The 267924-nt window shown below is 41.3% G+C and overlaps 4 protein-coding genes across 6 annotated transcripts in view; 2 read left to right on the forward strand and 2 right to left on the reverse strand.

Annotated features, from left to right (window-relative positions):
* Positions 1-114438: 114438 nt before the first annotated feature.
* On the reverse strand, positions 114439-117257 carry LOC118085523 (heparan-sulfate 6-O-sulfotransferase 3). Its single transcript, XM_060273311.1, has 2 exons — positions 116641-117257; positions 114439-114463 (listed from the first exon to the last, which is right to left on the reverse strand). Exons 1-2 carry the CDS (start codon positions 117255-117257, stop codon positions 114439-114441), a joined length of 642 nt encoding a protein of 213 aa, XP_060129294.1.
* An 8879-nt stretch (positions 117258-126136) lies between these two features.
* On the forward strand, positions 126137-208612 carry UGGT2 (UDP-glucose glycoprotein glucosyltransferase 2). Of its 2 annotated transcripts, none has more exons than XM_035114476.2 (39): positions 126137-126346; positions 130053-130135; positions 133229-133359; positions 135011-135123; positions 137685-137859; positions 139468-139567; positions 140032-140104; positions 143140-143240; positions 147681-147780; positions 150003-150063; positions 156664-156755; positions 156974-157124; positions 160918-161037; positions 164330-164415; positions 169520-169655; positions 171269-171400; positions 172415-172576; positions 175062-175185; positions 175275-175373; positions 176798-176892; positions 178989-179195; positions 179421-179552; positions 181534-181661; positions 181937-182032; positions 183491-183596; positions 184420-184499; positions 185648-185837; positions 189022-189180; positions 190270-190355; positions 195783-195867; positions 196230-196309; positions 197142-197240; positions 197514-197598; positions 199402-199584; positions 200434-200594; positions 200861-200975; positions 201200-201316; positions 202969-203110; positions 203985-208612. In XM_035114476.2, the coding sequence occupies exons 1-39, from the start codon at positions 126198-126200 to the stop codon at positions 204005-204007; spliced, it is 4557 nt and encodes a 1518-aa protein (XP_034970367.2). In that variant the 5' UTR covers positions 126137-126197; the 3' UTR covers positions 204008-208612. The 2 variants fall into 2 exon arrangements, with proteins under 2 accessions (XP_034970367.2, XP_034970368.2); XM_035114477.2 differs by having other exon boundaries at positions 139471-139567.
* Positions 206345-240330, reverse strand: DNAJC3 (DnaJ heat shock protein family (Hsp40) member C3). Its single transcript, XM_035114479.2, has 12 exons — positions 240147-240330; positions 236309-236419; positions 231443-231567; positions 229731-229805; positions 222396-222548; positions 220596-220777; positions 219135-219254; positions 217480-217585; positions 217272-217392; positions 213777-213909; positions 209210-209358; positions 206345-208807 (listed from the first exon to the last, which is right to left on the reverse strand). Exons 1-12 carry the CDS (start codon positions 240226-240228, stop codon positions 208653-208655), a joined length of 1512 nt encoding a protein of 503 aa, XP_034970370.1. The 5' UTR covers positions 240229-240330; the 3' UTR covers positions 206345-208652.
* A 5915-nt stretch (positions 240331-246245) lies between these two features.
* LOC118085757 (cilium assembly protein DZIP1) overlaps positions 246246-267924 on the forward strand; it is a 23607-nt gene continuing 1928 nt past the window's right edge. The window contains exons 1-11 of one of the 2 annotated variants that reach the window (XM_060273343.1): positions 246246-246942; positions 250530-250614; positions 251174-251298; positions 253797-253958; positions 255121-255258; positions 255544-255606; positions 258995-259132; positions 260191-260242; positions 260423-260479; positions 265017-265162; positions 266973-267156. In XM_060273343.1, coding sequence (XP_060129326.1) covers positions 246478-246942; positions 250530-250614; positions 251174-251298; positions 253797-253958; positions 255121-255258; positions 255544-255606; positions 258995-259132; positions 260191-260242; positions 260423-260479; positions 265017-265162; positions 266973-267156 — 1615 coding nt within the window. In that variant the 5' untranslated portion in view covers positions 246246-246477. Of the gene's footprint in view, positions 246943-250529; positions 250615-251173; positions 251299-253796; positions 253959-255120; positions 255259-255543; positions 255607-258994; positions 259133-260190; positions 260243-260422; positions 260480-265016; positions 265163-266972; positions 267157-267924 lie in introns of those variants that run through there. The other variant, XM_060273344.1, reaches the window with a different exon arrangement.

Genomic DNA, 267924 nt, shown 5'->3' on the forward strand with positions numbered 1-267924 from the left:
ATTTCAAGCGGGACACCTTTTTCACATATCTGAGTTACTCTTGCTCCTTTTCCTCAAAACTGTGCAGGCAGAGGGTGGGTCCATGAGGATGAGAGCTGAGAGTGAGTTATTGTGGGAGTGTTTTTGCACTGGCAGTGGGTGGATTGGTTTTATGATTTGTTTTGTTTTATCATTCCATTTTTTTGTATGGTGTGTTCTTGTGTACACCACTTAGAAATGGCAATGATTAAACAGCATATAAATGTCTTAAATAAGCATCACTTTGGCAAAGTGTGCTATGCAGTCTGCACGGCTCTTTCAACTACCTGTGTGTCCCTCCAATCTAGCTCCCATGGTGAGGCCTACAACAATTTAAAACCATGTCATAAACTACAATGAAAATACACTTGAAATATATAAATAAATTAAAATGTAGTACTTTAAAATATGTTTAAATATATAAAAGGCAGAAAAAGCAAACAGTCAAATTATCTGAACCTCATCAAATTCAGCAAATGCTAGCAACCATTATACACATAGAATGAAATATGTTAAGAAGAAAATGTGTCACAGACTTCTTTGTTCTACTGCAAAATATGACTAAAACACAAATGGTAAAACTCTGTGCTGCAAAGCTCCATGTCCGGAGGAATATAAATTAAACACACTTGAAAGAGATAGAGAATGAGGCATGTAGATCATGAATATATTCAGAGTTTTAATATTTTCCTTCAGGTTTCTACTTTTGTCTTGAAATTTGACCAAGGGATGAGGATGAGTAGAAGTGTGGAGAAAGTATATAAAAAGGATTTAAGGAACATTTGAAATTAGGAAACATACCACTATTATGTGGGGAACCAAAAGGGAACCAAATTTCATAGCCAATAGCCTGAAAACATCAGCAGTCTTCTAAGCAATCTGTAATTCTGAACAGTAAGTAGGTAGTCCATTATTCATAGGTTGAGACTTAATGAGATATTTTCTTTTTTAAAAAAAACTAATACTCAAAAGGAAGATAAGGGCTGGTATAATGTGTTTCCCTTTGTACTCCTGTGATTTTCAAGGGCAACAAAGAAGGCTCCCTGACAGCAAAAAGCAACAAGAAATATTGCCCTGACCTACAGATTTCCTACTTTCCCATCAAAGTAATCCATGTGTAGAGACATTAAGGAACAATTCATCCCAAGTGACAGTTTCCAAATAACTAGATGCTTTTTAATTGCTAATATCATTAACCTTAATGGTGTAATTGTGTAGCTCCCAAAAATAATAATAATTTCCTCTCTATCCCAATTCACTCAACAGAACAGGAAAAATGATGTATAGTCAACACATGGAGGAGTGAAAACAAATTAAAATGGGCGGAAAACAGATAAGAATTGTAACTTTATCAGCTTTATCTGCTTCTGGTGTCAAACATTTGGGAGTAAATATTCAAGACGACTTTCTGGAGAAATAATACATATTAATAGCATACTACCTGGCAGTTTAAAATGACCTTTGAAAACAACAAGCAAACCAGCTATTTTCACCATAGGACAATTATTTTAAATTCAGGAATGGTTTGAGTGATTCATGTTTGTATTTTCCAGACCCATAGAAATGAATCTCTGCAGATCAATCATTAATATCTTTTAACATCATAGTTATTTATTTATGGAAGTAGACTTCTAACCATACAAGACAAAACTAGATTTTGGGGTCACAGGTAAATGAGAACACATTGTTAAGTGTTACCACTTTTAGGGTTTCATTAGCAAAATGAGATATACTGTAATCATAGAGTGTGCCATAGATTGTAAAAAGATTAGAAATCAAGATTTAGTTCAAGATTGAAACATTTATAAGCTAACATTTGCACCATCTTCTAATCTTCCTATGCTGTTTTTTTGATACACATGGTTACACATTCTCTACCACCGCTGGCCAAATGAATCAATGCTCTTGTTTACTTTCTCTGATCTAAGGATTAATTTGAGCATCCTAAGAAGTTAAGCTTGACTAGTCCATTTCAGTTTCCATACTTATTCCCCTGCAATTATATTTCTATACTCTTTTTTATGTGCCAAAAGAATATTCAAAAGAGGTTATAGATGCTCTTCTCTATATTCAGAAATCTGTCTACACATTTTCTTAAAGGTAGTCAGGTGCTTGGTTACATTGGTGAATGAAGACTGAACGCCAGTCAAATCCACAAATGCTGTTGGCAGCATAACAATTCGGGAAAAAGGACCACATAAGCCTGTTCACACACACAAAAACAATGCGTCTATTGACTGTGTGAGCAGAATCTCACCAGTTAGCTACAAACCCCAGTAGCATTGGGTGATAGCGTGTTCAGGGCATATGCACGTACAGAAGTAATGCACAGAGGGCTCCTCCGTGGAAGCAGGAATTCTGACATTTGCAGTGCTTTTTTTCTGGGGGTATGCAGGGGTACGCATACTCCTAAACATTTTGTGAATCTAAGTTTGGCCTCATTGAGGGGCAGTATTTCAATTTGAGTAGGATAATTAGAGTACCCCTAAACGTATTTTTTTAGAAAAAAGGCACCAGACATTGGTATTCAAAAGCAGTTATAATCCCACAACAGCAAATGTGAATGTGGTTTTATTGAATTTTGTGACTTTATGCTTATGAAAAGCCACTCTGTGCTTTACATCAAGTTCTTAACCCGAGGTACTACGGTATTTCTGGGTTAGCGGAGTCTGTAACCTGAAGCGCCTGTAACCTGAAGTGCTTGTAACCTGAGGTACCATTGTAAAGCAAATATAAAGCAATGTAAAAGAATATCCTCACAGAATTAATACTTATGAATTGGTTGTGGGCTTAAAAAAAACCCAAGTACATTGTGAGCAAATACCAGTCCTAATTGGTGAATTGATAACAATCATATTCACTGGTTTGCTTTCTGTTCTGGATCTGGGATAAAAACCTGAACAGCAGTACCGGTAGTTTCTGTTTAGACTCTGACATCCCCAGCTGCAGATAGATGATCCTTGGTAGTTAAGCCTCCTCTTAAAGTCTTTCCAGGAGATTCTATAACACCCCTAAGTAGCTTGCCAATGGCTGTGCAGTTATATTGTTATAAGACAGCCTGGGTCTCTAGAGCTGCCCATTACATTGAAATAAAACTGTATTGCAAGGAGAAATATTTCCAAAAATATTTGAAAACTTGAAAAATCCCAGAGACAATTAGTAGTAATCAGGTAATTGATCATGTCCAAATTTTCCCAAAACCAACCTCTGAAATCTGTTGTTTAATACAGCTTTGCCAGCCTGTTGTACCACAGGGAAATGCTGCTTGTGGATAGAAGACGTTTGCTACTTATATTTCATGTTACGAAAACAATTGGACTAACAAACAAAACATAGTTATTAAGAATACTCAGTGCATTGGGGAACTGCCAAGTTGGGGATTTTCTTCTTGTTAGCCTATTTTCCCTTGGCTTAGAAAAATTCTAAATGATCCTTTCTTATAATAGCATTGGTTTTGCTCCTGAGTCAGAATGATCAAATTTACTTCTGCTGGGATGCTAATGTTGTTATTTTGTGAGACGATTTGGAAGAAGGTGCAGATTGTTTTGTTATGTAAAAGACACACATTTGTCTTGATCGGCTCTATATAGCCTGAGGCTGATCAGCGAATGATCGCAAACAAAATCCATAGGTTGCCTGTTATAATATGCTGACACTGGCACTTCCCAGTGATTTTCTTGTTTTGGTGTGATTTAGGTTTTTTAAGACATGTAAATGCTACTTTTACATTGAGCAACCCAATATTAATTGTGCTTTATTACAAAAGTTGTAGATTTGTTTGTAGGCACCAGATTAGCTGCCTTGCTTTTGAAGACAGCAGCTTGGATGCTACCGTATCTGACCAAAATAATGAGGGAAAATATTTAAAATATCTCTGGCACAAATATACAAACTCTTAAGGAGTCTGTGATACTGATGACATATTTCAGAGTGGATTTGTACATCCTTTTACTGTGATTTTCTTTTGTTAAATATATTTATTTAATTTTAACCATAAAAACAACATAAACATAGACATTAAATCAACATAAATCAACATAATCAACATAACATAAATACTTCCAAAAATCCAAATTATACAAAATTTTATAAAATTAAATCAACTTATAATAGAAACAATAACAGAAATGATAACTAAAAAAGAACAAAAAAATGGAAAAAGGAAAAAGGAAAAATCATGAAAAAGACAAAAAAACAGAAAAAACAAAGAAACAAAAAGGACATAAGATAAAAAAGATACAATAAACTTACCAGCATTTCCATATCAGTTCCCTATTAACATATAAGCTCTACTATGCTTCTCCCTTACAATCTTAACTATTTATTCCTTGTTCCATTTTCTTCTTATATTTTTATTAAATCCGATAAACTTGTGTGAATTTAATAAAAGCATATTACCCATCTACGGTACTATTTATACCCTCCTTACAAAGATAATCCTCCACATACTTCCATTCTTTTATCCATTTTTCTTTAGGGACTTTCCTACCGGTAACTATCGCGGTCAATCTAGCTAAATTCATAAATTCCACTAATTTAATTTGCCAATCTTGGATGGTCGGTAATGTGTCTCCCTTCCAGTTCTTAGCAAGCAGCAGTCTAGCCTCTGCGCATGCATATAATAAAACATTTCTTCTATCTGTAGGCATACCTTTGGGGATTAGACTTAATAATAATATCTCAGGTTTCTTCTCAAATGTCCATTTCAATATTTTTTTTAAATTTTCATAAACTTCGGTCCAAAATTTATTGACTTTTTTGCAGTCCCACCAACAATGGAAATAATCCCCTTTAATCTCATTGCATTTCCAGCATTTATCTATATCATTTTTATATATTTTGGCTACCTCACTCACCTCACAGAGTGTTTGTTGTGGGGGAGGAAGGGAAAGGAGGTTGTTAGCCGCTTTGAGACTCCTTAGGGTAGTGATAAAACGGGATATCAAATCCAAACTTTTATTCTTCTTTCTGTCAGTTTCCCAACCTTCTATAAATCTCACTCCTGAGACTCCTCTTATACCAAACCAGGGGATCACCACATCTCTCTAACTCAGGGGTTCCCAACAAAATTTTCTCGAGGACCCCTCATCGAGCCGCTATTGTGACAAGGACCCCCATTAATTCCTAATCCTAAAATTAAAAAGTGAGAGCCAAATTAAGAGTCTTTTTATATTTTATATTTATACGTTTTTTACAGTTACAACAGAGTACTCCATCAGTATACAGTTAGTTTTAATTTTCAGTTCTTAATGAGATGAGTTAAATCTGTCCTTTGAGTCCATTATTTCTGAAATATTAGGTTCCAAACTTGAAACCAACGGTCCATTTTTAACTACGCGAACTGTAGCTTCCGCGAAAAACAACACTTTGTTTACAAACACTACTGTTTTGCAAAGAGGCAGCGCGCGCCAGGGAGGAGGGAGGGGAATGGAGAAGACAGGGTACCTGCGCAGTAGCGCACAAATGAAGCCGACGCGCGCAAAGCATCTTGGGGAGGTGAGCGTTAGTAGAATGCGTGCGCTGCCTCTTTGCAAAACAGTAGTGTTTGTAAAGCGCCACCTAATGGCATACAGCAGAACTACTGCCTCTATCTAATTCTAGTTTTGCGCTAGACTCTGCTCATGCAGGAAGCGGCCAAAACAAAAAATCTGTTATCATACGAAATTTATTCTAATAGCATCTTGCGGACCCCTCTGGCATAGCTCGCGGACCCCTGGGGGTCCGCGGACCACCTGTTGGGAACCACTGCTCTAACTGATTTGGGATTCTTCTATTCTTCTTCTCTCTCCAGAAGATCTTCCCTTTTCTTGCTGAATTGAGGCCCTGCTTGTTCTGGCCAAAGGTCCATGTGGTTCAGCACTGCCAACCATATGCCCATGGGAAGCCCATAAAGGGGAGCTGAAATGCAACAGCACTTTTCTCACCTGCAATTCTCAGCAACTGACATCCAAAGGTATACTGCCACTGCAGATAGAACATAGCCATCATCGCTAGTGGCCTTGATAGCCTTATCCTTTATGAATTTGTCTAATCCTTTTTAAAAGCCACCCACATTGGTGGCCCTCACTACAGCATGTGGGAGCAAATTTCATAGTTTAACTGCACAGTATGGTGAAGAAGTACCGTACTGTATTTTATCTGTCCCGAATCTTCCAACATTCAACTTCATTGGATGTTCCTGAGAATTTAGTGAGGTACTTTTTCAAAAGCTTGTTGAAAGTCTAATGCATAATAAGGTTGGCAACTAAAAGGCCAGGCACCACCCCTTCTGGGAACTGGATTCGACCCAGGGAAGTACCATTAGCCAAACCACAATTGGACATATCCAGTTTTGCACTAGAATATCTCTAATCTTTTGTTGGTTATTAGCATCTTCTGTTCTTCACATTTGTTGCTATTATTGTATCTAATGTTCTTTCCACAATGGGTCAACACACCACAGAAAATCAATGTAATCTTTCAACTAATGATGAACTGTCACAAGTTCAAGGGTGATGTCTTTTAAACATGCTCAAAATGCATCCCAGTGAGGATCAACTTATAATTAAACTGCCAAAAAGCAGACATTACCAAACCATTAGCTTCTGAATTTTTATAGACTACCGGTATTAGCATTATTTGGGAAATCATAAGGGCTGAATTTAGAGAAAATTATGGCACAGGTCCACTACTCTCAACTTCTCGTTTCTAATCTCATTTTTACTTGTGGACATCTCTAACAACCCCAAAAGGGCACCTCCTTCCTAGCCAGCCTGTACCATGGCTACATATATAAGGCATAAGCAGGCATTCAAATGGATATACTGTTGTCAATCTCCTAATATGACCCAAACTAAATTACTGTATAATGTGCAGCCTAATACAGCATTTACCCAGTTTTTATTATTATGATAAAGATTGAACTGGGGTAAGTGCTCACTGGAAGGACAGATCCTGAAGCTGAGGCTCTAATACTTTGGCCACCTCATGAGAAGAGAAGACTCCCTGGAAAAGACCCTGATGTTGGGAAAGATTGAGGGCACAAGGAGAAGGGGACGACAATGTTCTCAAAGCTACCAATATGAGTCTGACCAAACTGCAGGAGGCAGTGGAAGACAGGAGTGTCTGGCGTGCTATGGTCCGTGGGGTCACAAAGAGTCGGACATGGCTAAACGACTAAACAACAAAGTACTTTAATACGTACACTACTCATGCTTAAAGGGGCTGGTAAGAATAAGTATAGCTACAATCCAAATGTCATTGCTGCCCATGCTTTACAATTTCTGGTTTTGTTCATCCTCACAGCAAAATGGTAGGCCAGTGTTATAGCCATTGCTGGTATATCACAAAAATGTAAGTATTACAGGTTTAGGTGACTTGTTTCACACATAACACTAAGTCATATTTTGTTTAACAAACCACAAATCTGTCCCACAGATGATCAAGCAAACCACAGCTTGCTTCTCCAAAGTTTGATTTATTTTCCAGCTGCTTTTGCTTCACGCCTTTGTGCCATAGTGAGCATCTGGGTAGGGGTGGTCAAACAAACCATGTAACAAGCCTTAGTAACCAACAAACCATGTAACAAGCCTTAGTAACCAACAAACCATGGCTTCAGTTAGATAGCTAATCTGCTGGGCATGGCTCACACATAATGCTAAGCCATGGTTTAATGCAAACCAGGCCATTAGCTCTTATGTTGGAGGCAGATAATATTTTTTAAAAGAGCTGAAAGTAGAATAAGAGAAGTATCAGTTATCACAATACATTATTTGCTCCCACTCTTGCCTCTGGCAAAACAAGTTTTTGAAACAGCAAAACAAAAACTGTCAAAGTTCTATAGCAGAGACAAAAGTAAGAGTTACAAAGTGCAGTCCTCTTTCAACTCTGTAGAGAGAGAGAAATCTTTGTCCACACTTGAGAAAAAAATCAAAAAGCTACATTAGATCACACACATACACCCCCGGGTGCTGACAGTCAAATTAAGCAAGATTATTTGTGGTACTTTGCGTGAAGGAGTTCTAAATGATAAAATGTATCGGGCAGCCATCTTCTGCACACTTAAACAGAAACTTAAAGGTTGTGATGATACATTCATGCACCCTTAGGTCTTAGAAGGCAATACATTGACAAACAAAGAGCTTGTAAGAAAGAAATCCCCAGAAGGAACATCTGCACTGTTTGGAAAATGAAGTAAAAATAAGAAAACCTTTGAAACCTCAGAGCAGCTTTGCTGAATCAGAACAAATACATGTTTTTCACAGTGACCAGCCAGATGCCTATGGGAAGCCCACAAGCAGGACATGAATGTAATACACCTCTCTTGCACTTCTTCCCCAGTGACTGGTATTCAGAGGCATGCTGCCTCTGAACATGGAGGGACATAGCAGCCATTAGGACTAATAGTCACTTATAGCCTTATGTTCCATGAATTTGTCATGGGCAGTTTTCATGTCCTTGGATTGGGAAAGAGGGCAACTGGCAGATAATCATGACATTTAACTGTCACAATCCACACAAGCCAATAATTAATGTACTCTTGGAAAGTCTACTACTAGATATGGTAATGATGGGAGACATGCAAGTATTCACACAACACTTTCATTCATGTTAAAGTCAACATGAGCTGACTTTTTTAGTGGCAGTGAACACTGAGCTGGCATTGTATGTGTTGGAGTCTTTCAACATGGTGGTTCAATGCCCCTTTCATATATTTTCAAGATGTGCTGGACATGCTGCTGAAACATCCAAAAGGATCATTCAACATCAAAATCCATATTAAGGTTAAGCCTTCATTTAGTACTGTCCTAATTTGAATTTTAGATTATTTTTAATGGATCAACACAGTTACTTCTACTGTTTCAACAAAAATATCCATTTGTGATTATTTCAGCATGCATCAATACACAAAATGATTGCTTGTCTTGGATCCAAGATTGATTCAAGTGCAAAAGAAAGCCAGGGAATAAACTCTCAATAAGTCCTAATAAGTACGGAAGCAGCAGCATTCATGAGATACTAGAAAGAACCATCAGCAGGAGTCTGAGAAAGCAGGTAAGCTAGATAATAATGAAATAATCAGGGAACAGAGGCAGCCTCAGTAGACATGAAAACTAAAGAAACAGCATTTATTTAGATTTCCTTCCATGACAACCAGTAATATATTACTGTTTAGATTTCCTTTTATGACAACCAGTAATATATTATCTACTGTTTATAACAAAACTGTGAAGTGGGTTAAGTGGCTCAAGGACTGGCAAAGAACTTCATGCTGGGCTGGAGATTGAACCAGAGTTCTCTACATCAAAACCCAATACTTTCTGTTGTACATTACTGGCCCTCAGAAAGCAATGTTTAAGATAAAGATTGATCCCACATTCTCAGTATTGTTTCACCAATATTGTTACTGCTTTAGAAATCTACTTAATTTGCAATCCCTACCAAATGTTCATCTCAAATAAATTTGGTCATTTGGGGGGCGGATACTTAAAAAAAAAATCCAGAACAAAGGAACCTCCTTGCTTGGATAGATTTATATTGTTTCAAGAGAAACATTTGTAACCTTACAATGTTATTATCGTGTTTGCTCAAAAGCCTCCTAAGGGTTTAGATGTACCCTTTTATAGTAGCCCTTTGGCAGTTGTCTAGCAGTTGTTTGATCAAATACCATTTATGCTGTGGCCTTTCTGCCATCTAACCTACTTAGTGCACAGCTATCCATCTGCTGGCCTCAATCTGCCCTTCCATCCTATCCTCAAAGGATCGGATGAAACCTTGTTATACCTCACTAAGTCATAAACCCTTCATTTATTTCAAGAGCCCTTTGAGACCTGGAGTTACTTCCTATTGTACACTCTTGAAGTGTGAAAAGCTTCAATTGGGAAACAACAGACACCTGAAAATGAAAAGGTATTCTTCTCAACATCACCCAAGGCAAGGTTTCATGCTCCAATGCAACACAATGATGAAATAGCTCTTTGTATTCTCTTTCTCAAACGTTTAAGAACTTCTGACAAACACTAGTGCTCTATTGTTATGGCTGCCTGCATTTCAGTATGAGGATATGCTGGGTGACAATCTAGTTTGGGCAGCTGGGAATACTTCAATACAGTTTCTACATAGAGCAGTAACAGGATTAAGTAGGAAAGCCACAAAAGCAAACCTCAGTGTAAACCACACATGTAAACTACATCCAAGTATCAACATTTTAAAATACTAGATGCTTTAATAATAACAAAGAAGAGCAGGAGGAGATGCTCATGCATGAAGATCAAGACAGAATGGCTGTTATTAACCTAAAGCTTTTTGAGACAGATTACTTGGATCAAACAAAGACTGAGAGCTACAACTAGTTATTTTGGGGGGGGGGAATACAATGGATAGTGATAATTTAATTCAGGGCCCCTGTAAATGGCAATGAAGATTACAAGAAGAGTAAGTATTCAAGCACCCCAAACACTACCCATATGATTTCTCCCCCCCCCAAAACCCCAACCCTTTCTTGTTTTCTTTCTAGATTATTATTGACATTGTTGTCCATTTGCAAATGGTGCAAATTTGTATGGTGTGACCTTGCACACAAACTCTTGACATCAGGACTGCTAAAAGGCTCTGGGAGCCCTTTGGAATACTGTTGCTGTTTTGTGAGTGTGGAGGAGACCGCTCCCTGCTGAAAGGCCCTTCTCCTGAGAGGCAGCAGCAAGAAGGATGTTTTTAATGTTTTAAATATTTGGCGTTTCAAATGCTGGTGTGTTTTTTAATGTTGAGGGTGGGACAAATCTTTAGTTGGGGTGGGAATTAGTTTAATTTTAGGGTTTTTGTTTTTGTTGTTTAGTTTCTATTTTATTGGTGTATTGTTTAGTTTGTATTTTGGTTTTAAGGGGAAAGGGTCAGGGGTGCCTGGGAGTGGGCCCTAGCCAACAGAATGGCTGGGGCAGGTTCCACCGGGGGGGGGGCGGTGCACACAGGTAGGAGGATGAGTTATGTTAAGGCCAGACCATGTCATTACATGGGAGGCAGGTTTAGTAGTTGTTTGACGACTATCCCTGCCTCCAGTCTGGTCTTGACTGGAAGGATATTGGAATCAGCAAGGGAGACCCACATGACATGAAGGTGCTGCTGTGCAATACCAGGTCAATGATGAATAAGACCACTGCCATCCATGACTTATCATGGATGGCGGACTTGACCTGGCATGTGTGGCAGAGACTTGTTTGGACGAAACAGATGGGCCTGTGCTTGTTGCTGCTTGTCCACTAGGTTTCTCTTACGCACAGGAAACCAGATCATATGGGGAGGGGGGGTTGCAGTGATTTTTAGGAAGTCATTGGCTTCCACCAGGCATCTATTGGGAAGACCCAGATTTCTAATTGCATGTTCTGGAAGCTGGGCAATAGGGGCAGTACTGGATTCCTTTTGGTGTACCGACCTCCCCGCTGCACCAAGGATTCCCTAGCCGAGCTGCTTCAAGTCGTCGCGGATATGCTCCTGGAGACACCTAGTTTGGTTGTCCTAGGGGATTTTAACATCCATGTTGACACAACCTTACAACGGGCCACTCAGGACTTTGTGGAAAGCATGGCCTCCATGGGGCTGTCCCTGAATAAGTTTGGCCCAACTCATAGTTGTGGACATGCCTTAGTAGGGGATGTTTCATCCCACGTTGACAGCCTTTCAACTGATTCCCTGGTGGCCCACTGGAATGCAGAGTTAACCAGGGCTATTGACTGTCTGGCTCCAAAGCACCCTCTCCGATTGCATGGAACCCAAACAGCCCCGTGGTTTCCCCCAGAGCTGAGGGCAATGAAACAATCCTTGAGATGGCTAGAGTGCTAGTGGTGGAAAACTCATGGTGAAATGGACCGGACACAGGTTAGAGCTCAACATCAAGCCTACCAAGTGGCGATAGCAATGGCGAAGAGGACCTTTTTCACTGCCTCTATTGCATCTACAGAAAACAGCAGCAGGAGACTCTTTCAGGTGGTTCATATTTTAATGGAACCACCTGCGCCATAGGGGCCTGATAAGGCCTCCAAGATCTTCTGCAATGATTTTGCAAAGTTTTTTGCAGATCAAGTTGCTCAGATTTGAAAAGAGGTAGACTCCACTGTGGGAGCAGGGCCAGGGGAGGAGAGTACTAGAGTCCTGTCTTGTCAAGTTGCATGGGAACAATTCCAATCTGTTACCTCTGAGGATGTGGACAGGCTGCTTGGATGAGTGAAACTGACCACCTGTCTCCTTGATCTTTGCCCATCCTGGCTAATAAAAGCGAGCCAGGAAGGGCTGGGTGATGGGCTCTGCAGGGTGGTGAATGCTCTGTGAGGGGGTCTTCCCAGCCCCGCTGAAAGAGGCAGTCATTAAACCGCTTCTTTTTTTAAAAAAAATCTTTGGACCCGGCCGATATGATCAACTATCGCCCAGTCTCAAATCTTCCATTCTTGGGCAATGTGATTGAGCGGGTAGTTGCTGAACAACTCCAGGCACGCCTGGAGGATGCAGATCATTTGGATCCCTTCCAATTGGGATTCAGGCCTCACCATGGGACTGAAATTGCCTTGGTCGTGCTGGTCGATGATCTCCGGCGGGCTAGGGACAAAGGTGAAAGCTGTTTCCTAGTTCTGCTGGATCTCTCAGCAGCCTTTGATACCAACAATCATAAAACCCTTCTGGACCTTCTAGAAGAGCAGGGAGCTGGGGGCACTGTTATACAGTGGTTCCGCTCCTTCCTCCTGGGCCGTGTCCAGAAAGTGGTGTTGGAGGATGAGTGTTCAGACCCTTGGGTTCTCACTTGTGGGGTGCCTCAGGGTTCCGTCCTCTCCCCCATGCTTTTTAATATCTATATGAAGCCGCTGGGAGAGATAATCAGGGGTTTGGGCTGGGTGCTCATCAATATGCAGATGATACCCAGCTCTACCTCTTTCAAATCAGAACCAGTGAGGGTGGTGAAGTGTGAGTGCCTGGAGGTGGTTGGAGGATGGATTGTAGCTAACAGATTGAGGTAGAATCCTGACAAGACAGAAGTACTGTTTTTTGGGGGGGAGGGTGTGGGTGTGGGGGACTCCTTGGTCCTGAATGGGGAAAATATGGCCCTGAAGGAGCAGATGTGCAGCCTGGGAGTCATTTTGGACTCACAGCTGTCCATGGAGCTGCAGGTCAATTCTGTGTCCAGGGCAGTTGTCTACCAGCTCCATCTGGTATGCAGACTGAGACCCTACCTGCCCGTGGACTATCTCACTGGAGTGATGCATGCCCTGGTTATCTCCTGCTTGGACTACTGCAATGCGTTCTACATGGGGCTACCTTTGAAGGTGACCCGGAAACTGCAACTAATCCAGAATGCAGCAGCTAGACTGGTGTCTGGGAGTGGCCGCCAAGACCATATAACACCGATCCTAAAAGATCATTGGCTCCCAGTACGTTTCTGTGCACAAATCAAAGTGTTAGTGCTGACCTTCAAAGCCCTAAACAGCCTCAGCCCAATATACCTGGGGTTACAGGGAACCAGGAAGAGGGCCTTCTCAGTAGTGGTGCCCACTATGTGGAACGCCCTCCCATTAGCTGTCAAGGAAATAAACAACTATACGACTTTTAGAAGACATCTGAAGGCAGCCCTGTTTAGGGAAGTTTTTACTGTTTGAAGTTTTATTCTGTTTTTAATGTTCTGTTCAAAGCCACCCAGAGTGGCTGGGGAAACCCAGTCAGATGGTTGGGGTAGAAATAATAAATTATTATTATAAAATTATTTTTGTTATTGAATTAGGTGCCATTATCATCCCATTTGCTATATAGCAATTAAAGCTCAAAGAAATCGCATTAGGACTTGTCATATATTGGGGGTTTTCTCTGTGGGAACCCCCCCTCACCCCGCTCACAAAATGCTTGCTGTAGAACCAAACATCAATTTTCTGGAAAAAAATAGCTACTGATTAGATGATTTTTTTTTACTCCTATGAAAGAACAGTTCTCTAAATCTGATTTCACCCTAGCAAATACTGTACCTGTTTGTGTGGACAAAAACATGACTTTCAGAAGCAGAGAAGGAGGAAGATCAGTAAGTGTCTAAAACCAGACCCAAACTCCATCTGTTTTATTTCACAAGTCAGCCACACTTTTCTACCTTAGTCTTCAATTCTGCAAGCATATAGAACAGCACAGCACAGCGCATAATGCATTAAGTCCACAGGAGGTTTTCACCCTGAGGAAAAGAGGAAGCAGTGAAAAAGCTGCACATAGCAGATGTGGGCTTAATGTATACCTGGAAGGCATTCTGATGGCTTTATGACAATAAGCACACGCAGCATTTCAAAGTTAAAAGGAGGAAATTCTTTGTGTATGTACATTCCCTTTGCCCTTATCCTGACAATTATGCAAATATTTGATTTTAACCAAGGATAGATCAGTTTTATTAACTCCTCAAATTTCTGTCATAAATTTTTCATTCTTCTTTTGCTTTCCATTACCTCCTTTTCATATCAGTTTGCAGATTCCCCCTTCCCACCAGTAATTTCTTTTGTTATTTGCCCCAAAAGATTTCTCATTCCACAACTTTGTCACTCAGTTGCTTGCCACTAGACTAGACCTTAGGCTTCATTCTGTTGTGGATGGAAAATATAGATTTTTGTCTTAGGCCAGCCCCTCACCATCTGTGAAAATGACTATGTGCTCCATTTGGTAACTACATAAAGAAAAATATTTCCATGTAATGTATTTTGATTTGGTGCCCTATCTGCTTCCAAAACCCCTGGAAGTACTGGAGTTAAGTAATGCTCTTGGAAACTTATCTCTGCCAAATTTTATATGTGTTATAAATTCACCAGACTGATTCATTAAGCACCACCTATCCATTATCTTAAAACACTGCTATCTTATGTTATTACAAATAGGTGTTGCATAAAGAGATGCCCATGTTCTGATCCAACTATCTTCTTTTGTTTCCTTTCCCAGGTCTGACTCTCAAGTGGCCATAGTCTCTTCTTCCACATTGTGTGTCCAGTAGCAGAGTGATTCATAATAGAGCTTTAACTGTAATTCCCTAGCAAAACCTGCATTGCTCAAAACCTCTTGGATAACTTATTGTCTTGGGTGGATAGTTATACTTTTCATAAATGCTGTAAATGAAATCATTGCTTCCATTCCAGCTTACATCCTAAAATACAATGACATTACTTTGCACTAACTTTATATTCGTCTTTTTTTAGAACTGCTTTATAGCTGCACTATAGGTATACAGAGATGACCCAAGACATCTTGCTGTCTGAGATGGAGCAGCAAATTTATTTTTTATTTATTTCAACAATTTATGTATCACTTAACACTGTAGGTCATATTCACACCCTGCATTTAATGCACTCCTATACTATTTTAATAGTTGTGGCTTCTCTCAATGAATCAGTGGCCAGTGCAGCTGGCTATTAACCAGAAAGCTGGTTCAAGTCTACTCAGGGACGACTGTGGGCAGGATTTCTGCATTGCAGGGGGGTGGACTAGAGTACCCTGAGGGTCCCTTCCAACTCTATAATTTTGTGATTCTAATCCTGGCAAGTGCAATTTGTTATGGGTGTTGCAACATGTGAGGGGTTTCCTAATAACTCTTGCCACCCTTCACAAACAATTCACAGGATATTTATTTTTTTGGGGGGGGCTGGCGTCATGGGTGTTTAAGTGGTACAAGAGTGTTTTAAATGGATGGTGTGGGTGTGGCAGTAGTCTCTTGGTTTTTTTGTGTCAATATTTATATATTGTGCCTTGCACCATAAATGATTTCAAAGCAGTTTACAAAACAATCTACATTCCCCTCCCCACCCAGGAGTCAATACATCCCCGAATCAAGGTGCATAGTGAAGTCCCAAGGACAATCACATTATTTGGCACCTGAAGCAGAAAATACCAACAACACTTCTACTACTCCTTAGCAGTAAAATACATTAACAATAAATTAAATATCAAACCATTTCCTGCACTTTCACAACACTCAAAATGCCTGCCTGAGGCAGCTGTTTCCCAATGGGACTAAATGTGTGTGGGTATGTTGGCATTAAAAGCTTGCAACCAGAAACACTACATGACCATTAACTGAAGTTCTCTGCAGTTATATCCATTCCATGTCAACAATCAATGTCTTTTTAGTAGTAAACAGAGTGTGTATACAGAGGTCAGGGTGGGTGCAGTGGAAGTAACCCACTTCTTCCACCAACATATTCATTAAGTTCAAATATGATATCTAAACAGGGTTGTTTTTCTTCTTCAAATAATAATAAACTTCTGGTCTACTAATGCCTCACATACAAATCTCATCCTCTAGTGATCAAGGACTAACCCCCCCCCCCAAAAAAACGCTCCAGAATCTGGCATTTAAAATTATTTGTACCAACTGAGTATTCTATGCAGCTGTAACTAGTAGATGCAAAATTCTCATTTCTTGAACACTTGAAGATTGGGTTTGTGATTGGAAATCTGACCTCCTCGAGACAAAATACCTGGGAGAACTAATCTTGCTCATATAGGCAAAATGTGCTTTATTTTCATTTGCTAAATTATGCACACATGAAATAATCTCATGCTGTGTGACCAAAATGGATTTTCCAGATGTAAACATCAGGTACAGAGCATATATTTCATCTTGTTTTCAAGTTCTATTGTTTGCAAGTAATGCTATGTTGTTCCTGCAGTGTAAATAAAATGATTGTACATTCTTATTCCCCTTGTATCCCTTGCAAAAGTTAGAAACTGTAAGGAAACATTGAGAGGAAATGTTTTTTTCCCTCTAAGAAATGTTAGAGAAATTTTCTCTAAGAAACGTTCTTTTTCTCTAAAAGCAGGTATATATTTGTGGAATTAAATAATATGACTTTACAATGGGGGAGGGTGGGAGCTTCTAAACTTCAATTACAAAATTAGCATTGCATGACCGCACTGGGTGCAATGCAATATAGTCAAACTTCAGTAAAACAGTTGGCAGACTACCTCCCTTGATCTTCAAAAATTACTTCACCTCAGGATTCGCTAGGATGCCAGTGCTTTGGATTGCAATATGCCTGGCGAGAGGCACTAGCTAAGAAATCTGGCAGCTGATAATGATGGAAGAGGAGAGGAGAAATATCTACTTTGGACTGCTGCACTTTTTACTGATAGAAAGAAACAAACTGATAGAAGATATACTTTGAGAAGCAAACGTAGGTTGGATGCTGGACACTCCAGTGGGTTGAAGAAGCTAGAAAATTGAATGATGCAAATGGAAAACCTAGCTATCTATGAATGTATCTCATCGTGTATTTAGTGGAGAACAAGACTAGCAAAACCTGATCCTGCACATTTATGCTGTGAGGCCTATGTACTGGCTGTTATGGTGCCTTCCAACACCTCCGTGACAGGAGATTGAAGAGAGTCAAGTCCCACCAGATTACTGTGCTTCAAAATATGTGTGCACCTTAACAGTTTCCTTTCATAGGCTTAGAAGGGTCCAAAAAGACCATCAAATCCAGGCTCCTGCTGCAACACAGAGCCATCCAGCCCATACAACTCATAATACAGTATGCTGTTAGTGCATCTGTGAAATGTGTCTTCTGCAGGGAAAGTAAGCTATACAATATGCTAAAGGAGAAGAAAAGAAAGTAAACACCAGGAGGAGGGGGGATCCAGTCCAAGATAGCTAGTGCTCTCCACCCCAAGCTGCCCTCCCTTGTTTAAAAGCTAACAATTGCAGCAGGAGAAGGGTGTTATACCAGGTGCATCCTATTCAGCTACATGTTCATCAACTGTACCATGGCAAAAGTACAGTAAAAGATGTTTATAGTAGACTGACATGATGCATGGATGCTCAATTAAAATACCATATATATATATATATATATATATATATATATATATATATATATATATGAAAAAGGAGGAAGGAAAGAAAGGCTAACTGTGTGAATAGTGTAATCTAACCCCTTCTGAAATGTTTTTTGGGGGGAGGGTTATTGGGTTATTACTTTGATTATGTATTATATAGTTTTATATTTTGATTTTATTCTGTGAACCACTGAGGTCTCTGGGTATAAAACTGTATATATATTCAATTCATCATTATCATCATCATCATTGGAACCAGACCCCTGAATTCACAAAGATCACCTAACTTCCCCATACAGTAACACATAGAAATACACACTTATGTTATTTTAATATGAGAACACTAGAAGGAGCCCAGGATATTGCTGTGGCCAGGAAGAGATGGTCTTTTGTGGTTTTTAAAGTGGCCAGCAACTGGACAGTAATCATCACTGAGGTCCTTAGACTACCAAATTATAACAGCAGCAGCTATAATAAAGCTTAGTTTACTTTGCTAACATTCATTTTTAGATTCTTATTATTGGTATCTTTTCCTTCTGCCATTTCTATTTACCTCCAGCAAATTAAATCCAATACTGTTTATAAAATGGAGCAAAATCCCATTAGCAGCGGTGGCTGTACATATGTTTTATATTAATAGAATCAATTGCCCCCAAGGAATTATGCATTTATATTCATGAACTCAGTGAAGAAGAATCCAAAAGAGCTGCCAATGGCAGAAGAGCTGAAGGAACAAGGTGAGTTAATGTGCTGGCAAAGAAACTATATCATTGTGGCTGGAACACATCTTCTGAAACAGACAGGAAAAGGATGAGGGGAAAGGTGCTAATATTTCAGCCCCCTTTTCTTTGCAACAGATACTTTAACTACTAGCAGAAGGCCAGGAATGGGTTTCACTGATTCACAGGAAAATCTGAAGGGGATTTAGCTTGAAATATCATCTGACGTGCTATGGTCCATGGGGTCACGAAGAGTCGGACACGACTAAACGACTAAACAACAACAACTCATCTGACACCGAGGGGGGGGGGGAATCAAAGTTACTTTGACACTGATTCTTTGTACATGAAACTCACCTGAAGCCGCAGGTTGGTCATTCTCCAGGGGAGAATCAATTTTTTTTCTAAGAGACAGCCTGAGCTGTAATTCAAACTTCCCTTCCTGTGTGTGTGTGTGTTTCCCTTTAGAACTCAGTGGGAACTAGCTGGAACCTTAAGTCTTGCCTGTGTAGCAAGCCCTAGCTGCTATGCTGAGCTGTTGACATATTGCTTACGCATAAATAAAACAGTTGAAGTTAACAGTATCTTGACTCCTGCTGTTTTTTGGTCTTAGGGCTGGCTGACCCATTGCAAGGTTTCCTCACACAATGAGTATCTTTCAAAAACCCATGGGATACTGTTTGTGCTAACCAAGAGGGCAAAACTGTTGAGTCTGGCTGTAGGTGCAACAATAAATATGTATGTAAAGTGAAAAGCAATCATCATAAATATAAAAAGGATTGCCCAGTTTACTTAAAAGGCCCAACCTCTATTTCCCAGGGGCTGCAAAATCTGTCCATCCTCCTATCCAGTATATCAGTAGCTATTCTGAACATTAGTCTAAGCTGAAATCCCATATTATCAAATAACTTCAGTGGCAATGCCTCATTTTAAAACCTAAGCAAGCGATATTCAGTCAACCATTTATCACAAAGAACACTTTTTGTGTGTGTAGTTACAATAAAATAGCACTTTAAGGCTTGCAATCAATCACTGTACAGGTCTGAAATTAGAACTTTGATGACATTATTTCCACATGGTAAAATCCTTAGAAAAACAATTCTCTTTAGATGCACTCATAAAGTTAAAAAAGCAGCATTTGGTTTCCATTGCCATGATCATCCACCATAGAACCATTTTGCACCAACAATTTCTGCATAGTTCACTGCCATCAATCTTGTTAGGACTGTTATGAATATAATATGGAAAGTGTGTTTATTCAGGGTTTTCTTAAGAAGAAAATTATACTTGACAGTAGCAGCCAATGCAATCTCTTCAATTATTTTGTTCTTTTGAAAGTATAGCTTCTCTATTTCAAGTAGTTTCCATCTTTCTATACCAAAAACAGATAAGAACAAAAGCTGGTTATAATCTACCATAGATTACTATTGTGTGATCCTATGAGCTACTAATCTTAAATTGCAGCATATGTGATCTGAGCAAGGCACCTAGCAATGGTTTAAGGGGACAATATTAAAACACAATCCCAGACCCACAACTGCAACAGCCTTGGACATTAAGGTAATATCTGTTTTTTTAGAAAAACTTCCAAACTTCCATACCTACATACCTTCTGTTTCAGTGTATCTGAAGAAGTGTGCATGCACACGAAAGCTCATACCAATGACAAACTTAGTTGGTCTCTAAGGTGCTACTGGAAGGATTTTTTTTAATTTTGTTCCACACCTACAGTATTTAGTTACATTGGGTGGTATTCAATTAAGTTTTACTAGGAAAAGACCCACTGAAATTAGTCATGTTCATTAATTTCAGTGGCTCTACTCTGAGTGAAACTATGTATGTAGGCCGGGGGGCGGGGGGGATAACAACCATTTTCTTAAAGGAGGTTTGCTATGAGGAAAGGGGTAGGAATGCTTATTTTAAGATGGTTCTTGCCATCGGCAGTTTTTAAAAGCATTTGTGTTACAGTACTCTGGAAAAAATCAGCCCAATTAACTGGGGTATCATTTTAATCTATTACATGTTTTAAACTGAGTACCTCATTAAGCAATTAATCATTCCAACTCAACTAATAAGTTCATTAAAAATACCCCTTGCAAGCCACGAACAAAAGATCTCTAAAGAAAGAAAATAATTTATCTAGGGCTGTTAAAATCCTTATTTAGTACCAATACTAAAAAAAGGAAAATGTTATATTGGCTTGTTTCTTCCCTTCAAATTAACATTCCCATCTCTGATTTCCCACTCAGCCTTTGTAAATTGGAAAGAACTTTCATGGATAAATTGCATGTACACTCTCTACTTAGTTCCACCCATGCATAGCTTAAAGTTCCCAAAAACTACGGTAGTTATCCAATTGCTATTTCTGTGTTTGCAACTCCTACTTGCCCTATCCCATGAAAAGGTAAGAAGCCACCACTTACCTTTAAAACTTACAAATTATTCATGTAAATGTTATCCTGACAAAAAAGTCAATCCCACTCCACATCATAAAACCACAGAATTGGGAGATAAGCTTCCTACATGTTGGTAGCAATTATTCTTCAGCATCAACTTCGCTGGACTGGTCATGTTGTGCAGATGCCTGATGATCGTCTTCCAAAGCAACTACTCTATTCTGAACTTAAAAATGGAAAGTGTAATGCCCTGGTGATCAACAAAAGAGGTTTAAAGACTGTCTCAAGGCAAATCTAAAAAAATGTAGTATGAACATTGACAACTGGGAAACTCTGGCCTGCGAGCGCTCCAGTTGGAGAACAGCCTTTACCAAAGGTGTCATGGGCTTTGAAGAAACTCAATCTCAGGACGCAAGGGAGAAACGTGCTAAGAGGAAGGCACACTTGGCAAATCCACACCATGATCAACTCCCGCTTGAAAACCAATGTCCCCACTGTGGAAGAATGTGTGGATCCAGAATTGGCCTCCACAGTCACTTACGGACCCATTGTTAAAACCGTGTTTATGGAAGACAATCTTACTCGGCTACGAGTGATCGCCAAAGAAAGAGCCAATCTCTAACCTACTAAGATGCAGGATGGCAGATGATGTTCTAAGCTAAACCAGTAAGCAGCAGCCTCCATACACCACATCTCTCTAATATTGATTATCATAAGGAAGGGTTGTTTGGGAAGTCTAGCTGGCTGTGACTCACTAAGCATTCACTTCTATGCAACAAAGTCATTGCATGAGCAGTTGAGTTTCCACTCACGTAATGGAACTTCCCCTCTCTCCACGTCTCCCTCTTCCACAACTGCTCTGGGGGGGGGGTCTCCCCAACCATTGGGAGCAGATTCGACAGGGTGTGGGGGACACATGGCAGGGAGGAAAGGGGAAGTTCCACTGCATATGCAGAAGTCATTCTGCTTGCACAGTGACTTCATTAGATTGAACCTACTATTGGTTTCTCTTGGCTATTTTTATGAACTATGAAAAACATCAAGTCTTTATTATACCCACAAGTATTATATCTACACACACCCCTGTCTTTATCAATCACACATATCTCAAAAAGTTACTCTTCCACATTTCACTTGAAACGGCCTGAAAATGGGAGGGGAAATATTGCTAAAATGCCAAGTTAGCGAAAAATAGGAATTCTCCAGTATTGTGGGTAATGATACTGCCCGTGCTATGCATAAACTGATGACACCAGTCACTGTTGATGAACACACAGGTATGCAGTTCACGGACTCACTCAATTTTTGTAGTGATTTGCCATGTGTTAACTGACCTACATAAAACAATGTTTGTAGAACATTGTAAAAAGTAAAATCTTGTAGAACCAAAGTACTATACACCATAATGAAAGCAATCCTTGGTGCTCCTACAGTACAGATTTTAGGACTATGGAATTATTTTAGAATTATTAAAAAGACCCTGAAATGTGATAACTCTCTTTCTGGGTGCTTTCTTTACATATTCAATGCATAAATAAATAAAATACACCTGTCTGTTCTTCACAGTGGTATTCTTCAGCAGCCTAGAGCAGGCATCCCCAAACTGCAGCCCTCCAGATGTTCTGGCCTACAACTCCCATGATCCCTAGCTAACAGGACCAGTGGTCAGGGAAGATGGGAATTGTAGTCCAAAACATCTGGAGGGCCAAAGTTTGGGGGTGCCTGGCCTAGAGCAAGGGGAAGAACAGAGTAGAAGAGGACGAGAGAGAGAAATCAGCTGTAAAATCTGTACAGGGTAGGAACCTGGAACTCTGCATGCTTTGTAAAATTTCAGTGAAGAGTAAATTACAAATCTCAATCAAATTGATTTACCTTACTTTGTGTGTGTGTGTGTGTGTGTTTTGATTCAACATACAACACACACCTACATTCTGGCTGGTAGTCCCACCTATTCAAATAAGAAGGAAGCTGTTGCTGGAGAAAAGCTTGAATCAAGAAATATTCCATCCAATCTATAGCATTTTCCCCAAATAGTAGCATTTAAGATTGGGAGACGGAGTCTGCTCAAATGCCTCACCAATCTCTAACAAATGGCTGTAAACAGGAATAATTGTTGTTGTTTTGAAGTGAGTATCCTACACTATTTGCTACAGAAATGGTTTATGAAGGGAGCCCAACAGTACAGTGTTGCTTCATCCCCCCATCTCCTCTCCTGAACAGGCTGCGAGAAAAACTACCATAGTTAGGGATGTAAGAAGGCATTCTTTTCTGTCCCAAGCTCTATTTGCTACAAGTAGCACTGTTTCTCTTCTGCTGCAGTTTGTATTCTGCCAAAAACTAAGTCATCAAACTTTATGTACATTATGTTGTCATTATGTTATTCCACCACATTCATTTTTTTCTACTAACTTTATTGAAAATTTTAAAAACAATGACCAAACACAAAGTGTTGTCTTCCAGTACAAATACATGTACAGATAAGGACTTCCAGTCTACCACCATTGCTGACCGGTGGGAGAATCTTGAGCTCCGAGATTCTCTAGCGCTGTGAGGGGGGGGAAGCCGCAGGAGCGCCACGGACCCCCAAAAGAGCTCCAGATCGAGCGTTCTGGAGACGTGGGGACTCAGCAGCACCTTTTTCTGTCTCCTCTGCTCCCTGGTAAGCCCTATTAAGGGAGCCGAGAGCGAGCAGAGTGGAGACATGGTACCTTGAGCTAATCTGCTACCCTCGCAACGTGAAGCTCCAAGCCGGCAGCCTATGGAGCGGTGGATTTTTCCAGATTTGAAAACATTGGACCCCGTGAGTAAAGGAAAAGGCTTTTAAACTTTTTTAATTGACAAGATTTGGACACGGGGGGGAGATTAAAAAAGGACGTCAATTTCCCCCATTGAGCGAATTGAGACGCAGTTAACTTGCCCGAAGCCGGGAAGGTGACAGGAAGTTTTTAATTACCAAAAATCGGACTTAAAACTTTCCCCCTAAGGCAGGGTAAAGGGGAGAAAGGTTGAACTTCGTAAAATCCCTGTAAAGGTTCTTTAATTTGGTCTGGAGAAAGTCCCCCTGGAAGCTGGAGTCGGGTTCCTGGAGGGATCAGCGAGCCGCCATTATGACATCACAATAGGATGGAATTAGTTTATTTCTTTGAGGCTGAAAACTGTCAACATTGAAGAGAGCGTAAAATATAAGGTTGTGAATAAGAAGTTTGACAGCTGCTCTTTTCATAAATGGACATGTGAGTTTTAAGATATGAAGAAGAATTAAAAATGAGAGTTTGTAACCAGATCGGGCATAATTTCTGTTTCTGAAGTTTGGAAATACGAACTGCGCCATTTCCTGCTGTAATCTGTGCTGTTCCCACACAATTGGAGACGACCAGGATGTCAGTAGACACAACATCATCTGACTTTTTTGACTTTCAAAAGGAACTTTTGGAATTGCTTTTGGATTTTAAAAGTGAACTGCATCAGAATGCTATACAGATTGACAAAATAAAACAGAATTGTGCAGAAAGTGAAAAAGGACTAATCCCAACAAAGTATGAAAAGAAGCAAGATGAACAATCATCAGCCATGGACAATGTAATTGTATTTAAAGATGATGAAGAAGCTGCATAGAACATTGTTCCCTCAGTGGGGGAGGGGGTTTAACAGGACTCATGCTTTGATAAAAAGAGCCTTCAAAGAATACCCAGCATGGAATAATGCCCTCCCAGTGAGAGAGGGGGGACAGGACCCACGCTGGGGCCAGACCTTAAGGGGAACCAAAATTGGGACAGGGCTGAAAAGTGGAAATGTAGTTGGATGGTATTGTGCATCAGCTAGGAAATTGGGGAGGCAGCAGGGGACGAAGAAGGGAGAGTGGTGGATAGGTGGTGAAAGAGTGGGAGTGGGGTGAGGAGTAATGATGGATGTTATTTGTTTTTTTTGACTGATCAAGATGGCCCCAAACTGGAATGACCTATGGAACTGGAACTGGCTGATTCATCTGGGAGACCCTGAGTCTAGGGGTGGGGTGGGGGCTGAATTAGGTTAGGGGAATTGAGGGAGTCTACAATGTTGATTAAAATGTTAGAATTGATAAGTTTTTCATTTTTTATGTTTTTATTCTTGTTTTTTCTGAATTTTTGTAATTTGTAATGTTTGGAAATCAATAAATATTATATGGAAAACAAACAAACAAACAAATACATGTACAGATAATGTATTACCATAAGTCTTGTATGCAGCCATCCACATTAATTTCATTGTTAATGAACACAATGCTTTTGTGTGTGTGCACAATCAGTTATAGATCGTTCATGGACTGAAAGCAACAATCATATACCGATCATATTCACTGGACTGATTTGAATTCTGGACAGGGAACAATAGGCGAATGCTGGCAATTTATGTTCCTGTTTTTATCCATCAGTGAAATTCTCCAACATCCCTACCTGTAGCCCCTCATGCTATATTGCTGCTGGTGCTTCCTACTGGTAGACGGGCAAGGCATGCACAAGACTTCACTCATTCCTTCACTCATGCTAACCCCCACACTGGAAATCATGATCTCAGGGACCACAGCTTTGTAAGAGGTATATATTTATTCCTTTGGCTATTTTGTGCCTACTTATCGGGGTGGGGGAGTAATGTATTCTTTGTATTGTCAAAACGGCCATGCCTTATCTTGTACTTGATTAATGGGAAACAGCCATATATAACCTAACAGGATCATTCACATTTGCAGTGTGTCCCTGCATCTAATACTGCATTGTCATTGAGTGAGAGCCTTTGACCTTTCAGCTCAGAATACTGACGCACAGATAGGCAAACAACAGTTTCTCAACTGCAGCTTCCTTTAGCTCTACCACCTGGAAAATGATTTTTTGCTCCACGGAGTTGTTGAAGAGGATGAACAAAACAATTTCTTGTTGTTGCTTTTTCCACAAATCAGCAGAGAACAAGAACAGTGCAGTGATTAAATAGATTGTTTAATGATCACTTTCACTGCTGTGTTTGTATCTGTTCCAATGACAGCACTGTTTAGTTCCTTCAAAACACAAAAATTCAACACTTCCATTTAATGATGCTAGATTTTTTCAAAGAAACCATTTTTAAGGGAGTTGCTATGCTGAAGACAATGAAGGCACTTTAAAAAACCACCCAAATATTATGAACTATATTTGTCATCTCTCGTAAGTGTGTAACCCAGCTTCTCAAAAGGGCACTCACAGTATGGCTATCCTTTAGGCTTTCTCTGGCCTTTTCAGCTCACTGTTGGTCTGTTTATTTATTAAAAAAAAAACACACACAGCAGACAAGCTGTATCATTTGCTTTAAATCAGAACATAACTTAGTCTATGTGATAACAATTTTATCTTCCACAATGTACAGAAAGATGTAAAGTTGAACACATTAGCTACATTATTTTATGTTTCAATGGGGGAAAGGGCACATGAAATTAAATACTGGCAATTTGCTAACTTTGTATTTTAAGTTTTGAGACAATGCAAGAAAATAACGTTGTCGCAGAATGCACGCAATAAGAAATTAAACAACAAAAATGAACATCTGTTCCAGGATGAGAAATGCATATTCACAGAGGTACTTAAATAGTTCCATATGGAACCTTAATATTGTTTAATTGCATTTTTGGACAATGCGGGTAGCATATTAACAATTACTGCTACCAATAGAAAATTATAAATAAGCCTCTAGCTACAAGGAACAGGAGGAATGGAGAATTAGCCTCTCCTTGTCTTTGTTGTACAAAAACAAACAAACGTAAGAGCATTCCACTTACACTAAAGGCTTTCATCCTAACCAAACTTGTTAATTACACAGTTGTGAAAAATGGGAGGAAAATGTTTCTTAGACTGCTGATTTACGATTGATTATCAATAACCCCCAGTTTTAAGATGAACATGTGTTACAGCCTTGAAATCTGCTTGTGTAGGAACCATCACTCATGTTGCTCAGAATTGAGGGTCTCCACACAACTGCATTGTTTATAGATGTAAAACATGTTCACTTTCAAATTGACCATAGAATTAAGAGTTGTTGATTCTCCCATTTACTGCACACCCTAGAAGATTTTTTTTAAAAAAATTCTATTTATATGCAGATTTCTATCCTGCCCACCTAGAGTCTCATATTGTTATTCATATCACATGCAGATCATGGAAAAATCTGTACTTTTGCCACACGTGGAGAGTGAAAAGCTTAAAAGCTTCTTACTGTGTATATAGCCTGACATGTTTGAGACTTACAACAACAGATGTCAGGAACATGCAGTACCCACAGGGGGTGGAATGCACCTAGGAGCTCTTAAATGTTAACCTCCTACCGTGCAGTGTCAACATAAGTAAGATATTCTGGCAGCTTGCACATGAAGTAACATTTAAACTGGTCCTTGTAAATAAGATTACTGCAATGAGTTGGATTTGAATTTACCAAATCAAAGCATTCAAAAAGTTCCGAGTTCAATGCCTGGCATCTACAGGTAGTGCTGGGAATGTCCTCTGCCTGAAACCCTGGAGGGCCGCTACTGTCAGTCAACATGGAGAATACTGAGTGAGATGGACCAATGGTCTAACCTGGAATAAGGCAACTGTCTAGGTCCCTGACTTCACATTATAATCAGTATTTGTGGTCTTTATGGTTCTTAGGCCCTGAAAATTGTCAGTGAAAGTACAATTACTTCTTTTTAAAAGTATGTAATGAAAACAATTTATTGTGGAGAATGGTGGTGAACAAGATTTGATGGAGGATTGAGTTTGACAGTGTGGCAGAGTTTTACCCCTCACCTGGTTAGTTGCATTGCTGGTACTTACCATGAGGTACAGGGGGAGAGGTGTTGCAAAGATTGGCATGGTGCAAATACACTGGCAGGAGCACAGGACTGGCAGTTGCACTGTGCCAACATCACCGTATCCCCCTCTACCTACCTCCCAGTAAGCAGCAACAATGTTACTGACAAGCCACACCACCTCCTACTGCTTGATTGTATAGGCTTGCTGCCTATAAATGACGATAGGCATTTGTTTTTAACTTTGTGAGCTGAAGCTTGATTTTATTTACTGTTATTTTGGTACACAGTTATGTATGATATTGGAGGAGTGTTTTGCCCCTTTTATGACTATGACCTAATGTTTTGTGCTTCACATATTGCATTTTTATCAAATAGCAAGAAATTGCTATCATGAATCCATACTGAGAAATAATATTGCCCCAAAGTCTGAAGTAATGGATGATAAGCTATGCGACAGAAAAATAATGCCCAATAAAATGTTTATAAAAAAAGGAAAACATCCTATAGGCTAGAAGTGAAATATGCCATAGATCTCTAATCTTAAATGCTGCCAGATGACTTTAGCTGTGCTAGGGCAAGATTCTGCCTGAACTCCCCTCACTCAACTACTGTAGTTTTCTTTAACTTGGCTGTTTGTCAACACTCACATATGAATCTTGACATTTCAACAAGTTTATGTCTATTACACACACACACACACAGCCATTCCTTTTGGTGCTTGCAGGAAAATGCGAACAGGATTGGGTGCTTTTGCCTCATAAGCACCCAGTGCACCACTTGGGAAAGGTATGTAGAGGTGACCTCAGGAGGCACACAGGGCCAGACAGGATTGGGGACATTGTTATATTCGGGTTTGTTTGTTTTTCAATCAGAACTCACAGGAAGTTCCAGCACCTTTCAGCTGGGTTCCAGCACCCCTCAAGTGGGCACCATTGCCATTCTAAGAGAACAAGGGAGGTGTTCGTGGTGAGTTCTGGCACCTCTTTTTCTAGAAAAATATATTTAACAGCTGATCTTGAATGTCACTAAAACCACTGCTAAAATTACATGTATATCATTTACGTCTGTAAGCTGAACAAGTACTGTAATACCAAACAATTTCTTTCTTTAAAAAATAGAAATTATGGATGCAGTCCTTGAGAAAGCATCATAGGAATAGATTCAAATCGTTACCCATTCATTATGAAAATAGTTAATTTCTACATACAACACTAAATATTTTCACATATTGCATGGTAAAACATAGTTGTATAGTTACAGGCAACAACTGATTTATGTGCATCCAACTAACGTGCGACTGTGCATGTGTGCATCATGCAACCCGGAAGTGGCCAGCAAATGGGGTGGAACAGGATGGGCTTATGCAGGTTCTGCTGTCTCGCACAATGACCCAGAATGCAACCCCCACACAAATTGGGGGTTGCTTGTACTTCACTGGAGGTGTTTATGTCATGGTTACTTCACTGGAGACGTTTGGGAACTGGAAGAGCTAGTGCTGTACTGTTTTTATTCTTTTAAAACTTCAAACAGATTTTATATATGTATATAGTTTACTTCTATCAATGTTTAATTGTTTTTAAATGATTGTATCTTCTATATTTTTAGGGATTCTTGTTTTTATATGAAAGCTGCCTTGAGTCAGCACCAATCGAGCAACTGAAACCACCAAGGCGGCCATTACCAGACAACCCACAGAGTCAGGCCGGGGCGAAGGAATGGAGATACAGGGTGGAGGCCTCGGCTCACATTTAAATACTAGCCCAAGCCAAGGCCGACAGACTACGCCTCGCCTCTACTTTAAAGCCTACAAACTAGGCCTCGGCTCTACTTTACAGCCCATAGACTAGGCCTCAGCTCTAATTTACAGCCTACACACTAGGCCTCGCCTCTACTTTACAGCCCACAGGCTAGGCCTTGGCTCTACTTCACAGACTAGGCCTCGCCTCTACTTTACAGCCTACAGACTAGGCCTCGGTTCCACTTTACAGGCTAGGCCTCAGCTCTACAGCCCTTTAAATACTATCCCGAGGGGAGCCCTGGGTGGGGGGGAGGGGCCCAAATAGGTCATGGGCTGACGTAGGGTGGGGGGAGCCGCAGGGTGGGGGACGGGATACCTCATGGGTCACTACAGGATGGGAGTAATCACAGGGATGAGAGACAACCACCGGGGGGGGGGAGGAAACAACACAGTCCAGGGGGAAACGGACACATCCTCCCCCTTTCCTGGGAAACAAGGACCCTGAGTCAGGCACAGCAATGCGTCATGGATCGTCACACGGTGGGGGCAGCCACAGGGATAACCCACAGCAACCCGTGGGAGGGTCAATTAGTAAATAATAAATTATTATTATTATTATTACAATGTAATTCCATGATGATCAATCTGTGGCCCTCCATATGTTGCTGGATTACAACTTCCATCATTCTGACCATCGGTTGGAATTCAACAACATATGGAGGGCCACAGGTGCTCCATACTTGATTTAGTCAGTCAAAATTGGGGTAGATACATTTGATTTTTTTTATAATAACATTAATGCAATGTATAGAACTAGTGTGTGTCAACTGCTCCCCTTAAACATAAGTGAGAGTGACCAAAAAGAAGTGCTTTTCCTTTTCCAGGGTCAGTAGCAGAGTCATTGGCCACCACTTCTGCAGAGTTATGGGCCCGGGGTTTTGTTAACTAGTGTATTGTACCATATCCCAAGATAACAACAATTAGAGTAACGTGTTGAGATGTAAACTTATTACATCTTAGTATTTACACCTTAAGTCTCACTATTTTTCCTGCTCCAAGGTATAAAAGTATCTAAAAACTATTTTCAACCTGAAACTTCACACCTTATATGTTAGCAAGTTTCCATGCCAAGGCTTTACTTTCATTTATGTATAATTTAGCTTTATTTCAGGACCTTTTCTGTGAAATGTAACTGATTTACCAATTACCCACATGGCTCTCAGTGATTTCTACTGCTGGAAATGTGAAATTAATCATTTCTACATTTCTGGAACTTCCGCTGGGATAAATATGTTGTTAAATTGCATTAAAAACAACTAATTTCCTCCATCAAATAGAAGCAAACATAGTAATAAGAAAGGGGGGGACAGCATTTCTACTCATATATTTTCCCTCAGGAAGAAGTGCCACAAAAACAAACATTTCATAGGATTTGTGAGGGCATGCAGACACAGAAACAGAGACATAATTTGTGTAATTCTTTTTGCACTCACAGCAAGACAAATTGCCTTGTTTTGAACACCAAGGCTGATGAAAATTGCACAATAGGGTACAAAATTGCCATTGCGACAGGCTGAGTTTGTATATAGTAAATACGATCTTGATGATCTAAGAGTGATTTTACTGCATTTTGAACAATTACAGGATGTATTTATGTTCTGTCTTCAAAATTACACACATTCATGAACTTTTCATGTACTTTGACTATTTACACTGATCATCTTTACATTTCTTATATTTGAGATGGATGAGTACATGCAAACTTTCTATCTAGAGCATTAGCAAGAATCCAGATTTATAACCCATTGCCATTTTAGCATGAGAAACTGTGGTATCTAGCATGAATGGCACTGGGAAGATGTGGCCTTTACAAAGAATGAACTAATATTTAAATAACTAAGGAAGAAAGTTCTGAAAAACAAATCTAGAAATGATCGAAGGTTGACTTATATACATGATACTGAGGAGGAGGTAAGGTCTGAGCATAAACCACTTTATCTTCTCAAGTAAGGCTGCAGTTATGGCAGAGGCGGAAGATTCTGAGCCGAACTCAACAGTAAGAAAGCACGAGGGTTTGAATGATAAGAGAGGAAGGGGGTAGTTAATGACAACACATAACATTTCTAGAGTAGCTATGGGTTTGCCTATAACTCCATCTGTAGCTAACATTTTTATGGGTGCCTTTGAAAAAAACACATATTTTGAATAATAATCCTTTTGCTAAGTCGTTGTTGTTTTATTGTAGATTCATTGATGACTTGTTTTTCTTGTTTGAGAATTAGAATGAATTTATTCACTTTACTGACTGGTTAAATTCTTCCTTATCTTTTTTCTGGACATCATAGCACCGTATCATGTGTGTTTTTGGATGTAGAGGTCTTCAAACATAAAGGATACTTAGTTGTTAGGCCCCATAAAAAACCTACAGACTTCTCCATTATTCCTCATTTCACCGCAGACGTCTTAAAGACAACTTACCTTACGGTTTATTTTTACGTCTGAAGAGGAATTCCTCATGCCATGGGGACTTTTGCAAAAATGCTGAGTCATTAGCTGCCTCACTACATGCGAGCCAGAACCAAGTCTGTTGTGAGGGATCGTTCCACTCTTTTACATTGGTCCGACTCACCCAATATACTCGGCAGAATCACAGGCTCGCTGGAGTACTCATCTTACACTGACAGAATTATTAGATTGATACGGAAGCACTGGCACATGCTTTGGAACGTGCAAGGATGCTCGTAATTTCCTTTGCTGGGACTCAAACATACTAATTGCTTTAAGGACCTATTGGTACATACTGATGTTAACATCCAACCGTATTTTTTCTGGTCCTGTGGGACATTTTAGATGTGGCAGGTGTCCCTCTTGCCCACTGGCCTTACAAGCTAAGGTGATTTACAATGAAAATACAAAATTTAAGTTTGTTATCAACCACTTTAGTACATGCCAAACGAAAGAGGTGGTGTATTTAATTAGGTGCCCGTGCAATTTATTTTATATAGGGTCGACCACTCGGTCGGTGGGCACACGTGTAGGTGAACACTGGTCCCGCATTATAAATGCGGTTCTGGGAGCACCCCTTGTTGAACATTTTCTATTTAACAATCACTCAGACTCAGATTTGCTCTTTACAGTTCTGTGGATTAATAGGAGAAATGCAAACACTAGATGTGACTACATAAAACGGTTAAGACAAAAAGAATCACAATTTATTTTCACATTCAAGACGCTCCATCCTGGAGGGTTGAACTCTGAGTTAGATCTGAATTGTTTCATTTAATTGTATAATTCAATTGTACTGTTATGCTTCTTTAATTTTGTCATGTATCAGAGGGTGTATATTCCCTGCTTGAGGTATATTCCCTGCTTGAGGTAGCAGTGGTTACATAAGTATATGACCACAGCTCCGTAGAAGGTGTATGTACATTGAGGTATGCTATCATTATCATTTCTTTCAATGTTAATTTGAATGTTTTGGACTATTTAGACTCTTGTTCATGGCCTTGATATAATTATATTCTTTGTCATTCTATATATCCTTTGTAGTTGTATACTGAAGAAGACTACGTCGAAACAGTGCGATTATCCGGATGACTGTCTCACCGGATGAATTTAGTTACATAGATTGTACAGCTGACTATTGCTCCGCTGCAGTTTATAAAGACATATATTTTGCCCTTTACTCATCAGTCTACGTGTTGCCTCTTTTGGATCAGGTTTGAAGTCTGCAACACAGGGGTTCATTTATCAGAAAAGATCTGGCAGGGGTACAACAGACTGCTGTTTCCAAAATGGGACTATTTGTTTTTAATACAGTGTAATATACAATCACAATTGATATTTGTTCTCTTCCTTAAATGTTAATAGTATACAAATTCATCCTGGGGAGAGATGGTGCTGAAAAGCCAGGTCTTTTATATTATAGCCACATATCAGTGTACAAATCCCCCAATATCCATTAAGTGACAGCCAGCAATTCATAGAGCAAACCCACTGAAATCGGTGAACTTCCTTATTTATGAGATGCTTTTTTCATGAACAGTGACCCAAAGCAACTTAAAAGGCATACAAACATTAAAAATGAGATTTTCACTTATTTCAATGGGTGTACTCTGAATATTACTTAGTTGGCTGTCTTCCATGGTCCTTATCAACAATTTAAAAAATAAAAATATAACTACACCCCATTTATTGGTGTAGCAATTAAAAGGAAGAAGAACCTAACAGGTAAGGCACAGTGCTGATGATGTATGGCATAGACTCCTATTAAAAGTTTTAAACTGCATATCATTTTTATTTTTAATGTTTCACTAAATGAGACTCTTTTTCTGAAAAGTAAATTAAGCTGGGACTCCAGCTTGGTGGGAGCTGAATAGGACGGTAAATTGATTTCTAAGCCTACTGTAAGAAAAGCCACATTGGCAGGAAGAACTAATCACTGAATGTTTAAAATTAAATACAGAATGCTAGCATTCTACAATCAAATTACCAGCTATAATTATAACCCTCCATACACAATAGTGAATATATCACTGAGTATTCCCTGGTTATCAGCAATTCCAACTCCACAATTTATGCTGAGCTCATAAGTTGGTTCTAAACAATAGTGCACTCAATCCATCCCCTAAACCAAAGTCCAATCTAAGACCATCACAAAAAGTTAACTTTTGATATAAACTTTTATTTATTACAATCTTGCAGAGAAGCAAAAATATCATGGTATGTACACTAGCATGATAGTATATAGTGCTCAATACTCACAGGGGAAAGGTTCAGGAGCAATTAAACACAGAGACATTCTTATGAGATTAAGGCCACAATTTTATTATCTCCTGGTTACTGCTATAAATTAGGTCGGCATGGCATAAGGCAAGGATTACATGATTAGACAGCCTCCCACTTGGCTTATACACCCCAACCTGGGGAACCATTAGGGAGCTGAATGCCATCAGGGGCCAACCCCAGTGCAGGGCATTCAAGTGAGATCCACACTTGCCAACCTGAGAGGAAGCAAAGGCCTTAAACCAGGGGTCCCCAAACTAAGGCCCGGGGGCCAGATGCGGCCCAATCGCCTTTTCAATCCGGCCCGCGGATGGTCCATGAATCGGCATGTTTTTACATGAGTAGAATGTGTGCTTTTATTTAAGATGCATCTCTGGGTTATTTGTGGGGCACAGGAATTCGTTCATATTTTTTTTCAAAATATAGTCCGTCCCCCCACAAGGTCTGAGGGACAGTGGACCGGCCCCCTGCTGAAAAAGTTTGGTGACCCCTGCCTTAAACCTTCAACCACCCAAAACCTCTTATAGAGGTCTTCCTTGGCAACCAATAATCCCACTCATAGCCCTTAACCCGCCAACCAATGTTGTAACAAAGCATAACATAATGTGATACTGGATAAAAGCCGGGGGGGGGATTACTGCTATGAGAAAGATGAAAAACCTCACTACAAAGAAGTCAATTAAGCAGAGAAGAAAATTCTTTCTTAACCCTCTTAACTAGGGTGGGTGGGTGATGAAGATGCTGCAACCACGGCTGCATGTGGGGCATGGTGGTTTGGATCTAAGGCACCAGCTTGGCCCAAAGAAGTAAAGTTTCCTCTCTAGTCCACACTAGACACCTTGACAGTGAGCCAATAGGGAGAGCTTCTCCTTGGACTGGTAGTCCAGATCTGCTCCTACCATACCAGTACAAGATGCACAAGTATGCCGAGAGGCAGCAAGCATGGGTCTATAGAACAGAAATGGATAACTTGTGGCCTTCAGATGTTGTTGGACTAAAGCTCCCACCATCCCTAACCACTGGCCATGCTGGATGGGAATTATGAGACTTGGGATTCAACAACCTGTGCCTCTGGAGGGCAAAAAAGTTACCCACCCTTGCTATAAAGCTAGAAGTGACCTACAGCTGAGCTGATGTGGAGGTGCATTCGCAACTGAAGGCATTCTCCATTTGAAGAGCTCTCCATTTCAAATCCAGTGTAAAACTAAAGAACCAGAAGAAAGCAGAAGAGGAACCTTCAAGTGGCCCATCAACAGTCAGCATCTGAACAAAAGACTGAGCAGGCACACAGGGCACCGGGTCACTGCCTTCCCGATTAGGGTGAGTTGTACTGTATTTATTAGCAAAAATATAGTATTTCCTTCTAATTTATCCATCTATGGCTATACATTATATAAAATTTGCACAAACTAAACTCTACAAAAGCAATACTGAGGGGTTGCTGCCTAACACAAAAACTCCCATCCTCCTATGGTTGCCCTCTGAAATTATTGAAGCATCCAAGGAAGGAACCACAGTGCAGTGTCCTCATGCTGCCAAGGTTATATGCAGGCAAGAATTAATTTGCCTGTACAATCAAGACCTATAAGGTTTGCCACCGTTTGGGTCTTTTTAATGTTAAGATGTTCATGACCAGAGGAATCCAACAGTGATTTTGGTGAGATATTTTTAATGCTGTCTGTGTTAACATTTTTTTAAAGGTGTATTTCTATAAGATTGTCTTAGCCTTTGTTCACAGTGCAGGTGGGGGGGGGGAGAGAAATCATGTATTTATAAAAAGAATTTTAAGCTCCTTTTTAGAGCAACACCCTCGCAAATCAACCTACAAAAGCAGTGAGAGAGAAAGCACAATGGAAAAATACACAGCAGAGCAGTAGAAAGAAAGAGCTGACAGGCAGTTATAGAGCAACTTGCTTCTGACTGCAGTGTTGCTCCCAAAAGAGGCACATCTTGCAATTACCGAGAATGGCATTCATTTTTTTATATTCAGCAATATTCAACTAATGATTAAATAAAGCCAAATCTAATGTCCAATAATACTATATATGAGTGCAATTTTCAATTGCTGCTCAAAATGATGTGGATTTGAGCTTTGATGCTTTAGGAAAATGAGTAATAAAAGACATTTCACCATTAAGAATGAAGTCCTATTCCATCCCACTGAGGGGGAGGGTTAGGAAGGTGTGGAGTTACCACTCAACCAGCCTCCATCAACAGAAAGAATTTCTGCCAGATGGGGGAGTCTACCACAGCAGAAACCTCAGCTATGCCCGGTCAGTAGGCAAAAAATAGCACATATTCATATGGGGCACCACAGGAATTGCAATTGTGAATCCCTTAAGGGTCCCAATTTCAATAGTTCTTTTAGTAGCTGTGGGGCTTTACAATTCTTCTAACAATGCTATGAGCAGTTAATAATAATCAATATAATTAATAAATGATAAATATTACTACATTGAAAAGGGTTCCAATCTTTGGGCTCCTAGGTCAAACCAATGTACAATCATGGTGGCTCTATTGATCTGTTCTGCTGCTTTCCATCCAGGATTACGATTACTGGTACTCTGCCTAATGCAGATCTAAACCTAAAAACAGCACAGCAATTCCCTAGACAAGTTGGTAGCTAGCACTGCTTTGAGAGGTTTTTCAACATCATCCTGTCAAGCTAGGCTTCTTGAAGCATTCAGATTTCTTTTGCACTATTCATTATACTTACAAATATACACACTTCAATTTAACAAATTCAAACTAAACTTTAATTGATGACAATTAATTGTTATTCAGGGCCAACATCTGTATGTTCACCAAGCTATTTGGAAATACTTGATAAAGAATGCCAGCACTGCCATAAGCATTTGTATCAATCTGAGCAAATCCTGTTTGGAGAAATGAAAGACTGATGTGCAGAACCATTATGTAAAATGATAAATTGTTTTCTGAGAACAAAATCATCAGTTAGATTGGAAATGAGAGACTATAGAACTCACCCAAATATGGATTATTATTCACCATGTTGCTTGTGAAGGATAATGCAGGCTGGAATTCTAAACACATGAACCTGGAAGTAAGAATCACTGAATCCTTTGTTCTAAATAGACTGATAAAGGTAGTCCTGGTTGAAGATTACTGAGGCCTGGTAAGGACCAACTTGCTAGTGGTAGATGACAAGACCATATCACACTCTGACTAGGTAAAGAACCTAGAGCTATCTTGCACCCATGTTGCTGTTTGTAAAGCAGATAACAGCAGTGGACAAGGATACGTTTCATCAATTGCACCTATCATGTAGTGTCCACTTCTTCCTTGGTAAAATAATGCTATACTGATCTACACTTTATGAAAACAAGTAGGACATGAACGTAACACTCCAGTTAAGGTTCCCCCTGCTCTACCCAGTCAGAACGATTAGGTACAAATAATAAAATTATTATTATCATCATTATTACCCACAACTAAGAATAAAACTATTTTCATCATACTCATGCTCTAGATAGATGACAAGTCTGTGCATAAACAAGCTATACTGTTATAAAGCAGATATTTAAAATTTCAGCCAGAAGACTAATAAATATTTGGTATCCCAACCAAACACTGCTTGGTTACACTAGCACTACTCTCTGTGTTTCATATCTGAGACGAAGATGAAAATATGTTCAAAGATTGAAACAGGTAATACATTTCCAAGATGTGGAGGGCAAGAATCCTATGGGTGTGGGGGTTGATCCAGTCATGCCCATCCATTTACAGAAGAGTTTTGGCTCCAGTGGGTGTCTACACCATTCCACCTTCCCTCTGCGCATACTCACACCCCGATAAACTCCCCAAAACAGCATGAAAAGCAGTTTGTAGGCAATCTGGCCTTACCTCTTTTTCAAATGGAAATCTGGAGCCAGGTCATCCCACTACACGGTAATTTATCCCAGCGTTTCTCAACCACTGTTCCGCGGCACACTAGTGTGCCGCGAGACGCTGGCTGGTGTGCGGCGACGTGCGGCGACGAGAAGGGCGATTTGCATTGTCACGTGACTGGCGGCCGCCAATAGGCAGCGCTGACCCGCCGGAAAGCAATATTTCTCCTCCTCTTTCCCAAAGCTCAGTGCAAACAAGCCTGGCGGCCGCCAATACACAATGCTAGCCCGCCGGAAAGCAATATTTGGCAAGTGTTTCTTACAGTCATAATTATAATATAGGGCGGCACAGAGTTAAATTTTTTAACTTTTTTAATGGTGGTGTGCCTTGTGATTTTTTTCACGGAACAAGTGTGCCGTGGCCCAAAAAAGGTTGAGAAACACTGATTTATCCCATTGTAAGATTAGCTTCACAATCAAGAAATTTCTCCTAGTGTTAAATTGAAACCTACTCTCATATAACTTAAGCCTATTTAAATTTTGTCTTGCCCTCAGAGAACAAATATTTTCCCTCTTCTTTGTAATAGCTTTTCAGGTACTGGGAAAGCACTGTCTTCTCTCTCTGTCCCCAATCCCTGCCCAGTCTTCTCTTGTTTGATCTAAACATATCCAGTTCCTACAAATGTTTGTTATAGGACTTGTTCTCCATACCTTTGACCATTTCTGTTGCCCTCCTCTGAATCCTTTCCAATTTGCCCTTCATATAAAGTGAAGTGTTCCATGTGAGGGTGGACCAGTGCCAAATAAAGTGGAACTATTATTTATTGAGACTTGAAAACTATAGTTCTATTAATGAAGCCTAAAATCACATCCTGTTCAGTTTGTGGCAGTATGAAACCTTGAGAATGTTTTCACATGTATGCACTGTGCCTGGACAAATAATCCTCATCTAGGTAACCTGTACATCACATCTATTATTTAGAGTGGCAGCCTATATGCAGAACTTTGAATCTGTCTCTGCTGAATTTCATTTTTAGTTTCACCCCTGGTTTCTATTCTGCCAAGGTCATACTGAATTTTTTTCCTGAAGTGTGATCTTTTCCTCCTGATTTTATGACATCTGCATTTGCTAAGAAGTCCCTCCACCTCTTCATCTAAGTCTAGACAATGACAAACATGTCAAAGAGCACCAAACCCTGGACACGGCTCTGCTGCACAGAGGAGCCAATGGAAAAAGTGGTTCAAAGACAGTTACCATCCATACTCATTGATACCTAACTATAGCAGCATCATTCTAAGCTGAACAACATCTAAATGTAAAATATTGTTTTCTGACAGTTATGCTATCTTTAAATACAAAAAGCCAGCTTTCAAAAGCAGGCTTTCTCAACTAATCTTCTGACTTCATATTAGGGAAAAGGGGTTTCTGGGTGCATTTATTTAGTATAAAAGCTGGTTACACTCCTGTTTGAGCCTGCAGACCATCTTTGCTATAAAGGGCCTGATCACGTGGCCACAAATATCACATGTTGCTTTCCAAATAACCAAATGATCATGAAAAAATGGCTGGACCTGCCATGAATGACATTTTGGAAGACACTACAGGATTCATTAGACACTGCAATTGTATCATTGTATTTTAAAATTACTCAAAATACACACCTCATGGGGGCAGGGATTGTCTGTTTCTGGTACTAGAAAAATATATCTGAGAATACTTTGTTATATATGTACCACAATATCCCATTTATCTTTCATGATCTCCAGAAGAAGTGTGGGTTGGAAGGCTGGGGAGACCTGGAAGGGATTTGTTAATACAATTAAACTATTCTGATTTCTGTAACAACTCAAATAATTCAAAGAAAAAAAGAAAAAAACAGGCATTTTAATATAAGTTGACCTCTGCTATCTTTCTTTTTCAATGAGTCATTGTCATTTTCATGGAAGATTAAATTATTTGCTATTTGTCACTGGAGGAGTTGATTATAGACAAAATTTAAAAAACTGACAAGTTATATGATAGAAATGAATGGAATTTATGTTCTTATGAACCTAATGGCAAGCAATTATCTGTGCAGTACAAATGTGCTTTTTCATCATGAACACCAGAAAGACATGTTGGAGAAGTTTCTAGAATACATTATTTATACAGCAAAGGAAAAGAGAAGGAAACAATAAAATACTGTATATGGCCACTTTGTTCAGTGCCTAATACAATTAGACACTAACTTTCTGTAAGGTTTTGCCACAAAGTTGCAAGCTATACACTAAAGTTCATGAAACATTTATCCCAACTTAATTTCCTGAATGTTTCATTATGAAATATATTTACTCGTGTCACAGTCATGGATTTTGTTACATTGTTGTTATTATGTTAATGTGTTTTGTTATACACACACACACACACACACACACACACACACACACACTCCAAATTCAGAGCACAGACTCCAACTTTAGTGGAATGTAAATTACTATGTAATATGTGTACTCTATTCTATAAGTATTGTGCAGAAAATCTGTCCACATTTCCAATTTATGTTGATTACAAGTTAAGGTCTGGATAATTGTTTCATGACAAAAAAAATCCATCTGTTTTGAACAGTTAAATCTGAAAACATTAAACAATGTTTAGAAGTTGAGTCAACTAAGATTTTCTGTCTTTTTCTGTCTCATCCGTTGAATTGTTCAACAAAGGAAGTTAAGGAAGTGGCCTTCTTAAGCAATGGCTAGATCTCATGAAGAGTCATTGAGTATATCTCCACATTGGACCTTATTCTGTATATGCCAAGAGAACTTTACATACCGAGTCAAAAGCTTGTAATCATTTGCAGGTCGCCTCTGACTGGACTTAAGCATCCAGGGGTCATTTACCACTTACCTTTTTTTACTTAATCATTTGCAATATATGGCAAAGTATGGTTCTTTCTAAACCATAAAGCATTTATTTTTAAAACAGTCAGGAAAAAACATGGTTCAGTCTTCATGAGACTGTGCCTCATCACAATGCAGATGGAGCATCATATATTTGAAAGCTCGTCTGTGTTAAAAATATCTCTGCACTGGAGCACATTATAGAATGTTAACCTAAAACATTTCTTTCTGATAAGCTAGATCTCTATGTGCTGAACAAATTTAATGTTGGGAAACCAGTTTCAAGTACTACAGATAGTCACATGAAAACTGCCATGTGCTTTTTTAAAAACACATTGTATGTAGAATCCATTCTACAATAACATTCCAAAGGGAATGGGTTGAATCCTGGCTAAATAAGTTCAATTTATTTCTCACTGCAATCAATGAGACTTAAATTAATTTCTTTCTGCCACTGATTCCAATAGGAACTCAGTTCAACTAATTTGTGATCTAATCCAATTAATTCCATTATGACACAGATACATGTCTTACTCATGCAGACCTTCATATTGTTTTGCTTTGAAAAGCATGGTTCAATGTTACTAGTGCAAGACTCTGTATGGGTCTTGGGTTCACATGCTCTCCCTCTATTCTTTTCCTTTACACATTAAAGGAGTTGATTGTAAGCTTCTACTTTGATTAAGCTGAAGTTTCCCATTGCATCTGAACTCAGGAAAGTGTAATTAATTCTACGTAGTTAGCTAACAAATCAAGGCACCAAAACATTATTTTGTTTTGTTTTGTTTTAGCTAACCAGTTAGACTATACCACAGTTTCTCAGGTCTGTACATTACAGGAAACCAATTTATTCCAAAATGAAAGTAGCAAGTTTTAATCTCCCTTTGCCCATGCAGAGGGGTGTAACGTGTGAGCTTGTGGGTCAAAGTAGCCGAGACATCATTGATGCAATTAGCAGTTAAGTGAGCAGTTTTTAAGAAGTACCTTTTGCTACTAGCAGTAATGGTATTAGCAATAGCAGTAGCAGTAGCAACAACAACAATAATAAAAGCAGCAGCAATAGCCAAATGTGGGGGCTTGAGCGAGTTCAGAACCCTCGTAGGGAGATGGGAAACTTTAAAACTGTCCCCTGCAGTGATCCTAACCCAGTTCAGTCCCTCTGCACTCAATACAAGCAGCAGAAATGCATAGGATGGATCTGGATTTATCTGGGTGATCTAAATTGAGACCACAGTGGGGACAAAGCTTCCCTGCCTGCCCCCCCCCTCGTGTCCTATTCTGGATCTGCCCACCCCCACCTTGTGCCTGCTATTCACTTTGAAAAACTATTCACAAATATCTTAGTTGTGTGAATGGTGTCTTGTCTAATCTGACCAGTGGTCCAGAAGCAACTCCTCCCCATTCGTCTGCTATCCCACATCTGGGTTTTTTGAGGCACATTTTTCCTGTGAGCACAACCTGTCCTCTTCCCCTCACCTTGGCAACTCCTGTCTGCCCAGGCCCAAGGATTCCTCTTTGATGTGGGTCATCAACACCCTTTGTCATATTAACTTGACAAAATTTCTATTCTCTACTTGACTAAGGAAAGGAAGCTTAGCCTGTATTTTTACACTGGTCTGGAATCTTTCCTTCATTACTCCAAATATTAGCTAGATCCTGACATTCATTAATTTCTTGGGTTTTAAGGGGGTCTTCCACCCCCCAATCTTATACCAGTACCTTAGTTAATAAATCAAGGAAATTTTATTTCACTAAGTCATAGTTCCACAATATGTTCATATGCAATATTTGTTATTCGTTTTCTTTCATAATTTATTTGTAGCTGGCTGCGAGTGAGCCAAGCCCTTTGACTTTTTTCTCAATTTTGTTTCATTAAATCACAAACACTCATTTCCCAAAGAATCAATGACCTTATTTAGACGACGCTTTCCTCTCAGCTGACCTTGAGGCAAAAATTACAGCAATCGGCAACTTCACCCACATTCAGCACAGTATGAAAAGGGTAAATGCTCTTCATTTCCCAACTCTAACATTCATCAAAGAGAGGAACATAGAAAAAGGGCAGATTTCAATGACATGCATCCAATAAATTGGAGACTCTTTATTACATCAAACATCAATTCAGCAATTCTTAATCACAGTGCGTATCATTCTATAAGTTGTTCATTTTAATAACACTTGGAAAACCGAACAACAGACACCAATAATTTCCAATGTAATAAAATAAATGCCATTGGAAATCCATTGTAAGTTGTCAAATATAGCCTAATTAATGCTTTTTTAAAAAAATTCCAGGGCCAGGTTTTTTTAGCCAGTAGGTACTCTTGGCATGGGGCAAACAATCCTACTCAAGGGTAAGCAAATGCTTATAGAGGACACAGAGCCGTCTTTCCCATAGGGCTTAGTGGTGCATTGTGCCAGAGTGCTGGCCTCTCAGGGGAGCCTCCCAAGCCTCTGCAGCGATCCCTGCAGAGGCTTAGGATGGAAGCTGCGCCCCGCCAACTATATGGCTGGCTGACGCGCAGCTTCCTTCCCAAGCCTCCACAGGAGGAAAGCAATCCCTGCCGAGGCTTAGGATGGAAGCTGCGCCCCGCCAACTATATGGCTGGCAGTGCGCAGCTTCGCACACACACCCCCACTATCTGTGGCAATTTGGGGGCGCTGGGCAGATATTTGCACCCCGGTGCCACATCTGCTAAAGACGGCCCTGAAAGGACAATTTACATGCAATGTAAAAAATGCTGACATGCAGTCTCCCTGGTTATTTTGGAACCCTGCCCTTCCAGATTTCCCAGTTGTGTGGGAAAAGCTACATACACAAAAGATGTCATGCTGGCATTCAAAGAAAATCTTTACTGTTACAATCACTGACCAGCATTCCACACAGACATTCAGCACAGAACCTGCCACCGAAATTATGCTCCTCCCTTCTATACGATGGTGGTCCCCACAGTGCTATGTACATTCACTCAACCTGGATATGCCATAGGAACAGGGCTTAAATAATCTTTTTGGAAGATAATTTTTCTGATATTATATTTTATGTACAGATTAGGTTGATCTTATGTATTGAATGTTTCTTTATTTCACAAATTTCCAAAAAAAGAGACATTGCACTGCCTTTGTAACCTAAGAAAATCATTAAAATAAATAATTATTTAAAAAAGAACAGGTAGACAGATATAGGTATATTCTCTCTAGAATGCAATGGATAATATCTTAATAATAAAGTATAGTCAGATTCCCACCACCACTGGATGGAATGAGCTTTACAAGTGCTCTCATTTGCTTTACAAAACAGAGTTCTCTTCTGCCCAATTCATGTCAACTATCCCCACAGGCTGCTGGACACTTGCCATGTGATTATTTTGTTTCAGTGGTTTGCTCTTCTTGCTTATTAGCCTTTCCAGTTTTTAAATCTTTAGAAACAACAGAGGATCACTTAGGGTCTTAATTTCAATTAGCCACTATAGAACAGCATTTCTAAATACAAATAATTCCACAACTGCCATCACAGTGGACAATGGACACCACAAGTTTAGCACTAAGGAAGATGCAAGTGCACTGGGGTAGAAATGAAATTCAGCCCAGAAGCATAATGAAAGTGGTCCTGAAATGGCCATAGAGTTCATTCAGAAAAACTAATGATCTTCAAAATTGGTTAATAAAAGACCAGAGATCCGATGGGCTTATATTTCTGCTAACATGGTTTTCATTAATTAATTCAATCTACTGAGATCACAACCAGTAATATTAATACTATAATGGACAGCTTTCTAATCAGTTCCATTTGCAGTGAAGCATTTTATTCTGCCTGCTTTCCGTTATTATTCATGTCAGGCTTTCCTATTAAGCCACTGGATCTGACATCTGTCACTAAGATAAGTTAGAAGGCTCATCCCCAAAGACAGGCTAGCCTGAAAGGAATTAATTTACACCACACTTCTACAACTTGGACACTTTTCCTAAACAAATTCTAGTCATGGCTCAATCTATTACGAATATTAAGATGCATGTGCAATTTGAATGCATTCCAACTTTGTAACAAATGAAGCAAAATTGTTGGGAGTTTAGATAATGGAGCACTTGCTTCCAAACTTGTGTAAAGAGTTTAACTAGGTACTTCTAGGATTAACAACAGCAGCAGCAGCAACAAGGCAGACAGATTAAAAAATTAAGTCAAAAAGTCACAATACTACTTTGAAACCGAAATAAATTCAGCTAAATACTCTGGCAAATGTGGAAGTGTGAAGATTCCTGGAGAGGGGATTGTAGCTGCAGTACTTCTCTGTCAATCCTCTGCTGCTGCACTGCTGTAAAATAAGCCATACTTTGGGCTTAATGTGTCATCCAAACCTGGGTTCCTGGTTTGTTTGAAGCAAAACAAAGCATGAGCCCAGGTTCAGATGACATGCAAGCCAAAGCATGGCCTTGTTCATGGCACCACAGCAGCAGAAGAACTATAACAGGAGTAAAGCAGTCACCATTTCCTCTTTGGGAGTTGGGACATCAACTGAATAGTAAATAAACCCCAGAAGAGGATCCTGAAACCCAATACAATATAAGATGTCTAGAAAAGGAAATCAAATTAGAAATTCAGGAAACATGGTGGTTTAGAACCAGCCCACACTAAAATATGACAGACTTGCCTAGCTAACACCATATGCTCACCATTCTCAGTGCCCCCAGCCGGAGAAAGTTTGATTCTGCAGGTGACCATCAAAATGGCAGGCAACAGTAAACAGCAGTGTAGTAAGAGAAGATACAGAGCAAGGAAACAATGAGCTAGAAGCTGTTTTATACTCCTTTTCCCCCAGAGGCTCCCCAGAGATAGCATCTGACCAATCCCAGGGTGCAGGAGGCTGGAATCATCTATAACATGATAATGTGATGTTCCTGCGACATTGCGACAAGCCCCAGCTGCAGATTGTAACACTAAAGGGCAGGCATCCCCAAACTTTGGCCCTCCAGATGTTTTGGACTACAATTCCCATCTTCCCTGACCACTGGTCCTGCTAGCTAGGGATCATTGGAGTTGTAGGCCAAAACATCTGGAGGGCCGCAGTTTGGGGATGCCTGCTAAAGGGGTTCAAATGTAGGAGAGGTATCCTTGGGCATCAGGCTCAACAGATAAGAGTTGTAAATTTGCAGGCAGCTAACAATTTACTTATACGAGGACATCACATTGGCTCACTACCTTCTCTCAATAATCCAAATACCCAATCCCCAAATGCATATAACCATCAATTTGCATAGCACAGGGATTCGCAAATTAATTGCAATACACATAATCACTTCTGGGTTCATTAGCATGACATAGGATTTTCCCAGATCCGGACAACACAGCCTAGAATCTATGCCTTAAGTTGAAAACAGTTACAGTTATATGCACCAAACAGGGAAGCTTAAAACTGATTACAGTATATACATTCACTATAAGTTAATAGTTATATGCATCAGAGATTGGAAGATGCTAAGACTGCAATGCTAACTTCTAAAAGCACATTATTTAACACTTTTCTGCAGTTTTCTATTGTAATAAGATCAGTTCACATAGTCATCATGTGTGAACATCCCTCATCTGCACAGCTGAGGGGGGCAATTAAAAGCCTAATTTATTTCATGCTTACAGCTTCAAATCTAATTATCATATGTAATATGACTGAGTAATCTGGCTTGCAGAAAACTGAAATGACAAAAATTGTAAAACCCAGAAAAGCAAAAAGAGGTAAACATTAGCCATTATATACCTGAATGCAGATTCAATGCTACTTTCCCCCATCCCATCTTGTATACTACACAATTTGTTCACAGATTGCTTGCTTTTTTACTTATTGACAAGTAAAAAGGACCATTACACCTACCTATAGTATATTTTGGATGCAGGTATGGTATATCTGAAAGAATTCAGTTTTTTACCATATAAACAGGGGAAATTGTGTATATGTTTGTGTGTCAATCTGGATGTGTGAAAGCAGAAACTGGAAATGAAAGTTTTACAGAATCTGTCTCAACATTTCTCCTTACATACCATGCATTGGTTCTATGATTCTTCAGGTCTATTTGTGGACTAGCAGAAATAAGAATGTCTGCAATATATCTGTGTTTTGGTTTCTCTCAGGTCACATCCACACCGTACAGTTTAAGCACTATACATTTCTTTCCCCCATCCCTAAGCAGGAGTTAAAGTGTGTATTAGCATGGCTGTAGTGGATGTGCATAAGCAAACACCCCTGCTTGAATCCTTTGCACTGCCTTGATCTTGAACACTACTGTCACTCTTCCTCTTCCAAGTCCTAGAAAATTATACTGAGCAAGTTGCTTAGCCTCCAGCAGAGTAGCACATCCCACTGTAGAATGGGGCTAAAGGTCTTAGAATCCCTGGCAGGAAGCTTACACTGTGTGTCATATCCACAGACAAGAAGTTTATCTAGGGTTCTCAGTGGCTTTAGTGAGAGTGACTCATCTACCCATGTACTATCTGAAACCAAAGGAGTACATTGGTTGCCAGATGTGAAATAAATTGGCATTCTTTTCAGCTCTCCTACCCCACTATGGGGGCAGTTGAAGAAAGGTCTCCGGTGATGATCTTCACAAGTGAGCCGATTTAATCACAAACTATTTTGGTTTAGCATGATTGAGCAAACAGGGAATGAGTGTTAGGCCCACATGCTCCTGCCTCTCTCTTAATGTCCTCCCATTTCCCTTTTTGTCATGCTAATCTTGGTTAGTTTATACTACAGTCCCCCATCACTTCTAAAATGGAGAGCTGTGGTTTAAATGTCAGTTTACTAACTGGGATGAAAACCATGGCTTGAATGTGGTTTCAGATGCTGGTTAGAAAACTCACATAGGCTGCTCTTCCCTTTTTGGACATAACCATGTTTAGAAAGCCAGGAATTTACATCCACATCAGGCCACTGAAAATCCCCATCACAAGGTATTCAGCATATGCATATCCCCACGCTTAAGCGTCAAAGGCACTTGAGAGAGAACCATGTGGAAATATATAATTTCATTTCCCAGGTGACCCAGGTTTCATTTCCTAGGTAAAAGGCAGTTTCAAAATGTTAAATGGTCTTGCATTTTACTATTTACAATTCCTTTTCTATGAACACGTTCTTATAATGTCTAATATCACACCCTTACTCATTCTATCCCCCCAAAAGGAGATGTAAGGATTCATGTGCCATTTCTGCAGCAGATGAGACATTAAAATAAAACATATTCCAGCTCTTTGATTTCAACTGATTTTGTGGGTAATACAATAAACAGAATAAGATAGCTGAAACCAATAAAATCTGATTTATAGCATTAAAGGCAATCTTTATAGCACTTATTTATGGTACATTACATCCAAAATCCAATTTCACAGGCTGCCGTTTGAAACTTTCTGCTCAATCATAAATACAGTACATACTGCATACCTCAATGGCATAAAGTTAGATTGCATAAATGGCTGCATTCCCAGAAGGTATGGCAATTCGGATACCATGGTGGTGAATATGTTTAACAGTAATTTCCCTAACCAGCTTTCCAACCAAGAAGTTCCAGTCAGTGCTCTATAAGCACAGAAAATATACTCACTACTTTCGCAATGAGATAACGTATTTATTAATATGCATAAGATACCCTGTGCCTAAATAGGAAATTGGTATCCCACTGAATACTTGCAAAACATCAAGCTCCAGAAATGTATGAGATGCCTAATTCCTTAAAGCAAATAGAGACTTTTTGGTAATAAAAACAAGCTATCTCCCAAGCCTCATGCTAAATACATCAAACAACCCAAGCCCTCTTCAGGCAATCATAACAGGGTTTCAAATAATACATGAGAAGGGGAGAATAAGACCAAGTATGCTAGCTCTACACCTTGCCCCAGTTGCCCTCTGCAAATTCAAGGACAACAGTCTGCAGCAGGGAAACCTCCTCTGCTCTTGGGAGACATTTCTGAGCCTTGATTTGCCAAGATTCTGATACCTGTAGAAGCAGCAGTTGCCCTTGATCATGTGGAAGGTGAAGTGGAGAGGATCTAGCATGCTCATCCACACTCCCCCGCCTCATGACCTCATTATGAATGCCTCAATAGGGCTCTAATAGGATGTACAGCTAAATCTGGCCCAACTTCAAATGTTATTTCATCACTTCGTATTGAGAATTTATCCCAGCCTTCTAAGCGATAGGGAAAATATATGCAGACAGAGATCCCATTCACTGTAAAGGATGCTATGATGCTTACACAGACTCTGCTCATTCTGTTTTGCTTCTGGTCCTGCGGCGCATGCTGCCACTGTGATGGAAAGTGTATTACTTACCACGTAGTAAACAAGGCATCTGTCATCCGTGTGTGTTTAGAAATTAAAGTTCAAAAACCAGAAAGAATAATATTCAATAGCCTGTATGTCATGTGAATATTTTAAAAATATTTTTCATCTGTTTCAATCGAATGTACAAAGCTGCCTTGGTTTTATATTCTAATATACAGCAATTTAGAATTTTCCTTCCAATTTACAGCAAAAAGAAGAAAATCATTTCTTGAATCTTGCCCTTTAAGATAATTTTCCTAGAGTGTCTTTACTCATTTACTTCAAAGGCACAGGACACATTCAGCTTTAGTTTCTACAATCATTGTCATGAAAAGGGCAAGGAATAGTATCTGACTTTTAGAGCATTGTCATTTGAATCAGGGACAAGTTTATCTTCATTTGAAAAGGCTTATTTTAAAAGCGGGGGGGGGGGGGAGGCTTTGCAAACTACATTTGGCAAGTTTTGCACACATTTTAAGTTCAACAAGGTCTTCTGGCAGTAGTGGAAAGGCGGCTTCTATGTTCAATAGGCCGCTTCTCAGTAATGACAATTGAATTCTTGTCTCGTATTGACCTTCTTATCCATTGCAGGGTTATGACTACTTAGAGAACTGCTGTATGTATGGCTTTCTATCACATCAGTTTCAATCATGACTTTTAACCCATTTCTCAAAATAAAATAAAAATAAAATAAAAATTTACCCCTGAGGATATGTTCTTACATAAAACTGTGTTATCATTAAAATACTCTCCTTCTCTGCTGTAAAGCCACATTTCAAGCTGCTTTAAAAAAGAAATTCCCACAGCTGATAGTTTAAATTGATCAGTTGTCTTTCTTGTCATAAGGTACTCACATCAGTAGCTCACAACCAGAAACCAATGAAAGATCAATAGCACAATGAATGTTATAAACACATATCATACAGACTACGGAAAACCAAAAGACAACCACCCCACCCCCCACTTACACAGCAGGGAGTGGGAAAATCCTCAGTACCCAAACACTGTTTTTAACAACAACAAAAACAACAAACAACAAACCTGTCATATGTAACTGCTAGAGTTGGGCACAGACATTGGGCCTCTTTGGGGAGAGGATTCTAGAGCTGGGGTATCACAAGCAAAGTGACCTTACTCCAAACCACAGCCAGGAGCTGGATCTGCCATTAGGCAAACTGAGGCAGATGCCTCATGTGACATAAGCCTCCAAAAATAGATGGCAGTCCTGCGGGTGTACCACCAGCATTGGCTGAAATCACAGCCGACACTGTGGATGTGGCAGAGCGAGTGGAAAAGTGGCAACAGCAAAAGTGGCAGGAGCGGCAGGTGGAAAGGCAGCACTTCCTGTTTTGCCTCAAGCAGTAAAACAGGATGAGCCACCCCTGACCACAGATGAGCTATCTCTTAAAGCTATGGCTCTCCAGGTATTGCTGTGTTACATCTCAGTTACTGCTTACCATTGGTCATGCTAGCTGGGGCTGATGGGAGCTGGAGTCCAGTGATACCCGGAGGGCTGCAGGTTCATCACCTTTGTCTTAAAGCGAGGGGACCTGAGCAAGTTTTTCCCTGGATAACTTGGACAGCAGCAGAATGCTTCACACTCTGAACTTCTTAGCATTGTGAGGAAACACTGCTGTTTATAGAAGAAAAAGACTTTGGGTGCAAGGGCAAGCATGCTTCAATATCAGAGGAGTTTCAGTTACACAGTGGGCATCTTTGAGAAGTTGCTCCCTTTCATTCATTCAGATGAAAAGGAAAGCATGATTTGTAAAAAGGAAATTACAATATAAAATACATATACCCCACATTGGGCAAACGATTTCTGCATTGCAGGAAGTTGGACTAAATGACCCTCGTGGTCCCTTCCAACTCTACAATTCTATGATTATACATTTGCATGTGTGTGTGTAGCCTTTGCTTTACCTTTTACTCCCAATTGAGAATAGGAATTGTGTTTCCCTTCATTCAGATTACAATGCATTCCAAACCTGCAGGATCACTTTAGCCACCACCTGTGAGGAACAGAAAAATGAATGCCTGCACAGTGATAGCGCTAAAAAAACCTGCCCCACCATTTCTCAGTGAGGATGAAGGAAAAATTTGGTTCAGCTCACACTTTAATGCAAATTTACCTAATTTGTAATTCCCCAAACAATATGTGAATCAAAATGCAGCTATGTTTTGAAATTTGCAGTTCCCTGAATTTTGTGATGCGATTTGCCAACCAAACCAAGCATACAAAAAGGCATATATTAGGGGCAAGTGTGCATAAAAATGAATATATTCATGAATGTAACATACAAAAATGAATTATATTAGGAAAAAATATGTACAAAAAGGTGTATATAAAGAGAAATGTGCACTAAAATGCTGGTTTCTATGAGGTCTTTAAAAATAATAATAATCATAAACTCATGAAGAAATGTGGCAAAATGAACTTAAAATTGGAAAAATGACAAATGGAGAGAAATCCAAATTCACAGATTTGTCCACCCCTAGTCTTAAAATGTCCTAATTTCTATTTGTCCAAAGTCTTAGGCTGAAGACTTTTGAAGCAAATGTCACAGAGCCTTTTGCCTCAGTTAGTTCATCTTTGTTTCAGTCTGGAACTGAAGCGCAGAAAACAGATAAGGCATTGTTAGTGAGCAAGCATCACACCTGTACTATTTTGAAGACTGATGCACGCAAGGTAAAATCTTCACACATCAACTGCAATTCACAACCTATATGCTGTGTGCAGTCCCATTAAAGCCTATGAAACATGCTAAGTCAGGCATCCCCAAACTTCGACCCTCCAGATGTTTTGGACTACAATTCCCAACTTCCCCGACCACTGGTCCTGTTAGCTAGGGATCATGGGAGTTGTAGGCCAAAACATCTGGAGGGCCGCAGTTTGGGGATGCCTGATGTAAGTGGTTGGAGGAATTATACAATAAAACTAAACATAGCTTTGAACTATGTTTATTTTCAATTATTATTTTTTGAAAATAATCTATTTTTAGCAAACTCCTTTTTGTGTCATAAAGGAACACACACACCTTACTTAAGAGTTCTCCTAAGCAGAATATTGCACATGATCATAGGTCAATATCTAAACCAATTATTATAAGATTAGGGTTGCTTTTTAGGGTTGTTCCACTGTATAGTGTGGCACATATGAAGGCAAAATGATTAGATATACCATTCTAATGCACCATATGGGATTTTACACTTTCCTGCGTATGCCTTGGATTGGCTTTGCCTTTAGTCTGTTGAGCAAGGGGCAGTGGCACAAGGAAGAGGAAGGCAGCAGTGTAGACCTGACTTTATGCCATGGTCAGCTCTTCCGGCTCCTATTGAATGTGCCAGGTATCTACTCTGCATGTGCTACCTCTGTTAATCTAAACAGAGAAAATAAAAGGAAGGACTGAGCACATTACTGTCCTGTTACAAGTAAGGATAGATAAATATATTTCTTCCTGTAAGTGTCCATTTCATACATATTCACAGTCTATGCTGTCCTATTTTTGCATTTAACCATAATTTTAAAAGATGTGCTTTAAATTTATATTTTAATATGCATTTAAAAATGTATTTTCACTCAAAATATGGGGTTAAAATAGCACTTGCCTGCTCATTTGTTTAAAGCCAAACTTTTCATTTCATGTATTATGTACACTTTCTCATTGTTCTTTCATTTTTCATTTCCTTAGTACAAATAAGAGGATCATTCCCAAGCTTTAGGCCCATCATGCTGTATGCAAGCTGTAGTGATAGTCAGCAAGCAAGCTAGCAGGATTTGTGTGGCACTGCTCCTTTCCCTAACCTTGTCTTGGGTGGGTGGGTGTTGGTTTCACCAAGTGCCAAAGTTGCAAGCAAAATTATAAATAGCATTCAGATGAAGATGGCAGATTTGTTACTGACTTGTGACCTTGTTCTTGTCTCTTACTCTTCAGCAGGAGAACACTGTAATCTTTCTTGGAAAGTGCTTTTGACATCCCAGAGATGAAGCTCTGTTTCCTTCACTGATAAGCTGTTACTTCCATTTAAGTTCTTATTAGAGTCCCTTTTTACATGACACTTGCAGATCCACACTCACATAACCCCCTCATAATATTGTTTCTGGTGCATTTGAATGTCAGCCAAACAACTGTGATTTAATCTTGCCAATAGAAAGTTCACTATTTGCAGTGGTCAAGAGTAGCTGCATTTTCCAACTTTGGGGTCACCAGGACTCAGGGTAAATGATCTGGATTTACCCATTACATCAGCATCTGAAGCTAAAAAGATGTGTATCTGATCAGGCCCTTGGATGGGAGACCACTGGAAGCTCAATATTAGCAATGAGACATCAATATAATAAACATATTTTTTAGAATGTTGGAGTCACCAAAATGCTTCACTAAAAGGGTATTGTGTTTGCATAATGGGAAATTAATTAGTTTCTTTTAACACAGTTATTTCTGAAACCATAATGAAAGTCAAGGATTCCTAATTTTATTATGTAGTCCATATTGAACTAGTAAGTCCCCTAGATCTAGCAATGCATATTTTTCATTTGCAGCATCATGCATCTGCAACTCCCATGCAGGTATATGTAATGCCCCCTTCATCTTCCCACTAATCCCACCTCCAACCCACCTTTTCTGTGAAGCCTCATCTCATACTTAGGCTTAAAATATCTGAACTGAATGCATTTTTAAAATGTGTTTTCACTTGTTACCTTGTGTCAAATTTTAGATCAGGTGGTGCCTTGGTGGTAATGCTGGATAACAACTTCCACTGTTCCATCAGCTGAGGCTGATGTAAATTATAGTCCACAACATATGCCTAACCCTGTTGGCTACCTCCTTGTTGTCTGTCTCCAGGTACACACTTGGAACACTACCACCAATAAGTGAAGTCTTTCTTGTTCCAACAGGCCTTTGGGAACTGACTGCTTTTAATGAAGGGGCTGGTGCCATGATGCCTTTAGGATTGCCATATTTTGAAGAGCAAAAAGAGGACACATTTGCCGACTTCTACTTTTAACTATGGATCACTAAGACGACTCTACCCATTAAAAAGAGAATGTGTTCTGAAAAGGAGGACATATGGCAACCTTAATAGGTCATAGATAGCTAGATAGATGATAGATAGATGATAGATAAGATACATAGATGAGAGACAGACAGACAGACAGACAGACAGACAGACAGACGGTAGGTAGGTAGGTAGGTAGGTAGGTAGGTAGGTAGGTAGATAAGATATAGTTTTAAATCTATTAATTCTTAACAACAATTTATAAAATCAGGATAGGTCTATCCTTGTCCCCATTCCCGTTGGAAAGGACATACAGTGAGGGGGGAAAGTATTTGATCCCCTGCTAAATTTGCCCATTTGCCCTCTGACGAAGAAATAACCAGTCCATAATTTTAATGGTAGGTTTATTGTAGCTGTGAGAGGGCAAATTTAGCAGGGGATCAAATACTTTCCCCCCTCACTCTAGCTCTGTAGCATTGAAATGATTTCTATGCCAAAGATCCTGGGTTCATTCACTGATATATCCAGTTAAAAAGACTCTCATGTAGCACCTCTATAAAAGACCTGTGCCCGGGTCTTTGAGAATCTCTGCCAGTCTTCAGATTCACATTCTCCCTCAACAACCTCCAGAAAGCCTTGTTTCACACACACGTCAATAGAACACCAGAGGGTTGGGCACACACCTACATTAATGGAGCTTTCTGTAGGCATATTGGGTACCTCCTCCAACACAAGCAGTATTCTGCAGGTGGGACTTCCTCTTTGCTGGTGGAGTGGCATTCAAACCATTTCCTCCAGTCCCTGAGTCAGCCAAATGCAAACTGTGGGATTACTGCCTTTGTTATCTACAAAAATGTAGTTTTTCATCATTGCGAATGAATTCCATCTTTATAGCAAACCATCATTAAGTTTAGGCACCACTGTAACATCTCAGAGCCAGCAGCGTTAAAGACGGCTGCAGGAATGCAATGATGCTTAAAAATAATGATATTTGTGCTTAATCAAGTGGAACATTTGCAAAACGCTAGAAAGATAATGGCACATATATATACAATAAGGAGCACTGCAATGGGCCTGAATTTCCAAACTAATAGGCCACGATCCAGCAAATACTTAAGTGTTCTTAATTCCACTTAGGCATTCTTAAGTACAATGGAGTGTATAGGTTGTATGGGAAGGGAAAGTAAATAAATAAGTAAATAATTTATTTATACCCCAGCCACTCTGGGCGGCTTCCAACAGAAGTATTAAAATACAATAATTTATGGTGGGGGACACATCATGCTCCTTCTTGAAATTCATCCACCACTGGTTCCCCCCCCCCCATGCACTCAGCTCTCATCCATGGCTCCTAGAAGCTGCCAACATGTGACAGTGGCCACACCCCAGGTAGAAAGCTTCAACGGGTCAGCTAAACCAGGTGGGGGTAGCCAATGTGGCTTAAACCTGTTGGGAGGAGTGCAGAAAGATGCTATGCTATGGTGCATCTGCAGCAACACAACTGGACACCTTCATTTGCCCTAGCTGCAAAAAATTGAGGTCATATATGAACATATATGTGGGGCACCATCTAGATTTGGACTTGAAGGGCCAAGGAAAACTATAGATACATGGAGGCTAAGTTGTAAGCATGCACAGTTTGTGACATTGCAATTGTAGTATGATTAAGCACATCTTTATTCTTGTGTGCATGTTTATGGACCTATTATTTATAAAAGGTTTTTTTAGAAAACCTCATTTAAAAAATAATAATGATATGGAACAATTTAAAACAGCCTCCACATGGTGGGAATTAATGGATGCATTAGACTAGGAGTCATTGGGTATGTGTGATATTCAATAAACTTCTTTATGAACAATTATGAGACCTGCGAGCATAGGGCAGTATATTAAATAAATAAATAAATATGCCAAATAATCATAGAACCATAGAATTGTAGAGCTGGAAGGACCCAAGGGTCATCTAGTCCAGCCCCTGCAATACAGGAATCCTGCCCACAGTTGTCCCGGAGTGGTCTTGAACCACCAACCTTCTGGTTAACAGTCAAGACACACTGACCCATTGTGCCACTGGGGGCTCCTTAATTAGAGTGATTTGCACTGATGCTACAATGAACAAATGTTAGTTTTACGATTAGAGTTTTGGATTTTGACTCGGAAGATCTTAGACAATAATTATTATAGAAAGCAATATAAGTGGTTTTATATATCCAGATGTCATGATGTGTTGAAATTCAGTGTTTCTTTCTGTGGTCATTTGTAAAGTACACTAAATCAGGTGCCAAACAGAAGAAGTCTGAACATAACTGATGGAAACCACTGAAATAAAAACTATTCTCTTCTTAGCAGCTCTGGGGATTCTCAGACAAACCAAGTTCACATCAACAAGACCACCCAATGCAGTCAAAGTCTTTTAAATTATGGGTTTTCACATTTTTATTATCTGTTTTTCTTGAGTTCATTCAGATGTCAAGATTAGACAACAAAAATAATATCCATTGACAGGCCTGTCCTCTGTAAATCTGTCTGTCATTTTCAAACATCTAGGCATGCATACTTAATCACATCTTGTGATAGGTGGAATTCATAAACTACATCTTATGAAGAACTACTTTCTTTTTCTGAAACTATCGCCTGTCAACTGAATTGTGCAATGTTTTGTATTAGAAGAAAAAACCATCATTGCCATCCAATCTCTCTGTATCATGCATAGTTTTATAGCTCAGATGGTTAGAGCATGATGCTGATAACACCAAGGTTGCAGGTTCAATCCCCGTATGGGACAGCTGCATATTCCTGCATTGCAGGGGGCTGGACTAGATGATCCTCAGGGTCCCTTCCAGTTCTATGATTCTATTAACTCTGTTATTCCCCTACTTAGTAATATTCCATTCTAAACTAAAAGACCCCAAATGCGTCAGCCTTGAAGGTATGCTGCTCTACCACGCTGATAATTTTTATTGTATTCTATTTTTCCCCACCTTGTCTAGTTCCACAAAATTGTTTTGAGGTAGACAAGGATTGATTCAATCTCTTTAGGGATTTTTTAATGCATATGTGAATAGTATGGTAGCCTACCTCAAAGGATATAATTTCCCCCCAGGCTGGATACAGTCAATATTCCATTCTACTAAATGTAGATCACACTACTGTACACATGCATGTTATTAATGTGATTTAGTCAATATTGTCAAAATGAGTGTTGTGTATAAATTGTGATAAACTGGTAGAGCAAAGTAATTCCACACATTGTCCCTGATAGAACAAGTCCTGAATTACGTGGGTACAACCTATGACAGAAAAGGGTTTCAGGGCAACTGCAAATATTAAGAATGGTTCAAACTGCAAAGAGGGTTCTACAAATGGCTTCTTATGATTTCATTGTACATAAGTGGTTTTATAATGTTTGGGCTATGTCAAAAATGCATTGGTGCAACAGCTGATTGGTTTGCAGAGGAAAAAATTATTAGCACAATTATTTTTAAGTAAAATATCAAACTTTAAAAAAACGCTCAGTATTGCCATTATTCCTGCTCAGGTCCTTTCTGTGAGTATTTGACACAGAGAAAATTGATAGTTGCCTTTAAACAAGCTTGATTAAATCTACTTTCTATGATGCATGTTGTTTTTGTTGTTGTTGTTGTTTGTTGTTGTTACGTTTATGAGTTGCCTATGCATAAAAAGCCTCTAGGTGACATTGTTTAAAACAAACATGTAATATAAGAGAGTAAATCCATAAAGCACCATAATTAAGATACAAGAACCAACACCAAGAGAATCGTTCTATGGGCATACCGCACATCTATGCACAGAGCCCCCAGTCATATCAGGCAGCCACCAAAACTAGTATCAAAACACTGGCTGAAAAAAGACATTAAGAGTTCAAAAACTGCTCAGAATTTAAAAGGTATGGGAGAAATGGAAGTACTTTGCCAGTCACCATACAGGCCATATAAGCAACAGTTGACTTAATGAGTTTATTGTTGTGTTGGGCTCCCCCCCCCTTCATTTTATAGCATTTTTGTATGTAGGGTTTTATGCCAGCCTAAGATGAGTGCCGCAACTCCAGAGTCGTTCACGACTGGACTTAACTGTCAGGGGTCCTTTACCTTTACCTTTTAAGGTATGGAATATTTTGAATGGTCTGTATATATTGAAATTATATGATGTCTGATTGCTAAAAATGCAGTAAAATGAGTCTGGATCTTAAGATCATAGAATCATAGAGCTGGAAGGGACCCTAAGGGTCGTCTTGTCTAACCCCCTGCAATGAAGGAATCTCAAGTAAATCATACATAACAGATGGCTATCCAACCTCTGCTTAAAAATCTCCAAGGAAGGAGAGTCCGCCACCTCCTGTAGGAGTCAGTTCCACCGTTGTCAGATAGAGTGGCCAAAATGGAACACAGTTTCAAATATTGCTACACTAGAAGTTTTGACTCTTATATGAAGTGTAGGGCTTATTAAATATGTGCTGATCAGTAGAGGAAGTTGAGCAGGACTGCTGCAAAATAGTTCAGTACCAATTTTTCAGTCTACTTGGAAAACTGGTGTGATGAGGACATTCTCCTCGGGACTATGAGGTTCACTTACTTTTCTAATGCTCTCTGAAGTATTTCCTGTTGAACCAAAATGCAAATCCTCAGTCTGGACTGTACCATTTTGGAGAAGTGCAGTAGAATGAAGTCACACATTTCAACAGATAGCAATGGAAATCCTCAATTGTGTTTTTCCAGTTACTAAAAGAACACTTTGCTGCTAAATTGCCTTATCATTTTCTTCAAAGTGTCTTCATTGAAGAACATGAATTCTTACCGTACAATTTGGGATCAAGCTGATTACTCTATCAATTTTCTTTATTGGTCTCAAAAGAGTTGTCATTTATACATACGTTTGGCATAAATAAAGCCACAGATGTTGTCTGATCTGATCAGTGTCTAGTGTTCTATTCCCACAAACTCTGAATCAGCAAACATCTGTTTTCCAAACACATATTTTGTAGCCTTGCAAGATGATTTCATATTTCATGTTGAGATGGGTTGTAGCTGGGATATAAAGTCAATTGTTATCCATTCCAATAGGTTCAGAACTGAAGTTCCAGGCAAAATATAGACTAGGAGTAAATATTAGGAAACATTACTAAAATATGCTCTGTGTGCGTTTCCTTCTACTGCCTTTTAAACCACCTAATTAGGTGCATTATACATGCAGTCCAGGCCTACAAGGTTTCATTTCTCATGAAGGTTGTCAATTGTATCTCGGTTGTACTACTGAAGGTGCTTCCTCAGGAAGTGTCTCAGCAAAGTAAACTCAAATCTTTCCCACTGATACCTAGTCTTCTATGTGAAAGTAATTGTTTTAGCACGGAGGAGCTTTGAGGCAAATAAGCTCTTATCTTGGTCTGAAGTGAACAGCACAGACACAGGTTTATTATTTGAATGAGAACTAGTCCCAAGTCTTCACCTACCAGTGTGTTGAGTCATCCTGGACATATGAGATTGGATTCCAAATAGAGAAGATGGCTTCTACTTAAGAAAGGACAGTTTTACATTCCACACTAGACCGTTGCATGAAAAAGGTGCAACTAAATGGCAAAACCATTTTTTAACTTATGGTCCTACAGTAGAAATCTGAAAGCAGCCAGACACAATATACTACACCTGGGACGTCCATCTCCTTTGGTGGTTTGCCAGTGCCTGGCATTTGCTTTGCTTTGTTTATTTTTTATTTTTCAATTTATATATTTTTAGTCTAGAAGGCTACTACTACTACTACTACTGGGGACCCAGGTGGTGCTGTGGGTTAAACCAGAGTCTAGGGCTTGCTGATCAGAAGGTCGGCGGTTCGAATCCCTGCAACGGGGTGAGCTCCCGTTGCTCGGTCCCAGCTCCTGCCCACCTAGCAGTTCGAAAGCACATCAAAGTGCAAGTAGATACGGTAAATAGGGACCGCTCCGGCGGGAAGGTAAACGGCGTTTCCGTGCGCTGCTCTGGTTCGCCAGAAGCAGCTTTGTCATGCTGGCCACATGACCCGGAAGCTGTCTGCGGACAAAAGCCGGCTCCCTCGGCCTATAGAGTGAGATGAACACCACAACCCCAGAGTCGGACACAACTGGACCTGATGGTCAGGGGCACCTTTACCTTTACTACTACTACTACTACTAATAATAATAATAATAATAATAATAATATACTATCCTATACCCAGGGTCTCAGGGTGGTTTCACACTGTCCTTGCTTTTAATGTATGAAGAGTTTTGTTGTTACACACACACACACACACACACACACACACACACACACACACATTTGTAAACTCCTTCAAGTTTATTTTAAAATGAAAATCAGGGGATAAAATACTAGTACTGTAACTGACCCTTGTTTACATCATTTGACATATATTTGCTTTTGAAATATACCGTATTCCTTCATCTTTTAATCTTATTGTAAGGCAGTTCTTCCCCATATCTTTTCACAGTCATCTTTTAGACTTGCATGTTTCAATGCGGTTACAGTCACAACTAATTTTACAGGTATTTCCATTCATGCAGCCAAGTGGATTGCTTAGAATGGTTTGCTGATGCAGCCAACGGAAATGATATTATTCTTTCTCTCTCCCATTCTAATACCATTCTGTTTTTGTCAAGGCAGTGCCTGCCCTCTAAAGGCGCCCCTTGGCACATTTGCTTTGCTAAGCAGAGATGAGATGACCAACCAAAGGGCAGAATAAAACATAATATTTTTGCACAGTATCAGGTATCCTATACCTTTCTGATAACATCTGCAAAATCTTTGTCATTAACTACTTTTAAAAAAAGAAGAAGCCTGCAACCCTGTACATAATATCTACCTGCTTAGCAATTCAGGCAAGCAGCTCTTGGTAAATTTTAATGCTCTCTATTCTTCCCTACCCTGATTTCCCAAATTGTAAATACATTTAAATAGAACAAGACTGATCTTTATAATTAACATCAGAAGACCTAGAACAGGAAGTATTTTTATTTTCCACAAATGCCATTAGGATTAGAGTATAAATTATTCAAAAGATAGACGCTAGTATAATAATAAAATATGGTTTCTCCTTAGGAAAGTTAATGATTAATTTTTGGCAAGAGGTCCTACAGATAATGGCGTAAAATGGACCAAGCTGAAGTACAGTGATTAATTCTTAGCCTTTCCTTATTTAAAATATATTATCATTGCATTTTTATTCAGCAGCAGCTCGGGCAGGCAAAATTAGTTTTGTTATTCTCATTACATATTCTATTCAGTTCATGTCTTTATGCAATCTCCTTTGGAAACAGTTAGACCAGGGCAGATTATTTCAACATTTTTTTTGATCCAAGAAGTTTGTATAGTGGGTTCCCTTAGTAAATTAGGTAGCCCACTAGAAATTTCAGTCCCGCCCCCACCAGCATGGGGACATGGTCAGAGAACATACAGAAATCACTGTAAAGGGGTTTATCATTGTATTTTCTTTTGAGAATTCATGTGATCCAACTCGAATGGAACAAAACCAATATCTTCCCAAAATATAAGTATATGACAGGAGCCCTGCTGATCAGGCCAAAGGCCTGTCCAGTTCAACATTCTGTTCTCATAGTGACCAACCAGAAACCCACAAACAAGACTTAAATACAACAGTGTTTTCCCCACTTGTGATTCCCAGAAACTCCTGAGCCATATAGAGGCATACTTCCTACAATACTGAAGGATAGTGCATAGACCATGGGTCCCCAAACTAAGGCCCGGGGGCCAGATGCGGCCCAATCGCCTTCTAAATTCGGCCCGCGGAAGGTCCGGGAATCAGCATATTTTTACATGAGTAGAATGTGTCCTTTTATTTAAAATGCATCTCTGGGTTATTTGTGGGGCCTGCCTGGTGTTTTTACATGAGTAGAATGTGTCCTTTTATTTAAAATTCATCTCTGGGTTATTTGTGGGGCATAGGAATTGTTCATTATTATTTTTCAAAATATAGTCCGGCCCGCCACAAGGTCTGAGGGACAGTGGACCGGCCCCCTGCTGAAAAAGTTTGCTGACCCCTGGCATAGACATTGTGGCTAGTAGCCACTGATAGACAAATTACGGTAATGGAGTATAAGGCTAAGCCATACAAGTTAGCGGCCATCACTTACTTTGGTGGAAAGGTGAGGAAAAATGTATGTATGCTTTCTCTATACCGTAGAGAATATGTATTGCCAGTAGGTAAGTGCATAATTGGATCTGCATAGCCTGCATAGGGTCTGGTGTTTGTTTCAGTGTGCCCAGTGGCAGGGCTTATGTAGACCAGCTACAATCACTAGCTAACCTAAGCTATGGTTGTTGTTTGCTTGCTAGGAAGCAACAATCACCAATTTGAATAAAATGCAAAGCCAAGGCTTCCAGGTTTGTTTATCCAACTTGTACCAGGGGATGAGAAAAGCAGAAACCATCTGGCAGTGAGCGCAATGCTGATTCCTGATAAAGGCAGAAAATCTGTCTTATTGTTACATGTGAATATGGCCTTTGTAATTCAACCTGAAGTGAGTCCACAAGGAAGATTTTTCCAAACAAATATTCCCAATTGATCTATGTCACAGGTAGAAAAGAAAATGAGCAAGAGTCATCAGTGAATATGCATAAAGGGATCAGCAAATGATGAAGTTCAGCGCTGCCTCTAAGCACAATCAGAAACAACAGCAACATTGCATACAGTATGTTAAAAACATGTTAACTGTAATTGCTTTTATAACATTCTAACTGTTTTATAATGGCTTTTTTAAAAAATTGTGTATCTGCTTGCCATCATGAGCTCCTTCAGAAGGAAGAGTGGTATATAAATTCATTACAGACAAAAATCATGCATGTTAATCTTCCATGTATACACTGAATGTTGTCAAGGTACCTACAAAGCAGATAGCCCCCAATTACTCAAGCAAATTCACAAAACAGTAAGCAGCTATAGCAGTGAGTCAATGCCAACTGATAAAATTAACCAACTGGCCTCAAATAAAACATGGTTGAGATAGCAGCATTGTGCTGTTACCCTACAACAGGGGTAGGCAACCTAAGGCCCATGGGCCGGATGCAGCCTAATCGCCTTCTCAATCCAGCCCACGGACGTGTTTTTACACGAGTAGAATGTGTCCTTTTATTTAAAATGCATCTCTGGGTTATTTGTGGGGCATAGGAATTCGTTCATTTCCCCCCCCCCCCAAAAAAAAATATAGTCCGGCCCACCACATGGTATGAGGGACGGTGGACCAGCCCACGGCTGAAAAAGGTTGCTGACCCCTGCCCTACAAAGGAGGATGGAATAAAAATGCTGACTCTTTAGCCAAAAGAAGGCAAAATTAAAGACACTTTTATAACATTCTCTTTGATTAGCTTGTGAACTATCCATTTCAGCAATGATTGGATAACAGAACGCACGGACAGCTTGTGGACCCCTTTTGTTCACTTCTAATTGGTTTACAATAAGAGAATGTGAAAAGGTTGATTGAAAGCAGCTTTAAAACATGTAGTGTTACCCTTTTATAAATAAAATAAAATAAATAAGGTATTTATGATAGACCAAGTAAAAATCCCAACAGCACATACAAAAGAGATACCCCGGGGAGGGTCCTTCAAATTCCCCTTGTAGCAGCTGTCTCTATAGAGACAGCCATCCATGTGCAGTGGCTCGCTCTGCAGCTTGAAGGATTTTCTGAATACTACCTCAAATCTGATAAAAATTGGTTTGCAGTAATATGAAAATCAATAAAATGGTTACAAAAAAATTGGTTAGCAGTGGTGTGAAGAAAACCCCCTAAGTTGTGAGCTTCTTACATGGAAACAGATTTCATGGGAAGGAACTTAAAGTGACTCCACATGGCGGACTCCATTTAAGAAGCAGGACAGAGGATGTCACCTTGCATCCAATTCTAAAGTCCCAGAGGATCATCATAACAGAGAATTAGTCATCATTTTAGATCAGCTACATCACATCATTTATCAAAAATCTATAGTTAAATTTAATTTGTGCGTGAGTGGGAAACAGGAGTGGCAGCAGCACTCCATGCTGCTGATTTGTACCTGTGGGTGCCTTGAAGTGGAAATGATGGATGCCAGAAGCTCTGGCTGTGATTAAATTTGCTTTGACAAAGCAGCATGAGAATCTGATTTCTAATAAACCCTTGCATTTCCCCTAGTGCTGAGTAAACAAATACACAGCATAATGTTACATGGCTGTCATTAGTTAATTAATTATGCAGCTCTCATCATCCTAACCATTCAACTATTACATGCCAATAATAAGACGTTAGAATCAACTTTGGAAGTCACAATAAAATGCAGAAAAGTCAATCAAAGGAGACTATGTTAGCAGCTTGTTCTGAAGTTGGCCAAAAGTCATTTTAAAAAAGCCCAATAAATTGTTCTAGTTTGCCTGATCATCTGGTTACAGGCAGCGATCTTTCCTGGTTCCAATTCTTCCCTTACTCCTTGCAGGATGGCTTGAGATAGTGGGAAGGAAGGGGACAGCTCTGGCAACTCCTTGCAGTTTCTAACATACACACTTTGGCACAAAGTTCCTGAATACTTCTGATTTCAACATCCATCATGTTTCCAAACTAGCAAATAATCAGCAAGCATTATTCACTGAATGCACTCGGGGGCGTAGGGGGACGTGTCTCAGGATTCAGGAAGCAGCCTAATCACAGCATAATAAGCCATTGAAAAGTGTGATAGTACCAACATTAAGTGGCATTACACCCTCTGGCCTTTTGACAGACCCCCACAGAGCAGCAATCAGTTATTTTAAGCATAATTAAATGATGAACAGAAAACTCATTAATAGCCATTAGCAAGGCTGTGAAGTATGTACATATTGCACATCCCTTCCTCAGCCACCCGCACAACCTTCTATGTACAGTTCTGCTTGCAGCATTTCAGCAAGGGTATTGTAGAGCTGCAAAGCATTCAGATACCAAAATGGCCAAGGGACTGGAGCAGCTCTCCAATGAGGTAAAGGTACAACATTTGAGGCTTTTCAGTTTAGATAAAAGTTGAGTCAGAGGGGACATGATAGAGATGTATGAAATTAACCATAGTGTGGAGAAAGCAGACAGAGGTGTTATTCTTTCAACATCATGATACTAGAACCCAAGACTATCCAATAAAACAGAATGCTGGAAGATTCAGGACAGACAGATAAACAATTTTTTTCTCACAACACATAAAGTTCAACTGTGGTATTCACTCCCACAAGAGGCAGTGATGGCCACCATCTTGGATGGCTTTAGAAGAGGATGAGACTAATTCATGAAGGATAAAGATAAGACTATCAGTGGCTACTTACCCTGATGGCTATGTACTCCCTCCATCACTGTAGACCAGGCACCCCCAAACTTCAGCCCTCCAGATGTTTTGGACTACAATTCCCATCATCCCTTACCACTGGTCCTGTTAGCTAGGGATCATGGGAGTTGTAGGCCAAAACATCTGGAGGGCCGCAGTTTGGGGGTGCCTGCTGTAGGCAATATGCCACTGAATACCAGCTGCTGAGATGTACAAGTGGAGAAGAGTACAGTTTTATGCATCTGGGGCCTTTCCACTATTACTATTTATAGCAGAATGGTTGTTGGGGTCAGGGGCATGTCACCATATGACATCACCATCATTCAGCTAGTAGTCTGGAATAATGTAATCAAAACCCTACTTTTTCTTATACCACAAAAAAGATATGTAATTTTCATTTGTAGGGCATGTGTTTTTTTGTGTGGAAGGGGTGAGGGTTGGTGTGGGTGGATTGGGAGATGTTTGTTTTGTGCTGCTTCCCTCTGAATGGTTCAAGCTGTTGGTTTGCAAGATCAGTTCAACAGAGAGGCCAATATTTAGTGGCTGGAGGAACACGGAGTTTCAGCGCTTTGTTTACTCTGGAGCTTTTTGCAATTTGGGCACGATTTGGGACAACACAATGGATTGGGAACTTGTGACCCTCCAGATGTTATTGGACCCACCTAGCCTGACTACAGGTCACAGTAGATAGGGCTGATGTGAGTCGGAATCCAGTAACAACTAGAGAAGCACTGACATAAAAAGCTGGAAATTATTGAATAAATTCATGACGCAGTCCAAATATACCCACATTAACTCTGCTTATAGTCTTTGGAGTTGTTACTGATTCACTTACTAGAGTAATCATGATGATTATTTCACACCACTTATTTCAAGCCCCATGTTGAGCAAAAGATCCCTGCATGGCAGGGAGGTGGACTAGATGACGCTTGTTGTCCAACTCTACAGTTCTATAATTCTATGATTCTAAGAAATGAACTCCTCCCCCACCCCACAGCTACGTTTGCTACTTTTTGGAGGGTGTCAGGGGGCTCCCATAGTGTCTGCGGGAGGAGGAGGATGCCAGATTGGGTTACAGGGATCCCCAGCCCCTCCACCTTCACCAGGAGGGTTTAGAAAGCGAGACGTTACTTCCGACGCCCTATTTGTGCAGAGGGACCAAGCGCAAAGAGGGTAGGCGGGGATGGGGGTGTCCAAGTTCTTCTGTTGGGCTCGTAACAGGAAGGCGCCACTCCCGGATTATGCGAGGGACTGAGATGGACGTGTTTTCGTAGTTCTGCACTGTATATAGTCTGCACAATAAAACTGTTTAAAATACAGTTTTGGAGGCTGGCGTCATTACTCGTGAGCAACCACCACATGATCCTGACAGAGGGGAAAACATCAAATTTCAAAAGGAACATGCAATTAACTCTTTGGGTGATGGGATAGGTGATCTTTAAAATGATACAAAAAGTTTAGCTGGACACACAGATATTGTTGGGGTACTTCTCTGGATAGATACAATTACCTCTCCCATATTAGGGGGGAAACAGTTATATGGCTTAGAACTTTAAATTCTCTTTTACAATTCTGAGTGTTGTTACATAGCAAAATAATAAAAAAGCTTTCTAATTAAATCTTTCAGGAAACTCCAGTGCATCTACCTTTTAAACTTTGCAAAAAAAAGAAGAAAGAAACTGGAGAGATGATCACTACTTATAACCCAAAGAGCTCACTAACAGAATTTTTTTTTATGAAAAGGTAAAATTGCTGAGAGATCAAAACACAACTCTATCAGTTCTCCAAATCACATAAGTAGAAAGTCAGATCAAAGAACAACAACATCTTCTTCCGAAACTCCCCTTCAGTTACCTTTAAATCTGAATTGTTTCCATTCTCATATGTAGACATTTAAAAGGAATTCTAGTTCATAAAACTGGAACCAATGTGGAAAACTATCTAGATAATAATTTTCTACACCATTGCTTCAGCATCCTGTTTAAACTAGTGTTGACTAGCATAACGTTTTAATTTGTTTTTATATAATTTTTATAATGCTTTTTGAATAAAATACAGACCTAGAATATACATTTGCTTAGTTTCTATTCCATTTTTAGTCTAGAAACTTTTGCAAAAACAATAAAATATAATGATTGTAATGTCTATTCAAAATAGCTTACATAAAACAATCAAATACAGTTAAATGAATTCATTTAAAATAACCTTATTAAGACACAATTAAAATCACCAATAAACCACAAAGTTGTTTTAGAAGCACATAGCTATCTGATATCAGCAATTAAATTGGGGGCACCTCCAACTCCCAGTCAGATGGGTGGGGTATAAGCAATAAAATTATTATTATTATTATTATTATTATTATTATTATTATTATTAAATTGACTCAAAGAAAGCCCTTTTAGGGCATTCACCAAGGTGATCAGAATCATGCGAGAGGGAGAGTAGGGCTGAGGTCAGTGGCCTCACTCATACACATATATGCTCACTGGTCGCATGCATGTATTGGGAGTGGTCTGATGCATTAAGTCTGCTTAGATATGCAAGATCCTCCCATGACTTGCACAATCCCTGCCACATTCCTCTCCTCTAGAACACCAACATCAATGGCTAGGAAAATAGTCACAAATCCTCTTAGATGCGATCTGGGAAGAAACATCTCTACCATTTAGTATTATATATTTTGGAAAGTGGTTTGTCTGATCTCCGTTGGTTTAGAAACTTCTTGAGATATCATTACCCAATTTGGCATGGGGGTTTCCGAGGTGGAGGAATTATATTCATCTACGTTTGGGCACTGGGGACCATTTTGAATCAAGATGGCAGACTGAAACGTGACTTTGGTGTGATAGAATCAAACTTCATTGATGTGGACACTTCTGAAGATCTCATCACCCAAGGGAGTGTGGCAGTTCCTGAGATTGTACCTCCCATCAAGTCACTGATATGCATTACATTATGTTTCTTTAAAGTTACATACCAAACAACGAACAGTTGTAGCTTTCAGATATATTGATTTGTCTACCCTGGAAGTCTTTTTCTCACATGTCTATGGACACAGTGGGAGTTGGAGGGTTCACATAAACCGAAAACTGACCCTGGATAAAGTACGTGCTATAAAACTAAAATTGTAATCAAAACATCCTTAAGATATTGGAAGAGTTCAAGATTCAATTCATAGTCCACTAAACCTTTCATGTAAGGCCATTCCTCCCCCTTTCAGCCTTAAAATGTAAAATATATCTGGGAACAATGTTCATTTTAAATACTGCTGTAGTATTATAATATGCTGCCCTATTTTCTTTCTCTGCAACAAATTTCAAAATGGCTAAGAAATAGATCCAAGGGGGATATTGAGGGAAACGGCTGAGCAAGCAAACCATCATAGCAGCACTTAAAACTGAATTGGTTTCCATAGCAACAATGCAAAGCGCTTCTGGCCTTTTGCAAAGTCATCACCTCATGTGTCAGGTGTTAACCGTGTCTTTCCATCATGAGCCAAACATTCAGTGTGTCTTGTAGCTGGGACTTCACTGCCCATGGGTGCATACTTACATGGAGTTAAGTTTCAATCAAAAATAGTATGTTTTGTAAGCCAAAGGGAAAGAATGCATTTCCTAATATATAGCCACAAGGCACATCAGAGTATATATTTGGCAAGACCCTCTGATGGTCTGCACCCATGAAGCACTGACTAGGAGAGAGCAGGGACAATTTTGCTAACCAAAGTCCTCTGTTGCTGCTCCTGTCACCCTCCAGAAATAGATTCCTGGAGAGTGACAGGGACTGAGATTATTTTGTACTACTTCATTTATACTGTACTATAAAGTTCAATTTAGAGTAGAAATAAACAATATGGGATAAGCAAAGCAAGTCCACCAACTGCAGCTTATCATGCACCATCTTATTCATAAAAATAACAAACAAGGCTAGCTCCATAAACTGCATGTAACTTCATTTTGCATTTTATCATATCTTCATAGTAGAACCTAAAGATGATACAGTATAAACTATAAATCATGGAAACACCCTGACAAACCATATTTTTTCACAATTAAAAATCAAAACAGAATTTGTCACCAGCATAAACAACACAAAGACACAATAATTTATCATACCTGTTTATTTGAGGTGATTCCAAGAAACAAACAGGATTTTCAGTATGATTAGCAGAGGAAGCCGGTTTAGGCAGCATCAGTAAAAAAAAGAAATATAAATTACTACAACTGTCCTCATGATACAAAACACCCATGCCCACACAGAAAGTTTGCTGTTGTTTTGAATATATTTATTATGTTGTTAAAAATTAAAGTTAGAAGTTAGAACAGCCATATGTGTATCACCCACAATTTAAATATATCTGCAGAATGTTTCATTTGACTTTCATCTCATATACCATATGTCTTTTCAGAAGTAAGTCTTATCAAGTTCAGCAGGGTTTACTCCAAGTAATGAAATATAGGTTTGTAGTTTTACATTTGATCTGGTACTACTTTTCACTATTCACCTTCCAGCTCTCAATATTACTTCAAAGCTCATACACACACAAACACAAACACACACAAACACACACACACACACACACAATGTATATTCCTCTTCCTCTGCTCTTCACTGAACTTTTATAAATTAAATGGGAGATCTATGACTGGAACTCCTCACATCACTTCCTTCTTCTAAAAGCAGCAGGTGGGGATACTCTGTAACCAGAGACGGAAGAAGCCCATCAGCATATGGTCTCTCCTACCAGCTATATATGGTTAAATAGTAAGTTGATGCTTTTCATCACCAATGCACTTATTTTCTAGTCTCTATTTTACGTTCCTCGATAACATAGGAGCAGTAGTCACTTCTAGAGGGGCTACACAGGCATGCCATATTTTTTGCATCTTTCGTAAGAAGTGAACTCTCCTAAGTCATCGTCCTGAGCCTTCTGGTGTCTGGAGCTAACCATGACTGCTTCTTCAAACTATAACCTCACATGAATAGCCATGCTAAGTGTTACTAAGGAGGTTTAAGGAGGTTATTTAAAGTGAGACAGTATTTTTTTATTTTATTTGTATTTTCTGGAGACTTATTAAGGTAATTTTGAAGAGATGATCTGCTATAAATATTAATTCATGATTATATGCACTCCAGAATGACCTTGCAAACGCACCTGTGTGCCTAATTTGCACAAATGCATGTTCACTAAGAGATACTGTTAGGTTATCATGTAAGACTCCTCTTTTACTAACTGAACATGTCAATGCTCATAAGGAGTTCAGGTTTGCAACAGGGAAATGAATAGCAGTTAGTAATGCCTTTCAAAAATTAATTAGCTGTAGCCTAGGAACAAGGTCTCAGTTTGTCACTTTTACTGCTTTTAGTGAACAGCATTGTTAGCATCATTTATTGTTCTCCCTAATCTCTAACTACAGCTTTCTGTGTTAATTTCTACATATGAGTGAAGCTAATCCCCAAACACTTTCTCTGTGGTTAAAATGCAAGGCAAAACCTCTAAAAGGCATTCAATAGCCAAATAAAAGAATGAACAGGTACAACAAAATAAATTAAGGAGTTGCCATCTTGAAACCAAATTATGGTCTTCTGTCTTAAAGCTGAGGCCCCAGGGATGGAAAATGTTGAAGTATACTGTTCTGCTTTAAGCAATGGTCTTAACACTACAGTATTCAGGAAAAAATTAAATGGTACCATGGACAGCTCCATGATTGGTTTGATCTGAATTGTACAGCATAAGAACAGAGTCTAGACCAGACACCCCCAAACTGCAGCCCTCCAGATGTTTTGGCCTCCATCTTCCATGATCCCTAGCTAACAGGTCCAGTGGTCAGGGATGATGGAAATTGTAGTCCAAAATATCTGGAGGGCTGAAGTTTGGGGATGCCTGGTCTAGACATTGCATCAGCAGCAGTAAATGTCAGACTGAGTCTTAAATTGGAGTGGAATTTCTACAATTGCTAGCTCCACTTTCATAGAGAAAGAGGCCCAGCCTACTGCAGCAACTAATGACTCCAATGGAACAGGTGGGGCTGTGGTTCCACTAGGGCTTGAGAGAGGGGTGAGAATTCTTAGAGGTTAGAATTCTAGAGTTGGAAGTGATCTTGAGGATCTAGTCTAACCACTTCAATGCAGGAATATGCAGCTATCCCATATGGGGATCAAACTTGCAACTTTGGTGTTATCACAACAGAAATAATAAAAATAAAAATATGGGTTGTACAAAAATACATTGTAACTAACTTGCCTAACAAATAATTTAGTCTTAGGCTAATGTGTTTAGACCTGGGTCTGTATTTAATACAAACTTGAGAAGCAAGGAAGAGACTACACTGCATGCTATGTGCATTTACTATAGATAGCTGCTTAAGTCTTCCAAATTTAGAACGTCTGCACATGGACAACAATCCACAGCCTGATTCTAAACATTTTTATTGATGTATGTGCTAGCATTCTCTAAATATTTATGAAATGTCATCTTAAAATTGTTCTGTGATGTTCCACTGACAAAGCAGTTGTCACACCGTTCTTAGAGACTAGTACACAGGCATAGCAAAATGCCAGTAATCAATCTGAAAAAAACATATGGATGCTGTTTCATAAGGCAAAATAAAAGAGATGGACTGTACCTCTACAGAGCATATAGCATATAACCTGTTCTCATTTCTTATTCTTAGAACCTTGGAAATCATAATAAAGAAGAGAATGTCTATGCAGACTACTGTATCTCCCTCAACTAGTTCCCTCAAATTTGGGGTTAAGGGTACAGGGTTCCAGAACAGCACCTCACATTTTGAAAAATACACCCTGCCTGAATTATTGCCAAACTATCAGGAATAAATCAAGAATAAAGCATGATTTGAGCTACAGTTCTCTACACTAATGTTGAAAATGCCCATTAATGACAACTTTGGTTTAAATAAAAAAAACTTTTTATAAAAGCCTCCTCAATATATTATGTCGAATTGTCCCTAAGTGTACATGTTTTAGAATGTTTCTGAGCAGTTTATGTTGGCTCAAATAGTTTATGCTACATTTACACTAACAGATTTTAGAGTATACTCATTATATGAGTGTTAATGCATATTAAAAGCTTATCACAACATTTGAGATGCACACAGACTACCCACTAGATAACTATTACTCTGTAGGACCATATGTTTTTGAAATCAAGTGGATAAATCAAACAGTTGGCTGGCCTCTTCAGCACATCCAGTTAATGACTACTGTGCCAGACAGCAACTACCCAGGGAAATTAATCTGGGCTATTCACACTTTTTATGAGTTGAAAACCTCAAAGGACAGCAGGAGACTAGGGTTTTTCCCATTTCCAGGTCAAATGTGCTTCCAGCACACATCAGAAAGCAGAGACAATCTCAAACACAGAATGAGCTGGAGATGTAGCTCCAAAAAGCAACATGCTATAAGGCCTAGTTGGATCTTTGTCCTAAACATTTAAAATAGAAGTTTTCAACAGAATTTGAATTGACATCTTCAGAACATACATTTTCCTTTATTTTGTTTATGCTCTGTTGCAGAAGGATTTTTTTTTACTATTCTAGTTGTTATCACCATTTCTCAGCTAAAGAGGTTGGATGGAAAACATGCAGATTGTGATCCTTACAGCCACTGTTAGAACAACTTTAGCTTATAAAATGAGGAATGCTCTCAGGTGTTTCTATCCCCACCATAATATTCTTTTTTAATATAACTTTTAGTGGCCTAATCCACCCAATACAAAATCTGAAAAAGAAAATAGCATTCAAAACATAAACAAATGAAACATTTTATTTAACCCACAAAATATAAAACACCATATCAAAGATCGATTCACAAATGTAGCCATCATATCCAACTTAGCATGGTCTTTCAGCAGCTCCATGAGATGCTCAGGCTTTGATGCAGGTGTAATTAGCTCACTGATGAACAACTACCATACACACAGAATAAGTCAAACCCACAACATCCATTTCACCTATTTTTCTAAGAAAGAACACAAAGACCTCCTTTGAGCTACCAGAATAGGAGAGAGGATCTTCAGCTAACAGGAGCTCGAATACAGTACACTTAAGAGAGAGAAAATCCCTAGACTCATTAGTGTTTCTATTTGAACAAATGAAAAATGTACCACATAACTTATTTTGAGACAAAACCACTTCTGAAGATCAATGAATAAAATAAACCTTTTGTGGTCAAATGACAACTACCTTCCTAACAGGGTCTGAACCTTTCTGCTATGGTGTGTAAGAAGAACCCTGGTGTATAAGAAGAAAAAAACAGGGAATTAATGAGAAGTGAATGACAGGTGAAAAAGGATTGCTTGGTGGGTGAGCACTGGCTGCCTGAAGGAGACAGAAAAGATCAGACAAATCATCCTATTAACAAGAGGGGCCTTTGGGGCTGAAAGCTGATATACAAAGACAGACCTAAAAGTTCCATATTTCCTCAGTGAAGTCAATGAGCAATCTTTCTAGCAGGATGCACTCAACCCAGAAAAGATTGAAATACTGACCTCAAACAGTATAGGGACCTGAACTTCAGTAGAGCTTGTAGCACAGGTATAGGCTGGCCAGCATGAGGATTCTAAAAATGTCAATGAGCTTTCTTTAAACTGCACACTCATGCATCACAGTTCATTTTTAAGTGCTGGAAGAAGCCCAAGCTAAAAATGCTTTCAGCAGGCTCCATCAAAATGGAAATAATCTGTTTTGCATATTATATTTAAATGCCTGGTCACACCATATGTACATTTGCACATGTTTTGGAGGGATTCTTTCAACCGGAGGGAAATGCAGGTGCTTAACCTTAGAGCCTTACAATATTACATTGTAAATATTGTCAAAGTTACTAACAAATTTAATTATCCATAACCCCTACGCATTCAAACACTTTGGATGGGCAGCATACAACTCATGGGCTCTCATGGTTGAAGAATTAGTTTGGAAGACTTAATGGCAAAACAGTAAAAAGATCAAAAGTCAATTATGCTTGTCAACTTCATAGTTGTGAAGAGCATAAAGACCTGAGACATATTTTTCTATACTGGGCAATAACAGTACCAGGGCCAAACTATATTATATGTTAGCTCTGTATCAGTGTCCTTAAGTGCAGGATGTTTGTTTTTAAGTCCAATTACAGTGCAGGAGTACCAATCAGCATTGGGACCATAGCATGGGGAGATGGAGATCCTTAATGCTCTGACCCCTGCTATGTTGTAATTCATACTCCCCCAAACCATCAGCTTAAATGTGGGGAGACTCCCAGTGAACTGAATGGGAGGGCTGGGGGAATCCAAATTAGGTCATGGCAGGAGTAAAGGATTAAAGCCCCATACCCTCACACCAGGGTCTTGATCTGGATCAAGCCCCTGGCACTGGTAATTTGTATCCAAAGATTTGAACTTAAGAACAGTTAGAAAGCTAACATTTATTCTAGTTTGGCTCTCAGGATAAAAATACTGCAAAATAAACAAAACATTTTCCAGTTGTAGTTGGGCACTTAGCAAGCTACATTATTTAGCTCTATTTCAAATAGAGAGATAAAACCTAATTTGATTAATTTGATCCAAATCAGCATTCTCTTTTGCCCTCTTCCTTGGCAATGCATAGGTAGCCTTTTTACCTTCTCATTTAAAGGATATATATAAAACATTTTTCTCTGCATTATTCCTGATTAATCTACTTTTATTGAGCTGTTAAGATTGTATCTAGCTGAGTGATTCTGTAGATCCAGTGAAATCAAAAGGCTTCAGTTAGTTTACTCTGAATGCAACATTGTGAGGTAATTCCTCATTTGTCATGTTCTTTTTTCCTTGAAGGTTCTGTTGTTTTTTCCTTTGTGACCACAAGACTTTTAGCAAGACAGCAAGACTTTTGAGAACAAGACTTTTGTTTTTTTGTTTTTCCAACAATCATTTTTCTAAAGTTATTTTAATTATAACATCACTTGCCATTTTTATCCACAATTATTTCTGAGTGCCCTTTTTCGGAGAAAAGAAAAGAAAAAGAAAAACTTATTTTAAAGGCCAGGAGCTTCAAAATGTGTTATTCCTGATCTGGATCACAGACTGTTTGTGTATATATCTATATGCTTCTTTTTAACACAGACATTTAAAAGTTTGCCTCCCACCTTCTAACACATATCGCATAAAGAAAGAAAAAATGCAAGGTGCTGAGGAAGCTCTGAGGGCTAGACTTCAAATCTGACTTGGCAATTATAAGAAGGGCAGTCATGTCATATCGGGAGCCTTGTATTGCTTTGCACTTTTTGAGATTGAAAATTCCCTTTCTAGCCTTCTTCTAGTTAATAAATATGTAAATATGTTCTGGTTGCAGAACTGAAGAATTAAGACCTACACTGAGAAGTGGACAGCCTTGCTACACAGTGGCTGGACTACACTAATAACCTCCCCACTCTCCATGGGCAAGGTCTGCTGCAGAGGTATTTTGACACAAACCTACAAAAATTGGTGCTGCCACAGCTTTATTTTATTTTTTTAATATCCCAGCATAGATAAAGAAGAAGGATTCAGTTAAGCCAGTGACTGAGAAAACTAATTTCATGGTAAAATAATTCTATAATATATTTAAAGTTTACAGGCAAGACTACTCTTAAAAGGAATCTGCATTACAAAACATATGTGAGAGTGGGAATTATATAGAGATGCTCTCCAAATGCTTAATAAACGGTTATTCTTCATCACCACACTATTTAATATAAATCATTTTCTAAGGGCAAGACTATTCTTCTCTTATTCAGTAGGAATTGTACTGCTTTTAAAATGACATAATAAAGGATTTATTGCTTCCTTGACTAGTACAATTTTATTTTGTACAGGGCAAAAATAAAAGCAGAAAATCTGAAACTTGGGTTTACAACAAAAGCCACATTATTCAGATGCTTCAGGAAACTTTAACTGTTTTTACATAGCTTCGATCTGCATGAAAACTTGCTTACAGATCCACTGTAGCTGATGGAACGAGAAGAGGGCACAGGCTAAGCATGTAAAAAAAAAGCTCATTTCAGAAACATCCAATCCACTTTATATTTTCCTGGCACTTGTTTTTAGAATTGATCCAGAAGTATACTCTCTGCTGTTTCACACAATTAATTTGCAATTAAGAAGCAAATTTTCACTTTTTACACAACTATCAGCTGCTTCAAACACCTTTATCATGACCAACAGTGCAGTCCTGATGGAAGATGAAAATTAGGTGTATCAAATAGGCACACGGGACATTAACTGCTAATCATTAAGGAGCAAAATGTGTATTACTTTAATCATATAGTAAGGCTCTACCTGCTTTTTTTATGTAACTAGCAGATTTACAATATCCAGCCTTGATGAGAAGGGAGAAAGTATTTATATTTTACCTGCATGCCTGACGCCTGCCTAAGTGGGGGGTTTTCCTTGGGGCTGTGGAACAGGAAGAAAAGGAGTCTCAGAGCCTTTGTCCTTCCCCCATTTATTTGAAGGCAACTCTTAGTATAGGGAGTGGTTTATGCTGTTCATACCCCCAAATTCTTGTTCAGGGCTGCTGTCATGCCACTGCCACGGGGCAACCCAACAGTGGCACTGAGTGGAACTCCCAGCTCATAGTCTTGTATTCACCAAGTGGGCCCAACATGATTAGGAAGGCAGTTTGAGGCAACTGTAAGCTTGTCAGTCACAGAACTCCACTCAACACCCACAGGTTTCAGCAAGTAATAAATTGTAAGAGCTGGTGCTGGCTGCCCAGTCTTCCCAAAACCAGTGTGGCTGTCCACACAAAGCCACAAATTATTAATATCCTTTTAGTCTAAAATCTATGGATTTAAAAATCTCAACTGACACCCAATCAATAAAGGCATATTTTTTGTCCCTCATCCTGTTCACTGTTCATTCTCCATGAATTCCTGATGAGAAAAGGTAGCAAAGTCTGAGTTTACATTTCATGCAAAGAGGCTCCAAGAATGAATTGTTCCTCTCAATACTGTCAGATATTATGAATTCCAGCCAAATTAACTTTCAATGAGTTTCTGACAGTGATCAGGGTACCAGATACATTAGCATTTAAAATTCATATGGCAGAAATCAAAGTTTATGGGGAAAGAAATTCAATAACCTCTGGTCTCATTATTCCTCATCTAGCAAATAGGAAATACTTTTGAAGCATTTCTGTAGATATAGGAAAAATTAATATGAGCAGGCATTATTAGCTCCCTGCTGCTCCCATTTTTCATGGATTTCCCTCATGGTAATGCACCTCTACATTCAATTCTACTTTAAGCTGAGTGTGTGCTCTCATTTCCTATTATCTTTGTCTAAGAAACCTGTTCATTTCATCAGGGCATCCTGCAGTCCCTGATCAAATTAATAATGCACTTACTCCCACAAGGATACATGAGGGAACAGTAACACAATTGGGAAATTTCAGGTCTTTGTTACTCAACATTTCATCCCTTTTCTAACGGTAACAAATGAAAATTTACCAGCTGGGCAAATACTTAAATATATGGTAGATGGAAAATAAAAGTCAAAGCTCATCAAAGTAACCACTGGCTACAAATATATATCAATGGGTCTTTTCTCTTGTCCTTGCAGAACACTCCAAAGGAAAGAAATATAGCACGGACAGTATACATGTAGATTGCAATAGTTTTGTATGCTGGAGAGCAAGGTGGTGAGACCCTGAAAGAACTAGAGATAACAAAGGAAGTGCTGTCCTGGCTAAGCAGGTCTCATTAGGGATATCACAAGCATTCAAACTGAGCCGCTTGCGAAAGAAAGACACAGAAACTAATTTTGAAGCTCAAGGAAGTAGAGGCTGTGGTGCTTCCTAAGGCAGTAATGGAAAGGGTAGGGGGGTGGGGCAGCTCACCTAACCTCCAAACAACTGAGCTACTAATACTTACTGGGAGGAGACAGGGAGAAGTGTGGTGGTAGGAATGCACCAGCAGAAACACCAGATTTGACTCTGCCAGTGTGTTTGCACTGCACTGAACTTGACACCACCATCTTGCCCCTCCCCTCCCTGGTAAGCAGCAGCAACTGAGTTGTCAGGAAGTCAGCTGAAATCTGCTACTACTTCAAGCCCTGGAACAACATATTTTCCCACCAGTGACTGTTACGACTGCTACTACTGCTGCATTCTATCTCTGCTAAGAATCCTGGGATTGGTAATCCTAGTCTAAACTTCTGAAAAGATCCTCCACTATGGCCTGAGGAGTGAGCACCATCTGTCAAATCATATGCATAAACATATGCAACATATTAAGGAATTAAACATTTAAAAGACATTCTATAAAAGATGTACCCATTCTAAAAAATGCAGAGAGTTCCTAATCCCAAGGCAATCAATGACTCTACAGCACTCAATACAGATGGGATAATGAACCAGTTTCTCCAGACCAACTGCCAGCCAGCAAGTTTCCACTGGCTAAAAAGTATGCATGCATATGATGGCTACATGCCTGAGGGTGCCATGGTGCTCATGCTGAGGACCCTAAACTTAGAATTTACTAGGCTAATCACTATGCATGTCCATGCATTGGTGGGCATGCATACAGGCCTCCAGGAAGAAACTGATGTGTTGCCACTGCTGTGCCACAGTAAACATTGCTACAGGGGCTTAATGTAGACTGCAGTCATTACTATACCATGCAACAATTCTGCACATACTCTGGAATCTATTCCAATGTGTGTGTTGGAAGTAATAAAATCCATTTACTAGAATTTTTTTTTACACACACTTATTCTTAAATATACAAACATTTTGCTGTTATGTTCACTTATATATATATGCTTTGCTCATGCTTCAGTGATAAGGATAGTTTTGGTTAAGATCTCAGTTATGAATTCTAGAAAGTACAAGTATAAATTTTGTCCTTGAAAAAGTGTATTAAAAATGGGAGTTTATAAAAATGTCCCTCCCTCCACCCAATAAAATAATTTGCTATTTGAAAAGGTTAACTAGGGGTAATTCAAAATGTGCCAACATCTTTTGCATTTATTTAACCAAAAACACACTTAGCATCCTACATCCGCAGCATCTCATCATGATATTTCCAGTGCTAAATTAACACAGCCAATATTCCCTTATGCAAATAGATTCCCATCGATCAAACCAAGCACAGAGGGAGCTAAAGTTATTTTATCTGCCTATCAGTGAATGTTTTGTTATCTCAGGATGTCCCCAAAGAGGAATAGAAGTGCTTGGAATCAATACTGTCCAATCTAATTTTTCTCATAGCTCTCAAGGACAGTTCTGCAATTAATAAGAAATTCTATTAAACTGCCCAAAGTACTGCACAGCAGTCAACTGGGGTTCAGCTAGGTTTCTTGCACAAAAAGAATGTTTGAGCTTCACTGTTATCCTTCCACTTACTTCTGCAACAATGACTCTACAAAGATACTTGTATGTAACAAATAAGGCTTTTGTGATGAGAGCTAAACACCAAGGAGTAGGGAAGCTTAAGGTATTTGATCCTTATTCAAACATACATTTAAATACATATTTAAAATGCATATGTTTATGTAGGTTTTAAAAATAAATCACAGATAAATGTAAAAGAGGATGAAAAATACTTAAAATATGTGAAAATGACACAGACCAGAAGTAGACTGATCTGTCTCTCTAATTCAGTAGCAGAGAGCGGCAAATCGCGTGTGTCACAAATCCTATAATGAAATGTTGTTAAAAATTGAACCCAAAAGTTTGGCAAGGGAGATCTGTGGGTACACATTACAGTGCTTATCTAGTTCTCAATGAACTGGAACTGAATATATGCTATTGATGGGAATCTGCAGCTCTAACTGGAGGCACTTATAGCATACAACAAAGCCTGACTGAAACTGGATCAGCTTCGTTAAACGGAATGAATATAAGAAACTCAGATCAGCCTGTCTTGTTGATGCCTCTATTTCCAGAGATGGCTTACATAATAGTGTTTGTGAATATTTATTTCCAGAAACCATGTTGAAAAGCGAAGTATAATAGGAGTATATTTAGTAATAATGTGCATCATGATCTCATCAAAATTTTGTCATTAGGCCAACATCAGATTAAATTCACGTTTTGAAATATGTCAGTTACTTTTCATATGAGAAAGCCCCAGTACTAAGAGAGAGAGAGAGAGAGAGAGAGAGAGAGAAAGAAAGAGAGAGAACTCTTTCCATGAACTAAAAGAATTGAGTGGATGGTAAAGCAAAGGCATCCCAGAATTAATGATTAAGTGTAATAGACTAGGAGGCAGAGCACAGCAATTTGCTCCTGTCGCTAATTAAGACCTTTTCACCCTGGAGACCTGCCTTACTCACAAGTGTGAACTCTGAATAATTTGCTGTTCTAGGAGTAATTTGACTGTGAAGGGGCAAGACAGCAATTTCAAATCAAAGTGGCAGAGCAAACTAGCAAAAATTTTAAAGGAAGATTGCTGATGCAATTCAAAATCTAATGGGCAACAGCGTGTTAGAGATACACAAAGCAACACATATTCAGGATGCTATGGACCTCTATCAATAAATGCAAAAATAATAAAAACAGCACAAACTCTAGAACAGTAGTTTAATGTATCATTAAAAAAATGAATCAATTATTTAAAGGATCAGGGAAATAAATTGGTCTTCACCCAGCACCTAAAAGCAGGGCACCGCCACTAGATCCAAGCCTCTTTCATTCAAAGAACAGGCCTTTCCAAATCTGGAAAGACTGCTTCCTTTCCATTCACAGAAGGGCACCTTTGGATTCAGTTCTCTTTGTCTCAGATTTACTGAATAAGTGTTTTTTTTAAAAAAAAAAATACAAATTATTTTCAGGTTCTTTGCTGAGACACAGCAGTTTCATAGTCCAGAAATTGTTAATGAACACATTTGAATAGCCAACCTGTTAGCATGCAGTGCCAAAATGCAACCTTTCTTTTATTATTCAGCAAACTTGTAAGGGTTTCCCCCCCCTCCGGCATCATTGAACTGAAGCTGAATTTCATCAGCATCACCTGCACTGATCTAACTGCACTGTCAGTTAATACATGTTGTTGTTGTTGTTTAGTCGTGTCCGACTCTTCGTGACCCCATGGACCAGAGCACGCCAGGCACTCCTGTCTTGCACTGCCTCCCGCAGATTGGTCAAACTCATGTTCGTAGCTTCGAGAACACTGTCCAACCATCTCGTCCTCTGTCGTCCCCTTCTCCTAATACATAGGCTCCTCAAAAATGCTCACAGTAATCAAGGACACTTTGTGAAACTTCTTATTAAGTGGACTAAGTCACAGGTGTTTGCTTCTTCTTGCTTTGGTGAGTGAATTATTGAGACTTAAAAGTAGCATGATCTTTTGTTTGATGATGACCTTTAAGTGAGATGCTTCACAACTTATAAAACATATTCTGATCAAGTAGAGAAGATTTGTTACTTAGTACAATGGTATTTTGTATGGTGGTTTTATTTCTGAACAAATAAACACAGATCTGTGTTTATTTTTATTACACAGATCTGTTGCTTAAGTAAACTCAACAATAAAATCATTAGCTAGAACAAACTCAGAAGTAATCTATTTGGCTGAGTATGATGCAGTGCAGTAGACTCTGGGAGTTTTAGTTTGAGCCCTTAAATGAACTTACTTAACCAGGATCTCCTGTGCCCAACATCTTTTACACTCCTTTTTGCCTCTCATTATAGCTGCCCACCACCATGCTGCTACTCTTATGCAGCAGGTATGGAAGAAAAAGGAAGGTAGTAGGGGGGTAGCAGAGATCGCTTGGGGTGGTGGGCTTCCTGTTCTGCCCCATTTGGACTCAGGTTCTACACACGTCCTGGATCCAATCCCAACCCTGGTTCACCATCCATAGCTCTATGTAGAAATTTAGATACGTGAAGCATCCCTCTATACTAAATTAAGGAGGCCATGAAAAGTGGAGGTGGAAATTTGTTAAGCCAAGCTAAAGACACTCCACAGCTCTGATAGAGGCCACAGGAAGGAAGGATATCAGCAGTGGGCGGAGTCCCAAGTCCTGCTGCTACACCTGCAATACCACTGGCACAGCTTTTAAAACATAAAATTTGGAGAGGGTTAAAAGAAAACAAACATCTCACCACTGGCATCAAAAGTTCTTTCACCTGAAATTCTGTACCCCCCAATGGCACTCCCCAATGTGTCACTTGCAAATGAATGAAAAATGCTTTAATTTGGGGTTAGTCATTTCGATGTACCCCTCCACCCTCAAGATCCCCAATTCAACTGCCCTCAAGATCCCAAAGGTCCTAGAAGCCACAGAACACAGGCCCTTGTCTTTACAGAATAATACACCTTTTATTTCTGGGAAGCTTGATTTTAGCCCAAACTGATAGGCATGAGGCCACCCAAGTTCATTATTGGAATGATGATTATAAAATATTAAGATACTAGTTTCTCAAGCAAGATGGATTAACAAATAGATTAAAAAGTCACATTGCCCGATGTATTTCTTATGCAGAATAACTTGACATTCAGAGCATTAGTTATTCTCTGAAGTCCTCCTAACTGCAAATGTACTGTCATTATTCCAAGGTGCATCACTTTATCTCAGGTGATATGAGATAAGGTTTGAACGTGAAATGACCAGAATGTTTTTCTAGCTGTGGTTTCATTACATTTAGTCAGTCTTTTTCTCAACTTTTCAGGTTGGCGGTAAATGTGGCATGCTTTTTCTCCTTCTAAACATGAGATTGCAATCTTGTCACCATAGTACTTTATATAGCGTGGAAAGGTTAATCTTTCAAACTGACTTCTTCAAAGCCTTGTAGACCTCTAGTAATAAACTTTTGGCTATCTGCTTCCACAGAGGTGGTGAAACTGAACTGCATGCCCACGTTTTAAGCCAAGGTCATTATTTGAAGCTAAAGGCTGTTTTACCCAGTTTAAATCACAATCCTGAAAAGTTACTTGGAAGAAATAGCAGTTTTGTTAGTATATTTTGGCACATTTTTGTGCAGTATCTGCTTAAGGGGGAAATTCTATAGCAAGATCTGCAAAGTTGAGCAAATTAGGATGTAGTAGATCTCTGACTGACCTGGGAGGATTCCTGGCTCAGCTGGGTTACATGGTTAGTTCCTTCATCCTCAACTCAGTCAGAGATACACCACACCAACCTCAGCCAGGATGCAGCTGGATCCCAAGCCTGCTCAGCTTGATTATATGACCCAGTTTAAGTTAAGCTGGCAGAAAGGATGGTGTAATGTAAACACTATTTTAAAGGTTTGTTTTTCCTCTGGCACTGGTCTGTCAGGCTTAGCCCAGCTCAGTCAGCAGTAGCCTCGCTACTGAACAAAGTTAGGTGCAACATTATGCTGGTTTAATTTACACCAGCTTTATGCCAGCTTCTTTTTATATAATTGCTTCCTTTATTTTATTAATTTCAGCCAGTGTACTGTGTGACATATAGGACTGTTTTAAATGTGACATATAGGAGTGATCCAAAATTTCTGAGAAATGAATTTTCTTAAAACTATTGATGTTCCCTGTTTCAAGCTCCTCAGCTATTCCAAGTAATCCTTCCCTCACACTGCTTTGCAGCTAAACAGACCACTGGGTTTTTATCAGTTATGAATAATGTTTAGGTCAGTGGTTAGGAGCCTTTGGTCTGTGAGCATAAATAGACGCAATAGGGGTCTTACTATCACAGCTGAGGCTGTATTCCCCAAGCCACATCCACATCCACCTACCCCATATGACATCAAGTATCAGAGTGCAAAGGAACAATCAGGACCCTTAAATGTGTTCTCAATTGTTCTTTGGTAACAGAGGTTTATATTTTGCACCTTTTAAATTTAGCACCAAATGCAAGCCCCACTGAAACTGGTTCTACTTTGCATATTATGACTGGAGCTCCTGACTAGAGTTTGCAGGTGCTGATCATTGGCGGCTGCAAGCTCTGCTTCCTTTACCTGTGCAGTTTAAAATAAATCTACACATGTAAATGAAGTATAAAGGGAAACCATGATTTCAAATCACATGGGCAAATGAACGTTTTTTCCTTTGCAGATCATGTTGAATTCAAGCCAGTCTACAAAAGAAAACACTTCACCTGCTGTCATAATAATGACAGATGACTAGCAGTTGGGTTGGCCCTGCCAACCTGTCAAAATGGCCCACTGGGGTTAGAGGACTTCAGGATATGGCCCACTGGCCAGATCCAGTTCCCTAGCCCTGGTTTAGTTAGACCCTTAGAACTCAAATCTAAAATAAGTGATCTGGCTTTTATGAAACATATATGATTTGCTCTGTATACAAACAGCATATCTTTTTAAAAAGCATTTATTCCATGATGCCATCAGCAAAACTTTTTGGAAGATTACCAGAAAATTGTCTCCATTTATTTTAAACAAATGCAATAGTCGCTTACTACACTCAAACATAAATGCAGTTTAATCTACTTCATGGCTCAAGTGTCAGCTGCATTATTACTAATTCTATCATAAATTCCATGAAAGAAGCACTGAGGAAGTACCTTGTCAATCTGTGTGCTTCATGATGTGGCTAAATTGCTCCCTATGTATTTTATATTGCCTGAGATAAAGGCAGAAATAGTAAGACATATTGGCATGTGAATGACACATGACCTTAAAACTTTTGCACAGGTCTTTTTGCCTGCCGCACTACAAAAGACAGTTCACATTCCAAAGGTACTGATGCATATCTGGCTGCCACTGCAAGCTGAGGATTAAAGCACATACAGGGGAAGCCTAATGCATATTCATTGCAGTGCTTATAGAAATGATTGCTCTCTAGCCTTTTGTTCAAGAAAGGAGGCCCTATTGACTGTTCCCACACTGTCTGCAGTAAGGGGCGTGGAAACTCAGAACAGGGCCTTTTCAGCTGCAAGTCCAGCTTGTGAAATGCCCCCTGAAAAGAAGTCTGTATGTCTACCTCAAGACTCACCTATCCAGCTGCTGGCTAGTTGGCTGCTTGGGATTTGTGGATCAACTGCCATATCTGCAGCCAAAATCTTGTCAGATCCCATTGCCTGATGGCTGCAAGACTGGTTTGAGATCCAGTAGATCTTGGGCAAGCTCAGCCCTGCCTGCACTTTGCCCTTAAAATGCTCAGCTGACAGGTCTCTGTTCAGTCCAAACCCTCAAAGCCTGGCTTCGAGGGGGGAGTTGATTGCTCTTTAAAACTTCATTTTCCACTGCAAATACACACACACACAAGTAATTTATGGCTGGTAGGGAATTGAGCTCAGTTGGTTAGAGTGTAGTGCTGATAATGCCAAGGTTGCAGGTTCAATCCTCATATGGAACAGCTGCATATTCCTGCATTGCAGGGGGTTGGACTAGATGATCCTTAGGATCCCTTTCAACTCTACAATTCTATGAACTGATGGTCAACAGGAAATGGTTGAATGGCTTTTATTTCTGACAGATGTTAGAAAGCTGAAAGAATTAGATTGTATTTACCGGGGATGGGCACTTAATTCTCGGAGAGTTCACAAATCTGTTCTTGTAAATCCACTACAATTCCAGAGAGTTCTCTTCAGAAACCATATTCAGCATCCCGCTGATTACCCAGACCTCTGCAAAGTGGCAAAATACTGTCTCTTCTCCTTGCTTTGAGCTGTGAGCTGTTGTGCTCTCATGCATAGCATGTTTTATTTGAAATAAATACTATCAAGGGCAGCTTGCTTTGTTTCAATTAAAATTAATTAGCAGACATTTCATGCAAATGCTAAGGCGTTACCGCTTTATATATCAAATCAATGATTAGGATAGGGATTGGGGAAGCCTGTGTCCATCTGGATGCTTCTAGACTCCAATCCCATGAGCCCGAGCCAATATGGCTAATGGTCAGGAGTGGTGGGCATTATAGTCCAATAACAAAGTCTTATGACACATAACAAATTTCTTATCATATCACTAAACATTTTATTTCCTCATGCCTATTGGACTTAATTTTAGCCCTGCTGATTGTTTTGATCTGGTTCTGGAGACCTTGCTTTTTTTTTTTAGTTGGTTTTAATTGTATTTGCATTGTATTTGCCTTTTTCTTTTATGTAAACCACCCTGGCAACTTCTAATGAGGGATGGTATAGACATTTCTAATAAATAAGTAATAACCCACAGGTAATTGCTGTTTCTGGTGAAAACAAATCAACTAGCTTCCCCATTGTTCTGCTTCCCCTGCCCAATTTAAAACAGCACAGTCAAGAATTTGCTGCAAGGTGTGCCAACTAATGGATTGCCCAACATTTCTATGCTATCTATGTTGCAGACCACAAAATACTTAGAATTTGTAAAATATTTATAGAACTGCTTCTAATTTTAATAGAAATGCTGTGCTACTGGACTGCTTCTTCATACTCCACTGAATATTTATCCAATGGGAGCTCAAAGATTAAAAACAAAACTACAAATACAAAAGACTTGCCACTCCTCAGGCGCTACTGGAAAACACTCACTTTCCGGGTACTGGTTTTTAAAGCTAATACAATATTTTCTTGTCTCCGAACGGAAGCATGGTTGGCTTCCTCTACCCACAATGCATTCTTATTTAAGTGTAATGAGGCACTATGAAATCAAACTGTGAAGACTCTAAGAACTGTGGTTTTTTTACTCTTCAATGGTTACATTGTGCAGCTACTGTAGAAATGATGGGTACAGCAAGGAGATAAGAAATGGAGAAAATACAGTGTGTTTATGTGTTTTAAGAAGCACAGACTTTTTCTTTTGACATCTTCTTACAAATACTTTCATGCCAATAATTTTCAGAAGTCTATCAAGCAGCAGCTAGCAATATCCAAGGTGGCCCAAATATTTGAGAGAGTCAGCTTTCTGTTCATCCCTGCAGGAAATAGGTAGGAAGGAAGGGAAGCTAACATTTTGATTAAGTTGCCACCTTTGTAACCCACTCAGCAAATATAAAATGAGAAAATATGTGCACCCCCTTGATAGAGAGTGTACTTGAAGAGCTATCATTCTTGCATCCCATTTTGTGGAACTGCTCTGGTTTTCACATAAGAGGCATGTTTGATTGCACACCATAAGCACAGCAGGAAATGCTAATACTCTGCAATTATCTTTTTTAAAAAATTGTTTAATTTGCTGAAGGGAAGTTTCTGTTTGAACTGCACCTGAGATCAAAAAGTATCATCTAGTTACATTGGAGATGTATGAATACATAACTGTTTCAAATTTGCATTTCCACCTTGGTGAGGAATTTGGATTTTTATTTTTATTTTTTAAAAAGATGTTCCTATGGTCCAGACTTGTTAGTAAGTAATAAATATTAAGCAGCTCACCTGTACACATATTCTCCTTAAGTAGCTTGAACTGTAAATGTGGCAAGTTCAAAGGTGTACCTAGGGGTTGGCAAAACCAGCCCCTGCAGGGGATACAGGAGTCCTCCTGCGACAGCTGGAGTGCCCCCACCCCCACTGGCTCAGCACTCCATCATCTGCTTTGCCCGCAAAAGGAATCCTTGGCATGGCTTCCAGGCGGAGAGCAGCGCATGCAACCCCCAAGAGGCAACCTCATCTGGGTCTCAGATTTTTCAGGTGGGGGGACACCAACACAGCTCCTTGTCAAGGGTGCAAGAGACCCTAGATACACCTCTGGGCAAGTTACAAGGCTCAGCCTGGTCATATAGGTAAGACGCAAGAGGCTGCTACAACTTGAAAACTTCAGACCACATTCACACCATACATTTAAAGCACTATGATACCCTTTCAAACACTAATGGCTTCCCCCAAATAACTGTGGGAGCTAAGGTGCTGAAACTTGTTAAGAAACCTCTATTCCTCTCACAGAGCTACAAACCCCAGTTCCCCGTGAAGAGGCATTGATTGTGAGGGGAATATGGTTTTCCTAACAACTCTAAGCACCCTTAACGCATTATAGCTCCCAGGATTCTTTATGGGAGTGTCGCAACCCCAGAGTCGTCTGCGACTGGACCTAATGGTCAGGGGTCCCTTTACCTTTATGCCTGTTTAAAATTGTATCACAGTTCTTTAAATGTATGGTGTGTGGCTAGAGAAAGATGAGCCATTGGCCAGTTTTTTGTTGTTTTCACAAAAGGTGTAACTTTTTTTTTTAAGAACAAAGCTACTTAACAGGGGTGTGCACACGCCACAAGATTCAGTTTGTAACTGTCAATTTGTCAATCAGCTCTATCTGCTCTGCGTTACCTCTAGAACGAATTAAGTTCTTTACCCAAGGTACCACTGTACATAACTTAAGGGTTTTTTTCGTTTGCAGGCAATGAAAAAGATTGGGAGTGCAAAACCAAACAGGAAGTTTGGTGGCAACTTACTTTTGGTTGCACAACAGTAGTGGCTCCTATTTAAATTTTAGTTTGATGCTTTGGCTACAGCCTTTTTTGCAACTTCACTCCTTCTGATCATTGCTGTTTCTTTCTTCCAGAAATGCTGGACACTGCTTGACATAGCACCATCTGGGAGCATGTGGTGTTTGTGTGTGGAAAATTACTGTTTCTGTCTAAAATAGAGAACTACTGCTATTTCACTATAATGGGAAGAAAGGGGGGGGAATTAAACATTTCCCTCCTCCCCATGGTGTTCCATAAAAGCTGATTAAATAAAGAAAAATTAATCACTAATGCCCAGCTGCTCTGAGCAGAAAAAAAGCAAGCAGGAAAGGTATCAATAGGAAGCTTTCAATTAACATTAGATAGAAGCTTTTCTGAATAGAACTATCCACGCATACCTGCCTTTCCCCCCAAAAGAATCCCAGGAACTGTAGTTTGTTAAGGGTGCTGGGAAACTGTAGCTCTGTGAGTGGTAAACTACAGTTCCCAGGATTCTTGTACAGAGTGAATGTGACCTAACTTGTGAGTAGATATTACTGAAGGATATTTATTTAATTTCTTTTACGACACCTGATCATTTTATAAGTAAAACAACCTATGGATTGTACTAATGGCATTTGGAAGTGTTTTTTTTCCCTTCATCTTTACCCTCCAAAGATCATAAACATTATAATTATGCTTAAGTACTTCAGCTATATCCTTCAATATCAATACGATCACACATCACTCTCATTTTTTACTTTATGTACAACTGGTTTGTCTTTTGCCAGCAGTTTGATTAAAGTAATGCAAATCCAAACAAATTATGGGAAAAAATCAGGTTGAAACTATTTTACCATTTCCCTATCAGCTTCTGAGTATAATTAATCAAATCATAGCCCCCATGAGTAGAACAGTAATTGCAAAAGAGCAAATTACAGCATCTCACTGTACTTGAAACATATTTAATATGAAGCAAAATATTTTATTAAGGCTTATGCCTAGCTCATTTTAATACAGTTAATTATGTCAGTTCAACTCACTTAACAGGTATGATTTGATTTCATAGAATCTGTATCATAAGTATTTCAAGGACTTAATCATTTAAGGAGCTTTACTTCACAACCCAAGCCAGATACATGTTCTTTTGGACTGTCTATTGCTGCAACACAATTTCCAATGCCAAGACTTTACACCACTAATATATTCTGGGCTTTAAACACTCTCCAATTGTTCAGCCACCTGTTTCTTGACAGTCCCATTATGTAAGTACTCTGTTTTTTCTTAGCATTTTACTTTTGTACACCTTGAAACACAATGAAACCTTAATTTAATTTATTTATTTTGAACATTTATATTTACTCTTTACAAAAGGCTACTGTTCAAGGCAGTCAAGAATAAAAAAGAAAACTCATCAAAATGCAAACTAAAATGCATTCAAAATAAAGCTATAAACCAACACACCAAAGATATAAACAGCCCATTTTTTTTAAAAAAAATACAGTAGTAACTGTATCTACAAGCAGCAGAAATTAAAAACATCAGATCAAAATCCACTGGTCGATGGGCCAATAAACAGCTAAAAAAGAAAGGTTTTGTTCACTGGCAGAAGGCCATCATAGATGAACACCCTATAGCTTACTAAAATTACTAAAACATTAAAGTACTTGTTGGGAGGATGAATGGTTCAAGGCCTTGTTATTTACCCCATGTCTTAAGTGCCACACCACTGTAAAGGTAAAGGCAAAGGGACCCCTGACCATTAGGTCCAGTCGTAACCGGCTCTGGGGTTGCGGCACTCATCTCGCGTTATTGGCCGAGGGAGCCGGAGTACAGCTTCCGGGTCATGTAGCCAGCATGACAAAGCTGCTTCTAGCGAACCAGAGCAGCGCACAGAAACACCGTTTACCTTCCCGCTGTAGCGGTACCTATTTATCTACTTGCACTTTGACGTGCTTTCAAACTGCTAGGTTGGCAGGAGCTGGGACCGAGCAACGGGAGCTCACCCCGTTGCAGGGATTCGAATCGCCGACCTTCTGATCGGCAAGCCCTAGGGCTCTATGGTTTAACCCACAGCGCCACCCGCATCCCATTAAACAGTCATAGCTTCCCATAAAGAATCCTGGGAGCTGTAATGTGTTAAAGGTGCTTAGAGTTGTTAGGAAAACCATATTCCCCTCACAATCAATGCCTCTTCACAGGGTACAAGGTACAAGGAGAGCTAATCAACTTCAAAGCAAATAGAGGGGCACAGTTTCTTTCTCAAAGGATTTAGCAGCCCTAAACCCATACAGTTTGAGAACCTTTTTAAAAAATTGGTGTTTGCAGTCTATTTAAAAAATAATTATGTTGTTTTCAATGTTCCATATTTGAAATAATTATGAACATATGGTAAAACTGTTTGAAAGCAAATCTGTTCATCTGTCGCTAACCTACATTCCCCCGCAAGAGTTTAATCTCTCCTGCATAACGTGGGGTCAGAACACACAAGCTTTAGCACTCGGCATTGGATGGCAGAAACGTATGTGGAATCAGCACCTTTGAATGGGAATGATTCAGCTCCCATGCACAACTGCCCACCTGTCACTCCTCACCTTCCTGCCCAGGCCCCTGACATTCTCTGCTATGCTCATTATTGCATATGGGAGCTGAACCACTTCCATTGCACCAGTGCCATACATTGCAAAAATATAGAAACTGCATCTTTATCTGTGTGCATGACTGAACTGCTCATACAAAAAGCAGCTGCAGGTCACATGCCTTCCCATGCCTTCTCCTGGAAACCTGAATCAGTTGCTTGCTGGCACTAATCTCACAGCAGTTCTTCCCTTCATTCCAGCCCTGCTCACCAAGATGCCTTCTGATTGGCAGAGGGGAGCCTCACAAAACCCCTTTACACAGTAAACTCAGTCCTTATGGAAATCTTTCCTCATTGCTGCACCAGCCTGAGGAGCCAAACAGCAGACTGTGGATTAATAATTTACTCTTTTGCAATGTAAACAGGGCAGACCTTGAATACTTTTTTTCCTTGAAAATCTTGCCATTTTTTATGCTGCTACATCAGATTTGTGTGAGTGAGATATAATTAGCGAGTAAGTATTGTTGGCTTCTTTTGAAACCAAGTCTGAAGTATGCATCACCATCAAAAACTAAACTAGAAATTAAACACATTTGCTTCAAAGTGTTTTCCCAAAGTGATATCTTCAAAATCAGAAGGAACTGGCAGAGGCATAGGAAGCGGTGGGTGCGGTTCACATGATGGCCATCATAGACTATGCTATGATCCTATGCCCGGTTACGTAAAACTAAGGGGCAAACTATACATTACATTAGCTGCATGTTTAAATAGGCCTGACCATACATTTTTTCAGAACAAAAAGCACCTGGAAAAGGTTCCTATAAGGATGAGGACTGCTGCATAAGGAAGGATTTTTAATTTATTTTTTACCCTGTGCAATTTTCTGCTCTAAAAATCCAGTCTCCAGAAGGTTGTAATAAAACAGCAAGGGTAGGAAAAGGGTTAAATATGGGGGTAGTGAATCACACTACCTGTGCATGCATTTACTCATAAGTCAATTATGTTCCATTTTAATTAATCTGCAATTTTTGATTCATGATTATAGTCAATAAGCTGAACACCAACAGCACAATTCTATAAACGTCCACACAGATTTAAGTCCATTAAATTCAATAAGGCTTATTCACTCATAGGTAGGCGAGTAGAGCTGGCCCATCCATGAGGCAGATTCAACCTCTGAGGGGCTTGCCACTTGCTGCATCCGCCTCTTCTGCCACTGCTTTGACTGCAAAACATCCTGAGATGGCCCTGAGTACAGCAGCCAAGCCTAAGGCACTATCAGAGAGTACCTTTCCCCTTATGGAAACTTCCCCTGTATGTTATAAAAACATATTATAGAGCATCAACTAGATAAGCTAGAGAATTCACTATTTACAATGTGAAAGTGAGCTTTCAGAAAATCAATATACCTTAATACACGAAAGACACTTACTATAGTAGCCCATATGTAGGATTTTTGGAACCAATGTAGTTATTCCAAAATAAGCTAAATGGATATAATCTTAGTTACATCTAAACTGTAAATACTAGGAATCACAAAATTTCAAGTTCTTCTGCAAAGGGCTGATATGAAAAAATAATTTAAATCAATGAATTAGGATACAAAAATAAATAAATATGATTTGGACTGACTGAACCTGGCTGAAAAGTTTGGTGAATTCACTGTGACTTTGGGCTGAATCCATTATGCATTTTCATCAGTTTCATTTCTATATCATACTTCTCACTTTCATTTCATATTATCTCATTACAAAAAGAGCATATACAGCAGCTAACTCACTCTGATTGCTTGCAAGCAATTTTCTCTTTCCTTAGTATTTCTGGTTATCAGTGATACTTCCCTCCCTTAATAACCTATGGAACTTTGTTCTGTCAGAAAAAATAGTTTTTTATGTTTCTGGCTTGCACAGTATGCCTCTTTACCACAATGTGAATAATTTTGCACATCAGAAAGCTTGGCCACAAAGACCAAACTACAGAACCCAAGTCATCATCACAGTTTTCATTTTTCATGTTCATGCAAGGCAATAGGTGTAACTTCCCTTCTCTTCTCTGTCCTAGGTCCAAAAACATACTTATATTCTTGGGAATACTTCATGTAAAGCAACAAGATCAGGGTAGGAAGATCACAATGTGGCTATGCATAAATTAGGGATGCTGCTATTGGATCATTTGGGGGGGGGGGCTAAGTTAAAAGGGACCCAGGTGGCGCTGTGGTTAAACCACTGAGCCTATAGCTTGCTGATTAGAAGGTCGGCGGTTCGAATCCCTGTGACGGGGTGAGCTCCCGTTGCTTGGTCCCAGCTCCTGCCAACCTAGCAGTTCGAAAGCACGTCAAAATGCAAGTAGATAAATAGGAACCGCTACAGCGGGAAGGTAAACGGTGTTTCCGTGTGCTGCTCTGGTTTGCCAGAAGCGGCTTTGTCATGCTGGCCACATGACCTGGAAGCTATACGCCGGCTCCCTCGGCCAATAATGCGAGATGAGCGCACAACCCCAGAGTCGGTCACGACTGGACCTAATGGTCAGGGGTCCCTTTACCCTTTACCTAAAGTTAAAAGAACTGTGAGCAGGCAGCCCGTTGTCAAAAGCAAAAAAGTCATCAGACTTACCTCAAAAGTATAACTAGTCAATCTTGCATCTTAATCCACACAGGCAGATCCAATATTTCAGAACTAGCTCTAATATACCATTTATTCTCCACAGGAGGGTTGGTTGAAGCCTCATTAGCAGACCAGGCTGTCAGGTCCGCTTAAGGGGCATTAAGAATAATAGTTACCCTAGCCACTCTGGTTGGCTTCCAGTAAAATATAAAACACCATAAAACATCAAACATTTAAAACTTCACTATACAGGGCTGCCTTCTGATGTCCTCTAAAAGTCAGATAGTTATTTATTTCTTTGACATCTGGTGCAAGGACGTTCCACAGGGCAGGCGCCACTACCGAGAAGGCCTTCTGCCTGGTTCCTTGTAACTGCACTTCTCGCATTGAGGTTAACAACCAAATGGCCCTTGGAGCTAGACCTCTGGGCAGAACAATGGGGGTGGAGATGATCCTTCATGTATTTAGGGCCAAGGCCATGTAGGGCAGGGGTCAGCAAACTTTTTCAGCAGGGGGACGGTCCACTGTCCCTCAGACCTTGTGGGGGGCCAGACTATATTTTGGGGGGGTGGGAATGAACAAATTCCTATGCCCCACAAATAACCCAGAGATGCATTTTAAATAAAAGGACACATTCTACTCGTGTAAAAACACCAGGCAGGCCCCACTAACAACCCAGAGATGCATTTTTAATAAAAGGTCACATTCTACTCATGTAAGGACCATCCGCGGGCCGGATTTAGAAGGTGATTTGGCCACATCTGGGCCCCGGGCCTTAGTTTGGGGACCCTGGTGTTGGGCTTTAAAGGTCAGCACCAACACTTTGAATTGTGTGTGCAAACATACTGGGAACCAATTTAGGTATTTTAGGACTGATGTTTTATGGTCAAGGCGGCTGGTCCCAATCACTAATTTAGCAGCCACATTCTGGATTAGTTGTAGTTTCTGAGTCACCTTCAAAGCAGAGCGCATTGTAGTAATCAAAGTGGGACATAACCAGAGCATGCACCACTCTGGCAAGACACTGCGCAGGCAGGTAGGGTTTCAGCCGGCGTACCAGATAGAGCTGGCAGAAAGCTGCCCTGGTGGAAAAAGGAATTGGCCCAAAAGGTGGATAAAATTCAGAGTTTTCTGGTAAATGGGTCCAAGGTTAGGGTTCTGTCTGAAAGCCCAGACAGGGACTGATAGGCCATAGAGTATCTGTGAATAGCATCCTGGTGAGATTTTAATGGATTGTATCCATCCACCATGATTGACCCTGATGGAGATTACAGCCAGAAGTCAAGTTGGCTAATTCAAGATACATACACCATGTCTATGCCAAAATCTGACTTACATTTGCAACAAATAAAGTTGTGGCCATTTTGATACCAAGCTGATATCACATAGTTCTTATTGCATGTACCAGTGTTTCTCCTACTTGGGTCTCCAGCTGTAGTTGGACTACAACTCCCATCATCCCTAACTAGTAGAACCAGCAGTCAGGGATGATGGGAGTTATAGTCCAAGAACAGCTGGGAACTGAACTTGAGAAACACTGGCATATACACTATCAATTCCCTCTCTCTGTAACCACTGGCCAGCGGCGCTGTGACTAGCAATGAAATAAATGCATGTTCAAAACAATCCTTTTTAACCCATCATCCATCATTTGAAAACATAGGCTTTGCTGAAGTACACAGGCACACATTCTGAAAATTTATACCATGGTAATCAATAAGTTTACATTTTTAATATAAAAAAATTAATGGTTTCTTTTTCATTTTTTTTTAGAATAAAAGGAAGAAAATAATAAAGACCAAACAGTATCATTGGAGCCCAAGTGTTTTGGAAACCCACTGAAAATAGGAAGGCAATGAAAATTCATTATCCTTAGAATGTTACAGAAAGAATCAGCCCAAATTATAACATTTGATAAACACAGTATTTAACTAAAACAGCTGCCCAAAGACTAAAGATTTTGTTAACTGCATGTATGTATGGCTTCATAAGTTTAAAGATGTGACAGTTTTTACCCAGTTTTCCCCCTCCTCCCTCTCTCCCCAAATTGCACAAGACCTTTGCTAGGAGCAAAATCCAGTGTGGATGTATACAGTTATATTCCAAACATTTACTGTTTGCTGCTGTTGGGCCCAAATTCCCCAAATAATTATCACAGAAGACCATTGCCATCCTGGTGTATAAACACAACAAGTCCAAGATAACACCCCAAGCTTCAAGAGTAATGACAAAGGTGGAAAAGATAGTCTAGTCAGGCATGAAATTGATTTTAACACAACAAATATATGTTGACTCCAATGGGCTAAGCAAATAATTCTAAAGTAGAGTGGAGATAATAAACACAAAATCATTAACTGCACCTACTAAATCAAATGTGGAGGAAAGAAACCTGTTGTCACATTGACCCTGAAACCTGTTTAATAACTGATTAAAGTAATTACTCCAAACCTGACATAACATTTAATCATGGGTTTAGAGCTGCAGAAGGGACTGCTATTTATTTTTCTTACAGCATTAATCTTCAATATTGAGGACATGATCCACTTGCATTGTAGACATGACATTCATGTGCAGAGGATCTACATGGGTATCAAGCATGTAGAGGGCAGAGGAGAAAAGCAGGGCTTTGTGAAATACTGCCAGGAGCCTTCCTATATGAGTGTTGTGTTTGTGATTCAAAGGATCTTGGCCCAATTTATATTAAATTAACTAAAACCCTTTTGGTTTGATGTATTGCATTGAGGGCTTTTCATGTTTACTCAAGCCATGGAATTTTTTAATTCCAAAATGTCAGGGAGTTACAACTGTTATTTTCATACCCCTTTAGACAATCCTGAATTGCTCAGTTGACTATGGTAATATGAAATTTCTCATGAAGACAGCATGCTTGTCTTTTCTGTTGTGGGTAATTATGACAAAATAAAACTGGGAATCATATTAAAACAAGCTTTCGCTGGAATGAAGATGCAAATGTTTTGTTATAAAATGCATCAAAAAGTGTGTTCAGGCATTTGTCTCAACATTTGAACTTTCTTGGGGGGGGGGTGTCCACACATCTCCTTATGCATTACTCCCCCTTCTCATTGCCAGCCAGCCAGCCAAGATAAAGCAGGGTCCCCAATCACTCAAGGTGTTCTATTGGCACTCAAGTCCCATATGACCTTAATTGCTAAGCACAGGGAAGGTTATAAACTGGAGCAGGGTAGGCAACCTAAGGCCCGGGGGCCGGATGCGGCCCAATCACCCTCTCAATCCGGCCCATGGACGGTCCAGGAATCAGTGTGTTTTTACATCAGTAGAATGTGTGCTTTTATTTAAAATGCATCTCTGGGTTATTTGTGGGGCATAGGAATTTGTTCATTCCCGCCCCCCCCAAAAAAATATAGTCTGGTCCCCCCACATGGTCTGAGGGACAGTGGACCAGCCCATGGCTGAAAAAGGTTGCTGACCCCTGGACTAGAGGCTGCAATCAGATGCTGTCACATGCATTTTGCGGCTCTTTGTGGCTAAGGCTCTTGCAACAGCCTTGCTTGGCTCCCTTCCTTATCTTTATGAAGTCTTTGGTGGGGTAGGTTAACTCTGGGCAGGAGATTCCTCCAGTTGTGGTTCTTTACTTCTGCCCATCTCAGGGATCCCCTGAGAATTAGAGACCTTTTGACTGTATGACCAATGGCTGTACAATCAATGACACTCATGACTGAAGACGGGAAATTTGCTATATCTGTATTACCCAATATATGGCAGTACTATAGGGGTCTCCCAATAGTTTCCCACCAGGGCATTGACTGTGCAAAGATGTTTAACCATTCTGCAGAATCAGGCACCTCCAGAGCACTCACTGGACCTTGCACTTTTAGAAGTCTAGCAGAAGAGGACAGTTAATGTTGATAATACAATAGCTACCAAAGTAGAATCAGCAGATCAAACTGGATATTGAAATGTCAAGCAATCACTTCCAGCCTTTTAAAAATGTGTTAAATGCATTTCGTATTAGTTAATTACTAGTGGCCTATGCCTAAACACTTTCACATTTTTGTGGGAAGAGAAAAGGACATTTCAATCTCCAAAGTCCAGACTCCATTATCTTTGACATTTTATGCAATGTGTCAGCTGCATAGATGAAAGTACTGTAACTTCAACATTTGATAATAATGGCATTTTTAAAGCACACAAAATAAGCAGATTTGGTGAGTGTGTGCATAAAAGCTTCTATGGTTAAACTTAAAAACAGACATTCTTCTTTTAAAGTACAACTGCTAAGCAATACTAGGCCATATACCTGCCAAAGGGAAGTCCTAAATAAGGAAATATGAGCTTCTTAAGTCACTCAAGATGTATTAGGCACACTCCATTTTTAAGAAGTTCTTTGGTCACACATGAATAGTGCCAATTGCAAAAAAACCTCAAAAGTGTGTTAAGATGTTAATAGGAAAAGGGAAGCTCTTTTACAAGAAACTAATAAAACAGGCATGATAGGGTATGCCAGAGGTTTCTGGAACAATTATTGGCAGATTCTGTTATCCAGACACTGTGATTGTGCACAAATCATACATTTAAAGTACATTCCATCACTAAAGAATTCAGGGAAATACAGTTTACCCTACACATAACTGCAATTCCCAGCACCCTTAAACTACAGCTCCCAGGATTCTTTGCAGGGGGTATAAATGTGCTTTAAATGTATGTTCTGTAAGTAGTCAGAACTGGGACACACAAAGAAAATGTCAACCTTTCCTTGGAAAAAAGGAGAAGCCATTTTACGTAAAGCCAACATATAGTGTTAACAATCTAACTATCTCCTCTTATGAAAAGTGAAAGGTCTGACTACACACGACACTAACTGTGTCTAATCCTCCCTTCCTCTCTGGTTGCAATTATGCTTAAAATCAACACACACTCCTCATGCTGCAGTGGGGGGGGGACCAAACTTCTGTGTAGCTTGGAAGAGATTTTTGCTAAAATCATAGTGGTGGGTGGAATGGTTAATAAACTTTCTCTCCCTGCACACTGTGGGCCTAATATCAATCACCCCCACACCTATAATTAAATAAGGGGAAATGGCAATGTGATTGCAAACAACACAATTACCATCACCTGTAGTTTGGCTCCAAGAATTGTAGTAAGGTATGGTAAAGGACCCTAGTAGCCAGTGTGGTGTAGTGGTTAAGAGCGGTAGACTTGTAATCTGGGGAACCGGGTTCGTGTGTCTGCTCCTCCACATGCAGCTGCTGGGTGACCTTGGGCTAGTCACACTTCTTTGAAGTCTCAGCCCCACTCACCTCACAGAGTGTTTGTTGTGTGGAAGGAAGGGAAAGGAGAACGTTAGCCGCTTTGAGACTCCTTTGGGTAGTGATAAAGCGGGGTATCAAATCCAAACTCTTCTTCTTCTTTTGTTCACTGGTATATTGCCTAGTTAAAACACTTTTCACGGTGTGATATGGCGATATACTGTGTCATAATTATTGTAAGACTTGCTTAGATAAATATAAATAATTATGAAATGAAGCATTTCCCAGTATAAAATAAGGGAAAAGTTTACACAGGCATTTGATGGAGAAAGGGAATGTCTAGCTAATGATGGCATACAAAGTAAATTTAAAGCTAATGATGGCATAAGAAGCAAATTTAAATGATGGCATATGAAGTAAATTTAAAGTTTAAAACATTGTTTTGTTTAAATAATTATGCTGTTTAAATTCAGGTACACATTAAATTTAATGTAGATGCCTTTTGTGTGTTCTGCAACTGATGCAATAACATTGCAACTGTAAGTACAGCTACTGTACTGGCATCTGTGGTTGAACTGCAAATATTCATTGTAGCAAAAGAACAATGAGAGAAAAAGGCTCAGACTTAAGAGAAGCAGTTAATTAAAATACAGCTTAAAATACAGCTTAAAATGCAGCCTCATTTTAGTAGTAGCTCCTCAAGGGAGGAAACATCAGATATTCACCCAAGCCAGCTATCCACGCTGGTCCTACATGGGCCAGCAAAAATGCCAAGGGAAATTTTATATACCAAATCCCATATAAGGGGTCAGAGTGGGTTTAAGCCGAAGGCCAAGCAGAACAGCTCCATCTTGCAGGCCCTACGGAAAGATGTCAAATCCCGCAGGGCCCTAGTCTCTTGTGACAGAACGTTCCACCACATTGGGGCCAGTGCTGAAAAGGCCCTGGCCCTAGTTGAAACCAATCTAACCTCCTTGTGTTGCTATTTATGGACCTTAAGGTCCTCCGCGGGGCATACCAGGAGAGGCAGTCCCGTAGGTAAGAGGGTCCTAGGCCACATAGGGCTTTAAAGGTCAAAACCAGCACCTTAAACCTGACCCTGTCCACCGGGAGACAGTGCAGCTGGTAAAGCATTGGATGAATGTGATCCCATGGCAAGGACCCTGTAAGGAGCCTCACTGCAGCATTCTGCAACTGCTGGAGTTTCTGGGTCAGCTTCAAGGGCAGCCCTGCATAGAGCAAGTTACAATAATCAAGCCTGCAGGTGACCGTTGCATGGATCACTGTGGCCAGATCAGGGCGAGAAAGGTAAGGGACCAATTGCTTAATATGGCGGAGATGGAAAACTGCCACCTTTGCTGTGGCTGCAACCTGTGCCTCCATAGAAAGGGAAGCGTCAAAGGTTACACCCAAACTCTTGACAGAAGGCGCTGGCACTAATTGAGCCCCCGCAAGAGATGGGAGTTGGCCCCCAACCCCATGTTGTCCTGACCCAGCCAGAGGACCTCTGTTTTCGAAGGATTTAACTTTAACCGGCTCCCACACAGCCATCCAGCCACAGCTTCCAAGCATCTGGTCAGTGTGTTCGGGGCCAAGTCAGGGCAGCCGTCCATCAACAGATAAAAGCAGGGTGTCATCAGCATATTGATGACAACCCGGTCCAAAGCTCTGCACAATCTGGGCAAGGGGGCGCATAAAGATATTGAAAAGCATTGGGGAAAGGATTGCGTCCTGCCCACTCCACACATCAAGGAGTGCTGCGACAACAACTCCTTCCCTAGCCCCACCCTCTGTCACCAACCTGAGATAAAGGAGCGCAGCCATTGTCAGACTGTGCCCTGAATCTCCACGTTGGCAAGGCGGTGGTCCAAGGCTGTCAAGGGCTGCTGACAAATCTAAAAGAATCAGCCATCCCGACCCGCCTTGATCCCACTGTCTACGGAGATCATCTGTTAGGGCGACCAGAGCTGTCTTGGTCCCATAACCAGGGTGAAAGCCGGACTGAAATGGATCCAGAGCCGATGTTTCACCCAGAAACCTACCAAGCTGTTCAGCAACTGCTCTCTCAATTACCCTACCCAGGTATGGTTTATTCACAGATATACTCCTTCAGTCTGCATGAAGGACAGATCTTACAGCATGGTCATCTCAAGAAGACTTGTTCCCAACAGCAGTGCAGCACTTGAGTCCAAGGCATGTCTCCCAACCTGCCTTCAGCCAGCCTGCCCCAAATGGATCTCCTTTTTTCAGCTATTCCAAGTCTTATGCCAAAGGCCCCCAAACTCTTCCTATGACATCATAGGACATAGGAAATGCATCCATGTCATTCACTTTTGTTAGACAACAAATACAAACATCAACTTGGTGGAGTTGTTGGTTTTTTTAAAAGGTTTTAATGTTAATTGTTTATGCCTGTTTTAAACTTATGTATATTTTAAGTATGCTTTAAGACAGCCAAAATAATATCATCCAGCTCATCAGCAACTGGTATGTGAATGCCTCAGTACTATTGTTTTCTCTTGTATATCAACAATTCTATTTAATTCCAAGTTTTTTCCGCCTGTACATTGATTCATAGAATTATGGAGCTGGAAGGGACCACTGTGGCCATCTAGTCCAACCCCCTTTCAATGCTGGAATATTTTGCTCAAATCCACAACCCTGGGATTCAGAGTCTTAGTCTCATGCTCTACCAACTGAGCTATCCAGCCCGGCATGATAAAGTTTATTACCAAATATTAATAATTTTTGAAAACATTAAAAGGTATTGGTTTATTTCAGCATCCTAGGAAGGACTGGAGATTTATTTATTTTTATACTTGTAGGTATTTAATGTATTGCACTAATCTTAACAGACCAAACGAAAACTCCCTGAAACAATCTTCCTCTTTTCCAAAGAGAAATAGTAATTGAGTCTGTGCTTTTCTAGGATGCACCAGAGTGTAAAACTACACTGTTCTACCTGATCCTCCTGAGGGTAATGATGACTCTAGCAAGAATTAAATCAGTTGGGAAAGCTTCAGGCAATGGAGCAGCTCACTAACGTGGTGCATCCAAAAGCAAAGGAATGAAAAATGGCAGAGATTTCATAAACTGCACATCTTAAAGTTGTCCTCCTAGGGTAATGGCAAAGTTAGAATTACTTAAATTCATCCATAACCCTACCTATTACAACATATCTAAACATTAAAGAAAACTGAATATAAGTGCATCCTTGATGGTACATAATCACAAGGGCTTACATACTATAAACAAATGCTTCTTTAAAAAACAATCAGTAAGATACAAATGGCCTTCAAATGTGGGAAGGGAAGAGGCTTGTTTTCTGTACTGTATTTGCCTTCAGCTTCAGCAAAGTGTAGAAATGCCCCAAGGAGATTGATCCTGCAGCACTGCTGCCACCCTCTGGCCTCTTAATGGACCAAACAGATTAAGGAAAAAGAGTATGCCCTCTTTGGTAATTTCTTAACTTCTCTTTCTGATGCAAATCATAAAGCTTTTTCTATTATAGAATTGTTGCGATTGTTTGTACACACTCACAAAACTCTTCATATATTTTTAGTAAGATGCTACTTTTAATCAAAATAGGAAATAACATAACAAGGACTAGCTAAGTTCCCCATCCTTCTCCAAACCCAGTGTACTTCAAGGTTTTTTGTTTTTTTTGGGGGGGGGAGAGACCCAATACAATAAAGTGAGATAGTTTTTGTTGTAACAACTGTTCAATGTACATGAGACTCTCTGATTATCATACCACAAAACAATAACCAAACCAAATAAAATAAGTCGCATGAAAAACAACAAAGGTTCTCCTTCATTTTCAACTTTAAGTTGTTTAGCAATTTGTTATCAAAAGGGGAATAAATATAAGGTAAAGGTAAAGGTAAAGGTAAAGAGACCCCTGACCATTCGGTCCAGTCGTGACCGACTCTGGGGTTGCGCGCTCATCTCGCGTTATTGGCCGAGGGAGCCGGCGTATAGCTTCCAGGTCAGGTGGCCAGCATGACAAAGCCGCTTCTGGCAAACCAGAGCAGCACATGGAAACGCCGTTTACCTTCCCGCTGTAGCGGTTCCTATTTATCTACTTGCATTTTGATGTGCTTTCGAACTGCTAGGTTGGCAGGAGCTGGGACCAAGCAACGGGAGCTCACCCCGTCACAGGGATTCGAACCGCCGACCTTCTGATCAGCAAGCCCTAGGCTCAGTGGTTTAACCCACAGCGCCACCTGGGTCCTTAAAAATAAATAGCTAACCTTAAAAATAAACTAAAATAAATATTAAATATATTGTTTTGTGCTCAATTGTGGCTTAGCTGACAGTGCTTACGGTAGTTTCCTGTTGTTTAGTTGCCCAGCTCAGCATCCTCCAATAGGTAAAACCCATTTGAGGTACTAAAGTTCAACCAACTGAGATATTACTGATACAACAAGTACCTCATAGAAATATTGCTGTGCTTTACACACTAAAAATAAAATATGTGCCCAGACAATCCAAATTATGCTAAGAAAAACATAATTCTGTAAACTTTATGAATTATTTGAACAAGTGTTCCCAATTTATCTTATTTTAGCATCCTGAAAATTCTAACATATTTTATTCTAATTTGGTAGTGAATGCCATTCCAGCAAATGAAAAGCATATTTTTGGATAAAGCTTTTTATTATTATTTCATTTTATAATCTATATAAAACAGAGAGAACAATTCTGACCGATGAAATTGGCATGTAGAAGTTATACATGAGCTAAAATAACAAAGTAAAGTATATCAATGTTATTGAATCATCAAGTATAGTTTCAGATTTGCCAGACTTGTGACAAAAGTTGTCTTGAATCGTAGATTTGGCAGGGACCATGAGAGTCATCTAGTTCAACCGTCTGCAATGCAGCAATTCTTCACCCAACATGGGGCTCAAACCCATGACCCTGAGAGCAACAGTCTCCTGCTTTACCAATTGAGCTAGAAAATGATGGTTCCACTATATATGTCATAAAGGAATGCCAAATCATATAAATAGGATCTGGATGTTGTAGTCCTTGCCAAAATCTCCATTACAGTCATACCTTGGGTTAAGTACGCTTCAGGTTGAGTACTTTCAGGTTAAGTACTCTGCACAGGTTCCGCTGCGCACACATGCGCAGAAATGATCTGCGCGCTTCGCGCATGCGCAGAAGCGCTTTATCAGCACTTTGTGCATGCGTGCTATCGCCACTCTGGTTAAGTACTTTTCGGGGTGCGAATGGCACCCCTGAAGCAATTCAGTACTTAACCTGAGGTACCTCTGTAAATGTTAATTTCTTTCATCTACAATACTGTCTTATTTTATAGTACAGTACATTGATTATTGCCTTCATTTTATGGATCAATGGTCTCATTAGACAGTAAAATTTGTGTCAAATTGCTGTTTTAGGGGGTGTTCTTCATCGTCTGGAACGGATTAATCCACTTTCCATTACTTTCAATGGGAAAGTTCACATCAGGTTAAGCACACTTCAAGTACGGACTTCTGGAACCAATTAAATACTTAACCTGAGGTACTACTGTATAGCTATATTCCAGAGTGAGAGGTACCAAGCGTCCAGTGTAGGATTTGGCCTTGGGGTTTGTTTTTCACAATCAGTTTCATAGTTTCTTCTGGTTAATTTATCTAGTTGATCTTTGATAATGTCAAAATCATTTTGCTATTCTGCAAGTAAGGAGGCATGCAGATATTGTACTTTGACATTAATTGCCTCCATCAGTGCTGCTTCAGAAGCAGTATCTCCAAGTCCAGGTTTCCTTCCCTTAGTAGCTATTGTGTACTTTGCTGTCACTCTGTTTTTCTTTATAAGATTATAGCAAGCCACAGTTCTGGAGGATGCTGTTTGCCATTTGCAAGATCAAATATATCTTTAGAAAAAATTAAAGTTCTGTTAAATCCATTGAAATCAGTTGTAAAGACTTGGTAGGGTCTGAGTTGTTTCTTCAAGCTGCTGTTTAGGCTCTGTGCACACATGCTCTACCTCCCCATGAAAATCATATTGAGCCAATTATCTGGCTGAGATTTTAGTAGCCTACACATTTTGAATTTGTCCATTTCTGCACTCTAAACGCTTTCTGTGTGTGTTGTGTGGGCATCCGTCTGTCTCAAGAGAGAGCCTTTGGGGGTGAAGTCAAACTGCTGGAGAATCACAGCGCATTCTGTGGCTGCAAAGACTCGTAACTGCTACCTCCCTCGCACGTTGTTTTTTCTGAGTTAGCAGCACAAGCCGGCACAAGCTTGGGCATTGTGAAAGGCAGTCCTGGGATGCTGAGACAAGACCCTCATCTCGGCCTCGCTAATGTGGTCCAAAGGGAAGCAGAATACTACATTTGGTACTATATTTGGCTGCAGGAGTTTATCAAACTTGGGTATCCAGCTGTTGTGTTGTTGGACTACAATTCCCATAATCCCTAGCTAACCTTTTCTTCTAAAGATGTCCTGCAAGCCAATGGGTACAGATTTTTCCTTGGGGTTTACTCCCAAAGCCTCTCATGAATGAGTATAGCCACAAAGTGGCAGAGGCTTAGAATCAGAGTTTTCCTTCCCCTAGATGGACTACCTTCCCAGGTTGATGAGCCCCATCTGTCCCAAAACTTTTTCTGTGCTCATGGTACTGCATCATGCATAAACGAAGCTGCACAAACTAGAATATGTGGCAAAAATGAGCTATTTTCATATCCTTTTATACAAATTCTGTGGAATTAACATCAAGAACCATGAAATAGCTGTAGCTGTTGTTTTCTTTCAGTGTTGTGCTTCAGGTCGGCACAAATTCTTAACAGTCATGTTGAGATGACCTTAACCTCCCAACTATTTGAGTATTTTTTTAAAAAAAAACCTGAGAAAGAAGCAATATTTGACTGCAGATTTAGAAGCTCAATGTAAAAATATTCTTTTGTTAAATTCACTCTCCACAGTGTAAAATACACATCTACAGCAAGTATATTATATTTTCTTGATGGACAGATTCATTTGATGATGTTTGGAGGAAGTGGGGAATTCAATTCTTTTCTCAGCATGAAGGGCATGTTTTGAATACTGAAATGTAAAAAAAAAAGTAAAGCTTTATTTTATACCCTGTTTCTCCGAAAATAAGACATAGCCATAAAATAAACTGCAGCAGGATTTTTAAGCATTCAGAGAATATAAGCCATACCCCACATAGTGATAGACGCAGCAGCAATGCCAGTTGCAGCAGGAGGGGGGGGAGACATCCCCTGAAAATAAGCCATAGTGTGTGTGTGTGTGTGTGTGTGTGTGTGTGTGTGTGTTATTTTTGGAGAAACACGGGATATACTCACAGCAATGCACCACCTGCATTGAAAAATCACAACATGAGTTAGACTTTACTTTCTGCAAAACAACCCAGTCTTTTCCCATACATACACAATGCAACTTCTGTAACCGCTGCACATTGAATGTCTCTATGAGGTTGTATTCCCTGAAGTGTCTTTCATACATTATTAGACCAAAAGCTTTCAGAAGACAATGGGAACTGATGCTGCAATGTATTTATAAATGTATCACTATAGTCCCTTAACATCCAACACCAAGCAGGTTTCTAAACTGCTCATAATCCATTGGTTAGAACTAGTTTGGCCAGTGGCCCATCTTATCACTGAGGGGAGGCACAGGGCACACAAAACATGCACAAATACATGAGTGCTACCACCACTGTAGCTAGCATGGAAATCCAACAAACTGCAGAAGGGGGTGGGACCCTGTCTCAGGCCCCTGACATGGGGGTACGGTTACTTTGACCCTGTGGTCCCAGTCAATATGGGGGGGGGGGCGCATATCTGAAATCTGAATTTTTAAAAACCTCTCATTGAGTCTGTTGGGACACTTTTCCCAATGCAAATTGCAGGCATAAGGGATCTGACTTGGGACTGCAATGTAGCTTACTTTTTAAATTACATCCCACCTTTCCTCCAATGAGCTCAAGGTGTAGTACCTAATTCCCTCCCCTTCATTTAATCCCCACAACAACCCTAAGAGGTAGGTAAGGCTGAAAGGCAGTGACAGTAGGGAGTAACAAGTTAAATAACCCTACCCCCCCCCACACACGCTGCCATCCTGATCCACTAAAAATGATGCTGAAGATGGGGATGATCGTAACAAATTACTGCAGCAATAAGATCTCCTTCAATATTCAGCCTTTTGCCTCTAGGTGTTAACCAGAGGCAGATCTTCAAGCAGGGTATACTCTAGAAAATCTTCTCTGACTTTGCTTTTACTCCAAGACAGACAAGAAATCAGAGACGTTTGAAGTTCTGCTGTTTGCCTTGGAGGTAAGCATTACCAAGCTCTTGGGGCATGTTTCCAGGCTTAAGCCTTCTGACCTTTGCTGGTATCTCTAAACTTGAGATGCTGCATTAGCAACCACACAGCTTGCCAACTGGCTTCAATAAATCAAACTCCTAACCTTAAAGCTGGTTCAGTCAAAAACATTTCTAAGAACATGGTGCTTAGATTAAAAAGAAAACTGCTGGGCAATCACACAAGCTTTTCCTATTGCTTCTGCCCTGTAATATGAACCAATAGAAGATGCCTGCAGGTTTGCTAAGCACATCTGCCAACATTTCCTTCTCCTCTTCCTTCCTAATTTAAGGCTTGCTAGACTCAGGCAGCTGTAAAGTTAAAATAGCAGCATTTGAGGCCTGGGGAGACACAACTGATAAGAGATCAGCTAGCAACATTCCTGAGGTCAGAGTTAGGGGCAGGCTGCCAGTTGCCAACTACTAGCATATATTTCCATTGCAAACCCAAGGACTAGAAATGTACCAACTATGTGAAATGAAAAATGGGAGATTTAGACAATTTGTACACAGAATTGGAGTTCACAGATCATTCTGATCAATGTTAAGTCTAGGTAGTATATGAATGTTCCAGTGGGACACATTGCAGTGGGACTTCTTCATTAATAATATATTATCAGGTCTTAAGAGAGCCAGGGGGGTGTAGTGGTTAAGAGTGGTAGACTTGTAATCTGGTGAACTGGGTTCCCGTCTCGCTCCTCCACATGCAACTGCTGGGTGACCTTGGGCTAGTCACACTTCTCTGAAGTCTCTCCGCCCCACTCACCTCACAGAGCGTTTGTTGTGTGAGAGGAAGGGAAAGGAGAATGTTAGCCACTTTGAGACACCTTCGGGTAGTGATAAAGCGGGATATCAAATCCAAACTCCTCCTCCTCTTCTTCTTCTTCAAAATTCAAGTGAGTGCATGTAATAGTTGACTATTTGCTAAAGTTTCCCTCAACCCCTATAACTGATAAAAGTGAAACAGATCATCCCAAGAAAAACAAACACAGAAAGAGAATGATGAGGATAATAGTTAACTAAGGAACAAGACAGAAAAACATGAAAGGGGAAAATTCAAATGTATCCATCCACAAGAAGAATGGACACCATTGGTAGAAAAGATTGCCCTCCAGACTATAGCCCCTTTCTCTGATGCACCTTGAGAATCTGCTCTGGAGGGCTGATGGGTAGCAGGAGAAAACGCTAAGTCCAACAAAATAACTGCTTCTGAAGGATCTTTGGTTTGCTTCTAGAGCATATATATTCAGCCACAAATGGCAAAAACTGTATGCACACACTTCTATAGCAACAAAACTTGTTCTTTTTTCAAATGTATATACCACCCACTTTTTTTCAAAACTCTTGGCAAAGCTGTAGGAATGAACTTAAGGGAAGAAAAACAAAATAAAAAAAAGAGTCTCAAAAGTAAGTGAAATGCCAAGTTCCACAGCTATAGAATAATCTTATATATTGTTATGGTTCAGTAGGCAAACACAGAAGAACAGATTTATAAATATTCCTTTAAGACCATTAAGTTTTAAAATACAATTTACAAAGATCTTGCAAATCCCAACAGTAAAGGCTTACACTACTTAGGGCATATTTAATAAACCAAGAAGTATTATTTATAAGTAGTCTGACTTTATGCAACAGTTGGACAGCTGTGCTGTTGGTCTCCAAATCTGTCAGTATTTGCAGATTTAGAATTGTTGCTCAAAAGAATTCCCCATGGGACAAGAAGGTAAACACATTCGTTTGTGAAAGATAGTGTTCAAAGGGATGTATTAGTAATCGAAAAAAAGTATTTTTGTTACTCAAGTGATTTAAAAGTATATAATAAGTTTTGTACAATGTTTATTGTTGTCAATAGCCTTTTATATTAAATGGTTTCATAATCCATTTATTGCAATGCAATAAATGCAATAAATTATAGCTTTGTATGCCTGAAAACATTATAGGAGCAGTCATCACTGAAAAGCACCATACTGATATGACAAACTAAATAACCTCAGGGGGCTCACGGACTAGGGACCTCATTTTATAACTCATTTGTTTAGCAAATGAAACACAAAACACTGCTTTCTTTTCCCCTCTGGAAGCAATACAGTTCTACAAGTCTCACACACATAATGGAAGGAAGTAATGGAGTGAGATAATCCTCACGTTATTTCTGATGGCTGAAATCACTGGAGTTTGCCATGCATTTCAGACAGTAAAAATGAAGACCATTAAATCTATGAAAGCAAACAAACAGCTAAGCTGTTAATGAAGTGTTACAAGAGAGACATACATTATTTCTTGGGAATTATTTTTAAAGTCAGAACCGCCTAGTCAAGCCATTGAAGATATTAGCAAATTAGTGCAACTAAGAATTCACCCTTTTAAGAATTTTAAGAATTCACTTTGCTTTTAAGGAAAGTAAGTAACTCGGTCTGGAAACCAGCCCTTATGAGGAAAGGCTGAAGGAGCTGGATAAGTGTATCCTGGAAAAGAAGAGACTGAAAGGAATCTTCAAATATCTCAAGGACTCTTACATGGAAGATGAAGCAAGTTTGTTTTCTCCTGCTCCAAAGGGTAGGCCCCAAACCAATGGATTCAAATTACAAGGAAGGAGATTCTGATTAAACATCAGGAAGAACTTTCTGACAATGGAATGGTCTCCCTCAGAAGACTGGACTCTCCTTCCTTGGAGGTTTTTAAGCATCTGTCATGGATGCTTTAGCTGAGATTCCTGAATTTTATATCACTTTTACTTACTCAAGGTATATTCAGAGCAGACCAATTGACTTAATTCCATTGATTTCAACTGATGTACTCTAAGTATGACTAACAGACTTCTTTGAGCAACTGGTTGCTATTGAACTATTCATCAAACAATGTCAAATTTTGAACAAATGTTTTAAGTTCTGTTTTTCACTCTTTTATAACTCATTAATTTAGCAATTAATATGTAGTACCGCAAGTTCTCAAACTATTCATTAACCACTAGAGCAATCTTAATTTCAATACATTGCTAAAACTGAATTAACGTAGTTCATTTTAGTGTGGAATGCAATGGTCGAACAGTTTTAAAATTCAAAATGCTAATGCGTCATTGTCCCCAATTGTAAATAATAAAGAAACAAATACCGGTAAGGAAGCATGGAAGCCCTAGTAAATATTGTAACCTATAAATGAAGTTCACAGCATTGGGAACACAGGGTGGAAATATAAGGCTCTGTAAAGATTGAAAAATTATGGGCCTATAAAATGTGGAAAAAATACTACACAAATATTATGAAGCATCCACTTGAATTTGACATCTATTTCCCTTCAAATACTAAAAAGTGCGAAGAAAACATTGGAAGAACTTAACAATAATATTAAAAGGATTATGTGGTTGTGGTTGTTTTTAGAGAAAGATACTTAGAATCTGTTTGGCTGGCACTGGTATTTGTCAAGAGAAAAATTGAATGTGCATAATGCCTTGTGGAATAATATCATCAGAAAATCAATTTACAGAATATGGATAAAATATAGGGGGATATTGGAGCCGAAGACACCACGGTGGATATCACCTAAAGAAATAATATCAGTTTAAAAAACAAATATGGAAAGCAATTGGCCGATATATAATGAATTATTAGAGGAGGTAGACGGATATCTAAAATTAAAGGATTATAATGAAATTAGAAGACATTGTAATGTGTGGCTACAGTATTTTGAAATTAATGAAAGACTTAAAAGAGATAAGACAATTGGTTTCGAAAAAGAAATGTCTAAATTTGGGAAAATAATATTGGAAGGGGGAAATAAATTTATAAAAAATTTGTATGAATTGATCCTGGAATGGGAAACCAAGGACGAATTGACAAAAGATGTAATGGTCAAATGGGCACAGGATGTGAGTAAACCAATAATGTACGAAAGTTGGGAAAAATTATGGTCAAGGGACATTAAAATGATTACTAGTTATGATTTGAAGGAAAACATCTATAAAATGCAATTTAGGTGGTATCTAACCCCGGTGCGTCTGGCAAAGATATACAAGGGAAACAACAATACCTGTTGGAGGTGCAAGGAAGAGATCGGGACTTTTATACACGTCTGGTGGTGGTGTAAAAAAATAAGAAATTTTTGGGATGAGGTATATAAGGAGTTTAAAAAGATAGTTAAAACATCATTCAAGAAAGAACCGGAGATATTTCTTTTGAGCATGTTAAGCGAAGAAATCAAGGCCAAAGACAGATGTATGGTAATGTATAGTACTATAGCCGCCAGAGTTCTAATCGCACAAAACTGGAAAAGTGATAAAATTCCAAATATAAAAGATTGGCTAATGAAATTAGTGGGATATAAAAATTTGGCTATTCAAAATGAGATTTCAAAAGGATTGGGCAGGGAAAAAGCGGGTTAAAATTGGGAATCCTTTGAATTATATATGAAAAATAAGGTAGGATAAGCGAATCTTGTGGCAGAGGTATGAAGGGCAACGAAATTAGAGGGAAGGAGAAAAATTGAATTAAGTATGCATCAGAAGAAAGAAAGATAATCAACATATAGGAATGACTGGAAGTCACCAGGGGCGGAGGGCAAGGGGGAGGGTAATCAAGCTTTTTTTTAACAGAACTAATGGTTAAGATGAACTGGACTAGAACCCGGAAAGAACAGGGGGTTAAGCATGGATGACTATTTGAAGGAAGATATGATTTGTTTATTCATATTTGTCTTTATTATAAGTTTTTTTTATCTTCTGTCTGATGATCAAGATTTTTATGTCAGTTTTGTTACAATTATGATTTGGATATATTACAAATATTGTTTTGTTTACGTTATTGTCTTTGATTATAAGTTTTCTTTTTTCCTTTTTTCTTAGTTCCTTTTCCTTTTATTTTAACGTTATATGTGTATGTGTATGTTTGTGAGTGTATTGTCTAAACAATTCTAAATAAAGTTTGTTTGTTTTTTTAAAAAAGAGAAAGATACTTAGAATCTGTTGCATTATTTTTAAAAACATTTCAGCAACATTTCAGAAAACTTCATAATGTCAGGCAGAAGAGTAAGAATAAAAAACAAATAAAACTATGTTCATTGTTTATGAAGTATTAATAATGGGCACAATACAGCCAACATTAAGCATGTTAAAGTTAAACTGGTTTCTGTGGGAGAGAAATGTATGCACATGGTTAATCTGCCCACTGAAATTAATGGGACCTAAAGGTGCTTAGCTCTGCTTATGCCTAATAATGTTTTGGCTGGGATCCAGTAAGCTAGTTTAGGTTTCAATGGCACCCATGTCTTTCATGCAATTTCTTTCCTATGCATGAAAATTTATAATACCTAACAGAAGACAAGCAAGCACCATACCACACACACACAATAAAAAAAATTCATTCCAGTAGCACCTTAGAAACCAACTAAGTTTGTCATTGGTATGAGCTTTCGTGTGCATACACACTTCTTCAGATACACACACACACACACACACACACACACACACACACACACACACAATTCATTTATACCCCACCCAACCTTTTCTCTGATGGGACGCAATTAAGCTTATAGATTTTTAAAAAATGGAAACCTAGAGCTAAACTCAGTCCACAATTCCTCTCAGTTTGGAACATCAGACTCCACTGTTTTGATAATTTCCTGTGGTCATCCTCTGTGTGTCATGTACCGTATATTAAAGAAGCTGCAAATCTGAACTTTCCTTTAATGAGGGTGATATTGAAATGCCACTGTCATTTCACTTGAATGTATTATTAGTGTTATCTGTAGAATTAATTTTTCACTAGAAGGCTTAAAAATTGTTTATTTTTTACTTTTGTCCGAATGGGGCCAATGGTATGATTTTGAGTAGAAAAGCAGCCAGTTGCCCACCACCCAAACTCTGCTTCAACAGACAGACTCTCAAAGGTGATTTTCTTTTGTCTTAATATTCATACATAGCACAGTGCAGCATCTGGTTTTAGACTTATAAGGCTTAAAGGAAAATAGACCTAGCAATGACACCCAGAAGTACGCTCCAGATTTTACAGCAAAAGGATCAAGTTTGGAGGACAGTATAAATTTGAGCACAGCGTGTATTTTGGCCATTTGTTGTATTGATAGAAGCTAAAAACAAAATTAATTTAAATCATAAAAGAACTATGAACTGGAATTGTTGCCATGTTCATGGTGGCTTTCACAAGATGCTCCATAGCTCATATTATGAGAGATCCAGAGAGCCACAAAACACACACTAGTATCCTGATTCAAGAATTAAAGCATCATACATCTAAGCCACTCCTTTCTGACTTAAAATGCATTGCTCCTGCTGATAAGGGCTGTTTGCAGTTATTTTGCAGTTATAGTATCTGATATTCCATCTAGATGTGAATTCAATTATTCTATACCAGGCATGTCCAACAGGTAGATCGTGATCTACCGGTAGATCACTGGATGTCTGTGGTAGATCACTGCTAGATCACTGGCACCCAAAAAAGCTCACCCAAAATTTTCCTCCTCCCTAAAAAAAGCTGAACAACTATGACCTGAATCCCTAAACAAAAATGGGTCTCCCTCCCTCCTAAAAGAAGCTCAACAAGTTTGACCTAAACCCCCCAAAACAGGGCTTCCCTTCCTTAAAAAAAACTCAACAGTTTTGACCTGAACCCCCCAAAAGGGGGTAGATGACTCCCAGTTTTTAACTCTGTGAGTAGATCACAGTCTCTTGGGAGTTGGCCACCCCTGTTCTATACTATATACTATCGCGTTGGTGGTATAGTAGTGAGCATAGCTGCCTACCAATACTATATACTATCCAGTTTCTTTTCCCTCTGTTCCCATGCCATTATCACTAACCTCTACAGATCAGAAGTCCTGGATTTATTCTGCATTGTATCCTTTCATCCTGCAAAGCCAGAGTTCAACCTTGATAAGGGAGTCCAAATAAAGACATAGCAAATGGGTACCACCATTTGAAGAGCTGTCCCTGTGGCAGGCACTTGCATTCTTTCTTAGGAAGACAGGAAGCATCCTTACATCTAATCAAACCTAGCTCAGTTTTATCTGCTGTAGGGATCATGGGCATAGCCAGGATTTATGTTGGAAGGGGGGGAGGACACCCACTTGTCATCATCCTCTGTCTGACTAAGTCTAGCTGATTCGGAATGAAATGTTTCAACAACAGTTGTTTTTAATTAAACAGTTTAATTAAACAGTTGTTTTTCACCCCAAGTGCTAAAAAAAAATCTGTCAAAATCTTGCCATTTGAAAACTAGGAAGTTAAATTAAAAATAAACATCAGGGAGTACCTTTCATGATAATGAGTATATTTTGCAAAAAATGATGCCTTTTTCCATCTTATTTTTAAAAAAATCTAACTAAAACAAGTTTTCTTGTATTTGCTAAAAACCTTTTCAGCACTTCCTTCTCAAATTCCTCCTTTTTTTCCAATACAGTTTTTCGGTGCACACTCAGTAAGCATAGCCCATTGAGATGCTTCCCTGTCATCATCAACCTTAGGCTCCTTAGCCAGATCTTGACTCTCCGCAAGATACTGAATGACCGGTCTACAGTACAAGTGGTGCATGGCTGAGCAAGAGAAATACCCAGTTAGACCCACTGCTGTAGTATCTTAAATTCTGATGTTCCGCAGAGAATAGCTCATACATTTCAATGAAGGATGAAATGATATGCTACCCTGTTTCCCCTATTTTAAGACGTAGTCATAAAATAAGCCATAGCAGGATTTTTAAGCATTCAAGGAATATAAGCCATACACCAAAAATAAGATAGTGATAGGCGCAGCAGCAATGCCGGCCGCAGCAGGAGAAGGAGGGGAAAAAATAAGACGGTGTCTTATTTTCGGAGAAACACGGCACTTGCATAAGTGTAACAAAAATCTTAGGAGAATTACATATTGCTACACTATCTCTCTATCCCCAAAATCAATTTACAACTTTACAAGTTCAACTGATGTTCATATTAATAAACTCTCCAATGGTTTTTTTCTTTAAAAGTCTCCAGCTCCCCACCCCACAACACTGCCACCAAGCGGCTAAAACAGACTACAAACACACCAGCAGAACTTGCCTCAGTTTTTTTTTAAAAAAATAAAACAGAGGGAAAAACTACTTTTACCTAAAAGGCCACAGGTTCCCCATCCCTATTGAAGGAGTCATTTGTTTCAATACTAATAATTTTATTATTTATACCCTGCCCATCTAGCTGGGTAGCACCAGCTACTTTTAAATTAAGCCATGATGCCAACAAGTGGTGAGAAACATGGAACCCAAGCCAATGCATGCTTTTTCAGAAAAAAAGTTTACATACAGTTATAACCCTAGTATTCAAAACAAAATATTCGAGAACCTTTCATCCCAATCTGACACAACAAAGTCAGTCAATTCAGTTTATGAAGCAATACAACTCTGCAGACTTGATCAGCAGAAACACTAACTTTTTAACAAAATAGTCACGTGTGAAGCACCTTTTGTTTTGTACATTGCACATCACTTTTCGGCTCTACAGGAGCATGGTAGTCATGGGCTGAGATGCAAAGTCAAGCGTGGGGGAAACTGCCCCTCCCCTACCAAGCACCTAACTTTTATTCACAACTCAACACACATAACAATGTTCAGGAGTTCATCCCATGTATCAGGCCAAATGCTCACAGCATCACTCCCCTAGCGCTGCATATTCCAGTCAGCTTCTCGCCTGGCATGAAACATGCCGTTCGAAGCCATAAGCAGCGGCAGCGCTGGTTTTCAAATCGCATGGAGTCACGCCTGGGGAAATGCTTGTACCGGGGCGCCAAGAAACCGATGCCAAAAATCGAGATCACCAACAGCCGCTAGCCTCCTCGCACCTACGGCAAGATGCAAGACGATTTGACTGGTACACCTGGCTGAGCAAAACCTGAAGCTGGATAGAAAAGCAGCAATGCGTCGCAGAAGACTCCCAAACTACCTGGAGCAAAAGGCTAGTCCTTTCGCATGGGTGCAACTTAAAGCGGATCTTAAGCTCCCGGATCTCTGCAATTCCGTATTATCACTCCCACCCCCCCACACAGCGAAGGGGACTAACCTGCGGGTGCGGTTGGCGGGGCAGCCCCCCCTGCGGTCCATGGCGGCGGGCACGCAGCTGGTGAGCTCGGTCCAGTCGGCGTGCAGCCCGCAACTCCAGCCGGTGGAGAAGCGCGAGAAGAGCCACGTGTCGCCCTTGTCCCCCTTGTCGCCTTCCGGCGGCGTGGCAGCAGCGGCGGCCCCCGGCCGGTGGCAAGTGCACTTCTTCTGCCCCGCGCGGCAGTAGCAGGGCTGCTCGAGGCGGATGTTGCGCACCAGGTGCCTCCCGAAGGTGGTGCCGCCGGTCTTCTGGATGTGCAGGAACACCATCACGTCGCGGCCGCGCATGTCGAAACGCGCGCGGCGGCACAGCTCCGACAGGCCAAAGGCGGACCTGCGCCCGGGGGAGCCCGGCGGGCGGGACGAGAGCCCCGCGGGGTCCCCGGGGAAGCGCTGCCTCCGCCGGGCCGGGTGGCCCCCGGCGCCGCAAGGGGAAACGGCCGGAGGATCGGGCGCAGCGGCGGCGGGCCCGCTAAGACAGCCTCCGCCGGGAGAGGCGTACTGGTAGAGGACGAAGAGGAAGAGCAGCGCCAGGAGCGGCGGCAGCAGCAGCCAGCGGCTCGGTAGCCGCTCTTCCATGGCGCCCGGTGTCGGCGCTCCCTTCACTCTCCGTGTCTTGCTCCCCGGAGCTCCGGGACGCTCCGCTGGGGAGAGCAGGAGACCCGCGGCGGCGGCAGGCGCGGGTTCGGCTGCCTCCGGTGCCCCCGCAGCCCCATAGCGGCGAGAGGGAGCCCCGCGCCCCGTCAGAGATCACAGGCAGCGCTTCATCCCCTCACGGCGGCTTCTTTGTGACGGCAACCACGAAGAGCTTTGTTCCGCGGCAGTTACGACGACGACATTTATTTTAAAATATATAATTTTTTTAAACTCCCTCATATAACCGTCGTCTCAGCCGCTGAGGGAAAGCGCGAGGCGTCCGCACCAGGTGCGACCCCGGCGCTTCTTATCACTCGCCGGCGCGCGTCCGTTACTGCCTAGCGCACAACCGTTACCACTCTCTCTTCACAGGAGGAAGGGGGGAGCTTCGCGCGCTTGCGAGCCAATCAACGGAGGGTCTCCTATGTGGCCAATAGCGGAGCTCAGCTCGCCGGCAGCAGTAGCCAATAAGAAACCACGGGGAAAGGAGGCGCGGTGATGGTTCTTGGCTCTCTCCGCCCAGGCCCCGCCCACCACCTATCGACTTGGGCAGCCGACGGGTTTTTGCGTTGCGGAAGCGCAGTAGATAGAGGGTGGGGGAGCGGGAAAGTTAGTGGTGCTAGATGCTGGGTCTTTGCACGTGGCGAGGATGCTTCTTCTTCGCGTCACTTGCTATGGCTGGAGGAGAAGAATAACCAGCGCTTTGGTTGATTTGATTGACATCCTATGCCCTTTTAAAATGTGGCTCTTTTGGGGGGGGTGTTATTGGGTTGTTGTTATTATTTTGATCATATATATTGTGGTTTTATATGTTGATCTTGTTTTGTGAACCGCCCTGAGACCTCGGGGTATATAGGGCAGTATATAAATTCAATCAATCAATCAATCAATCAATGTGTTTGTAGTGAATTATGACCCTTGTGTGGTCCCTTCCAGCTCTGCAATTTTCTCCAGACACTGCTAACACAAGCTGTTTGCACTTGAAGTGGTCCCTTTTAAACAATTGGGCACAAAATATACAGGGCAGAAACTGTGCAGTTGGAAAGCTGATAATGTGTAGTCGGAATTAAGGAAGTGACAAACTAGATACGTTGTGTGTATTTGTTTATTAATCATTTAGTCTGCTCATACAGAGAAGAGTCACTAGCTGAGTTCAAGGGGACCTGCTCCCAAAGAAATGTTTACTGGATTGCAGCCGCTGAGTCTCCTTTTATTGTATGTTCAGCATGGCTAAACCCATTGTTTGCAACAACTAACTGCGTAGAATAAAGCTGTTGGTGTCAATGCATCTCTCAGTCTCATGCTTGGGAGTCCTCACATTAAAACAAAACAAAAACAAAACTGGGGAGTGATCTGGTGGGGAGTGATCTGTATTGGGACCATGGCATGGGGAGTGGAAGATTTAAACCCTTACCGCCAGGCTATATACTTGCTGAAAATTCTGCCCTCTGTTGCTAATAGCAGGTTTGTCAGTGATTTTCAGAGAAGAATGGAAGTGGGGAAGGGCTAAATATCCTATCCTGTTTGACAGCCATAATCTGGATCAGAGTCCACCACTTCCCCCAGCAGCTACATTTAGGCTGAAAAGGCACATTTAAACCAACCTTGTTGGTTGAATGTGGTTTTAGCTGAAGCATGGGTTGCTTGGAAAATAAACCTCTCTTCCATTTTCACTCAGGGCCGAGCTAGAAATGATCTTATTTATGTGATTGCTATTAACATGTCTAGTTTTAATATGTTTAAACAGCAGCTAATGGCAGGTGGCAGGTCTAGGTTTGTGGCATGCAGGGAGGGAGGGGTTAAGCAGTGTCATTGGAATTAGGATTGCCATATTTCACAAACTGAAAATCCGGACACAAAAGTTGTTGAGCTTTGGATATTGAAGCAATTTCCGCCCAGACGTTTTCTCCAACAGCCAAATCCCAGCTACGTCTGGGAAATTCTGGATATATGGCAACCCTAACTGGAATGTTCTTCTCCTGAAGCTGCGATTTGTCCCTGCAGAATGCAATCCTGATCCTGATGTGACCCTCTGTGGCTGCTACTTTAATATTTCAAACTAGATGCATTCATTGCCATCACACAATGGCCCTCAGCATACTCAATGCTTCTGTAGCACAAGAATGGCTATGGTAGAATTAATGGGTGCATATTGAAGAGGATTAAGCAGTTGCTGCTGACATTTTGGTTAAGTTCAGGGGTGCAGAATTCAAATCACTGAAAGGAAAAAGTTTACATTTCTAGTAAATCAAGGAGGGCGGACTTCAGTCTTTTCAGACTGGGGACTAACCTTTAGTTTAAACATGCCACTGGGGGACTTATGTCTTAATTGGTTTGGGTTTGTTTTTGTTTTTTTGCAGTAGTCCTGGTACTGCAATTGGCCTTAGGTTGGCCTGTGATACCAGTTGAAAAATCAATGTCCTGTATTATACACACCCATTGTACATACACTCTGTGCTACACAAGCACATATCTTTCCATGCGTGAATTTAACTTATGAGACCTTTAATGATTTAATAATAAAGGGAAATATGAGGCTGAAGCAATAAATCTATTTCCATTACATATGCAATAGCTTACAGCAGCACTTTCAGACTCTCTCCTTCATGTGTAGCAACTTTGAACATTGATTTTTAAAGCTGTCTTCTCAGTAGATGATAATCAGTGCTGCATGTAAATCATAAAAATGGGAAATTGTACTTATCCAGATTAATTGAAATGGACATAAAATATCAGTCTGCACGATTGTAAAGTAGTATGAATGTCCATCCTAATTATATTTTGTATAAATAATTACAAGGAATATGGATGAATTTACACAGTGCATTTGATATTCTGGAAAATGGCTTGAAATTGCTTCAACAATTTCTAAAAGGAGTATTACAGATTTAAAATAACTAAGAGGCAGCTGTGCTTGTCTGCAAAATAGAACCAAACCTTGTGGCACCTTAAAGATTAATAGTCAGGGGTCGCCAACATTTTCGAAACCATTAGCACATCTGCAAGCTAGAGAAATATGTCAGCACAACACACATGGCACAACCAAGCAGAAGGCCTCAGGGCAAGTTTAGCAGCAGAGTGACCTTGACAATAGGGTGAGGAGGCCATGGAAAACTACTCTGCCCCTTCTTTCCTTGACGTAAACAAATTTCAAGCCCCAAAGTAACTTGAAAGATGGAGGGGGGAGAGAGAATAGTTGTGCAAGTAGAAAGCCAATAGGGCTGTGTAGCTAGAACCAGCCCAAGTTGTTTTGGCTCCTGAGGATGGAAGTATCCAAGGTGTAATATGCTCCTGGTTCTCAGGGAACAGATTTGTTCCCTTGTTTAGACCAAAGTTGCCGACCTGGAGAGAGGCAGAGAGGCTGGTGGGATATCTTCCCCTTCTGTCATCGAGAATGAAGACCTTGGCTTGGGAAAGGAAGGCACCACTCTGGGGAAGAGGGGAACGATTTCTTAGAAGGGACCCATTGCTTGAGGACAAGCAATTATCCTGCCCTGCTGAGAACTTTCATTGGGGTGGGGGAATATTTTTTTGCAATGGATAATTCAGTCATTAGGAGCATGAATAGGTTTGTGTGGTGGGCATGTAGACTGCATGGTGAATTGCCCGCCTGGCATGGAGTTTGTGTATATCTCCCATCGTCTAGTTAGCGAACTGAATGTAAGTGGCTGTAGGGTTTGTTGGCACCAACGACAGGGAAATGTAATCCAGAGGTCCTGGAAGTGAAATGTAGATTGCTAGGTAGGATATTTAAAGCCAGGACCATTGTATTTTTTTTCCTGAAATGTTACCAGTTCTGTGTGCAGGGTGGGCCAGACAGGCACAGCTGTGTATTCTCAGTGTGAAAATGAGATGGATAGATTGGAAGGGGGGGGGTTTCGATTTTGTTAGGGAACATTTTGGAACAAGCCAAGCCTGTACAAAATGGATCAGGGTGCAACCAGACTGTTGGCACTTGAAATAGATATTTAAAAAGTGGCAGAGCAGCTTTCAAACTGATTGGGGGGGGGGCAAGGCCGCAAGGGTAAGCTGGTAGGAGCTGAGGAACGTCTGGTTCAGAACAAATCTTCCTCATGGGATAAGGAGGAAGGTGGGCCAAACAATAATTTAAATAATGGAGGAGTGGAACTAGGCATTGAGAACGAAGGGACACATGATAGCAATTAAGAGAGGCCGAGAACCAATCAAGGCTAAAACATACATGCCGGAGACACTTGGAATAAGAATCCTTTGGGCACATGTTTACCCTCACAACTTAATCCTGAAATGCACCCCAGTCCAGTGAGTGAGATCTATGTATGGAAGCAGGTTTTCATGCTCACAGCTGATGCTGATTCAAATGTGTATCTAGCTGCACTAAGCTGGATATGCCCATAGCTGCCAAGTTTTCTCGCGAGGAAGCCTATTCAGCATAAGGGAAAATCTCTTAAAATAAGGGATAACTTGGCAGCTATGGATATGCCTTTCAAGGGAATAGGGATGCATGTCTCCATCTAAAGCCACTGATAGTTGCATATAACTACGGTACTTGTACACAGACAGTGTTTGGTCACAGTTAATTGATTTTTAATTAGCTGTGTAAAAAGGTTGCAGCTCTGCCCTCTGCATGCAGCAGACCAACAAATAAGCCATTTAAGCTGAGGGTTTTGGATTAACATCCAAATTGCAAGCATATTTCTCTAAAAGTAAGTCCCATTTATATCAATAGACTATTCTTTTAAGCTCCTTGTTTGAAGGCAAATTGCACTGAAATTAATGCTTTTCCTTTGTAAATGTTTATGGATGAGGTGTATATATCTGCTGGCCGTGGTTTTTGTTTTGATAACTGCATAGTGAATAGTGCATTAAAAATCAACTAAGAGCACAACCTTGACCTCTAATGTTGATGGCATGTGGGAAAGAATGATTAAGATAACATGCAGGATCCTCCCTGTAGGTGGAACAGAGCACAGACCTCCAAGTGTCCTTATTTTCCAGGGACAGCCCCGGATTTACAGAAGCAGTCCTGGTTTCTGATTTGATCCCGGAATGTCCCGCTTTTCCTGAGGACGTCACTATTTTCATTGAAGAAATGTTGGAGGGTATGAGACATAGCTGCCAAGTTATCCCTTTTTTTAAGGGAAATTCCCTTATGCTGAATAGGCTTCCTCATGAGAAAAGGGAAAACTTGGCAGCTATGGTATGAGAGCACCATTAGTGATGTGGGACATAATAGGCATAGCCAGGATTTTTGCTGGGGGGGGCAGGCCTTTTGTTAGGGGGGCAGAACCTCAGTTATCTATGTATTTATATTGATTTCTATTGATTGAGGGCAGCTGCCCCTCCCTGCCCCTCCGGCTATGCCCATATGGGGTGTACCTCTCATTTAACTCATTAGCACTTAGACTAGCATAGGATTGTGTGCATGCTGCAGTTTATTCCTGTACCTGTCTAATGTGCTTGTATTTGGCTGAAGATCAGGGTTATATTGGTGTCCTCCTCCCCCATATGTTAAAATATGTTTCCACAAATAAAGTTTTCTTTTTACCACACATGCTGATAAAGCTTCAGCTTTATTTCTCTTTAATGCAACCCTTACCATTAAGTATACTGCAGTCACTATGATTTATACTAAGTGGTTGGACCTTATTAAGACTCCTTCATTAATCATGTCTTCTGAACACAGAAATAGGTTTAGCAATAATTTTTTATCCCCATGATTGTCTGTTGTGCAACTGGTTTTAAAACGTTTCTTTAATTGTATTATTCTGCCAAAATATTTTTCAGCTGCAATCCATCAACCAGTTAAGCTAGAGCATTTGGCTATTAGCTTAAATCCACAGTTTCTAGTTTGGGTGAAACAGGAAGCCAAAAAATGGGTCAGATCAGATGACAGAGCACCATTTACTCCCATTTATTATGTGAGTAAGAAAAAGGGCAAGTATTGCACCTGTTTTCCTTTCCCACCCACTATATCTGCCTGCAATGCCACCAACCACATACATGACCCATAGACAAAAACTACAGCATGCATACACTCAGATCACACAGTTGGTTTTTCAGATAAGACTCAGAATCAACCATACAATCTGAGCCTATGTACTTCTGATTTTAAATGTGTAGGTACTGTTCAAATGGTATGTCTCTCTGCAAGTGGGTAGTGGCATCAGAGGTGGAACAGACATCCTAAGTAAGTGGGAAGGCAATGTGAACTCTTGTTCATGCTCCTTCTGTGCCATGTGACTGGCCCTATACCATCCTGTACAGTGGAAACTGTCTTTTAGATGTACCTTCATTGTTTGCTTGTTTACAAAACTTACTACATACAATTCGTACAACATGCACTCTATGTCTCAAACAGATAAAAAATGCCCAATTTGAACATGTCATTATTTATTAGTAGTAGTAGGACCTTCATCATCATTAAAATTACTTTAACGTATTAGGAAGCAGAAGAAAAATAATAGCTTCCATGAGTTGAGAGTATGACACAGTTTACTACCTGAATGATGATACTGACTGGGCGGCAACTATTCAAGGACTATTAGATTCAATTCATATACTGTATGAAGGTAAAGGGACCCCTGACCAGGTCCAGTCGTCACCGACTCTGAGGTTGCGCGCTCATCTCGCGTTATTGGCCGAGGGAGCCGGCATATAGCTTCCAGGTCATGTGGCCAGCATGACAAAGCCGCTTCTGGCAAACCAGAGCAGCACATAGAAACGCCGTTTACCTTCCCGCTGTAGCGGTACCTATTTATCTACTTGCACTTTGACGTGCTTTCGAACTGCTAGGTTGGCAGGAGCTGGGACCGAGCAACGGGAGCTCACCCCGTCACAGGGATTCGAACCGCTGACCTTTTGATCAGCAAGCCCTAGGCTCAGTGGTTTAACCCACAGCGCCACCTGGGTCATATACACTTAATTTTGTTTCTTGGTTTCCTTGCCACTGTTGTACATTATTTGTCTAAATATTACTGATATGCTATACAAAACCTCATAGCTTCACCAGAGCCACTTTCCTACACTCAGAATGTAGACATTTGCTTCAAGCTGCAGTCCTAAACACAGTGACTATGGACACAAAGGGGGAGAATTCTGAGTCAATATACATAGAAATAGGATTGTGCAAACTAGGTGTAAAAGGAATCTAAAATCAGTCACTTTCACTTGGCATATTAGCCTTAATCCATTCCAGAGGTCTGTTCGTAACAGGAAACCGCTCATAACATGAGGCGCGCTTTCAGTAATGGCGCCTCCTGCTGCTGCTGCGCTGCCAGAGCATGACTTCCGCTCGCATCCCGGGACAAAGGTCACAACAAGGGGCATCTACTTATGGGTTAGCAGAGCGCGTAACCCACAGCATTCGTAAGGGGGACGGTAGGTAACACGAGGTACCACTGTACACACACACACACACAAATATCTCACACACATGACAAATAAATATAGACTCTCAGAATTCACACACATTTTTGCTATTTTACAGCTCCTTCCCAAATGCTCACATACTAATAATTTCAGAATTCAGCATTCATTGCTAAAATAAAGCTGAATGCATTTTGTCAAGCACCCAGGCAAAAAGGGAATGCATGCTTCACGTCTAGATTCAAATTCTATAGTATGGTGCCTGGACATTTCCTCCCCACAGCAAACATCAGCTTGGATAGGGAAACATATTCGGAAGCTAGTGCAGAGGAAAGTGTGAATCTTCCCTCTCCCGGTCCATTTTTTTTATCAGGGAAGTGGGAGATGCAGTCAGAGCTCTCCCTCAGGATCCCTTCCAAACCTATGATTCTAGTGATTTGGGGGCCACATACAAAATGGACCACTTATAAACGTCATCTCTAACTCCTTGAAAGATTCCATCAATGGTGTCTCTGAAAATTTTTACACCTCACTTGGGAAGACGCCGGGCAAACTATTTCCAGTGTACAGTACTGGAAAAAGCAAAGATCGCCAGTGTCAAAGCAATGATTCTTCAACATCAACTTCGTTGAACTGGTCATGTTGTGCAGATTCGATTGTTGTCTTCCAAAGCAACTACTCTATCCCGAACTTGAAACTGGAAAGCGTAATGCTGGTAGTCAACAAAAGAGGTTTAAAGACTCTCTCAAGGCAAATCTAAAAAAAAAAGTAGCATAAACACCGACAACTGGGAAACACTGGCCTGCAAGCGCTCCAGTTGGAGAATAGCCTTTCCCAAAGGTGCCATGGACTTCGAAGATGCTCAAACTCAGGATGAAAGGGAGAAACGCGCTAAGAGGAAGGCATGTTTGGCAAACCCTCACCGAGATCAACTCCCGGCCAGAAACTTATGTCCCCACTGTGGAAGGACTTCTGGCCTCCACAGCCACTTACGGACTCACTGTTAAGACCGTGTTAATGGAAAACACTCGGCTACGAGGGATCGCCAAAGATGAAGAATCTCATCACCTCCAGTTGCACTTTACGGGCGCAGCTGAGAGGGGCTTGAAGTACTAAACACGCTTTGCTTTCCGCATTAGGTCCCCGACCTATCACCAATATACTACGGATCCATCGACAAAAATACGTCCCCACTACCAATAACGCGGATTCGCGCCGCGAGGGTTGCGCGGCTTCGCGTTGGGAAAGCTCAGCATCTTATAACGGGTCTCGTTCGGCCAGCCCCGCCCCCTCTATCCAGGCCCGGCCTGCAACTTCGGCGGCTGTTGCGTTCGTCTCCGATTGGAGCCTTCCCGGGGACCAATGGGAAGAGCGGGTCCGCGATCCTACGGGAAAGAAGCGGGCGGGGCCTGGACTTGAGGCGAGCGCAGCGATTGGACGGGGGGCACGGCCGGGGGGCGGAGCCCGCTGTCGGGCCGCCGCCTGTGCGTGGCAGCCGCTCTGAGGGGGATTTTGGCGAGGCGGGCGAAGCGAGCCATGGCGGTGGCCGGGGTGACGGTGTTGGTGGCCGGGGTGCTGGTGTTCGGCTTGTTGTGGCCGCGCGGCGCCGAGAGCTCCCCGCGGAAGGCGGTGGCCGCCCGGCTGGCGGCGAAGTGGCCGGCGACGCCGTTGCTGCTGGAGGCCAGGTGAGGGGACGAGAGAGAGAGAAAGACATAGAGGAGCACCGGGAGGGTTGCTTGAGGGCTCAGCTGAGGGAAAACGAGGGCAGCTGAGGCGGACCTCCAAAAGGAGGTGAGGGATGATCCGCGTTAGGAACAAGGAGACTTAGGGGAAAGGTTGACCTCGGGATCTGCTGCCCTTGTGGACCCTTCACCTTGCCTCATGGGTGGGGAGATCAAGTTGGAATCCTCAGCTCCCATCATCCCTTATTCTAGGAGACCACGAGGGTCATCTAGTCCAACCCCCTCTGCCCTGCAGGAATCTTTTGCCTAACATGGGACTCGAACCCGCAGCCCTCATGCCCTACCTGTTGAGCCAGTGCTCCACAAACTCGGCTTCCCAGGTGTCCGGTACAACTCTTATCATCATCCCTGGCCTTGCGAGCTAAGGATGCTGGGAGTTGTAGTCCGGTGATAGCTGGGGTACCCAAGGTTGAGAAGCGCTGCGCAACCTCCAACCAGATCTCCTGGTGGGAATCCAGAGGGGATTGGGAATCACAGCTCCCACGGCTGGGGCTGGTGGACGCCGAGGGAAAAGGACGTCAGGGCATTCCGATTGGGAGAAGCGGAGACTTCTGGTGCCAGGGAGTGTAGTGTAGTGGTTAGAGCAGCCTTTGTCACCTTGTGCCCTGCCGGTGTTGTTGGGCTGCAGACACCATCAGCTCCAGATAGCGCACCTGGCAGGAGTTGTTGTAGTACCAGCAACATCTTGAGGGTGCCAGGCTGCTGAAGTCTGGAGAGACTCCTTCTGAAATACGGTACTCAGCCTTGATGGTCACACTCTTTCACCTACCTCACAAGGTTGTTGTGAGGAGAAGGGAGGGACAATGAATGCTGCTTTGGAACTAACTTGTAGGAAAGTTGTGATATACATAAACTGAATGCTGTGATGTATGTAACATTAATTGTCCATGGAAGTCCATAATTTCAATTGATTTAGGGCAGTTTCCTTGAAAATCCATTGGAGTTTATGGAATGATTTAAGGGCCTTTCCCAAAGATTTTAATGGCATGTTAGGGAGATTGTTCCAGAGAACAAGACACTTTCTCTGGAACAATCTCCCTAACATGCCATTAAAATCTTTGGGACAGGTCACAAACCAAATAAGTGCCCTTGCATTCCAGCCCTTTTATAGTACTCGTATGAGTTCATTTGCCTTATTGTTATCTCCATTAAGAACATGTAGCCATGTGGTAAGTATCAAAAATAACAAGAAACAAGTATGGGTCTTCTGCATCTGGCATGCCCATGAATCTTGTTCCAATGCCATAACATGCCAAATTGATGAACTGTAAGAATCTTATTTCAAATAATTCTATATGTCACCAGTAACGACTTAATACCTCAAGATGGTTGATCTTTATATTCCAGCAATTTGACCAATGTTGCCACACTGTGTGCACGCTGTATATGACTATGTAAAAAATTTCCCACCTCCTTTTTTATGCTGTCATAAAATAGAAGAAAATGAATTTGTGTGTTTAAATAGCATTATTTTCTGCTATGTTAATCCAGAAATGTTGCTTGCTATTTAAACTTATGACTGGTCCTCAGTTCGGCATCCTACTCCTTTTCTTGCCACGCCCAAAATTGATGCATTTGAATTTGTGTTGTGTCTTAGTAATAAATAATCCAGTGGTTACCCCATGTCTTCTGGGACTGTGCCTTTTTATCACAATTTGAGACAAAATCCTATCCCAAACATGAGTTCAGGTGATTCTAACTAAAATCCTATCCCAAACAAACTTTTCATTGCAGAATTTGCACAGAAGTAGAGGTAGGCATTGCCCTTCTAGGACTTTGTTACCTGCACAGCAGTAAACAATGTCCTCCACTATACCATTTTGTTTCTATAAAAAAAGAAACGTGTCTGGAGTATAAAATATCACAAAGAACAAAGAACAAACCTTGTTTACAACTCATGGTATGTCTGAAGTAAGGCAAACTATAGACCTGGGTTTGGATGACACCTTAAACCAAATTATAACTCAGCCCTGAGGAGTGTAACAGCGATATCTCCTCTTTGGGAACCTGTGCATTTGCACTAAGTCATGGTTTGCTGTGGCATTACGTGCAAATGAGTCACTCCGTGCAAAAATACACAACTTCTGAGCAATTAGGAAACAGCAGGAATGGTTAGTTCATGTAACACAGTTATTGTCCATAGTGGTATGGATATCACATAATTTAAAAAATAAATAAATAAAATTTATATAGTTAAAACCTACTAGTTTAATCCATGCAACATCAGAACTTAATTCCAATTGTATATGATTCAGAGTTTTCCTCAGCAATGAACATTCAATATACCTCTTGTACAATGCCATAAAATTTTGCACTGTATGTGCTACATGTATGGAGGAATGAGGCAACATAACTTGCATGTCTCATCATACTCAGTTTTCATCCACTCATTTTACAGTACTGTACAGGCCTGCCTGCTGAGCTCATGGGTGACTGAATGTCTTTAAAGTCATTCAGAGTTAATTGTATAAATCCAATTTCACTGGTGTACTTGCTGAGTGTGCTAGGGTGTCATATGTACATAGCAATTCTAAGAGTACGTTTAGTTAGAAATGAGTCCTACTAAATTTAACAGGATTTATTCTGCAATAAGTATGTTTAGGATTGCAGCTTTTACCTCAGTTTCCTGTCTGTAAAGTGAGAATTACATCCTGCAAGCCTAATTTGAGCAAGTGTTATATAACTGAATGAAAACATCTCTGCCTTAGTTGTTCAGTCTACATTGTTTTTAAATCTATCTTTAATTGTTTTTGGACTTAAGAAAAACCTGTCTTTGCTGTTTTTATTATACGGTATCTTTGTAAATTTCCTTAAGGGGCATGTAGAAGGGGATTCATTAATCAATTAATTAATAGGTTGACAGCTTAATACAAAATATACTTCTAGGGATCCAGTGCTCTGGCTATGTAGATTATGTTTTGTTGGTTGGTGACACGGGTTAGTATTCTGCAGAACGTTTGCTATGTAGTGTTGTTCTACTGATCTCAAAGGACTTCTACAATTTTGGAGTGAGAAGTAAATTATGTCTTTAAATCATTTAGGCTTTTTCAATCACTTAGGGAGAATTGGCATAGCAACATCTTCTGGGATGTGTGAGGTTAGGATCCAGCACATCCCTAGCTGTGCTGGGAGGTTCCCCGTGGATCTGGGCTACACCTGCTCAGCTTCTTCATCCTTAGCTCTTCTGGAGATACACTGACATATCACCCCATCTGTCTTAGCTGGATCCCATCTTACTGAGTTGAGCTCAGTGGATCTTAAACTGGTGTAAGCCTTGAAAAATGAGTTTTCTAGAGGCATGGTGGGGTCAGTACTGGAGAGGGAGACTAAAGCTTGATCCTAAGCCCATTCAGCTCAGTTACGTGACCTGGCTGGGATAACTTAAACCAGCAAAAAGAGTGGTGTAATTCAAACACAATTTTAAAGACTTGTTCCCCCTCCCAGGTTTAGGCGGGCTTTGCTAGCAGAAACCCCGTTCCTGAATGGAGTTTGGTTCCGGTGTAATTTTTGCACCAGCTTAACTGGTGCCGGGCCTGCTATATGCCAGCTACTTGTGTATAGGATCGCCCACTTAGGCTTCTTCTCAAAATGTTTGTTTGTGTCTTATGAGCTATACTAATAGATGAATTATTACACACATTTTTAACAGTGAATTCATTGCAGAAGAAGGCAATGAGCAATTCTGGCAGTTTTTGGAAACGGTGAAAGAATTAAAATTATACAGGAAAGGAGGTAAGTTGAGTTTGTTGTGTGTATCTAGACTGGCACACCTTTCTGGAACTTGTACTGTGTAATTATGTTAATAGTGTGCATGCTTTCAACCAAGAGTGGTTAACCTGGGACTCTCCAGTTGTTGTTGGTTTACAACTCTCCCACCATCCTTGACTATTACTGGTGCTGGCTGGAGCTGATGGGAAGTTTTGGGTTTTTAAAAAATGTTGTCTGTATGTTGTGTTTTAGAAATTTTTAATTCTTTTTTATGCAAACCACTAAGAGATTTGATTATATTAAGCAATAAAATATGTTATACATAAATAGTCCAACAACATCTGGAGGGTCGCTTTAAATGCACAGTGTATTCTGCAACCTGTCCTTAGTAGTGCTTCACTTTCTGGTTTCTTCACATTAAAAGAAGAACCTTGAGACAGTCCAAGACATGTTGATGCCTGAAGCAGAAAATCAGAATGATATTCTCCCTTCCCAAAATCCACTCCATAAAGTAGGCCGTCTTGCCCTGGCTGGTGGATAGCATGGACAGGTCCTTTTCAGTGGTGGGTCTGTACATCTGAAACTTATTTCCTCAGCAAATATGTGGGGCGTCCTGTTCTAAGAAGAATAAAAATTCAAAATATTTTTATTTCAGTCTCTCTTATTCATCATGATATTAGAATTGCTGTTGCTCAATTTTTAGGGGTGTTAATGTGGTTTAATCTGTTTATTTTGGCTATTACGTTTTCATGGATTCTGTAGGTGATTATGCCTTACAAAGTGGAATGTAAATGTAGTAAATAAATAAATAAATAAATAAATAAATAAGCAAGCAATGGCTTCTTAAAATATTTGCCCAAACCTTTTTCATGGCCCCCTCATCCTTTTTTATATTCTGCATTATCTTCTTAGTTATCAAAGATCTTTTAAAAAGATTTCTACCCGCCCTGTGGAACGCCTTCCCATCAGAGGTCAGAGAGATAAACAACTACCTGACATTTAGAAAATACATAAAGGCAGCCCTGTTTAGGGAAGTTTTTAATCTGTGATATTTTAATGTATTTTAATGTGTGTTGGAAGCCGCCCAGAGTGGCGGGGGGGGGGGACCCGGCCAGATGGGCGGGGTATAAATATATTATTATTATTATTATTATTATTATTATTATTATTATTATTATTATTTCTGATCTAAGCATCCCAACATTTGTTGGTGGGGAGGGGAAGCAGCATGAAGGAGGGTCTTGATTTTGGCTTTATGATGAGCCTTGCAACTTGGCAATTCCATAACGTCATATCCAGGTTCATCCTCTTTTCTGTTCACCACATGAAGTTACTGATAAATGTGTAGGTACAGCATTTTTGTATCTATAATAACCCAGAGCTCTTTTCTGCAGCACATCAAAGGAGGCGACTGGAAGGTTTTGTTTCTGTTTGTAACAAACCATAGTTCCCCATTACCTTCAAACTTGGAGAAAACTGATTTGCTTAAACTTGCTAGTGAGAACAAACAAGAATCAAACAATAGTTTCAGATTCTTATTTACTAATTAGCTAAAACAATGTTCTCCAAGTTTAGATGTAGCAGTGAATCAAACATTGCATGCTAATTTTAATTGTGTCCAGTCCTTTGGGCACATCACATTTTGTTTGTTTTGGGAATTTATATCCCTCCTTTAAATGCTCATGGTGGCTTCCATGAAATATATATTAAAAAATACATTTCCACAGAAGGGGGCGTCTACACCTTCTGATGCTTTGCTTTGGACAGGTTTGTGCATAACTCTAAACTATGGTTAGTGCACATCAAGGTTTATAAACCAGCAGCACACCATGGCTTACAGGTGAGGTTTGTTCATGTTTAATAAACCATGGTTAAGCTGCTCCTATGGCTTCAAATGATCTAATAAGCTACGGTTCATGATATGGTCCTAGAGTTGCATACTGTTCTCATTAGGTCATTGTTCCTCCTTAGTCACTCCCCACCTCCTGGGACTGGAGAGTTTTTCATTGTTCCAAGCTCTAAGAGGAAGGAACAAGGTGCCACAGCTGGTCCTCTTGTCCCCATACTTACGCGTTATGGTGAACTAAAATATTTCCACCCAACCCCAATCAAACTGCCACACAACCAGAATGCTCAGTGCAGGAAAGAGTTGAAGCTGGCAACCATTAAATACAGCATGGTTGTTACAGAATTGTTGTCTTTATAATCTTTAGTCCTTGAGGACTTGCCCAGGTGTTCGGTTAGGATGGCAGCCCTAATTGCTGTTTGTTAAAAGAAAATTATATATGCATAACCACTCAGTGGAATAGCAACCTGTTTTCTGTCTTTTGTTTATCTGTACTAGTACTACTTTATTTTTTCCTTTTCCACAGCACTGTCTGTCTTGTCTTCCTCCATTTTCCTCTTCGCTTATTCAACAACACAGCACCTTTTGCTTGTTAGTTCATTAGGGTTGCCAGACTCAATAGAGGACAGGACTTCTGTGCCTTTAATTGCCCTGCTCTCTTTTGATTCTGGAAACCTTAAAGAGAAACCAGCAGACCCTTTGCTTGGAAATTAAACAAAGGGTCTACTGGTTTCTCTTTAAGGTTTCCAGACTCAAAAGAGAGCAGGGCAATTAAAGGCACAGAAGTCCTGTCCTCTATTGAGCCTGTTCATAGGATTTCAGGCATTTACCTTAACTTGGGCCATTTTATTTGGTAAAATGATTAGTGATTAATACACAGTAATGCTCTCTGATGTACGATTCAACTTCTGTACCACTCTTTTCAGATCGGCAAGAGAAACCAGTTCACAAGTCGATATACCTGCCCTTTGATAGACACTTAATAGCATGTTTTATGTTTAATTTGTAAGCTTCCAACTAGAGAAATTGTACTTTGTATTAATAAACATTTTAGAATTGGACAGGAGTGCCTGGCGTGCTATGGTCCATGGGGTCACGAAGAGTCGGACACGACTAAACGACTAAACAACAAAGAATTGGCCAATCATCTGAAATCTTCCAACTTTCTATATTCCAGATATTTTTATTTGCCAACACATAATTGTAATTTGGTGATATTTGGAACTAGATGTTAACATCTCACTTGTATTTCTTTTCCTTTTTTAATACAGTCTCGGAGCATTCCTATTACAACTTAATCCTGAAGAAAGCCGGACAGTTCCTTTCAAATGTGCAGATTAATCTTTTGAAATTTTCTCTTTCCTTACGAGCACATTCCCCAACCATTCAGATGTTTCAGCAGGTGTGTAAAATTGGCTGGTACAAGCTAGGAATCTGGATATGGCTTTGGTTCACATGCTAAAGAGGGGCTTTCAAAAATGGCTCCTTATTGTGACTGTTGTCATACTGCAAGCCGTTCTCTTGCAGAAGCTTGCAGCAATGGCTAAGAGCGCTTTCTTCATGCTGCTGCAACCCTCCCAAAATGTTTTGTGGTAGTGTGATGGTCTGCTTGCTAACCTGCTGTAGAACTATAGTGCTGCGTGGAAGGGAAAAAAGACCAGAGGGATGGATTTACAGGAGCAGTGGTGGTGGTGGTCTTCAAAGCAGCTCTTAGTCTCTAGTTGTGCTGTTGATATTGGTAGGACTGGTCTGGAGAAAATCACTATTTGCTTTACATCCATATGACCACTTCAGGTGATATCCATCTGCAATATATTGTTCAGTGTGAACTCAGAAGCAAGCCTCAAATCGGTCCCACGCCATAGAGATACTGGCCTGGCTTGCATGTAGTGCTGAGCGAAACCATGGCTCCCAAAGAGGAAATAATGACTGCTTTGCTCCTCCTTGTCTTTATGATGTTGTGCTGTGCTGTGCTGACCTAAGTCTCTTGCAAGACAAACTGCAAGCTGCAAACAAGGACCTAGGAGTTTGTGGTGTGGGTGTGAAAGCTAAACCACAAGCATGGATTTGGATGTCATGCTAAGCCAAAGCACAGCTTAGTACATTGGCAAAACAACTTTGGAGAAGAAAAGCTGCCATGATCTCCTCTCTGGGAGCCTGCCCATTTGCACTAAGCCATGGTTTGGCTTACTGTTATGTGTGTAAGACAACAATGAGTGATCCAGGAAGACTCTATATTATAATAAACACATGATCTCCCAGTTCATTTCTTCATTTCTGCCCACTAATGGGGTGTGTGCAGAGTTCAGCCCCCTAGATTACAGGTTGTCCACATGTGAACTAACAAATTCCCTGTAATGTCTAAATGTGGGGAAACACTCTCCCCACCCCAACTATAGTTAGTTAAAACAAAATATGGTCAAACAACTCACCTGGCTCAACAGAAAATGCTGCAAACTTGCTCTTACTGATGTGAAAAAGAAAGCTGTACATCCTATTGATGTTGACACGAAAGCTGAGTCTGATCTTAAAGTGGGTATTTCTGAGGGCATTTTTAGAACTAGGAGAATAGACATGGTAACTATGAATTCACCTATCAGCTATTTTATAAAATCAGCTTAGACTTTATAAACTAATTTAATAAAGGGTATCCCTGTCATGTGAAGTAGGCACATGTTTCTGCAAAAGTTTGTATAAAAACTGTCCAAAGATTATGTATTTTGACCTCAACTGGAGTTTGGGAATGTGAGAAAAGATGATAGCTTCCCTGTTTACTTCTGTTATTTCAAAAAAAGTGTGTTCTGTTATCTTAATAAAAAAAGAAAATTGATTTCTAAGACATCCAAATAACTGTTAATGGTGGGCATTCTGAGATAGGATATATTGGTGTTACTTGTAGGGCTCAGATCTTTCCATTATTTTCTCCTCACATGCTTGGTACTTAGACGCACAATGTGATAGCAGCTGATGAGCTGTTTTAATCAAAGGAAGGTGCATTTTAGGATGAAATGCAATTACACCAGCTGTGTTGAGTGTAATTGTTGAAATATTAGATTGCAGCTGATGAGCCGCCACCGAAAGGTTGCAGTGCATTTGTGGTTATCCATGGGAAGAGCACCTGTAAGACTAATGAAATTTGGAAGCTTCTGAAGAAAGCTGCTACAAGGTAAATATAATGAGCTATTTTGAACGAACAGTTCTTAAAGCTTTTGTTCCATGGTATCACATTTTTATTTGTTTTGGCAGCACACGTTTACCTTTGTTCTTAGCATATAAACCTGGATATTGGGACTCAATGATACATGTTGGTCAAAGATGCCACTTTGAGTTGCAGCTCTTGCTTCATCTCAGATGCCTGGGAAGAGTGACTGCCTGCAATCCTTTCAATTTCAGGCAGTGCTTGTCAGTTCAGCTCCATCTCTTGGTCTGCTGTCACCTCCATCCTATCAGGTGGCCTCCCCTGACACTCCAAGAGTTCTGATTCTGCAAGAGAGTGTTGAGTTTTGCCCATGGAACTGTGTGGGATTGCCACATAACAGCTATTATTTTCTTTTTTAAAGATTGGTGGAGCTTTTAAAACCATGAGAGAAGTAATATGTTTGTGTGGGATACTACACATTGCACCTTCTGATTTAGAAATATTAGCCAGGCTCTCTAGTGCCTGCTCTCTGCCACTAATGAAATTTGGCAAATTTCAAACTAGCTGACTAACTTTTCTCTGATCCAAGTGGTCACGTGTGTGGTTCTGACACAGATTATATGGATACAGGATTATACCTGTGGGATTACCACACACATTACCACACACATTGAGACAGAATGTGGCTGAAATGACATTAACAAATGTGTTATGTATGGGAAAACCAGGCTAGTTTGAAACCAGCCTCATATAACCAACATGCATAAGTCAAATTAATGCACTTCACCTTATCTTGGGAGGAGATCTTTCTGAGAAGCTCAGTGTTTAAAGAGGTTTGAGCTGGCTGCTCCAGCTCAGCCGCATGGTTCTCACCAGCCACTGCTGAGTTCCTATACAGTAATTTAGGAACTTTCACCACTTTGTAAGCTAACTTTTACTGCCTGTGCAACTTCTGACTCATGTCTGGGAAAGCACATGAACCTAACCTTTGAAGAGTTTGTAAGTAAACCAATTTTTAACTTATAAACGTGTGGTCCATTCCTATGCTGGAATGGAAATTTTGGAACTCACTTTTAAAGGTCTAACAGCCTATATTTCCATGCTTTGCTTTGCTGCATATTTTGTGACATTAAATCTCTGCTGGGGTTCTCTCACCAAAGAGTACTTGACCCAAATTTGGATCTTGGCATCCAGAAATTATCCTTTCTATATATTTTTCCACCAATAATATCCAGCTAAGTCCTACACAGAGTAGACCATTTCAGTCAATGCACCTAACTTAGCCATGTCCATTAATTTCTGTGACTATCCTCTGAATAAAACTAACATTGAATGCAATCCATAGATATACATGATCATTTGCGCATGCGCGCGCACACACAAAATGCCCTTGATATGCACTGGCTTCTGGCTCTACTTGCTTGCAACATTTGAAGGCTACTTTGGCTGCAGGGATTGGGTGCATTATTTCAGCCCTTCTGATCCTTCCCCAGATCTGAAGACAATGGTGTTTGATCCCATTGTCTGCCAGCCTACATATAGCTGATGAGAACTGATACAGACTTCAAAGCATATGCATGCCTAGATTTCTTTGGCTGAGCTTCAGCACGTTCTAAGGAACATTGCCTCTAGTGTCCCTTAAACTTTAGTTTGGTAGGATAGAAGCACTGTGCATGCTATGAAAATGAACCTTGTGGCTTCTTCCCCCCACCTTGCTCTGCTCCCTGTGGATATCCTGCTAGCAGAATTAGCCCATAAATTGTGAGATTAACAAACTGCACATAGTTTAAATTGGCACAGGATTGCAAAGTCATTAAATTCTCATAGTCAACAAATTCTTGTTGTTTACAAGGCACATACATTATGGATAGGCTTGTAGCTTACATAGGAGTAAGTTCCACCAGAATGGCATGAAGCTACATGTATGTTTTGACTTCTGGTCATGGTGAGAGTATTGCTACTTTTTCATGAAACAAAGCATAAATTCAACTAGAGCTTGAACAACCCATGTCATCTTTAGTGATTGCATTGCCTTTGGTCTAATAGCTACCATGAACGGTACTAAATAAAAAGTCTGCATGTACTGGATAATTAAAATAGCATTCAGTGCTTTGTGCTTGCAGTTGTGTAGCTTTTTTTATCTGTGTCTTGATAAAATGGCTGATGCTGAGTTGCATCTTCAGCTGGAAACTAACTTACCTTGCTCTGCAACCAGTTTTAGCCACTGTGATGTCCTTATCTTAGTCTGAAATCCCATATCAGGCACCCCCAAACTCTTACCTCCAGCTGTTTTGGGACTACAGTTCCCATCATCCCTGACCACTGGTCCTGTTAGCTAGGGATGATGGGAGTTGTAGTCCCAAAATAGCTGGAGGGCTGGGTTTGGGGATTCCTGTCGTATATGGTACTTCCTTATCTGAGAGGAAGCACTGTTGGACAAAGTGGGTTTTACTTCTGAGTAAAGATGTGTATGTGTTAGATACTTTTGTCAATTGTTCAGTAACCAGGCAGTGAGGTCTCTCCCGTTCTGATACACTCAAATTAAGTTATTCCTTTTGAGCTGACAAGTTATTTGTTCTTAATCCAAGGCCCAAGCCATATCTGTTCAAAGGAGATCATAAATTCCCTACGCTTAATGAGACCGGCCCAGTAGTGATCCTTTATGCTGAAATGGGTACAAAAGACTTTGCTACATTTCACAAAGTTTTGTCTGAACAAGCACAAAAAGAGGAAATTGTTTACGTTCTTCGACATTTTGTCCAGGTAAGTGTGTGCAGAAGGGATATAGTTAACTGCAATTGAATTAAAGTTTGTTTAAACCTTTCCAAATGTCCATGAAGCCCCACTTTGTTGTCAGTTTCAAAGCCTTTCAGCCACAGTTTGCCACAAAAGGGGAACACTGGGGCTTTTGGTCTTGTGGGTTTCCTATAGGCTTCAAATACTGTATAACACAGTACTTCAAAATTAACAGGAGAATGACTGGCTTCAGATGAGCCTACAGTCAGCCACTGGAGAACTGATATATCTTGTAAGGAAAGTAACAGGTGGCATTTTATTGAAAGTGATTATTTTTCCTTCACCCCTACTTTGTTTTTAGGTTCCCATTGTGGGTTGCCAGATGCAAATGAGGACAGGGTTCCTATGCCTTTCATATTACAAATATTACATCTGCTACAACTCCCACTTCTGCACAGCTATTAACTGTCTTCTTTTGCATCTGTTCGCCCTGTTAGTGAAGCACTTCCGCCCTACTTTCCTCTAGAATGTTCTTTATGTCAGAATTCTTCCCCTGTACAAGCACAGTCTGTAAACCACATGCATATACCGCATCAAGCATCCTCCAAGTTAATATTGCATTAATTGGATCTTGACATTCAGACAGAAGGTTAGGAGGCCTAATTTTGGTGTGAAGTCATTGTGGTGTTTTTTAATTGAAGTCAACTAGGCTGGTGATGAAAATGCTGTGGAGCAGTCCCAAAGAAAGTGTAAATGGATTAGTGTAGTGTCCAAAGTTAAAAAGAAATCTGACCTTAACTAATAATAATAATAATATAATTTTTTATTAATAAATAATTTCCCCCAGCCACTCTGGGTGGCTCCCAACAGAATACTAAAAACATGATAAAACATCAAACATTAGAAACTTCCCTAAACAGGGTTGCCTTCAGATATCTTCTAGAAGTCAGATAGTTGTTTGTTTCTTTGACATCTGATGGTAGGGCATTCCACAGGATGGGCGTCACTACTGAGAAGGCTCTCTGCCAATAGAAGGGATTCTTTCATAATGTAGGCCTCTCTTAGTTTTAGAAACAGAATGATTAGAATCCATAGTTCTTGTCTAATGCCTGCTACAACTCAAAGTACAATGCTATACAGTCATACCTCGGTTTGAGTATGCTTCGGATTGAGTACTTTCAGTTTAAGTACTCCGTGGACCTGGAAGTGTTTACTTCCGATTTCCACAGCACGCGCATGCACAGAAGCGACCTGCATGGTTTGCGCATGCACAGAAGCGATCCGTGCAGTTTGTGAATGCGCAGAAGTGTGCTATCAGCGCTTCACGCATGCACGCTATTGCCGCTCAGATTAAGTACTTTTTGGGGTGTGAAGTACTTAACCCGAGGTACCACTGTACTTTGAAGTAAGTCCCTCTGAATTGTATGGGGATTGCTCTCAGGGAAGAGGGTGTAGGATTGCAGCCTTAACAGGCAATTACAGGCAAGTAAAATCCTGATCTTGTATATGTTTACCCAGGAGTTCAACAGATTTAAATGTGATTTACTCTGAAATAAATCTAAGTTTAGAACTCATTTAGAAATGGCAGTACTTAACATTCCTCCCTTCTGTTCTTTTCAAAATGATGTACTCAAGCAGAAACCTAGCTCCGAGAAGATGTATTTGTCTGGATATGGTGTGGAACTTGCAGTAAAGAGTACAGAATACAAAGCGGTGGATGACTCTCAGACCAAAGGTACATTTTTCTCCAGTGTGTGGTATTAACTAGAGACATTATCATCACAAAATATTTGGCAGTGTCTAGAATTTTGAAGGCAGTAATCTTCTTCATTGCCCCATTGAAGTTAATGGAAAATGTCTTATTGGGTCAGTAATTCATCCAGTATTTGTTTTCCTGACACACACTGTTGGTTGTGATTGCATTTTGTGGGATATGGCAAAAGTTGCCACAGGCGTTGAGAATCAATACAGAAATGTACATCTGTAATTTTTTTGTAGATGGAATGGAAAACTCCTATTTTCTAACTGTATGCCAAACCTGATCTTCCTCCCTTTGTCATCTATTTGAGGACCTGTCTAATTTCTTTCTTCTTCTCATTTTAGGCAGTGAGTCAGTTTCTTTGATAGAAAAACTAGTAATTGTAATCAGTTCTAGAAAGCAAATATATTGTAATATTTTTGTTCATGTGTCTTGTTTAGCTACAAATAATGTAACAGCAGAAGGAGGCAATGAGGAAAGTGAAGTCCAGGGCTTTCTCTTTGACACGTTAAAGTGAGTTTATGTTAATTATAATTCCATACTGGCATGCTTGCTTTTATAAACTTGTGCTTTTAGTGCTTGAATAAGATCCGTTGCAAAAATCATCTTTTGAAATTTTACCTGTTTTATGAAGTTAATTTAAACTGGTAGTTACAAATGTCTTGAAATGTTGAAATGTTACTTTTGACCATATTGCAATTGTTTTAAGATCAGGTTTCTGTTGAAGAATGGATGCACATAGACATTTTCCTGCTGTGCAAATAAATATATTTTATCTTTTTAAAAAGGCATGCTTGGTTACTTATATAAGCACATCTCTTTTATTTTCAGTTAGGATGAAACACCTTTTGTGCTGGTTAATGCTTTATATATCATAAAATATCCCATAGAGAGGAAAGTAACAAACATAAGGAAGAACAAAATTGCACCTTTGCTCAACATGTCCCCATTTCATACAATAGCATATTTTTGAGTGAAACCAAAAGGTTCCACACTTCATCACATCATGTAGACCATTACATCCTAAAAATACTTTGGACCTTGAACCAGGCATTCCGGAAGCAGGACCTGCACACATAACAGCAACAACAATGCTATTTCCATTCCGTTCCATTTCATTTTTATTAGCAATTGTATCATTTATATGCCACCCATCTGACTAGGTTGCCCCAGCTACTCTGGGTGGCTTACGTTTTGCATTAACATAAGGAATCAGCTCCTTATATGATAACAGCTTCCATTTTTGCTAAATGTTGGACATGATACCTAATATGGGGAAATGGATAGTTAAGATGCAGGGTCCAGTGGCCATGGCTCTATCAACATCCTTTATTAAGAACTAAGGAAAATCAACAAAAATAGATATGTTTATAGAAAATTAAAGGTAAAGGGACCCCTGACTGTTAGGTCCAGTTGCGGACGACTCTGGGGTTGTGGCGCTCATCTCACTTTACTGGCCGAGGGAGCCAGCGTACAGCTTTCGGGTCATGTGGCCAGCATGACTAAGCCGCTTCTGGCGAACCAGAGCAGCGTATGGAAACGCCGGGCACCTTCCCGCCGGAGCGGTACCTATTTATCTACTTGCACTTTGACGTGCTTTCAAACTGCTGGGTTGGCAGGAGCAGGGACCGAACAACGGGAGCTCACCCTGTCACAGGGATTTGAACCGCCGACCTTCTGATCGGCAAGCCCTAGGCTCAGTGGTTTAGACCACAGCACCAGCCTATTAATTCCAAGCTCATATTTATCCTTTATGAAGATAAACTGTAATGAAAATAAACCACTAACTAAAAATTTCTTCATATTTTATTACGCAACTATCACTGACGTTTGTTAACTGCCCTAGGAGATTTTTTGGATGTAGAGTGGATTAAAAATACTTTAAATAAATACAAAAATAGAACACATCAAATATAGATGTTGAAATAAATTTCCTCAATGAGTAATAAACGGCTGAGTCACATATTAGAGAAAGCCTGCTTAAACAAAAAAAAGGATTTCAGCAAATGTCTAAAGACCATTCCTGCTGGTGTTTGCCTAATATCTTACTTACTTTGCCAAACCTTTATTAGCTGTTACAAATATAGGCCACCATAAAACATCTATGTATAAAATTTTAAAATATATACAAATAAATAGCCATGTAAAAATATGTAATAATGAGGATTTTCATTGCAGTTTCTTCCCGCTAAATAGTGCCATTTACACTCTGAGATATACTATTGATAAAAACTCAGCAACCCTTGCAGTTACTTGCGGGTTAATATTAAACAGATAGAATCTGATATTTCCATTGTGCCATGATGTTAGACTACCTCCCAAAAAGGGGATAGCATGCATTTGCGTAGCTGGTTGTACAATGGGCAGTAGAAAAGAATATGTTCTACTGTGTCCGGCATGTTCCAAAAACGTCCACAAGGTCTATTGTTTCTGGGGATGTTTGAATATCTGCCCTTGACAAAAGCAGAGAGAAAAACCTTGGACTGCGTTGGACTGGAATTATTAGTTTTGAAATATATGTGACCCTGTTATCTGTTGTATTTTAACCATAAAACCTAGGGGAGCAAATTTGATTTACAGCTGACTCAATGTTTTGTATTTCAGTGTTCCTTAATCTGATTTGAATATTACGATAAATAATTGTATAACTATATAATTATAATTATATAACTTGAATTATGTAAGAGTTCTGCCTAATATCTATAGAAAGGGAGATCTATAGACATGGGAGATCATTCCAAAATTTCCTTTGTACCAGGCTTCGGAGGGTGAGCTAAATTGGGTGAAGGGATCAGCCAAGCTCTCCCAGCTAAATCAGCCTCCTGCCATTGGTGCAGCACTCTTGCACCCACCAGACAGGCAGGTGTTAGTGCCTCTGGAATGCCTGCCACCAGTAGCCAGCACAACACTCTGAAACAGGGTGTTCCAGGAGTGGGGAGGGGCTGAGCTGGCCCATATCTGTCAGATCCTGAGCTGGTTTCACTGTCATTGTGTGACACCATTAAGCCTATGAATACTATGCCAGCTCCAGCCTGGCACAGCAACCTTTCTGCCCTCCACCTTCCACCTTGGCAACCATGTGTGGCAGGGCTGCAAGTGTGCTGGTGGCTTTGCTGCCATACATCTGGAATTTCCAGGGTGGTATTTTCGAGAATTGGTTAAAATGTCCTGGAAAACCTAGGCACATGGCAGCTCATATCGGACTTTCCCCCAAAATAGCTAAAGACGGCATTTACGGTATTTGGAGTTTTTGTCAAAAAAAAGCTCAACAACTTTGGCCTATATGGACGGCATTTATTTGAAGTTGGCTCTTATGGGTGCTATCCATGATTAATGGTAATCAGGGATTGAAACTTTGCTTTGAACCCCCTCTCTTCAAGCTTTGGTTGTGCGGGACAGTAGCATTAACAAGGTCCTCCCTACTGGGTTAGGAGAAACATTAAAACTACAATTTTCAAGCGTTTCTCATTGGTCTTTACACCAACTGAATTCTAAGCTCCTGCAAGTGTTGTGTAGTGTTGACTTGGTTTATGTTTCATAAAATCCAGGCAGAACTATCCTGACCTTAGAGACAATCTTCAAGAGCTGAGGAAATACCTGATTGAAAGTAGTGATGATACAGAGCCTTTGAAGGTTTGGGAATTGTCAGGTAATAACCTTTATACTAGGGGTGTGTGTGTGTGTGTGTGTGTGAGAGAGAGAGAGAGAGAGAGAGAGAGAGGAACAATGAATGGCAGTGTATTTGCACCAGCTTTCCTGACATCTATGTAATGTTTGCAAACCTTATACAGTACCGGTATGTGCAAAGGTTTTTTGGGGTTTTTTGGGGGGGCTCTTCTGAGAGAGAAATCCTAGAGGCGTACATTGGGAAATAACTGCTATGCACACATAACCTTTATCATCTGGGCTAAAAAAAATAAAATAAAATGTGAATCCCTTGCTCACACAGCCTCCAGATTAGCCATTGTATTCAGAATCGGGATATCCATTATGCTTCTTTTGCTATGTTGCTTAAGGAGTATCTACAAGAACTACATTTTCATGGAATACATTTTCAGAGAGCTGCGTTGATCTCTCAATGATGATGGTAATTTGCTAGTGTTATGAAAGTATCATGCTGAAAACCATTCTAGATGTTATGCCTAGTTCTAAGTGGTGCAGTAGAACAGGAAACGTGGGGGAATTAATCTCTAAGGTATTTTTTTAAAAAACAATGACGTCCTCTGCTGGAGCACCAGATACAACCCCCACCCACCCCTGCCTGTGTTCTCATGGCTCTGGCAAGCGAATGAGATGATAACGAGGCTTTCAATTTTCACTGTTGTTTGTAACATATCACCATAGAGGAAATTGGACAATGTGGGCAATAGACAGAAGCTGGCTGCTTTTGTTTCCTTTCTTTGCGGTTCTTGCTTTGTGCCAGCAGTTTAAATGGTAACACCTTTTTTGTAAAATGGTGAGCATGGCTGATCAAAAGCTAAAGGTAGCATTTTATTGGCCTTTTAACAAAAGCTCAGTGTGTTTTAACAAGCTGAACCTATGCCTTTAGAAACAAACGGCTGAATTTAGTAGCACTTACTCCCATAAGATTGTAGTCCTGCCAGCCTCATGGCTGATCAGGCAAGTGATTCCAGGTTAAGCGGCCCACCACCTTCTGCCAGCCCAGTATTCTAGGACCGGCATCAGATCCCAATAAGTTGGGTATTATGCTATGTCTACTAATCTTTGAGGTGTACATGTGTCATAGTAGATCAAGACAGCTGCCTGAATTTTTTAACTCAGTGGAGTGTGGCTATGGAATGCTGTCAATATGAGCTTCTGTACTTCAGAATTTATGTTCCAGCATCAATGTGCAATGGGTTTTTCAGGCTCCCTTCATATAACCGACTTTGGTGGGGCTGGAGAACAAGACACGCAGCGGCTACTTTCAGCAGCCACTGCACATTTTGGTCCTCTGATTGGATCTTTGTAGCTTTTCTTAAGTTTTCAGAAATAAATCAATATATTAATATATGGTCAGGCTCAAAACATTTGTCCTGGCCTTATTGACAGGGTGAAACACCAAGAACCATCTATTGTTCTCTTCTGTGAATCTATTTTTAATTAAACAGTTTTAAATTTTATTGGTAAACTGCTGCATCAGATGAACAAAGTGCACATAAACCTCTTCAGAGAGGAGGAGGGAAGGGAAAGATGTTAAATCTTTCTATCCTGATCACCTACAGGAGGATCTTGTGTGGATGAAATCTTTGTGGTACAATTTATCTTTACTGTTTCTATTAATGCAGCACAGGAGTAGGCCATGAAGTGTTATCATTGCAAAATAAAAGCCATAATACTACTTTAAAAGCTATTTCATCATATCTATGATATGTTGAGGGTGAGGGAAATTGACCATGAAGCTTGTGGAAGATTAGGCTTTTTTTCATAATACTGTAAAAGTAGCACAATAAGATGCTTTCCCCCCCCCCCTTTTCAGTGTTATTGGTAACAGTTTCTTGTATGCTTTTATGTTACATATAGGATATCCTTTTTGGAAATAAACAACTTAATGAGAATTAGTTGTAACTAAATTAAGTTCCCCTGCTTTCCCTGGGTCTTATAGCATTATGCATGTCTATTCAGAAGTACGTCCTATTTAGTGCAGATTACACCCAAGTAAGTGGGTATAGGATTGTAGCTCTATTAAAGGCCAACATTGGCTGCATTGCAGAGGATAATAATAATAATAATAATAATAATAATAATAATAATAATATAATGAATCATGAGTAGCACTGGTTTCCCAGTGCTACTCATGATTCATTAGTTGAATTAGATTTGTTTGTTATAAGCCACTAGGAGTTCAAATAGAATAGATGGAATATAAATTTAATGAAACCTTTTGAAACTGGGCAATATAGCTATTACTGTGTTTCCTCTATAGTTCCTGTTTTCCAGTGTTCCAAATTCTGTGCTAAAATAAGCTGAATTCTGTAACCTGTATAAATAATGCAAGTTGAGCACTTTTTTTTTTGCTGCTTTTGAATAATCAATACTATTTTGCCTAATTTATTCTGATTTTTAGTAATCATGGAGAGTGGCAAGAAATTATATTGGAGTCTGAAACATCTCCCCCAACTGTTGGAAATTTGGTCTAGTGCCTATGTTGCGTTTCAGCAACAGCTGGCCGAACAGTTTCAAGGCTATCATGAAACTTGTTCTGGAAAGTTTAAATTTTCAGAAAGCTTGAATTCTAGGGGTTTTCTGCACTCTGATCAAATCAAATCAAAACATACAAGCAGTCCTTACAGATGCATGCATGCAGATGAGGTTTGAACAATCAGAAATGCGAGTAGAAGTAAAAGCAGTTCAGTGGTAAAATCTATGTATTCTGTATTCTGTATTATGTATGCAACTGCAACATCAAGAATGTTATTGGCCCCAAAATGGAACAAAGAAGAAGTCCCGATGAAATTGTTTATTGGATATGTTTATTGGAAATTGACAGGATTATGGTAATAACTTGCAGTTTCATAAGAGTAATTAATTAAAGTAGTTGAGTAAAAACAAAGTTAATTCAGTATACACAGGAAATGATAAATATAAATTTAAGGAACCACAGAAAGAGGAAGAAGGAAGTCGAATTTTGAAACGTTAAAATGACTGTAAAACTATTGGAATGTATATAACTGAAAATTACAAATAATTCAGACATTCCTACAAACCATTTGGAGAACTGGAAACAAGACATGTGCCACGTCTGAGTTAGGGCAGTGCAGGCAATTGCCCCACACAGGGTGCTGAGCCATGGATGCACAAAATCAATAATATCCATAATTGAGAAGATCCATTTTGGGGTGCCACGTTTTGGGCTCGCTCAGGACGCCATGTTACCAAAGATTGCCGAAGTAAGCACCTGACGTGTGCGTACAGCACACTCTGTAGTTTGCCAGTTCAAATATCGTGGCAAACTGTGGTTAGGTTGGAAAACCAAGTGCTAACCATTGCTGCTCTGAAGTAAATTGGGGGTCAGTACTAAACAGGAGTCGGAAAGGGAAGCAGCCTATGAAAGTGAGAAGGAATGTGCAAACCTGTAGTTCATTCATAAGCTGGATAATTTTCTGACTAGAGCCTTTGAAACATCAGCAGACAAAACAAGCTTAACCTGCTGCCACATCTTACACCCAAGCAAATTATTTGATTACAGCTGCATCTGTAGTATACTTTAGGCTGTTTACTATCTCTGGTCATGGTGACAATTATAACTTGTATTACGGCTGTGTACTATCATAGTAGCCTCTGAGTGCATTTGTGGAAAGTGTGTATGGAAATAGGACTGCTGGTTGTTAAATTGGCTTTAGGGCAGTGGAAGTAACTTACCATTTCAGATGATAAGATGTGCCAAAGAGTACAGTGGTGCCTCCTCGACTTACGAATTTAATCCGTTCCGAAGGCACCTTCGTAGGTCGGAAAATTCGTAAGTTGAAAAACGCCATTGGAAACACAATTTCCCATAGGAATGCATTGGAAACAGAAAAATTCATAAGTCGAAGCAACCCTATCTAAAAATTCGTAAGTCAAAAAATCCCTATCTAAAACCGCCGTGGTTTCCTTTTGGATGTCGAGACATTCGTAAGCACGTGGCCATTAGCCCCATCGTAAGTTGAAAAATTCGGTTGTCGAGTCGTTCGTAAGTCGAGATACACTGTAGTTGAAATGGTACAGTTTTTAATGATATGTTACGATGGATTAATGTATTTTTTATATATTTACCTTGTTGCTTACCTTGTTGCTTTTATTAACTGTGTGTGCAAATGACCTGATTGGCTAATGATGAATATAATTCTATTTATAGTTGTTACTTATATGCCTATGTCTAGTCAACATATATATGCTCCAGGCATGTGACCATAGTCAAGGAATTGGGAGTTGACCCTAGGATTTCTTCTTCCCTTCTCTTCCTAAATTCTACCTGCCAACATAACTGTAGCTGAGAGTTAGATAAGCATTGACCTTCAAGTTAATTAAAGCGAGACAGGTTTTGCTATTAACAAATGTTTAAAATCCATACCTAAGGTTCTTCAGTGAATGCTTTGCTTTCTTGTAGACATTAGTTTGCAAGCAGCCTCTCGAATTCTCTCTGTCCCCGCTTATAATGCATTAAAAGTCATGAAGGACATTGCACAGAACTTCCCAGTCAAGGCCAGGTAAGGATAATGCTATTTCCAAAGACAGTGGTACCTCGGTTTACGAACAGTCCGGTTTAAGAATGATTTGGTTTACATACTCTGCAAAACCGGAAATAGTGTCTTGGTTTGAAAACTTCACCCGGTCTAAGAATGGAATCCGAATGGTGGAAGGGCACCGGCAGAAGGAGGCCTCATTAGGGAAAGCGTGTTTCAGTTTAAGAACGGTTTTGGTTTAAGAACGGACTTTTGGAACAGATTATGTATTTTCCTGCATATGACTACTTTTTAACCCAGGAAAATTTCTCAAAAGTTGGGGGTCGTCTTATACGCCGGGTCGTCTTATACACAGCCGCAGAAGCGATTTCTGGTGCTGCGGACATTTTGGAAATGGGCAGCGCAGCGTCGAAATCGCTTCTGCGCATGTCCAGACGCAATTTTCGGCTTCCGGACATGCGCAGAAGCGATTTCTGGCACTGCAGACATTTTGAATATGGGCAGCGCGGGCATGTCTGGCCCACGGACGATCGTAGGAAGAGGGGTAGTCTTATACGGCGAGTATATCCCAAACTCTATATTTTAACTGGAAAAGTTGGGGGTCGTCTTATACGCCGGAAAATACGGTAAGTTCATAAACCGAGGTACCACTATATATTAATGAATGTCTGGATTTTGAGAGTTTCTTTTGAAACTTTATTTACATTTTTATCCCACCCTTCCTCCAAAGTCATTAGGGCAGCGTATGTGACTTTCCCTTATTTTATTCATTTGCCAACCCTAGGAGGTAGAAAGTGACTGGTCTGAGTTGAGCTTTTTGACGAAGTGGAATTTGAGCCTGGTTTCTCCAGTCCAAGTTCTGCACTGTTGTCCACTACAATATGCTAGAGTAGCCTTCCAATAAACTCCACAAAAGTCACTAGCCTGACTGCTCTCATATATCTATGTAAGTTGTCTGTGTCAATAAAGAAAATCAGGAGCTACCCCACATCTTGCCTTGAAGCTGATTCTTATCATGTGGCCGGGAAAGTGGTTTTTAACAAGCCTAAACAACAGTTGATAGAATTCAACAGATGGAAATCCAAATGCTAAGTCTTAAATGGCCCATTGAGTGCAAGTTGTCAAATTAAGAAACATAGCCATGATCATTCATGCCACAATAATAAGCAGCTCTTTGTCATCTTTCTATACCAAGAGATTACTCATAAGAGCAGTGAAGCTAGCTTTCCAGTGTTTATACAACTGGTATCATGTCGAGATTTCCTTCATTAGCAGACATTGTCATGATTGTAAGTGAACTTTTTATAGCGTTTTTCGTGGATAAAAAGCTTTACAGTTCTTATCTCATTTACCCTTACAACAATCCTGTGGGTCTCCCTCTGCAACAAAAAGCCAAATTTCTTTCCCTACTGTTCTATCAAACAATACACTATTGTTACAGTCTGCGATGCCTTTAATCCCCAATACAATCCTGTACGTATTTGACATTGCAAGGCACAGCTGGCTGTAGTTTTTGAACTATTGTGACAACCCTTAGACAGAATAAGGCAGAGATGAGAGTGCATGGTTGATGTTAGACATGAGCAGTAATTTCTGTCATCTGGCAGAAACTTGAATAACTTTTCTTTGTTCCTGTTTGAATACATCTTGCATAAAATTTGTATTTGAGCATATAACAACCATTGAAAATGATGCTTAAGTTAAGTACCACGGTCTATCAAAAGTCTTTTCTAAAAATCCTTAATAGTTACCATATTTTACATGAGAAGAAAAGTTTACAGGTCTTGCTAGATAGCAAGAAGTTGAGAGTGGACATCTGGTTTGAACATGCCCTCACCTGCCACAGGGGAGAAAGCCTAGTTTAAGAAACTATAGCTCAAGCTAATTGTAGTTTCCAGTTCAGAAGTTACTACCAGGGCAGTCTCGAGCAGGTCGGGCGCCCTTGCGCTGAGGCGCGGAGATCGCTCCGGCGTGCCCCCCTGCAGCGCGCAGCATGGCTTCCGCGTGGCTTTGCAGTGCCCCGCCTGCCGGCCCCGCGCCCTGGCGCCCCACGCCACCGGAACTATACCTAGAGCCGGCCCTGGTTACTACAAATTGGTTAGTTTAAACCAGTTGTTTCATTGTGCTTGGGTGTTAGAGGGGATATCATTGCATGCAAAACTTTGCCTATGGAGTACTTTATTCCCTCAGAATAGTTGGTGGAAATGCCGAAACACAGAACAGTTCATGATCTCTGACTTTTTCAGATCCCTGACCAAAGTGTTAGTGAACCTGCAAATGCGGAAAGAAATAAAGGAAAATCAACAGGTTTGTTACTGTTCTTTTTATTATACAAAATGATGCAGTTGATTATACTGCGTCGAGAGATGCAAATATTATACAGTGCTGGGAGATAAACGTATTATGATGTAACTTAAAAATGTAAGCAGCAGAATTTCAAAATGTAGACTTGCTCATCAGCTGCAGTCCTTAGCTGCTCATGACACCTTCTGCTCAAATATTGCATGGCATGGCCTGATTTACTGAGCAGCCCTTCCAGCTACAGTGAACAATGAAACTTAGACCATTAATGTTACCTTCAGGGCTTGAGCTTTAACTTTGAACTAAGGTGCTTTAATTGACCACTGGAGTTGAACATAAATCAGTTCAGTACCCAAATGTCTGCACGCAGGATAATTTGCTCTGTCGATAATGTATTTTAATATATTGCAGAATTATATTTGAGCTTTCGCCCTTAATGCATGGGTCATTTGAGATCTGTGTTCTTCAGTGTATGTTTTAAAATATAAGCCTCCTTCCTCAGCTTCACCCCTATCTTAATAGATCAAGTCAGTAATCTTCAGCTACTGTTGCATTCCAAACAGCTCCATGTTTGTGAAAATTGCTTTGTTCAGGATTCATTTTCTTATATGTATAGTGGATCAGACACTCATTGACACCTCGTTCTGCTCTTCCCTGATTTATATAAAATATGCTCCATTTGCTACTCACAGAGTTGTAAAGAATTTTATTTATTTATTAAATTCCTTGACCACCCTTTATTTGAGGAACTTGTGGATGTCAAGGGTGCAGTACCAGTGATGCAGGCAGAGTTAGGTTATGGACCAACCCAAGGTCTCGCACACACCTTTTCTCTGTGCATAACATGTAGACAACTTCAGGCTCTCAAAATTATCTACGTGTTTTTGGAGGGTCCCTTATCCATTTTGATAAACTTGTCAGAAAGACCCACCCTTTTTATCCAACGCCACCTATCTGCTGCTAGGTCTGCATTTTCTTCCTTCCTACCTCCTCGTGGAAACCATTCCATATCTTGCAAAAAAAATAATCTATGTGTTCTTAAAACAGTAAACATCCTCCTCATGTTGGATTCCATCAGCCACAGCCAATATGGCCAATGGTCAGGGTTGATGGGAACGCCAGTCGTCCAACAACAGCTGGGAGGGCCCCAGGTTCCCCACCCATGTGCTAAATTATGGTTTCGTGCTGCAAGATTGTGCAGGTGTGAGCCTTAGGCTTGCATGCCGTATCCTGATAATAATGTAAAAGCCCAGCTGGGTGTTAGGGACTGGACTGAGGGGGGCAAGACTGAGGAAGAATGGTAGAGAACACCTCTCCCTCCTGAACTCCCCAGAGAAAAGGAAGGTTGTACTGAATTACAGCAGTGGTTGGCGGAAGGTCACAGGTCAGAGACAGGGGAACAGAAGAGTTGGGAGGTGTTGGGAAAAGAGAAAGGGGGAGACAGAGACCGAGCAGCCAGCTGACACGTTATCACTGGAGAGCATTTTTTACTCCCCCTTCTCCCAGAACCTGGCGTGCGCTGAAAGTGGAAGAGCAAAGGACTCAAGTGACAATTAGCCCCTGGCACCCACTGTCAGGGGACTACCAAGGAATGCCCTTGGGTCGGGGGGAGGAGGAGAAGAGTCAGGACGGGAACAGTCTGAAAGGTGACAGGCAGGAAATGACAGGAGAGGGGGAGAGAGCCAGGAGGAGTTAGGGCTCTCTGGCGTTGCAGCAGACCCCCAGCACTGCACCAGGAGCTCAGGGACAGATGGGGAGCCCTCAGCCCAGGAAAGGAGAGGGTTAAAAAGGAGGGATCAGAGACGTCCCACGAGGCTTCCTCGGTTCTTATGTTGTAGGAGGAGCCGGAAGAAGCTACTCCCCGAATCTGACTTGGAGGATTCAGACGCATGATTGTAACTGCGCTGCTTGTACATATGTAAAATAAAGAACTGTAAATATTTCTCTGAGTGAGCAGAGGTGATCATTGTGAAGGGGAGCTACCATTCTGACACCCACCGTCAGGAGAAGTGCTGTTGCTAGGAAGGGAGGGAGGAGGAGCTCAGTTGGAGCAACTCTGAAGCCTGACACTGAGTAAGGCGAAAGGCCCAGAGCTCCAGAATTCTGTTCTCACGGTGGCCAAGCAGATGCATATGGGAAATGCAGCAATGGGACCTGAGTTCAGCATCACTCTTCCCACTTTGTGGTATACAGAGATATTCTGCATCTGATCGAGGAGGCAGGGCATAGCATAGCTATCACGTTTGGTAACCTTAACATCCATGAATTTGTCTAATCTTCTTTTAAAGCTGCCCAGGCTTAGCAGCTCTCCCTGCATCTTGGGCGAGTAAAGATGTACCCAACATTAGAAAATTTCAGCCTGGGGTTACTGGGAACCCATAGATTTACAGATTTGAATGAATTTTGCTAAACTCTGACTGAAAGTTTGCCATCCCCATCTGCAAAGGGAAGAAGGGACAATACAAGCCCAATATACCTGCTTACTTCTTTTCTGCATTTAGCTTTTACGTTTGAATGCTCTCAAGGAGGCTTTGACACCTTATAGGCGAACAGATTTATCATGGTGAAAAAATTCATGAGCTAGAACCCACTTCATTGATTCATTATGCCCCAATAAATCTGCTAACCTAGAAACTCTTTGTGTTTGCTGGAAGAAACTAACATGACTACTGCTCGATATTCTGCTGGCAACAATTTTTCTTTTTTGGATTTGGGATTTCTGATCACTCCATTGAGACTGCTTCAGAATGGGTTGTGCTAAGATGTTTCTCTTCTACACTGCTGGCATTACTGGTTTTCAGAATAGTCTTTCAAAAATACCAAAACTAGGCAAAATCCCCTTATAGAAGGGGAATATTTGATCCAGACTTCAGTTCTAAGCTTGGTTATAAGAAGTAAGTCCCATTGAATTCAGTGGGGCTTATTATTTTCTGAGTAAAGATGCTTAGTACCAGGCTATAAATTTCATTTTGTAGATGCTTCAAAGCAGTACTGAACTTCATGCCCATGAAAATCACTATTAAATAGCACAGTGTTTTTCATGCTTTCCTGACACTTTTACGTGGTTGATCTAAAACAAATACTTCTCTTAAAGCCCTGGAGCTATTTTTTTTATTCGTGCCATTTGGTCTTTTTAATAGTGAATTCCTATTTAAGTTTTCCTCTTTCCTCTTCTTTTTCTCTCTCTCTCTCTCTTTGCCTTACTGCAGATTACTCATTTTTATTAGACTGCAGCAGCTGCACAAACGCAGTGTAAAATGGTATCAAGTACTGGTAGTTAAATAGCTCTTAAAATAGACCTGAATACATTTTGATGCCAGTTGCTCTCTTTTGGAAAATCCTGTTACCTAACAGAAGAACCTTTGAGTCTTTCTATCTCAAGTGTCACATCCAAAGCAATGTTTGAATAGACAGGAGTCTAATATACTTGCAGAAACTGCACTACACAATTGCTAATGGGCTATTGGTGTGTGTGTGTGTGTGTGTGTGTGTGTGTGTGTGTGTGTGAGTTGGTTCTCTGTATTTTAAACTTACTACCTCAGGGAATTCAAACATAATTTTGAAGAGAAGTAATACAGTAAAAGAAAATTTCATGAATCAGACAACGTTTTGGCGAAACCATGACCCCTGCAGGTCAGGGCGCCGAGAACTCATTTTTTTGGCCCTGCGAGTCAGGCTGCAAGGGCTTTTTGTGGAGCGCCGTGAAACGTGGGGTTTTCACTGCCAAATGTTGCAGGGGGCCTTTTGCTAGTGTTTGACGGCACTTCTGAGTGTATCGGATGACATCAGGTTTTTGGCGAAACCGTGACCTCGTGGGTTAGTTCTTTGAATATAGATAATGAAATTTTGGGTTAATCTGTGTAAATTCAACCTGGCTGCACACATAAGGTTATTATCTCTAAGGACCGCATGAAAAAATGCTTTGGGTGTGCATGAATGCATTGGTGAGAAAGCAATCTCTTTGTCTTTTTTGTCTGTCTATAAATCTGGCAGCTATTCAGACATCAGTAGTAGAGCAGAATAAATTGTCATGCACATTTTTGAGCTACAGGATATTCGTCTAGCAGCAGGAGAGGCATGATTTCAAGCTGTGCAGAACTGAAAGATTCTCCTCTAAGATAATGTAAGTTGAATAGAAAATGCAATATGGGAAAGAGGCTAAAGCCTATTAAGGACTGAAAAGTATATGGTGATTAGATGCAGTCAGAATAGCTTTCAAGGGTAAGTAGCTGTGTTACGGAAGGATGTAGTTGTTGAAGCCTAAATAACACTTCAAGTTACAGACTCACCTACAGACTTGCCTTCCTTTTGTTTTTGCTCAGGATAGCTGTCTAAAAACAAACTTTGTACGGTCCATGTTATAAGTGTACAGCCATTATACCAGGTCCAGTGAAAAAATGTTTCCATTAGACCAGCCCTGTTTGTATGTATATAGAGACAGAGAGTGAGATTGTCCCTGATCTTAGTCGCCTTTGGCGCACATTGTAGGGTAGGCTATTTGGTAACTCCCATTTTACAGATTGCGAAAGGACCAAGAGAGGGGAGTGTTTGCACAGCCATCATTGTGCATACAAAACAGAGCAGGAATGAAGAATTTTTAAATCAAATTCAACACTGGCAATATATTATCTAAACACATTTATATGGAACCAATTAAAACAGTAATATATTAAGTCAATATTATTCAATAAAATTTCAAAAGGAAAACAGAAAAAAACAATCAAAGACATCAAGATTAACACTCAAATAAGCCCATCTAGACTTGGAGAAACTAGATCAGCTCAGGGCAATTGCTGAGGCCCTTGCAGTCTAAGAGCCAAGTCAATTAAAGTTAGAACTGTGCAGTATATTTGTGAGGTGCACCCCAGTCTGAGGTGCCCCCCCCCCGGATGTTGGACTCCAACTCCCATCAGTCCCAGCCAGCATGGGCAATGGTCAGGGATGATAGGAGCTAAATTCTGACAACATCTGGAGGGCACAATGGCTACCCCTGCTGTAGAAGACAATCTTTTTCATAATCAAATGGTGCATAGTATCCTATTTCTTCTATTTAAAAGTTGCATTAACTGAGACTGCTTACATTTACACATGTAAATGTTCTTTATTGCGGGAAAATAGGGAAATGGCATCTAGCTCTGGTGTGGGCACGGCCTGGCAGTATGTTGAATCCACTGCTGGGTGGCGCTGTGGTCTAAGCCATTGAGTCTCTTGGGTTTGCTGATCAGAAGGTTGGCAGTTTGAATCCATGTGACGGGGTGAGCTCCCGTTGCTCTGTCCCAGCTCCTGCCAACCTAACAGTTTGAAAGTACACCAGTGCTAGTAGACAAATAGGTACCGGCACGGCAGGAAGGTAAACGGCGTTTCCATGCGCTCTGGTTTCTGTCACAGTGTTCTGTTGCGCCAGAAGCAGTTTAGTCATGCTGGCCACATAACCCAGAAAGCTGTCTGTGGACAAACGCCAGCTCCCTCGGCCGGAAAGCCAGATGCGTGCCCCACCCCATAGTCGCCTTTGACTAGACTTAACCGTCCAGCAGTCCTTTACCTTTTTTTTTTACTGCTGGTGTTGGGGATAATCAAACAGAGCCATTCAAACACCAGGGCTATGCCAGCTTGGAACTGCTATCTTGGCTGGTTACTGGGAGATCACCATCTCATCCCAGCACCCTCCGAGTGCTCAACATGACCAGATATTTGTGTTGTACTATGACAGAAATTGGAGACTGAATGCATTGCAGGGGGTTGGAATAGATGATCCCTAAGGTCCCACCGGGATGCAGGTGGCGCTGTGGGTTAAACCACAGAGCCTAGGGCTTGCTGATCAGAAGGTCGGCGGTTCGAATCCCCGCGACGGGGTGAGCTCCCGTTGCTCGGTCCCAGCTCCTGCCAACCTAGCAGTTCGAAAGCACGTCAAAGTGCAAGTAGATAAGTGGGTACCACTCCAAGCGGGAAGGTAAACGGCATTTCCGTGTGCTGCTCTGGTTCACCAGAAGCGGCTTTGTCATGCTGGCCACATGACCTGGAAGCTGTACGCCGGCTCCCTTGGCCAATAACGCGAGATGAGCGTCGCAGCGCCAGAGTCAGTCACGACTGGACCTAATGGTCAGGGGTCCCTTTACTTTTAAGGTCCCTTCCAACTCTATGATTTTATGAATGGTGTAGGAAAACTTTTTGAGTATGTGACCTACAAGGGGATAGGAAACAATTTGCATTTCACCATATATAGAGAGCCAGAGCTGGTTTGCTTCAAAAAACTCTGGTGTGTTCAACAACAAATGTTGAGCCTAATTTCCTGAAATATAGCTTGTCAAACTAAGTTAAAGCTTTGTCTTTCAGGTTATTTGGTTTTTCCTTTCCGTGAGCAGTGAATATGTAAGAAAGGATGAATGATGTTCCTGAATAGTTAGCATCAAGCCCACTCTGTAGAAGAGGAGAAATCCCTTATCTACAAGAATAATGAGAAGATTAAATTTTATCCAGCCAAAATTAATGCCATCTTATTCACATAGATTTGAGATTTGAAACATGAGGATATTCTGAAGATGGTTTTTTAAACTGTCTTGACTAAATTATACTAAGCTTGACTTCTTCTTTTTACTATCTTTCTAGCATCTGAATGAAGCTCTTGAACTTCAGCCTGGTGAAGCACGTTTATTTCTAAATGGTCTTCGTATGGATTTGAATCTTCATGATCCATTTAGGTAAAGTATTAGTTATGCAACTTTTCTATAGTAACTATACTGAAAGGGCCCAGTAACTTGATCCATAGACCAGCTAAGCTGTGGTTAGCTCTATATTGACAGTCCTAAAAAGAATATTAAGTATAGCAATCTGATTGCTTTGTTTAATTTTAATTGAGAGGTAGAACAAAATAGTTGCTTAACTACTAAATCATATATTTGTGGTTTTTTTTAAATAGTCTTTTAGAAACTTTGAAGGTAGAAGAGAAAGCAATGCGTGGACTTCACTCCCTTGGAATTAAAGGAGATGTTCTTAGTAAAATCATGAGATTAGATGCCCATTCTGATGATGACGCTTATGCATTAGACATTCGTCACTCTTCAATAGTAGTAAGTAATCATTTGAATTTATTTATCTAGCTAACAACTTTTAAAGTCCCATGAGACCCTTGGGGTGATACTCATCTAAGTTTTATTCAAGAGTGGACGTATTGAAATGAATAAACCTAGCTTTCTCATGTTCATTTATTTTAGCAGGTCTGCTCTAAGTAAATCTCAGTTGAATTCCACCCTTTGTTGTTTTTTTGCTGCATGGCTGCCTCTCTTGAAAACTGCATTTAAGGCTTTAACACTAAAAAGTCCAGCAGGTATGCTGATCATGAAGTGAACAAAGTATAGTTAAGACTTTTACTGTTTTTCTAACTTAGCTTAAATGACAGTTACGGGATAGGCTGCATTCATTTTCTTAAGTGCTGCTACATTATGCTTTCTGGCTACGTTTGCATGAAACCCTTGAGTCTTCCCTTGAGTTGCTTGTCGAAACCCCTCTCAGCAAGCAGTGAAATATGTCTGAGTTTATTGCCTGTCTTTGTATGATGGGTGTGTGTGCCCATTTTATACTGCATAAGTTGTATAAAACTTTTACAGGGCAGTACAGGCAGCAGCAGCAGCAGCAGCAGCAGCACTAATGAGCACTTCCAATTGCAGAAGGGCCACTCTTGTTTTAAGGCAGGGGTTCCCAAACTGTAGTCCATGGACCACCAATGATCCGCATTCAAGTGGTACTTTGCATCTCCGCATACTCATGTGGATTTTTAATTGTGTTTTTATTGCTTCTTTTGTATATTGTATTTCCTTGCTTTGCAATTTGAATTCAATGGAATGCAAATTCTAATACAATAAAATACAATATAAGAATTAAAAGCAGCAATAAAAAACAGTTTAAAATCATACAGCATATTGTGCAGTGCATTACAAATACTGTACTACAAGAGGCAGGAAAATCACTAATTGCTCCGCCAAGATGATCAGAAATTTTCATATACTCCATGGAAATAAAGTTTGGGATCCACTGGTCTAGGCAAATATTGCAAATGATATTCAATAAAAAAATGAGTCCAATACCAAGCAATCTTTATTATTATTATTGTTGTTATTAAAATTTGTATACTACCCTATACTGAAATATATACAGTGGTGCCTCGCTAGACGAATTTAATTCGTTCCACGGGTCTTTTCTTATAACGAAAAATTCGTCTAGCGAATCCCATAGGAATGCATTGAATTTTATTTTATTTTGCCCATAGGAACGCATTAATTGAATTTCAATGCATTCCTATGGGAAACCGCGATTCGCTAGACGAATTTTTCATAAAACGAATTTGTCTAGCGAGGCAAACTCTGCTAGAAAAAACCTTTCGTTAAGCGGAAATTTCCTTAAGCAGGGCATTCGTTAAGCGAGGCACCACTGTACTGTAAATAGATTGCACACACACATCCCTAAGTAAGAAAATTAACTTTGTATATTTTATGAATTTGAAGGAAAGAGATTTATTAATTGCTAAGATTCAGGTTTCTCACAAAGTTCTACGGTGAACTTGATAACCATTGGGTAAGATTCAGGGGCAACTGTAAAAACAAAAAAAACCCCTTATTCCTATGTGTAGCTGCCATATTAAATTCTGCATTAACCGTGAGTGTACATCAGTGAAAGAGTCTTCAGTATCAAATGATAAATTTCCTTGTAAGTGAGGAAGAAATTAGAAGGAAGAACCTCAAAGGATGCTAAATTACCCTTTATTGACAAGTATATGAACACAGGTAGTAGCTGAGAAATTTTTAATTACTTGCTTACTGCATTATATATCGTTGAGTTCCCAAGAGGACGAAACCCTCTTCTCTTTTATCTGTTTAATGTGTGTTTCCACAAACTAGTTTTTTAAAACTTGCATGCAATTAAATCTATTCAGAGTACAGTAGACCAGTGTTAACTTTCTTGTGAGTGCTCCCTCTCTCTCTCTCCCCCCTAAATGATTGTGATAAGATTTCCAGTGTATACATTTTCTTACTAATAGTTCAACACAGACTGTAGATACCAATTCTCAGTGCTATTTTTCTAGAAAAAGAGGTGCCAGAACTTACCATGAATCCCTCCCTTGTTCTCTTATAACGGCAATGACACCCAACTGAGAGGTGCCGGAACTAAGTTCCAGTAAGTTCCGGCTAGAAAAAAGCCCTGCCAGTTCTTCGTGTGGTTTTCTCTGGCTGGGTATACCTTTAAGTGGATTTCAGTAATGGTTGACAAGCTTCTCTGAAAGGCAGTTTGCTCACCTCTGCTGGTCTCACCCTGCAACAGAGCTGCTTAGATATATTCCAAACTGGGATAACCAAAGTGGTGCCTTCCAGATATTTCTGGATTGCAGCTTTGCAATGAATGGCTGGTTAAAGATATTTTAAATGAATAAAACAAATTCCCATTATCCCTATGCATTGGCTTTGCTGGCTAGGAATGGTGGGCATTGGAAGTCCAACAGCACCCTTGTACTATAGCCAAAACCCAATAGATGTGGCTGTCATTTAAAACGATGGTCTGTTTAGGTGTTTGACCCCAGACCTTAAAGTATTTGCGCAGTGACAGCATTGCTCCACTTCAGGAGGTTGCTGCATCGCAGAGACAAGAGCGATCCTAATGAACTTATAAAGTTGAATCCTGGGCAATGAAGAAGCAAAAGCAGACAAGTATGTAAAAAAAAAGTTTGGTCTGGTTGTTATAAGATTGAAAACTTAAATGTGGGTTCTCCCCCCCCCCCTTTTACAATAATTTTTATTAATTTTCAATTATAATCCAATAATAGCCTCATTATAACAATACCAATTTACAATACACTTATTAATACCAATTGTTCAAATACCAAATTATATAATTTAGATAAAGTAGCCCCATATGTTCTAGAATTGATGGCTTGTTAATTTGCTTAATTTCTACGTTCCAAAATCTTATAATTTCCATTACATTCCATTCATAATAATAATCCCTAATACAACAACTGCAATATTAAATGATTTATAAAACTACAAGCAAGGAACTCAAACTATATCCTTGTTCTTTCTGTGTGTGGCAATTATTCTGTCCGTGGTGTTTCTTTCTGTCCTTGTAAGATGTTATGACTCCCCCCCCCCCAGTTGTTGCTGTTATCCATCATGTCTTTGGCGGAGCTGAGTGGGGTGGTGGTGTTAACCATGGTTAGCACATACCATGGTATGAACCCAGTCTATGCTTTCAGTTCAACAACCCTGGAAAAGTCTGTTGTGAAATGAATGCATACTCTAGAGCAGCCGTCAGAATCTTTTGCAATGTGTTGTGCAGGGCAGGGTTCCAAGGGAAATTTATCAAGTATTCTCTGGCAGACAAGTCAATGAAAGTGTTCCCTGAAGGGAGAAAGACTATAAAGTGCTTCTTAAGCTTTGAAAATCCTTTTTTAGCACCATATTAAGTTAGACAAGAGAAAACTTTAAGCAGTAACACTGTTTGGCATATCAGATAATATACTCTATTGTTTTACTTTTGTCTTACAAAGAAATTACAACCCCTCTTTATACCTTGCCTTTTTGTTGAAATATCTGATACCTAAGCCGAACACATTTATTTTTGAGTGTTAACAGAGTCACACTGAAGTTGTTTTTCAGAAGTAAGTCCCATTGTAGTAAATGATACTTACTTCTCAGGCAAGTGTGTAAAATAGAGGCCAGGAACTTCAGTCTTTCCCACATAGCAGAGGTAACAAAGAAGCACTTAATGTGCTTAAGACGTCAGCCTTACAGCCATGTGAGTATGTTGTCATCATGTAACTGGTTATAATGTTTGGTTTTAATGGTAACTCTGGTAATCACTTCTGTGTTTCAGTGGATCAATGACTTAGAAACAGATCACATCTATGACAAGTGGCCTACAAGTTTCCAGGAACTTCTTAAACCAGCATATGCAGGAATGATGCGGCAGATTCGGCGCAATCTATATAACATGGTATGTATTAGGGGTACTGGCCAAACTTACTTGTTTTTTCGTTCATTTTGAGATTAAGGTCTTCTGCGTGGAGGTCACGGAAAAGCCCTTTGCCCTCCCCACCCTCTGGGCAGCAATCCACATGTCTGTGTATGTCATTTAAGATTGTTTCACTTGGTTGTGTGTAAAATATGCATAGCTGTGCTGGTGTATCTGTGAAGATTCTGAAAAGGCGTAGTTTGCATCTGACTAGAAAATGGATATGATAAGACATCTTTAAATGTTACTCTCCTGGCAGCGCATTCCCAAGTAGCAAAAGCTTGGAACTGCAGGCAGATAAGATCAGGCTGGACTTGGAGGACCTTGGATAGTTCAAAGTACCATACTTTTACATGTACAGTGGTACCTCAGGTTACAGACGCTTCAGGTTACAGACTCCGCTAACCCAGAAATAGTACCTCGGGTTAAGAACTTTGCTTCAGGATGAGAACAGAAATTGCGTGGCAGCAGCGGTGCAACGGCAGTGGGAGGCCCCATTAGCTAAAGTGGTACTTCAGGTTAAGAACAGTTTCAGGTTAAGAACAGACCTCCAGAACGAATTAAGTACTTAACCCGAGGTACTACTGTATAAGACTAGGTTCCCCCCCCAAAAAAAATGGCGCTTAAAATTGGGGGGGTGTCTTATACACCGGTAGTGCATTGGGGGGGGAGTGTGATTGGCTGCTGCCCAGAAATAAGGGATGTCTTACACATGGGGGCATGTTATACATGGAAAAATATGGTATATACTTTTTTCTGTTATCAGAATGACAGCTTTTACTTCTCTTTTGCCAAACTGCACTTCCTGGGCTCCACCTCCTTTCTCAAAAGTGGAATCTTCTGGCTTGGGAACCTAGCACTCAGTTGCCTCTTGGTCAGCGGCCAGCTTGTGTATTGGCCCGACCTTATGATCAGGCACTAGTCTGAAAGTGGGCAGCAGGAGAATCTATTTAAGGAAATATTGTTTATTGGCGTCTTCATTCAGGAGGCTCTGACCCAAGGGGCTCCTGACTTGACAGGCTCGGGTTGTGCTTTGCTGGTCGTGTTGATCCACCTGGTTTCTCCTCCACTGTGTCAGAAGTTTGGCCTCTGCTGGGGTTTGGGACATGACATAAGTGCTTTGTATAAGCTGCCCTAAACTGAAGTTGCAGTCTGTATGTGTTTTATTCATTCATACCAAGATAAGCAGCCAGAAAATTGGAACCATTGAACTGTAAAATGCACGTACCTCATCAGTTTCATGTTTGTGGGCTGATCTGTCCCGTGCAATTGCAGCATGCGGCCCTCTGATTATTACAGCATCTTCTGTACAGCTCAAGGAATTCCTGATTAAAGAGTTTACCATTGTGGTATGGGATTTGGCTACATGGAAGAGGCATCTCTTGTGCCACAACAGGAACTTAGGAATCAGCCCACTGTGGTCCTGAGTATCTATGGATATTATTGTTCTAATACATAACTGAATTTATACACACACATTTTATCTGAGATTTTGGCAGTGTGTTCAGCATTTGAGAACCTCTTTAGCTTCTTATTTACTACCTGCTGAAATCATAACCATCAGAGTTGATTTCCAAAAATTCTAAGCTTATCCCAGCAACATGTTCAGAAAGTATGATAAAAGTTAGGCTTCTTTTGACTGTGAAAGCTTCCATTGCACTTTTAGAAGCGAAATGTGAATATGAATTTCTGGGATCAGCAAAAGCCCTCAAAATACCTAATTAATACACTATCTCATGATTCAAGTCTAGATGCCATCTTCTGGGATAAACAACCTACATCATTGCCTAACTGCTGCTAACTTAAATAAAGTAGTTGTGTGGAGACACACACACTGAGAGCAACTCTTGCTTGAGCTACAACTGCCATGCTCCATATCCTTTCTGTTAGTGTGTCACAGAAGAAAGCGAAATTAAAATGTGCACCTCTATGGCTGATTGGCTTTTAGACACTAAAACTCAATTTATCCTTCCGTTCTTCCTTGTGATTAGGCTTTTAATATAAGTACACTTTACTGTGAGAGAGCCTACTGTTGTCTGTCTGGAATACTGCATTAAATCCTGATGCAGCTAACACGACACAACTTATTTCTTTTTAGCATGGTAAGTTCATCCTTGGCCAAGCTGATTGATGACTGCCTGCACATATTTGAAAAGGTTGTTGCTGAGAGAACCAAAGCAGTCACTTTGCTAGCCAGATTGTTGTGTGTTGATGTCTGTGGCCAAATGAGTAATATGCCATTGTAAGAATTCACCTCCAAAGGTTGAAACTCTTGGCTCCTTAATTTAGGCTCAGCTTCTTGGCTTTGTAATGCGTAAGATGAAAAGTTGCCATCTAAGATATTCAGGAGGAACAACAAAATGAAAATAAAAAATACAGCAACCTAGAGTAATAACTTTTCCAGGGTGTAAAATATTTGTAGACAAAATGTAGATATACATATTTTAAGTATTCTCACCACCCCCTGCAAAAGTGGCATTCATCAAAGGTTTGCCGCAGGAAGCGGTAAGCATATACATTTTGGGAGGTTGTGAACAAAATTCAAAATGACAAATCTGCTACTGTTTATCACCCAGATTTTGCTACAAATGCATAAATTCTAAAGTTGCATTCAAGTATATAAATAGACTTTTATCTTTCCATTTCCCCTAGCCATTACTAGGGATGTGCTTACTTTTTCCTGATATCTTTGAACTAGTAGCTCTCACTGAAGTGATAAGTCTGTGTACCTTTTCACGGTGCGGATGACAGTACAGTGTAACCTCTGGTTACGTGCCGTCCTCCTTACGCATGCTTCGGGTAACAAGCTCCGCTAACCCAGAAGTAGTTGCTCCTGGTAGCGAACTTTGCCCCGGGATGCGAGCGGATGTTTTATGTTATCAGTGCGCGTGCAGCGGGAGGCCCCATTAGCGAAAACTCACCTCAGGATAAGAACAGTTTAGAGTTAAGAACGGACCTCCGGAACGAATTAAGTTCATAACTGGAGGTACCACTGTACACATTTTGGGAATGTCCCTCATACAAGAAAATTCTCCACATAGCCTACAAGTACGTCAGGTGATTTTGCTGGGCTAAATGTCATCTGTCGGATATCAATATTTTTTGTGGGAGATAATTCAGTTGTGTGAGCCCAAACTTGCGGTCTGGCATCCTACAGTCTAGAACAGATATGCTGCCTCAATGTGTTGCTTTGGGCCTCTTAAGTCTGCAAAGGAAAACTGCAGAGAAAGTACAGGGAATGATATTGGGCCTAAGGATTCTCTTCTCCCGTCAGGTCATCTTTATTGATCCAATGCAAGAAGAAGCAGCTCACTTCATGAAACTTGTCGAAGTATTCTACTTTCAAAAGGTGCCTCTTAGGTAAGTTGAAATATGGGCAGATATGTTTCTTATACATGATGGTGTACACTGGCGTACAGTCTGTGTAAATGTCATGTGTGGTGACCCTTGGGGCCTTGTGTGTTCATGATTATTTGTGCTCATGATAGGGTAAGGGCAGTTAAAATCCTTTGAATCCTTTGTTTAGTATGGCAGCACCTGCACTTTGGATCTCCCCGCCTATTGAGACCAGGCCTTCACTGAACTCTTTTTGGCACCTGTTAAAAACATTATTTCCAAACTGTGTCGCGGCACATTAGTGTGTCGGCCGCAGTGTGTAGGTTTGTCCCCATACATTTCATTATTACAATTTATATATGTGTCCGTATCTCTTATAAGGGGTTAGTTTAACCTCCGGTTTGCCAGTAAAGCTGAATTACTTTGTCACAAAATGATGCATGTCTGAGAAGTGTGTCACCAACATGAAAAGTTTGGAAAGCTCTGGTTTGGACAAACCTAACCAGATGCTTTAAAAGTTGAGATAATTTTAATCCATTTTAGTATTTTAACTATGTATGTTTTAAAGAGGGGTTATGGATTTATCTTAATTGTTTTATCATTGATTTATTCATTCATTCATTTTATTTTTTTTTTAAACATACTTTTTATTAATTTTACAAAATACAAAAAAACAAAAAAACGGTACATACTTAAACCCCTTTTCCACCTCCTTCCTACCCACCCACATGGGTCCTCCCCTGCCACAGAAGTATCCCATGTTTGTGAACAGTCAGAAATGGTCCATTTTATGCTTGGATTTCTGTCCTCCTCCCCCTCCCCTGACCCCAAAGCCCCCCCCTGCCACCAGGGAGCTCCAGCAAACCAGGGCAGTACGCAGGAGGACATCCATCCAACCATCTATTGTTATACCAAAAAAAGAGAAAAATAGAAATAGGAAAAAAAGGGGAAAAAGAAAGGGCGAAGAAAAAAAAGAAAAAGAAAAAAAACAATACAAAACAGAAAAATTTTTCTTGCATTCATAGTTGAAAAACCATATTTTATGGGCTTCCCCTCCCCCCCTTCCCCGGTTTTCATCCCTTTTTTATCATCTGCAACAGTTTCTTACTTTATAAAAATACACCTTTGTATCTTATACAACTTATAAATCAATTGTTAACATTTTCATCTAATATTCAAATCACTGAAAATTCAAACTCCCATTTTCTCTTCCCGTGCCTAATTTTTTTTCTCCCTCTATAAGCCTCCATATTTTCACATTTTCCAAAATCCATTCACTTTTAAAACTATAACTATTCTCAATTTAACCTTACATCCCCGATTACCGGCTCCACCCCCCCCAATCCAGCAAATTCCAAAATCAGCAGACCAGTTATAAACCTGTTAATCCATCCTTATAATCACAACATCACTTTCCCTTCACCCCACCCCCTGTTTACAGTCTCTTGCCATCCAGGTCACCATACAGGACCCCTGAATTTCTTCTCTTCTCTGCATATTTTTTCCTTCTTCCCTGTGGGCGTTCTGGAGTTCCAATAATACCAATCGTGCCCCCCTCAAAGACAGGGCACTCCATCCAACTTTTTGTAGAGTAGAGTCATCATTTTTTTCATGGTGTGTTTCATTTTGTGTTGAATCATCACAGTCCTCATCTTCATCTTTTCCTTCCCCATCATTGTCATTCTCACATTGCTCTTTTTCAGTGTCAAAAGCTTCATCTCCTAGAAAATCATATTCCGCCATCACCTCCTGAAATTTCTGCTGTAACTCCTGTCGTCGTGTCTCCTCTTGACATAACTCTATTCTTGTTTCCCACATTAAGGTCAAAACAGACCGCTGGAACTCAGGGGAACACTTTTTTGTTGACATATTTCAGTCCTGCCAAGGTCAAAACTTATCACGTGGGGTGGAATATGATCACAGTTTATTTTCTCGACTCCATTTTAACAAGCTGGCTGCATTCTTCAAGTCTTGTTAACAATAAAGTTCGAACTCACATTTCACAAGCACTTAAGCCAAAAAAGAAATTCCACAAAGTCCAGAAATACAAAGTGAAGTAAAAATTGACTTATAAATCCTGATCAACTCACTGAATTGCCTAGGCTGCCGGCTCCCGAGGGAAAGAAAGGTTTTTCTTAGGCTTTACCTCATTGCTGCAGGGCAGTCATAAACCACAGTCTCTCTCCCCTTTTCACCCTGCATCAAAGGGGATATTCTCTTTGATGCCTTTGAGGGATCCTTTTGAATTACAAATCTTCTGTTTATGGCTTCGGGTTTCTATTTACTGTCTCTTTGTTGCCGTGGGGGGGGGTGGCTTCCTCTTTTCTCCCCTCTCTCCCAGACCAAATTGTTTTATAATCCAAATCGTGAGGTTACTTACAGTCTTTTCCAATCGTTTTATTTTCGGAAGAATCCAGCGCTCTCCGCCTTCGGCTTGAAGCTTCTCCCTGCTAGAATAACGTTGCCGCTCAAAATGGCCCCCGCGACTTCTACCCTCCTCGCTCCGGAGCTCTTATTAGAGCTAACCGAAGAGTTGGGGAGTCCGGATTGGGTCTGTGCCGAGCAAATTGCCCTCGGGACGCCCTTCCCGAGGTTCTAAGGGGCGCAGCGTTGCTCTCGCTGCCCTCCCCACTCCTAGCAGAGACGGGCCGTCTCGGAGACGAGACGAAACCCCGCCGATCGACGCTGGCGCTGAATCCGGAAGCACATTCATTCATTTTAATATACCGTATATACCATCCTATACCCGCAGGTCTCAGGGTGGTTCACAGGATAAAATGACAATATAAAAACACAGAATATATAATCAAAATAAAACAAGAAACTACCAAATCAATCCCCACCCACCCCAGCACATTTTAAAAGGGCATTGGCTATATAAACCAGTTAAAAACAATTTTAAACATTGTTTTTTAAAGAAATAAACAATTAAAAAGCAGTTTAGAAGAATGTAAACAGCTTTGATGGGTTCCAGGGTTTCTATATAATTTTCTAATTCTGTCCAGATAGCATTTGTAGTAGTTTTTTTGGGGGGGGGCAAGGTGCTATGGAAATGTTAGTCAGCATTAAACAACATTAAAACTTTCCATACTTTAACCAGGACAGCAGTTGCAAACAGATTACATGGGGTTTAGGTGTTGTAGTTGCGTTTAATACTGTAGAGATGAAACAAGCTAGACCCCCCACTGGGCCTTCCACCTTTGAGGTTTTCCACAATCAACCAGTGCATAGATTGTATTAGGGTTAGTGCATATGTATTATTTATGCGAAAAGGAGATGTGCAACCCTTGTCATATAATCTGCTAGAGATCTGATTGCATTGCCAGAAAATTAAATAATGGCCTTGACAATGGAAGGTGCCATTGAGAACTCCATAGATTTGATGGAAGCTTCCAGAAGCACATGTGACCAGAAAGCTAGATTAGATGAAGCCTTGATCTCTTCTCACAGTACTTTGTTTTATCAGTGGGGAATTGTTGATATTACTTTGGATTTGTTCTCAATGGAATCACCATATAAGACTAGTTCCGGGTCCAAGGACCCCTATTCAGTCTGGAAAGCTGTGCTTGATATTCTGATTTAAAATGCTTATTGCTGCTGGCGGATGGCACAAGCAGAATTTCACAGTAAAGATGCTTAGGAACTACCAAGTACAGACTTGCAGAGAAGACTTAGCTAAAGTTAGGAGGGAAAGGATACCAGGAACTTTAGAGTCTAGTTAAAAGGGCAGGAATCTTGGCTACTGGAGAATTACTGTGCTGATATAAAACTGTTGGCATCAAGTGAGATCAATCATAGATGTTCAGGGGGAATAAGGAACGCAGAGTGCCAAGTTAGTTAAAGGCTGAAAATGTGCGGGCATTTTTTTTTTAGCCTTAGAAAAGGTTATTTATGTATGCAACAACTGCGGCCCATGTTTTGTTAGCCTCAAAATGGAAAATGAGGGAGGTCCCAACCAAAGAAGATTGGCAGCTTAAGTTGACAGAATATGCACAACCTGCCGACTTAACGTATAGAATAAGAGAACAAGAAGAAAATACATTTAAAGAAGATTGGAAAATGTTTATTGAATATGTGGAAAATAATTGTGTACAGCTGAAAACGGTGGCAGCATTAAGATAAATTCAACAGTGTAAATAAGTTTTGATGGATGTAATAATGGAAAACTGATTGGTATAGTTTCTGTAAAATATGCAGGGATATAAGATATGCAAAATGAACCATGGAAAGAGAAGAAGGGAAGTCACTGATATATTAAGTATGTAAAATGTTTATCTGAATTTGTAAAACAGAAAATATAATAAAAATCATATTAAAAAAGAAAATGTGCAGACGTGATTTTGATAGTGTGGTTTTGAATAGGACATGGACATCTGTTTTGAGAGGTCAAGGTAGGAGATAAGGTTTCTCAGCAGAAGTAAAGATCACGTTAAGACCTGAACCATCAGCAAAATCAGGGATAAAGGATGACCTCAGGGGGAGGGTCCAGTTATTCCGGTATCTGTGTTTGATGAATTGGAAAGCTAGGAAGTTTACTTCACGAATGACATGGTGAAGGCAATTTGTTGGGACAAATTTTCTCTACTTCAGAACTATCTTCTTCTAGAGTGAAGTCCCATTAATCTGGAAAATGCTCTTTAGCGTGTATGAATATCTATTTATCTCTATCACTTAGAATATTTTCTGTAGTAGGAAACTATGTTTCTTATCCAAAAGATTCTTTTGTATTTTTGATATCTTCTGGTCAGCAGTCTAACTAACAGGCAAAATCCCCCATGAACCTATAGCTACAAGAGAGCTATCTGCAGTCAGATGTCATAATTGGATTGAGCTCACACTCTCAGAGGTAACCCTAAATTAAAACCTTTCTCTAAGCAGGTCTAGGCAATCTAGTCCTCCAGTTTACCTCTTTCACTGCCTGCACAGTCAATGTCACTAATGGTAGATGATTTCATAACAATTAAATTGCTTTTATATGCTGTAAGCCACTGTCACTCACTTTAATATTTTGAATATTGCCAGTTTATTCTTGCTATTTAGATTCACATGCAACGTTTCTAATCTGCTTTTAATGTGCTTTTGTAGAATGCTGCAACTCTTACAGAATTTTCATTTTTTTTCTGAACAGAATTGGGTTTGTTTTTGTCCTAAATACTGATGAAGTCGTTGACGGAAACAAGGATGCGGGTGTAGCTTTATGGAGAGCTTTTAACTTCGTTGCAGATGAAATGGATATCCCTGCAGCTTTTACTGCCATGACGAGAGTTAGTGCTTGTAAACTATTTTTAAAACAATACTTTTTTTTCAAGGTTACCTGTATTTTTCTGCAGATACAAAGTAGCCACGGGGCATACTATTTAAATGCATTTTTTTTTAAAAAAATACTTTTTCATAAAACATTTTGTTCTCATCGTTGCCAAGCTTTCCTGGTGGGGCGGGGGTGGATGCAGATCTGTGAGCCTTTGGGCACAGATCTTAGCCTGAATGGGCCAAAAACATAAAATTCAGCTCCCTGCTTCAAGATAGAGATGCATGCCCCCAACTCAGTGGATGCAGTTGAGACATATAAGCAGGAAGTCTCAGCTAGCTTCAGATGACTCATGCAAACAGAGAAATGCGGCACAGTTGAAAGCAAAGGAAACCTACGGAATCGCTAGGCAAACCAGGGGTGTGTGTGTGTGTGGAGGCAGATTAGAATTTCCTTACTCTTAACCCAACTATGGTTAAACTGGAAAACATGGTACCGAATTCAGGTGGATGGTAGTAAAAAAAGAAAAGAAAGAGAGATGGTGAATTCAATGTTAGGCATTATTATGAAACATATTTAGCATCCATCCTTGAATGCTTTTGCCAGGCCAGTAGGAGGCTGTGTTTGTTTTTGTCTCCTTGTCTGGCCCTGCCCACTTTTGGGGTGTGGACCACCCATTGCTGAAATGCAACCCACTCACCCCGTCCCGCCAAGAGCTTTCCACACTAGTCATCTGGTCCTCGGACCGAAAGACTTCCTGACCCCCTGGTGTATATGGCTTCTGCCCACCAGTTTGGGATTGTTAAGGATAGAAACGCTAAACAAATGGATTTGAGAGAGTTGGTGCACTCCTGCTTAACAGGAACCCTGGAGGAGGAAGGTAAATTCCAGGTGCTTAAGCGTGGGTTAAAGCTGAAGCTCGCAGAATAAAATCATGAAAAGGTAGCTCTTTAATTTTATCTAACACTCTCATGAAGCCGTCAGGATTCCTTGCTCCCAAAGCTGTTCTAGGGAGGCTGTCCTAGAATTATGTGCCAGTAATAGAAATCTCCCCATTTCTAACCTAACTTTATTAGTGGCTAATTTATAGCTATGAGGTTTTATGCCTCCCTACTTGTCTTCCCTTAAATAGCTCTGATGGCTAAGCTGTGATTTTTCTAACATGACTGCATATTTAGCAGTTTACTCATATTTCTGGGCTTCTGGAAGAGAGTAGGCAACAAGACAGCTTTATTATGTAAATATTTGCTTTGCTTGCTTGACGCATTTCATGGCTGGGTACTGGAAGGATGTGAGATGGATGCATGTAATTGTGCAGAAAATAAAGGGTGGTTTTATTCTCTCTCCTGAATTTCTCCTTTTCCCCTAAGTGCCCAGAAATGCATATGATGGATGAGTTTAAGAGTGAAAGTTCATTGAAGTTTAATTGGTGGAGGCATTAAAGTGTGCCGTCTCTTGGTTACTGCTGAAAAACCCGGTAATAAAATGAGCTAGATGGGCCTGTGATTGGGCAGCAGGAGCCTTTAAAATCCACTTGCAGCTTGGCAATAAAAATTTAATATAATATGAATACATCAGTAGAATGGGTGATCACATTTCTTTATCTATTCCTCTCTCTCTTTTAATTAGATGTACCATGAAGTAGAAGAGGGAGGTGTACTTTCTGTGGGGCACGTGAAGCGTTTTCTTGTCACAGGATTTCCTCATGCTGACTTGCAAGATATCTTGGGTGTCGATTCTGATTATGATGAGAACAGACAGGTAGGAACAGAACAGAGTTGCAAGAGGATGTACAAAAAAAAATCATTTTAAAAAGTATTGGGTGGAAAGCACAAACCTACGGGCATTGAATACTGAGGTTTTGGAATATTAGATGTTTGAGGAGGTACAATATTTCACTTCCCACAATACCTATGCCACAGAGTCTGGAATATCGGCAAAGCGACATTGATGCTGTAATGCAGGAAACGGCCAGGATCAGATCTGTGGATGTATCTTCTAAAATGAGTCATAGGCTCTGTTGTTTGAGGGTCAATAGGGAAACAGAAAACAACACTATCCTAATACATTTTACAGGCAGCAGTTCTGTTCTCGGTCACCTGGGAGGCGTGTCCCATTGAGCTCAGTGGGACTTGCTTTTGAGCCACTATGCGTAGGATTGTAGTGTTAGTCATCCTGAATCCACTTCTGTAAATTCAATTTGATGCTTGGCTTTGTAAGCAAGCAGGGAAGGCAGATAAGGCAGCTATCATTCAAAACAGTGGCGTTACCTTGTTTGACTTGCCTGTCATGAAATCCTTTTTCACCTATGACAGTGCATGTTCAACCAGTTTTCCATATTTTCATCAATGCATTGATTTGAAAGAATAAATAAATGAAGAATTCTAATGTTGTCAACTAATCTGCAGGTCTAAATGAAATCCCCAGAGGGTTGGATTGAGAAGAAGTTAGTTAAACCTAGTTATCATTGAAATTTGTGTTTGTGTTAGTCTTGACTTGTCCCATTGATTCCAGTGGGAAATGAGTTCAACTAACTTAACCTGAATTCAACCCAAAAACTGTTAATGCATTGTTTCAGAAAATCATGTTCTCAGCCGGCGATTGCCAGCCTTTAAAATAACTGTTTGAAAAGTTGTAAAGGAATAATAAATCACTTTGCTCCTCACCTGCCCCAGCAAGCGATGCATAGATGTTTGTGTTCATTTTCTCTTTATATCGAATCACTACTTTTCCACAGTCAGCTCTATATAATTGGGACACCTTTGCTCCATCTAGGCAGGAGCAATGTTTTATAAGAAGACTGGCCTGGGTCCATTGCCTCAAGCTCTCTTTAATGGCGTGCCCTTTAACAGAAAAGAGATGAATCTTGCAGAGCTACAAACCTCTCTGGTGAAGATCATGGATGCCACAGAGTCCTTCCAGCGGGCAGTGTTCTTGGTATGTTTAGCATTTTATTTTATTTTTAAGCAAATGCTCAATGAAATAATGGCTAGTAGATTGCTTAAGTTGTGCTTATGTTCTACATTTTTTATAACGAGGCGGTTTGGAATTAATCTTGTGAAAACCTAAATGGCATCATTATTTTAATTTGCAGTCATGATTTTGAAACCTAATGTATAACTATTATCCATGCTTTTGAATTTAACTTAAGCCCTTGTTAATCCTTGAGATGCTTGGAACCACAGTATGAAGACAAATATTGCTGCAAAAATGTGGACTGGATAAGAAGACACCCCCCCCATCCTTTTCTTTAAATGATTGAATAATTTGTGTGGGTGTGATGTTGTAACCACCTTCCTGACTTCACCTTTTCCTTCCTCAGCTTTTTCTTCACAGTAACCTCTGTCTTTTGCCCATTCTAGTCATAATAATAATAACAACAACAGTAAAAGCCCCATTTGCCTTATCTGCTTGGCTTTTTCTTGCCTTCCCTTCATTCCTATTCTCCCTGTGGTCGTTTTAGCAGAAGGCAGACGTGGAGTACAATGGATTTTTTTTTTGCCCTTTGCAAAGCTCCTCACAACCCGCTCTGGATCCACAGCACTTGGTTGGAGGTGTGTGTTGTACTGGCACCCCAACACCTGCTTGTTGCATCTCTGGAAAGGGAGAATGACGTCAAATTTGTCCACAATTTCTGCCTCTGACAGCTGCATTGTAGCTTGCAAGGCACTTGAAAAGGGCAAGCACCTGGAGCTAGCGGAGCAGCAGCAGGCCATTGCATTCTTGTGCAAGCCATTAAACCTTCAGAGCAGGAAGCCAGGTGATCCCAATACATTGGGGGGGGGAATGAATCATTAAGAGCCAGGCTTTCTTAGGAGTATCTGCTTGAAGCTTGTTTAAATGCTTGTTTCTTTCTTCATCTGATAAGCAGAGAAGATACCTGGAGAGGCTACACAGAACAGTGTGAGCTCTTAAAAGTGCTTTTTCTGGGAGAAGTTTCCTCTGAACATGGGGACAAACTTTGACTCCTTCCCACCCTCCGTCTCCTTCTGAACGTGATGGTCAACCTAAGGCTGTTTTGCTGTTAACTTCCAAACATAAAACCCTTTGCAAAATTATATAAGCAGGTGTTTTCTAAGACTCTGCTTCATAGATGGCATTCTTCCCTGGAGAGAGAAGAAATTGTTCCACAATCTTCTGATCATTGTGTGCTGATTTCAGACAACCTTATTACCGACACCAGGGGCTGACCCACGTGACTCAATTGTTTGTCCAGAATATGATGATGGAGACTGGGTTAACGGGTCTCAAGTTAAAGATTGAGGGGGTCTCAAGTTTTGCATCACCTCTTTTTATAACTCCCTCTATATGCCACTGCTATTCACAACTCTGGCAGCTCTTCCTCAATAGCCCTTCTGCAGAGCCCACCCCAACGCCACTTAAGGGAGCAGGAGTGCTGGCTGAACCCAAATCCATTCTAGCCTCTGTTCCATTTTTTTAAAAAAATAAAAGGATTCACCTTCACTATAAAAAGGCTGTCTTTGGCTAACGAGTATTATAGTCTCTAGAGCCTGAATTTATGGACTCTTGGAAGCTCCCAGCAGCTGACACCCCAGTCTCTAGTCTCCAAGTTTCTCCCCCACAAAGCTGGGGATGCTCAACTGAAAAACGCCACTGAGGGGGAGGCAGGATTTCACCTTACACAGCATCCCATAGAAGGTCATCAGGACTTCATCAGGATGAAGAGTTTGGACTTGATATCCCGCCTTTCACTCCCCTTAAGGAGTCTCAAAGCAGCTAACAAGCTCCTTTCCCTTCCTCCCCCATAACAAACACTCTATGAGGTGAGTGAGTCTGAAAGACTTCAGAGAAGTGTGACTAGCCCAAAGTCACCCAGCAGCTGCATGTGGAGGAGCGGGGACGCGAACCCAGTTCACCAGATTACGAGTCTACCGTTCTTAACCACTACACCACCCTGGCTAGGTGTCCTACATTTTTCATGCACTGGTAGCTCTTTTATTTAGCTCATTTTTAAAAATCAAGATAGTATGCATTTCCCCCCGCCTTTTTAGTGCTGGTATAAAATTCCAAAGCAGCCTTTTCAATTTTGGTGAATATGCAATCTGGATTATGGGAGCTGCCTACTTCCAGCAAGTTCTCTTCCTGCTTTTGACCACAAGTGGGAGCGGTTTCCCACCCCATTGACCTTTTACAGGCACTGGTACTTTTCAAATACAGTCATACCTCGGTTTAAGTACTTTCAGTTTAAGTACTCCGCGGACCCATCTGGAACGGATTAATCCACTTTCCATTACTTTCAATGGGAAAGTTCGCTTCAGGTTAAGTACGCTTCAGGTTAAGTACAGACTTCCGGAACCAATTGTGTACTTAAACCGAGGTACCACTGTAGGTACCAATAGAAAGATCTAAAGTTATTGAGTGGTGCGGAAACTGAACAAACCTGCTGTTGTTTTCCTTTCAGGGCGTGCTGAATGACCATACAAACGCAGTAGACTTCATCATGGAGCAACAGAATGTAGTTTCACATATACATGACAAGATTCTTGATCCTCAAAGAAGATATTTGAACTTCGCATCCCCATCAGGTAAACCCAAGTACTGCTTCTTTTCTTTTTGTGAGTCCTAAGTTTGATTTCATATTTGATATTAACAAGTCACGTTTTAATTTTTGCAGTGCCTATAGATACAAACGATTTCTCAACTTTTTCCTTCTTGGACTCTCAAGATAAGACTTTTGTTATTTCAGAAAACATGAAGTATGTTACAAGGAAAGGTACATTTTGTTTTTGTTTAACTGTTATGTAGCATTAGCCCTGAATTCATAGAGCAATATCTGATGCAAGCTGAATGGTTTACCAAGATTAGTTATAACATTGTATTGTTGCTTTAAGCTAGGTAAAAAACCCTCAAATATACATTCAATAATCGAAAATCACGCTTTGCACATGCGCAAAATGGCGCTTCGGGTCGCGTTCGGTTTATGAACTTTTCGGGTTACGAACTGCGATCCGGAACTGATCGCGTTCGTAACCCGAGGTATTACTGTATGTAAAATGAACCATGGAAAGAGAAGAAGGGAAGTCACTGATATCTTAAGTATTTAAAGTGTTTATCTGAACTTGTAAAACAGAAAATTTAATAAAAATCATATTAAAAAAGAAAAGAGCAACATGCTTCAGAAAAGTTTTACAGGCAGTAAAACTTAGCTTAGTTACAAAATGGTGAAAGTTCCTAAATTATCGGTATAAGAACTCAAGAGTGGCTTGTGAGAGCCATGTGGTTGGGCTGGAGCAACCACCTCAAACCTCTTCAAGTGCTGAGCTTCTCAAGTAGACTGGGAAGAACAAAGGCTTGATTACCTAGTTCCTAGGTGAGGGGAAGTGAACCTAGGTAAGCCTGGCAGGACAGCTTACTCTATGGTATTAACCCCTTCATGCATTGATTAGACTTAAGCATGTTAGTTCTATGAGACTGGGGCATCTGTTAACGTCGTATCGGCCACATTCTGTTCCAATGTGTGCAATTGATTTTGAACACGAATTTACAACTGGTTCTTAAATTGGCCTGGTCAAGATATAACATTCCCAGTCAGTGACAATTGCTACTTCAGTTGGCGTGCTGTGCACTTAGTGAGGAGATGTCAGCTGCACAATACTTCTGCCTCCTCTTACATGGCATTCCTCCCTTTGTAGAGCTAATCAGTTTGGCATTATATTTGTGCCAGCAATAGCACTTAAGAACATAAGCCTTCTGCAGTCATTTCTCCCTACTGTCGTGCAATGGGGAGAGTGGAGCCATGCTCAATGGCCGTTCTGGTGCATCCACCCCTTGCCAGCTGCACCTTGGGGCTGAAGTTCAGAGCGTGCACCAGCTCCGAAGATGATTTAGAATTGTTGAATCACGCGAGGGGCCTATGCATGTAGACTAGGCTATCTGATTCAGACATTCAGTCCAGTTGGGGCAGCGTCCTGCCATCTCCTTGCTGTTTCAGTCATATGTCACATTCTTGTAAGAACATGGGGTGAGCGGTGCTGCCCCAAATACTTACTAACATATTTTAAAATAGCTCTGTATACAACAATCCATAGTTCTGTTCTGTCAGTGCACTCTTGTTAATGCACTTCCCTTTTTATTTTATTTTTTATTTTTAATGTTGAAAAGTGAAAATGTTCGATCTGGGTTCTTTTCTTTTTTTAGATGAAGATGTAGTATACCCAGGCACCATATGGATCGTTGCTGATTTTGATAACCCAGATGGGAGGCAACTGCTTTCAAATGCGCTGAAATACCTGGTCAGTACCATAAAATTCCTGTGTCCACATAGTATGCATGTAGCGGGGTAATCTCTCTCAGCAAGACTCTGAAGAAGGAGGGTGATGGAAAATATAAATAACGGCAGTAGTATTTCATCACTATGGAATGGGTCACACTAACCTAATGTTTTATCTCCTTTCCATAAAATAAAATAAAAAAGTTTTAAGGAAATGGGCAAGCTTGTGGAAATATTAGCTACTGAATAGTTCTCAAAGCTGGCAAGGACTTGGACTAAAAAAGCCAAAGAGAGTTGGAAGAAATAGGCCAGAAGAAAGATGCTGACTTCTTTTGACATCTCTGTATTACATGTAATGGTACAAGCTCATTATACGCATGCAATTTACTATGTCAGCCCGCAAACCCTTCATTTAGCAAGAGTCTTTCTAATAAGGAAATGTATGAGAATCTCCCTACCGAGGAGTGAATACCCATTTCTGCATTTGGGATGGACCGAATGGTTGCCTAAATAAATAAATTTTAAAGTAACTGACACTTCCAGAGTAAATAGCTGTCCTTTAAATCTGGTTTTACTGTGCCAAACTGATATTTTCCCCCCAGACTTTCATAATGTTCAGGAAAACAGCCATTGCAGCCTCCTGCTCTAAAAGATAAGCTGGCATATTTTAAGTTCGATACAAACTAAGGTAGTCGTGCTTTAGTCACATTTGTCTTTGTTGGCTTGATTGTTCAGAATATACCACCTTTTATATGCTATATAAGAATTGAGGTCAGTGATTAAATTCCATGGGGCTAGTTAATTGTGACCATCATAAGTCCCATTGATTTCAATTGGGCTAATATATAGCTAACTTTGTCTGGACCCAACGCTATATCTTGGCTGCTCCCACTGGAACAGTTCTGAATTCTGCTTTAAATGCATGAACTGTCCATAAGGTTAAGCCTTTTTGATACTTGATACAGGGAGTAACATAAATTCTACTCATTATTGATGCAGAGCAGAACTCCGGCATATAGTTACCGGTAGCAGAGTAAAAACTTAAACACGTTGCAGGATTCCCAAAGAAATAGACCAGAGGCTATTGATATTTCATCCAGCAGAGCTTTACTGCTACTTAAGGCAAATAAGCATAATGACCACAAATCCAATACATTCAGGATTGGCACTGTCCATAAGAAATCCAGTTGCAGCAGACTTATCTTAAACTTACTATAACTTATAATATGACTAAAACCTTAACACTAAGCATACTATATACAGAACACCACACCAGAAGGAAAGAGAGATAGAAAGTGAAACTCAGGCTCCTTCTGGTTTTTCTTTTATAGTCCTTGGCAGAAAGAGAGAACAGAACCAGTTTAAGCCCGCTGTACTCAGTTTCTCTGAAGGAATAACCCAAACATCATGAACCTTCTGCTTGTTTCTAGAAACTTGGGTGTCAGGTAGAAACTTCCAGCTTACACCAGTTTCTTTCACACACAGCAGCTTCCAGAACCCTCTTGAATTAATTAGAATAGGAAAGATCTTTACACATCAGATCAATACTTTCTGTACCAAGAAATGCAAACTGAGAGGGAGGCAGACTATAACAGTTCTGCCCTGCTTGTAAACTTCCTAGAAACTTGTGGCTGGTTGAGATCAGATTGCTAGACTACATGGACCCTTGGTTCAATTCCATAGCCTTATAATGCCATTCTCAGAGTCAATTCACACTTCAGCAGCAAGCCTGTTTATTGTGTGTACACCAATATTTGCAGTGGCAAACACAACAAAGTGTAAAAGGGAGCTTATAAACCCACACTCAGCATATACTGGGGAGCCACAGCCAATTGCTCTCGTGTTTTCAAAGCATCTCCCCATCAACCTTAGCTGCTTTGAAAACATGAGAGTTGATAACAAGGAAAGGAGAGGCAAGGGTACCGAAGGATGAATGTGTTTAGGCTTCACTCCAGTTGCAGATGCAGACTGACAGGCTTATCAAAAGGCTTCATAGGAAAAGTGGGTTATGAGAAGGGATTTGAAGGGAGAGAGAGTGTGAGTTGGTGGTCTGGGAGGGACTTGCAGGCATTAACTGTAATAATAAGTAAACATGTAACGTCTATCTGTGTCTTACAGAAAACTAGCAGTCATGTACAGCTTGGGGTTGTGCATAATCCTGCGTCGAAAATAACTGAAGATAACACTGTCATTGCAAGGGCAATCTTGGCAGCTTTTCTAACTCAGAAAAACGCTAGTCTGAAAAACTTTCTCGGTCGGATCCTAAAAGAGGACACGGCAAGATCTCTTGCTACGGGAACTAAAATCAAGACACTTCTTGTTCCGGTTAGTCGTTTTACTCCCTTTACCCTCTTCACATTTGCAAGACAGCGGAGTAATGTTAAAGGAGGGTCCTCCTCATTTGGTGCCATTGCACCGTGAATTCAAGGAGAAACTGATTTAAGTATTTGGAAGTGCTGTTGCCAGGCTGGATTTGACATCCAGTCTCTCTTTGAGGGAGATGTTTTAGCTTTTCTGACCTGGGAGACATCTTTTACTTTTCTGTTCTAGGGCATGAATAACGATGCGTTTGAGAAGAAGTACAACACGATAGGTGTCGATGTGATTCAGGCTCACCAGATATTTTGTCGGGAGGTTCTTAAGTTGCTTCCTGGGCAAATGGCTGTTGTTAGTAATGGCAGGGTAAGTAAACAAGTAAATTCATTTGTAGGACTAACTTCACTCAGCTTATTGAAAAAGCCCAGCTCTTGCTATTTTTTTTCATCTCACTGGCATCTTCTTATCCACCATTCCAAACCAGCAGTAGTGAACCTCTGGTTGTGGGCCTCATTTGGCACAGAAGGGTCCTAATTTTACCTGCACAGTCCTAAGCTTCCCCAAACCATACCCACATGCCCCACACCTGATGTCACATATAAGGCTTTGAAGGAAGGTATAGATCTGGCTCCTTTCCGTAAACAGACACTGCTAAATGGCATCTGCAAACTTCTGAGCCTTTATTCACAGAGTTTCATTTCACATCACCCAAAGGACAGCATTTCTCTTGATGTCCCAGTTGCATTGTTGAAACGTCCTGCGGGGGTTGAGGGAGGTCAGGATTCAGGCTGCTGGCTGGATCCACTTCCCCACCCAAACACATTATACTTGGGCTTGGGGTCCTATTTTTATTTATTTATTTCTTGAATTTATATACCGCCCTATACCCAGAGGTCTCAGGGTGGTTCACAGAACAAGGTCAATGTAAAAACCACAATATATGTAATCAAAATAGAAACAACAACCCAATAACACCCCCCACCTAAAAAAAGAGTTACAATTTAAAAGGGCATAGGATGTCAATTAGATTAACCAAAGACCTGGTTAAAAAGGAATGTTTTTGCCTGGCACCTAAAGATGAATAATGAAGGCGCCAGGCAAACTTCGCTGGAGAGAGCATTGCACAGACGGGGAGCCACTGCAGAGAAGGCCTGTTCTCATGTTTCCACTCTCTGGACCTCTCAAGGAGGAGGCACACAAAGAAGGGCCTGAATGGGTCTTCGCCACTCCAGCTAAGCCCTTAATCTGAATGAGTCCAGCCGGTCTCAGCACCCAATCTATATGTTTGTTAGTCTCACTTTTCACCGAAACCACTTGACCAATTGCGTTCAAATTAGGACACAACATCACATGCGAATATGCGAGGGTTTGCATACCGTTTGCGTAGATAGATGTCACACCTATGGCAGGTAAAGCAGGTAAAACCCACTGTTCCTGAACACAAAACTCAGACAGCCGGGGATGCTGGGAGCACAGGAGAGGTTGCAGAACAGCGCCCTCTAGCGATGGCTACACTGGTACTGCAACTAGGAAAGCTTCCCTCTCCACAGCATCTTGGCTCGGCTTTGGAGACTGGGCCGAGGGAGCGGGATGAGCCGGGGGTGGGGGGAGGAGGGGGCGGGATAGGTCATGGATCGGGACACAGTTGGGGGAGTCACAGGGATGAGCCGGGGGTGGGGGGGAGGAGGCAGAATAGGTCATGGGTTGGAACAGGGTGGGGGCAGTCACAGCGATGAGCCACAGGAACGCGTGGCCGGGCCAGCTAGTGGTATATAAAAAAGGAAAGCTGCTGACACAGCACCATTTACTTCTGACTTCCTTGCCTCTTCACAGGGAAGTGATACAATTATATACTCACCTAGGATTCAGCAGGTCTAAGAAGGTGGTGACCTTGACAGGTCAGCGGTCTTGTAATAAATGCAGCCACTGTCTACAGTGAGACTGAACCAGTTTGGTTGTCCAGAATGGAAATATTCCCATGCCTGAGTGTGGAGTGGGCTTACACAGAGCATTAGTGAACCGCCTAGCTGCCAAGGCAGCACTGTGTCCTCTTGCCTCTGGATCAGGGGATCCTACCCCATGGCTGATGATGCTCCAGCACATTACACTAAAGGCTCTACAAGGGGGCAAGGGGAAAGAAGCACCAGTGCCATCGTCACACTCGCTTTGTCATCCAGACACAATATGAAAGAGTGCATGCAAAATGCGCAGAATATAACATGCAAGTACTTTGAGCTTCACTGGCAGCTAGGCTCATTCTAGGTACAGATGCTGATTTGAAGCCTTGAAAAGCAAAATGTAGCATTCCTCCCCCATCCCCACCAATGTCTTGATTTGTTTGTAACAGGTAATAGGCCCTCTCCGTGAAAATGAACTGACCGCAGAAGACTTTGACTTGTTGGAGCAAGTAACGCTAAGTAAGGCAACAGCGAAGGTCAAAGCCCTGGTCAAGGAAATGGGTGTTGGCGGTAAACGGTAATATTTCATTTGATTGTTCTTTATATTAAAATATTTTTGTGGGGTTCTCTTGGATTATAGCTAGACCTTTCCTCACTAGCCAAGGCAATGCGACTTTGGACATTCACTCCTTTAGATCCAAATCAATTTGACATTTTGCATTTGAGTCTTAGCATCTTTTGAAAGCCTTCAGAGTGTTATGGTGACACTTCCTTGTATATATTTTAGGGGGTAAATGTAGCTGATAAGATTGTTCGCCTTGAAGAAAAAAACATTTTTTTCCTTTTCTTTAGCGGCAGTAATTTAGCAATGAAAGTGAGTGCGCTTCTTTCTTCCTTGCCTAAAAGTGATGTCCGCCGAGATATTGACTTTCTCAAAGAGAAGCACAGGTAAAAAGCCTCTAAATTGTTCCGTGTTAGTTTTTGCCACAGTGCATTTGTCGTTGTGAAATCTGAGTGATACGTAAGATGTTTCAACACTTCTTGAAACATTTTCTAGCGCTTGATGTGTACAGACAATGAACAATCCACACATATACCCAAGAACAGAACTTGATCTAAAAACTAGCTATCTAAGACCATAGTTGATTTAATTGTTGAGAACTAAAAATAAATGTTCTTGATGCTGCTTTTAGCATTCATCCATCTGTGCTGATTATGGGATGCGGGTGGCGCTGTAGGTTAAACCACAGAGTCTAAGGCTTGCCGATCAGAAGGTCGGCGGTTTGAATCCCCGCGACGGGGTGAGCTCCCGTTACTTGGTCCCAGCTCCTGCCCACCTAGCAGTTCGAAAGCATGTCAAAGTGCAAGTAGATAAATAGGTACCGCTCCGGCGGGAAGGTAAACAGCGTTTCCGTGTGCTGCTCTGGTTCGCCAGAAGCGGCTTAGTCGTGTTGGCCACATGACCACATGTACGCCGGCTCCCTTGGCCTATAGAGCGAGATGAGCGCCGCAACCCCAGAGTCGTCTGCGACTGGACCTAATGGTCAGGGATCCCTTTACCTTTACTATCTGTGTATCTGTGCTGATTAGCCATGTGTGGATAGGCTCAGATAGTCAAAACCACATAGACAGTGCACAGGAATGGGAGGTATCAACAGAGCCCTGAGGTTTGCAGAAGTACATTAAAAACTGGTGGGAAAATAGACCTCAAGCGGGAGACACACACACCCCGCAAAAAAATCATCAGCCTGATGAAAACTGAGCATGTTCAGAATCCATGACTAACTATTGGCGGGGGAATTGGATGGGAGGGGGAATGAAGGACAGGATCACGGACTGTGCAGAACATTAAAACAGGAACACTTCAAGCTGCAACATTTTGTTGTGGATTGTACTTGATGTATTTAAAAAGGTTCTGATAACACATCAGTCAGAACTCCTATGAAGCCTGGCTTTTAGAAATAGATAAACTGCTATATTCTGACATGCCTTAATGACTGGAGTTTGGAGGATTTCTCTGTTGTTGTAATTATTAAGTGTGTGTGTGGCAACCGAGATTAAGTCCCTTTCTTTAGTTTGTCCCAAATTCAGTTCAGAAACCAATTGATCTTGTGGTTCTGTTTCTAAGTCATATCCCATCACTTCAAGAAATGCTTTAAAAGTTTTTTCCCCTGTGCTTTGTAATAGCTGAATGTAAACCTCCACTTGACACAATATTTTTCTCTGGAGGTGGTTCACGCCATCGGCTGTGTATTATGAAGCGATAGGACATCTGTTGAACTAGAGCATGCTTTCTAAAAATGCAAAGGGTTTATATTATAAAATTCCAGTGGATGCCATCCCTACAAATCATACTTGCCCTTTTATATATTTTGCTCAAAATTGAGTATGTTTTCCTCCCCATAGTGTACTAAAGGTAGATCCAGAGCAGAAAAGCGAACCCTTCTTTGACGTTGTTGGCATTGTAGACCCATTGTCGAGAGAAGCACAGAAGCTGTCACATTTACTGATTGTAAGATCATATTGATTTCTTGCACACAATTCCGCCTTTGTTATTTAGTTAAGACCTGTGTAGTGCAGAATGCTGTTGGGGGGATGGAGGGAGGGAACAAACCAGATTCCAATCCTAATTTGACCATGAAATTTACTGGGTGACTTTGGGCCACTTCTCTCTTTTAAGCTAACCTCCTTCATAAGATGGTTACGTATATATGTACGTTTCCAAGCACAATTCAGAGTGTTGGTGCTGACCTTTAAAGTTCTAAACGACCTCGCCCCAGGATACCAGAAGGAGCGTCTCCACTTCATCGTTCAGCCTGGACACTGAGGCCCAGCTCTGAGGGCCTTCTGGTAGTTCCCTCACTGCGAGAAGTGAGGTTACAGGGAACCAGGCAGAGGGCCTTCTCAGTGGTGGCGCCCATCCTGTGGAACGCCCTCCCATCAGATGTCAAGGAAATAAACAGCTTTCTGACTTTTAGAAGACATCTGAAGGCAGCCCTGTTTAGGGAAGTTTTTAATGTTTTATCATGTTTTTAATATTCTGTTGGGATCCGCCCAGAGTGGCTGGGGAAACCCAGCCAGATGGGTGGGGTATAAATGTTATTATTTATTTATTTAGCACAGGGGAATATTCAGTTTGAGGTGGATTTAGGGCAATGCAACCACTTCTGTTGCACTTGGGTATATTGTAAGAAGTTGCAAACAAATAAATTTATATGTACGATGAAAGTGTTGGGAATTACGTTGTTGCCCCATGCAAATTGTTGTGCTTAATTCTGGATAGGGAAAAATCCCACACAAAACAATTTCATTAATACGAGAATTGTTTCTCTTAGTTCCTTGGTCAGGTTGTCAACATGAAACTAAGGCTATTTATGAACTGTAGATTCAAGCTATCAGAGGCACCTTTGAAAAGGTAAGTAGCTCGTGAAAGTTTATTAATGAAATGTGCCCCATAATATGGTTGCCACTTAGAAGTAGTTGCCTTTCCTAATGACTTTACTCAGCTATTCCACAATCTTCTGCTAGTCTCATTTACGTTTTCCCACTCTGCTGCTTCCCGATTGCAACTTTCCTTCTCTCCAAATCTTCCTTTCCTTCTATTTGGAATTACTGTGAGTAATTTTGCAAGTATTGCCACAAATACGTGATCTTCCAGTCCTTTCATGTACCCAGGCATTAGCACCCACTTCCTGCTTCTCTGAATTCTTAAATAAATGTGCACTTTGGTTGACTGCACTCTGTTAGAAACATGCTTAGCATAAATGCAGCAACTCATCGCTTGGTGCTGGTGCTTATAAAACATTAGTGGGTATTAATGCAGAAAAATGGTCCTTTAAGCAAAGTATATCCTCATAGAAAGAGAGCTTATAATTGTAATCACTTTATAATTGGAATCGCTTATCGGAGCTCATCATATTACTATTTATTTATCATTTTTGCTGTATTTGCTTTCTGCCGTGTAACCAACAGCCAGGAAGCCCTTTCCTTTTGCCAAAATAATTAGATCATTTGTTACAATATTATGAGTTTTCTGTGACTTGTATTTGCTTTCTCCCAGGCATAAAATGGGTTCTGGGCAGGAAAATTAATCATTGTGTGCCTCATGTTTTTGAAGGGCTTGTTCACTTGCCCTATATAATAGGGCTGTCGCATTCAGCTGGCTAAGGCTGGCGTCCTGAGTTGCGTGTTCTGTTTTTCAAAGGGCTGGTAACACCGGCCGTGTTCTTGGCATGTGTTGACAGTGAAGTGAATGTGTTTGTTGAGGGCTCGGCTGGTAATTGTGGCACAGGAATCCGACCTGAGCTAGAAGAACTATAAAGCCTGTGGAAATTAAAAATAAAGAAAGGGTGCAAAAGATCTCCTACACAGTCTTGTCGCGTGTGGATTAGCTGCTTCAAAAATAGCAGCATTTGCGCGCTCGGCAATGATGAATGTATAAAATAGGATCAGAGGATTCAAAGGTGTTTAAAAAAAGTTTTAATGCAAACTTTTCAGTTGTGTCTTTGCCCTTCCTTTCCTGCTCTTTTCCCTTTAACACTGACATTTGTATCCTTGCCATAGTTTTTATCGTTTTGTTCTGGAGCCCGAACTTGTTTCAGGGGCCAGTGGTTCCTTTCCTCTTGCGCCGGGAGCAAACTTCTTCGAAATGCCAGAATCCCTTCTCCTGACCCTCAACATGATAACTCCAGAAAGCTGGCTGGTTGAAGCGGTGAACAGTTCTTATGACCTTGATAACATTTATTTGAAAGATGTAAGTACTGTTTTCTAAACATATGCGTAGGAATTGCACAAATGCGTAGTTGACAAATTAATAATTCTTCCTTCCCTTTACAAAAATGTTCAGGATTTGTGTTTTCTTTAGGACTTGCAGGCCAAAAATGCCTCAAGAAAAATAACAAGACTTAATAAATGTTTGCCCTGTTTCAGATACATTTAGTGACAAACAGATAGATAAATCAGGTAGATTTAGTGACAAAAGAAGTTTTTTGAACATGTACTAAGCATGTAACCAAGAAGGCGGAAGCCATAACTTGATGTGTAAGTAGTGAATTGTTCAATTTTCAAACTTCTTTACAGCATACCTAAGGGTTTGCAGTTGCACTGTATGCCTTTACAGTGTAAATTCTGGGCCTGTTTTTCTACAGCTCATCATAGACTGTTTTTGAAACACTTGCCTGACAGTATAACAAGTTTTGTATTGGTGGTAGAATGAGTTGATGGCAATAAACCAGGAGTCCTGCTGAGCTACACACACTTCTGTATTTTGCCTCTCCTTATATTACAAAGAACATTGCTTTGTTTCCATTATTTTGGCGTGGGTTTATTTTTGCCTAAGGATGAGTATTTTTGTATTCAATAAATTTGTAAGAGTACTGTTGCTTCCTGATCCTAACTGTCTAGCCAGCTGCCTGACACTAATGGCTAACAAGGTTAGGTATTTGCAAATACTTGGAGTAGCTTAGGGCCCCACCAAAATGAAATTGTGACAGGGGATTTTGGATTAATCACTTTTTAGGCAGGGTCCATCTAGGTTAAAAACAATAAAGCTAACATTTTCTATCTGGGAACTCTGAAGAACATGGAGTCAGCCCTATTGTGCAATACATTTTTAATATATTTGGACGAAGAGTAGTAAATAAGGAAAGCTACCACTGAAATTTGCTGCGTTGGCATACAGTGCCAAAAAGCAGTAGATGAATGGCCCTTAGCTCAGTAATAGAAGTTCCCCAGCATCTCCAGGTAGCATCTCCTGGTAGAGAACCCTGTCTAGAAGTCCTGGAGAGCTTCTACCAGTCAGTGTACAGAATTCTGAGCTAAATGAACCAATGGTCTGACTCAGTACAGTTGTACCTTGGTTCTCAAACTTAATCCATTTTGGAAGTCCATTCCAAAACCAAAGTGTTCCAAAACCAAAGGCACGCTTTCCCATAGAAAGTAATGCAAAACAGATTAATCCGTTCCAGACTTTTAAAAACAACCCCTAAAATAGCAATTTAACATGAATTTTACTATCTAACAAGACCATTGATCCATAAAATGAGAGCAATAATCAATGTACTGTAATATAAATATAATGTACTGTAATATAAAATAAATAAGGCAGTATTGTATATTACATTTTTTTCTTACCTGCACTGATGATAGTCATTGTTTGGATTGGGGGGGGGGGCTTTTTATCCATTTCTGCAGTCACACAATCAACCAATCAGTAGCTGAACTGGGTTCCACAGTCACAAAAACAAATTAACCAAAAAAAGGCTCAAAAACAAAACCACAAAATAAATAGCAAAAACAAAAGCACCAAACTTAATCCGTTCCAGAAGTCCGTTTGACTTCCAAAATGTTCAAAAATCAAGGCACAGCTTCTGATTGGTGGAGGCACCTCGGAAACAATAGCCGACAGCCACATTGAATGTTTGGCTTCTGAAAAACATTTGAAAACCATAACACAGTGTTTCTCAACCTTTTTTGGGCCAAGGCACACTTGTTCCATGGAAAAAATCATGCGGCACACCACCATTAAAAGACGGGGCAAATCCTGGGGGTTGGGAATGGGTGGGGGACTGAGGAATAGGGAAGGTGGGGAGACGGGGGAAAGGAAGTAGGTCGACCCACTGGCACACACACACACACCCCAAAAAATGAGACTGAGAGAGGTCATTCCCACAACATTTACCTGCTTTGCCAGCCCTGGATGAGGTTGGTGTACTTGCTGAGAGAGCCCTCGAGCACCGCCTCCGTCGTCCTGCCTGCCGCCAGCCCCCCGCTCCCTCCTGGGCTGGCCGCGGCTGAGCTGGGGCTGCTGCTGCTGCTGCCACCGCCGCCTCCCTCCGGCCTCCCCGCTGGTGTAGCCGCCGCCGCTCCTTGGCGGCCCGAGAGCCCTCCCCGGCTGGCGGAGGAGGACGGCGAGGAGCCCGCCGAGGTGGGGTGGCTGCTGCTGCGGCTGCTGCTGTTACTGCCGCCGTTACTGTCGCCGCTGGACGGTGCTGCTGCTGCTCCAGAGCCCCCGCCGCCCTGCGCCGCTGCCTTCTCCATGGAGCGCGCGGGGAGAGCGCGAGGAGGCGGCCTCGGCTGCCGACGGCGGGCTGGGAAATACCTAACTCATACGCAAGGAGGGAGAGAGGAAGGGCCGGAGAGAGAGACCCGAGGGGCAGCCTCCGCCGCCGCCTCCTCCTCCTCCTTCTCCCGGGATTGCGGAAAGCAGCGGCGTCGGCGGCGCTTTGTGTCCGGCGGCAGAGAGATCTGCCCCGTCCCTCGATGTTCCCGCTTCCAAGCCTGGCCCCTCAGCCCAGGCGCGTGGCCATGAAGCACTGCCTCGCTCAGGGAGCGAGCGCGAGGAGATGACGGAGAAACACCCTTCGTGCCCCTGCACCCTCCAGACTGACCCGGCCGGCTTCCTTTCCGGCGGGTCAGCGCTGCCTATTGGCGGCCGCAAATCACCCTTTTCGTCGCCTCACGTCGCGGCACACCAGCCAGCGTCTCATGGCACAGTAGTGTGCCGCGGAACAGCGGTTGAGAAACGCTGCCATAACACTTCCGGGTTTTCGGCGTTTGGGAACCAAGGCATTTGAGAACCAAGGTGTCACTGTATACGGCAGCACCCCATGTTCCTAGCTTCTTCAGAGAAGCAAACTTCCTAAAAGAAGCATGATGAATTTCTGGTTAAAAAACTGAATGTCTCTTGAAATCGTAGCTTCTGCAAAATTAATTAATTCTTAGACAGCTGGAGGAAAGGACCCTTTCCCCATCCTTTTGCCTTATTAGAAAGGACATAGCTTAAATACAGTGGAAGCAAGGTTGAATCAGATCTAATGCCTTCAGTAACACAAAGACTTCTGTGCAGGTCCATAGCCAAAATGTTTGACTATCCGTATATGCTTCCCACCCCCCTAATTTCTGGAATTCTAAACCAATGAAATTGTGCCTTTTCACAGGTTGAGAGTGTTGTTTCAGCAGAGTATGAGCTGGAGTATTTGTTGCTTGAAGGACATTGTTTTGATGTAGCCACTAGACAGCCAACTCACGGACTGCAGTTCACTTTGGGAACTAGGAAAAATCCTGTTAAAGTTGATACCATTGTAATGGCTAATCTGGTAGGTTCTGGCTAAGCCTGGTGATGAAATACTTTATTTGACCAAATGCTTATTATTGCCTACCTAAACCTAAAATTCATTTATTCTTTTGGGCCCAGAAATGATGGTTAATTATAACGGTACATATGGCTGTTTCAGACAAGCTGAAGATTTTGCTTCTGCTTTTGACTTACTACAGCTTTGTGTTGCATCTGAACACGAACAGACTGCTGTTAATCTTAACTATGGTTTATTAAAACAAGGCAACTTCCTAACATGGTTATGTCATGTTTTTGTGAGCTATAGTTACAGTGTGACCACGGATTAGGATATAGATCCTGCATTGCAGTGGATGACCCTTGGAGTCCCATCGAACTCTACAATTCTGTGATCCTATGACCCAACGCTAAACTGTTTAATAAAAAATAGAATGGAAGCTTCTAATCTTCTATTTGTGGTTGCACCAAAAGATTTTATTTTTTAAAGGGGTCAAGAATTTCATGAACTTGAGGTTCCTACAGACTCATTCTACATGCAAATACAGGGGCAATAGCAGAAAAATCTCTGTTTTCAGGTCACTGTCCCATGATATTATGTAGGATGTGGTGCCATGAGTAGAATTTTCCCAGAGGTTCCAAGTCAGGCATGGCCAAACTCGGCCCTCCAGATGTTTTGGAACTACAATTCCCATCATCCCTGACCACTTGTCCTGTTAGCTAGGGATGATGGGAATTGTAGTCCCAAAACATCTGGAGGGCCAAGTTTGGCCATGCCTGTTCTAAGTGATCTTTGCAGTTCTATAAAGGGGTCATGATTAATGTTAACACTGGTTTATTTAAAACAAACCAGCTTGATCAACCATAGTTTGAAGTTGGCTTGTTCCAAAAACTATAACCGCTGGTTGTCAGATTTAGACAAAGTTGGCTGCAGGCCAACTAAAATAGAAGTGAGCTTCCAAACTCTGCTTCCTGGACTACACTCGGGGAGGAAGAACAGGCAAATCTGGGAGCAGGCTAGGCTTTGTAGAACACAGCCACTGTTTACAAAGAAAGTGTTCTCCCCTCCTGCTTTCAAAGCAATATTTTCATTTTGTTTTTTTTTCCTTTGTAGGGTTATTTTCAGTTGAAAGCAAATCCAGGTGCTTGGATTTTGAGACTACGTGAAGGAAGATCTGAAGAAATCTACCAAATATATAGGTAAGTCATAACATGACATTTGCCAATGGTGTGGTGGTCGCTGGAATTGCTGCAGAGAAACATTCAGGCATCAACACAACTCTGTTCATTCTACTGTTTGCAACAGCACAGTCTGACTAGGTGTTTTGACTAACCTTGCTTGCTCCTTGCATCTTCTGAAGAAATTATGTTCACCAAACCATCCTGCTTCAAAGAGAAGCCTTTGGAAGAATTCACATTCTTCTCATTTCACCTGAATTGGGAATTTGGTAGTCTTAACAGTACAGTCCCAGGCTGCAAGACTTAGGAATGTTACATGATTACAGTGTCTTACTGCAAAAGGTTTAAAATCACAGGGGGAAAAATTCCATAATGCGTATAAACATGGAGTTTAACATCCTTAGCATCCTCACTTTTTTAAATAAGGAAAGATAATTTCAGAAATGGGTTAAATTAAAAGAAACAAACATATGCAGATTTGCTTACTCATTTATTTTATGTTGCAGAGTTCAGCTTTTCTTGGTACAGAATTTGGGCTTATTACGGTATTTAAAGCACACGCATAACCTCCATGCAATTTACAAAGAAGTGCACTAAATCCGATAGAATTTGTTGGAATTAAGCATAAAGTAGGCTGGTTTCTGGATGCACTAAACGATCTGATTTTTTTAAAAAAAAATATATTAGTATTCAGGTTACTAACCTCCTCCTTGAAATTATTCTTTTTTTTTTTTTTAAAGCTCCTTTGCTATTTAGACATTTACGGTGACACTATTCATCGTTTTGGCGATCATCATTTTGAAGCAGCTGCACCTGTAAACCAGAATTTCTTATGCAGTGTATCTATGGATGATGCCAGATCTAAATTTGGCATCTCTCAAGTGACAAGGTTTTAGTCTAATTATTATGATTCATTTGCAGTTCAATCCAGTCCTTCTCTATTTATAGTGCTGTCAGGCACTGCAGGGCTTGGATCAGGAACCCAGCAGGTCAGAGACAGGTTTGCTACTGCCTGCGCCATTTGGGCTGCTGAACTCTACAAATGCTGGTGGTCTGGGGAAGATTTGACAAATGAAACAGAACTCTTTCAAACAACGGCTTCAGCTGAGAGGGTAGATGGTTATCCCAGAATTCTGTGTTTGAGGACGGATTACAATAACATTTAGAGATTAAATTGCTCCCTCTTTAAACTGATATCCCTACATATGTAAATTTGTTCCTTATTATTGTCCTGGATCTTAGGCAAGTCAATTGGCACTTTTGTAAAAATAAAAATAAAAATCAACAACTTTTGGGGTTTCCTGGTTGATACTTTTTGAAATATGGCAACCCTATGATTGTTGTTTAAATCTTGACCCTGTATTGATAGCTTTTTATTGTTTTGTACATTTGTAGTAGAAGAGTAGGATAAAAATGCTCTAATAATGGAAGAAGGTAAAATATGTGTCTAATCAGAAGTAAGTTCCACTGTGTTCAATGGGTCTTACTTTCAGGTAGTTGTATGAAGAATTGCTGCCTAGGAAAATAAAATAAAGCAATAAACGGGGGTTTCTGGAATCCAGATTCTGAGCAATTTATCTTAAAGCTGGGTAGGTTTCCTGAAATATGTGTTGATACTACATTTATCAAGAGACGTGGGTGGTGTTGTGTTTCATCTCTCACTTCAGCCCCTAGCTTTTTAATGGATTTTTAAAATAAGTGAACCTGCCATTGTCTAAAAGATGTTTAAAAATAAGTGAAGCCTTTGACAGTGATGCTCTGTAATCAAGCAACGCTCCTCCCCAAAAGTAATGCAGCTCTCTTAAGCTCAGTGTTATAAATGATTGAACGTTTAAAAAGTGGTAAGATTTTAGAAGGAAATGCCATATTGTTGTTCTCAAATAGAAGGCTGTACAAGTAATATGAATTCATGAATTCATGAATTGAATTCATTAGGGGGGGGGTATTTTTGTCTCCTTTTGTGACCACACCCAGCTGAAACTGGTGCCTTGGGTGTTTACCTTCAGTGCTGTTTGTCAAACTGAGCATTTTGCACTGACATTTGACTACCTAAGGAACAAAATAAAAATGGCTACTTGAACTGAAGGGACACCAGGATCTTAAGTCGTTTGGGCATTTGAGTCCTTTCTATTCTCTCCCATTGCTGTCTGTGAGGCAAGGAGTCATTATGTCTAAAGGTTGTGGGGACTTCCATCTATTAGAGACCCAAGAATACGTCAAATATGTATTACAGGAATACAGTAAACAGATACAATAGAAAGAGCTACCACTTTGGCTTGTGCATTTCCTCCTATCCTTGTCGCAGCCGCAAGGAGGAGTTTCCATTTTTACTTAACCACAGCTTGTTGCATTGTCTCAACAAATAAATTATATTATTGATTGGTTGAATTTAAATACCGCCCTATACCTAGAGGTCTCAGGGCAGTTCACAGGATAAAATAAAAAATATAAAACCACAATATATATAATCAAAATAAAAACAACTCAATAACACACCCCAAAGAAATAAAAAACCACGTTCTAAAAGGGCATAGGATGTCAATCGGCTCAACCAAAGGCCTGATTAAAAAGGAACTCTTTTGCCTGGTGCCTAAAGATGTATAATGAAGGCGCCAGGCAAACGTGCCTGGGGAGAGCATTCCACAGACGGGGAGCCACTGCAGAGATGGCCCTTTCTCATGTTGCTACCATCCAGACCTCTGGAAGAGGAGGCACATGAAGAAGGGCTTCAGAAGATGATCTCAGAGTCCAGGTCAGTTCATATGGAAAGAGGCGGTCTTTGAGGTATGGCGGTCCTGAGCCATTTAAGGCTTTATATGTCAAAACCAGCACATTGCATTGGGCCAGGAAACTAATTGGTAGCCAGTGCAGTCGGAATGGGATCTGTGTAATATGCTCAAACCGGTGAGCAACCTGGCCGCTGAATTCTGCACTAGCTGAAGTTTCCGAACCATTTTCAGAGGCAGCCCTATGTATAAGGTATTGCAGTAATCTAACCTTGAGGTTACCAAAGCATAGACAACAGTAGTTTGGCTCTCCCTGTCCAGATAGGGACATAGCTGGGCAAACTGTGGTTAAGATTAACTATGTCTTGTGTGAAACAAGCCAACTACAAACCATTAACACTGACCATAGTTCAGGGTTCAGAGAACACACTAAAATATGGTTAATGAAAATGGCAAGTGAACAGTTATGAATTCTTCATCATAGCTGCACTGAACAAGTATGTGAGCCCAATGATTTGCTGCAGCAGCTTGTTCCTTCCATGCTGTCGCTAAATGTTTGGTGAACCACTTGTGACGCCCTGCCTAATTTCCTATGGTTGTGCAAATCCTGGAGCCAGAAAAAGGAGTGGGGGAAATGGCAGGGAACAACAAAAAGATGGAGCCATGCAAGGAGTTGGGGGGACCCTCAGCAAGTGATCAGTTCAGACCTCTGACAAGGGCAATTTGTTCCCCGGCCCCCAGCAGCCTGCTGATCAGGGAGGAAAGGGGCCCTGCCCACCAGTAGTGGAACTGCTGCTGGCAGATGACTCCGTTGGGAACACAACCCTCACCAGGAAAAAAAAAAGTTTCCCACTCTTGTTCCAAGCAATGGTTTAGCATTATGTCTTAACACAATCAATGCCTAAGGCGAAACTCCTTTGTTATTTTTGCTATTGGATGCTGCATATGGTTTATGTAATTTTGTTATATTTATAGTATTGAAATGTGGATTTTTTGACATGTTATTGTATTTTTGTTTTCTGTTGTTGTTGTTGTTTGATTTATATACTGCCCTATACCTGGAGGTCTCAGGGTGGTTCACAGAACAAAATCAAAATATAAAACCACAAAATATATAATCAAAATTATAGTTTGTTACTATGCTATTGTTTTTGCTATGAAATTGTTTTTGTAGTGTTTGCTTGAAATGCATCCTCTTACTATGTTTTAAGCTACTTTGAACATGTGTGTGTGTGTGTGTGTGTGTGCGTGTGGAAAAGCCACATACAAATAAAATGAATGAATTCCAGGTGCAGCGGTTAGGAATGCTTGTCTGTTCCTTTCCCTGCAGAACTATAAATCTTGGTTTGGCAACTAAGCAAACTAGCCATACAGAACTATAAATCTTGGTTTGGCAACTAAGCAAACTAGCCATATTGGAATATCTACAGGTGAAACTCAGAAAATTAAAATATCATCAAAAAGTGCATTTATTTCAGTAATGCAACTTAAAAGGTGAAACCAATATATGAGATAGATGCATGACATGCAAAGCAAGATATGTCAAGCCTTTATTTGTTGTAATTGTAATTATTTGTCATTAGGCGGGTCAATTATAAATGGAATGTAATTAATGAAATGTAATAACAATGTTTATTTTTGTATTGTAACTATTTGTTTTATTACTATGGAATTTCCAAAAGAAAGCATTTGTAAAAATTAAAATTAAAATAAAAAACAGTTGCATTACTGAAATAAATGCACTTTTCGACGATATTCTAATTTTCCGAGTTTCACCTGTACATACTGGGGAGCATATAAACAAAATGCTGTCTATTTATGTTTGTCTGGTCTGCAGTTTGTCTTGCTTCCTAAAACAGAGTGATGTTGGATACAATTGCCAATAGATTACAACAACAGGAGAAGTTGCCTTTATTGTAAGAAGTGTTTCTGGCTGTTAGTCAATGTCTTAAAGCTGGTTTTGACATCTTCTTTTGCAGTGTGTCTGTTGGTGATATTCTAGACATGCTTGCCTTAGGAAGAATCGTTCTGAAGGCTTGCTGAGAAGGGCCCAGATATTTGCAAGAGATTACCAGATAGTTTTTGGCTTCTTTTCTAAGAATGCCTTAAGCGGGGTGGGGGCTCTAATGAGGCTGAATCAGTAAGTTGTTTTTTGTGCAAGAAGCCAGTCTTTTGCATGCAGAGATACCTGAGGGGAGAGATTGGTATTGGCAACTAAGCTTCAGAGACTTGGCAACAGGAGTTTTCCAAATACTGTAGCTACTTTTTGCTTTTCAGTGTGATTAGGATTATTCATTCAATGAAGGTACAACTGCATATTTTGCATTTAGAATTAGCTTTTAAAGACACTGAGCCTGTAGCTTGTGGATAACTGATAGCTCAAGTGTGTGTTTTTGTGCCAGGTGGCCTCCAGTAGATAGACTTTAGCTCTGGAACTCAGCTGTTGAGCATAATAGCACCGTATTGATTTATGCTTTGTTGAACCGACTTGCTTGCTAAATTGATATGACCTTCCCCCAAAATTTATCCTTCCGCCAGCCGCCTCTGCTGGAAGCATATAAATGTGGAAAACTTCCTAAATTAGTAAGCTGGTACAAACCATGCTGTGAACAGGCAGTTTTCATTCTCATCTGAGCAAAACATTCTACTTCTTTATGTTGTGATTAAAAATAAGTGGGCTTTTTTCTAATCAGAAGTTAAAATAACTTTCCCCTCTTCCTAGGCATGAAGGAACTGATTCTTCTGAAGTTTCAGAAGAGGTTGTTGTGGTACTAAATAGTTTCAGCGGCAAAATCATCAGGGTCCAGGTATGTGTGCTAATAAAACCTTATGGGAACAATTTTATATTTCATTTCTTTCTTTTCTGTGAGGTTAGTTTGGCATGGAACTTAGTACAGTAATACCTTGGAAGTTGAACGAAATCGGTTCTGGAAGTCCGTTCGACTTCCAAAACTTTTGGAAAGCGCGGCTTCTGATTGGCTGATTAGAAGCTCTTGCAGCCATTTGGAAGCCGCAGAAGCCCCGTCGGACATTCGGGTACCAAATATGTTCGCAAACCGTTTGGGAGCCAAAACATTTGAGAACTAAGCTGTTTGAAAGCAAAAGTACAACTGTAGCGGTGCCTGGTGGGTGCTGTCTGCTGTCAACTCAATTTGTTCTCATGTGATAGGTGCAGAAAAAACCTGATGAAATTCATGAAAGCCTCTTGAGTGATGGGGCAGCGGAAGAAGAGGAAGATTTCATGATTAGGTAAACTGGCTTGTTTGCATTGGGGCAAACCAGCACATTTGATTTTCTTTTTGGGGAATTGAAGGCTGATTACTTAGAAGAAACTGGGCCTTCCTCAATGAAGATGTTATTTTATGTACAGCAGTGAAATTTACCACGGTGGTCCCTGTAGCCATGTCCACCCCCACCCCACCCCCCCAGGAAAAGTCCAGAAATACGGGCAGTTTTGTTGATCATGCGTATCTTCAAAAGCAGCAATGCATAGTACAATACCAATTTTATTATGAACAACTGATGCAGAAAGTTTTTCCACTGTGGACATTATTAAGGGCATTTATAACTCAGGCTCCCAGAACAAGTAGCAAAGATTTTTGAATGGGCAGAATGATAACACAGGGACATTAAAAATGTGAAAATTTAAAAAGAGAGCCAAGGTGCTAGAGGTGGTTAGGGTTGGGGCAGGAGAACCAGGTCCAAATCGCCATTTGGCCATGAACTTCACTGAGTGGCCTTGGGCAGTCACAGCCTCTCAACCTAACCTACCTCACATGGTTTTTTGTGAGGGTACCTTGGAGGAAAGAAGGGATAAAAATGTATTCAATAAAATTAAAAAAGGCCTGGACAAATAATATATTTCTTCACATGGTACTGAAAATACATTAAATTCAGCAGCCGCTGAGTCCTCCCCTGGTGATATTTATTGCATGGTTTGGGCAACACAACAGAAAAGGGCCAGGTTTTGGGGCAATAAAACAGTGTTCTGCAGGCTTCTCTGGGCTCTTGTGCCTTCCTCCTTTTTCTTTTGTCTTGATGTTCGCTTTTAAATACCAGCTGAATAATGCTCTTTTTGAAGTTCTACAGGAGGGACTCAAAAAGCAGAAAACGAAAAGAAAATGGATATGTTAAATATATTCTCTGTTGCTTCCGGCCATTTGTATGAACGGTTTTTAAGGTAACTGATTTGTTTTGTTGTTGTATTTTAGCATAGGGTTGTGTTTTTCTTCTGTATTTTAACTTTGAAAGTGAAGTATTTAACATGGAGCTTTTGAGTGCTGGGGGCAGGTTGCATGAGCAGTATAAGCAAGACATGTGTAGTTTAAGAGGCTTGTTACGGGAATTTTTATTTCCAGTTGTAAAGATCTCAGATATAAAGTTACCTTCCGGCATCTCTGTGGCAATGTTTTGCTGTGCATATTCACCGATGAGATTTGTTTCCCCTCTCCAGAATAATGATGCTCTCAGTTCTGCGCCACACCAAGACACCGGTTAAATTTTGGTTTCTGAAAAATTATCTGTCACCAACATTCAAAGTAAGTACACTTATCTCCCTGTTAAGTTAAAAACTTTTGTGAGCCATGAAAATAATAGCAGACTTGTTAGCAGAAAGATGTCAGTATTCCGAGATCACAAATCGACACATATAGAGTAACATCAACATGCATTTTTCAACTTTTAAATGTGACCTTTGTCTAGATGGCCTTTGAGAGAGACATTCGTCATCACCATCTGTGCTTTAAATTTTGTCAGGGCAATTTGTAACTTTTAAAACTCTTTCTTGAGTAAAATCCAGTTCTGAGCAGTTTTATTTCGCAAAAGGTTTGGTAACTTGAATGCGTCTCATTGCAGCTAATAAGATCTGGTTCTTCTATGCTTCTTAACTATAGAGCAGGAAAGGATGGATTAGGGCCACTTATTACATAACGGGCCGATGAAGATTGAGCCGTGGGATCACAAATGTTCCCTTCGGTCACAGTTAAGGGGTACATCAGCATCGTAGTTAAGTGCAGTTAACACTAGGCTTTTTTAAAAAAAGGTTTTATGTATTTTTATTTTGTACTTTTCAAGTTTATACATTTCACTAATTTTATACATTTCACTAATTTTACAATTATTTTGACATTTCAGAACTTGACTTTCTTCCCCCTCTTTCTGCAGTTCCGTAAATTTGTGTTTAATATCTTCTGCATATCCAAATTAACTTAATTTGCTCATTTATTCATCTCTTTTAAATATATACTCATATGAAACTGCAGGTTATTACAATAATCCTGCCAGTGTTTTTATCTGTTTATAATTTATCTGTAAATATTTAATATACCATTTCCATTATTTTATAAAAAGTTTGTTATCTTGATTTCTTCTTCTTCTGGTAAGTTTTGCTATTTCTGCATATTCCATAAGTTTTTGTATCCATTCTTCCTTTGCTGGGACTTCTGCTTCTTTCCAATTTGGGGCAAGTAACATTCTTTCCGCTGTATTAGCATACATACCAATAAATAAATTTTTATACATTTTCTGTCCCTATAATTCCCAAAAGAAAAGCTTCTGGTGTTTTTTTTACAAAGGTTATTTTAAACATCCTTTTCATTTCATTATATATCATTTCCCAAACACTAGGCATTTCCCCTCCCCCCACACCCACCCCACCAGACTCCATATGCAGAAGTCAACCAGATAGGCATCTGAATCTTATTTCAACACTGGTGACAGGACCGTGTCTACTGCCACACCTGAGAGCAGCAGGCTAACTTAAGGGATGCTGGGCAGCCACGCAGCACATCCTCTAACACCTTGGTCCCACCCATCAGCACCTGGACTGTACTAATATTAGGTCGAGCCCTTCGATGATTTAGAAAGAGGAGCAATTCCAGTTGAGAAAAACAGTCTTGAAATCGGAGATTGACAACTGGCTGCCCACAGGCTAATTCTGCCCCACGCCCAATATAGCTTTATCTGACATGCCCAAATTATCATCAAGGTCTGGTTAGAAAAAAAGATGCTTTTCCACTTCTAAATAAAAGAAGTGGTAAGACTCGATGTGAGCCTTATTATATTGCTTCAGACTGGTTCTTGAAAGGATATTTCAGGAAGCACATGTCTGCTCCGTTAATTTTTTTAAAAATAATTCAAACATTTTTTTACAATAATCTTCATGTCAAACAGTTGCATTGTTTCATAAATTGACTTTCTACCTGCAATTCCACAGTGTTTTTACTCAAATTTCACATCCAGGCAAATCCGAGGACATGTGTGCCATACTTGGGAAGCATATGACCTTGACAAGTTTCCTTGGCAACAGTGTGTGTGCAACTTTCTGTCTTTTTATCTTGTAGAAAGTTATCCCTCACATGGCAAACAAATACGGATTCCAGTATGAACTTGTGCAGTACAAATGGCCCCACTGGCTTCATCAACAGGCAGAAAAGCAAAGAATCATCTGGGGTTACAAAATTCTTTTCCTGGATGTTCTCTTCCCGTTGGCTGTGGACAAAATAATATTTGTTGATGCTGATCAGGTAAAAAAAGTCCAGTTTTTAAGGAAGTACAGTACGCATCTAAGACTGTTCTTGTATGCATTGGTTCAGCATGTCCCTGATATGCCTGAATGTTGTGCTTCAGGCCAGAACTGCAGTTTTGCTTGATTAAAGTTTAACCCTAGATTGTACCATTTTAGTCCATTGAGTGGGCACACTTGAATGCTCCCTTTGATGCACATACATAACTAGCACATCCCGGAGAGGATTCAGAAACATAATCCTTCTCCTGGATGAGGTTTTGTGGAAGAGCTTTTGAAAGTGCAACCCCCACTTGAGTATTGAAGTTCAAGTAAAATCTTTCCCATGTTACATTGTTGATTGTGGGTTCCCAGTTCTGTACACTTGGCCGGGAAGTCATTGCCATCAAGGATGTAGCATTCGTGGCACCATTTCTGATGAAAAGGTCTGCTTGTAACACTTTCACCCCCCATTGGGCCTTGGCATTGCTAGGCTCATGCTAGGCATCCTCTTTCAACTGGGAGCTGGGATGGAACTGCATTCCATAATGGCTTTGATTCCTGTTACCTGTGCCAGAGATGTGTGTTCAACGTATGGAGTATGGTAGTTCAGTTCTTAGTGATGTTCTGATGAGATGGGTGAAGAAAGCTTTGAAACACTTAAAAAGCCAACTTCTCCTCCCTCCCTCCCTTCCCCCTTAGGTCTCTGTTCAGCTTTTCCTCTTTCTCCCCCAGTTATCACCAGCTGGCCTCCTTCCTCGCTTTGCTCTTTCCCAGCATTCTGCTTCCAGCTTTTAATTGGCCATGCATTCCATGATGTCATATAGAGTGTAGGTGTTACACCATCCTCTCTCTTTCTCCTACTGTTTAGATCGTAAGAAGCGACTTGAAAGAACTCCGAGATATAGATTTGAAAGGAGCACCCTATGGCTATACTCCCTTCTGTGATAGCCGTCCAGAAATGGATGGCTACCGTTTCTGGAAGTCAGGCTATTGGGCTTCACATCTTGGAAAAAGGAAGTACCACATTAGGTAGGATAACTAAACAACCCAATCTCTCTTCTCTGCACCCTCTTTTTTATAATATGTAGAAACTAGTTAAAACATTTTTTATGCCAGAGTCCTCTATTGAATATTTCACTAAGCAGGGTATCCTGAAGTACATATAGACAAAGCATGGAACCTCTATGGGCTCTGTTTATGTGTTGAGACCTTATTTTGACGTCATGTTTACCCTTCTTTTGGATACAAAGAAATGTTACCTTAATACATTGCTCTCAAACTTGTCGTTTTTATAGTGCTTTGTATGTTGTGGATCTGAAGAGGTTCCGGAAGATTGCGGCAGGAGACAGGCTTAGAGGTCAATACCAAGCCCTTAGTAAGGATCCAGGCAGTTTATCCAACCTAGATCAGGTATGCTGCAACCAGTGGTGTATGTATGTCACAAAACTATTGTCTTGCTTGCTCTTGCTACAGTGACAGTAGCACAGTCAAGGAAAGAAAACACACCCCTTTGCTTTCAGCATGGCCTAGTGCTGTTTAGCTATTGTGTGTAACATTTTACTATTCACAATATTCAGCTTGTATCTTGGAACCGCAGCAGCAATGTTAACTGGTGACGTTGTGGGTTTTTCCAGGATCTTCCTAATAACATGATTCATCAGGTGTCCATTAAATCTCTTCCTCAAGAGTGGCTGTGGTGTGAAACTTGGTGCAGTGATGAATCCAAGAAAAAGGCTAAAACCATTGATCTGGTGAGCTACTTTATAATTCCCCTCTCCCCCAATACACATCCACAGTGAACATATTATCCATCCTAAAGGAGAATACTGTTGCATGGTGTCTTGAAGGCAGTCCTGGTGTAAACTGTTGGATAATGAGGCATTTCTTCAATCCACACTGCAATCCACTCTATAGTGAAATCAGGCTGAGCACAGGTACTCATTCCATGCCCTTCCTCCATTGGTGCTGTGAGCCTCTTGGGCTTGCCCATCAGAAGGTCGGCGGTTTAAATCCCCGCGATGGAGTGAGCTCCCGTTGCTCCGTCCCAGCTCCTGCCAACCTAGCAGTTCAAAAGCAAGCCAGTGCAAGTAGATAAATAGGTACCACTGCAGTGTGAAGGTAAACGGCCTTTCCGTGCACTCTGGCTTCCGTCATGGTGTCCCGTTACACCAGAAGCGGTTTAGTCTTGCTGGCCACATGACCCAGAAAGCTGTCTGTGGACAAACGCCGACTCCCTCAGCCTGAAGCAAGATGAGCACTGCAACCCCATAGCCACCTTTGACTGGACTTAACCATTCAGGGTACCTTTACCTTTTAAAATTGAGCAGCTGAACTTTACATATGTTTAATCTGAAGAATACAACCCATGCTTTCTTTCTTGGGCTTAGAGAGTCAGTCTTCAAATAAATGTGGTGTATCATGGTTCAGTGATTTCTTTCTGTCCCATGGTGTAAGGGGTGCTTGTGTCCTTCTCACCTTAGGTAGGATCCCAGTGCCTGGTTGGTGAACACATCCCATGGAACTGTGGTTCACTGTAACCCTGACCACAAAGACTCTGTCCTATTTGTGCCTGCAAGCAAATGTCTTAAATCACTAAGAAGTAACTTGACTCAGAGTTGGGCCATTGAAATTAATCAACATGAGGTCCATTAATTTCAGTAGATCTAGTATAACTTGCTTGACAACCAAGGTGTCTCAGGAAGGAAAAATTGCATAGCAATTCTTTCTTGGCTCTTCCAGTCGATCACCTTGATACAGGTGTGAGTGTCTTTCAAGAAGAGCATTGCTATCCAGTTTTATATCTGTTCATCAGATCTCCATCTTTAAGAATCAGATTGTCTTCTGTGGACAGATTCACATCCTTGTGCTTTTGGTGAAGTTGACAGAAGAGCTTGTTTGGAATGAAGCAGTGTTTTGTTTTGTTTTTTAAAAAGATGAATGGTGGGACTGAGGGCTCCTGGGGGGCTGGTGACAGATGGTTCTGTTTATTAAAAAGAATGCTATCCAGATGTGCAGGCTGCCTAAAGAGCAGTGATTGAAAAGCATGGCATGCTGTTCTCCAGAAATGTATTAATACCTGGATTTTTTTTGCCAACATAATTTGTATAATGGCTGCTGATATGTCAGCACAGCTACAATTTCTAATTCTGCTATGGAACCAGAATGGTGTGTGTTTTAGGGCTTAATGCGAGTCCCATATGGAAAACAGATACGGGAAGCGGGACAACATTGAAACCTGGGAAACATAGATATGTTTCCCTGCTATGTCGTCTCTGCCCTCATTTGTGACTTATCCCCAGGGTTTCCTCCATTCTAAAGTGTTAGTTGCAGGAGGACTGTGCCATGTGACACTTCTGGATCACAATAACAGACCCATAATCTGTTTGTAATATTTGTATTTCAGTGTAACAATCCAAAAACCAAAGAACCCAAACTAGAGGCTGCTATCAGGATAGTTCCTGAATGGACAGAGTATGATTCTGAAATACAGCAGCTTATAAATCAAATAAAAAAGGAGAAGAAAATGAGTCAGTCTCAGCAAAAAGGTGAGGTATAGAAACATTTGCTCATTAAAGACCTTTGGTGGGGGGACAGGGGGGATAAGCAATAAGTTCCGACATTTGATTGCCTATCAGGACTGGTGAATTTGCAACTCTGGGGTCCTCAGAACCACTGGCGGAGGAAGGGGGAGCGGACCACCCTGGGTGTCATCCCTGATGAGGGATGACATAGCCCCCACCCCCCTGAGACGCTTGCTGTGGGCGGTGCTCCCCGGATGCTAGCCCCCCCCCCAGGTGCACCGCTTCAGGTGCCAGAGCAGCTAGCTCCGCCTCTGCTCAGAACCATGCAAGGATGCCTTTCTTAATACATGTAGGGAGCCCTCATGAGTTCAGAAAGATCATTGTTTCAGAAAATTACCCTCCAACTCATGGATGGCAATCAAAATGGCAACAAGGGTGTGCTGCACCCAGGCCCTATGTGATTGCATATGCAAATAGAGAATGGCAAAAGAGTGTTCTCGCTTTCCTATACAGTAATGTTCCAATACAGTCCAAGGTAGCTGATATTAAAATTTGAGCTGTTTGCTTTTTTCTTTTCTGGAAGGATTATTACTGCCTAATAAAATCCAGAGATTGTCCAAGCCCCTGTATAATGATGTAGCCCTTATTGTGAGTTAGTTCCAGAAGTAGAACAGCAAGCTCTGGAGTAACTTCTGGTTGTCTTGTTTCCTATGTGAAGGAACCAGCTTGCAATAGAACCACCAACTTGGACAGAAGATTATGGCTAAGTAAATTAATTGTGATTCTAACGGTGATGAGATAATGGCACGAGGAAAGTCTTGGCTTTATTCAGTTCTTGTGTGATCTTGCAATTATTCTGTGTACTCAAATAATTTTTTGTTTTGTTTTTCATTTATAGATCCCAGCCATGATGAACTTTAGCACTATTTGAAGAGTGTCCTGATGACACAGCTACTGGCCATAGACTGGGGGTTAGTGGTAGTTTTTGTGGATGTATATAAATACTACAGAGATGCTCTATATTTTTAAATAGTCATACCTCATGTTACATTCACTTCATGTTACTTCCGGGTTTCGCCACTTGCGCATGCACAGTAGCGCTAAATCACGCTTAGTGCATGCGCACAAGCGCCAGATCGCACCTGCGCAGATACGGCGCTTCAGGTTGCGGGCTTTTCATGTTGCGAACAGGCCTCCGGAACAGATCCCATTCACAACCAGAGGTACCACTGTAAAAACTTCTGGCATTTTATTGGGACTTTGAACGGAATAACAGAGTGGAAAGGAAACCTAGTAAAGTGTGGGATGTGCAGTTTGTCATTCAGTCCAATTGCATTGCCACTTCTGTCATTTCCAAAGGCATTACAAATTCTGGTGCTACATTCACTAAGTGCACACTGCTTTTGTTTCACATTACACAAATATTTTGTTGGAGATCTCATGTAATAATTTTAAAGTGTCTGTCTGTAGTAAACAAACACCCCCATCTCATGCTTTTCTTTTTAAAGCTCTAGTCCATCTTTCTGCAGAAGCTTCCAAGGAGGCTGATCTGAGACAATACTTGAAGTTGCATTGCTTTTTCTGTATGACGTGTCTGCATGCCTCTTTCTCATGTATGATGTCACTTTTACTGAACTTTAGTCTCCTGGTGCAAGAAATCAGTTGGGTTCTATTCCGTGGAGAAAGTGCTGAATTTTGGAGGGTTCAGCTCGCCAGCTCAGCAAGGACTGAACAGTCTTGGCACTTGCTAAACCTCAATATTTCTGCTGGGCTTTGAAAGAGATGCTGCGCCAGGGAAAACAAAACAAAGCAGGAGCCCCGGAGCCCCGAGTCTCACCAAGAGCAGCCACTTAAGTGGTGTGGGGCAAGCAAACTGCAACTACCTCCGAAGTTACTAAATGAAGAACTTCCTTTGCAGACACAAATCCTCCGACATCCAGTTCCAGCCTGCAAACTTAAAAGTTGATACTCACTCTTTGCAACTTGGCTTAGACCCCAGAGGAACTACTGGAACTACTAGATGCTCGCTCCTGCACCCCCCCATATACTTTTAACCTTCTTTTCAATCTACCTGCCTAAGTTTCCTTTTTGGTTCTCCCAGATAGTCTAACTGCCCAGAGTGGCTGGGGAGACCCAGCCAGATGGGTGGGGAATAAATACTAAATTATTATTATGATGTTCTTAACTGCTGCTGGGCCCAAAAATATTAGTCTACCTGTTCTGCCAACCTGGGGCAAACATGGCCACTGTTCTGTTTGCTGCCCTGGGTTCCTTTAGGTCAGGAGGAAGGGTAAGATATAAATTTAATAACAATTTCTCCTGTCTCAGTTTCATCTATAAATCTATTTAAAAGCCAAAATCTTTGTGAGACCCTCATTCAGCTGCACCGGATTCCAGTTGATAAACCTTTTCCTGCTTCCACAAAACCTTTTGTGACTGTTTGAGAGTCTTTGCTGATATGCTCAGATTTCTCCCCCCCTTCCCTAAAATGCCTCTCTTTGTATAGATTAGCAAGGTGTCTCTTTTGCAATCACTCTTTCTTCCTGAGTCTTATGTTGCTTTGTCTTTTACAATATCAGCCTTGTTACCACTGACATCTGAAGGCAGCCCTACTTAGGGAAGTTTAATATTCTGTTGAGAGCTGCCCAGAGTGGCTGGGGTATAAATAAATAAATTATTATTATTAATTGATGGGCATATGGTTTCCCAGATCCTTCTGATCTTCCAATTTTATGAGTTTCTGTGACACAAAGCCAAATTAATCCATGTCCTTTACTTCCTATCTCTCTGGTATAAAACGATGTATCAGGCTGGAACTAGATGTTACATCAAACAATGGACTGCCATCTCCAAATGGTACAGTAAGAATTTAACATAAAATAAAAATCAAGTTATTCCCGCTTTGTGCAGTAAAATTTACTTCTCTCCTGCTGTGCATCATTTTGGTTTCACACCAGTGGCTGCCAATGGCAACACCAGCAGATTTTACTAGATGTTGTGTAGAGGAGAAACTGAGACAGAGCAGGAGCTGTAAGCCCTCCATGAAACAAATGTGAGGGAGATGGAGCTGTTGCTGTAGAGATTTCTTTCACAGGGACCGGGGGTGCTTCTATTATCAGTATTATCCCATACTGTGAGACGGTGGTTAAAAAGCAACATTCTACAGTGTCGTCTGTCGTTATTGTAAAAACTATGGCACAATTATTTACCTTGGTATGGATCTCACTTCATAAAAAGGACGGCAGCTTGAAACAGATATAACTTAGACACAGCTTTAATCAAAATCTTGTCTTGAATAGTTTGCATCTTTATCTTCAAAATACCTTCTTGGCTTTCATAATGTTTTTTAAAAAAATAGAGCTTTATTCCAAGACATTTCCAAAGTGCACCCACACTGCAATGGTATATATATTAACTGATACTGGCTGGTCTTTTTTCACTATAAATCCTGCACTGGGGTACTCTTGTTCAATCTAATTTGCAGGCCCTAATTGCACTTCACCCAAGAGCAATGCTAGTAGCTCTCAAAAAACCCAAGGATAGCCCAAAACAACTGAAATACACACAAATAGAAGCAAGGGCCTCTCAGGAACCCTCCCCCATTTCAAACAATAGGCCTAAAAAGGAATTATTTAAATTACTCTTCAGCATGAATGCATAACAGCTGCCTTTGGCCACACTTTTGACATACTTCCATTGGATGCAGGAAAAGCATTAGGTTGGCACTGGTTACATTACTTAGGAAGATTACCGAGAGCAAGGTCTGATGTGCAGTTCAGATATATGTGCTCACAGAAACAATTCCAAAAATCCATCCTATGCCAGAAGACGTTATAAATTAAGAAGCCATAGGAGCACTTCAAACATTCAATACTTCTCTGCTGTTTTGGGATGTGCGAGGGAGAATGCGGTAGACCCGAACTGGACATAATTGTACTCCACAATTGACATGGCTTGGTAACAGCAAATCTAGCAAAAGAAAATATATGCAGAACTTACTCCACGCATAGCTCTCCCTTACAAGAACTGTTTAGGAGGTTTGTGGATTATTGAATGACAGTAGTACTGTAGGCTACATTAGCAGAGTTACTCTTGAACTTTTGACTCGAGAGCTGGAGTGAGAAGGTGGTGAAATATTTAACTAGCTGCTCTGAGCCCAAAATGCACTAAAGTCATTTCTTAATGCTCAAAAATTACCTTCTGGAGAGCGGCTAGATTTTTCTGAAAGCTACTTTTGCAGGTCCATCATCTCATTATGAAAGGACTCTAAATTCTGTTTTGAATGCATTTCACAAGTACCAGAGTAATGCTAAATTTAAGGCTATCAGAAGTGTCCCAGTTCCTGCAGCAAAGCTAAAATGGAAGTCAGCTTTGGTTTCCTATGACATCAAGTAGCTCAGTGGTTTAACAGAGTGAAACAGTGCTTTCTTCCTATATAACCTTTGTACCCCAAATGCTTCTTGGTTATATGCATTCGGTAAGGCAATGAAGCACTAAAAACTGCCATTTGGAGGAGTCACATTTTCATCAAATTGTAAAACATTGTTGATATCCTCATCCCAACACTGTCATCTTGACAGTTTCCTTACACTACACATCTCTTTCCCTTTTAAGAAAGAAAATCTTAAAGATCAGAACTAGTTCTGCACATTTGGGGCAATGTCTCAGTCGTTCTGCTCAAATGTCAAGCATATGTTGAGTGAAAAGCTCAAAATGGATCTATTTAATTAACACCAATTAAGAATATCATTCTATTTAAGTATCTTTCTGAAGCAACCATAAAAAGAAAAGAGGTTTTAATCCAAACGAGAAAATTGCCCTTGTAAAAATAAGTTAGAAAAAGCCCACAAGCCAGCTGCAGTCCTATATTGGATAAGTAAAGAGTCCTAGTGATGCTTCTGTGGGGAATTATCTTAAGCACTAGAGTGGCTTTTTAGAGGACTTGCATGTTGCATAAAACCCTCCTAAAAAGTAGTATGGGGACAGTTATACCATCTACACTCAGGCCAATCCATATCCTGCTTTGAAGCAGCAGGCTTTGTCATAACCTGAGCCGTGTTTACAGAGTGCCTCAGAGGTGCCACCAGCATGCAGAAGTGATGGAGAAGCTCCTCCAATGTCTCCCAAGAAAACAAACTTTTCCTCTTAACAGAAATGAAAACTAGATTGCTTTTCTCACTGTAGCGATGAGTAAGCATAAAGTATCCCATTGCGTTCCAAAGGTCATGAAGAGTTTAGTAAAAAGAAGAAAAATTAAAGTGCTTTGGGGAAACAATTGCTTCTCTAACACTTGAGTGGAAGGTCTCTACCCACTTCAGAATAAGGGGTCCAAAGACTTCTGCAGCCTTCCACCTCTTTAGAGATCAGAGATCTAACACCAAAAAGTACAAAAATAAGCAGTACTAACATAACTGTTGTTTCCCTCTCCATTGTGGACTTGCTTACTCTTTAGCCTATCACTGAAAAGCTGGCATTTATTTAAAGACCGAAACTCCTAATTGAAATTGTCTAGAAATAAAAATAAAGAGAGTCCTAGAAACAAAAAAGGAAGGTGGTGAGGTTGTTTCTAATTGAAGTGGAATTTAAATTTAAAAGGTCCTCCGGAACTGAATGGGTCAAACCCTTGCCACGTATTCCAGCCTCTGTGGAAGTGGTTTCCTCCGCCTTGCTGGCTTTCTGCGTCCAGCGGGTCTTCCCCTGCATCAAACTTGCTCCGCATCTCTGAAAAGACACACACGTGGCAATGAGGTCTGTAGAATTGGACACATCATCCAACCGGGCTCTAGGATATTTCATAAACATGGTAGACCACTAGAATTTCAAGTGGTTGGATAGCCATGGCATGCCTTCCACCCCAATTGGCCCTAAATGTCAGGTAATCAGCGTTTTTCACAAGTGGAGCATGATTAAGAAACCCGAGGTAGCCAGCCTCTTGTCATCCGCATGCCAGCTGCCAGCATCCGTCACCATTGTGCTAGCTGGAGGCCTGGACACGGGTGGCATTGCCTGCGCATCTGCAAAGAAGAGAACTGCTGCTTTTCAAATAGAGATGAAAAGCAAAACAAACTTGTTGGCTGCGTGGGTCTATCGTTTTGAGAACGAACAAGCTACAAGCCCACATACCTGGATCAGTGAGGACTTCTTTGGCAGCTGCAATATCAATAAACTTCTTCTCTGCTTTCTTCTTCTCTTCCTCGTCCTGGAAATTATCTGGGTGCCACTGCATTGCTAGCTTTCGGTATGCTTTGACGATTTCTTGTTTTCTCGCATTCCTGCAGAGAGCGCGGGAAGAATCAGTTCTCCAACTGCCTTCATGTCAAGGTAAGTCTTGAAACACAAGCACACACAGAAACGGAACACCTTTGCCAGCACCTAAAGCCCTCTCCATTCAAAGGGATCACGGGAAAAGCAGTAGGTTCCACCCTCAACATCCCCACAGGAGACATTTCCATGTTGAGTGGGAAGGTTTGAAGGGGCTAAGTGCATTCAGCTAAGCAAAGGATTGGATGCCTCTGTAGGATCAAGCACCTTCTGTTATTATCAGGGTAGCTGATCGTTCAGAGGTATCTTAAATGCATCCATCTGAATGCACTTAGAAGCCCCCTTCAGACCTAGGCAGTGAATGTGCCTCTCATGCCTCTACAATTTCCCACCCCTTTGCATGTTGCTTGAATACTTCAATAGGGCTCAAGAATGCCAGCAACCCTAGCCTGAATTCTTTTGGGTTTTTTTTTTAAAGAGACAGTTTCTCTGGCTATGCACAGTAGAGAAAAAACAAACATGAGACCTGCACTAGACAAAAAGGGATACAAGGGGAGTGGGAAATAAGGGTAACATCCAATTGTGCTAAATCTATATACATAGTCTATTTCAAACAAACCCAAAGTATTTCTTCAGGGCATTTTCATCAGTCAGCATCTGCAGAAAGGGCATCGCAGCCCAAAACTTTCTGATAACTCCTACCAAGTCATTACCTTTCGAATGCTACCAGTGTTCTTTGGATTTGGGGCCACGTGGAACACTTACTTTGAAATTTGAGCAACGTTAATCTAAGTCTGCTTGTTATTTACATAGGTTGCCATAAATGTTAACCAGGCATCCAAGAATGTGTCTGTCCCTTCATGAGGAGGCTGAAATGCAGGAGCAAAAAAGCCAAGGAGCTTCTGTAGTCACTGTAGACACAGAGGGGCAGCCTGACCACATCCTTCACCCTAGATCTGCAGGTGGGGAACCTTTAGCCTACAGACCAAACTTGGCCTGTATGGCTTCCCCCCCCCATCCATGTCCACCTGCCCCACACCTGGAGATGGGCAGGTAGAGATGCAGAGATGTACCATCAGGAGGCTTAAATGGTGCTTCCAACTGTGCAAGGGCAAGCAGACTTTGGCTTTACACCCATCATCGATGATGATGATGATGATTTATTTGTATACTGACCTATACCCACGGGTCTCAGGGTGGTTCAGAACATAAAAATTGCTATATTGAAAGATTTTTGGCAAAAAGTAACTGAAACACTCAACAGAACTGTATGGAACAACCTTACATTTACAGAACAAGATAGCCTTTCGAATTACCGTATATACCCCGCACATGGAACCTTACAAAAGGACAATACAAGTAGACTCTCCGTGCCCTTACCACAGCAAAAAGACTGATACTGATGAATTGGATAAATAAAAATGTGGCTCCCTTCTACGATTGGACTGAAGACTTATACAAACTTACACAACTTGCATATAAACACTGACTTGCCATGGACAAATTCAATGATTTTTGGAATCCATTCTTACAAATACTGTAATAGGTTAAGATCTGGTGAATTACAATAGCAACTTTGTACAGTATACAGTTTGAGGTTTCCCCCCTCCCCCCCCTATTTTCCCTTCTACACGGGTGCTGTTTCTTTTATTTACGTCTCATCATGTTTAGTGCACGTATCATGTACTTTTTGAACTTTCAACAAAGATGTCTGGAAAAACAAAACATAAAATTGCTGATGGGGACTAGAGCTGAAGCCTGTTTGATTGGCTGCACGATCAGATGCCTGGCTGTGCTTTGAAGCCCCAACAACCACCTGTCTTTATGATGTCATGCGACTGACAGTGGGCAGCCCATGAGGCTAGTTCCTGACAAAAATCTGGCCTGCAGAGCCAAAAAGCTTCCCACCTCTGCAGTAGAGCAACAACAATGTAAGAAGCACCTACAGATCCACAGCAACATTTTTTTATTTTTGTTAATGCAACCTTGTTCCCATTCTAAAGGCCAAGCTCCTCCTCTCGTTAAACCTGCTTTCGTAAAAGTGTGCCATAAGCTGGTTACTTTTCATCTGAAGGAAAAGCAGTTGTGCAGAGTGACAACTGCTTCTTGTCAAAAGTCTCTCCATGCTTCCAGCTGCAATTTGCTTCCTCAAGGGGTGCTGTTTGCAGCAAATTGCACAGGGGGGCAAGCATAATTCTGACTGGGGACCCCACACAGCAGCTTTTGCTAAAAGTGAAAAGTGGTCAACTGAGGACAGGCAGAGAGTGAAGAGCAAGACTCTGCACCAAAGCACATCAGGTGAGGTGGGAGAAAGCCTTCCTGCCCAACTCTTGTTGCTATGCTCTTAAATCTGTACCCTTTTAAAGACGTGAGTTTGCACACGGGAGACTGGTATTTCTAGAAGACACTTCTGAGCAATCGCCTTCCTCACTTTCCAGGTTGTTTCAGCCCATGGTCTTTTATGTCATTCTTTTTTCCCCTTCCATGGCTATTTGCTTTTCTGTAACACTGGCTTTGTTCTTTGCTTAATACTTCATCCAGCCTTTAGCTAATGAGGCTTTTTGGTGCTGCCTGTTCAAATGAATTTGCTCTCCGCTCAAAATTAACATTGCTTTAGGACGCAGTGTACCCCTTTGGAGGCCAGAGCTTATCTAATCACGGTTCTCTCCAGTACGTGCGCGTTGTTGGTTCTTTTGGATTATATTTTGTGTTGATATTTTAGTTTTGTTATGGCTTCTGGCCAAACAAATAAAAAATTATGTACTTTCCTTCGGAGGTTGAAGAAGTCTCTAAAGTATTGTTGGGGGAGGGGGGAGAAAAAAAGTTTTATGTGGAATAAAGAAATAACCATTCATTTTAGTCTCCATAAAAGATGGTCTAGCAACAGGGAAAAGTACACAGTTTTAGGATTAAACATTCAGGAGGACTTCCTCATGGGCCGTGACAGTGGAACAGACTCACACAGAATATGGATGAACTGGATGAACACAGGAATAATAAAAAGAAGTTTCTTGTACCCCACTGATCTTACTGGGTTGCCCCAGCCACTCGGGAGGCTTCCAACATATTATACAGAAACACAACACAAAAGAACATCACACATTAAAAGCATCCTGATAAAGGGCTGCCTTCAGATGTCTACAAAAGATCATACAGGGCGAGCATCACACCTGAGAAGGCCCTCTGCCTGGTTCCCTGTAACTTCACATCTCACAGTGAGGGAACCGCCAGAAGGCCCTCGGAGCTGGACCTCGGTGTCCAGGCTGAATGATGGGGGTGGAGATGCTCCTTCAGATATACAGGGCCAAAGCTGTTTAGGGCTTTAAAGCTCAGCACCAGCACTTTGAATTGTGCTTGGAAATGTACTGGGAGCCAGTGTAGATCTCTCAGGACCAGTGTTATGTGGTCCCGGCGGCTACTCCCAGTCACCAGTCTAGCTGCTGCATTCTGGAGTAATTGCAGTGAAGATCCTTTAGGGCCAGTGTTCTATGGTCCCAGGAAGCTGCTTTATACTGAATCAGACTACAGGTCCATCTAGTTTATTGCTGTCAACGCTGACTAGCAGCTGCTCTCCAGGGTTTCAGAGAGAGAGTCTCCCCCAGTCCTATCTGGAGATAAGGACCGTCTTAAGCACCTCTGGCGCCCTGGTGCGACGGATCCCTCCGGCGCCCCCCGCCGCCATGTTTTCCAGCGCGACGGGCGGGCAGCCCGGGCTCAGTGCGCAATGCGGCTGCCGAGGGCGCTGCTGCGCGACGGGCAGGCGGGCTTAGCACGCAGTGCTGCTGTTGAGGACGCTGCTGTGAGGCGGAGCGGCGGGCGGGCGCAGCTGCGAGGCGCCCCCCCAGGTGGGCCGGCGCCGTGGCGCCCTGCGCCACGGAGCCTGGCCATTGGGCTGGCCCTGCTGGAGATGCTGGAGAATGGATCTGGGATGCTCTGCCACGGAGCTACAGCCCTTTACCACCCATCAGGGATGCTGTAGTAGTGGATTTCTTGTACAGTGGTACCTCTACTTACGAATGTTTCTACTTACGAACGGAGCTCCGTCTGCCATCTTGGATGTGGTTTAGATAGGATATTTTCTACTTACGAATTTTTAGATAGGGTTGCTTCGACTTGCAAATTTTTTCTCCCAATGCATTCCTATGGGATTCGACTTACAATTTTTTTCCACTTACGAATGTGCGCTCGGAACGCATTAAATTCGTAAGTAGGGGTACCACTGTTTTTGCAGCGGGCTGGATTACAGGAGCATTGAGGCACCGCCCAAATCTACAGAACAAGAACTAAGTGACAAGAGATGGCAAGTAAATGAAGCCAGCTTTGGGCACCTGAAAGACTTGTAAAAGGGGGGTGTGATGTTGTGAGGACCTGGAGAAAAGGCAAAATACAATTGGCAAGAAGTAATATGTATAGACTATCAAGTACTCACCTTTTTACTCCTAAAATTTTGTAGTAATCTCTCTTCTGAGATTGCTTGAGTAGCCGCTGGGCTTTCTCTAAGCCTTCCAAAATTTGCTGGTCACTGTCACTGTGCTCCTTAGCAGTTTCATAGTCTTGAATAGCTACACATAATAAACAAGACACGCATACACAATGATCTTGCAACGATTAATCTTCAGCAGAGAGGGCTCCATTTCACGTTTTAACTTATTCACCATCTTTGTTTGGAAAATCAAGTCTCAGCTAAGTAAGCCAAAATTACACTCTTCCCTTGCACAAGCAGCAAAAAAGCTAGATAAATCTGTTTGCCCTCAAGCGGGCAGCTTTGTGGGCAGGCCCTGGGCATCCTCTGTGAACCAGCCTATTGCAGGCTGGATTGTCATCTGACTGCCAAATTGGCCAATTGGGGCAGGAATTTAGGGGGTGTTCTCTTGTGCGCGATGCCAGCTGACCAGTAGCGGTGCTTGGCACTGTGCTCAGGGCAAGGATAAATGCCCAGCCTACAGGGCCTTTCACCCTCTCTCTTTCTAACTCACTGCACCAGTTCTCCCATCCATCCTCCCTCAGGTTAGGATTTTTTGCAGATGGCACGACCTTGCTATGGACAATGTCAGTTGTGGGATTTAGGGGCCGGGCAATAATTTTTCCCATCTGGCAAACTGGCTCCGCCATGTGGGTTTTTGCCAACCTCATAGCAATTGTCGCAACTCTGTAAGGCGTATAGTCATTGGGTAAACCTCATCTTGGTTGGAGTGGAGGTTGTAGCCTCCGCCTGCCTTCCATGGGTAAGGGTATCCTGTTAAAAGGATCCAGGAGTGGATCCTGTCCAATGCTCAGACAGGGCCTAGGGCCATACCACTCCTCCACTAGGGGGACACCCCAATTTGATGTAGGTCATAGGGCGCGCCCCCCCATACCCCGCTGGCTTCACTCCCAGATGAGTGGGTGTGACATACGCAGTTGCTTATCTCAATGCCTATGGCCAAACCTTCACATCTGTAACCAATAAAGTTGTAGCCTTATCTGATCCCCAAACCAATATGCCATGTGTTGTCTAGTTATTTGCACCTTAGGGAAAGGAGTGGTCATGGCTCCTCATTATATTTGTGCTAGGAAACCAGCTTTAAACCACAACTTCATATTTTTGTTGTTTGGAAGCCATTAGTCATCGTTTCTCAGTTTGGATGCAATGGGTAGCTATGGATGATGGCAGGTTCCTAGCTTGTTCATCTGTGTGAAAGGCGTGGCAAAGCGGCTGTATCCAGGTGCCTAAACCTCATGCCTATCTCAGATTATTAAACTGAGATTTGATCATCTGGTTGGTACTGTTCTATAGAAGCTGAAAATGCAGTATTAGCAATGCCAATTGAACAGAAATATGATCTTCTCTGCTCCACCTGCTCTGCATTAATTACTTTGTCCTTCTCTTCCAATCCATTCATTCTCTTATAAAAAACCCCAGTCCTTCCTATCAATGGTTCTTCAGAAATCCAAGCGTTGGAACAAGATGGGGAAGTTAAAACCATACTGAATACAGGTATTAGAAACCACCACCACTTTGAGTCAATCACTGGAGCAATTCACACACAAAACCATTGAGCGGACACTACAGAAGGCGTGTTTTTGTAAAAATATGAATGTCATTCCCTACTAAATGGAACGCTTCAGCTTCCATTTTAGTGTCCTTCACAGTTTTGCATTTCCTACATAATGAGCCTTTTCCTTTTCGGTTTCTCCATTTTTAATCTCAGAAAGTCTCATTGTGGATCTCAAGACTTCTAGTTTTTCTAAGTAAGACAAAGCATTTGCATCAGATTATCTTCCAGGAGCTGTTCTCTCTCAGTAGGCATTACATTTATCTTTCTGCCGTTTCTGGGCAAGGCAGCAGGAGACGGTGACCAATTTATATCACTTAAGACACTCAGGGGCTGCACGCAATTCCCTTTCGAAGAAGAACAAAAGCAAAAAAAGTAGTTCTGATGCCCCAGCGATTTAAAACATCCATCCACCAACAAAGCGCAAATCTGATTACTCTTTTTCATTCTCACTAAGCCAGCCTACTGTGATTTGCCACTAGAGTTCTCTGCCTGCCACTGTCATTTCTTAACACTTTGGCCGTTCACTTAGAAAAACAGCAGGAAACTGCTATTCAGGCCTATCGTAAACACTCTACGGCTACGTCAGAGTTGGAAAGTGAAACTCCTGAGATTCCAACCCCCCCCCCCCAAAAAAAATCTTGCAGCTTATTGCTCGGTAATGTTAAATGGCGGACAACCTCATCCATCCCTTTAAAAAGCACTTATTATAAAATCTCACAATGAATGAAAGAATGCCTGCTGAAAGTTTGCCTTTTCCGTTCATTGCCGCAGGCAACTACAACACACCATGGCTAATGGAGTGAAGATACTTGAATGCAGGCTCCATATTGGCAAAGGGAAAGCCAGTGTCATGTAACAGATAAAAGTGATGGGACTGGGTTCAAATCTTCGTTCTGTAATGAAATTCATCAAGTTATCTTGGGACAGTTACTATCTCTTACCCTGAATCCACCTCAGAGAAACATTGTCAGGATAAAATAGGGGAGAGCACGAAGTGCTGCCAAACCCCACATAAGCAAAATAAAGTGTCCGATTTAGGGTTTATATCGTACCAATCGGGCAGAGCGTGGCTCTCTTAGTAGCTGCGTGTAAGGAAAGATACCACCCAGGGTTAGATTAAGAAACCTTACAGCCCCTATCATGATCTTGATGAGAAAATTCTCAAGTCTCCATGGGTGAAGCATACTTGATGAATACATACTGCTCCCATATACAGTGTGTAGATTTAGCACTTCACCAATGTTCTCAAGTATTCTTAAACAGATAGGACGGCAAGGGCACCCAAACATACTTTAAAACAAGGTTTCCTGGAGTTTTATTTTCTCCTGCAAAAGGGAGCTAACTTCCCCTTCCCCCTCAGTGCTGCATTGGACATACATACCAATCAGCAACTAGAAAAATGGTGGAGTTGATTGCCTTACCTGCCTCTCATCCCCTGCCTCAAATGGGCTACCTTTTTGTTTTTTTAAAACAATTTTTATATATACAGTATTGACACTGTGTGTGCTTTTTTTAAGCAGGAAAAACTAGTTGCCAAGCCACTCGGGGGGCAGAAAGGGGGAGGCAGGATTGGCAACAAGTCTTGCTACCTTGCATACTTTATCAGACAAAGGTAACAGCATCACAAACCCCAGCAAATCCACACCATTCAGAGTTGGCTTCTGCTGCAAAGTTTAGAGAGGAATAATTACACCTGCAAATAATGCACTGAGCACACTAGCACAGTGACTTGACTGTTCAAAATTGAGAATGTGAATAAATGCACACCAGTCATTCTTAATCCGTTTTCCAACGGGGCTGATTTTGCATGGTGGCAAAGGGAACAGCTAGACTGCCCCATGCTGCCGATTTCTGTATAAAACCACCCGCTGTCCTTGAATTTTTACCTTCCTCGTATTGCTCTTCCAGCAAATACGCTTCAGCCCTGTCTTTGAGAGCATTTACATTATCTGGTTCCAGCTGCAAAACTTCTGTGCAGAGCTTGATGGCGTCGACCGACTGTTGGCTCTGAAAAGGGAAGAGGGACCAACCAGGTCAGGGGTTGCATTAATTTCCGACAACAGCAACAACAAAAAGATGAAACTCAACATTTACCTTTGAGAAGCAGTGGCAGATTCTCTCTTTGGCTCGAGTGGTGTAAACAGGAACTTCGGACTCGGTTTTCATCACAGTCTGATATTTATCAATGGCATCTTGGTACCTGTTTACAGCAGACGACAAGCGGTGGTTAGTTTAAACTGGGGACTGGGTGCTTTCAGCCATGGTGGAGTAAAGGGGAGGAAGGAGTGCCCAGGCTCATTTGCGTGGCACTAAACTGGCACTGCAAGCGAACCAGGCCTTGCCTCCCCCAAGGTTTGGCATTCACTTACCTTTGCTACGAGTGGGTTACAGAGCGCTGTGGCATTTGGAGCACATTCTGTGCATAGCACATTTCCTGTCTTCCAAAGCTCTGGTTTGATCTTGTTTTCCCCAAGAGCTAACAATCTGACGAAGATTTATTTATGGGCAGCTGCAGCATTTTAATTGCAAATATGCTGTGATCTCCACATTTAAACGCTGAGACATTAAAATGCCGTTTTAAATAAGAGATGGCATTTAGCGCTAAAACTAACAGCCCTGACACTTTAATTTACTGGGGAGATGAATAACTACGTAAAGCTTTCCACAGAGGCCATGCGGTAAACCTCTCTAATTACTCACAAAGCCAATCGATTCCCCATTTTTTTGTATTTATCAGCAACTGGAGTGATAATGAAGCTTTTGCTTTTTCCCCCCTTTGTCATTTCTGCAGCACTGTGAGTTGCAGGCTTACCCACTTCTTGGCACCAGAAACCGTGTGTGTGTGTGTGTGTTTATGTGGCCACAGAAAACCCACCACACATTCTCTAATCAATATCTGTGAAAATTTTAGTGCTGGCCCTCTAATGAACCCCCTGAAGGGCTGCATGACGACAATCAAACATGCAGAGAGCAATGCTTCAGCCATTGTTCGGGGCTGCGGTGGGGATCCCAGCAATGAGCCTAATCACAACCGGATCAGTGTGATGGGGGGAGCCAACAGCTACAACAGAAACAAAGACCCCTCTGAAATTCAGACAAAGATAACATGGCAGGGAAGGTGGAAACTGGAGCAACAAACCAATGGAAGGTGGGCCTGCTGAATGTTTTGGGGAACCCCAGACGCTGTAGTCTCCCTGAACATACCACAAAGCAGAGCAAGGCAGGCACCTCAGGCAGCAAATTTGGGGTGCCTTTAAGGGTAGCGCTTAATTATTTAATGTATCCTCACTGCATGTTTTTTTCTGCCAGGGAAGGGAAAAGGGGCTTGAGAGATTTTCCACCTCAGGTGCCAATCTGGGCCAGTGTAGGTGAGGTTAGTAATCTGGATGGGAGACTGTTGCGAGTCCAATATACATATAAGAAAATGGAAAAAAAAGAAACCAGAAATTAGAAGGCAGCCCAGAAAAAATCCCCAATAAATACAGCTCATGCCGTTCACATTTGTTGTCTAACAAAAGTGAATGGCCTGGATGCATTGTATTTGGGATTTGGCCTAGTAAGTTTTCCACCCAGATAGAAAAGCAAATATCTCCTAGTACTGACCAACCATTATAAGAATCACAGGCCTGAGTTTCTGTCTTCACTCTGAAAGAGTTGCCCAGAGTAAGCCCATTGCTTTTTCAGCTGGCTACGTGTGGTCCCAGAAGTGGCGCCCGGCCTCACAGAGCACCTAACAATTAGTACCTTACCTGCCGTCTTGGATGAGTTCTTCTGTCGATAAAATCTGCTTATTGAGTTTCTTTACTTTCTTGTAATGAGAAAAGCACTCCTTATGGTCTTGGTCAAGTTTCAGGCATTCACGCACTTCACTTTTTATAGGGGGGGAAAGAGAAAGGAGGCAGTGAGTCAGTTTGAGTCTGTGGACAGCATGCTAGATTTTAAAGACCTGGATTCAAATCTTGATCCTAAACTCATTTTGTGTGTGTCCCTTCACAGGTCACACTTTCTCAGATTCATTTCCTCTCCTGAAAAATTGGGATATTAAGGGTTTTCTCAAAGGCCTATGGTATATGTAAAAAGAGGAGTGGGACACAATCTGTTTCCTCCCACTGGGGATACTAGAGTGTTCTTTTCAAGATAAAAGCTACTCTGGAGCTAATTTAGTCAGTCAGGCAACCCTGGAATTTACATTCTGGGAAGAACTCATTTTAATCATTTTTTTTCTATGCTTTATTTGCACTGGATTCCCATTGCACTGTTCTAAAAGTGGGCTGGGATACAAGGGACCATTTCTGAGGTTCCAAAAAGCCCTTGTGGGTAAAGTGTTTAATTTAGCTTTCTGGCGTGGGACGTGATGCCGGGACATGATGCCTCTGAGAGATCTCCAAAGAGGGTGATATTTTGGTTTTAGAAGGCAACATTTTGATTGCCTAAAAGCATAGGCTCAGGCACCAGCTGAGGACTAGGAATTGCCGAGGGGCATCATAAGGAACAGGTGGGGTTATAAACCCTGTCCTTTCCTCCAAGTTAAATGTGGTGGATTGAGGAAGCACTTTTGGAGGGAAATTGGCAGAAGAGTGGACAAAGGTGCTTTGTTCTTCCTCTTCCGACCTTCTCCCTCGAGATGTGAAGGCCAAAGGGGAAAAGATGCGAGAAAACTCTTCCTGCTGCACCCACACCCAATTTTTCCCAGGCCCCACGTAAGCATTTTGAACCTTTCTTTCTCTACCACCCCAATCCCAAAACCCAAAATAAGATCTGAGGGAGGGTGTTGCTGGGGGATTTTCAATGAGGAAGCCATAGGCTTGGGAGGAATAAATGTTTCTCTGAGCTATTTCTCCCCAACATATGTCTCCCAAGCTCCTACGATACCTTGGCAAGCAGAGATTTTGTTTCTGCCAAGGCAAAGCATATTTCCAACCTATGCAGATTTTTTTTTGGGGGGGGGGGAGAACCTAACTACAGTGGTACCTTGATTTAAGTACACAATTGGTTCTGGAAGTCTGTACTTAACCTGAAGCATACTTAACTTGAAGCGAACTTTCCCATTGAAAGTAAAGGAAAGTGGATTAATCCGTTCCAGACTGTTCCGCAGAGTAGTTAAACTGAAAGTACTCAAACCGAAGCGTACTTAAACCGAGGTATGACTGTACTTCTGAGGAAGCTTTTTTTTTTATTTTTGCCCTTACAGGTAATAATAGTAACCTTACCTCAAAGACATTTCGTGGTCTCCCAGCTGATAGTATATAGTGCTGATCTTATAAAATGCTTCAGTGTTATCGCTCTTCAATTTGGCAGCAGCTTTTAAATCACTAAGGGCCTTCCCAGGCTCTCCTTCCTTGATGTAACATTCAGCTCGAAGCTCCCGCATCTCTGCAGCCCAAACACAAACCTTGAGAAACCAAAAATGAAAGCGAGACTTTGGTCCAAAACGTTTGTTGTTGCATTTTTTTTACAAAAAGGACAATAAATGTACTTTGATGCCATCTCTATGGTGAGGCAAAGATCCATCTCTACACACGTTATGAGATTATTGGGTTGCCTTTCTTTGTGTTTTTATTATGTATTTTCAGTTTTTTATATTGTGATTTTATGTTGTGAGCTGCCCTGAGATCTACAGGTATAGGGTTCATTTATTTAATAATGAACAACAACAACAGTAGACAGCACACAGAGCAAGACCCATTAAAAACCATGTTTTTTAGGGAAAGGGACCCCTGACGATTAAAGTTCAGTTGCGAACGACTCTGGGGTTGCTGCGCTCATCTCGCTTTACTGGCCAAGGGAGCTGCTGTTTGTCTGCAGACAGCTTCTGGGTCAGAAGCTCAGGACCACAATACCTCAAGGACCTGCTGCCTAGGACCCTCTTACCTACGGGACTGCCTCTCCTGGTATGCGCCGTGGAGGACCTTAAGGTCCATAAATAGCAACACTTTGGAGGTCCCAAGCCTCAAGGAGGTTAGATTGGTTTCAAATGGGGCCCAGGGCCTTTTCAGCACTGGCCCCAATGTGGTGGAACGCTCTGTCACAAAAGACTAGGGCCCTGCGGGATTTGACATCTTTCCGCAGGGCCTGCAAGACGAAGCTATTCTGCTGGCCTTCGGCTTAGACTCACTATGGGATTTGGTATATAAATTTTCCCTTGGCTTTTTGGCTGGCCCATGTTGGACCAGCATGGATATCTGACTCAGGTGAATACCTGATGTTTCCTCCCTTTATGGTCTTGATTTATGGGCTACTGCTAAAATGAGGCTGCATTCTAAGCTGCATTTAAATTAACTGTTTGTTTGTTTGTTGTTTCCTATTACATTTTATTGTAATTCATATTTGGTGTTAGCCGCCCTGAGCCCGGCCCTGGCCGGGGAGGGTGGGATATAAATTAAAATTTATTTATTTGCATTTCCATATGAACCTTCCCAGACCCTGAGATCATCTTCTGAGGCCCTCATTCGTGTTCCTCCTCCCTGAGAGGTCCGGAGGGTGGCAACACGAGAACGGGCCTTCTCTGCAGTGGCTCCCCATCTGTTGAATGTTCTCCCCAGGGAAGTTTGCCTGGTGCCTTCATTATACAACTTCAGGCGTCAGGCAAAAATGTTCCTCTTTAACCAGCCTTTGGTTGAACTGATTGACATTCTATAATCTATGCCTTTTTAAAACGTGGCTCTTTTTTGCGGGGGGTGTTATTGGGTTGTTTGTTTTTATTTTGATTATATATATTGTGGTTTTATGTTGATCTTTTCTGAGACCTATGGGTAAAGGACACTATATAAATTCTAAATAATCATCATCATCATCATCATCATCAACCTCATTTATTTGTTGAGGCAGTAATCAGTGGTGAAATTCCAGCCATTCAGGCACTTAGCCGGATGTTCACTATGACCTCAAGCTGAACTGATCTGAAGACCTTTGAGTTATATCAAAGTAGAGTTTGTTAAGAGGAGCTGCTCATCTGCCACGTGCAGAGCCCACAATTATTTCTTGGCAGCCGTTTCCCCTCTGAGACTTACATTCAGAATTTCATCCAAGAGACCGATAACGGTGTAATAATCCCCTGTGAGATATGCTGACTGCGCTTCGGAATGTAGGCGCTGCATCTCATCAGACTTCATCAGCTGGGTGCGAGCTTCTGTGTCTTCCTTATCACTAGGATTGGACTGAAGCTGCAAAAATTAACAAATAAAGACAAAGGACAGTTACACCTGAAACAGAGGAATTCTACAACCCACCACCTGCCATGCACAAAGCAAAATGGTGCCACTGAATTCCTTTGGGGAAATTCTTCGGCCTTGTTAGTCATGACTAGCTGAAAACTTACTGTTTTCAATGGGTCTTTAGTAAACATAACTAAGTCTGGATATTACCCCATACACAAAAAGATGAAGAACCTGCAGCTGTTCAGATGTAGTTGAACTCCAAATTCTATCATTGCTAGCCTTTATTTCTGGAGTTCAATAATCTCCAGAGGCCATCAGTTGTAGGATTTAGATTTTATTGTTTTTTTGTAATATGGGGCCAAGACTTGCTTTGAACGTATAACAACACCCCAATATTTAATGTCCTTGATCCCAAGATTTTACTCACCATCTGAACCAAATTGGTTCGGCCAAAACAACTGATGTGCAAAGTTCAACAAAAGCTTTGTTTAGAAAATACACACTGCCTCGCACAATTATATAAAGAATGTGAAATAAAAGGACACAAGCGTGCAGGAGAAATACAGAATAAAAAGGCTCCTTTCACCTCCAAAGACATGGAAATTTGCTAGTGATAGAGACAACCTAATCCAACCAAATAACCCAACATAGCAAAGCACACATCCCTCCCACAGACTATTTCACTATAATGGCTAAATAAGCTGTTGGGAGAATACTGTCGTGTTAGAAATAAATAATGTGCATAAAACAAGGCAAAAGGCATGTTTTATACAGAAGGTCAGACTACTGAATTTGGGGTTGAGGGAGGGAGAGAGAATAACTCCAGGATATTAGAGTAGAAAATGTTAATTTATTTTAAAAGAAAATGTGTGTAACATATTGAAATTTCAATATGCATTGTCTCATGTTATGAATACAAATATAATTTCTAAACAAACCAAATGTTCCTTAAAGCCGCCGCCTATCGTTGAGGAGGTCTGATCTTTTGATGAAACATCATGAAGCATTCCCTTTGGACAGCAGATTCCAGAGGGGAAACAATTTTCATTTCTCCAGCCTCCTTCTCTGTGCATCATTTAACAAAAGAAAGGAAAAGGCAGAAAGGAAAGACAGAGAGATTGAGAGAAAGAGAGGGATGATGGGGTGGGAGAAGGTGCCCTTATTTATACTCCAGGTGCAAAAAAGCCCAGGGCTGTCCCTGTCATCCAGAGTTAGCTGATGAACGGAAACAAGCAATCACAAAGCAATTAAAAGGAGGGCTTTAAGCCTTCAGCTACCGTCATTGCTATTTCCTGACATGCAGTTTCAGTTCTTCAGTCATTTAGACTGTGAGCCATTGCACACAAGGCAGGGCCTGTTTACTTTTGTCTCCGAACCGTTCCTGGTGTACCTGACACTTGAACAAATGACAAAATGATGATTAAGTTCCCCCACGTTTGGAACGTGCACTCTTAAAAGGCGCCTTTAGCCTTTTGATTTATGAAAATATATTTATCATGATTACGAAAACACTTGAGCGCTAACAAGAAAGCAAACAAGGCCATACATCCTCCTTACTTCCCATGCGAGTGAAATCAGCAAGTCCGAGAGGAACAAAAAGAGAGAGGTACAACAAAAGTGGCATTGAGGCTGGGAAATAAGAGGAGAAAAGGTCAAATGGTAGCAGGCAAATGTGTCACGTTCCTGAGTTTCATTCCAACAACAGCTGTAACGTCTTCATAGGAAACCTGGTACCCTTCAGATGTGATTGGACTCCAACTCCCATCCGCCACAGTCCACATGCCAAATGGTTAGGGGTTTGGGGAGTTGCCTTTCAACAAGATAAGCTGTGTATTAACCTGTAGATATTGCAGGGGGGAAACGCTGGCTCGTGCTGATGGAACTGGAATCCAACAACATCTGGAAAGACAGAAGTTTCCTACCCCTCTCTGGAAGAGCAGTGTTTCTCAAACTTGGGTTGGACTACAATTCCCATCACCCCTAGCTAGCAGGACCAGCGGTTAGGGTTGATGGGAGTCGTAGTCGAAAAACAGCTGGGGAGCCAAGTTTGAGAAGCATTGCTTATTAGAGGACAAATCACATGCCTAGCTGTTCGAAAAGCAAGGGGAAGTGGGGTAACAAGAATCCAGAAAAACCCTGACATACTGATGGATTAACAAGCCATTATATGGGACAAGAGAACTGGGGGACATCAGCTTTTCAGACCATACCCATTGAAGTTACAGTCCTATGCACATTTACCTGGAAGTAAGCCCCACCGAAGGGATTTACTTCTAATTAGACATAGGATTGTGCTACAAGAGAGTTTGCTCCTACATCCCAGCACATCAGTGACATCCAGTTTGCATCATCCACCACTTGTCTGCATAGTCACTATGCAATATAAATGGTCTAATATTTACATCGCTTATGGGTCTGTAGGCTTTTTAGTGGCTTCCTGTCTCTCTCAGGAAATTTACCCTTTTACAGAAAATGTCATACTAAGAAATCACCACCAGGATAGGGAATATCCATCAAAAGTTTGTCAACTTAAGCTTTCTAGCCATAAAAATAATGATGCCAGCAGAACTTGTGGCTATAAAAAATATACTGCAGTGACCTCCCTATAGCTAGCTAATGTAGGTAATAAAAAAAATCATTTAGTACAGCATAATTAGCAGTTTAACAACAGTATAAAATAGACGAGATGGAAGTGGTCAAACTGCTTTTAAAAATTATTTGCGTGTGCATCTCATTTCTGCTTTATGAATCTATTTGCTTTGTTAAGCCAAAAACACAGCGACATGTGTTGGGTTTAACAATTTGTCATACTGAGCTTCATCAGCTTGCATTTCTAGCCTGCATATTCCTAAGGTCGGTGTCATGTAATTTATCAGTTTTTCATAGCTAACCAATCTTATAACCCACAGTGCAACATTTTTTTTAAAAAAAATCCATAAAACACCAGCAGGCACATTAGAAGTCATTTCATCAATTTCTGAAAGCTGATTTTTAAAAACCTCACACACACAAAGCAAATAATTCAAAAGAAACAACAACAACAAATTCAAAACCTAGGAATCTGTTATGTACTGAGCTGAATCCTAGAACAATAGGATTCAGAATCAGCGGGAGCTACCCAATCCAACTCCAGGTGGAAGTGAATCCGCAACCTGATTGGCCTGCTGGAGCAGCCAATCAGGCGGCTGGCAGAAGTGAATCTGCTACCTGATTGGCCTGTAGGAGCAGCCAATCAGGCTGCAGGCAGAAGTCAATCCACAATATAATTGGCCCACAGGTGTAGCCCTGAAGTAGCCAATCACGCAAGGCCCATTGTGTAAATAATGTATATAAGCAGATGGTTTTGGGAAAAGAGCCATTCGTCTTCTCTTCTTCTCCTTGATGAATATGAGCTGAATAAAGAGCATGAAATTCACTCTCGACTCCGAGTATATTTCAGAATCTCTTTTCTTAAACTGCTTCATATCTACCTAAACCCAAATCCCAAACCCACACCTTAACAAACAATGCCATTCTATGTACATTTACTTCTCTCTCTTTGGCGATCACTCGTAGCCAAGTAAGATTGTCTTCCATAACAATGGGTTTTAACAATGGGTCCGTGAGTGACTGAGGAGGCCAATTCTGGATCCACATGTCCTTCCACAGTGGGGACATTGGTTTCCAGGCAGGAGTTGATCACAGTGTGGATTTGCCAAGTGTACCTTCCTCTTAGCATGTTTCTCCCTTGCGTCTTGAGATCGAGTTTCTTCAAAGCCCACGACACCTTCGGTAAAGGCTGTTCTCCAACTGGAGCACTCACAGGCCAGTGTTTCCCAGTTGTCAGTGTTTATACTACACTTTTTAATATTTGCCTTGAGACAGTCTTTCAACCTCTTTTGTTGACCACCAGCATTACGCTTTCCATTTTAAAGTTCGGAATAGAGTAGTTGCTTTGGAAGACGCTTGGTAACTGACAGCTATTAGCCCTGTTTATGGGTTGCTCGTGTGTTTGGCACTCCAATGTTGTGGTGAAGTGGTTGGAGGGCCAGGCTAGGACCGGGAGACCAGGGTTCAAATCCCTACCCCACCCTCACTGGGTGCCCTTGGGCCAGTCACTGCCTCTCCGTCTAACCTACCTCACATAGTTGTTACGGGGATTAAATGTACACCAAGAAAAAGCTGGGATATAAATGCAATCAAACGAGCAACCCATCAGGAATGGAGCTGCAAAGCTGCCCAACCCCATCATCACATGCCATGGCTGGCACCCAAGCAGTTGTTAAGCAGAGGAGGAGCGAGTGGGCAACTGAGGAGCAGTTCTGCTTGGTTCCCCTCTTGCCTCTCTCCTTCCTAGCACTAATCTGTACTGGATCTACATACAAGGAAAAAAACCGCTATAAATAAGTCAGAAATTGAATCGTTATAACAAAATTTTAAAAATGCTATGTAAAAATCGCATATTTTTTTGCTCTCTGGCGCCATCTGGTGGCACCATCCGGTTTTGAATTAGCAAAACTTTACCGGTAAGTTTGCGCAACTAAAGCAAAGTAAAGGGCTCTTTCACCCTAGTGCAACATACCATAGAATGATAGAGTTGGAAGGGACCCTGAGGATTATTTAGTCCAACCCCTTGCAATGCAGAAATATGCAGCTGTCCCATAGGGGGATCGAGCCTGCAACCTTGGCAGTATCAGCATCACACTCTAACAAACTGAGCTATCCTGCACTATTTTTTCTTTTTTCATGAATTTTTTTTGTGGTTTGGACAGTGACAGGGAAAGGCATCGAGATGTGTAAACACTCCGCAAACACATCAGGATGAATGTTCATTGTTGCATAACTGTCCCGCAAACAAATCAGAACTATTACTAAAATAAATAATAACTGTAAAATAATGATAACTGTAAATATATTATAACTAGGAATCACATTGTCTTGAGAGAAACACTACGGCCTGTTTAAAGCAGAAAGGCTTGTATTCTTGGCTAGGCAGCATTTTACCAAATAGGCAGGATACAAAACTTAACAGGACATTCTGCATTAGAAAAACACACAACTGACCAAAGAAGTTGACAAAAGAAGTGGGTCTTCAATAATAGTCTTTGCTGGCCTCTAGTGGAACAATACAAAATGAGCAGTAAATTTTCCACTTGTGGCTCCAGGAGTGGTTCCCAAGAGAGATGATGCTTGTAGTCTAGTGTCTCCCTTAATTTGCCATACTAGGAATTGTCTGAGCCACCTTCCAGTCACTGTGCTATCAATTTCAATTTTGTATTGCAAAGAGCAGCACACTGCACTGCTATGTCGCCAAGAATTCCCTTGTAATTAAAATTCTTGTTTGTTACACACCCTCTGCCAGGCCTCCTCTTCATTATACGTATTAATGCCATTTTTAAAAGACAGAGAGGGGGCAAACTCACCAGGGCCCAATTCACACACAATCCCCCACTTGGGACTAATCACACATTCACCCAAATTACCACGATGCTAAAATCTTTGTAGTTGCATATATTCCACACAGCATAAGAGACACGTAAAAGATTTCTATTGTGTGACACAAAATATAATCCCTGTGAAATCTACATTTCCTCTGGAAGCCAGTTGACAAGGGGTGGGATTTCCCATGAGCTCATCCATTCCAGAAGCCATCTAGAAAAGCTCTCCTTTACAAATGTAGTCTGCAAAACCATCTCACACCACATAAAAGACAAATTTGTCTTCCACAGAGCCAAACTTTATTGCTTTAGCAGCACAACTGGCTGATGAAGCCACCTGCCCGCTTTTAATTCCTCACATCTGGAGGGCTAAATTTATTCCTCCAAGCAACACACTAATTCTACTTGAAAGACGCCACACCGTAGCTTTACACAACATGCCACTTTAACTTTCTCAAGGAAAGCCTATAATTTATTCTGTTTATAGCCTCCCCTTTCTAAAAAGGTTTGATTTGCAAAAAGGCAAATGGTAGAAAGTGTGATGCTATATTTAATAGGCGTTTACGCAGGCACAGAAAGACCAGAAGCTACCAAAAGTGTTATTCACAATGTGAGAGGAAAAAGGTTTCTGAAACTGGATTATCATAGGAGCGCCGCACCCACCCCACCCTATGATGATAAAGGTTAAGTAAAAGAGATGGACATCTTGCAAAGGAGCTGCTATATAACTCCAACTTAAATATTGCCAATGGTTTGCGTGCAAGGTGCCTTAAAATGGGCCAGCACCCAGGACTATTCAGGGCCAGTGGCACCATATCAGGCAGATGCTGTACCAGCCCCTGGTCTGACAAATGGCTTCCACCTGCACAATGGGGCTTCCTCTCCTGGAGGATTTGGGGAAACAACCCACCCACCCCCAACAAATTGTGGGGCACACGGAGAAGGGAGCCACCGTCCTATTGATTGTGCACACAGAAGTCCTTGCGCGAACAGGACAATTCCGATGGATACAACCCACAGTTTCCCCTTAGAAACAAAGGGTGTGTGCCATTGGAACCTTTAAAAAGGGTTTCAAGAACACAAAACACATTAAGAATGCTACATGCACATGATGGGGGAAATTCCAGAATGGTTTCACCAGCAAACAAAACTATGGTAGAAATAATTTTACATAGTTGCTTGTTTCTTGAGTGATCATGCATATTTGCTCAAGGAAAAAGCAAGCACGTGAAATAAACCCCTAGAACATGGGAAAGAGGTGTGTGCTTGTTTTTCCTATTTTTAATACTTTGGCCTCAAGTCAGTCATGCTAAAATCATGGCTCTCTTGTCTCCAAGGATTTTTAACAGTCTCTGGATAGAGTTCTCAATCTCCAAACCGTATTAGATTTCAAAATCCCATTTTCTTGTTAATATCTTTGATTTACAGTCGTAAGCATCCCAGAAATTTCATAAGAACTTAAATCATTTCGGCTGCTTCCCCTTCATATACATTTGGCTACATAGCAAACAAACATATGGAAATTGTACGTTGTGAAGAAAGGGAGATTTATGAGAGGGAATAGAACTCAGACCTGGAGAGACCACTTGCTCTAGCACTTCTTCACACAATATTTAAGTCATACAATTTACAGCCACAAGATGTCATGATGGCTACTAGCTTAGATGACTTTAAAAAATGACATGCATGGGATATGTGCATTGCACCACCTTTTCAGCACGGGGCGCTGTTCCATATTTCAATAACCCCATTATTAAGGTTTCTTACTTACCACTCTCTTAAAGTCCTCTTCTGCCTCATCAAACTTTCCCTGCTTCAGTAGCAGGTGTCCTCTTTGCAGCCTTGCCTAAAATAAAGGAAACAGTTCCGTAACATAGGAAGACACAGTGTGACATACCTAGTGCAAAACTAAGGGAAGTATGTGCTCCAATCCCCACTCAGTCATGAGAATCCCTGGGTGACCTTTGAGTGGGCCCTATTTCTCATCCCAAGCTACCCTGTGCAGGAGGAGAGAGAACCAATTATGCCACCTTGGAAAGGTGGGATAAAAATTAAAAGAATGAATGTATGTGGTTCTTAAGTGTAGGCACACATACATTCAACACATATTTATTTTCTATTTCAAAGCATGGAGTATTTTGTTGCTGTTCCATGAAGTACCTTTGCCCCTCCCACCAGCAAAGGTAATTATTTGGGAAGCTGCCTAGCTAGAACCAAGTCAAAGGGCATAAGCTAAATGTGCAGATCGCCAAGGAAGAGAGAATCTGTATTATGAGGCACAGGTCAGTTACGAGGAAGGGGAGGGTGCATTTTCCATTGAGAACGCCATAGCTGCCAAGTACCCCGTTTTCACCGGGAAACCCCCGTTTTTACTTACCTTTTCCCGGTGGTCCCCCGTATCACTTCATCTCCCGTTTTTCTCCGTTATTTTCTCCTGCCAGCAGCCATTTTTTTTCTTTCCAATTTGCCCTTCTATGGGCACCAAAAATGGCCGCCACCGGCTTCAAAAGTCGCATCTACGCATCTCTGGAAGTGCATAGACGCGACTTCCGGTGTCGACGGCGGCCATTTTTGGTGCCCATAGAAGGGCAAAGCGACATCGGAAATTACGTTGACGCAACTTCCGGTGTCACACGGCTGCCGGTCCCGGATTCTGCAGTCCGGGACTTGGAAGGTAAGGAGAACGCCCAGTCTTACAAAGCCTTTGGGGAGGCTGTCTATTGCCACTCCTGTTCAATAATTTTCCCACTTTAAATAGCCCCACTGAATTCAACCGAAATTGCCTCTGAAGAGATGCGGGTTGCATCTGCACTACACATTTCAAGCCCTATGATACCACTTTGAACAGTCATGGCTTCTCCCAAAGGATCCTGGGAACTGTAGTTTCTTAAGGATGCTGAGAGCCGTTAGGAGGAGACTCCAGTTCCTCTCAAAGAGCTACAAGACCCAGGGTTCCATGGGAAGATGGTTGTTAAACCTTTGGGAACTGCAGCACGAACGTGCACAATGTTCTACAGAGCAACATAAGCGAAATAGTATGTATCCCTGCCCACAAGGAGTTTGTGATCTAGTGATTTAGAAAAGGGGACAGGAGACCACTGAAGAATCCATCTCGAAAAACTGACTGAGGGCATGTAAGAATCTATGTAGGCTTGATTTCACTATTTTGTACTTCCACAATACAAAGTCATTCCTACTTTGCATCAAAACATCAGCACAATATTGGGTACCTTACAGAAGCTGAATTAACACTTTGAAAAGGTGGCCCTCTCTCCTAAAGCACGTTTTGTATCATGCAGTTGCTGGAATTTCAGTCTACATTTAACCTCACCAAGTTACAGGATAATAAAAAGTTTTCTTCTGTTGGATTATGCCACTTACTGGAGAGGGGGAAAAAGATTCCCATTTAAAAGGCAACATAAAAAACAAAGACAAAAGCCGTTTTCATCCACCCTGGAGGAGTCTTTGGAAAGTATTGCTTACCGATGTGAAATCCTGCTTTAATTCAACCACCTTGCTTAAGTCACGAATGGCAGCTTTAGATTTGCCCATGGCTAAATATACTGTGGCTCTTCTGTAATAGGCAAGGTAGTTATCACGGTCCCCTTCTGCAAGTGAAGAAGCAGCAATCAGAACATAGCCTCAAGCCAGCCAAATCTTTGGATACAACTAAGCATGCAATAAGGGGAAATAACAGTGCCATTACCAGAATTTTTAAACAGCCTGATACCACCATTTAATTAGCGGTGGGAATGTTTCCATAGGACAGCCGTTCGGCACACATTTGCACTATTAACGCTAATGGGGGGGGGGGAAATGAAAATCTCACGCACATAGGAGGATTCAGCTTCCTGGTTCTTTTTTAGGGCTTCAGGAGGTGAGCATCCAAGTGGATTCCAGCTGTGGAATGAAGTCAAGCCCCCTACATGCTAAAGCTTTTTATCTCAAACTGCAGGCTTGCCTTTCGAAGGCCATTTCACATTTTGGTGCAGGCTCCCACGTCTCTCATTTGCGGAAGGCCAAATAACCATCTCACCAGAGATCAGAGGTGGCGCGATCTTCTAAGAATCCCCATTAATTCTGCCGATACAGCAATCAGCAGGGAGAGAACACATGCCAGCCCTAACTTCTTATTCCCATCCCAGACAATGAGGATGCTAGGGGACTGAATGGAAGTATAAAACTTTCCTCCCGCACCAAGAATGTTGCATTCTATAGGCTTTGCTAGGGACGCGGGTGGCGCTGTGGGTCAAACCACAGAGCCTAGGGCTTGCCGATCAGAAGGTCGGTGGTTCGAATCCACGCGACGGGGTGAGCTCCCGTTGCTTGGTCCCTGCTTCTGCCAGCCTAGCAGTTCGAAAGCACGCCAACAAGTAGATAAATAGGAATCGCTACAGCGAGAAGGTAAACGGCGTTTCCGTGTGCTGCTCTGGTTTGCCAGAAGTGGCTTTGTCATGCTGGCCACATGACCTGGAAGCTGTATGGCGGCTCCCTTGGCCAATAATGCAAGATGAGCGCTGCAACCCCAGAGTCAATCATGACTGGAACTAATGGTCAGGGGTCCCTTTATCCTTTACCTTATAGGCTTTGCTAAGGAGGATGAAATATACTCGGAGTCGAGAGTGAATTTCATGCTCTTTATTCAGCTCATAGTCATCAAGGAGAAGAAGAGAAGAAGAATGCCCTTTTCCCAAAACCATCTGCTTATATACATTATTTACACAATGGGCTTTACGTGATTGGCTACTTCAGGGCTACACCTGTGGACCAATCAGTTTGTGGATTGACTTCTGCCAGCAGCCTGATTGGCTGCTCCTGCAGGCCAATCAGGTTGCGGATTCACTTCCACCTGGAGTTGGATTGGGTGGCTCCTGCGGACCAATCAGACTGCTGATTCTGGATCCTATTGTTCTATGATTCAGCTCAGTACATAACAGAGGAGTTTCTCAGTGCTTCAAACCAGATACTTTTCCCCAGAGCTTGAATTGTGGGGAGGAGGCAGGAGGGATAAGGGGAAGCTTCATGAAATCCACAAGTCCCCACTCTGCCCAACTTGAGCCAAATCATGGCCATGCACACCTTTCCAAAAAAGAGAGAGCTAGCCCCCCCCCCCTGCAATTAAACTATTATTTCCTTTGTCGACAGAACTGGATGCAGTAGATGGAGAGATCCTTATCTTGCCCCCATGGGCTAAGTTTGATAGGTAGGCTCATTTAGGTAGGACTCATTTTTGGCCCTGTGGTTTGAAATCAAAGGCACAGCCTGCAAAGCACCAATGATCAGCTGATTGCCAGACCTTGCAAAGGTCAGAGGGCAGGTGGGTGTGTCTTGGCAGAAATGGCCTGGGAGGGACCCAGCAGCTCTAGTTACGTTCAAAGGCCAGGGGTTCCCTACTCCTGCTACTGAAGTACTTCTCCTGTCTATCACAATTTGTATTCCCTTAATTTGTGCCATTGGCAACATTTTTAAGCCAATGACCCCATTTCAGCAGCATGGAGATGCAGATAGCCAGAGGAGGGGACACGGATGGAAGCACACAAACACTTATTTTTAAGACTTTCCCATCACAAGATAAACCATAAACCACAAAACACAAATGAAACAACTACCATAAATATATTTTAAAAGCAATCATAAGTATATACCGGTAAAGCTAGGTAGCTAAACACCCTTTGAAGCTCCCTTTTGTCCTGGCACAACAAACCAAGCCAGAAAACCTGTAAAAGTGGTGGCGAAAGGCAGGATTTTCTGGGAAATGCTTCCTGCTGTTCCATTCCCCATGCTCCCAATCCTCCTGATACTAAACTTGCAACAATATGAGCTGTCAGGAATTGGTATTGATGAATGCTGTGCCTTTGGTTGATAACCTTTAAGGTAGATGTCTGTCATCAACAGGTGGTGGAGAAAATTTAAGAACATGTCCTGAGGCCACAATATGTGGAAACCTCATGTTATGCAGCCACATGGCAGCTTTTGTAACAGATCGGGGGAAACCCAAACTGCCTCCTCAGTTCCCCAAATTAATCATTAAGTGCCACCTCCCTTTTAGCAGGAAAAGAAATTAAGGTTCAATGTGCTACAAAAAAATGCCACTTCTAGGCAGAGAACACCTAAAATGGAAGACACCTACAAAGACTCATCTGTTACTCTCTGCCAAAGATCCAGGTTTTGCAATTAGAGGTGCAGGATCATGGCTACCACATACCATCCATCAGCCCCAGCATCTGTATACATCTAAAAAGAACCTGAACATCTTATCGCTTGCATAAAAGCAAGCTCAGCGTTCTGAGCCAGAAGATTTTCCCCGGTGCACGAAATGGGTGGTTGTTGGTGCCTCGACTCAGTAAATTGGGAGCTCAAGTTTAACCACGTTAGTAGCTAAGAACAATTCAGAAAAAAAATCGCTGCAAAGTGCAGCCCAAGCTTCATGGGTTGGAAATGCTTATCAGCAGCATTTCAGGAGCATCCTTGTCAAAGGGGCAAAGCAGGTTAGAGAGAGAGAGAGAGAAGCCCTGAAAGTAGAAAAAGTCAAGAAGAGCCTAAAACATTTGTCAGGGACAGACAGGCAAAGTTTCTCTTTCCTTGCATCAATCTCGTTCACATAGATATACAGTTAAAAGTTATAGGACCAGAGTCTTGAATGGAGACCAAGTGCTGGAGCAACCAAAGGCAGGGAGAAAAGTTGGGGGACAGTTCAGCCTTCCTCTCCCACTTACACCTAATACTCACTCCTCCTGCTTTATATGTGGATGAAGGTCCCATATCGGGTTTGGGCCCATGCCAGCCTATGGGTCAGTGTGTTAACTCCCTGGATTTCCCTAAGCAGGCCTGAATCACACTCTGAACACCCAGCGCCCTCAGACATCCGGGAGATTTGGATAAGTCCTGTACAATTCACAATATAGACTGTCATTATACACTGCATTTTTCTATCTACCATGACTAACTAAGCCCAAAGAATGCACCAAGGACAACTTTACCACCAAGCATGCCCATTTAATTTACAGAAAATTCAAAAGTCACCACTACTAAGGCAAAGGCCTGGTTCAGACCTCATGACCGCAGTCCAATGAACCATTGTTTACCAGCCTAGAAACAAGCCATGTGCCGACATGCACATTCCTCCCCTCACATCCCTAGTTTAACCATGGTTTCCCTGATTTCTGAACCGGTAAGCTTTGGCTTAAGGGCTCCCTCAAACCAGGATACAAAACCAGGTCCTTGAATTAAGGAGGACGAATGCAGGTTCACGGCTCATTCCTGGACTGATAAACCACGGTAGGTCAAACTGGGATTGTTATATCAAATTGGAGCTGCATTTGCAAATTATGACACGTGTACCCTGATCCCAACTACAATCACATGTTGCGAGCAAGTCTTGTTGATTTCAGTGAGGCTTATTGTTACTTGAAACTACCATCAATGCACATGTCCCCCCCCCCCAAAAAAAACCCTAGGTCTCTGCCTCATGGAGCTCACAATCACAGTTTTGACAGGGAGAGAGACAAAAGCAGGAGAAGAAAGAAACGGTAAGACTAGGACAGCAAGAGCAACAAGGGAAGGGAATGTGCAAATAAAGATGTGGGTATTGCAGGGCTGCCCAAACCTTTTTCAAAGAGGGCCAGATTTGATGAAGTGAACATGCGTGAAGGCAGACCAAAGTTGTTGACTTTTTTAAGGATTGAAGTTGTTGAGCTTTATTAAGGATTTTACCCCAGGAGATAGACTGCCAAAAGGGCTGGATTAAACCGACCAGCAGGCCGGATTAGGCCCCTGAAACGGAATTTGGACATGCCTGGTATATAGTCTTTGTTTCTGCTGTGGATTGGGGGGGGGGGAGACTCCTTACTGCAGACTTAGCTGAATATGCAGCTCACCAGGAATTAAAAGAAGAGCAGGCATAACATACTGGAGAACATCGACCAGTGATCCTGAACAAAGGAACAACACAGGAGGCAGTGTGCTGCTTACTTTTCAAAGTACAGTGCTACCTCTGCTTAAGAACTTAATTTGTTACGGAAGTCCCTTCTTAACCTGAAACTGTTCTTAACCCGAAGCACCACTTTAGCTAATGGGGCCGCCTGCTGACGCCGCTACTGGAACACGATTTCTGTTCTCATCCTGAAGCAAAGTTCTTATCCTGAGGTACTACTTCTGGGTTAGTGGAGTTTGTAACCTGAAGCGTTTGTAACCCGAGGTACCACTAGGTATCAGCAGGAGGGATGATGGTACACCGAGGAAAAGGTTTCTGTAGCTGAACAGTGAACTTGTGGGTAAAAGAGAGGGGAACAAAAATTTGGCAAAAGTTAAACGCTATCCAACAAAATGCAAATGCTTTTTGATACACACCTATGGCAGCATGGAAGTGAGACAAAGCATCTGCCAGCTGCCCAGCTGCCAACAACTTCTTTCCCATTTCAAGTTGTTTCTCGACTTCTGCGTTTATCCCACATTCAGCTCCTGAATGAAGAAAAAAATATGTTTAATATCGTTAAAAAAGAAATTAAATTGTTTTACTATTTTATTTGCTTCCCTCCTCCCTCCAAGCTGACACCACGATGTTATCATACATGAATATGAATAAAACAGGAAAAAAATCTGCATACTCTATCAAGCCATGATGCAATTTCTGTTTCCTTTTCTCAAAGTTAAAACGAGTTCATTCCCTCAGATCATTAAATACGTACCGGTAATAGTCATAAGATTTATAAAGTTAATTCAGTTTGCTGCCCTCAAGCACATTTTGTGCTTTCAATGGGGTCACCAACACAAACAAATACACTTCTGTGTACTTTCTAGCCAGTTGCATTTAGAAAGAAAAGGAAGGAGCTAAGGAATACGGTTGTTGTTTTTTATTCCCCCCCCCCTTTTTTGGTCTTGCACCGATTTCCAAATCAAAGTTGCCATTTTCAAGTACAAATAACTTTTCCCTCTAAATGTTCAACAGACTCACTGAGCTCTGACAGCCAATATGATGATTTTCTTCCCCATTTCACGCATCATCACGGACAATAAAAACTCTGGAGGCCAAATTACATTATATCTGCGCAATCTCTTCTTACCTCATGCATGCCCTCAAAAAATATGAAGCGCAGTTATCTGGGTGTTATTAAGAGAAAAACTGAAAGCAAAGTTACGCGAGTGTCTATGGAGGCAGTACAAGACTCTTATTACTTGAGATGAGCGAGCTATAAAGAGTTCAACTTTATCTTACGAAACCAGAGCCAGTATTTATATAGCTAGAAATCATATATAAATGCATGCAAGCGTGTGCCTCAAAGACAAAGTACAAAACTCCAAGATTGCAGTTTTCCACATACAACCACTAAATGTAAAGTCAATTTATTCATTCAGAATAACCATGTACTGCTGAGACTGTCCCACTTTAGATGCTAAGGGAGCTACAGGCTTACCTGCTACCTAGCCTATAGGTCTCAGAGAAGCTCCCTGTAATTACAAAGCTAAGACAGTTGGGGGGGGGGGTTAACACAATTCTCTCCACGATGTGCAAGTTGTCTAATGCAAGGAGTTGTCTACGCCAAAAAACATTAAAGCAGGAAACTCCTCCCACCTACAGTCTGAAGTGGTACACTCCATCAGGGCTATGCCATGTGATTATTCTAAATGCACAGGGATGGGGCATTATACCTTGAAGCAGATGCACACAATACTTTTAAAGCACATTCAAAGTGCAGGGCGTCCTTCAAAGAAAACTGGGAACTGTAGTTTCCCACAGCCACACAATTCCCACCACCCTGAACAAACTACATTTCCCAGGATTCTCTGAGGGAAGCTATGTGGCTTTAAATATGTGCTGAGTGTGTTTTAAACTTAATTTTTTAAAAAATATATAGTGTTGATCTACCCTTGCTTCTCAACATATCAATTAGGAAGTGTCACACGGAGTTCATCAGAGCTTAATTACAGTTAAATGTGCTTATGGTTGCCGAAAAGCACAGCAATAGCACTAGACACAATTCTATTCCTATCACAAGACAAGTGATCTTCATATGATCTTCCCTGCAAACTCAAAATATTAGGGTTATTTCTTTCCTGACATGGAACCTTTCTGACATGGAACCCAAGGTGGCATGTATGTTGCTCTCAGGAACTAGGCACTGACCAGAACTGGTTCTCAGGTGGCATGGACAAGACCTGTTTAGCTTCAGCAAGGTGGTGACCTCATGTGTCTTCAGGCTATGCCCCACAACCAATTAATAGATTGCATTATAATAGTATCATACATATAATGATACTGTGTTGACCTATGTATGCTGACCACCAAGTGCACAGATCTATAATGCATACTGCCTTGATAGCCATAGACCACAAGTCACAGCCACCCATGTGAGGATGAAGGAAACACAGGAAAGGATGGGCTTTGAAACACTATTGTGGTTGTTGTGATTGTGGAAATTTTTGTTTACACAGTATTTGCAATTGCCCGGTTCACAAATTAAATGCATATGAACCTACCCTGAGCCCGAGATCAACTTCTGAGGCCCTTCTTTATGTGCCTCCTCCATGAGTGGTCCGGAGGGTGGTAACATGAGAATGGGCCTTTTCTGTGGTGGCTCCCCATCTGTGGAATGCTCTCCGCAGGGAGACTTGCCTGGTGCCTTCATTATACACCTTTAGGCACTAGGCGAAAACATTCCTCTTCAACCATCTCTAACTGAATAACATTCTACAACCTTGTACATATGTTTGTGGGAAGAGAGTTACTGGTTTTGCTGTGCTTTTGCTGCTCTCATTTTGTATTTTTATGTTGTGAATCGCCCTGTGACCTTGGATGAAGGGCAGTATACAGATTTAATAAATAATAATAATATCCAAGGAGCTCAGGACAACACACCAACAACAGCTTTTTACTAACAGGAAATGCTGTGTTGCTACAATATTGTCATCAGAATTTATATAAATATTTATATCTTCCTACATGCTCAAAGTGCCTCACACACATTATTACATCATTAGAACAGTTCTATAACTTATGGCAGGATGACAATATTCTCTCCACTTTACAGTTGGAACAGCTGAACCTGAAGGAGGTGTAGCTTGCCCAATGTCACTCACAGTGAGATTTGAGCAATGCCGGAAAATAAGCAAGATTTTAGCTGGACACATCCCAAACCATATTCTTAAACTGAAATCCTAAACAGTTACTAGGGGACAAGGCTCACTGAATATAACTGAAATAAGAAGTTCATCTTTGAATAGACACAGACAGGACTCCCATTGCATCTCTCTTCTCTCCAACAACTGGCAAAGAGTCATGAGTACTACTGGCAAAACTTGAGTCCCTCCCCTTACAGACAACACACAATAGGATCCCTCGCACATATCTGCTATGCTACACCACCCAAGACCCTTCCTGAGCCCTGCTAGGGCCACCATTGGGCACCGGCCAGCAGAAGAGCAGGTCCATATCCCACACATTAACCCACGCTAGACTCTGTAATGGCCCAAAAACCCAGCTCACATTTTGCTGTTGAAGGACAGTTTTGCAGTCATTTTAGGGGGTGAAACTTGATTTTTGCCAATTTCTTCAGTGAGAGGTCTTCAAAACATGTTTTTTTGGGTGTGAGGACTTCAAATCTGCTATTATTTTTGTGACTGGGCAACATTTAGCTTGGTAAGTCTATGTTAAAGCACGTAAACTGCTTTTGGAAAACCAATTAGTTTTAATAATAATAATAATAACAACAGCATACAATACAACTGCAAGTACTTGGTAGTCATGTCTGAGCATACCTGGATAGCTCGACTAGTTGAGCATGGTGCTGATAACCCCAAGTTTGCGAGTTCGATCTTGATATGGGACAGCTACATTTTGCAACAAGTTGGACTAGATGATCATTTGGGTACCTTTCAGCTGTACAATTCTATAGTTTCAGGGCTATTTTACACACTTTCTACTTACCAAGCACAACTGAATCATATTAATTTAACCCGAAAACTTTTTGGATTCCCAAGCGCTGTGACAACCTTTTTAGCACCCGATTTAGAAGTGGAAAAACTGAAGCACCTCATATATTGCCACTGTTTCCCCACCTCTGAAAAATAAAACAACCCACTTAACTTTCCTCCTGGTAATTAATCGCCCTACTTCCCGGTTAAGCAAACGCCCGGGCTTGCCCGCACCCCAGTCCCGCCTGCCCCGCAGCAGCGAGCGCTTCCCCCTCACCCTGGTAGTGCAGGTCCCACAGGACCAGAAGCAAGGGCAGCGCCGAGCCCAGCCTGCTCGAGTAAGCCCGGGGGGACACCATGCCTGCAGAGCCGCTCCGTCCCCACGTGCGCCGCCCGACCCGCCGAGAAGTTCACTTCGGAACTCGGGAACTCTCAACATTCCGAGCCAGGTTCCACGGGGTGGGTCGTGGGAGCCACTGATTGGCCGCGCTGGCGCCTGCCCCGCCCCCTCGCAAAGGGGAACGTGGAGGGCAGGAGAGGCGAACTGTCAAAAGTCCCCGCCCCCGGCTGTCTTGAGCATGCGCGTTAAGGGGAACCGAAGCCCGCTGCCGCCCTCACTTCGTGCCCTCACTTTCAGCGACGAGTTTACCTGTTGCCAGCTTCGCGATCGGTCTTTTTTTAAAAGGCAGAATTGGTTTCCGAAGTTTTGCTGAAGAGGCAAATGTGAGCTTTCGAGTTACAGGGATCTCCCCCCGCCAAGGACACAGAATCCTAGAATTGTAGAATTGGAAGGGACCCCAAGGGTCATCTAGTCCAACCCCCTGCAATACAGGAATCTCCGCTGGACATGGCAGGGGGTCAGCCAACCTTTGCTTAAACGCCTCCAATGAAGGAGAGTCCGTCAGAGACTGCTTTAGGGTAGCATGACCGGTTTGGCTGCACCGGACGCCGGTGTTACAGGGGGAGCCGCAACAATTATTTAGAACCGAGTGCAAGAGGGGGGGGGTGTCACTGAATTTTAGCATCACACAGGGTGCTGCTGAAATTTGAGAGCCCAAATTTCACCTCTGAGTCCCATGACCTCTCATAGGTTCCACTGTCAGAAAGTTCTTCCTGATGTTCATAGGAGCCAACTCCCCCAATAAAATATTTGCCCCCCCCAACCCTGCAAGTTGATGGGCACTGCCATTCAAATAGTGTGTGTGTGCGCCATGTCTTGTGATCGATTATGCGGGGTGGGGTTTTCCTGACCTCCCCTCCTCTTATGTTGATTTGTAATCTCCTTTCTTGCACCTGACAGCCATTGGTTTGGGTCGTAAGATATGACAATGGCTATCATATCTCCTCTCGGTGGCCTCTTTGCCAGATCCCTGGAGGTAAGCACTTAAAAAAGAGAAGTAACTTGGTAGGCTGATAGTGACCTGGCAACATGAGTTTAGGTGCTTTAAATGTAAAAAATATAAAATGCCACAAACACCCACTAGAGGCCACTAAAATTATTCTAATAAATATAGGTATGTGTATTACAGGCATTGGTGTACTTATGAATGGCTGCTTTTGGCTGAACACAGCCTCGTCATTTTATGTGACGTTGCATTTATGTGATGTTGCAATACTACTGTATAGCCAATATTCTCTACTTACCTAAAGAAACAAAATATTTGTATTATTTAGATTAGTTTTGTTTTTAAAAAACAGTAGTACCAAAATAATGTATACAGTAACATGCCATGATGCCACTTAAAAATAATAATAATTCCTGTAGTGTAAGTAGGTAAACTAGCAAAACAAAACAAAACAAAAACAAAACACTACCTGTAGGCTGTCTGTGAGCTTATACAGATAACAAATAAACCTAATTCTTGCCACTACGCATTTTAACTTATCACTAATGTAATGGAGGGACAATCCTGTCCCTTCTCTCTGAGCTTTGAAAAATAATCAGTATAGCAGTCACTGGCATTTAATGGAATGGGCCATTCTATCTGCCCGCAAAGGGTCCCAAATTCAGTCCCAGCATCTTCAGGTACAGTATTGATTCTAAAGATCCCTGTGTGAAACTCTAGAAAGCTGCTCTCAGTAGACTGGGGTGAGCCAGATGGCAGCCTCCTATGACCGTAGATGGTTTTATTCCATGCACACCTGCAACCACAAGCAACTTGGGAACCATCCAAAATTCAGAGTTGTGTTGGGGGATGTTTTTAAACTTCCACAGTTGGCAAACATACCCACCACCCAAGTTTCTCCTTTTGACTGCAATTTTCAGGATAGAGAACCAGCTGCCCTTCTGGACATTTTTGGACTCCAACCTCCATCAGCCCCTGCCAGTGAGGCAAATGCCCAGGGATGATGGGAGCTGTAGTTCAACACTGCCTAGGGAGACCTGTGTTAGGCACACACATATCCCACTGAAGTTAATGGGAAGGAAAGCACTCAGAACTGTGCATAGAATTGCAGCCTTTGGGTCCAGCATTGCTCCAGCTGATACACGTGAAACTCTAGATCAGGGGTTCCCAAACTAAGGCCCGGGGGCCGGATGCGGCCTAATCGCCTTCTAAATTCGGCCCGCGGACGGTCCAGGAATCAGCATGTTTTTACATGAGTAGAATGTGTCCTTTTATTTAAAATGCATCTGGGGCATAGGAATTCATTCATATATTTTTTTCAAAAAATAGTCCGGCCCCCCACAAGGTCTGAGGGACAGTGGACCGGCCCCCTGCTGAAAAAGTTTGCTGACCCCTGCTCTAGATCCTTTTGCCAGCACTCCATGTGAAAAGGATCGCGGAGTCTTAGCAGACCACAAGCTTAATATGAGTCAACAGTGTGATCCAGTAGCAAAAAAAGCTAATGCTATGCTAGGCTGCATCAACAGAACTATAGTGTCCAGATCAAGGGAAGCAATAGACCTGCTCTATTCTGCCTTGGTCCAAGACCACACCTGGAATACTGTGTCCAGCTCTGGGAATCACAATTTAAGAAGGATGTTGACAAGCTGGAATGTGTGCAGAGGAGGGTGACCAAGATGATCTAGGCCTAGGGCGGGCACCCCCAACCTGCGGCCCTCCAGATGTTTCGGCCTACAACTCCCATGATCCTTAGCTAACAGGACTAGTGGTCAGGGATGATGGGAACTGTAGTCCAAAACATCTGCAGGGCCGAAGGTTGGGGATGCCTGATCTAGGGTCTGGAAACCAAGCCTTAAGAGGAACAGTCGAGGGAGTTGGGTATGTATACCCTGGAAAAAAGGAGTCGGCGGAGATGTATATGAAACCTACTTCAAATACATATACAGTATAAAGGGCTGAGGATGGATCAACCTTGTTTTTTCCTGCTATGGTGACAATTCCGAGCAACTGTCTCATCTCCATGTTTCTTCTCTCTTTCAGATAATTGGATTAGCCTTGGTGAAGAAAAGAGGCGGGGAAGAGAAATGAGTCCAGAGAAGCAGCCGGTTGGGTTGGGTCGCATACAAAGAAGAGAGGGGGAATCCAATCCCCTCGGGGACATGCAAGGGGGGAAGCAGGGGCTGGAGGCTGTGCAAGCGAGGCTGCAATGCGACCCACCCACCATCTTTTACTGAAGGAGGTGTGATTCAGCAAGCAGAGATTGAAGGACGCTGCCTGGGCACAAGCTAAGAGAATCCCCAGGACAGAGGAGGGGTGTTGTTGTAGCTGGTTAGCAATAGTGCATGCATGTCTCTGGGCTCTTGATGTGGAGCTGAGTGACTGCTGGGATAGCACCAGTTACTGCTGCCGGAAAAGAGCAGCAGCAGATTTTCAATTTCATTTAAAAAATGTTATTTATGCATGCTACTACTGTGGCCCATGTTTTATTAGCCGCAAAATGGAAAAGGAGTGAGGTCCAAACTAAAGAAGATTGACAACTTAAGTTGACAGAATATGCACAACTTGCAGACTTAGCATATAGAATAAGAGAACAAGAAGAACATACATTTAAAGAAGATTAGAAAACGTTTATTGAATATGTGGCAAATAATTGTGTACATCTGAAAACGCTGGCAGCATTAAGATAAATTCAACAGTGTAAATAAGTTTTGACGGATGCAATAATGGAATACTGTCCTGAATGGTATATGGTAGTTTTTGTCTGGGATTTATGATATGTAAAATGAACCATGGAAAGAGAAGAAAGGAAGTCATTGATAGCTTAAGGATGTAAAATGAGTATTTTAGATTGTATGACAGAAAACTTAATAAAAATATATATATTTCCAATTTCCCCCCACCAACACTGTTATTCTGGGATAGCGCAGTCTGTAGAGCATGAGACTCTTAATCTCCAGGTTGTGGGTCCAAGCCGAACATTGGGCAAAAGATTCCTGCATTGGCAGTGGGTTGGACTAGATGACCCTTGCGGTCCATTCCAACTCTACAATTCTATGGTTCCATGATTCCTCGAGCAACTACACTTCCCAAAGCCTCGTTGCAAAGCTTCTTTCTTTGCAGCAGGGGCAGGCCGAGCAGGTAAAAGGGAGATGGGTCTTCTTCACTTAAGCCCCGGAGGCCTGGCTCTCCCTTCCTCTGCCCTGCTGCTGTCTTCTTTTGAAGGTGGCCAGAAGTTTGTTGCAAAAATTAAAATGCATTTAACACACCCAATTCCAGGAGTGCATTTCTTTTTCGGCCTAGCTAAACATCCCACCTCCCGGTTGCCAGGAACAAAGTTTGCACAGGTGTGCAGTATTTGAATTTTAGCCCACACTAGAAGCAAATCCCAATGTGTCTGATACGAATTCCCAAGCAATTTGTTTAGTTTTGTAACTTTATTTCCAGCACTGGGACCTTAGTAAGCTGTGTAATCGATCTGTGCATCTTAAAAGTTGCATCTGTATTGATTAAGACTGTCAGCTTTAAGCGGTATAACTGCTGGCTTACTGTAATTAATTTGCATACAAATCTGCAGATTAAAATCCCTTCTCCATTAATTAGTGAAATTGTAATTGAAGGCAAGTGTAGTGCTGTGCAGGAAACTCACACCTGACTCCTCAGGGTGATAAAATTCATATGGGGGGGGGGGGACTTAACAGTGCAATCCTCTCTATGTCTATTTAGAAGTATAGTGGTACCTCTAGATACGTACCTGATCCGTTCCGGGGTGCGATTCGCACCCCGAAAAGTACGTATCTAGAGCGGTGCTTACGCGCATGTGCGAAGGATGCTTCTGCGCATGCACGTGCATGTTTACGTCCGGGTCCGCTACGTACTTAACTCAAAAGTTCGCAACTGAAGCATACATAATAGAGGTATGACTGTAAATCTAATTAAACTCAATAGATTATTATTATTATTATTATTAACTGAATTTATATACCACCCTATATCTGGAGGTCTGGGGGCGGTCCACAGAAAGATCAACATAAAAACCACAATATATAGTGTAATCAAAATAAATAAAAAACAACCCAATAACACCCCACCCCTGCAAAAAGAGCCCCATTTTAAAAGGGCACAGCCATTATGCAGGCTGTGTAGAGCCAGGAGGGAGATAATAATCAATATTAGGTTTGCGAAAATTGGAAAACGTTTATTTAATATATAGGTAATTATTGTGTACAGCTGAAAACGCTGGCAGCATTAAGATAAATTCAAGAGTGTAAATAAGTTTTGATGGATGTAATAATGGAAAACATTGGTATAGCTTTTGTCATTCTTTTTTTCCTGGGGGGAGCAGGGGTACACATGCCCCTAAACATTTTGTGAATCCTTGTACTTTTGTCCATTTACTGTATTTATTTCCCCCGATTTGAACTATAAAATGGTGATTTTCTTGAGTCAAAATGAGAGTACCCCTAAACCTTTATTTAGGCTATTTTTAATAATTATTTATATTAAAAAATAATTTTTATTTTTTGTTATTAAAAAGCACTGTTTTTTGTAAAATATGCAGGGATGTAAGATATGTAAAATGAACCATGGAAAGAGAAGGGGAGTCATCTATATTTTAAGGATGTAAAAATGAGTACTTTAAATTGTAAAACAGAAAATTCAATAAAAATTAAATATATACTCACTGTATATAAAAGGAGGGAGAATCCGGCCGGCTAGTTACCTCCTAGCTTGCAGCACGTTTGCAGGGTCCGGTTTCGAATTGGACAAGGGGAGAGAGAACTTGCCTCTGTGTGTGTGGGGGGGGGGTTGTTTGGGTGTGTGGTGTATAATAATAATATAATAATAATTTATTATTTATACCCCGCCCACCTGGCCGGGTTTCCCCAGCCACTTTGGGCGGCTGTATGGTGTATGGTGTGTGCGGGGACGGGGGTGGACTAGAGGACCCTGGGCACCCCTTCCCCCTCCATCCTCATACGAGGGCTCGCGGACGCCCCCCCCCCCCGCCTCGAAGGAGCCTAGGCGGCCGTGGTCGACCAGGCCCCGTTCCCATAGCAACGCGCGCGACGCGACGCCAGAAGCGCCAGGCGGCCGCTGGGCCTAGATCCGCCGGGACGCGCAGGAGGCTCCTTCCCGCCTTCCCCTCACGCGGGGCCGGCAGGGGGATGCGAGGCGACCCCGGGGGAGGGCGGCCGGGCCCCACTGCCGACTAACGGGCCTCCTCCTTCCCCTTCAGCTATAGCGCGCTGCTGTTCTCGAGGCATGGCTTCCCCGGCCCCTCCGGCCGTGTCCGTACCCGCCTTCCAGTTCCGCCCGCGGCTGGATCCTCCGGACTGGCGCCGCCTGAGCGCCGTGGACGTGGACCAGGTGGCGGCCGAGGTGGACGTGGCGGCGCTCCAGGAGCACCTGGCGCACGTGGCCTTCTGCGACGCCGGCCGGGAGCGCTGCCCGCGATGCCAGGCGCCTGCCAACGCGCTGCTGTTGCGGCTCCTCCGCCTGGCGCAGCTGAGCCTAGAGTACCTGCTGCACTGCCAGGACTACCTGGGCGCCGAACTCCGCGCCACCCAGGAGCTGCTCAGGGCCGCCGACGCCCACCGGGACCTGCTGGCCAAGGACGTGGCCCGGGGAGCCCAGGAGGCCAGGCTGCTCCGGGAGGAGTGCAAGAGGCGGAAGAAGATCATCGGCACCCAGCAGATGATGCTCCAGGCGGGCGCCGCCTGCCACCAGGTGGGTGCAGAGGTGGGTGCGTTGGGTGGGTGTGGGGGACAATGGGGGGTAGGAGAGGAGGGTGCACCAGTTTATCTGCACTTGGCTAATGGCAAGGTGCCCCAGGGCCGGTGTCCAACCCGCCGTGCGCCCTTTTGTTGTTTAGTCATGTCCGACTCTTCATGACCCCATGGACCAGGACCAGAGCACGCCAGGCACTCCTGTCTTCCACTGCCTCCCGCAGTTTGGTCAAACTCATGTTCATAGCTTCAAGAACACTGTCCAACCATCTTGTTCTCTGTCGTCCCCTTCTCCTTGTGCCCTCCATCTTTCCCAACATCAGGGTCTTTTCCAGGGAGTCTTCTCTTCTCAGGAAGTGGCCAAAGTATTGGAGCCTCAGCTTCAGGATCTGTCCTTCCAGTGAGCACTCGGGGCTGATTTCCTTAGGAATGGACAGGTTTGATCTTCTTGCAGTCCTTGGGACTCTCAAGGATCTCTTCCAGCACCATAATTCAAAAATCTTTTAATTTCATGACTGCTGTCACCATCTGCAGAGAGCCAGTGTGGTGTAGTGGTTAAGAGTGGTAGATTCGTAATCTGGGGAACCGGGTTTGCGTCTCCGCTCCTCCACATGCAGCTGCTGGGTGACCTTGGGCTAGTCACACTTCTTTGAAGTCTCTCAGCCCCACTCACCTCACAGGGTGTTTGTTGTTGGGAAGGAGGGGAAAGGAGATTGTTAGCCGCTTTGAGACTCCTTCGGGTAGTAATAAAGCGGGATATCAAATCCAAACTCTTCATGGAGCCCAACAAAGTAAAATCTCTCACTGCCTCCATTTCTTCCCCTTCTATTTTCCAGGAGGTGATGGGAGGTGAGGGGACCAGTGGCCATGATCTTAGTTTTTTTTTATGTTGAGCTTCAGACCAAATTTTGCGCTCTCCTCTTTCACCCTCATTAAAAGGTTCCTTAATTCCTCCTTACTTTCCGCCATCAAAGTTGTGTCATCTGCATATCTGTGGTTGATGATATTTCTTCCAGCAGTCTTAATTCCAGCAGCTTGGGATTCATCCAGTCCAGCTTTTCGAATGATGAATTCTGCATATAAGTTAAATAAACAGGGAGACAATATACAGCCTTGTCTTATTTGTTTCCCAATTTTGAACCAATCATTTGTTCCATATCCAGTTCTAACTGTAGCTTCTTGTCCCACATAGAGATTTCTCAGGAGACAGATGAGGTGATCAGGCACTCCCATTTCTTTAAGAACTTGCCATAGTTTGCTGTGGTTGACACAGTCAAAGGCTTTTGTGTAGTCAATGAAGCAGAAGTACCAGTAGATGTTTTTTCTGGAACTCTCTAGCTTTCTCCATAATCCAGTGCATGTTTGCAATTTGGTCTCTGGTCCCTCTGCCCCTTAGAAATCCAGCTTGCACTTCTGGGAGTTCTTGGTCCCTAAACTAAACTGCTTACGCACACCCCACCCCAAAATTGCAAACTTAAGTTTTTCCAAAAAAAAAAAACCAGCTAGGAAAAAATAAAAGGGCAAAACTGCTAGATTTAAAATCAAAATTGCAAACTTAAGTTTTTCAAAGATCAGGTAGGGAAACAAAAAAGTGCAAAACAGCTAGATTCATCTCAGATCGCAAGATCTAGGCTTATCGCAGATCTCAGCAACAAAGCCGTCTTTGATTATCTTCAATTGCAAAATCTAAATTTATCTTAGATCTTGGTAATGTATCCATAATAATAATTATAGTAATTATATTTATACCCCGCCCACCTGTTGGGTTTCCGGTCTTACTCGGCTATGAGTGATCGCTAAAGAAGAAACATTTGCAGCACTGAAGTAACTTCTCAGGGGTACAAGCCTGGGCATTGTATATGAGGGTCCTGGGCTTCCCAGGCAACATGTGGCATCCATATGTCTCAGGAGACAATGGAAGAATGATACAGGAGAGACATGTTTTATTGCAGGTGGGGCACATGAAAGTGTCTGATTTTGTTGCTACAAGTGTCACATTGTGTATCAATCTCTCCATTGTGTATCAGGAGCTCCAACAGTTTAACTTAACCCCCGAAGCCGAAGGTGCACTCTTCCATTGTCTCCTGAGCCAGATGGATGCCAACAATGTTACTCTGAACCCCAACAATTGATTATCGTTACCTTAGATGGGGTACATAGACTCCTGTGTTAAACTAAATACAGAGGGCTAATAGAGTTCTGCTCCCTAGACAATCCTTAGTGAATTAGTGAACAATAATGACTAGTCTAAAAGTGGCATTACTGCTATGTCTTTTTTAGATTTTTAGAACTCAGGATAATCATATTTTAGGACGCTCTAATAGCATAGGTTTGGTATGTTGTGGTACATCTCAGAGCTCAGTTTATAAAGTATCCATAGAAATTGTGAGCATAGAATCAAGAGTTGGAAGAGGTGCCCTGCCTCTTCTTTAAGGCTCCCAAGCAGTCCAGTATTTTTTCAGTTTCACATCATTTTAAGCCATAAACATTAAATGTCACTTTATGGGACGTGTGTTGGTAGTTTTCACCGTATCCATTGAGAACAGGACAAGAAGAGAATGGGACTAATGTTGAAAAGCAGTTGCTTTAAGGAGCCCAACTCCAAACAATATCCCTTGTCACTGTGTCGATGTTTTTTTTTTTTATGAATAAGGTACTTTCAGTAGCTCCATGCAAGACCTATCCCCAATAAGCATAAAACACTAATGTACCATGAGCTAAAGTAATTGAATGAAAGTTAAAGCATGCAACCGCTACATGGAATTGGCAACATTTCAACATGAGCGTTTGTTTGGATAAAGATATTTCACAGCTGATTTAATACATTAAATCCTGATACGTTTCAGCATAAGATATCTGTGGCTTGCTGGCATTTCCCTGGCACTCAGTCCTTGACTATCCAAGCTTTGCATGTTCTTTCATTTATCCAACAAAAATGTAACTTAATTATTTATACCCTTAGTAGCTCTTTCAAGGAATTTATATTTAATCACATAGCAGCTATCAGTTGCAGGATTTTAAATAGTTGATGGGGATTGGGAATTCAGCAACAAGAATCTGATTCTGAATCCGCTGAGCCATTACACACATTTCACATCATACGAGCTGATCCTCCTAAATGTATAGTAGCATGTTGTTGAAGATGTGCAAGTTTGAAGCACATTAAAAGGGCAGCAGGTTTTGAGAGCATGTGTCTACAAATCAGAAGCAAAATAATCTCCCTTTTGCACCAGCAAAATCTGCTCTGGTGTTATGTCCACCTGCCCTAAGTAGCACAAGGAGTTGGCAAATATAGCATTAGCTCCACTAGTGCTTTGAGTAGCTTGTGTTTTTTGGGACCATGTACTTTGTCACCTTTAAAACTATGTATTGAGAAATGAGTAAAATTACAGAGGTATTGGATGATTGATTTATGTGTTTTGTCTGTTACTGCTAAGTCCATTTAAGTGCTTTACATCTTTTCTCAAGAATACAAACCTACGTTGAGAGTGGGCCCCAGACTAGCACTGAAATATACAGACCTAATTTCTTACCATAGTTGTATAGGTGGATTTTTGTTGTTTAAACAAAATTTCATTTATTTTACAGTGTCAATTTTGTGACAAAGCTTTTATGAACTATTCCTTCCTGCACAGTCATTTGCAACGTCGCCACGCAAAGGAACCACGCTCTGGTGAGTTATGAAGCAGGAGAGGAAATCTCAGAATGGGCAGTATAATTCATTTTTCCCCCTGGGTGAAAAAGCAAACAAGGAACAGCAGTGCCACTCAAAGAACAAGAGTGATTTTGAGATATACAGTAGCTCCAATCCAGCTAAATGCAAATCTAGGTGGAAATGTAACAGGTTCATATCTGGATATTTGTACGTTTGACATGCTTTTAAAAAATCCATGTCAAGGAATCCTGACCCAAAACCCAGGTCAGCACTTCCTTATTGGGTCTGGATCTTGCTCAGAACACAGGGTCTCTATCCACTCCACCCGGCCAATGTTTCGGGAATGTTTTGAACAAAACATTTCAGTAGAACTTCAACTCTCAAAGTAGCTCACACAGCTCCTTCTTGTAGCCTTTGGCTGATACTGCTCTGAGGAAGAATACACCTGGCATCACTGTTTGCAGAGTGGAATTTGACAATGCATTCCTGAAGTATCTCTGTAGGAAGATCTGTGTTGCCCAAAATAATAAGAAAAAAAACCCCCATGTTATCACCAAATATGTATTTCTTTTAATAGATCAGAAGCAAAAAGTGCAGACAGATCAATTACAGGAGGAGATCAACAAGCTGAAGGAGCAGTTACAGCTCACCAGGTCTCAGTTAGAAGCTGAGCAACACACTCACATGGTCAAGTTGTCTAAGGTAGGGCATACTCTGCATTAATACTCTAAATGCAGTTGAGTGGTATCCCAAGTAACGCATTATGGATGTGATCCTGAAGAGATATACACATGGTTTAATCCCATTGAGTAACATAGGGATTAAAATAGGACTGTAAATTTCCAAATGGACATATTCCTCTACCACACAACATTCATTGCCAATTCAGTGCATCAGACATGGATAATCTTTACAGGTAGTCTTGAGTCGCTTTGGGAACAGAGAAATGCATGGAGGTCTAGATCGGTGCAAGGGCGTACCCACCACGGGGCAAGTTAGGGCAGCTGCCCTACTCTAGAAGCAGGGCTGGTGGGCAGAGGCGGAGCACAGCCCGGCGTAGCGCGAGTTCGCCATTCCCGCCGCGCCGCACCCTCCCTCCAGCTCCCCGGCGCGCCCTCTGGCAAGGCCAAGCGCGGCGGGGAACCAGAGAGCGCGGCGCGGCGGGCGGGAACGCTGAACTCGCGCTCCGCTGGGCTGGGCTCCGCCTCCGCCCACCAGCCCTGCTTCTAGGGAGGGGCGGAGGCGCGGAGGAGGCAGCCACAAGCTCGCGCTCCCCACGCGCCTCTGGAGCTTCGTGCTGGGCGGGGGAGCCTGGGGCCGCCTCCTTGAAAGAGCTGCGAGGCACGGAGGAGGCAGGCACAAGCTTGCGTTCCCTGTGCACCTCTGGAGCTTCGTGCCGGGCGCGGGAGCCTGGGGCCGCCTCCTTGAAAGAGCTGCGAGGCGTGGAGGCAGGCAGAAGCTCGCGCTCCCCGTGCGCCTCTGGAGCTTCGTGCCGGGCGCGGGAGCCTGGGGCCGCCTCCTTGAAAGCGCTGGGAGGCGCAGAGGAGGCAGGCACAAGCTCACGCTCCCTGCGCCTCTGGAGCTTCGTGCTGGGCGCGGGATCCTGGGGCCGCCTCCTTGAAACAGCTTGGAGGCGCGGAGGAGGCAGCCACAAGCTTGCGCTTCCCGCACGCCTCTGGAGCTTCGTGCCGGGAGCGGGAGCCTGGGGCCGCCTCCTCGGAAGAACTGGGAGGCGCAGGCCACGTAGCCCCGCCCACATTCCCACTGTGGCCCCTCCCCTCCCGCCCCTTGCCCCCCCCTAATTTTGATCCTGGGTACGCCCCTGGATCAGTGTTTCCCAAACTTGGTTTTCAAGCTGGTTTTGGACTACAGCTCCCATCATCCGTAGCTAGCAGGACCAGTGGTTGGGGATAATGGTAACTGTAGTCCAAAAACAGCTGGAGATCCAAGTTTGGGAAGCACTGGTCTAGACAAAAGCAGGCAGGCATCTGGGTAAGTAGGGACAGGAAGTCTGAAAGCAGCTCAGTTTGTGTTTGAGCAGCATGTTTTCTCAGACTGAGAATCTAGGTGAAAATCAATTTCATAGGGCTAGGAGGAACCCTGCAGACCTCTTGTGCCACTTGATTTCTATTGAACTGGGAACTGTAGTACCAGAATCAGGTCAGGACACAGTCCTGGCCAGGATGGGCTTCCCTGTTATACCTTCTGGGCTTGATGAGGCATGAGACCCTCACCTGAGCCTACAGCTTGAGGAATCACCAACCTCCTCCCCAAGCTAGCGAGCCCCACCTGGGCTGTGAGTCCTTGCCTGCCTTCCCTCAAAACTAACAGCTGTAAATTCTGGGATCCTGAGGTCAGGGGTGTTACATCCCATTTCGCCACTTGAGGCAAAACACAATCTGGTCGCCTGCATAATTGGGTGGCGCTACAGCCTATCATAGAGCTAATAGAGCTAGCCAACTGCTCCCTGCTGTGTCAAATCTTCACAGTTGGCCAGAAAGTGAGACACTCTGCTAGAATATCTGGTTTGACATCCCTGCCCCTTGCAGGAAGAGCAAGAGCCAAAGTGTGGCAAGTGATAAGCCAGAGGGACGAAGCAGCAAAAGCAGTCAGAGGCCAAGAAATCTCAAAGCTGAGTACAAGCTGAGGCAATACGAATTAATTAGGACTGGGATGAAGGTAAAAGCAAGAGGGTTTGTTAAAACTGGAAGCAGCAGGGCAGAAGACAAATAAATGTCTGGGTCATCCATGATCGGACATGGAGGATGCTTAGGAAGTTTAAATACGTAGAAGCAACAATAACCAATGCCTTGTACTAGCAAGCTGGCCATGTTTTCTAAAAATATCCATTCAGTATTAAGTGAAACTCTTGTGAGTCAGAGATATTTTAGAAGAGAGAGACTGTCAGGAGTCGGTAACCTTTTTAAAGCTGCTGATTCTCACTTGGATTCTCAGACTGAGCAAACAGGGCATATGATTCTGCCACCTTGTTGAAGCTAAGAAGGAACCCCTGTGTACGCTGCCTTGAGTTCCCTGATGGAAGAAAAGCAGGATACAAATGTATAAAGTAAAGCCAACTATAAAAAGTAAAAGAATGAAACTCAAAATTTCTCAGCCTAGGACCTTTGTGTTGCTTGGAACTGTTCAGTTTGTTGTATCCGTGAGAGAATTCTCAGAATAACATTTTAAAGCAATTTCAGGAGTACGACGAACACAGATCCAAGGAGGAAGAGATTCGGCAGTTATTTCACAAATGGAAAGAAGAAGAAAAAGACAAGCTGGCCAGTGAACTAGAGAAGATGAAAGATATGTTTATGAAGGAATTTAAAGAGCTAACTGCGAAGAATACAGAATTAGAAAATGTAAGTAATGGAGAAGGGGTTTCAGTTGGCCTGCGCACACCTTCAAGGGGTCTTGACTTGATCATTTGCTTAAAGTTCAAGACGTGAGCTTCTGGGGAAAGACACTTAGGATTTTCTAAGAGCAGAGCTTTATAAAAACCTTAGAATATTCATAAATCTAATTTCAGTCCTGTAAGGGGGTGGGCTTACAGGGAACAGCCACCCCCCATCAAATCCAGCTCTTCTAATGGCTCAGACAACAGCAGAAGGACAGGAGGCAGGAAGGAGGAAGTGAGCGGAGCGGGCCGGGGCTCAGGCAGCATACAAGAGCCCTACCTGCAGCCTGTGATATCAGCAAGGAAGGAGGGGCCAGCAGAGAGTTCCAACAGGGAAACAGCAGAGGGGCGTCCTTTCAAATTCACCCCGGAACTGAGGCCATCAGCGGCTCGCAAACATTTGGGGTCCCCAAACTACTCTGCTGGGGGAGGAGCTGAAAAGCGCCATTGGGAGAATCTGATAGTACTGAGAAGACATGTTTTCATGAAGCTCTTGCCTTGTAAATAGTTTTCACAGTAAAAGCACTAAAGACAAGATGGTTTGGAGTGTTGTTGTTCGAGGGTAGCCAGCAACCTCCCTGACAAGTCCCAAGGACCAAAATATTGCTACATCATTTAAACACTTGCTGTGATCCAACCAAAGACCATACTTGCATGGAACCAGGTTTTCCATACATATCCTTACCTGCATGAGGCTCTTTCATGCAAACGTGCATGTTTCCTTTGACTCGTGCAGCTTTGCCAGACTGTGAACATAAAACCACCTTAACAGAGCAATGCCACCCATCACAGTTAGGGAGGGAGAGCAAGGGGCTACCTCTATTCTCTACCCTGCCACTACCAAACAGCTCTTTAACATTATTACTGCTTTTCTAAGAGGCCATTGAATTTACAGGGTTGGATTGGGATCAATGTTCAAAAAATGGTAGTAGATGGATTCCTAAATATTCAAGGAAGGAATCATACAAGTTATGTCTTCAGGGGAAAGAAGGCAGAACATGTACACCCAACCTGTGAAATTGCTGATTGGTGTGCCTGTTGTTGTTTGCAAATTTCCATCCTCTAGTACAGCACATATTCGGACTTTAGTCTTTTATCATTTTCTCTCCCCCTCCCTTTGCTCTTAGCATCTATTAGAAGTGCAGAAGTCCAACAATCACCTGAAATCTAATTTAGGCACATTAAAAGATAGCTATGAATTTCCAGAAGAGAAACATCAGAGCGCTATAGATCAGCAGGAAGCAGTGCAGGCTTTTGAAAAACAGGTAATGTAACACAAATTCCATTCCAGTTGCCTTGATTCTAGTTTGTGGGAAAGAGTCTATTACCCTGTACATATTAGATCAGAGCTTTCCAAACTGTGTTGCAACAAGTTAGTGTGTCAGCTGCAGTGTGTGTGTTGCGTGAACACTCCCCATGCTTTTCATAGGGCTGGAAAGGGGTTAGTTTGCTGTTTTTCTGGTGGAGACACACACACACAAGCACACACACATCATATAAACTGAAATACAAGTAAGTTAATACAATTAACTTTATTCTGCCTTACATAGGACGCTGAGTGGAAGGCTAAACTACAAGCTCTTAAAGAAGAACATGGCAGTGAAAAACGCATGGTAAACAAGATTGTTTGTGATTAAAGGGGTGAAGTAATAGACATTGGCTTGGATCCTAAAATAAGTCATCCTAAAGAAGTTAGTAGGGATGCGGGTGGCACTGTGGTCTAAACCACAGAACCTAGGCTTGCTGATCGGAAGTTCGGCAGTTCAAATCCCTGCGACGGGGTGAGCTCCCATTGTTTGGTCCCAGCTCCTGCCCACCTAGCAGTTCAAAAGCACATCAAGTGCAAGTAGATAAATAGGTACCGCTCTGGCAGGAAGGTAAACGGCGTTTCCGTGCCCTGCTCTGGTTCGCCAGGAGCAGCTTGGTCATGCTGGCCACATGACCCGGAAGCTGTCTGCGGACAAACACCAGCTCCCTCGGCTTATAGAGCGAGATGAGCGCCACAACCCCAGAGTCATCCGCGACTGGACCTAACGGTCAGGGGTACCTTTACATTTACCTTTTAAAGAAGTTAGTGGAAAGAATGTTTCTCTATTTCCTTCCCAGTTCTGCCATCTGTGACCTTCAAGAGTCAGGAGGATGAGAGGTCACTCCTGAACAATGTGAGAAAGTGGGCTGCAGGGGGAGAAGGGGGCAAGAAACTTGCCTTAGGAACCAGGCCATTCTGCTCTCACGACGTTATGTAAGGACCTGACAAAATGTTCAGAATGGGTGTTAAAATCCACTCTTGTGTTGTAAAATTCATGTGAACATTCTCGTTGAAGGCATTTCACATTCAGTCCTTGCATCGAAAACTTCAGTACTTTTTGCAATACAACCAACTAGTTAGGGGGTGGAACCTGGTCTTGTCCTAGCCCTTGAGCAGAGCATAGTTAGAAATAACTTAGGATTCTGTGGTTTGGTATTGGAGGCGTCGGCAGAAGTTATGATGTATTCACCCAGGAAGGGAGGTAATCATGTAACCTCTCCCCCCACCCCAAGTCTGTTGCTGGTCTTTTCCCAGCTTTTCCCCTGGACACAGCAAGTTCTTTCTTCTCCTTGTTACCTATGCTTTGCCTCAGGCCTAACCTCTTCCTGATTCTTGAAGCATCTTCTTTCACTCTTCTAAATCCCTGAGTTCCACACATGGCTCAGGCTATATTCTGTCAGACTGTCCCTCCTAGCTTTTGCCCAGCCTTCACCAGATGGTGTAGGAGAAAAGTGACCAGAAGTCCGCTAGCAACAAAACGCTCCTTCTCTTCCTACAACAAGACACCAATCCAGGCCTCAAACCAACTTCTTTGCAGACAGATGTCAAACCTGTCGTCAGTTCTGCCAAGATCTGGCAACTTGGCTCTAAGGACATAATAATATTCTGACCAGACCTTTATTACATCCATATTATGTCATCTACAGGTTTCAGGAGCTTCTTCTACCCTCTTTGTCCTCCAGCCCATCCCTCTGAGCAGACCTGGTACACACTGAATGTTCACAGCTACTTAAGGCATGTATTAAAGGCACCACTGCCTTCTGACGAAATGAAAATCTGTTGATGTCTTTTCGTTCTGCATCTGTAAGGAGAATTTTCCCCCCAGTGCCATTTCTAGAAATTGAATCAAGACAGTCTGCAAGTGCCCCTGCGCCAGATAGATGCTGGGCTGCCACATAGCCTGCAGCTAACATGTTTTCCAGTCACTACAAAATAGACTGCTTTGCCTTAGCAGAAGCTGTCTTTGGGAGGGCAAATGTTCCAGCATGTAGTCCTTACCTCATTCGGAATGCACATCCCATTGTTGGATGCTTCCAGTGTCAGACACAGAATGGAACATCAGTTGCTGCCCATGGAAGTTCCTTTTGTTTTGGCACATACAGACCTCGTGCCTAAGCTGGGCACTCCTTGTAACACTTTCACAAAGCCAGCAATTCCTTCGCCCTTGTTGCTTGGCCTGCTCAGGCTCCTACACTCCTACTCCCCTTCTCTATTTATACTCTTCCAGATACATTTTGTCTCACGTTTGGCTACAGGACAGAATTGAGGGATGACTCCCCTCCAGGACTGGACTTTGTGAAGAAAACAAGGTAACACCAGTCCCTGCATTCCTGAGCAAGTGCAGACATACTAATCCATTGTTGAATAACTCCATACACCAAACCGAACAAACCTTCGTGGTGATTAATCAGCGTCCGATTTCCCATCAGCCATGCCATCGGACTTTCTTCCAATTTCATCCATTCTTAACGGGTATTTTTTGTCCCACGGATCAGCATAATCTTCCTAGCCAAACATTGCATGGAGTCACATGTATAACGCTAAAATCCCACCAGTCAGTTGCTTGAGGAATAGAATGGAAGACTGGATTTGTTCCCTCCCCATGTTCCCCCTTCCCCATCAAACCAATTAGGCAGGGTTTTAACTTTTGAAAAAAGGGCTCTGCCTGTGATGTATTGGATCAGAATCAGTGTTATTTTTACCCACAGGACCGTTCTCTGTCTTCTCTTTATGCCAACTATATGCAAGTGAAATTTGTTCTTTTAAAGACTTCTTCTGCATGGTTTCCCCCCTCTTTATCCAGCCATTATGTCTTCATTTCTGTGTGTGTCTGTTTGCTTATTTACTTACTTAATTTATACCCTATATTGAAATGCACGAGGGCAGCTAACAAAATTAAAACGACAAAAAGCAATTACGTGAGAGCCTTACACTGCTGCGAAGAGCGTAGCCTGCTAGGTCAATGAACTTACCTGTCTGGTCTGTGATGTGCTTTGTCCCCATGTTGATCCCCAAGGAGGATACTGGTATGTCAGAAACAAATCCACATTGGATGTTTCGCCCCATCTCTGGAACTTCCAGCCAACAAAGCCAGGCATGTCTGGAAAGATACTCCCTTTATGCCCCACCCGCCTCCCTCACAGGCATTTTGGATGTCACAATGACTTTCAGATGCAGTCTGTTGGAAAGTTCAGGAGACAGCTGACAAACATGCTAGGTATCAAGGTGGGTTTTCAGTGGATTTATTTCTAGCTCCTCGTATCATTTTCTTTTTGAAATAGCATCATCAAGAGCTGCACACGACTTTTTCTGTCTGTTATAAGAGTCTGTGCACCCTTAGGATATGCCCACCCTTAGGATATCCCTTAGGAAGAGATAAACTTCCCAAACAAGGGCTAAAATAATAAAAACAGCAAGAATTGATAGATAACCTAAGCATCTATTTAAAAACAAAAAAGCCCCTCAGCCATTCAGCCTCATGTGAAGGTAGAGGTTGTCTGTTGTTTTATAAAAAGAGAATGAGCTCCATAGGGTTATGGATTTCCATTTGCTATTAGTCCTTTGAGCTGGAACTTTTAAATGAAAGAAAATAGGAACTAATCCAAAAAACATTTTTTTTAAAGTAGTGAAATATTGGAATATTTTAGGTCTCATTTAAGATCAATTTATCCTTCCATATTTGACACCTTCAGCTTACGTCCCAAATTGAGAAGTACAAATCACATAGTGAGAACTGCAGTGCAAGCAACATCTTCTATAAGAAGAGGATAGAAGAACTAGGCCAGAAACTGCAGGAGCAGAATGAACTTATCATTACGCAGAAGGAGCAGGTCTGTTCATATAATATTGTTACGTATCAAAAACCCCAAAGCAGAGTGGAAGATTCCTCTTTGAAACAAAACAAAACAAACCCTTGAAAAATACAGATCGATTTTCAGCTACTGTACCATATTTTACCAACCCATACATTTCAAATTGTGTTCTTACAAACCATGACCCTGATTTCTGCAGGGCTTAGGGCTGTTAGAGAATGACTTCCCCCAATTTGCAGCCCCATTCACAGGGGGAAATGGGGGTGGGGAGTGAGGGTTATTTTTCCAATTTGGGAAGGGGGGGGGGTTGAAAAATTTCTGAAGGGAAACCTGTGCTGTGTTTTTGTTTTGCAGCAAGCCTCCTTCCTATTGCCCCTCTCTCCCTCCCTTGTCCGGGGAAGTGATATCCTGGTGAGTTTATTCACCACCTTGCTCTAAGGTGACAGAACTGTCATCAGACCAAGCAGCCACCACTCCTGCCTGGCCAGGACAAGGAGGGGGGAATAGGAAGGAGCTACTTTGTCAAGGTTAAAAAAGAGGATTGGGAGGTGGAATCCCCTCTCTACCATTCAGTAGATCAACTCAGTTGGTCAAACTGGGAAACACTGATTCTATAGGATTGGCTGTGACAGACCTTAAACTGGCACAGAAATAGCATCCAGTGGCATTGTATGGATGGGATGATCAGAGCACTTAAAGCAACCTCTCTCCTACGATCAAGCCAGGTTTGATCATGTTAGGGTTCACATTAGGCAGGAACAAAGGTCCCTCTCCCTCTTTCCAGCCCCCGAGCCACTCCAGCAGTCATTACCGGAGCTCTGGCTGGGTCTGGCTTCAGATGTTTGAATCAAGGTGCTGCCTCTTTGTGGGTGGGGAGGGTGCAGCTGGGCTAGTTGCCCAGCCATCAGGGGCTCTTAGGTCAGGGAACAAAACAATCCCACCCTGCCCTATAAGGCCTGCACATGCCCACCTCACCTTGTCAAAACAGCAGGGATTTAGCTGGCACCACCCCACAAATGATAAGAGTCGTCTCCTTTCTAAATCTGCACCTACACTTGACTTTCTCTGCATTTCAGATAGAGAAACTGGCTACAAAAAAATCAGTGGAAAGCGTCAAGTCATCTGATGGTAAGTGGCAACAAGAAGGACTTTAAAATTCCTTTGTTTTTATCTGCTTGTTAATCATTGTTCTCTTAACAAATTGTTCCAAAGTATATAATTCAACAAGACATCTTTTTTTCTAATTGCTTTGAGAAAGTCTGTTGAGAAGTACAAGACTCTCAAGCCTATATTTCTTTTCTTTCCCAGTGAAAACTTCAACACAGAATGTTGTTCAGCCTAAATCAAGTGTATCGTCCATGCGTGGTAAGTTTTTGTAATAGATACACACATTTTTACTGCTCTTCCAGGATGACAGCAAGTAACAGCTAAATTTAATTAACACAGCAAGAATTTTTTTTTAATTGAGAGGTCTTGAAAAGATCACTGTCATGGTTCACAGTGGTAAATATAACACGTAGGCATTTTCTTCCAGTGCAATACTTCTTTCTATTTCTAGACAAAACTGAAGCCTTTTACTTGGAGTGTGAAATTCCATTGTAGTGGAATTGACTTATTAGTTAACTGTTTTTGTTACCAAATGACCTCTGCATCTAAATTTAAGGCACCTAAGAATAGCTGCCCGAGGCATCAATTTACCTAATAGTTGAGCTGACCTTGAATAAGTCATAATAATTGGATTGTAAAATAGCAAACAACCTCATTACATTTTGTTTTATTTCAAGTGGTCTCTTAATTTTAAAAAAGCAGCAGTGTGAGGCTTTCAGTTAAAAAAAAAGGTTGACTGGAAAGCCCGTTCACAATAATTATTTTATGATGACTTTGCACCATGAAAGCTACTCTAGTGTTTTATTCTTTGATGTTTTCATCTATGTTTTAAATTTTGTACATAGCTTTATTTGTTTGTAAGCCACTTTATTTGTTTGTAAGCCACTTTGAGACCCAGATGTAGTGATATGCAGGGTGTAATAATAGTAAAAATATTCATCGTAAAGCAACTGCACTTTTCATTTCACATTTGGGTTGTTTTGAATGGTCACTATTTCTCCAATCTCGCAAGGGCTGTGTTTTATGATCACAAGGGCTGTGTTTGGACATCATACTGGCCAAAAACCCTAGTTAAGCAAAGTAGTCTGTGCACAAGCTGTGTTTCAGCCTGCCCATCTGTCTGGGTTTCCCCAGCCACTCTGGGTGGCTTACAGCATATATAAAAACATAGTAAAACATCAAACATTAAAAACTTTCCAATACAGTGCTACCTTCAGATGTCTTCTAAAAGTTATGTAGTTCTTTATTTCTTTGACATCTGAAGGGAGGGCACTCCAGAGGTTAGGAGGCCACTACAGTACTGGGAAGGCCCTTGGTCTGGTTCCCTGTAACTTCACTTCTCGCAGTGAGGGACCCTTGGAGGAGGACCTCAGTGTCCAGGCTGAATGATGGGGGTGGAGACGCTCCACCAGATATAGCTCATGCACTCCCCACTCTCCTCCTTTCATGAGGTGAGGAAACAAACCAGCATGCCATAGAGTGGCTGGCTTAGCATAGCACCCAAACCAGTGCTCATGAGTACCACAGTTGGGAAGCCAAGAGCAAACTCTGGATTCTAGATCATGGATCTCCAAAACAAACCACAACCACAGTTGTAATACTAAGCTAGACGTTCCATGATGGGTTACCCTGGAAGGGAGGGGTTAACTGTGGTTTATGGTCAGCATTATGCCTGAAGACAGGTATAGATTTAATATCTTCCAGTGGCAGCGATCTTAGCACATTATAGCTCCTAGTTCAACTAATTGGGCATGGAAAGGTAAAAAAAATGGAAGGAACATTCTTCACAGTTTTATCAGTCATTGTTTTATCAGGTCCATTTCCTCCACTTTGGACAGGCACCAGGGTGATTGTCTACATTAAATTTAAATCCATACCTGTAATTTCAGATGCTGTCCCGACTATACTAAGAATAATAAGCCTTTTTCGGTTTTTGAAACAACTTGGGTATTCATTTTGGATGATTTTGCTGGTGATTGTCTATTTTATTTATCTCTGCAGGTCTTTTCTGTCTCTCTTTTTATCTCTTCCTACCTTGTTCCACCCCCCTGCCTTTTAAAAATTAATTTCAAAATTATGCCTTAAAGGGGAAACACTACTTTTCCTACTTTCTAGCAAACAAGACCATGATTAGTAGAGCTGCATTGTGTTTTCATTCAAATGAAACAGCTGAAATAGGCAATGTCATCTTCATGAGTGAGTAATTTTAATATAGTATCCCAGTTTTTCTGTCTTTTGCAAAATAGAAGTTTTCATCTGATATTCATTTCTGCTTTTTGGAGAAACAAGCTTAGATTAAAGCATTCATCACTCATCTTTTTTTGTCTTCCGTGGAATCAAATGAAACATCTATTTCAGTACTTAATTTATTTAGATTTCTAGCTTATCTGTCTAGGGCTTAGGGAAGTAGCTGCACTAAAAAGAACTGTGACAAAAGCTGACGAATAAAAATGGTATTTATAAAATGCTACTTCAAATAAAAAATGCCTTAAATCAGCCTAAAGTGAAACAAACACATAATCTTGGATGCATTAAATTAGTCAAAAGCTGGATTTTGTCGCTTGCGAGGAGAAGGTTAGTCGTGTCAAAAGTTTAGTTTAAATCAACAGGACTTGAGTTGCAATTCTATATCCACTTACCTGATAAGCACCACTAAATTCAGTGGAACCACTAAATTCAGTAGACATTATTATTAGATTTTACTGTTAGAGCAAATCTCGACATGGCACGAGAACTCTTTGAAGGGACTCCCTATCGCCTCTTCCCCACTCCTGCACAAACAATCTTCAGGGTATGTGACTGCATGTGGGGGAAGGTTGCTCAGTTAACCTTTTCTTTCCAAGCCATTTCCTTAATAGATATTATGTCCTGATGCGTCCGCCAGGAAAATGGCACAGGGTGAAAGAGTTACGCCCACTGCCTGATCCTCTCCCTGCCTGGGTTGAGAATCCTCAAGCTTCTTGGGGATCATTCACAGGTGACTCATGACAACCATGGGGCTACCTACCCCCCATCCTGTGATGGGTCACATGCTTGTCATGGTCAGATCACTTCCTGGTGAATGTGTGCCTCTGCATGTTTCCCCCTCCTTCTCTCCGAAACCTCTGGTTCAGGAGTTGCCTTCCATGCATGGTGAGCAGGGAAGAAGCCCAGGAGCCTAAGGCCTAGCATCTATCTCACTACACATGGAGCTAAGAGAGGAAAGTCCCAGGTACGGTCAGAGGCTTACTTTTGTTCTAATGCTAAAGACCTACAACCACTCCGCTTGCTGAGAAACAACTGCAGCCTAATGTGATGGAAAATATTTCACTTCCTCCATGCAAATTGCTACAGAGAACAGCATTCGCTACCTTAAACACATCCCTACAATTTGAATAAACTTCTATCACGAGTAATAACACTTTTACCGGGCTCTGAAGTTAGTGGATCAGAAGAACAAATAAACATATGTGGCACCTCCATATAATCTTCTGCATAATTTTCACCCTTTGGACCTTTATCTTGACCTGCTTCTGTCTGTCTATCTGTCTGTCTGTCTTTTTGCTATTCCTCTGTTTCCTGATTATTAGAACAGGCCCATTTGGTGCATATCCTGGAGCCCATAGAGGAGCTTCCAGAGGATGGAGAAGGTAATGAAAGGGCCGATCAAAGCATCTGTGGCCTAACGTGGGAAATGTTTACTAGGGATACAATTGTACATGTTTGTATGGTTTCCAGAGTATCATCATGTGGGCATGTTTTTGCACTGCATGGTAAATTGCATTTTCAAGCCCTATGCAGAGCTAGGCATCACAATATTTCTGCCGTCACCTCCCTGAAAGTGGATTTTTTCCTCCCTTCTTTCCACTAATTCCCACCACCCACTTCCCTGAAAAGCCAGTTCCAGTCCTTCCTACGCTTCTGGGCAACTCTGACTGTACCGCTGTTGAAAGAACAAAATGTGAGCCTGCTTGTTACAGCTGTTTCTAAGTGATGGGAGTTTCATTTTAGGCTCTTCCTCTAGTAGAAAATTCATACCCAAACGCAATCGTCATCTTCCTGCACCTCTTCACTTTCTTGCTGGGGTGGCCAATGTGGACCCCAGCTCCCATCATTCCTGACCATTGACCATGATGGCAGGGACTGATGGGAGATTAGCAACATTTGGAGGGCACCATATTGACTGCACCCGTTCCTACAGTACTTCCTTGCCTATGTTGGTAATAGTTTAAGGAGGAGTAGGTTTGGCAGGCAGGACTTGTGAGCACAGATCCCTGGAACATAATAAATCACTATTCTTCTCTTGTTGCTGTTACTACAGTAGCTCTTTTCAGCAGATAAAGCGTTTTCTTCTTATCCTTTATCCTTGCACAAACCAGTGAGATGAGAGTGCCCAGTGTTTTTTATGGCCAAGTGAAAATTTGAACTTTGATTTTCAACAGTCAAGCTATAGTAGTAGTAATTATTATTTTTATTATTACCCCACCCCACTCTATCCAATTCTATCCAAATTAAAAAGCTAGGTTAATCGGGCAGCATTAAAAATGGTCTTATGATATGCCTATGCTTATGCATATAATGTATTTCAAGAAGGGTTTTAAGTTTTGTTCTGTGGTGTTGTGTTTTATATGTTTATGTGGTAAACGACTCTGGAATGCTATGGGATAAAGGGTGGTTTAAAAATGAAATAATATGTTTCTAACTTTTTAATGCAGTTTTTTGAAGGTAGTTCTCTTTTGCCTCTTTAATTGTTTTCTGCTTACCATATATTGATACTACAATATTGTTGTAAAGAAAACTATCTGTTCTGTTTCAGAAACAGAAAAACATGAGCCCAAAGTAGTGAGGAATAAACACCATACAGCCCATTCTTTGAAGAGCACTCCTTCAGTACCAAGAGAGCTGAGATCTGTTTTGGAGCAGACCCTAGCAGAGAAATTGGAATCCTTGGGAATTAAATCAGTAAGGCCACTTTATAGTATTTACAGTGAGGGGGGAAAGTATTTGATCCCCTGCTAAATTTGCCCGTTTGCCTTCTGACGAAATAATGCACATCAATCTGACTTTTGTCTTCTGGGTTTCTGGGTGTTTTCCTGTTGTTATTCTGTCTTTCACAGCTACAGTAAACCTACCATTAAAATTATGGACTGGTCATTTCTTCGTCAGAGGGCAAACAGGCAAATTTAGCAGGGGATCAAATACTTTCCCCCCTCACTGTAGGTGATCAGAAGATACTTCTCTCTTTTTTAGTTCCTTAACTTCCTCTTTCAGCTAACCTGGGACAATCAGCAATTCAGAATAACTGAGGGCACGTGTTCCTCTAGTGCTTTTTTTAGACTTTAGTGTAAGATTGCAACACCTGCAGTAATGTGTTTGTCTCACGTGTGTGCAATCTCACACTACTGTTGGTTATACTTACCCTCAAAGCAAAATTTATGCCTGATCGTGCTGATCAACACACTCCCATATTTTTCATGTTCGTCCACCAAGAGACAGGGAAGGGAGAAAACACGAGCGCAAACGTTTTAAGTTCTACAAGTTTCAACTGAATTGTCACCTGTCACGATAAGCCACAAACCAATAGAGAAAACATATCACGATCCCCAGATTTGCATGCTTTCTGAACCAGGAATCATGGTTTGTTTTTCTCAAGCATGCTGACTTATTGTGGTTTGTTTGGAGTAGACACAATGCATATCCCTGCTTTGGAAGTAATGCTAAGCTGGGGATCATGGTTCGTTTCCCTCCCTGCATGACTTGGGAGGATTGAAGCCAGCACAGTTCCCTCATGCATGGCTAGTCATAGTTTATGGCTTACCACAATGTGTGAACATAGCCAGCAACTCATTAAAGTGATTAACTTGGGTTGAATTATGCATATTAAGTAACATTCAGTTTAAATCTTCAGTAATGAAGTAGTAATTGGAAGGATAAAACCTGTTTAGTTTGTAAAGAGAATTTCACATACTGAGAGGGATAGTTTACTGGGGGAAATCCTCATCATTCCAAAGAAATAAAAAGAGGGAAGTAAGATGACCATTATCATCATCATCATCATCATCATCATTATTATTATTTTAAAAATACTATTTCTTTGTGGTGGAGAAAACATACCAAGTTTAAAATTTTCCAGATAGACTCTGAAGACAAAATTTCCCATAAATCTCATTTGTTTACTGGATTCAAAACAGGGATTTTTATTTCTAGGGAGAAGTGTGATTATAATCTATAGAACCACCATCTCATTTAAACCAAGCTTGTATTTCTTAAAACACAAATACGGAGTCAGAGTTTGAATAATACAGACATTAGGAAGATGACATCATACATTTGGGGAAATAAATGCTTTTTAAATAGTGCCACCAAAAATCACATAGGGTGAAGATGTCAGTGCCATTGAATTAAAAAAAGTTAAAAGCCTACACCAGAAGTAGAGAACCTTCTTTCTGTCAAGGACCACATTACCTTGGGGTTAATCTGTCAGGGGCTGGGATGGGTTGGTCTCTTTGTTAGAAAGGGAGGGATATAAAGTAAATAGTAGACAGGGTCACCCATTCTCTTTTTCTGTCTGTCTCTCTTTGTTACACATTTGCTATAACATCATCTTGTAGGGTCCACACAAAAGCAACATCCTTCCCAAGGATAATTTGTGTGATTTTCAAAACCGCATTTCTGAAAAAGGGAAGCAGTATTGTTTTGTTTTTTAAAAAAGCAGAAAGTAATTTGCATTTTGTTTCTTGCATATCAGAATAAAACTTTCCATCTTTCACAGGGAGTTCATGGTATCCCAAGTGATCATTTGAACAGGGTCTTAATGTCTGTGGAATCTGCTAGAGAAGAAAGAAAGAAACAAATCCCCGACATTCAGCTTATCCGGGAGCAGCTCCAGCAGCAAGTCAACTTCAGGGTTATGTCTTGCAGCAGACTTTATTCCAGTTCCTACCTTTCTCCAGAAGGTGTGCTAACTTCCCACTTCTCTCCCTGCCCAACCGCCCCCACTGCTTTCAGATGTCTGGAGGTCAAACCACCATGTTACTTATAACTCAAGACAACGTAAATGTGGGCCTACTTTCATGTGCAGTGTGTTAAAGGTTTTGTTAACAAGTTAATGTTCAAAAGCAGATCAGCTTTTTGTCTTTTTGTCTTTGGACCCATTAATTAATCGGTGAGCCATTTACATTTTGGTACCAGCGTTGTTTGAGGGCAGTGGATGAGGGCAACATTTGGACGAGAAAACTGGTCCCTAGCTCATGTGGAATCTGATCAAAGAGGAGCAGGTATGAGCTTCCTCAGAATCTGCCTGAGCCCCCTTATTCTCTGATACAAGATGTCTGTGTGAACTGCAATCGATAATCCTTTCATGGATTTATTTAAACTATTGTTAAAAACTCCCAACTTACTTGTTCAAGAACTACATGTTATTTAATTAGCAGTCTACATTCTTGACCAAAGCTACTTTACAATGTATAACTACTTATTCATAAAAAGTGGAAATCCCGCTACCTGAGGTATTGACCAATTGGATATTACGTTCCCTTAGCACATTTTGCAACATGCTGCTAGGCTTAGGGGCCAGAGGGCACTTTTCTGCTCAAGATGTAGAGATAGTGCTTCTTTTGTGAAACCTGTGCCCAATATAGAGAAACATTACTAACATTTCTTGTGAGCACAGCTTTCCCCTGCATTCTCTGTTGTCCATTAGAGCATTTTTACCCCATCTTTCC

The sequence above is a fragment of the Zootoca vivipara genome, chromosome 4 (genome assembly GCF_963506605.1).
Source record: "Zootoca vivipara chromosome 4, rZooViv1.1, whole genome shotgun sequence".
NCBI lineage: Eukaryota > Metazoa > Chordata > Lepidosauria > Squamata > Lacertidae > Zootoca > Zootoca vivipara.

What these genes read in the sequence shown, in the direction of transcription:
- LOC118085523 (XM_060273311.1), bottom strand. Translation starts at nt 117,257, where the DNA reads ATGGAAGAGCGGCTACCGAGCCGCTGGCTGCTGCTGCCGCCGCTCCTG. An exon ending in CCCGCCAACCGCACCCGCAG is followed by an intron (nt 114,464 to 116,640) that starts GTTAGTCCCCTT and finishes CTGGCTTTGCAG; the next exon opens with GATGAAAGGATACAATGCAG.
- UGGT2 (XM_035114476.2), top strand. Translation starts at nt 126,198, where the DNA reads ATGGCGGTGGCCGGGGTGACGGTGTTGGTGGCCGGGGTGCTGGTGTTC. An exon ending in CTGTTGTTAGTAATGGCAGG is followed by an intron (nt 179,553 to 181,533) that starts GTAAGTAAACAA and finishes TGTTTGTAACAG; the next exon opens with GTAATAGGCCCTCTCCGTGA. An exon ending in AGGCTAAAACCATTGATCTG is followed by an intron (nt 201,317 to 202,968) that starts GTGAGCTACTTT and finishes TTTGTATTTCAG; the next exon opens with TGTAACAATCCAAAAACCAA.
- DNAJC3 (XM_035114479.2), bottom strand. Translation starts at nt 240,228, where the DNA reads ATGGTGTCCCCCCGGGCTTACTCGAGCAGGCTGGGCTCGGCGCTGCCC. An exon ending in GTGGGACCTGCACTACCAGG is followed by an intron (nt 236,420 to 240,146) that starts GTGAGGGGGAAG and finishes TTCTTCATTCAG; the next exon opens with GAGCTGAATGTGGGATAAAC. An exon ending in GGAAGAGCAATACGAGGAAG is followed by an intron (nt 213,910 to 217,271) that starts GTAAAAATTCAA and finishes TATTATGTGTAG; the next exon opens with CTATTCAAGACTATGAAACT.